The sequence below is a fragment of the Aythya marila genome (genome assembly GCF_965140915.1).
Source record: "Aythya marila genome assembly, chromosome: 13".
Classification (NCBI taxonomy): domain Eukaryota; kingdom Metazoa; phylum Chordata; class Aves; order Anseriformes; family Anatidae; genus Aythya; species Aythya marila.
Window position 1 is genome coordinate 14144321 of NC_139054.1, and position 261659 is coordinate 14405979.

General features: G+C 43.5%; 18 protein-coding genes and 1 long non-coding RNA gene across 32 annotated transcripts in view; 10 read left to right on the forward strand and 9 right to left on the reverse strand.

The window, feature by feature from the left end:
• Positions 1–4304: 4304 nt before the first annotated feature.
• On the reverse strand, positions 4305–16895 carry FAM199X (family with sequence similarity 199, X-linked). 2 transcript variants are annotated; one of them, XM_082771078.1, is made up of 6 exons: positions 16574–16893; positions 13980–14199; positions 12077–12226; positions 11569–11730; positions 10444–10704; positions 4305–9494 (listed from the first exon to the last, which is right to left on the reverse strand). In XM_082771078.1, exons 1-6 carry the CDS (start codon positions 16759–16761, stop codon positions 9324–9326), a joined length of 1152 nt encoding a protein of 383 aa, XP_082627204.1. In that variant the 5' UTR covers positions 16762–16893; the 3' UTR covers positions 4305–9323. The 2 variants fall into 2 exon arrangements, with proteins under 2 accessions (XP_082627204.1, XP_082627205.1); XM_082771079.1 differs by lacking the exon at positions 4305–9494 and adding an exon at positions 9502–10037 and having other exon boundaries at positions 16574–16895.
• Positions 16884–34699, forward strand: COMMD5 (COMM domain containing 5). Of its 2 annotated transcripts, XM_082771080.1 has the most exons (7): positions 16891–17101; positions 19349–19509; positions 20571–20599; positions 24496–24546; positions 28693–28788; positions 30407–30482; positions 34173–34699. In XM_082771080.1, exons 1-7 carry the CDS (start codon positions 16927–16929, stop codon positions 34272–34274), a joined length of 690 nt encoding a protein of 229 aa, XP_082627206.1. In that variant the 5' UTR covers positions 16891–16926; the 3' UTR covers positions 34275–34699. The 2 variants fall into 2 exon arrangements, with proteins under 2 accessions (XP_082627207.1, XP_082627206.1); XM_082771081.1 differs by lacking the exon at positions 24496–24546 and having other exon boundaries at positions 16884–17101.
• On the reverse strand, positions 30530–121331 carry KIAA1210. 6 transcript variants are annotated; one of them, XR_014318415.1, is made up of 16 exons: positions 121181–121331; positions 106886–106962; positions 101779–101950; positions 97342–97471; positions 94652–94810; positions 93263–93328; positions 89626–89835; positions 88307–88409; positions 85395–86981; positions 84483–84634; positions 83678–83783; positions 82427–82498; positions 79011–79949; positions 70215–70297; positions 39816–39849; positions 30530–33867 (listed from the first exon to the last, which is right to left on the reverse strand). XR_014318415.1 is itself a non-coding variant. In XM_082771072.1 (13 exons), exons 1-13 carry the CDS (start codon positions 121240–121242, stop codon positions 79777–79779), a joined length of 3054 nt encoding a protein of 1017 aa, XP_082627198.1. In that variant the 5' UTR covers positions 121243–121331; the 3' UTR covers positions 77753–79776. The 6 variants fall into 6 exon arrangements, 5 of the variants coding, with proteins under 5 accessions (XP_082627198.1, XP_082627197.1, XP_082627201.1 ...); XM_082771072.1 differs by lacking the exons at positions 30530–33867; positions 39816–39849; positions 70215–70297 and having other exon boundaries at positions 77753–79949; positions 85410–86981; XM_082771071.1 differs by lacking the exons at positions 30530–33867; positions 39816–39849; positions 70215–70297 and having other exon boundaries at positions 77753–79949.
• On the forward strand, positions 41123–63368 carry LONRF3 (LON peptidase N-terminal domain and ring finger 3). Of its 2 annotated transcripts, XM_082771076.1 has the most exons (12): positions 41123–41818; positions 42504–42622; positions 43190–43312; positions 45460–45615; positions 47018–47261; positions 47933–48023; positions 51215–51329; positions 51764–51885; positions 52549–52707; positions 53689–53851; positions 54651–54800; positions 55483–63367. In XM_082771076.1, exons 1-12 carry the CDS (start codon positions 41215–41217, stop codon positions 55639–55641), a joined length of 2205 nt encoding a protein of 734 aa, XP_082627202.1. In that variant the 5' UTR covers positions 41123–41214; the 3' UTR covers positions 55642–63367. The 2 variants fall into 2 exon arrangements, with proteins under 2 accessions (XP_082627202.1, XP_082627203.1); XM_082771077.1 differs by lacking the exon at positions 45460–45615 and having other exon boundaries at positions 55483–63368.
• A 15520-nt stretch (positions 121332–136851) lies between the features above and the next one.
• PGRMC1 (progesterone receptor membrane component 1) lies at positions 136852–144556 on the forward strand. Its single transcript, XM_082770468.1, has 4 exons — positions 136852–136943; positions 138298–139087; positions 140607–140762; positions 142405–144556. Exons 2-4 carry the CDS (start codon positions 138745–138747, stop codon positions 142503–142505), a joined length of 600 nt encoding a protein of 199 aa, XP_082626594.1. The 5' UTR covers positions 136852–136943; positions 138298–138744; the 3' UTR covers positions 142506–144556.
• A 1741-nt stretch (positions 144557–146297) lies between these two features.
• Positions 146298–158118, reverse strand: LOC309883120 (A-kinase anchor protein 17B-like). 2 transcript variants are annotated; one of them, XM_082770900.1, is made up of 7 exons: positions 157978–158118; positions 153975–154078; positions 153471–153624; positions 153123–153233; positions 151515–151749; positions 148757–150272; positions 146298–148153 (listed from the first exon to the last, which is right to left on the reverse strand). In XM_082770900.1, the coding sequence occupies exons 5-7, from the start codon at positions 151602–151604 to the stop codon at positions 148017–148019; spliced, it is 1743 nt and encodes a 580-aa protein (XP_082627026.1). In that variant the 5' UTR covers positions 151605–151749; positions 153123–153233; positions 153471–153624; positions 153975–154078; positions 157978–158118; the 3' UTR covers positions 146298–148016. The 2 variants fall into 2 exon arrangements, with proteins under 2 accessions (XP_082627026.1, XP_082627027.1); XM_082770901.1 differs by lacking the exon at positions 153975–154078 and having other exon boundaries at positions 157978–158109.
• A 5763-nt stretch (positions 158119–163881) lies between these two features.
• On the forward strand, positions 163882–183886 carry SLC25A43 (solute carrier family 25 member 43). Its single transcript, XM_082770973.1, has 5 exons — positions 163882–164190; positions 167112–167353; positions 168328–168500; positions 180435–180569; positions 181412–183886. Exons 1-5 carry the CDS (start codon positions 163919–163921, stop codon positions 181613–181615), a joined length of 1026 nt encoding a protein of 341 aa, XP_082627099.1. The 5' UTR covers positions 163882–163918; the 3' UTR covers positions 181616–183886.
• Positions 183887–184026: 140 nt separating this feature from the next.
• On the forward strand, positions 184027–186065 carry SLC25A5 (solute carrier family 25 member 5). Its single transcript, XM_082770974.1, has 4 exons — positions 184027–184216; positions 184332–184818; positions 184928–185068; positions 185673–186065. Exons 1-4 carry the CDS (start codon positions 184106–184108, stop codon positions 185828–185830), a joined length of 897 nt encoding a protein of 298 aa, XP_082627100.1. The 5' UTR covers positions 184027–184105; the 3' UTR covers positions 185831–186065.
• A 2403-nt stretch (positions 186066–188468) lies between these two features.
• LOC309883015 lies at positions 188469–191448 on the forward strand. The gene is made up of 2 exons (XR_014318391.1): positions 188469–188733; positions 189540–191448. It is a non-coding gene; the product is annotated as an uncharacterized lncRNA (long non-coding RNA).
• Positions 191400–194245, reverse strand: STEEP1 (STING1 ER exit protein 1). Its single transcript, XM_082770653.1, has 7 exons — positions 194086–194245; positions 193891–194008; positions 193776–193817; positions 193478–193616; positions 192857–192946; positions 192614–192706; positions 191400–191844 (listed from the first exon to the last, which is right to left on the reverse strand). Exons 1-7 carry the CDS (start codon positions 194207–194209, stop codon positions 191782–191784), a joined length of 669 nt encoding a protein of 222 aa, XP_082626779.1. The 5' UTR covers positions 194210–194245; the 3' UTR covers positions 191400–191781.
• A 185-nt stretch (positions 194246–194430) lies between these two features.
• UBE2A (ubiquitin conjugating enzyme E2 A) lies at positions 194431–205631 on the forward strand. The gene is made up of 6 exons (XM_082771238.1): positions 194431–194624; positions 194959–195039; positions 195138–195163; positions 199419–199508; positions 200485–200573; positions 200969–205631. The coding sequence occupies exons 1-6, from the start codon at positions 194581–194583 to the stop codon at positions 201095–201097; spliced, it is 459 nt and encodes a 152-aa protein (XP_082627364.1). The 5' UTR covers positions 194431–194580; the 3' UTR covers positions 201098–205631.
• Positions 205256–212786, reverse strand: NKRF (NFKB repressing factor). Its single transcript, XM_082771237.1, has 3 exons — positions 212441–212786; positions 209320–209441; positions 205256–207762 (listed from the first exon to the last, which is right to left on the reverse strand). Exons 1-3 carry the CDS (start codon positions 212671–212673, stop codon positions 205772–205774), a joined length of 2346 nt encoding a protein of 781 aa, XP_082627363.1. The 5' UTR covers positions 212674–212786; the 3' UTR covers positions 205256–205771.
• A 379-nt stretch (positions 212787–213165) lies between these two features.
• SEPTIN6 (septin 6) lies at positions 213166–239619 on the reverse strand. 5 transcript variants are annotated; one of them, XM_082770728.1, is made up of 11 exons: positions 239481–239619; positions 234287–234401; positions 227793–227988; positions 226825–227011; positions 226423–226584; positions 221933–222029; positions 221499–221667; positions 221137–221269; positions 220758–220948; positions 218776–218818; positions 215075–216267 (listed from the first exon to the last, which is right to left on the reverse strand). In XM_082770728.1, the coding sequence occupies exons 1-10, from the start codon at positions 239505–239507 to the stop codon at positions 218815–218817; spliced, it is 1281 nt and encodes a 426-aa protein (XP_082626854.1). In that variant the 5' UTR covers positions 239508–239619; the 3' UTR covers positions 215075–216267; positions 218776–218814. The 5 variants fall into 5 exon arrangements, with proteins under 5 accessions (XP_082626853.1, XP_082626851.1, XP_082626854.1 ...); XM_082770727.1 differs by lacking the exons at positions 215075–216267; positions 218776–218818 and adding an exon at positions 213166–213651; XM_082770725.1 differs by lacking the exons at positions 215075–216267; positions 218776–218818 and adding an exon at positions 213663–215058.
• Positions 239594–241851, forward strand: SOWAHD (sosondowah ankyrin repeat domain family member D). Its single transcript, XM_082770730.1, has 2 exons — positions 239594–240838; positions 240949–241851. The coding sequence occupies exons 1-2, from the start codon at positions 240034–240036 to the stop codon at positions 240966–240968; spliced, it is 825 nt and encodes a 274-aa protein (XP_082626856.1). The 5' UTR covers positions 239594–240033; the 3' UTR covers positions 240969–241851.
• A 3305-nt stretch (positions 241852–245156) lies between these two features.
• Positions 245157–247831, reverse strand: RPL39 (ribosomal protein L39). Its single transcript, XM_082770762.1, has 3 exons — positions 247690–247831; positions 247247–247350; positions 245157–245483 (listed from the first exon to the last, which is right to left on the reverse strand). Exons 1-3 carry the CDS (start codon positions 247690–247692, stop codon positions 245435–245437), a joined length of 156 nt encoding a protein of 51 aa, XP_082626888.1. The 5' UTR covers positions 247693–247831; the 3' UTR covers positions 245157–245434.
• A 14-nt stretch (positions 247832–247845) lies between these two features.
• UPF3B (UPF3B regulator of nonsense mediated mRNA decay) lies at positions 247846–255840 on the reverse strand. The gene is made up of 10 exons (XM_082770760.1): positions 255581–255840; positions 255336–255442; positions 255141–255247; positions 253472–253570; positions 253015–253125; positions 252298–252341; positions 251427–251615; positions 250784–250935; positions 249775–250087; positions 247846–248941 (listed from the first exon to the last, which is right to left on the reverse strand). The coding sequence occupies exons 1-10, from the start codon at positions 255737–255739 to the stop codon at positions 248795–248797; spliced, it is 1428 nt and encodes a 475-aa protein (XP_082626886.1). The 5' UTR covers positions 255740–255840; the 3' UTR covers positions 247846–248794.
• Positions 255841–255864: 24 nt separating this feature from the next.
• Positions 255865–256466, forward strand: NDUFA1 (NADH:ubiquinone oxidoreductase subunit A1). Its single transcript, XM_082770761.1, has 3 exons — positions 255865–256050; positions 256141–256230; positions 256370–256466. The coding sequence occupies exons 1-3, from the start codon at positions 255949–255951 to the stop codon at positions 256388–256390; spliced, it is 213 nt and encodes a 70-aa protein (XP_082626887.1). The 5' UTR covers positions 255865–255948; the 3' UTR covers positions 256391–256466.
• Positions 256467–258346: 1880 nt separating this feature from the next.
• AKAP14 (A-kinase anchoring protein 14) lies at positions 258347–260247 on the forward strand (the record flags this gene model as incomplete). Its single annotated transcript, XM_082771109.1, has 5 exons — positions 258347–258516; positions 258600–258691; positions 258860–259039; positions 259799–259851; positions 260160–260247. Exons 1-5 carry the CDS (start codon positions 258405–258407, stop codon positions 260245–260247), a joined length of 525 nt encoding a protein of 174 aa, XP_082627235.1. The 5' UTR covers positions 258347–258404.
• A 122-nt stretch (positions 260248–260369) lies between these two features.
• Positions 260370–261659, reverse strand: part of NKAP (NFKB activating protein) — a gene marked incomplete at its 3' end in the record, with an annotated part of 5538 nt that continues 4248 nt past the window's right edge. Inside the window, exon 10 of the mRNA XM_082771111.1 lies at positions 260370–260425. Coding sequence (XP_082627237.1) covers positions 260370–260425 — 56 coding nt within the window. The remainder of the gene's footprint in view (positions 260426–261659) is intronic.

A 261659-nucleotide genomic window follows, 5' to 3' on the forward strand; every position in this document is an offset into this window, starting at 1 on the left:
ACAACAAGGCAATTCTCCGAATGCAGAGAAGATAAATGGAGTTAATGCCACTAAGCAAACATGACATTTTTGTTGTACTGTGATCATAGATGAGTCACTAAGTAAAATGATTAATCACAAATCAATGTTACTAGGCTCATTTAGAGATGATTCTCCCTTTGCAAAGCAGGTAGAAGCTCTAAATTTATAGGCTAATGCGTTTATTCTAGCTGTAGCACTCTCGTTATTGGTCTTAAGCATCAGCGTCTGCAGGAAATTTGTGCGCAATTAAGCTAAAGTGATGACCTCCTTATACACATTTTGGCACTTTTTTATCTGATAGTGTATTGTGCAAATATATAAATGAATTGAAGCATTACATAGAAATTACAGCTAATGCAACGCTAAGAAAAATAGACATATTCCAGAATTTTAATACATATGCCAATAAGGTATCTAGACCATAAATTACACTTGTTTTTATCAGTCTGCAAATGGGTTTATCAGTCCACAAATGGGTTTGTACTGAGATTTTAGACTGCTTAATTTTCGGTTGGCTAACGTTTGTAACTTCTATAAACAATTTTATGATCTAAATTGTTTCAGGAGGAAGTGCACGGATTTTTTGAGCAACACGCTTGTAAGTCGCACATACACGGAATGCTTTCTATTGGGTAAATAAATTCACCTTATTAACTATTAAACAGGAAAAAAATATATTCTTTAAATTTTCCTGAAGACTTGCTAGCCCCTTGGCACGTTTTCTTCACCTTGAATTGAACAAAATTAAACACCTGGATACACTCACACATGTGTCAGTCTGCCAAATTTGTCAATATAAATTGTTTCTGGAGTGATCATTTCCAACCTACAATGGTAACTTCCAAGGCAAGAGATTGTGGTGCCATCTCTGACATGATAGGACCTGGAACTCCATACTACCAGACAGGAACCAATTCAAAGCAGAGCTGGATGAGTATCAAATACAATTGAAAGAGCATTTAAGAAGTACATGACAATTTGATCAAATTTAGTGATCAGTTTTGCTCTCAGAAGGGAATCACTAAGTGGACAGACATCGATAGTTGTGACTACATGGTTAAATTATATAGTCAAGCACTGTAATTCAAAAATTTTTGAAGCTACCTAATACACAAACACTTTTTGCTCTGATCAGCAATACCTGTAATACTAGGAACCATATAGTCATCTAGACCCAAGCTGCTCCATGTTTTAGGAAGACAGAGAGGAGATGCCAAGCAGAACCATCCAAGAGTTGTGAGGTCCTAAACCAAAACAACCTATAGAAATTGCCAAGCAGCTCGTGCTGCTCTTGCTAGAAATTCCCAGCCAGTGAACACAGCACCGTGCTCTGGCTTAGGGAAGAGGTTGAGTACAAGATCCTCGGACACGCACAAAATGGTCCTGCATGTGGAACACGTATTGCTCAAAGAATACACCTGTCAGTAACAGTTCTTGCTTACAGAGAACACTCCTTAGGATAGTAATTGATACATTACACCTTTAGGTATCTCTTGAATGCAGGAGACATCAAATATATAGTGATCTAAACTATGGCCAACAGAAGTTGTCTGCTCATGCAAGTTAACCAGCTGTTGAAAGGAACTTGTGTCAGCTCTTCCTTTGCTCCTGCTCTACACAAACAGGAACAGAGGGTGAAACAAAACCCCGTGACTAATCAATTTCTACTCTGAACAAAGAAAGGAGGGACTAAATCAACAGCCTTTTAACTACCTAAGAATGGAAACAAACACCAAGGAATTAGAATTACCTAAATAACTAGGGTCTGTGATGAATTCAAAGCATCTTTTCAGTAACTCCCAAGCAGTCTTCATGACTGCCATGCTGTACTTGCTATTTATTATTTTCAGGAAGTATAGGCAGGAACTAGGTGACAGGAAAAAACAGACAGCTATGTAGACATTAAGAGCTATATGTCATACTTCAAAGCTCTTTACTCTGCAATCATCATCCTTTCAAGATTAGTTGGGCACGTTTTCACTGAGGAAGATATTCTAGAATGAGTGAAAAGAGCCCGAGAAGGAAGCCTTCATAGTAGCAACATTACTAACAGGATCCTTCAGATACAGATGTGGAAGTGCTACTTGGAACCTGGCACTTCAGCTTTCAGATCATTTACCCTGTAATTGTCCCCATGTGCAAGCCATCTATAAGGAGTGAATAAAGCAACACGTTCACAAGAAACCTTACACTGTGGTCAAAGTGGAACTAACAACCCTTCAGATCAGCTCCCCGTTTTCAAAGGAAAAGTGCACATGAGCAGCAATCCACACCAACTGTCCCACAGCAGAAGCAGCAAACTGCTGCTAGACATGAGGCAGCGTGGCTTTTGAAGATATACTGGTACAAGGCAGCTTATGAAAGGCATTAAACACAGACAACAACATTTAACCAACTGATACCATCAGAGGCATCCCTTCTTGCAAGGCCGTGCTGTAGCAATGAGGACAAAGAGCAGTGCTTACTAGTGCTGTAGGTCTGGGATATCACCAGTAATAGGACAGTGACATCAGTCCTCAGCACAGTGATAACATCACAGCTGAGGATGTTGAGATGGCAAATGCTGCTGGCTCACGGGATTGGCATGTTGCTGCCATTTCTGAGTGCTGTGACAAGCACTCAGAACTGAGAAGATGCCGTGTTTCCTCACAGGGGCACAGCTGACACGGGGACCAGACAGACTGCTTACAGCAAGCAGCCTCATGTTGCCCACAACCAGTGTGGCCAGTGTGCCCAAGGCCTGACCACAGCAGATTCCCAGCTCTACATGAGGTCTCTCTCCACTAGAGTAACATGAGAATAAATACTCAGCTACAAGATTCATAACCCGCACTAAAGAAGCCTGAATGTGAAACAAATCAGGAAGTTTAAAGCAGTAATGCAGTATGCATACAAAAATTAACACTGAATAGGGATACACTTCCATCTTTCAATCGCAGTAAGCAGCACCAGGCAGGAAGCAGCATCTGTTTCTCTAGTCACTGGCAATTTTTTTATTATAAAACTCTTAACAGACACATTCCTCCTACAAAAAGAAGAAAAAAAAAAAAAGCGTAAGTGAATCCTCCTAGTAACTGTTAACAGGACAATAAAGAAACAAGTATTTGTAGCAAAACAAAGCTGGCAGCTATAGTCTCAAAGGCAAGTACAGTGCTCCCTCTAGTGGAAATACACACGGGTGAGTTAGTGATCTTTTCAAATCACGTTGGTAAACTAGGTAAGATCTGAGGGAAGCCAATTACAACTGCTAGTGTACTAGGAAATGTTTGAATAAAGTTGAATAAAGCATAAAACACACAGGTCAGTAATAAAAAGGCTGAGGACAGCAAGATCATATCCAATACCATCTTTCAATTTAGTAAAGGAAGTTTATCTATTTATTTATTTTGCTGAAGTGGAAATTTTGGTTCAGTTTGTGCCTAAATAGGACTTGCCAACAAGTGAGACTCTCTCCTTGCAGTCAGACTTGCTACACAAGAAGGATAAATGAAGAAATGTGTAAGTGCTGATGAGAGTTCCATAACATGCACTGTTTAGTTGCGACCACATGACCTTGCTTGGGAGTCAAGCCAGGAGATACCATTACTTTGCCAACAGCTGCATGGCTCAGTGGTGAACTGCTGCAAAGGGATTTCCTCTGAAAGTTCAGGAGAACGCAGCACAGCAGCGTGGTGGGACCCTGCAGTTCAGAAAACACAAGCAACAGCTTCTGTACAGCTTCTAGGTGTCACACAGTGGGAAATCCTTAGTACTAGAGACCACCACAGAGGGTCAAGGACCTTGGCAACATCTCTGTTTATTTTGTTGCAGAAGACTTTGCACTGTTCCTTGCCTTTAGGTGAAAGCAGACTAAAAGCACAAGCAGGTTGTTGAGTAAAGGCAAAGCATCACAAGAGGAATAGCTCCTGCAGTTGCACTCTGCAGCCTCCCAGCCACACACTCCACAATTAGAGGTCTCCGACCATTTGACAAGACTTGCCGTAGCGTGCAACTTTTCTGCCCCCATCTACCCTCCTCTGTCCCTCTGTGTGTACAGAAGCAGGCTGGAATAGTAATGGTTGGTGAATTTTAACTTGCTTACGTGATGAGACTTGTAGCCCTAGCTGGGATGAACAAGGCAGTTTATAATCCTGAGGCACTGCAGGGAGCCTTCTGAACTGTCAAGGAATACGTCCTTGTGCAGCAAGAGATCTTACTGCATTTTCAGGGTTTTTCTGCTTGGTTCTAGGTAGGAAACAAGATTTTTCATAACACTACACTTGAAACTTCAGTGTTGCAGAAGGCAGAGGATTTGAGAACTGGATTTACAATAGAGTGACACATAGGCATCTGCATGATGAATTACAAGAGCATGGTTGGTTATAAGTTTTTAAAAAAATCCCATCAGGGATATTTAAACATTACAGGACAGGTGTTGGCTTGATGACTACAGACAGTGAGGATGACAGCAGAAGAAAATCCAGTTATTGCCAATAAAAAGAAGTGATCAGACTTCCTATGTCCAGGCCCACAGATATATAATATACAGCATATACATATATTAAAGATGAAAAATCCATTGGCACAGAAATCAATGACAGAGGACAGTTTTCAGTACAAGATCTTGGATTATATCGTTTGTGGTTTTTTTTCTTAAGAAACAATTCTGATCAGGTTGTATGGGTAACAAACTACAGTAGTTAAGGAGGGACTGGTTTGCTTGCTGTCACAAAGAACAGAAAATGTGTGCTACATGAACTCGTACTTTATGCCTGCCTGGTGTATATAAGCCCTATATATGAATAACCCTGCTCTGAACAAGATACCACAGTTTCATGAGACTATCTTTGCTATGTCATCAGTTTTAATTCCAACCTGTATTCCAATATGCACATGACTATTTTCAAATACAATGAAAACTTGATGTAAACAGCATCAGTCACCAGCATGGCAGCTATTGGTAAATCCTTCACAATTTCAGAAAAAATCTCTATAAACATTGTGGAAAGCAGATACAGAATGTACATAGGACAGTTTTCTATACAAAAGTGCATTTTAGCCATACAATTAGTGGAGAACCTGGAAAAAAAAAAAAATCAATGTAAGCAGTACCATATATTCTAATCTACACCCTCCACCCCCCAAAGAAAACCAAAACATCAAAAAAACCAAACACAAACCAAAACAAAATACAAACAAAACCCACCATTTTCTCCTTGCTTTGGTTATGAACTATATTCAAGCTTCAACATATATTTTTTAATTGCGGAATTTATTTGTAATTTGGAAATATTTTAAAGTTAGCCAGATGAGAGAGAATGCAAGTACGATTATCAGAGTTAATAATAAAAATAGACAAACTTTGAATACTACTAACATTTGCACTTGGTAGATTAATAAGTTAATTTTGCAATCCTTAAATGGAAAATTGCATGTCAACCAGGTCCTTTCTATGCCCAAGAACCGCAAGACCCATAAGCTCAAGAACTTTAAACCAATAAATCTAACATTGGCCATGAAAAGCTGGCTTATAAGAATGAGTTTCAGTTTCAAGAGCCACCCAAACAGTCAAAATTATTAATATTTATAGACCAATGCATCAACTGATTTCAAAGCTCAAAGAGTGTTAAGAGAAAACAAATGGCTTTAAGCCACTCAGCATAGATGAACAGTAAATATTGCCATTTTATTTGCTTCTACACCTTATATGCACTCTGATGTAAATGCATATGAATGAATTCAAACTTTTTATCCCCCTCCCCCCCAAGAATGTTCTTCACAGGTTTCAAACCACAATATGAGAACTAAAAGTCAAGCCCAGGAAAGCTTCGCAAAGACTTTTTGCTCTTCTTAGTAAGCACCCCATACAGAGCATACCATAACCATCCTTTAATCAGTTTCCCAGTTAAAGAAAAATAGTTCATCTTAACAGAGACAAAGGGTAACACCAGATACGCACAAATTAGACAGGTTGTCAGGCAGCTAGCTCTCTTCCTCATATTTAAAATCATATTAGAAAAGAATGTTCTCTATTGTTTACAGTCCTATTGCAATCAGACTTTCAGTGCTCCTTCTAAGCCTTTTTAGAGAAAAAGTTACCATGGAAGCAAATCATTAATGTTACAGAGTGTAAACTGATTACATTCGTATTACAGGGGGTACAAAGCACCTAGATATACAGCTTCAGTACCATGGAGCCATACAACTACTAGCTTTTTCCCATGTATCTCTGTTTTGCTTTTAAGCTTAACATTTTACATCAATTAATAAATAGAGATCTGATTGTTTGGGTTTTTTTGAAAAAAAAAAAAAAAAAAAAAAAAAAAAAAAAAAAAACCAAAGAATGCTGAATTTTAGCAGTCTGTTGCTGTTTTGTAGCTATCTGAACCCAACAGGCTGTAGATAGCCTCCTGTAAAACAAAATAGCAGCCACTATGGCTTGAACCTTGTCTTGCTGATCAAAGTGTAACTAAAATTCCAACTAACTAATGCCACAGGCATCCAATACAAATTTTAAACATACAGCATATTGCAAGAAAAGATCAAAATATGGTAAAAACACTTCCCACTCCTCCTCAAAACGAGGGTACCATTAGAACTAAGAAGGATATGAAAGAGGAAAAAAAGAGAGCATGTAGAAGTATGGGACAAAGTTTGGATCCCAAACCTATTTCAGGTCTGATTCTCTGAGATGCCAAGTACTTAGCAAAGAGGAAATTCAGGTAACCAAGAAGTTATTCTACATTCTGATCAGAACATCCACAGTTTTGTATTCTTAGGTTAGAAGTGTTCTGGAACTATGAGATTCTAGAGCTATGACTTATTAACCTGGTACCCCTTTAAACTCACACTTTTCTATCCTTTTAACTGTCATACAAGTAACTGAAGTACCCAGCTGGAGATAACTTACCCCAAGCAGCTACTGTGGCACCCAGGAACTTTCCTCCAATACAACAGGTGAGTAATTTGAACCATTTAGTCATTTGGGTAAATTGATACTTACATGCTTATACTAAAATCAAGATGGAAATACTATCCTCCCTCATTTTACAGCCTCTGAAAGCTAGTAGACAGGTACCTCATCAAAATGAGGAAGTCTTCTCTCAACAAGGCCTGAGGAATTTGAACTTTGAAGAGCTACTGAAACAGAATAAAACGACACTTTCATGCTCCACCATGCTGAGGTATTGCACCTTTCTTACAATTCATTTCAGAATTTCAATGCTCTACAATATTAAATGTACATTTTTCTTCAGGAAATAAATATACACATCTCAAAATCACTGTGGAAAATAAAGGTTATACTCAACTGTGACAGTACACACAGTGAAATGTTTCATGAATTCATCCATTACTGCCATAGTAAGTTGCAAGAGTGCAACTGCTGCATCCTGAAATTAGCTGAATTGACAGCAATTGATTCTCTTCTCCCATCCATTTAAAAAGCTGCAGATACAAATCAATCTAAATTCTTAATAACTTGTACACAGCTTTGTTTTTAGTATTGTTTCTACAGGAGTAAGAGAGGCGTCAGCCAGCTATAATGCAGTGCAAACAAATACTAACAGATTAGAGTCACTTCTGGTTTGCAGCCAAATGACTGGCAACATGGGGTAGCTAACATTTGAGTTGCAAATGACATTACATAGCTTTTATTAATAGCCAAGCCTGGCTGCAATGAGTGACTGAGTTCACATAGACTAGTTAGACTATGGACATCATTTATTTCTTACTGAAGCCCTTTCAGAAGCCACTGTTCAGATATTTTATTGGTTAGTTTATTTTCAGGCTACATGGAATGCCACCTCTAAAGTAAATAGACTTCAGCTGTCATGGCAAACAAGTGTGTGCAGGACATGCAAAATGAATGAGTAGTCCCAAAACTCTATATAAAGTGAATCATGCAATTCTGCAGGACTGGGTTATATCCTGCATTTACAGGCACCTGTGACCATACTAAATTGCCAGACACCTTAATTCATGTGATCAAAATTAAAATAGTAAAGCATCAGCGTATTAAGAAAATCACCTTCCTGAACTCAGAAATAGAAAATACTTGAACTCCTCAACTTTCACTGTGAAATTTAGAGCTATCGATTTCATCTCAGGTTGGAGGGAAAGGAGTTTTGTAACACGTAGTTCCAAGATAAAGACAGAAGTCACTTTACAGATTGTCTTGATTAGGAAACAGGTTAAAACAACTACTTTTACCTCCCTACCTGAAAAAAAAAAAAAAAAAAAAAAAAACCACATAAGTTTACCTCATTTTCTCAGCAAGAGATACTTCAAAAGAAGATAGACAACAAAAGCAGGATTATGAAGCACATTAATAATTGTGCAACAACCCGCATGGAAGACCCATCCTTAGTTGGGTGGTAAAGGAGTAAACATAATTGTACGACACATCTGCATTAAGTTCTCTTGCCTTTTAGATAAAATTCCGGGGGGGGGGAAAAAGCCACCAAAGTTGTGTGCCACTTGTTTCCACTTCTGTTTCCAGTAGCATTTTCAGCTATTTTAAAGTGTCCTAGACAACGTTATTGAAGATTAATGTACTTTTAATGCATAATGATGTTTCCTTTCAATCTCTTTATAGCAATACTAGGGATGTACTAGTCAACCGTTATTAATGACCAGACTAAGAGATATTGAGCAGCAAAATAACTTTTTAAAGACTAAGTTTGCAATTTTTGTTTTCATTTTTGACTCTGTTTTCTAAATAACTGTGTCATTAAGTATTATTTGTGTACATACATTTTTTGCATTAGAAGTCCTGCTTCTTGCTTTCTATGCCGTTTGAGTTAAAGCAAAACTTCTAGAAATCAGATTTATCACAGTATTTTGATTCTGTATGATCCAAGAGAAAGACTGAAGAAAGCCTTATAGAATTATTTTTTCCTCATGCTAAACAATCTTTCTAACAAGAAAGGAAGAGACAAAGCAAGCTAAGCGTAATATTAATCTCTAACTAGGCGAAAACAGAAAAAAAGCTGAAGCACAGTACTGCATACTTAGTGTCATCCAAAAGCATCCCTAGACTTACGTCTTGCAAGTAGCATGTTAGCCAAATTCAATTTTCCTTAAAAAGAATTTATCTATTCAGCAGCTTTTCAGAAGTCAATTAAGTTTCTGAAGTCTCAGTTGCAAAATTAGTCTCAAAAAGCTGAAGTTACTCAATTCTTAGAACGTCTTACCAAAATTATACTGGAGAAAAGATCTGGTTTATATTGTTAACACTAATCAAAATTTGGTCAAGAAATATATGTAAACAATAAGAATAATACATTTAAGGCTTAGAAAGAACACTGATAAATTCACCCCTGTCACATTAAAACATCCACATCTCCTTCATGGTCCTCCTCAGTCACTTTTAAAGAGAGCACTTCTTCATTAAGAAATAATCCACTCAGTCTTTCCTTACGAGCTTGTCTTTGTTCTTTGAGCTGTCTCTTGCGTAAGGCCTTTTGCTGTAGTTTCCGTTGCTTGGAACGTTTCTGCCAAAATTGAGAAAACAGACATAAGTTTTTGTTCGGTATGTTAGAAGCCACCTTTAAAGTTGACAAATACATTAACCTCTAAATTAAGGTTTGCTCTGAAAAATAACTAAAACGAATTTTGAGGTAGCGCAAACATCATCCAAAATCAAATTTATTATTTAAATAAATGCCTGTTATAGCTTGATTTTTTTTTATTTTTTTTTTAAGATTAGTACACATATTTTTTATCGGGACTGTTTACCGTGTCTCAATTATGTGGCACAACATCACCCTATGACATTGCACAGCTGAGTCTTTGATCAGAAGAGTCTCTATTACAGTGGAAAAGTTAGTCTTCAAATAGCAAACAGAACCGAAGTCCAACCTGACACGTTGAAGAGCAAGCAGGAACTGCTCTTCTCCTCCACACCTGAAATTGGAATTATGGAGACGGGACAAGTGCCACAGTATTACTTTAATTGAAACGTACTTCAGTAGGTCACTCCTCACAAAGTAATCTCATGAGACATGTCAGAAGAATAAACTGAAGATCCATGAAGCCTACATAAACAAAACTGTCTTTACTATCCAGAAATTATGGCAAGATTAGGTTGATCAATGTTGAAAAAAATGGTATGTAATGTAGAACCGTGTGCTTGTTCAAAGGATAAAGTTCGATGTATAATCCCTTATTCAGCCCCCACTCACCTTATTCAAACAAAAGTAATCAGAAGATCTACTACATACAAACATCAGGCTTTAACTTGGAGGAGAAACGATAAGAGTACAAGTTTAAATTCATTATGGTCATGCCAGAGGAAAGACAGCATTGATTTAGCTAGATGACTTCAGCAGATCCACAGTTACTAACTAGGCTCCTTCAACACAAACATCCCAGTTCAGATCATATAAGCAACCGTAACAAGTTATACAGCTTAATACACATGTACATAACTAGAAACTTTACTTTTGAATCCCGGATTCTTTCTGCAGCACTTGTGGACAAATTACTATCACTGTGTGCTCGACTCATGTTGGCACTTGAGTTTGATGCGGAGTTAGCAACACTAGAACCACTGCTGCTTGCTGAGCTGACCATGCTGGCACTACTGCTGCTGGCACTGGCACCGCTCACACCACTGGTACTTGCACAACTGTAGCTACTCCTCTTCCAGTTTTCCCTTGCAGATCGTTGACGAGGTCCGTGTTCCTTAATATAGTTTCTCACCTTCAAAACAAAGGCAATGGAATTACTAAAGCCTAACACTGGACTGAGATACTCCTTTGCATGGTAAAGAAACATAATTTTCCTATTACTAATGATGAAATTAATGGATCAGTTCAGTTAAGTCTTTTAAACCATTTTGCTGTTTGCTGCTTAAATACCATGCCACCTCACAGTCATCAAATTAACTAACTTTGCCAAGAGCTAAGTTAATACTAACTTTGTTGTGCAAGGAAGAAAACTAACTAACAAGTTTTTGTTTCCCACCACCACCACCACCTCCTGCCCAACCCCACATATTTCAACTAAGTTGTAATAACAACAAAAAACAGAAATACCAGCCAATGTCACCTAAATTATTAAAACACATTTATTTTGCTACAAACACACAAACAAAGTTGGTGTGAGAAGAGTTGTACTTCAGTGATACCTGTAAAATGTTTGAAATACGAAATAGTCTAGTCCATAAGAACAGTGACCGTCTACCCTTTTAAATTATGTTTAGTTTATGTTCAGTTAGCAAATTAATATCCTTGATCAGTTGACAGTCATGAAATGGAAACTTTGTCTTAAGCAGTACCAGTCCCACAGCATGACTCATTACATACATGCCAGCATTTCAGAAGTGTTTGCTAGACTTCTAATACGTACTGAGATTATAAAATCAAAGGGTCTTTCTTGTAAATTTAATACATGCAATATGCTTTTGAACACTAGAGCATATTATTGTGAAGGAGGAAACTAGGAGTATTTCCTTGTATATAATAACTATGTAGAAAAATTGATCACCATTAACATTTTGCAAGACACACCAGATGCTGGAGGTCTTTAAAAAACCCAAAGGCATATATACAAACCTTAACTCACCTGTTTCAGTTTTTCATCTGTGAGACAGTTCAGTTCAATAATGAATTCACTATCTGTAGGTGAGATCTGTGCAGTGGGATCAATAATTTTAATAATGTCAAGTTGCTCTCGAAGGCCCATCTCCGTGCTGACTTTGCGACTCAAATATTCAATATATTCAACCTAGAACCCAAAGATAAGCAGGTCATTTAAAACTATTACTGACTCTAAAAGAACTAGAAAAAAAGGACTGACAGAATAAATCGCTTAAATATCCCATTTCCTATGATTCTTGCATCTCTGAGTATCCTCAAAAAAAAAAAAAAAAAAAAAAACAAGAAGAAAACTTGAATGAATGTTAAACTGCCTACTACAGATTCAAAAGACAAGATTTAATTTCAAAAATCAAACAGTACTGCATATGGTTGCATTTACACCTAGAGAAACCAGTATATCTTTTAAGACGCAGCACTAATTAAAGTTGTTCTTATAATGATAACTGTAAGATACAGAAGAAAGTCAATTTCACCTGCTCATCATTTGTCATTGCACTCCATGGAAGTTCATCAAGATTCCTATGCTTGTTTTTCTTCTTCGGAAGCAGACACGGAGAGCTTGGAATACTAGGTATAACATCAGAAAGTACATCGCTCCCACTTGTAATGTCACTGCCAGGCAACTTGTAATGAGCAAGAGAAAGAACAAAGCCTTACAATACCGTAGGCACATTTAAAGTCATTTCAACACTATTAACAAATTCAAAACATGCTTTCAAATTAGCAAAGCACTGCTTATTAGGAAATAGTTAGAGTATATAGATAAGTATTCAAAACCCTGTAGTACTTGTTTTAATCTTCCAACAAACTGCAAGTGTAGCAAATCACACTCAAACCTCTTTAAAAAAAAAATACATTTAAAGAAACAGCAGTAGGATGTGGCATTTCACTCCTTTCCTTCTCCATCAGTGAAAATTGTTCATGACGTTCCAAAGCTAAAGCTAAACCTAAACCTCCCATTCTTGAGCACAATTTTAGTTTAGGAAAGATAATTACAGACTAGTTCTATAATCTATATTACATCCCATAATTACACAATACAATTGAAATAAAATATTAAAATTGCTGTCATTTTCTTGGAAGCAACTGCAGAACTTTAGCTAACTTCATTTGTACAACTGACATGTAATTTCTGAATGCACTTCCAGTTAAAGTGTGACAGTTGGATTACTCATGCTCAGATTCTGCCAGATAACACTGTAAAAAGCAACAAGTTGCTTTCAAAAATTCTACAAGTTGAATCAAGTACATCTCCTAAGAAATACTTGTTTAAAAAGCTAGTTACTAATCAAACATGCTGTCAGCTAACTAAGATGTGAGAAATTGCTTCTTCTCACAATAATCCCCCAGTTTATCAGGCAATTAAAATTTCACAACTCAGTGAAACACTGGGATCCAATCTGAGCTGCTCCTACAGGCTGCATTACACAAACGCACTTGTAACTTCAAGGAGTGCATACAGAGATTATCAGTTAGAATAAAACTGTAAGAAATTCAGAGCATATTCTGTCCATGTTTTCTTAAGTTTATTTGTATCTTCCAGAACAGAGTTTGTGCTTTCTGGAAATCTGTATTCTTGGTCCTTATGTTGCATTTATAAGGCTCTGTATATGCTTAGACTAAGCTTTATGACAACATTTGAAAGTAGTCTTCAGTATATTCTGAAGCACGTTTCCTATTTCAAACTCACATGCATGTTAAAAGTTGATATAAGTCTATAAAATAAAAAGAGTTAAGTCTATAATGTGTAAGAACAAATGCTTATCATTAGAAGACCACTAAAGAAAGTAGTAAGACACATGGCGATGCCTGACTAGGACCACACCCTACACAGATTAGAACAGAAGCAGTATATGATTCATCTTCACATTTTTCCCATCCAGGTAAGACAAAGCGAGCTCTGTACTCTTCCCAACACGAAAAAAAAAAAAAAAAAAAGGAAATAGACTATAGCAAGAGCTTCTACACTTTATCTGTCAGTTCCATTTTTTGCAGAAGACTTAATATGACCTAATCACCAGCAGACATCTATAGCCAGATTTCATCAGCACGGCAGATCCTCAAGACATAGGAGCTAAGCTCACAGCTACAAGATACACGATGACCTCGAGAACCAAGCAAGCAGAATATGTAACCACTCCTCTTGGAGGAGCCAACCTTCAGACTCTCCTCCAGACCACATACTCCAGAATAAAATGGAACAAAACATTTTCCTTATTACTGAAGATTTGGATATCTGTACTTAAGTTCAGGAGTTAAAGAATATTAAAAAAAAAAAAAAAAAAACAAAAACAAACAGCAGAGGATTTTTCTATTAAAGATAAATCCAGGACTCAGTCTATATAAAACTTTACATTTACAGTGGAACTAGCTTACCTGCCATTCAAACTCGCTGTCTGACCAATCCCAATATGTGCTGATAGAGGAAGAGACATCACTGCAGACGCTGCCCTCAGGGAACAAATCAAAAGAGGTGAACTCCTGGTCATCCAACAGAGAATAACAGTCATCTTGGTCGCCAACTGAAACCGAAGAGAACAGCTCCTCACTGCACTCTGAGCTGGCCACGCTGGTTCCACAAGAAGTCAAGTTCCACCTGTAAAACAAGACAAAATAAATAGAAAGTAGAAAATGTATTGGCATTGTGCATCCTGGAAAATGCTTAGGTTTTTTAAGCCTCAAAAAATCATCTCCACTTTGCTTGTCAGTAACAATATACTGAAGTTATTATTCAAATGGAAATATTCTGTTTTTAAGTATTTTTAAAAGGCAAACAATACCAAACTGAATTCAACATTAAAAATGGCAAGGCAAAAATCCATACACAGAGCATTTATACCTTTAATATAACATATTAACACTTTCCATCCCAGAGTGATGACTCCTATAGTGCGTGCATTTTTGCTTTTTTCTTCTTTAAATACACTAAACTAGAAGATAATTTCATATAACTGCCATATAAATTGAAATAACCAAAACCAAGGATTAAATCAATTGGACTTCAGAATGACAAAGTATTTCCTAATCTACATTCCAAACAGGAGTCAAAGCAATTCTAGGATGATGAACCCACGCAAAACTAATACTTAATAGGGAAACACAACACGGATATACTCAAGGTCCCATTATTCACTGCTTTCAGCTCTGAATACCAAAAACATCAGACACACTGTTGAAATGACAGTACAAGGTGGGAACCTGACCTGTGTGAAAATGCTGTTATGCTAAAACTCAACACCTTTTTTCCCCTTATAATTTCATTTTAAAAGCCAGTTACTGCTGTTGCTAAAGTAAAACAACTGAGGACTCAGATTTCACAGAACAGGTTTTCTAAGAGTAAGCCAAAATTTAACAAGCTCATGCAACCAGTCTCGCTATCTGGATTTATTTTACATGTTGGTGAAAACTAGGTCGAGACAACTATGAGTCAGCACAGCACTGCAATACGGCCCAAACAATTTGAAAAGAGCTTCCAAAACCCACCACACAAACCCAGGCCCACCACACAAACCCAGGCACTGAACTCCCATCAGTCTACCCACTTCAATCTGGCTAACTAAAAAAATGTTCCTCTATCCAACTGCAAGGGCTGAGCAGTGCCATCAATGAGAAAGGCAGGTCCTCACCATCGTTATTTAGCTGCACACCTGGCTGGCTGTTTGTGATGGACTCACTCCCTCATCTATCTGGCCAGCAGTGAATTTATACAATTTAAAGACACCTCAGAAGCTTTTCTTTTAGGCGATTTACGAGGTTCTGTTCTCCCTTTCCACACCCCGTATCCGTGTACTACATTTTAGTAGCACAGACTTCTTTCTGCAGGCAGGGCAGTCAGTCGGTATACAGAATACAAGAGGTGACACAGCATGATTCTGAGCATTACTCCAGCTCCAATATTCATGAAGTATTGACAAAAGGACAGGTACAGCAGACAAAGCTTCTAGACATCTCAAAACACGGGGTGAGGTTCAGACTCCATCACCAACCGCGTGCAGATACGCCAGGTTTGTAGCACCGCTGCAGCTGGAGGCAGTCAGCCCTCTCCTCACGCAGCCTGCTGTGCTTGCTGGGATGAACTGGGTTAGGAAGAGGGGGGAACTGCATTACAGTTACTTGCAACTTTAAAAAAATGAAAGCCTTTGTGAGCACCACAGACTGTGCAGTGCATCTGCAACAGCTAAATCTGTGTGAGGCTGGGCATGGGTGCCCAAGAAAATGAAATGCCCTCCTGAGGTGCCTTCAGTACCTGGGTTTGTGAAATGAGCAAGCCTGAAGAAAACACTCAGAAGGTGAAGACAGCATGAAGGGAAATATACAAGACAAAGGAGTGATCCTCCGCACATCTGCATTTAATCAGTCTTACAGACACGCTACAAATACCAAGCATTTTACTTTGCCCGCCACTATCGTGTCTCAGGATATTTGTACTGTACTTGATCAATGCTTCTCATGTCGAAACACTTAACCTACAGTTCAGAGCACTGGAGAACACTTTTGAAGCGTAATTTCCGTCATTTCACACAAATTCAGTTGAGAGACTGCCTCATTACGCCCCATCACGGTGCAGCAGGAACACCAATAACAAGCAAAAGTATTTTGCGACTCTGGGACAGGAACTAACCCCACACGTACACGTGCCGAAGGCTGAGGCCTCGCACTGCTCTCATGGCGCTGTGGCTGTACCCAGGCTGGGCTGTGTGCGTGTACGGAAGGCGAGCCAGGGCCCTTGGCAAGCAGGCCTGGTTGCTTTGCATTTTACAAGCGCAGCCGGCGTTTCTCTGCAGAGCCGCACCGGCATTTTCCTTGCAGGCCTTCCCCACAAATTACAGCCCGTCGCTTTTTTCCCTAATTAGCAGCAGGGGACCCAAAGGCTCCCGCGGGAGCCGCCGCAGTCCCAGGCCTCCTGCCTCACCGCAGCCCCCGGCGGCTCGCTGGGTGCCCCCCACCCCCGGCCGCCCCCCGCCGCCGACCTGTTGGAGTGGAAGCGGCGCAGCGGGTCGGTGCGGTGGCAGGACGAGAGCTGGCAGCCGAAGTCGCTGACGTCCAGGCAGCCCTCCTCGCTCAGGCTCCAGCTGCCGCCGCGCGGCGGGTGCTGGTGCGAGAGGAGCGGGCACGGCTCGTCGGGGGCCAGGAACTTCTCGTACGGCTCCTCGGTCATGGCGGCGGCGGCGGCGGGGGAAGGAGCGGCGCGATCGCCTCACGCTGCGAGCGGCCGAGCCGCAGGCGCCGCCATGCAGGGAGCGGGGCGGGAGGCGCCGGGCTCCTTCCGGCGGCCGCTGCGCCCCCTGGCGCGGCGGAGGGGCCCTGCCGGGGCGGCGCTGCCATGGCGGCGGCGGCGGTGGCGGCGGGGAAGGCGGCGGGCGCGGCCCACGGGCACGGCGAGGGACGCGGCGGCGGCGGCGGCGGCTTCCTGGGGCCGCGGGTGCCCGCTGAGGTGGAGGCGATGGCGCGGGGCGTGCAGGAGGTGGGCCACGACACCTTCCGCCGCCTCCTCAGAGGTACGGCCGGGCCGGGGGGGGCTGCAGCCGTCCCGGTGCCGTCCCGGCCACATAATCGCGGGGCGATCGGCGAAGCTGCCGGGAGCAAGGGGACGGGCTTGGGGCTCGCTGAGGGGAGATCAGGCTGCACGGCGCGGTGCGGGGCCGCCGCCCCTCTGTGCACGTTCCTCCTGCTAACTTTCGGGCTGTTTCATCGCTTCAGTCAATAAAGGCTTAAAACAGCTGGTAGTTGTCTTTTAAAAAAGATTTGTCTCTAAGAAGTGTTGCTATGCAGGGTCAGAAAGGGAAATCCTGAATGCAGGAAATCCTGGATGCATCGCTCCCTGCAACAACTGCAAGCAATAAAGCTACAGATAGGCAGGGAAATTTGGGACAGAAGTAAATACCGATGTGGAACCAGGTTTGCTGTCCTGTGCAGGGAGAATGGAGACAGAAAGGCTGCATGGGTGCCAGGAAACCTGACCGTCCCCCAAGCCCCGCCGTGGGTTTCGGGCACCCCCGGGGTGTGCAGTGAGTGCTGCCTGCCCTAGGGGGAGCACACAGCCCTCCGCACTGCAGCCAGGCCGTGCAGGTTCACCAGTGCCCGCAGATGGGCTCCCAGGGCCCTGCAGAAGCATCCAGGAGCCTTCTGCTCTCGCTGGGCTGGGATTCACAGCGTGCAGGACAGCAGTGTGCCCTTCCACGGACGGGCAGTATGAAGACGTGAAAGATTTCAGCTGGCTGTGTCCAGATTGCGCTGGCACTTGCACCAAGTTGTCTTTTTGATGCTGTTGGAATCAATTTATCACTGAATAATAACTAATATATTAAAAAAAAAATGCTGTTTCATATGCCCACTCATTTAAAGACACAAAACCTGCATATAACAGTATCTGTAGGTGATGGTATCGTAGGCAGTGCTAAGCTGCAAGTCTGTGGCCGCAGCATCCTGTAGGAGCAATGGACTCTCAGCAGGGAGGCTCCATTGGGACGAAGTGCTCTGCACGTGATCCAGTGAACAGGCCTCAGTGGTGATCTGTGTTTGGCTTTTCCGGTGAATTGAATCTTCTTCCTTTTTTTCAAAGGCAGTTTCTTTGTCTTAGAGCAGAGCCTTTTCCAGACAGTGTGGAAAGCTTGGTGCTAGCACCCTGTCCATCCTAGCTAACCACTGCCAAGTCTGCGCTGCAGATCGTGCTGTACACATTCAGCCAGCCACATGAGTGATCCAGGACTCACCACTTTATTTGATGTGCATGTAAAAATGAGAAAAGCAAAGAAAATTTTTCATGAATAAGAAGACAGCAGTCAGTGGAACCCACACAACACCAACAGGAAGGCTGACAGTTTACAACTTTTTTTTTTAACCATATTGTTAAACTAATCTCTTAGTCTTGGCTTTTGGTAAGACTTGATGGTCATTTTTAACTTCAGTGTTTTATTAACAGCACTGTATATGACACATTATAAAAGACTACTCTAATTCCTCAATCCTGCAATGGGATTGTGTCAGTAATGTCTTTTTTTAATCCACCATGGGGCTTCCTGTGGCTCCAGCAGTCCTTCGAGACCGATCAGAGTGCAGGACAGAGGCTGATGTGACAACAGAAATTTGTCATTTGTATAAGCCAGGTTGTATATGGAAAAAGAATGAATAACTGAGCGCTGGAAGGCTGAGATAAACTCAGAGAAGTTTCAAGTGTGTAATATTGCTGTGTGTTAACAGTCGTTTCCTTCAAAGCTTGAATAAATTGGCTGTTGTGCTAACTATAAGACTTGAAGGTTTAGTTTTGTGTTCTTGTTCATTTAATTGTTAGTCTCTGCTGATACTGCAAGACAAATTGTGAGAGATGTTAGAGAACAGTGTTGAATGGTTTACTCTGTAGTGCTTTCTTGTGTATCGCAGCTGTAGTTAAGCTGTAAGCAGACTGGATGTGAACAATGTTGATGATAGAAGCTCACGTCAGATGTGAACTCATGAGCAATGAACTTTTTTTTTTTCCATTATCCCATTGGAACCAAATTCCACAGTGAAATCATCTCCAATTTTAAAATGCAAAGGCTGAGTATGTTGAAGTTCTCTTGGTAAAGTGTTGCGAGACTGACCTTTGGTGGAAGATAATCAGATGTATTTACAGTTTGAGAGTTTGATACCAGGAAAAATGTCAGCACACTGAGTCAAGTACAATCACAGACATGCTTATGTTAATGTTCATGATCTCTGGGGCTTCCTCTTTCTAAAGGGATCTTGCGTTGCTTTCTTATTCACAGTCACCATTAATGCGTTGGAAGGAAAAGACTGCAAAGAATCTGTCAAGCTGATTGCAGAAAGCACTAATCTCTCAGAAGAGCAGCTTGCTTTCCTCATTTCTGGCATGTATACCCTTCTCCGAGAAGCTCTGAGACTCCCCTTATCGACTTTCAAACAAGAAGTAAGTTCTGGGCCTCGATAAGCTGAAGTTGTATGAATTACCATCTAAACCCTGTTTACCAGAGCAGGGAGCTCCACACAGAAATGTTGATCCAAGTTAGAGCAGTCAAAAGAAACTGCTAGAAATGTAGAGGTTATTTTTCTTGTTGTGTAGATTTACAGAAAAAAAAAAAAATTAAGCTTTGGGAAAGAGATTCTTCTGTCTTTTTCTGCTGCAGCATCTTGTTTACTGTGCATGTTTATTTTCACTCTTAAATTAAAACCCCAGAAGAAACCACTGCAAAATGTCATTTCTCTGCCATCGACTCTCTCCCTTACCCTGTGTGTTCACACATTTTGTTTACACGTACAGACAACTATGAGAAATTGTCTGTCTTCATAATTCTGCTTAGAGGAAGGTGCGTGCTATGGCCAGAACAACATAGTGGGAAATGGGAGAAAGTGCTACTTGTGCTTACACTATGGATGTTCTTTGTGAATATGCATACACCTGCCATAGTCCCAATCCCTATTTCTTCTTCATAGCTATTTTCTTCACTTTTTTGTTACCTTACACTTTTTCTTTTCTCATTTTATTTTTATGCGGATGAGCCACTTCTGACACCTCTCTCTAGTTTAAGAGACTGTTTTCATATCTGAAAACTTTCAGGAAACTCAGTGAAAATGTGTTTTTAATATGTAGAGCTTATCTTTTGCTGCTTCTTTCCTGTTGTCATAGTTTAAACGAGTTACTGCAAAGCACACATGAGAATAATGTCACATAACTACTCTAAAGAATAAGATATGTTACGGATAGCTATGTAAAAGAAATAGTAGGGATGCTGCTTTCAAAAATAAAGCTTTCCAAGAGATTTAGGCCTTTAGAAATAATTTCTCACAACTTAATGGAACACTTTCAGAAATTTTTCTCAATATGTAATGTGTCATTTCAAAACTACTGGCACTTGAGACTAAAACTTTTGGGTGGAAAATACTAAGCAAGTAAGCAATATTAATTTATTTGATAAGAAATCAGTTGTCATGCCTACATCCTGTAAAATTTTACCTTCCTTGTCTTTCTAGGTTTTTAAGGAAGACCTAAAGGAGCTCAGGTATGCCTGTTTTTTCCATCTGTATTTTTTTTTTTTTTATTTACAACTTTTATGTAACTGCTACCCTAAATCAACTTTTTTACACAACAAACTTGGTATAGAAATTACCTGTAAATAACACACAATACATCTGTCGCCAAATGTCACATGAAGCCAAAGGAAAAAAACAGGTGTTGTGTAAGACTTGATTTAGCACTGAGCATGAGCAGTAAATTTCACATGCTGGGGAGATTGGTCTAATTTAGCCTGTAATGTAGGTTATGCAAATGTGAGTGACCTTCTCTTTGTCATCCCCACCTTGCCCTGCAATATGTTTTAACGTGTTTGGTAAGACAGCGATAACATTTCAGAAGCTAAGAAACTGCCCTAATTTTTTTTTCTTCTTTGAAAGGCCAATGATATAACATGCATGAAATCCTACCACCTTGTTCCGCTATGATCTCTCCTTCCAATTACCCTTCAAAGCATAACGTTTGTTACATTGACTACAGAGTCTGTTCAGAGTATCTCCGAATAGAAGTACATATCCTAAAAGCCAGACATCACATACTAATAATCTTTATAGGGTTTTCCCTGATTTCCATATCCAGTGGTAACAAGAGGATAACAGCAGTTTATGTTTTCATCTATAGAGAAACTCATGCACCAAGGCCCAAATGTTTTAAAATGTTAACTTCCTACAATTCTTTGCATTCTGATTACTACCTAGGAGATAAAGCTATGTTTCTAATTCTTTCTTTTCTCCTTATTTGTCCATTATCCTGCAAATCAGCTTCCTCCTCAGACTCTGTTCTGCAGAATCGTAAGCATAAGTTGCTTTACGAGCAACTTAAGGTTGTAAAAATTTGATGGATATCATCAGTGTCTAATTGGTGAGAAGTGTAATTGAGGCCATGGTGAAAGGTGCCTTGCTTGTTGATATAATTTTGTCTGCAGCTCAGTGCTAGAGTCTGCCCTTTCTTTTGTCTTGTGAGCTGAAATGCAAGCTGCTTCCTCTGGCACGTCACGGAGTTCACACCCAGGTTAAAGTAGGTCAGTAAGAAACTGATGACTTTCTTTTGACCCAGTGGGAGTTGGTGTATTTTGAGGTGCACACGGAATGCATTCAGTGTGATTAAGGAATAATGATGAACTCTAAAATCTCTGTGCTGAGTTCTTTTGGGGTGGATGAATATTCTTCTACTGAACAGTAGAGAAAGTAGGTATACAGGAGTGTCAGAAGTCACTGGCTGGGCTGGCTGTGTACACTGTGTCCAGAAATACAGGCTCCCAGGCCTCTGTCCTTGTCAGCTGACCGCACTTTAATGCCTTACTCTTTTGTATTTGTTCGCTTTTCTTACTTTATGGACTATTCATGGCCATATGAAGATGCTTTTTGGTCTGAATGATCTTTTCTCTCTCCTGTCTTGCTAAATCTTTTGTATTTTGTTGGTCTGGTTAATATGACTGACATAGCAACAATATTCAGGTAACTGCATTTGTGTTGCTTGCACTCACATGTTTTATGTGCTGCTCATCGTTGCTCATATGCTCCCATGATTCTCAGAGGTTATTTGAATTCTTCCAAGCTTCCACCTCTGACAGTCTTTTTTTTCAAGTGAGTAGCTTTCCTTGCTTTGTGGATAAACTTTCAGAACAGCTCATTCTACTCCCAAGTTAGGGTACTCAGTAAATTTGTTAGCACCTTTGATTCCCATGGGAAATGTCATTTCCTATGTTTCCCAATGCAGTCGGGTCTGGTGGTGAAATACCTGCGTGATTTAAGGCACCTACTAATTACAATCAGACATTTATCCTTTTGCATTGACTCCTGTGTGTCATCCTGTGATCATGTGCACAAAGAACACGTGTAAGTAGTTGAACAGCAATGTCATGGCATTATTGGCACCCAGTGTTTGGGCAAGTATTTTGGATTTTAAGCCATAAATTTTGCTCATTTCCTTTTTTTTTTTTTCTTTGGTCATATCTTCTTTTAAGAGGATTGAGATCTGAGCCAGGTTACCTGTTTCAACTTCTCATGCATTCTATTCTGTTCCTTTCAGTGAAGCTGAAGATTGGCCTAGTTCCATCCACATAAAGTCTTGTAATTCTCAATTTCCTGGTGATGCAGCTGGTCTTGGCTTCTAGTTTTGTCAGAGACAGAGGCTGGGAGACATGCCCACTTGTGATTAATTAGATCGGTGCTACTGGTTTCACAGGGTTGTCATCCCATATCCCATATTTTTTTGGCTTGACTGGCTGGCTCAGTCAGTAAGAATAAAAATCACACTAAATTGTGAGTGCTATTTTCTCCTTCCCTTCTCTGTATGTTTGATGAGTTTATGGCTCGGGCCAATAACATGGGATTGAGACATCCTTCCACCTTCTTCCTTGCCCTTTGAGTCCCATCCTCAGAATGTTCCTTTGAAAACTGATTACCACCTGTAGCTCAGGCCTTAGCTGTGCCATGTTCTGTGTCTGATCTGCTTAGGATGTGACTGGTCTAGTGTAAGCTGCTTGAGCCAGGAACAGAATTTGCAGCAAAATCACTAACTGCATAACAAAAATAATGCAGGCTCCAAGGTAGCAGTAATGCTTCTATTTTAGTAACACGTGCTCTTACGTTCAAGTAAGTGTTGTGATAGTTATAATAATCATCTTACAACCCCCTTTCTCCAGCCATTCCACTATGTAGAGAGGCTATTTGGTCATCATTAGCATGGATTAATGATATGTTTGCACAGATAGTGTAGGTAATGTTTGCAGAAGTTGCCTTCCCTCTTCTGTTCTGAAAGACACGTGCAGCTGGAAATCACTGTCTAGTCCCTCCTCCTCAATTTCCAGCTTGCCTCAGATAACTAGCTTACTAATACTACTATATGCAGTTTTATCCAAGTACCATTTTAAAACATGTTTCAACCCCACTTCTTCCTTTAAGGATTCAAACTCTAATAACTGCCATTTCATTTTCCCACTGTGTGAGTTGATGAGTTGATTTTTTTCCCATCATCAGACACTATAAGCCCTTTAGGACAGGTAACTTCTTTGTTTGCTTTGTCTTTGATAGACTGCTGTGTATCTCAAGGGATTGGTGAGTAATGTCTCAGGGCACTGATTCATGTTGAATGTTGGATTTAAGCGCGGCAGCTGAAACAGTTACTTCTTCCACTTGTTCAACTTGCCTCGCTGTAGGAGGTTACTGTCCCCATGGCAAAGGCAGCTGAATGGATAGTGTTTGCTCTGCAGTCTTTGCAGTTCATGGCCTGATACATTGAACTGAAAATCAACAGCAGCTTGTTTGTAAAGCAGCAGCAGCATCGGGGGAATGGTGAAGTGGTGGAGAGGCAAAAGGCAGATGGAGTGTGAATTATTATATTCAACTTGTTCTTAAAGTCCCAATAAATTTATGCTTGTCTTCCTCATGTTAAGTACACTCCTTTTGTAAGTACTCTTAGCTACAAGGACCTCTATTTTTACTTTTGAGGGAACAAGTCACTCTATCTTGTTTCCATTACACTTCAAGGTGAAAGTGAAACGTAAACATATAGGTTTGGGATTTTTTAAAGCATTCATTGATGGTCTGACTTCTGCACTTGTCAGAGTGATCAGCAAAACTTTTCTTTAATGAGAGAAGTTAGGCAAATATGGGGTTCTTTTGAAACTAACTTACAATTCTTTGTAGGACAGGAGGATGTAGTACAGCTTTTAGGGTTCTTGTAAAAACGGTGGCTGTTATTCCGAGAGCCTAGACTGAATCAATACTGAAGTGCTTACGTAAGAACTGATGGCAATTTTAAGCAATGGAAGATGGAAAATGTTGACACTGTATTTGTGTTCTGCAATAGTTATTTTGTAGCTAAGCCCATTTATTTGTGGTTACAAAACACTTAACTGTTCTGTATTGCTCTTTCTTTAAGGATACCAGAAGAGTTCATCACGGACTTTTCCAGTGTTGTCTTTGGTAACAGGTTAGTATTTTCATGTATCATGCACTGGGCAACCCTGCTGGTTGACCAAGTCCCAGACCTGTTGAAGAAACAGCAATTCATGAGAACAAGATTTGCACAGTTATTTTGATTCTGTATGAACTTCTGTCCATCAGGTGTGGCAGTAAATAGCTTTCCTGGTGTTTTTGTGATCATTGCCAGTCAATTTTTTATAATGTTCTATATCCTCTGTAAGGTGCATCGATACCTACAGATGAAAAATACAGTGCAGAATTAAGTGATTTTATCATCATTATCATTGCAAGTTAGAGCAAAAGTGAAAGACTTGCCTTGTTGACAGGAAAGCTACAAGCAGCCTTTTACATGCTGTGGCTTGTGGAAGCTTTCTCAGATAGCATTTAATCAAGTGATAACGTACGGCTGAATTCACACTGGGCGCCTTGATGATACATACCAGATAGCAACTGCTCTACTAGCTGTTATTCATTTCACCAAGCAATATACCTCATTAGCTTCAGATGGTGTACTAATCAAAAAGTTTCTTAAAAGGCTCTCTCTGCTGTTCCTTTTAGGACTTCCTTTTTGTTTTTCTGTACAGTTCTCTACTCAAACATATCTGTCTTCTTCTATATGTGGAAACTGCTTGATCTCAGTGCATATGCAAAGCTTTCCTCCTTGAGCAGTGAGGCAAATTTAACATTCTTAATTCTGTGTCCCCAGATCACTGACCTAGAGCTGCTTCACATATTCTTCATGGAATACTGATAGTTTTAGTTGTGGGATTTCAGTTACCCTTGCAAGGGTCTGAATGCTGCTACCAAAATTCAAAATATTTTTCATTTCTTTGCTCAAGATCTTGGCTTAAAAGTTACGGTTCTTGGAGTAAAAATAAATTCAGCCTTCTCATCTTTTCTCTGCTATTCTGTTTGAATTATAGGTGTTAAAGAATGCAAAATTCATGGTTGCAAAGTGGAAATATTGTTTGCAGTGGAGAAAAGATAAATTTAGATGTCATTTGAAGCATGCATGATTGTCTGTTTTCTACTGTGAAATCACGATGCTGGAAAATTTAGCTTTTTCTCATTTCAAAAGCTGTGATTATCCAGTGTAATCTTGCTCTGTGTTTTGAGACCAGAGAAGAGCACCTTGGATCTGATTTCTAGACAGATCTGCTTTTATCATCTTAAATGTAGCACTGAATCATACATATGCTTATTGAGTTGTAAATACATATGATTGTGATGGTAAGAGAAGGATCAGCATCTGATCAAAAATTCAGCATGAGGTAGATAACCCAGAAAAATCAATTTCAGAGGTTTTTAATACTTTTCCTGCCATCTTATCCTATTTTCGCCATTTTGTTCATTGAACAACTCTGAAGTGCTGGAAATTTAACATTCTTAATTCTGTGTCCCCATAGTTCCGTCAAACTACAGAGACTGAAAGGGAAGAGAAATTTGGCATGCTGGCGCCATAAAATAACTGCAAGAAAATAAAACTTTTTTTTTTTTTTTCAAGGGAAAGCATAGCCATATTTTGTCCCTCTTTGAATATTTATAGTAAATGTACTGTGTTTTTTTTTTAATAGCATAGCTTTAGTTTCTACCATGAGTGGGCATTCTGCATGCCATCTGACAGTGTTTGACACATACCAGTTTATACTTTTCTCCCAGTTCAGTGGCCTGCTAGGCTACGTAGTTATCTGCATCTGAAACCATCCCAAATTTGTCTTCAGTTTTGATACTGTTAGGTCTGTTGCTGCTCCAAATTCTCTAACATTCCCTCTTCAGTTGCTCTGCCGCAACCTTTGGCAGGTGACATTCTTGTCAGCAGGTGTATCAGCCTTCCCAAGTGTAATTTGGATGTTCTCTAATTGATCCATATTGCTTTACTCTTTCTAACTTCTGTCTTATGCATTATGTGCTGACAGTATATTGCAGCTGTTGGCACAGAGAGTTTCTGAAATGTAATTATATTCCTTTGGTGTTGGGTACAAGGTTCATTGAGTTTCTTCTGCTCCATTTTGTTCTTCCTCTTAGAAACCAATAGCTTGATGTAGGGCCTATATAATTTCTGTATGTATGTTGGCCACTATGTGCATTCCGTCATCCTTACAGGATTCTTTCAGTTCAGTTGTGATCCTGTCCAAGCTGGAAGGGTGCTGACAGAAGCTGAAACTGAGCTATAAAAGTTGTGAGTCTCTGAGGAAATGGTATTGAAGTACAGTCGAGTTTAGCCACAGAATTGACATAATGATATTGAGAAATGTCATCTCTGTCTGGACATCACTGATTTTTCCCATCACTGCTAACTAGAACACCTTCCTGTCATCCCTGCTCATTATTTGCCCAAAATGCCGGTGTTGCACTGAATGAACTGTCCTCCACTGAAGGAAGCGGCAGCAGTCTGGCTATTTTTAGACAGTCCCCAAATTAAGCAATACTCTGGCAGCAACTCACCACTGAGGGAAAGGCCTGTTCTTATTGTCTAATCCTGCTAATGACCATTCCAGACTGGCTCCTGACGGTTGCACCCAGCTGTGGTGACCTACTTCTAGTAGTAGTACAGTGAGTAAGGACCAGCTGATCTCTTTTCTCTGCTCGTTACTTTGCCATACTATTAGGGATGTGTGTCACTTCTGCCCAGCACTCCCCCAAAAAAAGGATAAATTCTTTCTTACGTAGCAAAAGCACTATGCAAGAGTATTGGAGGATTTTAGCCTGTCTGTGTTTTGTACCTTATCAAATCACTAATCTTTCTCGGCAGTTTCTAAAGGCACCAGCTAACTTGCACACAAGAGGCTGAGTAGGGATGTTAGACTATCATTCCTACAGTCCTTGATTTGTTCAGAGAGGATTCCTTTCTGATGTAAAGACTGTAATTAGATTATGTCTAGCACCATGGATAAAGGATGTAACGTTTCTTATCCTCCCTTAGCTGGAGTAGCTTTGAAATGTACTGTAAATAACTGCCAGAGACATGGGATGCTTAACAAAAAAAAGCAAAGAAAAAAATAAACCTATTTGGTAAGTAACACACAGGTCCAGACTAGCTCCCTAATGGACCAGTGGAATGATCTCATTCTGAAAGCATTTCTCTATGTATAGCTAAAAATGGATGGTTGTTATGTCTTTGTATCAGATTTGGCTTGTTTACTTACCCAGAGCTTAAGATGCTATTAAAATTTTAAAGACTGTCAACCGTCTGAAGTTTAATCAATGTCAACTGTATTTCCTCCCAGAAATAAACTGAGGCTTAATGAGCCTGATTCTTCCTGCAATGAGTAATAAAGGCAAGCTGGGCTTTCTTAAACACTAGTCTAGACAAAAGTCATGAAGGTGGTGCTGGGGCTGGCAGTGAACATCACATGAGGAATTTGGAATTTGTAAAGCATCCTGGATTAGTAAGAACCACTGTATGGTTTTTATTTTTAAGGTATGCTCCAGAGTACACACTAATATCATTAGATTTAAAGCACTGCTGCTAGCTAATTCTAGATGCTTTCTGCTGAAGGAGCACAGTGAGCTTGTTCCAACTTTCTGGCTTGAGAAGTCATCTGTCTTCTGTTCCTGCATGGAGATTTATTTCCAGATCCCTTTCCATACCTCTTAGAGTTGCATGAGAATTGAAATAATAGATACGCCAGCCACCATGATGACTCTTACTAAACTCTATAATGACCTGACTTTACTGGAATTACACAGAGTAGCTTTGTCTCTCTCTCTCTTATTTTTTTTTAATAAGAAAAAAACAAACAGTGATGATATTTAAGCACAGGAAAATGGCTAATCTGAGCACAGCCATCTCAAATACACAAAACCACCCATTCAAACCTCTTGGGACACCTGTGCAGGTGACTGAGCACTGGAACAGGTTGCCCAGAGAGGTTGTGGAATCTCCCTCCTTGGAGGTACTCAAAATCTGTCTGAACGTGGTTCTGACCAACCTGCTGTAAGTAGTTCTGCTTGAGCAGGGGGTTAGACCAGATGACCTCCAGAGGTCCCTTCCAACCTCAACAACTCTGTGCCACCTCTCTAAATGAGTATAAATGGACAAGAGAAACAAGTTCCAGACAGGTTTGTTCTGGGGAGTCTTATTTTACTTTCAGATATATTGTTGCTTTTACGAATTTGCATTGCAGTCTCCTGTTTCTGATTTACTCTGTAGGCGTCCTGTTTCTGAAGGCACAGCTCTGATACAAGGAAGTAGGCTGCCAAATGTCCAGGACTTCAAGTGGAGAGTGGATGTAGCTATATCCACAAGGTAAAAAAAGAGAACCCTGCATGACCACAGGAAAGATCTGTCCAAGGTTAAACTGACTTCTTGTGCTGCTTAAAATGTTAATAGTGTTAAAATGTATCTTGCTGTTAGGGATTTGCATGTAGCATGAAATGGCAAGATAAGGAGGGAATGTTTTGACCAGTGTGTAAGTCAGTTTATATACAAAAGGTTATTGCTATTATGCAGACTTGCCAACAGGCTACTGTCTCTATCTTCTACTAATATTTTTTGATGCTGCGTATTTGTTACAAGCTCTAAAACTTGTGTGCTAGAAACATTTGACTCCAAGTTTGAGTCTCTCTTTTAATATTTTAAAACTTGATGGAGCTGATAAAACTCTGGTTCTCACTGATGATGGAAGCAGTTAGATGGATTGAGCCTCAAGCAGCCAGCCAAGCTCTCAGTTGCGCTGGAGTATGGGATGGAAATTGTCTCTTCAGTTCTCAAGTAGACTCTCATTTGTGTGTAGCACGCGTTAAATAAAAGGACTTGTCATAACTCTCAAGTCTGCTGTAGACTCGACAGAGAGGCTTCAGAACAGCAGCGTCACACTGCCATAGTTATGCAATTGGTCATCGATCTGCCTGCTAGCTCCTTTCACAAAACAGGAATAAAGGCCTTTGTGATCATCCTGTCGGTGCCTGCAGTGAACAGCTTCTTGCCATCTGCCATGGCATAGGCAGCTAGGGGATGAATCTTTGGCTAGAGCCGAAGAGTCTTTCTGAAGCCAAGGAAGAAGGCTCCTAAGTGGAAATTCTGATGGCCACGAGCTTCTAGTTCAAGTGGCTCTCAGATGAGCAGTGCTGTAAGCCCCACACAGGTATCATGATGCAGAAAAATCTGCACCTATAAGAGAACAAAACGTACAGATAAACGTCCTCAGGCACAATGCTTGCAAGCTGCAGGCAAATCCTGTGATTGCTTTCCAAACAACACAGGAGCAAAGCATTATCCTTTTCTATTTTCCTTCCTCTTATTTTCCTTTCCAGTCAACCTCCCCTTGGGAATTCTTGTTTATCATCCAGCAACAGCCTCTGTGAAGAGGCATGGCTTCTGGCTGTAATGCCTGTCAGTACCTGAGCAGGTTTTGGCAGGATCTGTTGATGGAAGCTGCACAAGAATGACTCATTTCCCCTCATTGGGTCATCAAGTAAAATAAAGAGCAACCCACAAATTTAGGATGGAGACTGGGAGAACTTATTTCCCCAAATGAGACAACAATTGAAATTACGAAGGGATGGAAATGGTTAATGCAACATAGGAAAATGCACAAAAAAAAAGTGTGCATTAGTGCTAGCAGTAGCTGGTCAGCTCTTATCCCTATCACAGTTCCACTAAACTGACAGTTCTGTAAAATGAAAATGCTCCTAAGCTTGCCATTAAACTATTGACGTTTTTTTAGTCTCAATACTGAGGTAAATTAGATAGTCTTCTGTGTTTATGAGTTTCCAACCAGCCAGGTACGTGACTCTGTAATAGAAATTACTCATGTGTTCTATGTAAAGCCTGTATGAACATCTTAAATGGTTAGCCTACAATGCTATACTCGTCATGCTGCCGCTGTCTATTGTTGTAGTGCTAATAATGTAAATAATTTCAGTTCACTGGCCCGTGCACTTCAACCATCCATTTTAATGCTGATGAAGCTTTCAGATGGGACAGCTCATCGCTTTGAAGTAAGTCTGATTGCCGCAATAAATAGAAAAGAAACCACTTAAAGTTCTTTTTAGAAAGCTGAATTACTATTTAAAACCTTAAAGCTTTTGTAAACAATGCATTGTCGTTGGTTGGTTTGTTCTTTCCTCCATGTTCGGTGTTACCACATACAACACATAACTGAATGCCAACTAAAATCATTTTGTACCTTGTTCCTACTCAAATTTTGCTGCAAATTCATTTGGTAGAAGAATGTTATACTGAAAAGCACTGTTGCATAATACCTGGTTTGGTTAAAAATTACAGGTTAGATATCAACTCTAACCTTCAGACCTGATGATGGCTTTTGAGAGGAGAAAAATTAGTGTGTAGTTTATATAATATATGGTGCACTACTAAACCTCCTACCTGGTGAAACATTCTCTTCTGTGGCAGAGGTAGTCTTGTTTTCTTCAGATCTTGCTGCTAGAAAGTGAAAAAACTTCTTTGCTTTTTACCTCAGAATTAGTCAGTGGCAGCATTTATGACTCTGTACGTAATTGCTTGCCAGAAAATGGCATAAACCCTTCCATAATTCTAACCTTTGAAAAGGAATGCTATTTGTTCTATAAATAACGTGGTAGTGCATGCAGGATTTCAGTGCACAACAGGCGTTGTTACATTTGAACTCTTTAAAGATTTTGGCTTCAGTTCATGCATTAGTAGTAGTCTGGAGGAAGCACCAAAGCACAGAGGGCTGAAAGAGGTGGAGTGGTATCAGTGTTACGTTTCGCCAGAAGACAGCTGTTGAGGAAGGCATAAATTTTGTGCTACATTGCAAAGTGTTGGGGTGTCACTTCACAGAAGGTCAAATTCACTTCTCTGTGGATAGTCCTTCTTAGAGCAGCCTGTAGCCCTGACTGAGGTCTTCCATGGAACTTAAGTGATGCCAGGGACTTCAGGTTAACTCTTTACAGCATGGTGAATTTCACTTAAGAGAATAAAAACTAGCATGTACTCTTAACTGTTTTGATTTGGGTCTTTGTTTCCGTTTAATGTCAAGTCTTGATGGCATGATTCGTGGGGTGTTTTGGTTTGGGAAATTTTTGTTGTTCTGGTTTGATTTTGTTGTTGTTTTGTTTGTTTAAGTCTGCAGAAGACACATTGCTGGAGCTATTCTGCAGTGGGGATGTGCTGCTATGCCTGTCCAGTGCATGCAGAAGCACAGATAGCTGATAGCAAACAGTATGCCTTCCTCTTAAAATCAGCATTTTGCTGCTGCTTAGACCTGAATACCAAAGATCTGTCTGTAAACAGGATTTCTGTATCTGATGAGCGGTCTTCACACAGACACTTTTTGAGATAAACTTGTGTTTTGATTTGATACCATATGCAAGTAAACACAGTCCTCACCTCTTCAGTTTCCTTTCATTCCAACATGTACTGAATGTCCCCTTAACTAACAGGGCTTATGTAAGGTGATAAGTCCCAAAGATAATTCCATTATGAACAATTTTAAAATGTACATGCCAGAGGGAGAAGTTGCACTGTTTGGTCTCCTGTTTTTTGTTTTTGTTTTGTTTTTTTCTTTGGGCTTTTTTTTTTTTTTTTTTTTGTCTAAGCACACTAGTTTCTGATTTCAAGTTTTCATTTCAAGTTTCGTGGTATATATGTCAAAAATGCATTTTATACATTTCTGATACATATGGGAATTGTAAATCAGATGCTGGATTCCTGTCACATAATTGATATCTGTGCTACAGTGGGTAGGATGACAAAGGAGTCTGTGCCTTCAGTGTAGACAAAGTAAAGCAAATTAGCCAGTGCTCTGCAGAGCAGCCTGGGACTGTACCCACGCAAGCACATCTGTCCCACCAGTCCGTGCCTGTGTTCAGATGCATTCTCAGAAGGGTCTTAAATGCACTAAATAGACTTCCATCCATTTGGCTTGAAATGTTAAAGGAAAATCCGTTAGTCTTCTGCCTTCTCCCGCTCCTCCAAATGATGAATCTCATGCAATGAAATAACGACCATGGGCACCATTGGTGCCTGATCCACAGAGAGCAGACATTGCCCTTCCATAACCTGATTTTACCTCTTGGCCTTTGAAAAGCTGATCTCCTTAACTTGGAAGCTTGTGCATAAACAAATGCCTGCTGTCCACTTGTCCAGTTAGTTTTGCAGCATTTACAATGCTGAATTGCAGCACATAGCTTTTGCTGTCTAAGGCTGTCCTCTTTTTGAAGATGTTATCTCATTAGCTTCATAATAGGCTCATTTATGAAACTGACTGTAAACTTGCAGTCAGTGTAGACAACCATAAGGCCTCTTCTGTGTTTGAGCAGTTAGTCACCATTAATCCCTTGTAAAACTGCATTTTAACCAGGACTAGGTGGCAAGATAAGGAAATACAGTATTCAGTTTGAATGTAAAGCTGTTGTCTGCTCATTAGTTAAATAGTCTTTTTGTGGTAATATCCCCATAAGTGACACTATAATTCTTTCGACTCCTCTCTACCACCTCATGTCTTTATCATCTGATGCAAGTGTTTAGCTGAGTTAATCTGGAACTCAAGGCCTCTTGTTTTGGATGTGCTATTTGCAAACTGAAGATATATCAAGACCCACATAAAAGTCCAGGCTCAAAGAATTTGGATTTGAGACCTGTAAGAACCTTGGAAGTCACGTTCATGTAGTAGTTGCTTCAAAGAAGATTAAATCTAGTTTGATCTTCTGTTCTCTGCTAGTTGGCACCCACAAAACCCCATCAATTTGGCATATCAAGATAACAGGAAAGTTGAGTCTGAGATACAACACATCTGAAAATGTCTGGTATAGAATCAAGGAGTTGTAACTACAACATAACTGGATTTTTATACCCTGAGCATTGCCTCACACAGCTCTTGGATCATTTCAAAAGGAAATTCACCCAAATAATCAGAATTGTTATGGTTGTGACCATGCTGTAAATATAACTTTGTGGAGAGGGTGACAGGGCAGCACCTGTTTGCGTAGGTTAATTATTTTGAATTTAATTAACTACTTGGAAAATTTTAACCTCACAGTGAAAGAGGAATTTGATGGCCACAGTTCTTTCGTTGACACGTTGCTATAGCCTGAAAAAGTATATGGTCTGCTGTTCCCTTCTGACTTTGACAGCAGTGGAGACTTGGGGCAGGTCCTTAGTTAACTTAGCAAATGTTTTTTGTGCATGGTTTTCTGTGCTGCTTTACTACACTGATCCAGTTCCATAAGTTGATGGTGAAGAGATTTTTAATGACAAATTTTTCTTCCTTATGAAAAAAAATTCTCACCCAGTAGTAGCCCTTGCCTGCTTTCAGCAATGTATATTATTAGTTCACAGTCTTCTTTGCTCTTGAGGTTGCTGCTGAATCTCTTTCTTGGTTAGAGGCTTGATTCCTTTCTCCTGCAAATTTGGACAAGGAAAATATCTGGAATATTTCCTTTCTCGCATCATATAGTATAGAAAACATACTGTGTAGGTGTTATTTGATTTTTTTTTCTGCTCTTCTCCTCTTTATAAAAAGAGGAATTATAAAAGATGATTTATTTGAATTAATTTTATTAACCTCAAATCCTTTGTCTTAAGTCTAAATAAAAAAAAAGCTGAGAGATTGGGCTGCTGCTGTGGAATGTTCCCTATCCATAGGCATGCCCTATGCAAAGTTCCTAACCTGAGTCACATTTTCTAACCTAAGTGTTCTGTTTCAGGTGCCAGTCGCAAAGTTTCAGGAGCTGAGATACAATGTTGCCCTTATACTGAAGGAAATGAATGATTTGGAGAAAAGAAGCATATTGAAGATACAGGACTGAACATTTCTAAATCGAGAGTTTACAGAACAGATCTGAAATCCTCAGTGAATTTCGTGAATGGTAAAGCAGAGGACCATCACCACTTTGCCTGTCTGAAGTGCAATGTAGCATTTATATCAGTTGTAAATATTTTTTCAATTCAAGTGTTAAAAGCACAAGCTCTTTTCTTAAGACTTAAAAACAAAAAATATATTGATGGAAAAAGTATAATCCTATTTGTGACCATTTTTGCATGATTCATCAAAACATTTTTAAATAACTGTCTTAATAGATGTAAGAACCATTTCTTCCTGATTATGATTCATCACTCTAATTATTTTTGAAAGCCTGCTCCCAGAAGCCCCATCAATGTGTATCAGAAGAAAGCCCTGCAATGTCTCAAATAAAAAAAAAAATTAAAATAATAAAAAAAAGCAACCCACTGCTGTGCTGTAGTACAACAAATGTGAAATTGATTGAGTTTGGCATAAGTAAAATTGCTGTCTGCCTTCTTGGTGACTCAGGTATAGGTACAGATATTTAAAAGCTAATTTTGAAGAAAATTGTAAGCCTGGGGACCAAGAAAGAAGTATGGATTGAACTTCTAAAACTAATTCCATGGAACTGAAGAAGTGGAAGGTGCAATGCAAGTCTGCCAGGTTGACAAGTATGGGACAAACAGTAGTAATCTCTCTAAGTGGGAATGCCTGCCTTAGCTCATGCATTTCCTGTCTTCAATGTGAACTGAATCGTCTGACTCATTACAGGGCAGAAACCTCTGGCCTGAGATGGTAGCAAACAGCAGAAGGCAGCAGCATGGTAGACCACTACAGCTGATATACTCGTTAGTAGTGCAAGTCAGAACACAGGATGAGGATGAAGGTGACAGGTATGAGGATATTCAAGCACCCAAGTCAAAAAAACAGTTAAGCACAGGCTGAAGGTTCTTTTGCCCCATGCGTAAAGCTTTGAGGAATTCTGTTAATTTGAAGCATATGTTTGAAGTCTCATTTAAACTCAAGGGGACCACAAATATTACCGGAAGGGTTTTGCCAAGAAGGGATGCATTCCTGAATCAGTGGCTGAAAGTTTTCCCCCAGGAGCAAAGACATGAAGGCTGAGCAACAGCCAAACAGCAGAGCTGATGGGCCCTACAAATACAGGATTTATCCGGCTGTCAGAGGTAATCTAGAACACATATGCTGCTACCAGTGTTGAGCAATGGCTTAACCTCGCTGCTTGCTGGGTTTCTATATAAGTGGTGCCACCCATACTTCTCCTTCCCATGTTGTGTGAGTGTAGAACTCACCTTTATCACCCTCATTCCTTGCAGAAAACTACTGAAATTAAAATTATGGATCTGGGAGGCCTTTTACACTTCAACAGGTGTTTGCAGGAAAGGACGAGTTGGTTTTGGATTTTAAGAATCACAACAGGCATAAAACTTCAGTGTTACACTTTTTAAGAGGAGACTTGTTTGGTGGCAGTCCATACCAATCTACAGACAGATGAATAGCTGCAAGACAAAGCTTTTCAAACCTATGCATGAAAGCGTCCTGTAGTTTCAAGTAATAAACTGGTCAGCCATGATTTTTAACTGTTAAAAAGCTGCATGTCCTATTTGCTCTTTGTAGGGGACCCATCAACTTACAGTATGGTTTGATCCATATTATTAACTATTACGTTTAGCTCACAGCAAAGCAAATAAAAATTAGCTTCTCTAACTTCAAGAGGTCTGTACATTGCATTAATTTGATGTTTTGGTTTTGCTTTGTGAAGTTTGTTCATCTTACTGGAATTCCATTATCACAAAGTGTGAAACAAAACATATGTTCTTATGTTCCTTGTTATAACTTTTCCCTTCTAAATGTTTATCTTTATGTGGTTTTGAGCTGGAAAGGTATCTCAGCTGAGACCATTAATGAAGCCTTTTGTGACAAATGGAACACTGCATGGGTGTCTAACATCTTCTGTTGCTCAAGACATTTTTCACTGGTCAGCATAGAAGAATCCATAAATATGCTTAGCTTCGAGACAGAACGTATTCATTCAGTGGTTATGTAACAGCAGGTGCATGTGTTTCCCAGAAATGGAAGGGCTTCCTGACTATTTTCCACGTGTTCTCTGGAAGGGCTAATGGACCTCTTAGTCTCAGGTTGACACACATTAAGCATCGTGTTACTGTTATTGGTGGTTTACTGTGCACACTGACAGGAGCTTAAACACTTGGGTTTTTATTTCTTACTTGCAAAAAGAGTTCATTTGGGCTCTGCTTTTGACAGATAAGCTTTTCAGTAAAACAGTTCAGTTTTCACCAAAATGGCTAGTGGGAATGGCTGTCAGATAGTTCCTCAGTTTTGATAAAATGAGCCTTCCAATTGGTGAGTTATTCATTAAATATTTGTTTGGCATTGAAATATCTTCTTGCTTCAGTATTAAAATACTCTGGAATTTGAATTCCATTGAACTTGTGACTATAGTCTTTTCATTTCAATACAGAATAAAAGTAACCTTCTAAGAGTCTGGATATGTCTGAACAGAACTGATTTTACCCAGCTCACTCTAGGTTTGGTTATGCTTAGGGACACATTGCGAGTCCCTCTTTCAGTATCACACAGTGAAAGATACAGCTGGAATGGGATGGATGCTCACTGTTTGAGTCCTGAAGTCTTGTCAAGCCAATCGCTAGTCAGCCATCAATTAGGAAGCTGGCAGGTTTGCATGAGAAGGGCGCTGCTTTTCTTACTACACAATGTTCACGGATCAATAGGTAACAAGGACTTGTACAAGTTCTACTAGTACTTGTCCCTGAAAAACAAACCCCAGTGATACACTTGCTTTCTCTATTTGATGGTGCCATGCATTTATTTAATCTGGCTAATGTGTTTGTGAATGTCTTAATCCTAGTGATTTTCTAACCATGACATGTGAACATAAATTCCCTCATCATTACTCCCTTTCTTTCATTTCCTTTATGGCACATGGAACATTACACTTTTTCTTTCAAGATTAACGTGTCAAAACATTCAAACTAGAACTTGAGTTTGATTGTTTTTCAATGTAAATAATTTGTATATGGTAACAGAGACACCCAGTGCATGGAGGAATAGGCATAGTAGGCAGAACGTAAAATGAGAGTTAAAGATAATTGCTAGAAATTGTCCAGAGATTCAGGAGCAAAATAACACAGAAAAAAACACGTCTTCACTTCCTGTTCTCTACCTAACCATAAGTTAGTGCAGCTTCCTGACTTTGGGTTTTAATTGGCTCAACTCCATGGGCCATCTGTCCAAATCTCTTCTCACCTACAGACTGTTAGTGTGAAGCACCTGAGTAGAAAAAGCCATCTGGGGCTTTGTTATGTGACTTAACATTCCTACTCCCAGTGGAGAAGCTTCATCAGGATGAGTAGTATGTCAGAATTTCAGACGTGGTTAGTTGTGTTCATGAGGGGAAAGGAACGGGATTGTTCACTGGTTTTGTGGTCTCTAAGTGTGATGCAGATTATAGCTCCCAAAGAAGACTGAAGAATGTAGTCATGCTCTCATGCTGTCTGTTACGCCAGCCATTAACTGCTGGAAGAAGATCAGTATTGTGCTCGTTGTCATTAAAAGGAAGAAATTAAACCTCCCTTTGTAGAAAAATCATACAAGAGAGATGTGCTTTTGCAGAGTGAGTCACCTCCTAGCTTTAACTTCTTCTGTTTAAGTGAAGGATAAATCAGTTCTTGATCTCATGAACAATGCCGGTAGGTAGGGTTTGCCTTCCTTTTTTTTCCCCCCTTTATAATCAAATACATTTCATGACCCACTGCTGCTCCAAATCCATCAACACATATGAATGTAAGACAACTCCATGCTTTCAGATGTTACATAACCCCCCCCCCCCAAAAAAAAAAAAAAAAACACAAAGCAAAACAAAAAACCAGCATATCCAGATTGAGTATGTACAATCAGTTTATACAGCTGTTTTTGCTAAAGCAGTCTTTGCAGAATTGGGCAGGTTGTCAGAACCATGCATTGTGTAGTTGTACTGGTGAAAAGTGAAGTAGTATCTTGGCTTTAAAACACTTAAGTTAGCGAGCGTAAGGTTCACTCTGTACCTGTCACACCCCACACAGTACTAACGTTTACCAAACATCACGCGCAGCAGGAACTGGCAGAGGCAGAGCCAGCTGGTTTCCTCCCCAAGAAGTCACAGAGCTGGTGCCCATAAGCCATCCACGATAAGGTCTTAACAGTTTTTTGGCTTTGGTCTGTGATTCTATGATCCACATAAGCATACAGCCTCTACCACTGCAACAGCTCACAAGCCCCAGCTGCCCTTTTCTCTTGCAATATTTCAGCTACGTCCCTACTGGTGTAAGAGAATTCCCAGAGGTACATTGCACAGTGCTTTTTTGAGACTCATTTTAGTCCCAAGTGATCAGACTGTCAGCTAGCCCCGTGGACGCTTTCCTATGCTGTAAATAGAATCTGTGGAAGTTCCTTTCAGAGCACAAATCCTGATTACATTTTCAGTGATAATCTATTTTCATTCCCTATCTTGAATTCACGTGCTGCTAGAAAACCTCCCTTTATTCCACAATTGTTATCTCTTTAAAAGTGTCTGCTATGTAACTATGTAAATACTGTTGGCGTATGCCTGATAGAGAGATTGTCATTGCATTGCTACTGGTAACCAGTGGTTATGTCACTTTCCCTCGTTTGAATAGGCTTTGACTCATAGTGGTTTTCAGGACAATGGTTATAAAATAACACACTGAGGGGTTGCCGAGTCTATAGTTTTGCAATGGAGACAACTGTCAACCTCAAGACTACAAAAACACATTTTTTCCATTTTTTTTTCTTTTTGTTAAGGATTTTGTTCTTTTATAGCACAAGGTTTTTTTTTGCACAGAAGTTGGAAAACAAATTGTCTATGTCCTGTTAGACAGACTGAGTTTGGTGGGGAAAACCCACACTTCTGAGCACGTGCCAACTCTTCCTAATTGTTCTGAAGCATTGCCTAACTGAAACTATAAGTACTTCAGTTGTCCTTTCTTTGAATTATTTGATGCCAGGCTGTGCTGTTCTTTGGATTATTGCCTGACTTAACCAACAGGAGAAAGAATTACTGAAACCAGTGATATTCAATTAAACTTTTTCTAATGAAAGGACTTACCTGGCAACTTTAAGGAATATACATACATATATATATATATATTCAAGAGCCAGAGGAACAGAAACCAAATTTTTGGCAGGTGCAAAAGAGTCTTATTATCACAGGAATCAAAGATGACCACAGGGTCTGATGGCTGGCTTTCAATATAAGCTTAAGGACTGCCAGCACATAGGCATCACAAGACTAGCTCTCATTATTAATACACAATCTATGCTATTAAGATTTAAGATCCTGAATTTAAGTGGCTTTAAATTACTTTTTCACTTCGTCTGAATTTTCTTAAGCATCCTCTCTGAACAGGGACTTACAAAAGTCAGGTTGACCTTTCCCTCCTTCTATTTTTTTGTCCCATCCATTTGACCCCCTCAGGACACAGCTTGTCCCTTAATACCTGCTTACCTCATACACTCCAGGCTGGGGAGTCCAGATGCTTCTGTAAGTAAGAAATGAGAAATTAATTCAGCTCTTCAGCTTTGTGAGGAGGCTAATAGTATCACTAATAGGATATTCTCAGAAATTTCAAAGTCTCCAGGAGATTAAAGCATTGTGAAAAATGGCCAATATTTTTAGAGCATATACATACATACATGCATCCTGGACATTTATAGAAACTCTGACCATAAATCTGTGTAAAACTGCAAGCAAAAACAATCAGACAACTAATTTCAAAGCAACTGCTCCTATTCTGCGGCAGTGCAGGGCATTTTCTCCTTACACTCCGTTTTGCATGGAGTTATACAACTAGTGCCAGCCTTTCATACAATGAAAACCGCTGGGTATGTGCAGGTTGAAGCAGCCAACGCAGCAAGTCTTGAATAAAAGAAACATACCCTAAGAGCTGTGGGGTTTGTTGTTGTCATTTTTATTTTTTTTTACACACAGAACTCAGTATGGCCAGATGTACATCTACAAAATATCCCACTGCAACACCAGACAAACCTAGCATTTCACTCCTGTGTGGTGCCTGCGTTTCCTACCAGCATGGCTAGCTGGCATCAAAATGGAATCATTAAGGTTGGAAAAGACCTCAAAAATCATTTGGTCCAACTTTCATCTTACCACCATCACCCGCTAAACCACGCCCCTAAGCACCACATCCAACCTTTCCTTTCCAACACCCCTTAGGGACGGTGACTCCACCACCTCCCTGGGCACCCCGTCCCAACGCCTGACCGCTCTTTCTGAGAAGAAACATCTCAGAAATTCCTACCTAAACCTCCCTTGGCGCAACTTGAGGCCGTTCCCCTTAGTCCTACCACTAGTTACCTGTGAGAAGATGCCGCCCCCCAGCTCCCCACACCTTCCTTCCACATACTCGCAGAGATCAGTGAGGTCTCCCCTGAGCCTCCCCTTCCCCGACCTGACCCTCCGGCTCCCTCAGCCGCCCGGATTCACCTCAGGGGCGCGACGCCACCTCAGGGGAGCGACGCCCCGCGCACCCTCACAGCCCGAGCGGAGCCACCACAGCGCTCGGCGCTTCCCGGGCTCCCTGGGGGCGGGCATTTCCCCCCTCAGGCACCACAACGAGCCCAGCCGAGGGGCTCGACCCCTCGGCGCCCAGAGGCGGGCGTCTCCCCCCTTCCCCTCGGTAGCAGCGGCGGTTACAAAACCGCCCGGTTTTATAACACCCCGCGGGCGCCGCCCAATGAGCTGGGGCTCTGCGCATCATGTGGCCGCCCTTATATAAGCGGCGGCGGGCCGGGACGCTCCCGGCGCGGGGCGGCAGCACCATGGCCCGCCGGGGCCCCGCCGCGCCCCCCGCCCGCCCGCCTCGCTGAGGGGCGCCGCCGCCGCCGCCATGGGGTCCCGCCAGCCGCCGCCGGAGCCCCCGCTGGTGCTGCAGCAGCTGGCGGCGGGCGGCAGCCGGGCCCCCGAGTGGCGGGCGCTGCTGGGGCGGGCCGATGGGCTGGCGGCCGCCGGGAGGCTGCCCGAGGCGCTGCCGCTGTACCGCCTGGCGTCCCGGCACCGGCAGCTGCGGGCCGAGCAGCTGGGGCGGCTGGTGGAGTGCCTGGCGCGGGGCGTGCGGCTGAGGGAAGGGCTGCCCGCCGCCGCCAGCGGCCCCCCGCAGCAGCAGCAGCAGCCCCGCGACTGGGAGGTGTTCGGCTGCCGCAAGTGCCAGGGCTTCCTCTTCGAGCCCGTGTCGCTGCCCTGCGGCCACACGTTCTGCAAAAAGTGCCTGGAGAGGGAGCGGCCGCCGCGGGCCCGCTGCGTGCTGTGCCGGGAGGAGGGCGGCGCGGCGGGCGGGCAGCTCCCGCGGGTCAATGTCATCCTCAGCAACCTGCTGGCCAAGTGGTTCCCCTGCCAAGTGAAGGCGTCGCAGCTCCGCCACGAAGGGAACCGCCTGTACGAGGAGAAGAAGCTGCAAGCCGCCCTGCAGAAGTACAACGAGGCGCTCAGCCTAGGTGAGGAAGGCGGAGGTGGAGGGGGGGGGGAGCTGGGAGGCTCCGTCCCGCGGTGAAAGTGGGTCAGGAGAGCAGCGGTTGCATAAGCCGGGAGCCTGCGGTCCGGCCCCGTTGTGTAAGGAGCTGGGAGGGAAGGGGGGAGCCGGCTGCGGGGCTGCCCCGAGCCCCCCCCTGCGAGCCCCGAGTGCTGCCAGCAGCGGGTGCCGAGCTGCGAGCCCCCTGTGCCCTGCTGCGGCGGGGACAGGTGCCTGTGGGCAGCGCTCCTCTTCCCACCTCCAGCAGCGGCACGGAGGGAACCGCGCCCGCCCCTTGAAACTTTCACGCTTGCAATTTTGAAACTCCCGTCTACACAATAGCAGCCTTCCTCCTGCCACCCCAAATGTCTCCTGTAAGTTTCTGGTCCTCGGTCGGAGCCGGTGATTTTATTGTGCAAGTGTCTGGGCGCTTCTTTATGCAATGTTTCCTGCGGTTATGTAATGTGTAGCTGGCACTTGGGCTGGAGCTGCACGAAGAGGTTTCCATATTTCGTTTACTACACGGTTATTTAAAGACTGGGTATATTGTTTTTTTTTATGCACAACTTGTGAGGAACAGCGTGTGCTTCAAAAATAAATTTGAAAAGAGTAAAGCTTATGTAACTACTTTTAAGTTAAGTTAATCAACCAATTTCTCTTATTTCCTACAGCCCCAAACGACCACTTACTATACAGCAACCGGTCCCAGATTAACTCTACTTTGAAAGCTTGCGAAGAGGCATTGCATGATGCAGAAACAGCATGCAGACTTCAGCCGTACTGGTTGAAAGTAAGTTCTGACTCCAGTTGCTTTTTATGCTGCTGTCCTGGATAGAAAACCATTGCCTTGGTCAGAGCTGAATCTGAGGCAAGCTTTGTCTTGTAATTTCTTGGACTCTTGTGGCTTACAGACATTGAACCATGGTATTCTTGAGCTTTCTGGGGTGAAAGAAGAGAGTGATAATCCTGGAGGATGAGCTAGCGCTGTTGTTTTTGACCTGCAGGCATCTCAAGTTCATGAACTGTCTCTAAAAACTGGATGTTGTGCTTATATCTTTATATAAGGAAGTAATCACTAGTTAGGAGATTAATGTAGGGGAAGTAGATTTCTCCAAGATCAGCTGGGCTCAGGTGCTGTGAGAATTATATCTGCCCGAGTTGGAGAATATCCCTGTTCTGCCTGTAAGAGCTTGAAATGCAGGCATTGGTGGTGTCAAGGTGTAATAGACTGTTTTAGTGAATTATCCCTGCCTAACTTTCTCTATCTGGAAAGATTTTCTATTGCTTCATCTTGCTTTTATTGCATTCTCACAACAAAATGAATGAAAGCTGCAACTGTGGATGTGTTGTGTTGCAGGGTCACTTAAGGAAAGGACAAGCATTAGCTAATCTGGGGAAAACAGAAGAAGCTTTAAGAGAGTTCCTATTCTGCCTTGCTCTAGATACTGGGAACAAGACTGCCAAGTCTGAGGCTCAGAAGGTAAGTTCCCTAAATCATCTGGAACTATGTTGTTTTCAGTGGCCTGTCATAGAAAAAGAGTTTTTATTCTTTCCCCTGCCCCTCTCTCATTACTGTGAAGGGCTGGATGGAGGGATGTCCAGGCTGTTGTTCAAATTTTGGGCTTATGTGTATCCCTTTCTTGGAGGTAGGGAGGTAGTAAAATAAACATACTAGGCAGATACTATGTGGAAACAGTTATTCACAGTGCTAGCATCAGTAATCTTGAAGTAAATGTCAATTGTTAATAATCACCACCCACGGACTATTGTGATTCCCTATAATCAAACTAATGTTCTCTTTCCTAGCTTAGCAAGGTATTGCCAGTGAGAGTGCAAAAGGGGGGGAGTTGCTATTGAATGTTGTATCAGGCTGTTGACTGCTAGAACGCAACACGCAGCACCCCTCTAACTCCACTTGGGAGCAGCAGCTCTCTTCCTACTGCCGGTCGTGCTGTGCTGAGTACCGGTGTGTGAAGGAGGCGTGGAAGGAAGCAGTCAACAAAAGAGCTGTTTTTAAAATAGTTTTTAAAGGTTGCTAATAATTAACGCCAAAAAAGCAACAAAATAGGTCTGCGGTGAGCCTTTTTTCAGCAGCAGCTGAAGTTGATGTGGATTCCTAGAGATTTTGTAAAATTTGCTAGTACTACTTTGCCCACCACTTCAGAAATTAGTGTTTTGACAATCAATCATTTTCTGTTGTAGCTGAAAGGCTTAGCGTCACAGCAACAATAGCTTATGATAATAAAGAAGTAATACTTCTGTTTTCATTATACTGATTTTTCTTTCATGACAGTGTGCTCATGCTTTTTTCAGTGGCTGGTGGGTTGTGAACCTCTGGGCTGCTGACTGCTGTGACATGAAAAGCCTTTCAGAAGCACAGTAGCATTCTTGCAGTGAAGCACTGCTCATGAAATTAACTGAGGAAGTTATAACCTGGGTGGCTGCAGTGCAGCCAGATTTGTATCTCACTTTGTATATGGTTGAGACTTCCATTTCCTGTGATTTTTTTCTCATTGTTATTTGTTTAGCTTTCTGGCTTGGTTGGACCTTTTTTTTTTTTTTTTTCTTGCCAGTGTTTCACCATGCAGTCTTTCACCATCATTGTATCATAACTTGTTTTTTCATAGTCATGCTGGGAGACTTCCTATGCACTAGAGCAAGAAGGGCAGGAATAAACAGATATGATTCTAAATTCATACTCCAAAGAGCTTTATCTGAGACACCTGATTTCTGAGCAGTGGGGTTCTGAGAAAAATCTTGGCTGCTTGTGACTGAAAGAATTACTTGGGCACTCATCAGACACAGAGTTCATCCATGATGCAGTATTCTACTGGGTCATTTCCAAGGCTGTTTGCATAACAATGTCAAACTACTTCTTACCAAATTCTTTGGGTGTAACTGTGATGTTCTGCTTTTATTAACTGTCTGTCTGTGTTAGTTTTGACATAGCTTGATCCTTTGGAATCTTTTTTGGCTTTAAAAAGCCATCTTAGCTGCCATACAGCTTCCTCAGGCATCAACAGGATCACCTCTGTTGTATGTTGAAATTAGTTTTCAAAGTGTGCAAATTTTCCATTCATCTGTTTCTTTCATAATCATCTGATGAGATGTGCTGTACGAGTGGCTACAAGTTGCAACTAGATACAGATTCATTTATTTTCTGATAGCAAATGAAGAGAGCATTTTTCTCCTGTCTACACTTTTCTATTCTCACGAGTGAATAGAAATAGTTATAATTTACAGTATCAGAAACACTTAACTGAACTTGGATTGAGATGAGTGCTTTCTGTACTTAGTAAACTCAGTGAAATTTCTGATGTGCAGCAAAAAATAAAGATGTTAGTAATTTATGGTGAACTGCAGAAAAACAGGACATAGGTGTGTGTTTCACTTAGAGAATGGTTAGTAATGTATGGGCTTGTTTAACTCCAAAAATGTCTCCTCTGTTTGCTTGGCCTGTATTGCTTTAGCTTGTGCACTTTTTTCTCTTATCCTAGACTAAAGGACTCTTTTAAACGGTTTTTTAAAAAAATCAAGGATGCTTGTCAGCTATTCCCTTACTTGCTTTTTCATTTAGAGCTTGCAAGGAAGGAACTAAGCAGTGAAGTATTCTGTTTTATATCACAGCTTCTACTTAGTTTGTTTTCACTCATCCCGGGAAATGCTCAGGAACACTTACCAGATATCCTGCAGCTGTTGTCACATCACTCTAGATTAAAGGGGAATCTCCTAAATTCAGTGGGATCTGGAGGCACCAGCCATAACCTACAAAGGTTGCTCAAGGTAAAGATCGAGTCTGATGTGTGGTTCTTAATTTTGCTGTGTGTTTTATGTTCACGTGGGGAAGCCTTCTCTCCTTTTCATCTCTGGGAGATGGGATGATGCGTTTTTTCAGACATACTGTGTTACAGAACATACAAAAAACAATGTGGGCCTACTGAAGTCTTACTGACTTCTTCTGTTTCTTTAATTGAAGCCCTCTGTTGTTCTTACAAATTTTATGTAAGAATTGAGTGGGTACTATTGCTGCCTTTAGCTCTTCTGAGTAGCTGGTAGTAGAAAAGAGCCTCTGAAGTACGGATTGAGATACCCTCAAGGGCCTTGAAATACTCAAATACAGGGTTTTAGCTTGAACTGTAACTGATGTGTCAGCAACAAAGTCATCCTGTGTTCAGTTTCTATAAGCTGATTAGAGATTATTGTAGAGCCACATAATTTATATTAGCGAGACCATAACTTGGTTTTCATAGCCAGAGTTTTGTGAAAAGCTGTAGAGGTTTAAATTCACAGGTTTGGGTAGGGACCCCTTCTGCTTCATTAAGACCTGAACTTTGAGAATAGGATCTGCATATGCTGTACATGTAGAAGAAAACTTAACTAGTCCCTACAAACAAAAATGGTAGGTTTTACATTGCCTTGTTGAGACTGTTAAGAATAATCAGTGACCTTGCCTTCTGGAAAGGCTTTTAGGATACTCTGAAAAGAAATCCCTTCATACAAGCCTGTCATGAAGTAAGCCATTTGAGGGACAGTTCACTCATCTTTCTACATGTTAAACATCATCCTGATCACAATTCACAGTATCTGCTTTCAGGCTCATCTGGAGAATTGGTGTGACAAGCTGATAGGTGAAGTCCTATGGAATGGCTGCTCACAGGTTGTTCTGTAGCCATAACAGGATAGAGAATGGTTGTTTTATCCTTTGCAAAAGAAGTCTCTCTCTGAAGGAAGCTGTGCATTTTTTTCCTGTTTTAAATCGCATGTTTATACAGCTTCCTTAGAATGAAACTCACATTGTTTTGGTTGTTTTGATGGTTAATACCATCCTTATGATAGAAACAATATGTATTTTTCCTTGGGTTAAGCGATAACAATGTATTTAACCTGACATTTAGCCAGATCTCTGCTTGAATTTCATGGCCAAACTATAAAGCCACGCACAAAGGCTGAATATACTCAATGATACTGGGGGAGGGAGGGGAGGATAGTTTGCAGTTATTTTTCATTAAAATCAAGCCTTGACAGAGTAATTCTCAAACTGCTGTTCCTTGACTGACAAAGTCCTTCCTGGTGATTCACAATATTAAAGACTTATGACACGTTTGATTTTTTTTTTTTTTTTTTTTTTTTCCTTACCAAGTTGATGGAAGATTGATGTTCTAATGTCAATCCTCTCTTTACACAGGTAAACGTGGAACAGAAAAAGGGTTTTCCTATTCAAGAGGAACCAGATGTAACTACTTCTGGCAGCTTGAGGAAATCCATACAAATCACAGAGAGTAAAAAGGACTGCTTAGAGGAGGAGAACAAACTCGCCTCCATTGCAGAGTCTGCCTTTCTCATTTCTGATAAGCGCAGCCTCCTAAAAAGGAAGGGCTGCTCGGAGGAGGTGAGAAATGCTGAGGTGCCCTGCAAGCTCATGAAGAAAGGTATGTTGAATTGCACACAGGATAAGTTCCATGACATGCAATCAGAGTTTTTGCTCACACAAAATTTAAGAGGGTCCAAATTACACTTTGATTTTTATAGTTTAATCAGGGCATGATGTGGAACCTTCCTTGTAAAAAAAAAAAAAAAAAAAAGTTAGTCTAAAAGGTAGCTAAGACTGTTGAGTCAATTGCTCGTTTATCAGCAGAGCTCTGAATCTTTTAAGGAACATTGTTACATGTACTTCTGGCACTTTCCATATCAATTAAAAATAATAAAGAAAATTATGCTTAAGCATTAATTCCGTTTGTTTTTGACATCTGAGGTCTAGCCCCTTTTTTCGCAGTGTGGGATGTAGAGTAGAATGACAGCAAAACTTGTCCCACTTAAGGCTTCCAGCAAAATATATTTTGATGTTGTTAATGCAAGCCTAAATTCAACCCTCTGTAAGCTGGCATAATGTCACCAAAATTAAGGGGAGGTGTGTTTATTTGTGTCAAAGCTGAGTTTGATGCTTTGTGTAGAAATTACTGTAATGATGCTCAATGGTTCAGTAACTTCCAAGTAAATACAATGCATGTTTAAATATCAGATGCTGGTTGTAGATGTACAGCTGCAGGTTATGCTTTCGTATCAGTGCCCAATCATACTGTAATATGTTTTTTATTGTTAGATGCGGTTGATACGAAAGGAAATGGCACTGGGCAACACACTCCATTTGAATCTGTGGATCCATCAGATCTGGACTGCTCCCTGTGTATGAGGTATCCATTATTTCCTTGTGGATGTCATTAGCTTTGAAACTGGATCTCTTTTCCATTTTCAGTCTAGAGATTTTCTAGCTTACTTGTAGTTTTCCCTCTGACTTGAAACCAACCTTTATTACAATTATTATTCCATTAATGCATTTCTAGATCTTTGGTTTTGAGCACTGTGATGAATAGGTACTTCCAGTCTGCCCCAGATTAATGACTGGGAAGGACATGTGAGGTCACTGAAGGGTTACACATGTTAGTGGAGGTGTCTGAAAGATTTCTTCTCACTAGTTACACCCACCCACTGACCCAGTGCACTTGACCACAGTTCATCCTCTGGAATTTACAGAGCCATATATAGTGTTTATATAATACACAAAATAACTATTAAGTATTACCAATATAGCAAGCTTGTATTTAAATTAGTGTTCTTGCTATGACAATAGGAGGGTCTTGCAAGCAATCAAGTATGTTTTTTTTTTCCTCTATTGCTTAACAGATGCACTGAATTCCTTAGTTTACAAAGTCTATCACTGTACTGCTTTGATCTCTTCTCTCAGTTAATTAACAGATTTTTTCTTAAGGACCGCAATGACTTTGATTTTAGAAAACAAAACAACAACGAAAAATTGTCAAGCACATGTTTTACTGCTTGCTTTGTTTAAAAAGAAATGAGATTTTGTTACTGACTTTGAAAGAAACACTGGGAAGATGTGTTTCACAGGAGTCTTGATCTCTGCATTAAGGCATTGGTTACATTTATCTTTTTAATTACTCAGATTTATCAACAAAGTATGTTAAGGTTTGTCTTGCACAAAAATTCCAATTATTGAATATCAGATATAAAAAAAAAAAATCCATGAAGAGGCTTTTCTTTTTTTTTCTGAAGGTCTGTGACTGGAGAAATGAGGATTTTCTTTGCTTTGTTATATGCTGGTAGGGGGGAGTGCTTCAATTTATTTCAAAGAAACTGAAACCTTTGAGGGAACAACTGCTAAAACTTGCTTCTGCTTGGAATAAATCAGATCTGTCCCTTCTACCCGCAACTGCCTACAGCTAAATACACGCTCCAAAATTTTACACAACTGTAAGAACACTTGATACTGCTAAAAACCAAACTTTCCTCTAACAGCCACACAGTTGGTCTTATCTGGCTTTAATGAGTTTATGATTATGTCCACAAATAATTATTCAGTGCTTTTAATGAAATTAATTAGTGCTACTTTCTCATCCTCTGTTAATCAGAAACAGACTAAAATACATTCTTAAACGAATTTAGCTTGAGGATTGCTGGTTCTGTGACAGTACAGGCATGTTTGTTAGTGCTGATCGTATAATTGCAATCACAAATGCAGGCCTTGCATCTAGAAGGATGTCAGCCTTGTAACACCGCAATAATGAAGGCCTGTGCTAAGGGAAGCTGTCACAAGATCTTTTTCATGTTATTAATGCAGGTTGATCATAATTATTTCCTGCTGTGTTTGTCAGATGTATTTTAGGGATTTGGATCCTGAGATACTTTGGACTAATTACCTAGTAACCTACTGACCTATTCACAATTAACTGCAGGAGCTGTTATTAGCTTATTTGTCTGGTAGGGTGGCCAAAACGTTATTGATCTACATTCACTCCAGCAGCAAGGAGGAAAAAAGTAAAGCTCAAAGCAACGTGTTGGTGAGAAATGAGGGAGCATTACTCAGCAGGCGTGAATACTCATTTTCTGCTGTTACAGTAGCTTAAAATGATGTCACAAGAAGTCTTTTTTGTATAGTGCTGCTTTCTGCAAGTCACAACACTTGGTCCAGGTCCCTCAGTCACTGGGGAAAAAGCTGCTGCTGGCTACAGTGAGACAGAGCAGGATCGTGCATTTTAACAGGAATTTCTTGCATTTATGCTAACACTTCAAGTAGTCACTACGAAATAATTGCATATGCAAACCAGTTCTTACTGAAGCATAATGTAGATTTTGGTATTTTACGTAATTCAGGGCAATAAGGTAAGGCAGTGAGGTTTCTGTTCATGAAACAAACAAGTAATAAGGGTTTTCAATGACACAGTCAAGTTGCAATAATAGGTGCGGCATTTTAGATGCTTCTTCATATGTTCCCTTGCTTAAATGTCAATATTTATAGTAACTAAGGACATTTAATAAAATGGCAATGGCAATCTTGTGAAGAGCCAATTATGCTCCTAAGTACACTCATCTTGTTCAAGATATTAATAAATGTGGGTTTACATGTTTATACTTTCCACAAGTAAAATAGAACTTAGTTTGCAGCTTTGATAAACTTGATAAACTAAAATTAGGCTAGTATTTGAGCCCCTAAAATGATTATGCAGTATGCTGTGAAGCGTATCATATGCCAAGCAATTTAATTTATAGCTTTGAAGATTTTGTATTTAAAAAATAAAGTTATTTAGATTTAGTAGGATTATTTAAATGATCAACATCTCTCTATGGTACTTACTTGCAAGGAAACATCACTTTACAATATCACATAGTTATAATAAGCCAAAAATATTTTCTACATGAAAATAAGTGTCCCAGAGGTGCTTGAAATGGGTAAAGGTTAGATATGAAGATACTTTAAAGTCCTGGCCTTATATAATTAAATATTTTTCTAGATGAAACATGAATTTAATATCATTGCTTTTCCAGAAAAACAGTCATTTGAAGGTTTAAAAACTGTCTATTCCAACAAAACTGCTTTCTCAGTCCAGGTTTGTAATAATACATTTCATTGTAATGATTTGTGGGCTATTACTGCAAATAGTTGTTTTGGGTAGACCGAAGCACATACAAGTAATCACATGATTTCCACACTAATAGTTGTATAAGCATTGCTCAGTTTCATCAGAAAAAGTTAGATGGTCCAACTTCTGCTTCTATTTATTGCTTGTGTTGAATATAATGAAGGCCTGGCCTATCTGAACTTAAAGACAGTATTTCTCCCTCACATTCACCAAAATTTGAGTTCATGGGCTGCCTTTTCCACGTTGGGTGACAATAATTAAGTCTGTAAGCTGAATAAAGACAAAAGTTGGATGAAGACATGAATGAAAAGCAAGGAACAGTTTTATCCCTGGAGTAGTCAGTAGCTAAATTAGTGGATTAATGCAAAGCTTTTCGGTAAAAGCTTTTTCTTTTGTTTTGGTACACGATATTGTTGTCTTTTTGTCTTTTGGATTTTCCAATCCAGGCTCTTCTATGAACCTGTCACTACACCTTGTGGACACACCTTCTGCCTCAAATGTCTTGAGAGATGCCTGGATCACAACCCAAAATGTCCCCTGTGCAAAGAAGGGCTCTCAGAGGTAATGATGGTTGGATGTTGTCAGTACAAATTCAAGGGCACAGGACAGGATCAAGTAGCACCTTCAGGAATCTTCCAAACTCAAAAGTAATATTGCTTAACTGAAGAAAAAGGTGACTTCTGAAATGCCCTTGTAATTCTTGTGACTTAGAGCTTGGATAATCTCCATTGTTGAAACCTTACAACCAGGCCTGTACTTGGGAAATCTGGGAGGGAAGGCAGGTCACCTGCAGATTGTCTAAAATAACATCCCTAATGTAGGGAATAGTTTGATAAACGACTCTTCAGTGGCAGTGCAACCTTAAGATTGTTTTGATGCACAATAGACACAGAAAAACGGAACAAACAGATGACTGCCTTAGCATAGGCCACGCACACTTTGAAATGCTAGACAATATAATGGCTTGTGTCTTTTGGTTTTGTTTTTTACTGCAGTGCTTGGCTATGAGGAAATACTGTAAAACAGTACTAATGGAGGAGTTAATAGCTAGATATCTTCCAGAGGAACTCACTGAAAGAAGAAAGATCTATGAAGAGGAAATAGCAGAGCTTTCCAAGTATGTAAACCATGTATTTAAAACTTGGTGTTTAATACTACTGCTGTTAGCTAACAAATGCTTCCTGCTGCGGGGGAACACAAACTAAGATGCTGACAAAAGAGCTTCTTCCTTGGTATCAGTGATTCAAAGAGAACAGGGCCCAAGTGAAATTGTGCTTTGAGTAAGCATAAGAACTGGACACTGTGCTAAACAATAAGAAGAAGAAATCCGGGATGTTACTTTATAAACAAGCTATAAAGCAATGTAGCTGCTTTCAGTAGCCCTCTGTGAAAGCCACAGAGCAAGACAATAAGTGGAAGTAGTCTTACAGGCTGGGGGGCAGAAATTACTGGGTAGGGAAGAAGTGGGATTAAGGAAAATCTATAAAGAGAATAGCAGAGATGCTTTAATGCTCTCACAAGCAAAACCAGACAGCATAACTAAAAACTTTCTTGCTAATAAGTGGTGTATCAGTTTCCACAGTAACTAGTCAGATAATCAATTTAAAGAGAAACAGTTTTAGCTTTTACTTACTACACTAATAATATTCTAAATTTAAACTTCTATTTACAGATATAATAATTTTAAAGAATGTTCTTGTATAAAATGTATGGATTTTATACCTTGTGAGTGTTCTGGTTAAGTTTCCTATCTGGTGTCTTTTTTTTTTTTTTTTTACAGCCTAAATAAGAATGTTCCTATATTTGTCTGCACAATGGCTTATCCTACAGTCCCGTGCCCTCTGCACATATTTGAGCCATGTTACCGCCTGATGATTCGAAGGTGCATGGAGACTGGCACCAAACAATTTGGGATGTGCATCAGTGACCCTGTGAAGGGGTGAGTGAGCAGCATGCTTGGACCATCTGATCTACCTCACTTAGTTTGGAGCAAGGCCTTTGGAGAGAGGTGCAGAAAGGTCCATCACTATAAACATATGTGATAGTTCTCTAGTAGAGAGACCTTCTACCTAATCATGCCAGTTAAAGACACTGAAAAGACTGAAGTTTCTCTTTTGAGCAGTTGGATTCTATGACTGCCCATCTGTCTTGAAACACACAGAGCTAGTGCATTTTATACAAAGTTGAACTGCAGACCTCTTAAAAATATGTGGAAAGGAAGCATATTTTCAACTGTTTTAAAATCTGTCTAATGCTTTGCCACAAGAAATCAAATTTAAATGGCAGTAAGGTAAGGTGTTCTTTAAATTAGGAAAATAGCTAAGCTATTGGGCTACAGTTCTAAATACACTGGAGGCTGTAGAGGTAGAGCAGGACTTTTGTAAGGACTGGCTGAGCATTTACATTGAACCTTTTACAGTCAGTCTTATTGGCCTTGACCTTGATGTCTGTCTCTGTATATAGCTCTTTCCTTTTGTTTTGAGGGATACCTACAAGGTATGACATACACAAAATGCATGCCTACAAAATCTGCTGAAAATGTGGAAGTTTTTCATGTATAGATTTCATAGCCCTTCCATAATTATTCTGAATTGCATTTGTTCTTTTGTCTTGATTGAAAACACTAGAGTTATGGAGAAAGCATGCTTCTGGGCTGTATAATTTTCAATTTCATAAGCAATTCCTTGTATTCTGAAGCATACAGTTAGTGTTAATCAGATCAGACAGCCTGAATATTCTTGATAGTTTTGAAAACAATTGTTGAATAATTTGAGCTATAGCAGGTCAGTACTGTGAACAATGGGAATTAGCTGACACTAGTAAGTACCTTTGTGGTAGGGACTGGCTGTATGGCAGTTCTGTGGAACTAAGGGTAGAGAGAGTAAGACTTGTTTACTTGCTTTTGTTCTGATTTAAATAGGTTTGCAGACTATGGCTGCATTCTGGAGATAAGAAACGTTGAATTCTTTGCTGATGGTCGCTCCGTTGTAGACAGCATTGGCAAGAGGAGATTTAAGGTGATACAGCACAGCCAGCGCGATGGCTATAATACAGCAGATATTGAGTACATTGAGGATCAAAAGGTGAATCCAAAAGATTTCATTTAAACTGTATAATACCTAAAATTCAAAGCAAATATATCACGCAAACTTCTGTTTTGTGGAACAGTTACTGTTAAATTAAACTGGTATTTACTGACCGCTCATGGTTAAAGATGAGAAATATGAGTTACCACGAGTACACGCACACACTGCCCATATGCTGAAGAATGTTCTCCCTAGAGTATTTTAGAAACTAAGTGAATCCAGGATGAGATCTTCCCACTCTTCTAGACAGAGTAACTGCAGTTGATAAAGGTGGTGGGGTAGGGGCGAGTTGCCTGTTTGCTCTGAAGCTAATTAGAAAACTTCTCTTCAGGTAAGAGGGAGCAGGGTTGGCTCTACTACACCTTCAGAATGATTTACATCAATTATTAAAAAAAAAAAAAAAAAGGCAAAGTATTCTGGCTGATATAAGCTTTTGTTTTAAGTGGGAAGATAAAATTACTGTTTTGAGGAGGTGATAAATAAACTTTAACTATTTTCGTAATCTCTTATTGTGTTGTAGGATGCTTATGAAAAGATATTTTCATATAACAATCCAGAAGTGTTTATTCTCCAAATTAGAGTCCTTGGTTTAGAATACATTATAAGAATGTGAAGTAATTGATAAATGAGTTTGCTTTTAGGGGGAAAAAATCACACCTTTCATGATTCATACTGGAATTCTCTTGGCATTCTTTGCTCTTTTCTCCTACCCACCCCAGAAAACCCTAAAGTAATGATTTGCCTTCCCTAACAGCAAACTGAACAGTAACCTTCCCCTTCTCTTTACTCATTTCAGGTGCAAGGACAAGACTATGCTGCATTACTTGTCCTCCACGATTCTGTCTATGATCTGGCATATACGTGGTTTAACTCGCTCAAGCAGGCACTCAAAAGTCGAATTCTCAGTCATTTTGGTCCGATGCCAGCTAAGGATCCTGACCCACAGGTACCCAGAATCCATGGCTTATGTAACTTCTAGAGACAGAAATAGCAAGGATAACTGATAAGCTGTGAAGCATCGTCTTTTATGATGAAAATAAGAATGCTCTGTATTTATCCTGCATAAGCAAAGTATCTGGATTATGTTGCTGTGCACCAGTAGTAGCACTACTGTAAACAGAAAGCTCATATTTAATGTTGGTAACTTAACCTACATTATTAATCCCAGGACACTTAAATGTCTTTTTGCCTACTCTACTTTGCAAATTAGAAGTGTAAGAGAAAGCAGGGGAGGAAACTTGTTACTCTTGCTAAAGGACTGCAAATAATAGGGATCCTAAAATAACAGAATATAACAACAAAAGTAAAATATGAAGTGCCAGGTATAAAATAATAAAATATGAAGGAGGCAGGTATCCCAAAGGACTGGATCAATAATTAACAAGACCAACCAATAAAGTGTTGCTAAAAATAGTAATGCATCTCACTTCTACATTCAACATCCCATTTTTAGGAAAGGTGCAACTTGGCTGTAACTTCTGTTTCAAGCCAACTAGTAATCCCAAGCCATTAGGCTGGCAATGACATAACCTGCTTGCTAGACGCTGTGTTTTCAAAGAAAAATGTTCAAAACCAAGACCATACCACATACATGTTTCCTAATTTCTGTTTTGTTCCCCTTGCTGCAGGCTAATCCTAATGGGCCAGCATGGTGCTGGTGGGTCCTAGCTGTCCTTCCACTTGAGAACAGAGCTCAGCTCCCTTTCCTTGCCATGAAATCCCTCAAAGACCGCTTGAATGGCATCAGACGTGTCCTTACATTCATGTCTCGTACAAGATCACGGTGATGGTGAGGAGAGCTGTGAAGTCTCCCACAGTACTTGACTGTAGAGTATTTCTTGTAACTTCATCTAACTGCAATAATGGCTTACAGATTTAAGTGTCAGGATGTTTCAAGCCTGAATTTCAAAGAAAATGAGTTATAAAGATCAAGGGATGTTTATGGATACTTCAGTAGTTTCCATTTGGAACTCTGAGATGATTATTCAATCACTGCACTGCTAAATTAATAACAAATGTGATAGAACAAAAAGTGATCTTGTTTGCCATAAACCTTTTAAAAAGCTTAAGAGGTTTTTAATTTATTTTTATTTTTATTTTTTGTAGTGGATAAAGGATAAACTGCAGCTTAATGTGAAGCAGAATTAATAATGTTTATGCATTATTTCAGTGAACTGCTAAGTCTTTTCCAATGGTTCAGGTTTTATATAGCATTGTGTATAATAATGTTCACAACTTCCGTTTGATAATTTATTTTTGCACTATGATTTTTTTGTTTCAAAGTGTGTATTATTTATGTGTTCATTCTCTAAAGGAACGTAAGCTGCTCTATTTATTTAGTGTTTTTACCCTGTATGTACAACTGGGGGGAAAATTATGATTCTGGCAGTGCACAAAAAACTGCTTTGATCATTTTTCAGATACTTGTGTTCAAGTACTTTGAATGTTTTTCTACTTGTCCCCAGTTCTACTGTAGCCGAAGGTTTTTTTTCCTCCTGAAACAGCCTGCCATGAAGTCTTTGTATACACAGATTCTGAGATAATTCATGCACAGTTGTTGGAGCTTGATCCTATGCTTGCAGCTAGGTCCCTGATATCACAAAGCAGTCAAGGACATACTTTACATTAAGCATGAGTGTGCAAGTGCTTGACTAAATCAAGGCATTGATCAGCTGATGGCAGTGGAAATTGGGTGACAGAAGGTTCCATCCCCTAATATTGCACAGAATGGGGAATAACTTAGTTGAATTTACATCTGAACCCTTCTTTGCAAGAAAGGATGATGGCTACAAACAACTGCTAAAGAGTGAGCCACACTCAGTGGCTACTCCTAAAAATGAAACTGGAAGGATTGGTATCATTTCATTGTAGGATACGACACATCTTTTTTACAAATACTCTTGTTACTGTTGAGATAAGCTTTATTTTTTTCCTAAGTGTTTGGGACTTGGTTTTGGAGTGTGTATGTGGGTGGAGGGAGGGTTAATTTGAACCACAGGACTCAGAGGGCAGTTTGTATCACGTGAGAAGGAAAATGTAATAAATGCTATTTATTTATTTCACCCCAATCTTCAGGTTTCTGTTAGCTTCAAATCTCTACCCAGCCACTGCATTTCTCTTAACAGAGATTGGCCAGTGTTGTTAAATAGTAGCTTAACTTAACCCCTAAGGAAAACAAGTGCATTTTTGGGTGATCACTTCTAGCTGTAAAGCAGGTAAAAACAGGGCAAAAATGAGAATTGCAGTAACTTAGGTGTTTTGTTTTGTTCTTTTGTTGTTGCTTTAATCAACAGTTGGTATATTTTGGCTTTCTTGATTTCTGCCTACCACTTTCTGGGACTGATCTTACTTCAATGGGGCTCACTTTGACTTTCATTGATTTCAGTGTGAGCAGAACAGGGCCTTTTATTCCTAGTTACTGTTTTCAGTGGCAAAAAGAAACAAAACAAAACCCTGAAACTGTTGTGGAATGCTACGAATTTCCTTATTTTATCCCACAATAGCACCAATTGCCATTCCATGCCTTTATGGAAAAATGCAGTAGAATTTAATGTTTGTGTTTTCCCCGTCATTATTTCATCAGAAATATCTGTTAAGAGTAATTTCTGTACTGTTAACTTTCCATAAAATTATTTTGTCCCCCCTCTTGTTAAATTCTATAGGACTTTTCCATAAGGGTACCAAAGAAAGAATGGAAGACAAACACATTTCAGCCTTGTGATGCAAATGGAAGATGTATTCTGTGTTTGCATTTAGCTACTCTAGAAATGCTACAACTTGTTTCCATACTGCTAGATTGCTGCACTTCTGACGTCTTCTGTAGGTGGTACTTTACATGCTTCTCTGTGAACAATGTATAGAAATACATACATGTTCTGAACAATAACAAGTGTATGGTGGCTGAGACCTGCTATAGCATTTGTCTTCGTGAGTCAAAGTGACTCCTACTTGTTTGGAAATGAAGCTGCATTAAATATAATTCTTCCTTAAACTATTATGTATTAATGCATAACAAGGAGCCCACGTTGCTCCCAAAGAAATAAGCTGGCACTTAGTTCCTCATATCTGTGAGAAAAGGACCTTAAATATCTATTTTACTGTTTTCTCACCGATCTTACTGTTTTTTTCCTGCACGCTACATCTTCTGCATACTCATATTCTGCTTATTTTGTTAATTCAGAAATTGCCAAGGAAAGGATCCTTGATTTTATAAGCAAATATTGTCTGTCTTTACTAGATTTGAGTACAGCTGTCAATTCTCTAATTAGAAATTTGCGTATAGATGCACTGCATTGTGAACACCCAGTGTATTTGGTGCAGCCTGGAAACACTGGAAATACTGCATACGATGCATACAGTTGACCTGCATATGGACAACAGATCAAGTACATCAAGGAAGTTCATCAGTACATGTACAGTACCGTTCTGTCTGGGACTGCTCTGTGACCACACATCCTAGATTAATGGGTAGTCTGCAAATTCCCTCAGAGGTTTTAAAAAAAAAAAAAAAAAAAAAGGAAAATGTGAGAAACAAGTTTCCTAGAGAACACAAAGCTGTCCAGTAAAAGCTGGACAAGGAGTAGTCTCACTCTTCAGTGAGTTCAGATGGTTGTTTAAGTAATGAGGTTTAAAAAAATCTTTAGTTATGCCACAGTATGGGTGACTTTTTCAGTTGTAGTAATCAGTACAAGGATGTAACTTCAACATTTATTACATGCATAAGTAAACAGATGATCAGATTTTAAAATACCTTCTCTTCAATAATAGAAATTGCATTGATCAAATTTAATGGGGGAATATTTTATTTATGCTTCTTACTATGTTCTAGGTATTTACTTTGTCTCAACCACTCTTTTTTTTTTTTTTTTTTAAAAGCACTTCGTAAAGTGACTTTTCCTCTGTGGCTAGAAGTATTGATTATTTTTTGTTGTGAGGTCATAAGTAATGCAAAGGCTTCTTCCTAGTCCTTCAGAGAAGGTATCTTCCCCTGACCCTTGATTAGTGAGTTGGGTTTACTACAACCAACAAAAGTTCTTCAATTCACATAGAAAATTGAGTCCCCCTTTTTAAAAAAAAAATAAAAAATAAAAAATCTGATGGAGAGGAAAGCCACTAGTAGAACAAACTAAGTGCCAGTCTCCTCATGAATATCATGGTATACCATTCAAACACCTGGAGACTGTGAAAGCTTCAGATTTGCATTTGAGAGAGATAGTTGTGTTCATCTGAAATCTTTTCACCCTTCCATAGATGAAGTATTTAACAAAACAGATTAAAATAAGTAACCAAGGCTGGCTGTATCACCTTTCCAAATATCTGTACATACAGATAGCTTCTAAATAAAAACAGATGACTTGAGGGGGAAGAAATTACAGTCATTTTTCATTCCCATACATAGACAAACTTCTAACATTTATAGTGAATTATGTTGCTTTGTGTAGTAATAACTTATGGGGAATTGCTTCTATCAAAATAGCTATTATCTTGGCTTGCGTAACTGTGGAAAGTAAACTGGAGGCAGGACTGGATTAGTCAGGAAAAACATCAACTCTGACAGTGAACTCGCACAGTTATAGAAAGTAGTTTGGTAGTATTAATAACATGATAAAATGGTGTATCACCTGTGTGTTAGACCATTATCATGCTAAATCTAATTGACATTCTAGTGTTAATTGTAAAAAAAAATTTTCATATAATTTCTCTTCCATTGGCTTGCAGCAATAACAGATAGAAGCTGTCATACTGAATGGCTGACCTAGTGCTTGGCCTATGCTTCCGTCCTGTATGACTGCTTGCAACCAGAACACCTGAACCATGGATTTCTTAATCCAAAGATTATTTTAATTAATAATAATAAAAAAAAAAAGTCGGGGATTTGGATGTAGCAGGTCTGGCTTAGTTTGAGCTGTAGAAAAAGCTTTGTAAAATTAAGTCTTGTTTTAGATGTTTTTTTTAATGATTTCTGGTTGGTGCTGAAGTTTTACTGGTGTTTAAACTAGTGACAGACAGTTGTACTTAAACACAGTGTTTAGAAATGGAGGACATGTTCACGAACTTATTTAAAAACAAATGTAAATTAACTACAGGGTTTTTGATGCATCAAAACCCCACTAGAACTGTATGCTTTCTGGGTAGTGCTCTCCAGTCCCCTGAGTTCTTCATTAGCTGAAGGCTAAGCAGGGGTTGAGGTCAGTTATTTTGTCTACTTCACATCCTAGCCTGTAACTGATACAGCAAATAGTTTAAGATCTGATCTGGAGTTTACTCCAAAGCCCAGTAAATCAATGAAAGTCTTAGAGCTACAAAAAGGTGATAGTTACTATAGCATAGTCACTGTTCTGAAACATTTTGCTAAGTAAATATTGTCTGGGTACAAACTGAACTGCCTAGTCAGGATTAAAATGAGGGATAATACTTAAGAAAAACTGAACTAGTACATTGACTTCCTCATCCAGGTGTCATGTGAAGTGCTTACTAATGATGGAGTTTCATAAGGTCTAAAGTAACCCTCACATAGAAGTGCCTGTATTCTGTTATTGCCATTCTTGATCTTTTTAAGAGAGTCATAGCCATATATTTTATAAATATACACATATGCACCTTTAAATCTTTAAATTTGCAGAACAAAGGTTTACAGAGCAGAAGTGTAGCAAAAACAATGTAATAGCTTCTATAATTCCCTGGTGAGGGATGGGAGAAGTACAAAAATGAGGAGGAAGAGACTCTGTGTAAGATGTCTTAATTTGGCACCATATACTTGTCCAATTTAATTCCATCAAGCTATGTGGTTACAAGAGTGCCAGAAATATATCTATCAAGCCATTTTAAATAAGTTCTTTGTGGACTTGTATATTCCATTTGTTTGTAAAACATCCTTTTGTGCACTGTAATGAACTTGAACTGAAACTTAAGTTATTATGCTCATATCACTGAACAGAGTACTGTTCAGCTACCTCTACATAAGGTTGAAGTACTTTGTTTTTTTCCAGATTTGTTCACATTGTCATATAAAATATATTTTTTAAAAATCATAGTCCAAAGAACCTGTATGTGTCTGTAGATGTACGTATAACTACCTTGTACCAACAAAGTCTGTGTGGAGAGTTGTTTGCTAATTAAACTTTTTGTGTTCTTTACTCTTTGGCTTGCATAACAAAGAACTACACCTGGTAACAAACATGACATGTGAGCTGCTTTTTCCGGTATTTTAGAAAAAGGAATAAAGAACAAATCTTAGATCCTACAGTCACACAACAAAATTTGATGTGAAGGAACTAACTCCCAAAAAGGAAGTTAGTTGCCCAAACCTCATTTGTGAAGGACAGCAAGAGCATTTTTCCTTCTTTGTAGAAAAGTAGGAATGATAGGAACTGACAAGGGCCTGGCTTTCAGCACTACGTTTGCTTCTCTGGACTGTGGTACCTTTCACATACTGTTTGCTTCACAGTGAGTTGCTTCGTTGTCTGTGATTTGAAGCAATAACCAGGCTAACTTTTCATTTACAGTCTCAGCCAGGAATGAGCCCTAGCTGCTTTCTAAGCTATGTGAAAGCACTACATTCAGTGAGGACCCCTTAACCAGAAGTTTCATAGGGTTTTTTAAGTCCTCAATTTTACAGAAAAAGCAAAAAGTGTAGTTTTATTCATAGAACTATCACTGAGAGGAACTTCATATTTTATTCTACTAAAACTGTGGAAACGTTGCCTGATTTTTTTTATAAGGTAAACACATACAGACTGTTCCTTTAAAACATATGTGGACTGCTCCTTTACTTTGTCATTTAAGCAAGATGGGAGCTGTGGCACGGTTGTTATACACTGAATAAGTCCCTGCCACTTACACTACCACAGCTGGGCTTGCTGGTCTCTTATGTAAGCTTGCTCAGGTCCTTCATTTATTTTAGAATTCAGGGCATAGTCTAAACACCGTATATAGTAAGCCAAAAACTAATTATGTCAACACTGCTGTTTTCTTTAACAACATAAATTTGAATCTGAGTAGAGGAACTGTTTTGGTTGAAGTGCTTTTCCATCAGGAAATAGCAAATAGTCAAAACGGAAGGTTTGTTTGGGAACGTGTAGGATCTATTCCTTTTAATTCTCAATTTCAGGTTTGGAGGCTTTAATTAAGAATGGGTTTTAATGCACAGTTCAGAAATGTTTTTAGTTGTAGCTTAAAGCAGAAAAATTTAAAACAAAGGGTAGCAAAGCTATTTTCCAACTACTTGTTCACTGTGTTCCCATTTTGTAATGCTGTATCTACACAGATTTATTCAAATGACTTTTGAATTATTCTAAAGTCAGCTATGCTTACATAATGTTTCACATTAAAATGATCACTAAGAAGTGCTAATGATCTCTATCCTGTAAAGCAGTTGAAGGGAAATTACTTACTCCAGTTAGCCTCTGCTTCCCAGTTTATTTCATAACACAATAACCTGCATTCACTGGGGCTTGGATCAGGACTGTGGCAGGCTGAGCAAAGTGAAGGGCATGCTATGTGATAGCTCCTGGCTGTTATCTGCCACAGCTTTGAAAATTCTGGCATTCAGCTGTAACATGCTTTTTATTCTGTTAATGAGATGCAACAAAATCCTGGAACATCTATTAATGTGCTGCAGTTATCTATGAGTTAAAGTACTGCAACATCTTTATCTGCAAGTGAGGTAGCTGACTCCTTAATTTAACAACTATTTATTTAACACCTCTAGCCTCTGCCATACCAGTTGTAGACTAACTGGTCCTTAGTCCATCCTAACCAGAATAATAATAATAAAAAAACAATAAGGTCTGCTATGTGTCACCCTCTTGGCCACACATACAGTTGAAGGAGGAATGGAAACTGTCAGTAAACTATCATAGGGCTGGGCTTGTTTGTTGTTGTTTTTAATATATATTATTTCTGATTTTCAAGCTGAGCAGATTTTTTTATCAGCAGTTAATAATACCAAGTTCCCCAGAAACTACGCAATAGAACAGATTAAGTCATGCTTGCTAGCAAACTAGGTCATCAGGCCTTCTTTACCAGACATGCTGTATTTTTAACTAACATTAAGATAAGCTGTATATTGATGCCAAAAATTAATACACAGAGGCTACCTGAAAACCAGAGCACTGACGTAAAGAGCGAGATTTGCTATGAAGACTAGCCCTCAGCCGCCACATACCAAACAGTTTACATCTTCTGATAGGATGGCTTTCAGGTTACAATAGAAGTGACTGGCTGAAAGAATCTATATAATAAAAGCCTGAGTATGCTGTCAATACCAGTTTCATGCCAGCATAACATCTTTTGTTTCAGTAGATCTGCTATTGGTTTATAATGCCATAAAATGAAAGGAGAATTAAGCTATTTATGTAAGTGAGTTTATTTATATAACTGACTTATGTTGTATTATGTGATGGAAAAGAAAATCAAGCACATGGCTTTTTTGTGTTTTCTATGAGATACAGAAAGATTTTGTAAAAGTAAAATTAGTAATAAATGGTTTTCTCTATGTATTATATTAGTAGTTCAGTCTTATCCACATGGAGGCTTTATCATCTGTAGAAAACGTCGTAATAAGTGACACGATAACGTGAAAGGATTTTAGCAGGTCTGCAGACGACCTCGAAACTCTGAATTCTGAACATCACAATTTAGGCTGTAAGTTAGTTCAACAAAGCAATTGTTATTCAGTCTCTTCCGTGGATGACTCAATGATTTGTACTGTGACTATTAGTACTGAACGTACCATCTGAAATTCATTTTGAAAGATTACTGAAGCATTAATGATTTAAAAGTGGTTTCTACAAGTATTCTTATCAATGAGAAGCCTGAGCTCTGTCAAGGCTAAAGAACATACACAAGGATTTTCAACATTGCTGAATTATTTTTCTTTTCAATGCTTTACACTGTTTTTCATTCCTTAGTGAATGATGGCTATATAATATTTAGGAAATCAGGGTCAGTAGAGTAAATGTTTCTGTAGCAGTTTGGCAGACACACCTTTCATAACTCATAAAGTCACTACTGGAAAGGCACAACTGGGTCACAGAAGTGCATGGTGGGATGCTGCTTTCCAGTTATGCAACCAGGGTAACTAAAGGTTAGAGAAAGCACTTGAATAACGAGCTTTTTGCCAGAAAGAGTGGAAGAGAAAAACAGTGTTTTTAAATGCTGGCTTTCTGAGCAGCAGCCGCCTAACGTGTCTAGTTAGGAGTCATCAAACCGAAATAGAACCGGATGCGTCAGAACTTTGAAGAATGGCAATTCAACATCCCAAAAGAAAAAATACATCTACTTGTATTCCAAAAGCAAAGCCTACCAGTTCTATGAGCCCAACAGATTATATTAGAGCCATTTGCAGCATGCTGCTCAGCTCTTTCTCCCAGCCCACAGTAACTGGCTTTATCACTCCTCCCTTGTCCTGTTACTTTATCACCCAGAAACATCTTCAACTTCAAAGAACCTCACATTTTAATTTCATTGTTTTTATCACACTAACCTTAAACTCTCTATTTCCCTGACAGCTTATAGCACCTTCGTCTGTTTCTCCCACATCTTTTTTACCTGATTCTATGTAGTCTACTGCATTACTTCTAATAAATACAATTACTGAGGAATTCTTACCATATTTCTTAGAGAGAAAAGAAGAGAGAAAGGAAGTTGTGTTTCAGCACTGTGAAGGTTTTCCAAGGTTTGGAGGGCTAGGACATAGCCCACGGGCACAAATTATCACATTAACTAACAAATAGCTCCCATCAAGTTTGGGATATTAATTACAAAGCTGAATGCTGTAGTGCAAAGAGAATAAATAAAACGGTTCTCTTTTAATCACAATTATTTCTCCTGTTACAGCTGCACGCCAGATAAATATATTAATCAAAATGACCTCATTTTAGGCATGAGTAGCAGTGTTATATAACCATGTTAAGTATGCTATTTTATTTCCCTCCCGCCAAGGAGACATGGTGTTTGTCTTACAAGGGTTCCAAATAAGTCTGGTTATACAGCAATGGGGGAAAGAACAGGAGGGAGAGACGAAAGCAGGAGAATTAGTAAGCAAAATGACTCATTCCCCGAGTGTAGAGGTGATGCTACGCTCCACTATTAAGTATTAGTTGCTCTATAGGAAGCTAATGTTGTCATCAGCTGCCTCAGTGCTCCTCATATGCCCAACGTTTTTCAGGATGGGAAAAACAGATGTGTTATAGGAATGGAAGCTCCTTCTTTTCAGACCCCCCCAATCAGATGACACCGGCTTACAGCATTCCTGCTTTGTTTTCAAGCTGTTTGTGAAGGCTGGCTCCATAAACAGGGAGTCTGCAGAATCAATCCCCTGCCACTCTTTTTGCTGCTCACTTCTCTGGTGAAAAGTGGCATTCGATTAATTCCTTTTTAGTGCCACCAATCGTGCTTTAAACAAGCTCACGAGCACCCTTAAAAGTAGAATATATCCCCCCTACACAACAAGTCTGAAACTCATCTAGATTCATACTGCACTACAGAAAAAAAGGACCAAGAGGCGTACATTTTTGCAATATAAGATCACTCAGGCAGAGAACTCTGATAAGTGCTGAAAATGTGAAAAACAAATGGCAGGGTATGCATTTCCCATTTGCTCAATACACACACATAAAAGAAACACTGTGTAGGCTTCACTGCAGCATACCAGTGCGTCCAAAACTCAAAGGTTAGTTACATAAATGATAAGGCGTGGGCTTAAATGCTTCATTCAGCTTGTTAATTACTTGCTTTGTGGCCCGAGCCAATGTTCTGAAACAGGTTCATCCAATATTGTGTTGCTTCCTCTGCATTTTCATTTAGTGTATTAAGCTGAAGTGCTGGGAACAATTTGTTGCAATACCTAGGAAGAGACTGTTTTCTTTTCAAGCAATTTACAGAACAAACTTCATCAGACTAATCCATGGATGCTCTTTAAATGTTCTCCCTATTTCAGAAAATTATAAAATTTGCATCTTAGAACATTCTCTTTAAGCAAGGGAAGTGCATAAGCATATCTGTATTGTTGACGTTTTCTGTTTTGGTGGTTCCTGCCTTGTATTCTTTTTAATCCACACGTCCAACATGAGGAAATGAATGGCAGTGTGTTAGAGACTTCTCAAAATAAAATACTCAAAATATCTCTGGCAGAGAAGTGGTAGAAGCTATGTGGTAGAAACTATGTTTTAATAGTAGATGGAAATAGTTCCATTGTCAGTGAACTGGAATATCTAGTTGATTAAGATCTTTAATGCCATAGAGAAGAACAACCATTCATTACTTAATGGCCTAGCCTTGAAAGACAGACCACCCGTGTATTTCCTAAGATGTGCTGGCAGAAACTGGAGATTTGGAATTCCTTATCTCTGTGGCAATAAATCACATTGTGCTTGGAGCAAGCTGTAGTTATACCACAAGATACCTCATCAAGGTTGTACCTGGGAACCCCATCTAAGACGTACTTCAAACAACAGAATTTGTTTTGAAACTAGAACTGGGTAACTTGCTTTGTTTTCATCAGGGTACATTTGCAGACATCTTGATTTCTAACTCAGACATGGGCTAAGAAGTCTATTGAGCCCTGAATATGTCTTAACAGCTACAGTGAAGTGGAAACAAACTGAATGAAAGTATCTCAAGGGTTTTTGACTCCCAGTATTTCAACAGACTCTGATGCATATTCTTCAAACCTCACCTTCCTGTTTCTACATTAAGGCTCCATCTTTTTCCTCTATAATAAAGTTGCCAGTTAGAGACTTCTGAGTCACAAATGCAGATTAGCATTTGGATCTGAATTACAAGTCTTGAAAAATTAAGGTTGACTGAAAGAGGAATCTCATCTAGTCAATTACATGGACCAACTGCAAAATGCAGATTGTAGTTGCAAACATGGGCTGAAGCTATCTGGCTGCATGCAGTGCTGCGTGAAAGGTGATGAGATATATCTCATTGCCAGCCTACATATAACCTGTCCACATCACTCTCCAGATTTTTCAGGAATGTTACCTCTGAAGTCACTCATACCTCTTGGTTCTGCATTTTGGATTGCTTTCTCTACTTCTGCTGGCTTGCTTTACTTTTCCTATTTCATTATTTCCTGCCCATGGGCCATATCATATCCTTTCATCAATATTTCAGCACAATGACTCCCTGTTGGAATCAGCACGGATTTCTGCTTAAAAATTGATAGCACAATATGGCCCCACATGTCTGTTCTTCTGCACCTGTTCCTCTTAAGTTACAGTCCCTCTGTCTTTAATACTCTCATTCTTCAGATTGCTCAAACACTAGAGTATTCTTAGCTGTATTTAAACTATCAAATGAATACCACTTCTAAATTAGAACACACATAAAAAATGCCTTTTTTGTTAGCAAGTGAGACTCAACCACACTCTTTAGCTGATTTCACTATACAGATCACTTTTGTCTTCAGGCTAAACATTGTTTCTTCAAATTGAAGATGAAAACTGCAATTAAATATAGGCCACAGATGTTCAGGATGCAGAGGACAAAAATATAGGTTTCATAACTCGACAGTTATGCAACCAGTTGCTTTTCACATATTAAACTGAACATTTAATTTTATGCTCTTATTTACTGTTAATCTAAACACAAATAAAGCTCTGACAGGTCCTTAAAATGGTGAGACTTTAAAAAAAATCCTTCTGATCTATTTTAATCATTGACATTTTTTTTTCCTCAAAATGTTCATTGTTTTCTAATTTAACTTCAGATCCCCAAATACTCAGACACCCAGGTCTCCATTAAATTACCAAGGTACCTAAATAATGCTGAGGATCCAAGCTTTAATTTTGTTGCAGACCTGGTAAAGACAAGCCTATTGTAAAATAAGGTCATTATATATAAATGCTATTTACCCTACCTACCAAATCTCATTTAAAGCATCTACCCCAACAGTCCAAGTGCTCTCTGGGACTGGCTGCATGCCACCCTGCAGCAGTGAAACTCTCATCAAACCCAGCACAGTCATACATGCAAGAGACAATTTTTATAGCAACTGGATCTAGACTACAGCATTTAATCCCTTAGCAGATAAAAATGATCGGAGGACTAAGCACTTTCTGTACTTACATAAAAATCCTTTCCTTCAACTTAGCTTCCCTCTAGTAAATCACACATTAATTCTCTCACACAAAAACAAAGAAGTAAACCAAACAAGTTGTTCTGTTTGCAGACTGTAAATGGAGTGACAACGCATAAATGAATGTTCTTCTTACAACCCAACCATTTATACTTTTGGACTTGTTTTCTAGGGAAGCTTCAGTTATAAAATTACACTGCCTGCACATCAGCTCTGATAAGTTTTGAACCAGGTGGCTGATCTTTAACCATTTAATTGAGATTTCTACCACACCCTTTCAAACGTGAAGCTGCCAGACAAGTCACCCAGCGTGCACATGCACACAAACACGCAGAGGAGGTGAGCTTCCTATGTGGCTCTGGAATGGCTTCAATACAGAGAGGACAGCACAAAGTACAAGGGAGGGGGGACAAATTCAGAAGGAAATACAGAAGAGAAGGTGTGCAACTCTACACGAGAGCAAACTTCTTCAATTTCAGCATTTGCAAATTTAACTTAGATACTCAGGAGACAGTTGAATACTTTAGCAATAGGAGCACAATTCGCAGAATGAGAAATATAAGATAAATCCCTAACAAGTCTTTCAGTTTGCCTCTTTTTTTTTCTCCCTTTTTTTTTTTTTTTAATAATGTCAAAAAACACTATCTGAATAATAAAAACAATAACAAAAAATATCAGAATAGGAAGACAAACGGTTTGCCCAGAGTCAGTAAAGGCAGTCAGTCCCAAGTCACTTTTGTTGATGAATAAAACAGGTCATGTAGAGATCACAGTCTGTATTTTAGATCACAGTGTGAATCTGCAGAACTGATATGCTTCATTTTTAAGCTGAAGAAGTTTAATTCAGCCACAGCACAGAGCCTCACAGTGCCATTTTGCAGTCAGTTTAGAAGTAGAATTGTACTTTGGAGAACACAGAGAAGAGCTAAGAGCCTCAGATTTCTTAGAACCAAATCTGTGCAAACATCTAGAAGAGATCTTGACCCTTCCGCAACATCTGGCGAGCTGGAAAACTACACAAGACATCTAATAAACTTGAATTACAGCTGCTGGTATAAAATACTAATTTGTACATCTGTTCATTCCAAGTCCTCGCAGCCTTGTAAGGACAGAATCAGATGTTCCCAACCCCTGAAGAAAATCTTCATTAATCTCTAAGAATCTGATACAAGTCAGTTGGGTTTGTCAAGTTCAGCCAAGCTACATGATTCGGGTCACACAAGTCGAGAACAGAGTTTTACTGGTAATGCCAAAAGAGACAGACAGAGAGGTGGTTGTTTTAAACCCCCTATAATAGCCAGTTTGAATCTGGCAGGCCAATTCCTCTCCACAGCACAAAGCAAGCTTCTCACAATTTCTAAATGAAGCAAAGTCCTTAATGCAGTTACTAAATGAGAAGTGGCATCTCAGTGGGCTGCCTCAGTGGATTAATTTTAAATGCATAATTCAATATAGACCCACATAAACCTTTATGAATAGAAATGGAGGTTATATAAGCATGTTCTTACAGTGTATACTGCAAATCCAAAGGCCAGTTTGAGTATAAATCAACTCTATCTTTTATTAATATTTTCACCTTCCCATAGGTTCAACTCTCTAGCAAATGTGCTAGTCAGATTACTTTCTTCACTCATACACTGAGATGTCTAAAAGAAAAAAGGTACTTCATTGCCAGAGACCAACTTCTTCCCTCAATCCTTTGAGGAAACTTTACACTGGGATCATTCTGCAGAGGCCACCTGCATCGGGGACAGCTCAGGAAGGGCACTCAATGCAAGACCATCATTTCCCACTGGTGAAAGCTGAAGGTCTACAAGTCCTGCGCGGACCTGCATGTCTCGCAACATCAAAGGAGCAGAAAAGATGCTGGACATGCTTCTACTGAAAGCCAATGCTGGGAAGCAAATATGCAGCCCCCTTTTATGACCCAAGAAATATCCATGGCAAGTTTAATAAGGTATCGGGTTAGAGTGGCATGTCACCTAAAAGCAAGGCAAAAGCTGTTTGTCTACTCCCTGCCTTCTCTGGAACCAAAACACATCCACTCCTCAGGGAAGCCAGAAGGAAAACTGGCTTCTTATTTTCATCCCTTCCTAGCTAGACAAATTTGGCACTTCAGAAATGCAGCTTTAGACACACAGGCACTTTGCTACTTCTGCTACAATAATAAATGGTCACATCCCTCACTTTAGCTATCCTTAATGTGCTTTAAGTATACAGCTGTTAATAAACCAAGCCAAAGATCTCAGGAAACCAAAATAAAAGAAGGCCTACCTCAACACCAGTTTTCATGTGGTAGATGAATCGTTTCCCATAAATGAATTTCTTCTGAACCAGTAACGATCTACTTCAGTGTACTGAAAAAAAAAAAAAAGAAAAAAAAAAAAAGGAAAGAAAGAAAAAATTCAGATTAGTTTGATGATCGCAGAAATATAGTCATCTTTTTAGCCAGGGATTAATATTGCCTTGCAGCAAGGTAAATCCCTATCATCTCACTGAACGACTACAAAACTGATCTGCAAAACTGATTAGCAGCTTCACCAGTTAAAAATATGTTTATAGATTACTACAATTTATTATTAAACATAATCAGATTAATTAAAGTCAGAATGTCAGGCTTGGGCTATTAGTAGAAATATTTATGATTGTGCACTGATAGTAACTGCTACTGTGCTACTGGGCTGTGTATTAACAGCCTAGCTTCAAACTGAACATTGTTTATAAGAACCAGAAAATGACAGGGGTTTAAGAACAAGAACAAAAAACCTTCAAATATTCCCAAACTTTGAGGAAACTCAGATCTGGATCTGGACCAGAGCATTACATCTGATTTACAGTTCCACAACCCACGGAAAAAAAACCTCTGATTCATATACTTGTTAAACTCTGGAGAACTTTAAATTTAGGTTAAAATCTAACTTTCTATCTCGGGTCCACTATCAATGAAAACATAAAGGAAGGCAATGGTGTGAATGACTGTGGAAATGCCTAGGCTGTGCTTTGCAGGGAGATGCAAACTTGTCCTGCTTTCCCTCCGAGTCAGGTGGACATCAGTCAGCTCTAACCAAAAAGACACTACACCATAGGCACTGTGGCACATCAGCAATGCCATACGACAGGTGACATTTGGTGACACCCAGTCTGGTGCCAACTCACCCACGCAGCTCTGGACACGAGCAGAGCAAGCTGTGGTCAGCCTGTGAAATCTCCCACCTTGTGAAAGTTCAGTGGAAGAAGTGTCTGCAGTGACATCAAGGAACTCAGAGAGGCCAATAAGAAGAAGTATTTTAGTAAGAAACAGCTATTAATTACAAGTCAAGTTCTGGAGGGGCTACCTAGGAAACACAGATAGGTTTGTTCAACCATTTTTTCATTGCAAACTGCCAGACAGGGTGAATTTGGGACAATTTCTCCCCAGTTCAGCATAGTTCTGGCATAAGCAGAAGATCTGACCCTGAGTTATTTACTGAGACTTATTTTTGAGCAACGCAGAAACAAAAAAGCCCAATTATACTCTTATTTAGACCAAACTAATTCCATTGGCTTTAGTAGATTTGTTCCTGACTAAGAGTTGTTCCTGAGATTTGAAAGAAAGCCCGAAGTGCCACTTAGCATTGAAATCCTTCTTGTTATTTTACATTTCCTTGGAAAATTGCATAAAGTCTGTTCTTGCTTAAGTCACTCCCAGGAAGAAAAACTCTTTGCTGCAGTGCTGTGGTTAGAGACCCATACTGTTAATAAAAACAAATGCAAAAGTATAGCAAAAACACCAGTTCTGTCTGGGAAAATCATTGGTTTTATCTGCTCAGTCAACACAAAAGAGGCTGTGTGTGTGTGTTTCTAAAATTCTCTTTATCAGACTGAAAGGGAAGGCTGACAAGCTGCTTATAAAGGCAAAGAAATCAGATGTTCCAGCGGCCTTGGCTCTGCACACTGCCAGCACCGCTGGCTCGGCTCCTTTCACATGGTAGAAGCCATGAGAAATTCATTTTAAGGACCAGGCTATTATGCAATGGCCTCGGTTGCATCAGCACAGCAAGGGAAGCACTAGGGGAAGAGTAAATAAAAGTTGAGGCTCTGTGCCTGCGAGACGGCAGCCGCCCGCAGAGCGCCTGCAGGAAGCCGAGCCGCTGAGCCCGGCCGGGAGGTCTGCACGGGGAGCGCTCCAGGCACACGCTGCTCCATCCCAGCTCCCCCTGCTATGCTCCAAATATTAATTAGTTGTGGCAGATTGGCTACATCACCTGAGTTTTGATCTGTGCCTCCAGAGAGAAATCTGTATGAAAAAGGTTGGAAAAAAAAATAAGCCAGCATCAAGAAATGGCACGTCCACTGTTAACTCCAATGCCTTTGGTGGAGCTGCAAACAGGACTGTTGCTACCTGTGAACCGAATGCACCCGGTCAAATCAGTGGTACGCAGCCATAATGCCACCTGTGCTGGAGGAAAACCACTAAGCTGTATTAATGGAACATATGCAAGGCACCAGAGATCTCATCTGGACAATTACTGGCAGCAGCCCGTTCACAGAGCCCCTAGCTAAAGCTGTACAAACATTTCTTTGCCACCCTGCAGCAGGGAGCTTGTGTCTGGAAGTAAAGCAACACGTACTGTAGAGCAGTGCGCCTGTTGGCGTGGAGGCAAGCATGCTGCGTGGAGCAGCTACTGCTCATTTTGGGTTAAAGGACCCTCCGAGACATCTCATTAAACTTGGCTTCAGGGCAATTGCACTTGTTTGGAACTTCCAATTGCCATTACCAGGTCCTTCACATAACACTGGCTGGTGGTACCGCATTACCCAGGATTAAGTGAAGACCTTCACACCCAGCAAATGCAAACCAAACACGTCTCCTGCAGGCTTTAGGCTGATCCCAGCCACACTGACCTGGTTACCAGCCTCAATTTCCCATGTGGCAACACCCAACCTAAGGGCGGTTGGACTCGAGGTTGCAACATGACATTTTGTCACAACAGACCACGACACGAACGTCAGAAGGGTGATGTACAGCACAGAGACGTGCCCTTCCCAGGGGTTCCTGCAAAATGATACAGAGCGAAGGTCTGTGATACAAGATCCCAGCTCACCCAGAATTTTGCAGATGGAGGCAGGAAGTTTGCAGTCTGAGCTTTTAAGGAAAGTCAAGGAGCAGGAAAATAAAAACTTTCACTGTGGCCAGTCAAGAACAGGACTAGACCTGAAGTTAACCTGTCAACATGCCCACACTGATCCATGCCACAGAATCTGGGCTTTGGTAGCAAGTCACGCTCTGAAACTATTAGACAAATAGCAAGCAAAACTTGATGTTGATACTCCTAGCATTTTATATGCAATGTAAATATTCCTATTGATTGTTCTGTCACAGTACGTAGTGCTTCTTCACAGTCAAATCCCTTGTTTTATAAACAACGTGAAGCAAGGAGACACTTATTTTCATTAGGGATCGTAACACTAAGAATGCTTATGTAACCTATTGTTCCGTCAAAATGGAAAGCACAAAATGAACCTCTGATCTTCTTTCATGCAAATACGGACCAGGTCGCTCATCTTTGAGGAGAGCTATCTTTATCAATTGAAATGCTCTACTAAAACAGGTCGTGTATTTCCCTCTTCTTTGTAACACATATGATTTGAGAGCCAAACTGAGTAAACACTGGTTGTGTCTAAAACAAAGCTCTAATTTTATGTAGAGATACATTAATTTGTACATCTAGCTGTGACAGAAAAGTCACTTTATTTACTCCTGTATGAATAAAACATGCTTTCACAGCTCGCCAAGTCCAGTGAAGTTATTTCACCCCACACATAGACTTGGTAAAATGCTGACCCTTTGGGGGGCACATCTCCCCTCCTCTGCTTCTCACAGTGTCACTTTGCTTCATTTGCCCACGTCACCAGTGACAGAGCTGGCATTTAGGACAGCAGGAATGACGCACTCGCAAGAAGCCAGCCAGCAACATCTCCTCCTGCCTTGCTAGCTCTCATGGTGCCAACGACATCGTCAGGGAAGGCTGCTGCGAGTAGTTTGAAGTCTATGGAAACACAACACGGCCCCTGGGACTTAGACCCTTTTCCATACATTGCTGCAGTTGCTACAATGACCTTATTGTGTAATTTGGAAAAAGTTACCTCAATGCCACAGAAATGTATTCCTGAGAAATGTGGAAAGCTTCTAATTTTAAAACACTCAGCCTCACCCTACTGTGTTGGAAAAATACCTGTAAATCAAAACTGATTTGGAGGCCAGAATGGTATAACTGAGAAAATATAATGGAGCGTTAACTTAAATTGCTTTAAAAAGTAGGTTAAAGTGATCTTTAAACAAGGCAGCATTGCTGGTATCGTTAGGTATGCAATCTTGGACTTGTTAGCTCTTCATTAGAGTCCTGTAAAATATGGCTGAATACAAAACAAGTTACGTAAGAAGTGTTTCTGATCTCACAAATGAAAAGTAAAACTATTTAGAGAGAGAAGCTATGTTTTTTTAATGGACCTATTCTGAGGCAGAGAGAGGAAAGGCTGGAATGAGAGTTTCAGGTATGAAATAACCTTTGTATTTTGATTGTTTACATCAGTTCCTTCTTTCTGCTTTTTCATCTCTGTTTCATACAATACTATGTCAATGAAACACTACACATCTTCAGCCATTCCATCCCTGCTTGTTGTTTAGTGATTATCTTGCTTTATAGATCAGAATAAGAATCTACAGTTAATAATCCTGTTTACACAAACTGCCGGTAGATTTTTCTTAACTGCTTCTAAAAAAAAACCAGCTATTAAAATAGCTTATTTTTAAATCCCTCCTAGTACAATAGGAATAATAATAGCATCTCACAGTTTCTGTAGTCAATAATCTGCCCCTCAGTCGGGAGAAGCTGCTAAACTTTGGCTTAGCTCACTTCTGAGAAGCTGCATTTTTAACACAGGTCATACAGCAGTTCTATTTAAAGGGCTGCGGTGCTGTGGGCTCCACCAGCAGGTCACAACATGCTTTGATGTGCAGTGCAGTCAAAGTGCTCACCTACTTCATGTGGCTCAGAAAATGGAAAGAGGTCTGGTAACAGAGCATTACCTCCTGGACCAACTAACGTGGAAATGTGCAGATTGTGTCCAATGGAAGAAGAAAAAGACCTGTCGATGGCAGTGGGCATCTCTGATGCATTTCCATTCATTTACAAGATCTTATTGTCCTGATTCCTCATGCACAGGGGGAACAGATGGATAAAGACCTTCCAAATAAAGCCCCCTTCTGATACCCTTCCTTAGGCTAATACACACCCCACTGTGCAGGAGTACTTTGAATTAGAGCTTCCCACTCTGCGCCTCTTGTTTCTTGAGTTGAACTGTCATTCTTCCCTAGTCATTCACCTTCATCCAGCTATGCCCCTTCATTCATCCAGCTTGAAATATCTGAGTGACCTTTTCTGTTCCTAGCAGATGCACTGTTTTGTGCTCCAGGTTCAGAATTTGCAGTTTATTTCATTGGCCTACTTCCATAAGATATGTTAAAAAACATTCTCAGTGAAAAAACAGAGGTTTCACTCAACCTCTGCTGTATAAACTAACCCAGACCGTAACAACAGCAACAGCTTGGAATAAATCTTGACACTTTGGGTGCAATACTTCTGGACAGCATAGAAGACACAAGAAGCCACTATAGCAAGCAAGAAATCAAGGCCAGAATCCTAAAAATAATAATAATAGTAATAAAAATGCTCAGATTCCCTAAATGTGAGAGGTTTCACATGGTAATCACTGACATTTTGGTGACAGTTGATGAGGTATTATTGTCAAACCAAGGTAAGCCTCTAATATGAATGTAGGTAGGCTATCACACACTAGAGGAAAAGACAATGATGGATGTGTCTTTCTTTTTAAGACTGCTAATCACATCACTGATTACTAATACCCTTCAGATGTATCACCTTCCAGTAACAGCTCTAAAGGACAAAGTATTTTCACAGGCTAATGTCTTTTCTGTATTGATCTCAAAAGCACTTAGCTGAGCAAGCGGGACAAACTCAGGAATTACTTATGCTGTAATAGACTTAGATAAAATAGATTTAATATTTCAAATCACAACACTTAAAAAGACAATGTAATGCTGCTTAGGGAGGCCCTCTCTGTCCAAACTTTCTAACATGAAAAGGGCTAGTATTTAGTGTTTTCAGCATGGGTCATTCTTCACTATTCCAAGCACTTTCTTCTAATTATGTTAATTGAAATGAGTATTGGCTCCTCAATTATATGTTAACTTTAGGCTTTCTTTTATTCTTTGGGTATATTTAAGGAGATGTGTACACCACATTCTGTTAATGAAAATGTCAGAGTTGTGCTAGAGACGACGTGTGTAGCCTTGGAGATTTTTGAGTCTTTTTCCTTTTTAAACCGATTCATTTCCTCTCAAGCCCAGCTAATTGTAAGTAGATTCACAGCTGGATAATAATGCAACAGATTCGCTTTTTCCCAAGTCTTTATAGCTCGTTACAGCAAGAGGAACCTCCATAATCTCCAGCTAGGTGTATGCCAAATTGCTGTCTCTCTAATCTCTCCTGTAAAATCATCAGATTCTACATCTGGCTGGGATGAAGATCAACCTCTAGCCAGGCAGCAGTTGTTCTAAGCAGCAGAATTAAAATTCCAATCTGCAATGCCCTGTTTGGACATGTTCACTTATTTTCCTGCATGGCCCCACAGCAAAACTGAATTCACCATGCAAGCTACTTTTCCCCATAGCTGTCACCAATTCTCAGAGCCTTCTTGTAACAACAAGGTAACATATTTTTCCATACTTTATACTCCAAAAACTCCATTATATCATCAACAAAAATATGCCTCTCTCTCAGACCCCTCTTCTCTGCCTTCATAAAAGCCTCCATTCTCCTTACTGTAATAGTGTACTTATAAGTGCACAGTGAATTCTGCTTTCTATAACACTCAGAAGCTTTCTGTACTCCTTGGGGATAGCACTAGCACCCTCTGCTGTCACACACAAGCACCAAATTAAGTCAGCTGAAAACCTGGTCTTGGTACCACACAGAGGGAATCTCAAGGGACAGCTTTCTAGATCCTTCACTAAATACCCTGAGCCATAAAACTTCACAATTACATTGTTGGCAGTGTCTTGCCAATTACTTCAAAGCCTGCTTATTTTCAAAGACAGAATAGTGACAGTGTCTGGAAATAAACATGATTTTTTTTTTTAATCATTCAGTAGGAGCTTTAGTTATTTGCACTCATCGAGCACCTAAAAGCTACACGTGGCCAATGGGAAATCAAAGTCTCACTAATACGGCTACCAGCTTTTATAAATGCAGCAATATATCACTGATGTTTCAATGCTTATCCTCTAAAACCATCTTCTAAACTCGTGATATATGAGACTTTGTTTTGATTTTTTCATCTACATGCTTTTCGTCCTCAGTTGCAGACAGAAACTTGAATACATTACCTCCAGAAATCCAGAAGGCAAGTAAATACCAAATGCAGCATCACATGGTTCTCATGTGCTTTTCTTCTTTTTTAAAGTGGCATCAAGATGTCTTACAGCAGCTGGCGAGTAATTCCAAAACACATTCAGATGAGCATTTACAAGGTTTTCTGTGCCTAGAGGAGTGCTAGCCTTCGAGCCAACCATCAACTGAAGGAGCAGCAACTCACAAACAAAAGGAAAGCCATCAGCTCTGTGATGTTTCCAACTTTTAAATAGCTAGATTTAGGAGAGTACATTAGCCTGAATAGCTGTGTTGATCAGTCCTAGGCCACACAAAATCATCCAAAGACAAAATCTATGCAGTATATCCATACAGAAAGTCTATATTGTCCAAATACCTCTTTTTTATTTTTTCCTTAATCAGTGAGGGCTATCTATCGCTCTTCTCTTCCCAGGAATTACATCACTATCACGGACAACTACATTGAATAGTAAACTAAAAAGGAGAATGCAATACAAAAGCAGTTCCTTCAAGACTAGGAACTTCCATTCCTTATAAAAACATATATACATACCAAACAAATAAGAAACAATATTAAGATCAAAAGCAAACACAGGGAAAGAGTTTCTAGTATCATATGCAGTACTTTAGGTGAAGGATCACAGTCCACATTAACAAAAAGAGAAGAGTTTGCTGAATAGAGAAATGTGTGTATTTTACACAGGGTAACTAAGCTTCTGATGGGATGTCAGCTGTACAAAACTTCAGGAATCAAAGCTGAGTATGGTCATTTACATTACGCTCAAAAGTTTCAGAGAAATACAAATGTTTCAGATCTTAGCAAGAGAAGATATGCTTCTTAAAATAGAGAAAAGCAAGTAGTAAAATAGGCCTGGATTACCAAACCAGTTGTGAAACTCTTACTCTTCTTTGTGCTAGTACAAAATAAGCAGGATCTATAGTTTCAGTGAGCCTACTTGGGTAAGTGAGTTTTCACCTATGTAAAAAAAAAAGTTTCACAGTCTAGCTCCAAATTAATACTGCTTTCAGATGTCAAGATCTACATATATAAATCCTGGACAAGACTGGAAGATTGAAGTCTTTCAAATGAGCTGATCTGAAACCAAATTTTTTGTTTTGCAGTTAATCCTATCAACAGATAGCTTTTTCCTTAAGAATACCTGCTGACTTTCCAGCTGAAAAGTGTCCATTAGCCAAGTCAGCCTTCAAATTTTGAATCGACTGTAAACAAAAACCACTTTATAAATGTGCAATGTTGCAAAAAATGAAAAGGACCAGTAAGTGCCATTGCCATTTAAACTACTAACATCATTTTATAAAGTTTCTTTTTCAAGCACCTACTCCCTTCAAAACCAATAGCAAAACTTCTGTCATTTTCAGACTGATGTTGAGCTACCAGTTAAAGCATGATGATGCAAGCAGGGAAGTGGATGCCCCCTTTATAACTAACATCAAACACACAGCCACATGAACACGAAGAATGGAGTGGCATTTGTTGAAAACAAGGTGCCATCTTTCTAGGTAGCAAATCGTTCCCATCAATAAAACACTCTTTAAGAGAGAGACAATTTGCTGATGAATCTCACAAAAAAATAAACCACAATAAAACACTATTCACCATAATTAAGGGAAGGAGTTTTTGTTGTTGTTGTTTGGAATACTCAAATTATCCCACATTTCCAAAGGTATAACCAAAAACGGAGTGTGTGCTGGAGGGTGGTGGTTTTCTAGCACGAGAGAGAAAAGGAGGTAAGTGGCTCCGGGCCAGTCCAGCAGGCATCACTGAGCAAAGCACAAGACCCACAGCTCTGTGATTTCAAACCACACGAAAGCCAAAATTACTCCAACTCATAGTGCTGCTTCGATCCTACAGCTATCACAAGATAGGTCCATTAACAATCAGAAGCAAAGTCAGACTGTCCATCCCAGAGCATTACACACAAGTGTGATGACATCAATGCCCGTGAGTCATGATGCGTCAGTGCACAGCATCATGTCTATTTTATAGCATACGTTAATTTCTTTGCCAAAGCTACATTGCACAAAACACTGGGTCGTTCATAGAAACTTTAAAAACATTTTGCAAGGGAAATGTTTCAAAAGCCTGAAGCATGTCCTCTTAGAACAACACTGTCTTTTAGTCAAACGTGTAAGTATATAACATTTTGATCAAGTTTTCCTAGTAGTTGGTAGTAGAAAATGCTCAGCTTCCTAATACTTCAAAATTATGCCCCAGATGGCATTTCTTCACTGTGTTTTTACATACAACAGTCTGATCAAGAGTTCTAAGTCTCTTATTTTTCAAAAAATATCACAGTAAAGAAGTATTTAAATGGAGTTAACACAGCTATTGGCAATACAAAGAAGGATGCTTGTGTAATTTGCTATTGTACAATCTGGGGCATTTCACTCCATGCTTTGGCTTTCTTCTTGGCCAGGGATAGCCATGGTGGTTCAGCAGGGCTGCATGGTGTCAGTGGCAGGTTAGAGGAGTGTCTTGTTTCCTTTTCAACAGCAGGAATCACAGATGCTTCCTGAGCAATAGGTCCAACTTTACCTGCCAACAACAAGATATCCATCACTCATCAGAAGGCCAGAGAGTTAAAAGCTCAGTTTCTGCCAATAATACTTCCTTCTCTGTCAAGCAAATCATTTTACAGCCCAGAAAGTCTGTGACTCAAAAATAAAAGTTGAAGGAATTGTTGAACTGGGTATCACTGGCACTATCTGCTCCAGCTACAATGAAAGCTAAGACTAACTATTGCAATGGAAAAACTGACACTAAGCTGTTAGTTGACAATCTGCCTGTAAAAGAATCTTCTCCTCAGTCCCAACGGCCAAGTGCGTAACCCCTGATAGGTCAAGATGTTCTTCAAAATTCTTCAAATGTGCAGACTTTTGCCCCAGGTATTTTTACAATACATATTCTTGGCTAATTCATTTTTTAATCTTTTCAAACTCCTAATTGTCATGACAGTGCATAGCAAGAAGTTCCAGGGGTTTATTGTGCTCTGTAAGTGGCAAGAAAATCAAATAAGGCGGCTCCTGAATGTGCAGGAAAACAGAAACAAAATGTCTAGAGGGCAATGATCACCCCAGGCTCGATGAGGACTTAAAAGTAACTGATATATGTTTCTCAACTCTGAGAAGTTTAAAGATCTACTTTTCAGTCTTCACTGCCAGCACAAATCCTTCTGCTCCAGCAATATGATTAAATACTAGGTAGAGGTCAAATGTTTTATGTTCTTGGGCTTGTAAGCCAAGAAGGCGGGACTCTGGTGGAGCTAGGTGTTCCTTCTAATTGCAGCCTAACACAAGCCTGTCATCCTCACAAAGGACAGAAGACTGCAGATATGACTCCTTGTATGACTATTTAGAAAAGGCATCCTCCCTCCATCTTGCTCGAGAATTTTCAAGATTGGTATCTTCAGACAACCTGGAATGGGGCTTCGTGGCAGCTGTGGGGCTCTGAACAGATGCAGCCTCTCATTTCTTGAGACATAGCTCACAAGTCTTTCAGCATTGTGCTCTCTCCATCCATTTCAACCCAGGCACTACTTTATTTCTATGTCTAAGTCAAGCTGGGTAAAAACAAACCTTTTCTCATACTTATTAGCCTGTGTGTGGCATGTGGCAGGCAAGATGAGGCTGCTGTGCTCCAGCACAAGAACAGAGGCCACACACAGACTTGAGCAATGTTGAGTACAAGAAACTTGATCTTGCTTGCACTTAAATCAATGAAAAATGTCAGTCAGCTCTACCAGTCACACTCGTGATCAAAGCCAAAGAAGTTCCATATTGCTACTTAGGAGGTCTCTGGTCTTTTAACAACCCTGGCTTGCTGGTAGTCCTTGCAGGAGGCAGGTTATACTTAGGAATACTGGAGGAAGTGTACCATCCATTAAAAACAGGCTGCAGCTCTACATATGCAGTAAATTTTTCAGAAAGGGATGTAGAAATTGAACTGTACTGAAATTTTGAAAATGAACTTTCACTTTTTGGGAGAATTCCTTCTTTGTAATAAGCAAAAGTAAATATAAAACCCTACATGTGCTTTAAACAGCACAAAGTAAAACAAAACCCCAAAACAGTGGCTCATCCCTATTTGAAGGCAGACAGACTTTGGGACAAACCTCACCATACTTAGGGTGAAGTGAAAGAGAGAAGAGGCAAGCTAAGAAATCTTCACATGGTTATGGAAACGTCTGAACTTGGGCTGCCACAGAGCAATACCAAAACAGGCACGCTCAATGATGACATGGAGTTGTTCTGGCTTTTGCTGCTGTGTGCAGGATGTGTGCATTGCACACAAAACCTCAGCCACCCATCAAAGGAGAAGAAAACTGTTAATAGTTAACATAAGCCAAAAAGCAAAATCTAAATTAATAACTCCTCTGGATATTAAATTTACATCCTTTCTACAATCAGCACCTTCAACCAGACAAATTGCTATCTATGCTAATGGGAACCAAATCAGGAAAGAGGAGAGGTTACATTTGGGATTCCTTTTTTCCTACTCATGTGCTTACAGTGCTGAACACTTCCTAAGCATTAGGGCATGCTTTTCTGAGCAGTTGAGGAGTGGTGTTTTCCTTAAACATCAGCTATGGTTAGAGCTTTTTGCTGTATTCCAAGAGTGGAAGGCTAGACTATCCCTATAAATGCTATTATTGGAGGGGGATGTCAGGAAACTAGGCCAGCTCTTGGGGAGAGGTAATGCAGAAATTTTTTTAATTCTGCTGCAAGGCCTACAAGTGGTATGAGTTCTAGTAAATGAGTAGCAGTGCACTTTGTGCAGTTCTATATTGTTACTGAAAGCTTTGTGGCTTCCAAGGTTTGGATGATAAAACACATAGAAATCCAGCCTATTTGTGCCAGCCTTTCAAAGGAAGACTTCCTTTTAATCTGAGCAAAACTCTTGGCCTGTTTATGTCTCATCTCTTTCTTTGCACCTAAAACTGTAAGACGAAGTTGGCCTGTAAGAGAATCCTTTTTTTTTTTTTTTTAAATTGTATTTTCAACACACACACACACACACACAAGACATCAGGCTAGCAGCTGACATCTGATCCTCTCTGCTGTTGCACATCCTCAGCTGGTCACTACCTGTAGTAAGGGAGAAAGCTTATGTTGTAGCACTTGTAAATTCCAAAAGGGACAAAAGGCCTATAAACAACTACTACGGGGAACAGGCAGCAATGTACTTAGTATCTCAAATACAACAATTCTGGGTGCTGGTGGATTAAAAGGGGAAAGTAGTCAGGTGCATGTGCTTATTCTAGACATCATCTCAGAAAAGCTACTTCTCTGACATAGTGCAGCATTTCTTATCTTCTTAGGCAGCTGTGAAATCAATGCATTGAAAGGAAGCATTGAAATCAATGGTTTTCAGCTAGCACAAGATGCTTTTACAGCTGAAGACCTGGCTTATGTCTATCTAGCTGGAGTGTGTCTCTGAGGTTTGGCACCACACTGAGTAAGCAGGGAAGGATAAGTTGCAGCCCAGCAGTAGCCCTGGAAGAGAGATGTGAGTCACGATGTCTGAGTCACACTCTTCCCCTGCATCTTTCTTACAGAGAATAACAGTTCTCTGGGCAGGAGAGGGGCCATTCAGACTCTGAGTTCCACCCTCGGGTGGAACTGACTCTTACCTTTGTAATTCTCGATGTATGTTTATCTAATCTTTTCTTAAATGAATCCAGCAATGGAAACTGAAGACCCTCTGTGTGCAACATATCCTATTCTGTACTTGAGTACTCTTATTGTTATGAAGGTTTTCAACATCTCCAATGCATTTTAAGCTCATGCAGGGCATAAAAATTAGTCTCTTCCTCTCTGCAGCAAAGTCTTCTTCTCTAGACTAAACAACTCCCACTCCCATCAGTAATTCCTGGCTGACTGTAGGTCTGGAAGACCCAACCTTTTTTGCTGTTCTTTTTTGGACACTCTCCAACTTCAACTGCTCCCTGGAAAATATTCTTTAGTATTGACCTTTGCCACTAATACATAACCATATTGTTTATGTGCCATTCCATGAACTGGCAATGGAGATAAAAGTTCATCGCTTGCTTTCTCTGCTGAGTGAGCAAACCAATACAACAAATACATGTGATGTAATACATATAGGACTTATATGCAAACTACAGTCTGAACAGGCTTTATATAAAGTATGCTGATTATTCTGATTATTCAGTAGGTAGCAATCTGCCCCCATTAGCTACCACTCTCACCACTTACTTGCGTAAATTATAGCCACTATGTAAAGATGTAACTGAACAAGAATACCTGCTGCAGCAGAAATACTGGTCTTCATTTGTGGTTTCTTATCCTGAGAGCTCAAGCTAGAAGACATATTCTTCTTCAGTATGTTCTCACTCGCACAGATCACTTGCTACAAAAGGAGGAAGAGAAGAAAAGAATGCAAATAAGAAACCTGCCAGCCAGTTGTTCTCATAAAGCCTGCTATTGGAGCCCTGGCAGCATCTCCAAGCCTAACTGTGGAAATGCAGCAAAAGCTAGACAGGAAAAGTTGGGTGCATCCTATGGTAGGGAGAGACAAGGCAAGAAAAAAGACAGCTGTTACAAATAGAGGATTACTGTACATGTAAGCAAGTTTTCCTCGCTCTCTGACAGATGGGGGATTGAAGGGCTTGCCCAAGGGGCACAGGGAATATATGCAAGAGACAGTGGAAAGGCCAGACCTTCAGTACACAGTTTCTGGAGCAGAACAGCAAATGCTGTCTGTAGGTCACCAAGAGTGAGGAAGCTGCTGCAACTCACAGCAGCTCTTGTATATTGCTCAGAATGTATTTATGTAGTCCAAGCCCTGAAAAGGTTCAGGTCTGAATAATGAAAGAGGACATATAACCCAGCTTTGAAACTAACCACTGATTCACACAGTATTCACACATTTGTTTATTTATTTGTATCAGTTGTCTGTCTTAATAGATTTCTAAGACCAGTCCTAAAAATCAGTTTCAAGTAGTGCTAACAACCTGCCTCACATCAAGATGTCAATGAGCAGTGTGCACAAATACCCACACGATCTGGTCCAGAATTCACACCCAAGCAACTTCACTTGGTACTCTACCTCCTCTTGATCCACTTTGGTCGACGCTTTGTCTTCAGCTTTATGTTCTTTGGCAAGTGGGTGGCCCTGGAAACCCTTTTGTTTTAGTTTTGCCATGGAGACCCAAGCCGGTTCAGAGGAATAAGTTTCCAAATGTGGAGAGGAGACTTTTTCTATAAAAGAAGCATTTTTGAAGTAAAGAAGGGATTTAGGTCAAGTCTGTCTGAAGCTAAAGTGTTTTGTATTTTAAATCCTTCAGCATCTGTAACACTCTTTGAACACTGCAGAGATAAAATTACCTTCCCTGATGATTCTGTCCTTGGCAATAACTGTTTTTCTGTTTATTCTGGAGTTTTTGACCTGACTCTGCTTCCGTTTAAGTCAATGGCAAAACTCCCACTGAGATCATTGTGAACCGGATTTTGCCTTTGAAAAAACATCCTTACATTGCAAATTAAATGAGTAAGATAACCATTCTTTTTTCATGTAGGCTGTAAAATACAGGCTGCCTTTTCACTTTTTAAGTATTTTAAATTAAGTGACTGTAGGGAAAAAAGATCACACCTAAATGCAACTCCTAGTTAAGGTTTGAGTTGTTTCAGTCTGGAAAAATAACTACAAAACAGAAGCAGGTTTTAAAAAGCTATATTAAAACTCCAACTACATGCAGAAATAGGTTGTACCAGAAATGTTTCAGATGCCCTTAAGCTATTATTCTGTTATTGTTCTTGCTGGAACACACCCCTCAGTAAGATAAGCCAAGAATTCTCTTGACTGACCAAATGATCAAGCTATTAAATTTCAGTGCTAACAAACTCAAGGCTGAACTCAGTCCTTTTCAAGAGGATTTCTATCTCTTGTTTGCCATTCTGTCAAGGGTCTTATATGATCACTGTTTTCTACAATGTTTTAATAAAAATACGATATAAATACCTGAAGGTTTACTACCATTTTGCTTCTTTGACACTTCTTCTGATCTTGTTTTGGGAGGACTTCTGTCTTCTAGGAGATCTGTTTTTTTAACAAATGATTTTGTGCTGACTGGAAGACCTGGAGGTGGCTTCCCATTGCCCCCTGACTTCTGATCCTCCTTGGCTGAAGCAGAAGAAGCAGTGGGAGCAGCTGAGGGAATCAGCTTTGGAGACTCAGCACGGTTTTCATTCTGGTATTTGAGTAAAGAAGATGTTCTCCTCAGTTTGACCCCAAACGGATTTTCAAAATTTTGTGCTTCACGGTCAGCCCATTCCATAGAATAATTCAAATGCAAATCACCATCCTTACAGTCTCGATCAAATCCATCCGGGTTGTTTTTTGTGGATTCCTGGATGCCTGCATATTCTTTTGTCATTCCTTCAAACAACTCTGGTTTTATAGGGGAGGTTGGAGAACTTCTGTTATAGGAATCTTCCTTTGAATTTGAACCCCCTGAGAGAGATCTCTGCCATGCTGGTGCAATGGTAAATCTAACTGGTTTAGCAGCCGCAGTCTTTAGTGGACTTTTTACATTTTCTTCTGAAGATCGACTGTCTTTCTCTGTTTTTCTGTGAGAAGCTGTACTGCTTACCTGCTCCTTACTGTCATCGTTAGAAGAGATATTACTCTTTAATCCAGCCAAACTTGAAGAAGCAAGACATCCAATGGAAAGTTTTTCAGAAGTGTATGATGTGCTGGTTTGTTGACTGACTTGGTTACCCTTTGAAGCAGGACAAGGTATTTCTGCTTTAAAACTTTCATCCAGTTTACTGGGAGGTAGCACGCAACCTGCTTCTAACACAGATGCAGCAGTGTCTTGTTTGTTTTCTGCACTGCCTTTGGATGACTGAAATTCCATAATTTCATAAGTTTCTTTGTCTTTTCTTGTTGCTGAACTGTTTTCAGACTTCAGAACAGCCACTGTCTTGATGTCAGAAGGAGGCCCTGAATCAGCTAGAGCAACCTGTGAAGTGCTCTGTGCAGTATCTGAGACAGACTGGTTAGAACAGTTCTGAATAGTTCCCAGGCAAGCTTCTACTTTGCCAATACACAGTGCATCCCCCTTTCTCTGGTCTTCGTTATTTTGGTCCACAGATTTTGCTGGGGACCTTTGCACAACATCTGCCAATATATTTATGGTCTCTGTTTCTGTGCCATTACTAAACAAGTCAGCTGCTACTATGTCTGGAAGTGCAACAGCTCCAACTTCAGTTTGTTGAGGTTTTGGAAGTGCAGATACTTCAATATTGGTATTTTGCTGATGTAATTTCAATTCACCAGCAGACTCATCTGAACAGCATGGCACTTCTGCACTGTGCTGTTCCTCCAGGTTCTCTGGAGAAGGCTCAGGTCTCAGAAGGGGTGCAGCTGATTTATAGCCATGGTCCATGTCTGGCAGGCATTCACTTTCTTGCAGCAAAGTACAGAAGTCTTCTGCCACAAGCGTGGATTCACAGGAGTCAGGGGTAGCATCAGTGGGACATTCTACACCTGGCGTCTCCTTAGAACCACTTTCCTTTGCACCATATTCCACCTGGGCTGATAAGCCTGTATTAAACAAAAGAGAAGCGCAAGGTTACAATTCAAGCACTGTTTGTATCAGTAGGTCATTTCAGATATGCAGTTATTTAGCATTATTTCCCCATGTTTGGCTGCCATTATCTGAGAAATATGGCTGTTGAAAGCATATTTAGAAACAGACTGCCCAGATAAGAAAACTAACGAGAGTTTGTAGTTTGAATATACCTAATGCCAGGAACCACTGAAAGTTGTTGTCAGCTTAAGGTGTACCAAATCAGTTGTTGTTTAGTTCTTTTTTTGCACGTATGTAAGGTTAACATCTGGATTTCCCTAGGTATTTCTTCATGTGTATGCCTAGAAAGGCTGCCTAGAATGATCGAGATGATTTTATGTATTTGAGCAGAACACCTCAGCATCAGGTAGCTCTGCCTCCTGGAGCTCCATCAGGACTACAGAACATCTGGATAGGTTAGGTATATCCACACACACAAACTCGAATGTGTCTGTGAAGCAGGCTGAGGGACTACTGCGGTGATCTGTGCACACAGAGTAAGATCAGCAACACTTCTGAGGGCTGGTGTTACCCTTTATCAGCTGTACCATGCATTTAAAGTAAATCCAACCCTCCCTGAGTAGCTGAGAACCACCAAGCTGCCCTGACACTCATTCCTCTGAATCAGCAGAAATCCTCAGTGCTTCAGATATGTAAATGACAAACACTAGCTTCCTGGGATAGGGCGTTTAGCATCCCACAGCATCAGGTCCTGAGTCTGCCCCAAAAACAAGATGCCAACACATTTCCTCTACAGTATAGCATTACCATCAGCTAGTGCATTTGTAATATGGTGCTAAAGGTAAAAATCTCTGTGCTGCTTTGGAGAAATTTCAATTGTTTTTATAATTTACAATTGTTTTAACACTGGTAACTAGTTATTATTCAAATGATACGAGGGGAGGCAGGAGAGGAAGATCTGTTAAACAAGCCAATTAAAGTCATTTTGAACACATAACATACAATGCTGAGGTTAATTTTTTTCTGAGTTTCAAGGAACTCAGGTCCCCAAACAATGTGTTCTAGTCAACCATGTAGCACAAGTACTTCTGAACATGCTACATTCACCTCCCTTATTATTTTTTTTAATGTTGCACTCAAAGTTCACTATTTCAGCACCATATTGTTGACTGGAGTACATAATTTTTCCCATCATCACACTTTAGTAGGCAGGATTGGTTTTATAATCTAAAACCAAGAAGTTGCCTAGTTTGAAAGGACTTGCAGTCCAAATAGGTCCTGTTAACCTTTTGTAGAAGAGTTCAAACCATTATCTTTGCAATTCCTAAGTTTGCATTACCTTCCCAATCAGTTTTATGCTGGTCACTCTCAGGTAATTCTGTTGAATTTCCCTTCTTTTCTGGAGTTGCATGAAGACATGCTTCATTTTCCAGGTGTTCCACCTAATGAGAAACAGAAAGATGTTCTAAGAATAATGCACAGAAATTGTATTTTATCCATACATGGACATTTATGAATACACAAAACATGTAGCCACAAAATCTCTCCTGTAATTTTTACCAATGCTGTGGGTAATGTGTTATTCCAGTTAAGATTCTAGAAATCATTCATATTTTAAAATGTGAAAGGCAGCCCACTGATCTCTCTTGAATCCCTGAAACACTCTGAGATTCACATATTCTAAGAGAATGAACATGTTTTGAAGACATCACCCTAGCTACCTGGTGGCAGAGAACAAAGCAAGCCAGAGACATCACCATCATCAGTTCTGGTATCTCTGATTGCACCTCCACAATTAGCTTTTCTCCTTCAGCACTACAGTTACACCAGCTGCAGCACAAAGAATATCCAGCAAAGACACTGTAGGGCTCAAGTTTCCAAGAAAAAATGATTCGGGAAAAATATTCTACTCTTCCTGATTTTCCTTTGCTCCCTTCCTTCCTTGAGGCAGGGCACTTCTAACTCCAGGACAGATTTTCATGCATGGTTCTCTGACAGGGAGGGGAACATGCAGTATAGAAGGGTTACTCCTTATTTCCTCACATTCCAGCTTCATTCCAGACTTTTCCGTCTGGTGAACTTAATCTTCAATGTTTCCTAGAAATCAGGATAAGATGCATCTCATCCTAATTTCTATTTTCCAAAGAGTCTCTCATCCCACTGTCACACAATTTTACTTTTCAGGGCCCCTGAAGAGATCTCAAGGCTTGCTATGTTCATTTGTTTTCATCCATCTCAGCAACAGATTCCTACACAAGCAGAGGCACAGCCCTTCTTAAGACCCCTCACTCTTTCCCTTGACATACAATGAATTAAATTAATCTGAAATTGTTTGTGGAAATAGATTTGGGCTTGCTTAAAACTGAATAGTAGCTTTTCAAACAACACAGATGTTTTTACAAATGAAATGTAACCTGTAATGTTTTTGACTAAGTAATGAAAAGAAAAAAAATAACAATTTGCACTTTTATTCCGCTCCTTTTAAATTGAAATAACTTCAGGTTTGCTGAAAAAATAGGAGCTTTGCTCTCTTCCAACAGAAGAAGGAAAAAAGTAAAAAGACATGAGGAGGAAAGAAAAAAAAAAAAAAGAGAAAATAAAATAAAAACCACTTTTTTTTTTTTTCTGCACAGTGATTCTTTTCCAGAAAAGACTTACCTGGGTTTGCTGATTCTTATTGATGAAGCCTTTCTGTTTCCGGGGATTTATGGCAATCCTGTGCCTGGCTGCTGAGGTGTCCAGGCAGCCCAGGGGACTGGCAGGGATGGTGAAGTCAACTGGAAGGAAGCTGCTGCCTCGTGAGCCAGGGGCCCCAAGAGCAGCAGAGGATGAAGGACTGATAGGCCTGGAGGAAGCTCCAGAAGGTATCTATAAAAACACAAACATGGCATTATACTTTTTGCTCAGCTTCTCCACATTTCTGTTAGCTTACTCCCCTTCATAAGCCTGAAATGGCTGTGTTTTTGGTCATAAATCCTTACTTTGAAAAGCATGTCTCATGTTGTCTCTGCACAGAAATTACTCAGTTCTGTGTTCAGCTGTACGTTACACAGAAGTGAGAAATACCTGTCTCATTCTCTCCCACAGTAAGAGCCTCAGCTGTCCCCTGCCCAGTCACTATCTGAAAAGCCATTTGCAATATATGCCTGCACCAGCAGGAGACACTGGTGCAGTTTTTATAGCCGCCTTTTCTTCCTCATACTGAGACACACTGCAGGAATGCGTTATTAAAAAGCCACAAAAGTACCAGGGGTACTTTCTCCTTATTATCTCTCAGAAAGTTACCACACCACTTTCCTCTTAATATCCACTCTCCCAGAAAAAAACAAACAAATGTTTCTCTCAACAAGTGTCCCAAAACCATTGTCCAGATAGTGATGTGGGTCTCATCCTCACACCAATGCTTCTCTGGGGGACTAAGCAGCAAGAACCTTAGATTACACTGTGAAAAGAAAGGCTTTACAGAAGTGGTTGTAGAGAAACCCCTAAACATTGCAGTTTGACTGGTTTTGTTACGGTTTTGAAGTGTTGACCAGGCTTTTGCAAAATTTCGCACGTGCCCAACATGCTTCATTCAGTATAACACACCTGCTACATTGTCTTTGGCCGAAGAGCCAGGTAAAGCAGCCATTTAACTGTGCTTGACCTTTGAATTTTGGTTTTCTTTAAGCTTAAGGTACAACACAGAGTTTGCAACATGTATGCTGATAAAGGTTTGAAGATAATGAAAGTATCTTGCCAACTAACCTACAAAAAGTCTCTAGGTACAACACTTTGTGTTTAAGGTAACTACAACTAATTTCCTTATTCTCTATTGTTTTTTGTTTTGTTTTTTAATTCCTAGGTCTGAAACAAACCCCAACAGAACGTATTATAATAAATATAGATTATTCTCATGAAATACTTACACAAGATGAAAAAGAGAAAGAACATGTCTAGTTAATAAGTTATTATTATAGTTCTTGTTAATCTTGTTAATGAGCTATTACTATAGTTCTACAGAATTAATGCTAAACCTGTAAGGATCACTAGAACTTACAAAAATAATAACAGCTACTCATTTCTATATACAAGTTATTCTGTCTTCCAATTACAGAATTAATAGTTCTGCTTATTTAATGTACAAACCATGTGCAACTAGTATCTGAGCCACCACTGCATGTACATGGCAAGTTCCCTACTCCACTGAGGATTTCCACTGTTTTTCTCTGAGCACTGACGGTGTCTTCTCTCAAATACAGGGGAGCAGAGACAGACTTTCCACATTTGTGTTTGAGCGTAAGATAAATTTGGTATTTGTTGGTTATTGTGTACAGGAGGCTGCACACAGAGAATGCTGCAATTAGGAGGCAGATATCCTAAAGAGTGTTTGTGCCAAAAAAGTGTCCTCAGCCCCAGAAGCTGAGACCATGCTTTGTTTTTAATCAGCCTGGGTTGAAGATACCAAGAAGGAAGTTAGATTTCTGTAAAGGCTATTTGGCAAAGGCGGTATAAACACCAGTTAATGTCTCTGTGAAGTCACTTGATGCTGGCTTTAAGTGACAGCTCCACATTTATCTCCAGTTAATCAGAAAATGGGTGTCTATTAATGTGGAAGGCACAGAGAATTTCATGGGTGAGACAGACATCAGGGTTTTCCACAGAGGCAGCAGCAGCATGAAGGTCCTTGAAAACCCAGCAAAGTAACACAGAGAAAAAATATTAAGTAACTCTTGTCTGCATCCAAATCAATACAAGAGTAAAACATAAATCACTGCATTGTGTGTAACTTCAAATTGCTTAGGATCCAATTCTCTTCTTCCTCTACTAAATATACAACATTGTGAAATGGAATAAGGTGTAGAGTTGTTGGTGCTCTTCAACATTTTCCTCATCTTTGGAATAAGGTTATTTAATGTAGTAACTTCTGCAAGTTCAAATCCTGGTATTACAAAAATAGGTATAAATGCTACTAAAAAAAAAAAAAAGATTTTTTTTTAGGATTTTTTTTAAATATATATATAAACATGTTGGGATGACTAAGAAAAATATTTGGGTAAAGGAACAGATGCTGCAGTATTGGGAAGCTAGCCAAATCCCTAAAGGGAAGACCCTTTAAGGAGGGGAATTCTGTGCAAAAAAGTTTTCTCATGTCCCTGCCTTTTTTTCTCATAGGGGATGAGGATGTAGGACTGAAAGCACTCAAACTTTAGTACCAGAGAAAAAAGGGCTTTTTATACAGTAAGTAAAAAAAAGTATGCAAGCTTACAAAATGGAGTATTTTAGTCAAAATATAGAATAGGAGATACATTAATAACATGTACACTGAAGTAACAATAAAATATGTAAGTTATTAAAAAGTAATGACAATCTAAGTTACCCAGATCAGCTGAGGCTCTAGGGTTGTCTGACTAGCAGTACACTCAGAGAGGGAGACATGTCTTTATCTTTCTATCCTTAAAGCAAAAGATCTAGGGATGACCAAGCAGGAAAGTATCTGATCTCAACCACGGACAGGGAAGTTGAGCTGGTCTGCTCAAAGGCTGCTTTCTCCCTTCTCAAAGGCTGGCCAAGGAGAAAATGGAAAGGAAAGCTTCCTCGGCAGTGGGGTTAGCTCTGCTTGACCCTTGAGAGCATGAGCTGAGCAGGAGTTTAGCTCAGCTTCAACCAGCAGGGACAGTCAAGGTGAAAGTCACCTAGGCATCTCTCCAAAAATAAAACCTCAGTAAATTTTTCCAGGCTGGTCAAGGAATAGAATGTGATGGTCTGACAGCAGAACCTGCTGCTTCTGACGGTCATTTGCAATCCAGAGTGAAATTTGAATTAACACAGACCTTTTCCTGTGGAATACATGGTGCCCGAAATGGCAGATCCTGCAATTCTTTGCAGTGATGAGAGAGAAGCAGGACACTGCTCACAAGCCACTGCCAACAGGGAGGTGCACTCAATAAGCTGTATGTGCTGGTGTTATTTGGGCACTGGGATATGGAAGAGGAATTGAAGTGTTTTGCTTTCCTACTATGTTATCCAATTTTCTGTTGTGTAACTTTACAGATTCACAGTGTGTTACAGAGCTGACTACACTGTTCACACAAACCACTTACCAGTAGATTTCTGCCTTTCTTTATTTGGTTCATATTCAAAACTCTGCAAGAGTGTGATTTCAGTATCATTTGCATCGCTCTCAACTGTTCATGAATGGTTTGCTACAATATATTCTACCCAGAACAGATAACATGAATACTGCACTGGCTCGATACAGACACCATACACACTGACTTGGGAAAGTTCATTAGCAGGAAGAGTAGCTATTTACCTGTTCATCTTCACTGTCTGTCCCGCCTAAACTCAAAGAGCTATGACGCTGAACAGGGTTGGAGGACTGTGGGATAAAATAAGGAAAAGGGTAAATCAAAGGAAGTATCACACTGAATTGCCTGGAACTGGATATACAGTACTGATTATGAAAAAATACAAGAGGAAAGACAAAGGGTCACTGGAAAGTCCCTGCCTCACAGGGTAGGTTTCATTTGTTCACTGGAGATCAAAGTAGGAGAACTTTATCCTGCTGTGAGATATGCCTTTAAGGTCGACCACAAAGAACCAAAACACTGTGCTAGACATATATACAATACAGCAACAAACACTTTAATGGGTAATTGAGCCAATACATTGTTTAGTTATTTTGTATTTTGGCTTTTGTTTTAAGATCTTCAAATTTACAGATGCTTACATACTCACTGAAATCCAAAATCATGCATCTGCTGTAGAAAGGCAGTTCTTAAGAAAGAACTAACCCCAAGACTCTCTTTGAGCCCCATCAACACCTATTCACACCAGGCTAATAGGATTTTCACTGTTCACCTGTCAATTCAACTAACATTGTCCTGGTTTTGAGCTAATTCATTTTAAAAACAGTAGTTGTTTAAGATTCTTCTGCAGCTTTCATTATTTCTGTATTCCTCACTAGCTTTGAAACATCCCAAACCTCTTCCTCTTTCACAAGTGCAGGAAATTGCCAATGTCTCCAGCTCTTTGGAGCTCAAAGACATGGGAAGTTTGTGCAGTTTTTGTACCTCAGCTTGTTCTCAGACTGGAAGTAGTATAGTCACAGTCACACAACACTCACATGTAAAAATTTCACTTTTTATACTTTCTGCCATACGCACCTGCCAGGAGACACTGCCTTGACTTTGGTTACATCACTCAGTTACATCAACTGACTTTTTCTCCTCTTTCTCTAATGATATAGGTCACAGCTGCCCTAGCACAGATCTACAGAAAACCACAGAAAGCTGTACTCAGGAGTATTTGTAAGGCCAGTTCCTAGCTATCCCTCATGGTGATGAGTCCATAATGCACTTAAGTAATTCATTCTACTTCTGACTGATTTGTTCTATCAAAAAGTGTCTGGCAGGAGGAAGAGCTTTTAAACCACAAGACAGTTCATTAGTACAAACAGACTTTAATGAACCAAAGAATTATGCTAATTCCTCATTCACAAATGTTGGCCTGAAATGAATAACTCCTGTGGTGTTCTACACAAACATCATGTCACAATACCAATGGATTGCATAAAAGAAAATGAATGAAAAATGGCTTTGAAACAGATCTTTGTGGGTATAGAGTAAAAGGTGTTCCCATTCCCCAGATAGATTTTATTTTTTCAATGCAGGAGGTCACTAAAGTGACGTAGTGATTGTACCTTGCTTGTTGAATCTGTCAGAACTTCATGAAGGGTTGAAATTTCAGGAGGGCTTCTAGGTAATCCATCATCTTCAGAAACAGCACCTGCATCTTCCAGTCTCTTTCCAGTTATAACTAGAGGAGGTGATCCAAACCTGATGTTTTGCTGCAACTGAAGCTGTGATTGAAAAGAAATTTAGACTTTCAATGGCATTCTCTACAGGGGACACTTTGGATGCTTTTATCCCAGTTGCTCCTATGCAGAATCTTTTATTTAACAGAAATATTTGAAGTCACAGACTATTCACAGGAAACAGCCATTAATTAGATTTTATTTAATTGCTCTCATCAAGGACCCATCATTAGAACAGACTTCTGTACAAAACTAAATTAAAACCAGTTTTATTCCGTAAATTATCAAAAACAAATTTTACCATGCCAGAAAACTTAGACGATTTTTAATATGTTTAAATTTAAACTTTAAAAATTCTTTTAGATTTAAGCATTCTTTAAATGATAACATGTATCAGGACACACATATAACCCCACAAAGCACTGTCAGTCCACAGTTCCCAACCCCAAGTTTATGTGGACAACTTTCCTTCCCAAAGCCCTTCCCCAGATATTGTCAGTGTGTCACTACCCTCTGTCACACAATTATCTGGGTCCCACTTCTTATGTAAAGACAACTTAATTCAATTCTGGTCCACCCGAATGAATTGCTTGTTAGTTTTCTCCAGCATCACATCCTGGTCCTGTCTACAGCAAGAATGATAACAACAGCCAGGAACAACTTTGTTTGTGAAGGAGTATGGAGTTTCTTTTTCAAGATTGCACAAAAAAATGCTCTGGCAGGCCCTGACCCTAGAAAAATCAAACAAAGTCTGTAACCTCACAAGCAGCCAGATGTTCCCTCAAACTAAAAAAGTTCAAAACTCAGGAAACACCATTACAAAAACTCTTGGCTTAAGTTTTTCAGCTATGTCAAAGCTGGAATACAGACAACGTCTGAACAGAATCTTTGTCCTTCAACTACAAATGTCTCATCCAAATATCCCCACAACTACAAATGTCTCATCCAAATATCCCCAAGATAAATATACAGACCTGCTTTTTCTGGTCCTTTGCTTATTAAACCACATTTGGAAATTCTAGGCCTAATTCTATGCTGTTTTGCAAGCTATGCATTCATTTTTATCTCTGCAAAATAAATCTAAGCAGCTGTCATTCTTATTCAGTGAGATTTACTTGGAACATAACTCCTATAGCTACACAGGGTACCACAATGTCATCCTTTTATCCTTCAATCTCCCTGTTTAAACAGCTTTCTTGCCCTCTTACCTGCATTAGTGAAGTAAATTTCACCAATACAGTCTGCAAAAGCAGGACTGATGACAAACTGCACAAAGATTGCAATACATGGGCAAAAAGAAGTAAGACATACAACATACCTGCCTTTCATGGGAAGGAAAACACGGAGAGTCAGTTCTGCTCTCCTCTATTTTCACAACTTCCCATCTTTGATTTATTAAATTCATTACATGTAGACAGCAAAGTGTTACAGTAAGAAACTTCGAATTTACAGTCTGTCTGCTACTGGTAGAAGTCTACATTGCTAAGAAAATATCAGCTTTTGTTAGTGCTTGGCTTTTTGTCTGACAAGTGTCAAGCTCACAGAAACAGACTGTCCTTTATGGTTATGAAAATAGTGCTGGCTGTATTAAGTCACCATGGAGGATGATGCACGGATGAAGAGAGGGCACAGTGGGCTGGAGATAGCGTGAAAAGAGCTTTTTTTTCCCCTTGATGGAGTTCTGTCATATATAAACATGACTTCTCCTGCCTCTCCTATTGTTATGCAAAAAATACCCTGAATTGAAGGTTGGCTTATTTTGCCTCCTTATGGATGAACAAGTCCCTCTGTGCGTCCTCTATTACTTAATATGTGATGCAATTGTGCTTTGCAACATGAAGCCCACACAGGGCAAAGGAAGAATTTCAATAGCCTTTGGCTGCCTTTTATCAAGAGTTTGTTTTCAGTCTCTGGAAAAACTTTAAACTTTTATCTCAGTGCTCTAAGCTGGGCAGATATTTGAATGCAATTAATAAAACCAATAGTTGATAAGGGAGCTGTCAAGGAGGGTTCGGTATGTGCCTTGGAAGAAGGAAATGACCTAGCAGAATACAGTATCCTTTGCTGGCAGAGAGCGGAAGAATAATGATATAAATAAAGCTGTCACTAAGAATGCCCTGACATATCCATCATCACACACACTTACACAGCCCCTGGTGCTAGCATGTTCTGTGAAAACATCGCAGCTAGACGTTCAAAAAATAAATGCCTTTATAACGAATAACAGTGTAAGGGACACTCTGCAGTATAAATAGCCTTAGTCCAAAAACAGTAGCTCTGAAGTAAAGAATAGGAATCCCATTGGAAGAGGACATGCTCATTAAGGAAAGATCCAGCTCACGGACTCTTGGAAACATCTCAGTTGTACGTTATGGGACCTGGGCAAGCCTTAAAGCTCCAAAAGTGCTCAAAGAAGCAACTTCCAAGAGGCAGAGCAGATCCAAAAGCAGTCACTTTGTTTGGCTTTGGACGCTTCAGTCAACAAAGTCTTACAATGCACAGCAGAGGCATAAGAGAGTTTCCTAGGAGAGAGCTAATACAAAGCAGCACCACGAATGAGGGAAAGATGTTCTCACCTGCAAAGTTTTCACTCTTCCAGGTATGTTTTCCTGAGATGACACGTCCCCTGCCACACCTCCTGGTACAGATTCAAAAATGAAGACGCTGTCATGCGACAAGGCTTTGTTTCCCATGCTTCCTTTGGGCCTGGAAGGGAGGAGAGTGGTCACTGCACTGCGTATAGCTCTGAGACTCCTTTGCACCACATCATCGTGGTGATCATAAAGAGACCAGGGTGGGATACATCCCACTTCAGATTTCTGCATGTTAGCTGTCTGTGGCAGTCACTGCTAGCTCCTTCTACACTCAGAAGGGATAAGGAAGAACATTTAGGATGCTGATTGAATGGAAGCGTCTACTGTATGATGTAAGTGGTACCTGTATTGAATGTGTGACCAAGTCTCTGTGAGCTAGAAAGAGAACCCAAGGTAATTAGGTGCTGCCAATATGTAATTGGACACTTCCAACCCTCAGGGAAGCCTACAGGGCAATGGAGGGCCACAAAAGTCCTGTGCCCTCTTTTGGTGGGAATGGGTCCACCTTGGGACATTCCAGATGCAATCTCTGCAGCCTCATGTTATCACACCTGCCAAAGACTCTATTGTTTCTCCCATTCTTGCAAATGCTCCCAGAAAGTGTAATTCCACTACAGTAACAAACTTGATTGATATCCTCTTGGGTCCAGCAATAAATACAGTTCTGTTCACCTGTATCATGAACACCACCAGATCCCAAACATATACCAAATAAAGATGGGACAAGCATCCAAGGCCACAGCTACATAGCCATGGCCAAATTAGAGTAGCCAGGTAAGATATCACTGCCCTACTTCTATGTACACTGAGTGGTCAGCCCAGTGGAGCACAGATGAGTTCCAACTACATCTGTTAATTGAGTTATAATCAACTGAGATTGATTGGGGTTGGTCTGCTAGGCTGTGCAGGGCATATTTTGCACTTGGGTAGCATGACAAGGAAGGCTCCAGATCCTTTAGTCACCAAGTTCCACAAGCGTAGGCGCACTGTCTGTACATTATTTTGTCCAAAAGACCACAAGTATGGCCTCTCTCAGGATTACATTCTGGCACTTAACTGGGAAACAACAGAATACTCGTGTTGTTGGCTGCCAGCCTTATAACCTCCAAATTACAAGGATTCTTTGGCTCTGCTGCCTCCTAGGTTACGCCCACTGCCTCTGAAAGTTTCACTCAGGGTAAGAGAAGACAATTAGAAACAAAACTTTGACAAGGAAAATCCAGTAAGTCTAACAGCCTCCTACAAGGAAACAAAATAGAAGGGGGCTCTTATTTGCCTAGTCTCACATTCTCTCTTTAATTTAGAGGAAAGCCCTGAAAGACAGTTAACTTTGATAATGTAAATATGACATATTAAAAAAACAACAATAAAAAAACACAAGTTACTCTTTTTCCTCCTGCATCTGCCTCCTGCATCCTGCATACAGTTATGCCAAGTCTCACAGCAGGGCAAAACAGTTTTTCTCTATGTTTGTGTAGTGTCCAAGACAGCCTGAGCTCTTTCTATCACAGCACAGGTCAGAGTTCATGCTTCCTCTCACAATATGTACTAGTCAGTGTCTGTGATGATGTATAAGGCAGTAATTCTACGCACCAGTAAGCCCTTCTCTTATTTCATCGTTAAAGTGAATAAAGCAATCACATGTTTCTTTATGTTAGATTTTACAGAGCCATTTTCAGCATGAAAGACACTCTACATGGGCAAGACAATAATTTTGCTGCATTCAGTCATTTTCAGCATGAAGTACACTGTACACGGGCAAGACATAATAACTGCTGCATTCAGAAAGCCAGTGTCACTGAGATTTATTTACCGTAATGTATATTTGTTATTAGCTGTTTTTTTATTATTATTATTTATTGCATGGAATGCACATGCATTAGGATATATTAACCTTTTCCATCAGGCATTTCCTCATTTCTTTTACTTGGAATTGTTTAGTAATAAAAGCAGAGGTTTCTTTGTTCTCTAGTCTGTCAGTACAAGACCCGTTTCTTTCTTTCATTCTTTCTTCCTTTCTTTTTCTCTCTACATATACATCATGACGGTTGGACTTGATATTGAAGGTTTTTTCCAGCCTAGATGATTCTATTTGCATTTGCAAGAGAATTACTGTATTTTTGCCTGGCAGTGGCAAAAAGAGCATTGGATTAAATATAGAATTAACTGCAGCTTTAGTACAGATGAGTCTTTTATGTGCAAACATACATTCATGTGTAATTCCAGGCAGTGTATTTATATTTGCACTGATGTTTAAACGCACTGTTAGCTAAACACCCAGATGTTTTAGCTCCCGTATTTCCAATGCTGGCTTCCCCATACAAATGCTCACTGGGTTCAAATGTAGCACCCCTCAAGCTGCTGTGCTTGAGGAAATGGTGGGACTCTCAACACAACGTGCTTTAACCTTGCCATCATGGAAGTTTTTCCATTTCCATTCAAAACTCATGCCTCTCAGAAGACAAAGAGGCAGTGGCATGTAATGCTCCCTTGTCCTTCACAGATGACCAATCCCATTGATGCCCTGCAGCACCATGACATCTGAGCACATCCCTTTGGCTTCTGCAAGAAACATTTGGCACACCTGAGGGTTTGGTCTCTGGTTAGTATTCAAAAAAAAAAAAAAAAAATCTTAAAAAGATCACATGGTTTAAAAAAAAAAAAAAAAAAAGGTGAAGAGAAGGAATAAAAGAAAACAAGTGCTTCTGCCTCAAGAACAAACGGACAGCAGCATTGTTTTAGGATTGTCTTTGGTATTCTGTATGCCAGGAATTGCAAAGCACAAGGCCTGACTATAAACCCTTCAAATCTGTATTTCCACTGGCTTTCAGGATCAGGTCTTCCAAAGGATTACGATGTTCAGTCTCTCTTGGTATCTACAAAGTGTGCTCAAACCCTGGACACGATAGGGTTTTCAAATAGGGTATACAAATTTACCCTCTCAATTTTTTGCATTGTCCATCCAATCCTATCTCTAAGGGAAAAAACAGAGGGGTTTTACTCATTTCCTGATCTCTGGTCTTATAAAACATTTTTAAATGGAGGATAGCGCTGAGGTAAATAGCAATTGGACTTGAAGTACTTGGTTAAGGGAAAGACCAAAGAGTTTTCGGCCATGTAGCTTCTGGATCTGACAGCTGATTTTAAGCCAGACTCCTCTATGGACTCTTGGTGTAAGCTCAGCCATTTCTAAGCCTTTTGGACTGGGTCAGCTGAGTCTCTATAACTCCCCTTGCCCTAGGGGCTGGTTGTGTTATATATTCTGCTGCTGTTACACTAACAAACAAAATTAAGAGATTATTTGTTTCCTGAAACCCAAATCATTTTTATGATGCAGTGGTATAACAGAGAGAGTGAGGAAACGTGGGGCAGGGAGGCACAAGTACGCTTGAGAAAGTAACGCCTACAAGTTGCTCCACCAAAAGAAACCAGTAGTGTCCAGCTGCACCTAAGGTCTGATTGATGATACACTGCATTTAGCAGCAACGTTGATTTCAGCATCTAGTCACCCACTTGTGACCTCTGCCACTGTCCAATGTCCCCTCTAACAATGCACTGCAAAGTGTGGGATGTGGCCAGCGTGCCATCACATTAGGTTAGTCTGTAGCTCCACAGCCCAAGGTCTAAGATACACCAAAGAGAAGCCTCAGCAGCTAACAGGGGAGGTGGGGAAGGCTGGAAAGCAGCGAAATTACAGGCTGCAAGATACTAATCCATGACACCCCTGGTGGGAGACAGCCACATTCAGAGGGTTCTCCCACCCTAGATACAGAATAGTTCCTATTACAGTAACTGAAAGGGACAAGTTTCAGAACGGACACCATTCAGGGACCTGAGAATTGTTCTGCACACACCTTGAGGACTGACAAACCTCACTCGTGCTCAGCCCTTCAGGGTGGCTGACACAAAACTCGAGGCCTTCTGTTGTTCTCTGTACAGAAACGGCAGAATAAAAGTTAAACTAAGCAGAAATCTCATTCTGAGAACACATCACACTTTCCGTTCTCCCAACCACAACAGAGAGCACCATTTATGCTAAAAAATAGCAACTCAACTTTACATTTATTCTCTGTACTAGCAGTACTCAATCATCCTTCCTTGTAAAGCTGCTGCTGATCAGATCTTCCAAGACATATTTCAAAAGCTAAAACCAATCAAAACAATCTGGGCTATCTGCAGTTTTACAGAGGAGGAGGTTGGATCACCCCTGCCCCTGGCTGCCCTCCCCCTCCTCTCCACCATGGCTTTGGAAGCACATAGCAAAGAAAGAGGAAATTCCTGGAATTCCTTCATCAGCATTAGGGCTTGTTTTGCACAAACTTGGACAGAGGTTGCTCCTAAGAGGCCAGCCTGTGCTTTCATCCCATTGCAGCAAGAGGTCTGCCCTTATTTATTTATTTTCCTTCCCCGCCAGCTTACCCAGCCTCCTTCGGTGAATGAAGTGCATTAGCCTCGTCGAGCACAGAGATGCTGACATCGCTGCTGGACTGGCTAGGTTTTAAATTACTCTCCCCCCTGGGAGGTGGAGGCTCTTTCCTTTTCTTCTTGGCAAAGAAGTTCTTGAAAGTCTGAAATTTGGATTTTTTCTTTCCTGCAACATGAGAAAAAAGAAAATTTATGGAAGTTGGAGGTGTTGCTTAGCTTGGAGAATGTTTTCCTTTTAAATTTTGAAGGAAGCTTATGGACAGCCACAAGCAGGAGCAGCCCATTGAGTTCTAGTCAGCTGCCTTGTAAATAATTCAGTGCTGGAGTCTAGTGAAAGGTGAAGCTGCAGTTCTTAGATGTGCTGCCTATAAAGCAACACTGACATTAGGTTGACAATGGTGGTGGCTACTTAGGTTCCAGTTTATGAAAAATACACAGAATGTATCTATCACAACTGACAAATGATCATGCAAATCATACAAATTATACTTAATATTTTTTCAATAAAACAATTAACATTTTAAAGTCTTTAAATGTTTCATTTAGCTTGGTTTATTTCTGCTTTTTCTTTATTCAGGGCTGTAAGGAAACAAAAAGATTAAAACTGGCAAAGGAATCCATAAACCCTAAAACCAAAAGATCTGTTTTCACACTACATTAGTGCCCCAAATTAAAATCAACAACTCCTCGAAGGTTAGTGGAGCAAGCTTAAGTTAAGACATTCCCCTGCAGAACACGAAACCCTCAAACATAGCAACCCTAAGAACATGATTAGAAAACTGCTAAGCTGACTTCACATTTTCCATTGTCCAAATGAAAAGAAATACAAAAAGAGAATAGACCATAAGAACCATAATTGACTTCTTTCATTTTTAATAGCCTTAGATACTTTCACATTCTTATTTATATTTTCTTTCAGCACACAAAAGCTGTGTTTTGTCACTGACTCTTACATTGAGGGGTCATTTTGGGGTGGTTTGGGCCAAGCTATTGTACTGACCCCCGTGGTTGACTTAAATACGTATGCAGAGCAATAACATCATTGCATATCAGAGCCAAATTCATTGTTCAATTAATACTTTACAGCAGTTGGCATAATAAATGCTCACAGCTGGAGGATTCCTTAATAAGCAAGGCATTCTTTCCACGCAGTTATTGTCTTCTCCCAGCAATGATTTAGTCGGCAATGCTCTGCCTCAACGTGTGCCCTGTGTGTGTAGGGACTTCTGCCAACACGCCTTATCTGGGCTGAAACTGTGCCACCGCACAGCTGCATCGTGCATCAGACAGTAGGCACTTTGAGAAGTAAACAATGACACCGAGACCTGCTCACCCTGTCTCCTCCCAGCTCTCGAGATGGGTGCCAGCAGCACACGTCAGGACATACAAGGATGCTGCTACACCGACCAGCATGGCCTGACGAAAAGGCACCTCTCTGCAGAGCAGTAGTTGTCAAAGAAGACGTGCACTTTGCTTTTCCAGTGAGTTGGGCTGTCACTGGGACCAAGCTATTTTTCCAACAATTTAGTGTAAAATGATCAATGGATTTCCACACACCTAAATAACAACGAGATGTGGTGCTCCTATGGAGGGTTTATCAGCAGAAGATCTCAGAAAGCTGTGTATCAGGCAGTAAAAGAATGATGTAGTCTCAGAAAATAAAGGATAAATTGCCTCCCTTGGATGCCAGAGCTGAGCCCAAAGCTTTTAGAGTTGTTAAGACTCTGTCATGGGGCTCAATGAGTTTTACACTGGGCCCAGAGCAGGAGATGGTAAGAAAAGACAGGTCACACAGCAATCCGAAGAGCACAGTGCCTCCCAACGAAACAAGTGTGTTGACTGAGACTGCAGTCTTTAGAAATGCCTCTCTACCATTACTACCATTCACATCAGTAGCTAGACAACCTACATGGTATTCTTTTGGCAAACTGGACAAAGCAGAATTGGTTTATTTTAGATTAGCAAAACAAAAGATTAAAATGAAGCAGCACCCCAAAATTATCAATCCATCAATGTCTGCTAGCACACTCCCGTGACTGAAAGAACAAAATGGCAGATGTTGCTGCACACAGAGAGCTTTGCAACTTAAAGGCAGTCTAAATGAAAAATAAGGACATTGACAACAAGGAAGTTTGATTCTAGTGCAAGTATTACTGATGAGCATAATTAGATGTTAGTATTGCCAGAAGAACCAGGAGGATGTTAAAAAAAAAAAAAAAAAAAAAAAAAAAAACACACACAAAACACAACCAACAAAAAAGAAGTGGTCCTAAGGACAAGAACAACAGACACAAGTCCTTCCACAAAGGAGAATATTGCCAGGGAGAACATTCCAAATACTTGTTTAGATCAGAAGTGGTGCTAACTTTAGAATGGAGCCCATGGAAAAGGTTCACAAGCACTGCCAATTAGTAAACCTCAACTGGCATGGGACAATACTTGGGCATCGTTGTGAACAGAGAGTCCTCTGTTACTTCAGTACCTTCTCTAGCCTCTGATTTATTTCTGATGCGTGGGGCACATCCCCTCCAGCAATAATTCCTCTTCAGCTGGGCTCTGCTCAGCTGCACGCCTTCAGCTGTTTCAGATGAATGAGAAACACTCAGTTTCCCTGCAGTTCCAGAAGATGGGCACTTGCCATGTTATTACGCAAAGAAGATAAAATCACCCCTAGACACTTTGTGCTGCATGCAGATGAAAACTGTGGGGCTGCTCTGTGGCAGAGCATTTGACAATAAAGGCGCAGCTCAGAAAGATGGTGTTCAAATCAGTTTCCTGCTGCAAGCACTTTGTACTGCTGCTTTTGCACGCTGTTAAAGGGATGCCACGTTTCATTTAGAGGTGTCTACATCTCAGTGCACTGTGAAGTAGCCCAACATATCATTAAATTGGTACCGTGCTCCATGATAATTCAACTTACTGAGTAATGTGCGAGAGGATCTTATGACTTAAAATGGAAAAAAGCTGTTGCATAACAAAAACCTAGTCAAAACAGGGAGAGAAAATCCAAGCTCAGACAACTGCCTTTTCCCCAGTCACCCACTGATGAATAATTCAATGTAATAATTCACCACTGATGAATAAAATAATGTCATTATTTTTAAATGCTTACAGTTGTCAATATTCAATTAAGACATTAAAAACAAAATATTAATTTAAAGGCTACTGCCCTAAAAAGCAAAAGTCCTCCCCAAAATGAACTCTAACAATTTAGCCCATTATAAGAGAAAAGGAGCAGGAATAAGCATTTGCTTTTTCTGTAAAGTTTATTTATTCTGTATTTTTTACTGCTTGTGTATTGCCTATTTCATGGTTTCTCCTGTGCACTGAGAGAATTAATGCTCTTTTTGCTCACTGTAGAGCTCTTCCCTATAACATAGAAGAGAGAAAGATACTTTTACCAGTGCAAAATTGAGACTGTAAAAAGCAGAGGGATTATCTGATTTAGAAGCTCAATTATCATATTTAAATCAAACGGATCATTTAGGGATATTCTATGCTGTCTTCTAAGGTGCACTCATTTTTTTCTTCAGCTCCAACAACCAGCTATTTTCATGAATAAGAATACAGGATATTAAAAAAAAAAAAAAAAAAAGACAAGATTCTCAAAAAAAATACCACAATCCATGATTCTAGCTTCACAAAAAAATACTCAAGGCTGCCAAACAGGCAATAAAATTGTGATATTTAGCAAGACTAGCACTGGGCACTGAGAGTTTTTGGACAATTACCTTGTCACTACCGCTAAGAAGAAACAGTGTGCACTGGAAACTCTACAACTAGTCAGACAATAACATAACCCCCAAGAAGTTAATCTCATTGACTAGACTGTGAAGAGTGGGAATTTTAGCCTCCTAAAGCTTTTCCATTATAAGCCACTACAAAGAGGAAGAGGTGATGCAATCCTACCTTACATGGGAAATACACAAATTTCCAAAAATTAAAACAACAACAAAACAAGATAGGTTTTTCCAGGTCTGGTTAAGTGTTTCTTGAATATCTCAGTAATAGTGCAGCAGCTTTTAACGTGATAAGTTTGGTTCAATTAGAACAAGTTAGAGGCAGAAATATTCCTGGTCTTTTTAGAGCCAATGCTTAAGCCAGCAAGCTATCTCCTGCCTTCCTTGTCAACAGGGTCAGGATTTGATCCATTTTCTGAATGTTTTCCAAACCTGAGCACAAAACGTGCATGTCTGGGTTTCACACAAGATTACCAGTGTGTCCCAAGTAGCACTGGACAACGTCATCAACTAGGTTATAAATTCAGGAAACCAGCCACTACTGGGCATCCACCACCCCTTCCTTCACCACTATCCATCTGCCACACAGGGTTCAACTAAGAGTTGCTTTGCTATTTGATTTTCTCCCGTACCAGTATTCTGGTGGTGCCAAATCTATTTCTAAAGGATGAAGCAAGCTGGTCTTTGAAACACTGAAACATTGAAGATGACTGTGAAACATTAGCCAAAAAAAATCAACTGGTATGACAGCCACTTCTGAAATGCTTCAGCTATTGTGGTATTCTTCATACTTGCTTAGCTCCTCAAGAAAAGTCTGAACACTGGCAAAAAGGATTTGCTTTAATTAACACAGCTCTGGCATAAGTAACATATTTTCCTTTCTTGTCTATTATTCCATTCCCTCATGGGTGCCTGCATCAGCCCATGCCACTGGATGAAAGAATAAGTAACAAATGGTTGTCTGTGGCCAGAAGCAGAGAATAAAGCTGCAGCAAGGGCACTCACAGCTCCCACAGGCAGAGGCTAATACAACAGTTGGCTACCATGCTCAGCCCCCAGCTCTGTGGCATCCACCAAGGCAGGCACGACAAGCAGCTATTCAAGCTCTTATGTCCTAATTTTTTGAAAATCCAAGGCAGATTCAGAAAATACTAACCTCCATCACATTATGATCCTCCAGTACTGCACATTAAGGGTCCTTTTCATAATATTGCCAGCTGGCAATGCCACTCAGGAAAAAAAAAAAAAAAAAAAAAAAAAACTAAACCTGCAAAATGAGTCATCACAGACATTTCCCCCAGCTTGAAAAAAATAAACCTTGACTTCCAAATCAGCTCCACATTTGGAGAACTACTGCTTACCTGTGCACTCTTCAACAGTCTCTCCTGTTTCAGGTGACTGTATGACGTCTGTTGGCCCCGTAGCCATGATATAGTCACTGAAATAGAGATGAAAGCATTGGTTAAATTTTCGTCCACCTTCACAGATTACGATCCCACCCTGCTGCTGTGTTCCCAAATGCTCATCACAAACAGAGCTTGCACACTTGTTTTGCACCTGAGCCACAGACCTTTTCCACATTTTTCAGTGACACTTATTTCTCCAGCCAAAACAAATAAACTAGTCTTACTTTGTGCCAGTACCTCTCTCTTTTTAGGAATCCGGGATCAAAGCTTGTATTACATGAAAATGTGACCAGCAAGGACTGTAATGCTTCCCAGCCTCAGAATAATGAGTCTTTATGCACACGCTTTGCTACAGACTGACAGCTCCATGCTACTGTAAAAAACATCTTAAATAAGAGCTCTGCTGCCGAGGGTGCATGTATTACAGTGTCCTTGCAGCAGGCACCAGGCTAGCCTGTCAGCATTATTAAAATTAGTTAAGCATCAGCACTGAACCATCATTCTGGGCTATGCTGCATTTGTGGAAACCAATAGATCAAATTTATTTTGGTTCCAGTGCAATCAGCTTTTAGCCACAAGCTTTGAAACCTTATCGCAAGCAGGTCTATTGATCAACCACATTAGCTGACGGCATCATCTTCCTCCCCGATGAAAACAAAAGTTCGGTCTAGTTTTAAGATCATTCAATGCTAACTGGCTCCATTTTGTATTTTCCAAGGCTCCTAAACGGGTGTCTGTCAGAAACAAAGGGATTAGGCAGCAGACCGCAAGAGTTACAGTACAAATGACAAGCAACAATGGAAACGTGACAGTTTAGCAAGGCAGCTCATAAATATTGTCCTTTGTTAGAGGAGATATCCAAATGATACATTTACATAGTTAGCAGTTCCAGTGTGCCATGTCAGGGTTTAAAGAGTAAGAAATCTTCACAAAGAAATGAGAATACCCATACAAACAAATGAAAATACCCCCACAAACAAATGATAATACCCACAAACAAATCTTGTCCCCTTTTTTGCACAGAAATGGTTTATTTTCCACCTCAAGTGGTACAATACTGCTAAATTACATAGCTTAGGTGCCTACTTGGCCAGTCAGCAAACTCTTGCATTCCTTCTGTATCAGCCACACCTGTAATCTGTTATGGTGAAGAGCACCAGTACTTCCCTGAGTCCATGGGCAGCCCAAGTCCTCAGATAACCTTAAAAGAGAAGGTGTGTAGAGGAAACGGGACTGTCAAAAAAAAAAAAAAAAAAGTAAAAAAAAAAAAGGTAGCAGGCCATGGAGGAAAAAGGCAGGGCTCCTGCAAGAAAGCAGAGAGAGGAAGCGTGCCCTGTACTACCTGCTGCCATGCTGCTGACCTCTAGGTAGAAACGGAGCAGACGGACTGCAGTTTTCTTCTGGTTTAACTCACCTAGAGGCAGCGAACACAGGAGTGCATTAACACACTGTGCTTCCAAACAATCTCATCTCACCTTGCAAAAAAGGCAATGAAAAAGTCATTGCAGGGACCAGGACTGATTGTGCCTTTGCTAAATAAGATGCACAGAGGTTTGAAACAATTGGCTTTGAAACAATTGCTAGACAATACGCAGAAGCAACAAAGAGTAAGACTTTTAAGATCTTCCCTTTTGGATGATCATAACCATTCAGCATTTCTCCTTTTTCCATTCAGGTCTCATCAATTATCCATGGAAATGTCTGCATTTCCTGCATATTTTGATTAAAGTGGTCATCAGCAGACTTTCTCATAGATTCTCTGTATGAAGAAGAAATTTGGACCCATTTTTTCCCCCAACTTTATACACAATGCATATTGTTAGATTTATCCTTAGGGAAAGGGAAATGCATTTGAAATAAAACATTAAGACAGTGCTCAGCACATTTACAAGGACAAACTGGCAAGTCCCCAGACTTGCTCTTCTTTTCCCAGACTGCGAGTGGGACTGACTTCTGGCTCATTCACACCTCTAGCTTCTGCTTTGCTTACCTTCAATAACAAGAAAGCAAGGCAAAATGTTGATTTCAGATTCAGCTTTGTTTTTGCTGGCTCTCCATTTATTTAAATTACTCCATCATCTCAGCTGCTCACTCAGAACCCCTCCAGTCCTTGGAGATCCTTTGACTGCTGTGTTTATTACAACAAGCACTTATTTCCATTTGGTGTATCTCTTATACGAGTAGAACTATAATTGCAGAGCAGTTCAGCTCCGAGGCAGTCTCTTTACAGTCAAATCAGCTCCTGCATTAACTCAATTTTATAGCTGAGTTCTCTGGGGCATATGGAGGTCAAGTGTCAATTGCGAGGGTGCATCACGAGTCTGCAACCGTGCCCCCATTTAGGACCTAAAGCTCTAAGTTAACAAGCATTGAAATAAGAAGAGAAAAAATATTTACAGCCAAGTGTAAATTCCATCATTAAAATGATGACGTACCTGAAGGAAAGTTAGCACTGAGATAAGTGCTTCAAATTCTGGTAGCACTCTGCTTTATTTTACAAGAGAAAAGCTAGCAAAAGTTCTGGGCACCAAACCCTAGCCTGAGGATTAATGTAGCAGAGAGAATGAGGACAAAACCTCGTCAATACGAACACATGTGAGTGCACAGGCATTAACGGATCGAACCCCCGACATCCACCACTTGCAGCCCTTAATGACAGCTGACAGACGCAGCGCTGCGCGTGGTCGGGATGTATCGATACTGCCCGCCCAGCTCAATCAGCTGTACTCACCACGTGCACCCCGCAGGCTCCCCCAGAGCACTGCACCACGAGACGAAGTTCTGAACAGATGCTGTATGCAGATCGATTTTTAGTGATAAAGTATCGGATGAAATAAGGGGCCTTTTGGAGCAGCATTTCCAAGGCTCGGCATGCCAGGAGATGCTAGAGGACAGCTGGGAGAAGGTGCCCACCAAGGGACAAAGCAGGCTCTCTCCTCGGTGGCAGCAGTCACAGCAGAGCAGTGGTGGAGCTGTCAAGCATTTTGAAGGCATATGTGTACTTTAAAGGCATACAGCTCCCACAGTTTAAAGCTTTCCTTATGTTCAAAGCAGGCAACAGGACCTAGTTAGCAATCACTGTTACACTGATGTGGTTTATGATAGATCTGGGCTCCCTGCTATACATACAGCACTGCCATTAATAACCCTGCTGAGTTACATTCACCTGGAGCTCTTCAACTCATTAGCGCAACTCTTAAGTCCTAAGAGAAAACACTCCAGAAACAGGAGAAATAACCTTGTCTCTCTTTTACAATCTGGAGCAGCCGGACAAATATTTAGAGTGCTCTACAGGAAGGCAGTGGCTGGGCAGAAGAAATGCAAAGCCGGGAAGTGTCTGACTATTCCCTTTTCCCAGCTAAGTACATTACCTGAATAAGTGTATCACGTGGGGGGAAACATGCTAACAGCAAAGACAACTCCCTTCCCTCCTCGGTTTGCGTATTTAAGGGCTGCAGGGAAGTTAACATTGTACAGCACTCAAGTTTCCCACATTTGACAGAGGCCCAAGACAAACAGACATGCTTTCTACTCAGCCTCACAAAGGAGACACAGCCTCCTTGCTGTCTCTGCATCAGACCAAAGAGATGGAGACCGCACAACGAGCAGGCTCCGTCCCCAGCTTCTGGTGTTTCTTCAGTTCAGTCCCATGCCTCTGCACGAGCCTTCTGGAAGGCCTTGCAAAAGAGATCAAAGGAGATGCTGACCCCTGAACAGTCGCCTTCCAAACAAATAAAGGCTTGAGAAAATAAGGACTCAATACCACCAGGCACTTCATTCGTTCAGTATCTTCATACCCTACAAAAGACAGACAACGAGAAGCGGCCACGAGAAAGAGGTGGCATTTTAGCCTGGAGTTTTTAAAGACCCATTTCCTCCAGGCTACAAAAAACAAGCTTGTGCTCAGATTTCTGGACACACGCTTTGCACAGCAAGATGGGTCAGCACTGGGAAATGCAGGCCCCTCACCTGTCCTGCAAGACCAGCCCGTGGCCAGCATCCCCACCCAACACACCTGGAGCTGCAGCAGGACCTCGAGAAAAGCCCCCCCTCTGCCCTGAGCACAGAGCTTCATAAAAACACAGGATGCAGGATGGTTTAGTATTCACATTACGTTCTTCAGCTGAAGGTGACAGGTTAAATTGTTACTCTGTCTTATTAAGGCACGTTGGAGGACTTTGTTCTGTCAAAATGGGCTTGATTGCTTCCTCCCTGGGAACGCTACAGGCTAGCCATGGACTTGGCAACCCACTGAAAGTAAGGGAAGCAAAATTGTCTTCGGTTTACCCTCTGCAACCCCACTGAACAGACTCTCAGAGCTAATCACAAAGCAACAGCAGAGCCAGAGAGGTTTCTATTCAATTTTCATGTCCCTTGAGCCCATCACCAACTCCACAACCAAAGCTCCCGTCGCTGTCTGTGCAGCGAGCCGAGCAAGCTGCTCTTCAGGGTCCCTGTTCAGGGAACAGGCTGAATGGTGTGGGATCCCACAACCAACCGGGCTCAAGCAGGGTCCTGCCCAACACGACAGTGGGACTGGGACCTGACCTCGCATAGCCGATCCCACTCAACTCTTTTTAGAGTTTCTAGGATGAACTGCCCCCAGTTTTGGCCAGCTGGATGTTTTTCCAAACCCTACCTGGTCTGAGCCTCATACAACTGTGGCTGTTTCAAGCAGGAATAGGAGAATGGCACAAACAGCAGCTTACGTGAGGCCTCTTGCTGCCACCTCCACTGATAACAGGGAGGGGTGGGGAAGAAGTTTATAAAGTTAATGAGTACTGATCCTGTCATTTCTATGGAAAGAAGAGCTTAGGAAAGTTTAAGGTCATTTTCAAAGGATCACAGATCAGGAAGCCTAGACAAGCAACTTGTCAGTATTTAGTATCAATAAAAATGCTCTCCCAGGAACAAGTAGGGGTCATAATTCCCCACAGCATCAGAAACCACTCAGCTGCTACCCTTGAAGAGATATCCAGAGCAAACAACCTTTCACATAAAGAGATCTACAGCCAGCTTTCACGCTTTGCATTCAGACAACACCCCCTCACCGTGCTTGGTCCCCAGACCTGGGCTTCACAGGGAAGGCTTGCCAGAAGACAGGTCCCAGTGTGCTGAACTCTCTTTACCTACAGTCTGCTTTGAGCAGCCTCTGTCAGACTGCTTCTGAAGGATTTCTGCTATTCAGCAGTGCATTATGTGCTGCCCTCCCAGCGAGTGTGTGTGTAACACTAATGGAAAGCAGCTGGTGGGCTGAAGCTGAGTTAAAAAAATAAAAAAGGAGCAGGAGGAAATGCCTTTCATACAGTCACACGGGCTCAGTCTGTAATTGTGTGAGAAGCCAAAAGGATAAGAAGGGGGAAGGGCAAACGAGACAAAAAATATTTGTAAGCTACTGGAGAAAACAGAGTGGAAATGCACTCTGCAGCGTACGTATGTGGACTTGTGTGAGCTCAAAGCTGGGGCAGGTACAGCTGAGCAGTGCTGGTTTGTATTCAGCTCGGGATGCCCAGCTCAAGTCTGAGCAGCCCCACTTTGCAATGGCTGGCACCCACAGCAGACACTGACCTGTCTCGGGCATGCCCTCATGCCCCTAATTACTCTGCAGAGCTTATTAGCACAACCTCGTGCTGCTGCTGTCAGTGCAGGGATCCCTACTGCAAGTCTGTTTCAGCACAGACAGCAGAATAGCCACCTGTTTGCCAAAAACTAAGTACTTCTGAACAGCTCTTCTCTGACAGTAAGTTACAGCATAATTTTTCCAGTGCATTTTCTGGTCTGTACAAATCAGGGGAAACGCGAGAGAACTTTGCTCAAATCAAGACTGGCACTAACTCAGTCATGAACTAAGCACACACAAAAGCCCAGCCAATGCTTTGGGCCCCGACTGCTTCTGTTGTAAAGGAATGTACATTAACTGACCCAGCTGAACTGCACCACTTGGCACCAGCGTAGGTATAAGTCAGTGCTTTTCCCATGTAGTGATTCTTCTTTACACTACCACACTGGGGAAGTTTCAGGAAACAGCTGGAATGAGGATCTTCTTCCACTCTTCCTAACGAGAAGCAATAGAAGCAGCAGAGTCATCCAGCAACGGTACGAGGAACCAGCACGTTGCCAGCAGCAGGAGACTCCCTCAGATCCACTTGACGTGGATACAGCTGGCGAAGTGGGGAGGGAGGGGAAACACGCACTTAACATCAACACGGACGTAACCAAAGGCAGTTAGGGAGTTACACCAGAAAGCTCTGCTGCCTTGGGAAACAGCTCCACGAGCAGAGCAGCAGGAAGCATCCAGCCACTATCACTGAAGAGCAGGCATGCCTTACGCTAGCAGAGTCACGAAGCCAGAGTCAAGTACAGGAATAAAAGTCAAGCTGACTGTCTCTGCCTCTGTCACTGGAGTCCAGGGCAAACGGCAGGGCTGCTAACAGGAGCCAAAATGTTTATCACTCAGCCTTGAGCTTCTTTGCCTGTGGAATCGCAATGGTCACGCTGAATGCCTGGAAAGCTTACCAAGCAAAGCACTGCCTCTGCTACAGGAGACCAGCACGTTGGGACCTTACCAGTTGACTCTGCTACCAGCTGCTACCGCTACAAATAAGTTACAGAAATCATAAAATTTCACAAGAGTGGCCTGCATATCTGCCGTGTTCCTGTATTTGGATCCTGCTCTGGTCCCCAAGATGTTCACGAGAAATCATTACATCCTAGGCCTGAAAAGGGTCTGGAGAAAAAAATAACAAATTAAGCTGTCTGAATATTGCAGGGAAAATGAGGCTGAAACAATAGCTATCTCAATGCCAGAACTGAAACGTGGGACTTGAAGCTATGTCTGAAGCTTTTTTATTTATTTATTTTTCCAAAACTGTCCCTCATCCCTCACTCTGTGGGATAAAGAACAGCCTACAGAGGGGAAAAAGTAAAAAAAATAAATAAATCTCTAGGTAGATCAAACTCCCCAGAACACATTGCTTCCAAGATATGTTAATAAAGACATTTAATGCCTAGGAATTTAAAGTACACTAAAAAAGAAACAAACAAACAAAAAAAAATAGTGACTAACAGAAATTTCCGGGGCTGACTGTGTCACAAATGTTCACTCCAAGGATCAAACTCTTACAAACAGCCAGCCATCTTTTGGCTATACAAGAGAGCAAATAAAATGCAGGCTTTGTGGTCTCAGAGGCTGCCTTTGGCAGGAAGGTCAGGAAATCTCTTCATGTGAAGTCCCCAGACCTAGCCAGGGCAACATCTACTGGCTGTACACACGCGAAAATAAAAACAAGGCCAGTTCCCTCCTATGTTGAAACAAACTGCATCTGGCTGGCTAAACCCCGTGAGCTCCCACGGTTTCTGGAATTCAGACCCCATTTTGGCTGCTGATCTTAGCCAGAGCCAAAGGAAGGCCTGGGGCAGCTTCCACGCTTGCAAAAGGAGCTCTTCTGGAGCTCTGTGGGGAGTCTGAGGGTCTCCCTGCATATGATTTCACTGAAGTCTTCTCCTGTCCCTGCTCTTTCCTCCTGGCAGCTCTCCCTGCAGCCCAAGTCAGGCACCTTCCGAGGCACGCTGTCTTGAAGGACAGGAGAATTGTGAGAGCCAAGGGAGGTCACGCATGTGCTTCAAGCAGTCCCTGAGCCACGTGTGTCCCCAGGCTATCTGCTGGCTTTTCTCTTTCATAAGAGCAGCCACTACAAAGGGATCCCACTTCTCCAAGGCTGCAGCCACAAACACCCCTCCACAACAAGACCAGCTGAGCCAGCGCTGGCTTGCACCAATGGAGCATCAACTGCATTTGGCTGTTTTGAAGGAGGTGGTGGCATCAGGGAGAAAAGGGGACAAAACGGAAGAAAATCCCAGGAGGGGGACACCAAGGGCCACAAGAAGGGGCACTGACAAGAGGATGTCATGGAAAAAAAAAACAAACAGGCAGGGACAGACATTCTGTAAGGTCTTAACAGGCCAAGCTCTGCAAGGAAGGAAGCAATGAAGAGATTTGCATTTTTTGAAGCAACACAATGAACTTTCAACTTCTGGAATATTCTTTTCTCTAAACTGAGAGGATGGAAAATAATTTACTAGAGTGAATCAGCAAACAATTCCTCCGCACCTCTGTCAGGTCTGTATTCCCCCCATCCACACAGACAGTTTGATGACTACATCCGTACATCTACAGAGCAATTCTGAGCTCGAGTGTATAAATACATCCCGCTCGCATCTGAAATACCGTGTGGATCAGAACTGTGTTGTTAGATGAGTGATTCTGTGCCTGGCAAAAGCACACGGTTACATATTTCTTAGAATGAATAAGCATAAATGAATCCATCATGAATAAAAGTCAAACATTTAGTTCGCTAATTAGCACCAGATCCTTGAAACTCTGAGGCCAAAAGAAACAACCACCACAAAAATGTGAAGCCGGAATGCCGCTTTAGCTCTGGCTGCATGGTTGGAAAGCAGAATGAGGCTGCTTTGTCTGCCCAAAGTCACCCTGCTCTGACTGGAAGTGCTACAGTCCCCTCTAACCGTGTCACAGATATGAAGGTGCTACGGCACGGTGACAGGATACACAAGACCACTGAGTACCCTGGTACCTGAAGGCCTGTACGAATGCAGCAGCACACACTGAAGTAACGACAGAGTTAAACGATGAGTTTAAGGATGAGGACATAAGGATGTGTGTGGCCCAGGTCTCAGCGTCTTCGTGTACATCGTGTCGGAAATATTGAGCTGTTAGCACAACCCTGACTGCTACACGCCTGATGAGCAGTGACAGCTCAGCATCTGCATGCAGAATCAGGCAGGATATTAAGTGACTGGCTTTAATTTGTTTAAACAATGACTCCCACAATGGAGCCTCAGAGGGCCACCTGCTACCTCAACACAAATAACTATTACTGATATAACAACATATGGAAAAAAAAGAAGTCTGCAGTTCATATTTGCTGTATTCAAAATATTTCTGAAAACTCCTCGATGCATAACAGTACCAACCTTGAAATGACAGCGGATTTAGCTCAGAAATACAAGCTTTGATGACTGTAGTGTAGAGCGTCTGGTAAGAATCAATGCACATTGTGCTCAACTGTTTTCTTACAGCAGCAGCCCTTAGGAGAGCAAAAGTAAAAATTCAGCCTTGGAATTACCTTGGGTTTCTGCCTGTCTCCCCACAGGCAGCCTCATCTTGGAGTTTCCCAGGTTTGCTGGTAATCAGCTCTAGCTGTGCTACGCTAGCTCAGGTAGGTTATCTGTTGGAAGCACAGCTTGGAGCTAGTACGTTTTTGTCTTAAGTATCCATAGCCAGATTTCAGCTCAGAAAGCCATTTCCAGGCCTTCATATCACAGCTATTAAGCTTTCCAGACCTCTGTACATGGAGGAAATGGTAAATTCATCTCTCCATTTGGCTGAAAGGATACAAAGCTAGATGCTCTGAGCAGCAGAAGATTCATAAGGAGAGAACACAAGGAAAATCATGACAAGATGTTTTCAAGGCTCAATCTGGCAAGATAAGATGGACGAAAAACTGGCAGGCAAATGGTGCAGAAGAGTGAAGATCACATTCAGCAGATTGTCCCAAGCCAAGAAGCTTCTGCTGTGCTGTAAAATAAGTAGGACGGGCAGCATTAGGGGCACTCACCCATCAGACACTCAGTACCTTGGTGGTAGGGAAAGGGCTGTTGTGCTGAAACCAAACGGACACGGCTGCCTGGAATTCCTCTGCCTACAGCCAGCAAACGCACCGCATCGCAGTGGCTGCTAAAGCAAACACCATCCAGAGAGAAGTGTGAAGAGGAGGAGGAGGACTGGGAGAGGTGGGGTGACTCACTGGCCGTATTAAGCCACAGCTGAACTTCTCACACAGAGATGAGTCAAATGGAATGAATCAACAAGCAGAAATAGTTGAGCTTTCTGTTAATAATACAGCACCATTGTACCAACTGTGCACAACCGCCTGCAGTGCCATGGCTCTGCCACCTCCTGACTGCTTTTGCTCACCCTCTCTATTATTCTTGTGTAAGAAAACAGAGCTTCAATCTGTGTGCATTTAATAAAAGGCGTGACACTGAACAAGCCCTGTGAGCTGAAGACAAAACACTCCCAAATGTCCAAACGCCCTCTACATTGCTGTGTACAGGAGCAAGCTCTCAGGCTGCCTCCTGGAAGATTCCCAAGGGATCATAATGCCTGGGGAGTCCTTTCTGCTCAGCACCCCTTCTCTGACTTGGCCCTGGCTGGGAGAGCTCTCCACTTTCCAAAAAGCACCTCCCTTCTGCTCAATGCTTTGCCTTCTGTACTCCCCACAAGCCGTTTCTTGAAACCTGGTATTGCCACCTCTGTCTGCATCCAGGGATTCTCTCTGCACTGGTGAACTTGCTTTGCTGGGCAGGAGCCACCTTTCATAACCAGAAAAAAAAACAAAAAGAAAGAAAAAAAAAAGAAAAAATACAACAAACCATTGAAAAACTGTTTACGAGTGATTCTTGCCCTCATCAGGAAATAGCATTAATATAACAATATAACACTAACGCAGGTAACCACATGCATTTCAGGATACCAACGTGATCCTGGGATTCACTGGCTGCTCACAGACCTCCAGAGCATCACAGGACCAGCTCTTGTAGGAGGCTGCTGCCACTGGGCACCACGGCTCCCAGGCAGCAGCACTGGGGAAGCTGCGTGGCCTCCTGATGGCTGACAGCCTGGCCAAGCCCATGTACATGTGGGGATGCCACCATGGATGGGAACAGCCTCGGTGCCTCGCTGTGAGCCCCGTGCCCAAGCACATGTCAAAGAGCCGAGCATCATGGGCAGTCCCCGCTGTAACCCTAATGCACTGACGTGGTTCCAAAAAGCGAGAGACGCCACGGGAGGCGAATGAGCTGCTGACGGAGAAGAGCAGCTCGTAATGGCCTGGAAGTGCCCCGCACCCCGCAGTGCCAAGTCGCTACTTCAGCAGCACTTGGTGGAGCTTTAAACCGCTTCCAATTCACTTGCTAGTGTCCAAGCCCCAGGAGCAGCTGCTTGCTGCCGATGGGGAACCAAAGGCTCCAAGGAGCCTACACAGAAATAAAAGCTGTAGATGCACACTCTGCACCCTCCACTGTCCTCTGTGAGCCTCTTCAAACAAGCAGGGTTAGGGCAAGGGAGCTGGAGGGAAGGGTGCAGGGAACAGAGACCTCAGCTTAGCTGGCTATCGGTCAGGTAGGCAGCGGTGTAATGGCTTTGCAAGAATCCCCACAAACTCCAAAATCTCTTCCTGACACTCATCTGAACAGGCAACAAACACAGACAGCAACAAAGCAACAGCACCTAATCCAGACAACAAATTTTGCTTGACATTCCTAACGTCATTTTACGTTTGTAACTTCCATCTCAAAGTAAAAATACGTTGAAAATGATCCCGACGCATCCCTTGACCAACAGCTTTACCCAAATGCTGAACTTGTGCGCTCCTGTGCTGCAAACATCAGCTTTTTTTTTTTTTTTTTTTTGATAATTCCGGGCTACAAGAAAGAAATTAAATATGCCACTGGAAGTACAGAGGTTGGCACAGCAGAAGACATTCAAACCAAAATAAGTCCATAATTCTGGGATTGCTTGTGAAAGGCACCATGAAATCTTGAGTGACCACACTAACTCCAGACCAGTTAAACACATTTCCTTATAGTCTGTTACTGAAACCAGCTCTGACCTGGCACACAAAGCCTTCAGCCAAATACTTTATATAGCTTCTAACACACTATATTTGTCTTTGGAAATTGGCAGTTTGCATTGACCATCACTGAACCTTACTATTCAAGCAACCACATTTTCAGCTCATAACTACATATTTGGCTAGTTTCAAAAGCTGAAAGACAGATATTAACAGATTCTTCTGCAGGCTTTAGAAAACTGCATCATGTCTGCCCAGAGCTGACGGATTGTTCTGATAGCGGGCTGGGACCAAGCACAATGAAACAAGGATGAGCTACAAGAGCCACAAACTTACTGGAAGAACAATTTAAGATTAACTAGCATCTGCAACCCAAATAAAGAAAAATACGAAAGCAATCTCCAACTTTTATTTCAGTGGATTAAGACTGGTGCTGTGCTGTGGAATTATCTGCGTGAGTTTTTTTGGTTTGTTTTAATGATGTGAGATCTCATAAGGGAGCACTCACGAAGCACAGGGGCAGAACTCACTGCAGAAAGCTCAGACTCAGACAGAAGTCACGGCAGCGTGCAAAGGCAGAGCCTTCACTAGGAAAACGTGGGGCTGCGAAGGCAAATGGGACAGCAGCACAGGAGAGAGCTCCCCCAAGCAGCTTTTAAAACAGCCCAGGCACTTCAGCTGGACGCAGCAACCCAAAGCCCTAGCAGGACCCCTTGCCAGTGGCAGTAGCAAGTTTTAAGGCCTGTGCAGAGCTCTGCTGCTTTGGCTAAACCGCTGCTTGTGCCCAAGCCAGTTGTTTAAAACATCCAAATCATTTCATTCACAAAGCAAACGAACTCCTACAGGTCGAACAACTGTGTGAGGATTTGGGGAAGCCATTCCTGTAACACATCTAACACTGCCCAGAAAGACAAATGCTTTGTGTCAAACTCCCCAAAAAATTCATCCAAAATTCATCTCAGGCTCCAAACATCTCTGGTGCTGCAATTAATGTCTTAGGCTCATTTTAACTGCCAATAATCACATCCAAAGCAGCATATAAAATTTGTAAAGACTGTGAAGTATTTATAGTCACACTAATCCACTTGGGAACACATCACAAGGCTGAGACAACAGGATGAGGAACGCAATCTGCATATATACCCAGCATGGAGATCTAACTGAAGAGCACCCAGAAAGAAGAATTTGTTGAAAAAACAAAGCTGTTCTTTAGAAATCAGGTGCATTTCCACCTGAAAAGAAGTGATCATATGTCATATGAAAGAAGTGTCAGCTGCTCATACTTTACAGCCTCTCTCAGCCTTCCAAGTTTATCTTAATTGCATTAGATACTGGAGGATCTGGAGGAAAAACAATATAAATCAAACAAAGTAAATTGATTTTGTTGTCAGTTCAAGTGCCGAACCCTCTACCTTCATCAGGACTAATTCTCAGTCCTTTTGTCCATTGTGATTGCATCCTCCCTCTTACCTAAGGCAGACTTACTTTCCAAATATTTAGATTCCTCTCGTAGACACCATTACAATTTTCAAAGGAGGAGAAGGGGGATGGAATATGGGATGGAAATTCTAACTGAAATCCAGTAGGAATTGAGTGCCTTCAAAAATACATATTTCTACCAGAGTAATGTGAGACACTGTTGACACAAGGGATCCAACAGTTAGAAGAGGGAAAAAGAGAAAGAAGGAATTGTCAGCTTCACTATTGAACTGGCACTTTTTTCCCTTGCTAACCAAGATTTCATCCATACTTTTTGCTATCATCATTCATATCTGAAGCCTCAAGATACAATTTTGTTTGCCTTTGAATTTGCACTTTCTGTAATCCCGTACTGTATGCAAGAACAGAGCCCTCTACAGTCCACTGATGCAAATTGTCACCAAAAACCACTGCTCGTTTTTTTGCAGAGAAAATTTTGTTCCATTCCTTAGCAGAGAGAACATCCAAGGAAAAACAAAAGCTGTATTGACAGTGGTTTAAAGCACAAATACGAACATGCATTGCCCCATCCTCTTCTCCCTTTATAGCTCTCCCACAGAACATGATAGTGAAGCAATCAAAAATATTTACTTTAAATAAAATCAAATCTCTCAATGGGGAGCAATTACAGAGCACACCTCAGGTTGCTTATACAAAAAACTGAGCATATCGAGTTCTCAGAGAACATTTAATGCCAGATTTCTAGCTGAACATTTTTAAAAGCCAACCTGCATTTCTGTATTTCTCATTATTTGTTCAACATACACAATGTAGCTAATCAATAAAGAAGAGGACGTTTTTCCTTTTGCTATAATGAGACAGTAAAAGGTTCTTAATATCCTTTTCAGTATTTTGTGTTTGCCACTGGACATACATATATATATATATATACACACACATATCTGTGAAGGAAAAAAAGCATGACCGATTTTCATCATTTGTTAGTTCAGTTTGAGTTGATTTTTTGCACTTTATACTCCGAATGGCACATCAGTCACAAGGCACGAGCACCGTGTGCAGTGCTGCTGCTGAAATACAGGAGGGAGGAATTCCCAAGCACCCACCGGAGTCAGCTCGCTGTGGAAAGGTGGAGGGGAGGGCTCAGCATGGCACTTACTTTTTACTTTTCAGGCAACTGTAGAATCCAGCCATGGTCCTTCCCTGGAGGCGTGCGTGCATTTAATTCATCCTTGTGCTGGCACAAGGACTCTGCAGCTTCGTCTCCTGCTCACCAAATGCCCCCCCCTGCACACAAGGAAGGCAGCATGCCGATGCAATTACTAGCCAGATAAAGTTCCTGATCTGAGGCCCTCAGACTCTGCTGAACTGGGTCCAAGGAGGGCTGTGCCTGCTCCATAAATGGTTATGAATTGTTAACTCCCCCTTTTCCTGCCTCCTTCCAGCTCGTGGTAAGCACAGCATCCTAAGTGTAAAATACCACATGGCATTTGATTCTGTCTCCCCGCGGGACTAATGAGAGGCTTGGTTGTAATTAGGAGGCGAAGAAGCCCCGAGGACATTGTATCATTGCTGTTATTTTTTAAACAGAGAGGCTACAGAAAGCATTGCAACGTCTCTGAAATAACCACTTAAAACCGCCAGCATTCTCCAGCACACAAGGGGTGCGCAGGACCTTCCAGAACAGGCATTATCCCATCTCACTGTAAATCACAACCTATTCTAACATGCTACTCTGCACATTAACAGCAGAAAAACCTAAGTCCATGCAATATTGCAAGGTCAGGAGAGAAGCTCTGGAGTTTCAAGTAGCCAGGACACCCCTGTTAGAAAAATACTGCCCTGTGATGCCCCGTGGCGATACATGTAACGTTGGTACTCACTGCTACAACTCAGGAGGTCCTCAATGGGCAGCAAAGGAGGAAAACAGCCATGGTTTAATGCTGGGAACACAGCCCTGGGATATCCAAGCCCCAGGACAGCATAGCTGCACCCGTTTCTGGCATCACACCACATTCAACCCATGTGGCAATCCCCAAGCAGCCAGTGGCCCCGATGAGGTGCAAGCAGAGGTGAGGCACCGCACATCGCGCTGCCCGCAGCAGCCAGGGTGCACCAGTCAGCACCAGTAGTGGTGTCAGCTCCTGGAGCCGCACTGCCTGGAAGGATCTCTGCTCTTGATTTAAAAAAAACACACACACGTGTGCTTGAATGTAGTTAGTTCATAACTCTCATTGCTACAGAAGATTTATGCTGAGTGCTATAAAAGATCAGTAGAATACCGCATTTATTCTCGGCTAGTAGATAATATTTGAATAGTTGGGTCTGGCAAGCCAGTAAGGAATATCTTACAAGTACTTCGACATCAGGTCCTTTTGCAAATTAAGTAGCAAGACCAGATCTACGGTGGATTAGTTCTTCCAGAATATTATGAAAAACATTTTAAAACATTTCCCTTAGAAGTCTGAGGACTGCACCTCTGGCACAGAGTCCCAGAACTGCCTCTGCTACAGCAGTTTTCTAATGGTGCAGAACTTCACCATCTCTGAATGGACATCTCCATTTCTTTATTAACACCTGCTACGTAAAGGAAAGCTGTGACACAAATAATAATTGACATCAAGTGCAAGGGCCATCACAAGCAGAAACCAATCATATTCTAGTCTAGCTTTGCACTTAGCAGAAAAGAGAAACCTTCTACAAGCAGCCAACTTCAATGCCATCCACAGAAGAACTGGGAATCAAACCTGACCTCAAGATGTGGCTTCTCTTTGGAAAAGACACAAAACCACAGTTGAAGTTTTATCCAGGTGAGTTTTACTGTCAGCCTGAATTATTGCATTTGTCACAATGGCTCCACACTGAACTCCTCATCCTGAGAGGCAAAGGCTAGCTGGATTGTGTTAATCTCCACTCATCAGAGGAAGTCCAAAGGAAAAAAGTCAAAACCAAGACTGGTTCTAGGGTAACAACCACCAGAACGGAATTCCCAGAGACCCCTGGGGAAGCGTTCTCACTGGCTTGGTGCACAAAACCTTGGATGGAGGACTGCATCTGAAATCTGCCTGCCACTTAGTTCAGAAAATGCTGCCAAAAGAAACTTTAATAGCAAGAAATGAAGGAAACCTCATTGGAAAATCAAGTTTGTATTTAAAAGCAAGAAAGATCAAGTAGCTTTCTAGTGGGAAGGCCCAATCCTAAAACCAGTGGAAGGATGTAATCCTGATGGCTTTGGGAGAATTTTGTCCTTTTAACTGGTGTAGAACAAGGCCCTCAAGCTTCAAAGGATTCTATTTTTTGCTAACATGAAGCAGATTCCCTGCCTCCTAACCACCTGAGATGGTTTGTGTTCAGAATGTTTCTTTTCATTATTCTTTTGTCTTTCATGTATTTGGTTTTGTCTTGAAGTTACTTGAACATGCAAATCCTCAACTGTTGGTTTTCATTTAGGTCAAACATAGTCCTGTTCCCAGGAACTGGCAGTTTCACCACACACATTTAGAAAGATCCTTACTTTCCAAGAAGCACTGGTAAACAGTCATTAAAAATAATTACTCCACCTCGGGATTTAATCCTTTTTGATTCTCTATCTCCATATCAGTCTCCAAGCCACTTCATGGTAGCATTTCTCTGATTTTTCATCGCTAGCCCAGCTCCAAATAGCCCCACACTGAGTTTTCTGGGGATAGATCCGAGCTCTTAGATGTCGATAAACATCATGGCCCCAAGTCCAGAGGTAAATCAGCGCAAGTAAGCAGTTATGCGATGCTGATACAGGCCTTACAGCCAAACAGGAGCTGAGCTGCCATTAGCTCCCTGCTTGTTAAGTGCTAAACGAGAGGGCTGCTCTACTGCCAGTTAATTAATTAAAGCTGTTTTCAGCTTGGAAACTAGATGAACACCAAATAACCACAGTATACAGACCTTGGCAAAGCAACGATGGCTCTTTAAAGATAGGAAAGAGAGCAAGTTCAGACACTTGGATGCTGAATCAGATCTGGATTTCCTCTAAAGTTTGTGGCTTGGCTTGACTGAAATGGGCCATTCTGGGCCCACTTTGACTTGAAAATTATGGCCTGTACCCCTTGACTTCTTCACACTCACTGTCATTGCTCTCCCTCCACAGCCCAACATTCTCACCACCCTCTGTTACCACTGTACTTCCAAATCTGCCTCGCTTTGTCTTCCAAGTCTGCAGGCAGAGCAAGAGGCCCAGGTGGCAAGCTGCCTGTCCTCAGGGTACCAGCAGGGATGGAAAGGCAGCGGCAGAGCTCCCAGCGCCTGTCAAACTTTCTGGGTTTGTTAGTTCCTCCAGAGGCAAGTCTGAGCAAGGCCCCGCAACCCGATCACTGGGAAACGCTTGCACTAAAATACAGCTCATAAAATCAGCGAGTTACTTGTTTCACGGGCACTTTCACCTGGGCCACTGCAGGAGAGACCTCTTCAAAGTAGGTAACCAACAGCAACGAGTAATCCAACAGGGGAAACTCAAACTGAGCTGAAGGCACTAGCCTGTTGCCACAGACACTTCCTACACACATACACGGGGTACACACCCAACAGCAGAGGTGTCAGGAGCTACACACACCACCAGCGATTCAAAATATGTTTCATGTCCATCAGATCTACTGCTTTACTTGCTGCCTCTTGCAGCCAGACCTCCAAGGGCTGACCACGTCCTCGCTTCCCAGCTCTCTGGCAGCAAACACTTCACACTTCTCAAATACCCACTCGAAACTGGCCTGAGTGGAACGAGGACTTGTGTGCAGTGCAAAGCAGTAGAGATGGCCCAGACGTCATGCAGCTGTGAAAATACACAATTCACAAACTGTTTAAACATGGCTGTCAGATAATTGTTTTTTTTTTAGCCTATTTTCAGAGAAAGACAAAAGTTTCCTGTGGATTTTTCACCACACAAATGCAGGGGTAGGAATGGAAATCCTACCCAAAACTGATAGGCCATAACATTGCAAATTTCCAGTACATTTTGGGGTCTCTGAATTGACTTCCTTCATCACAAGGCACACTTCGGTTTCCTGGGGTCCCCACAAAAACTCCAGGCCATGGAGCTCTGCACACAGTGCATGAGCCTTTTGCAGCCCTGCCCTTGCAAACTGTGCAGCAGTTCTTGAGCTGGGGCGAGGCATTTGCTAGGAGGAGAGGGGATGGGGCTGGATAAACTTCAGCAGCCCATTTTGCCTCTTGCCACTATTCCCTGCTACGGCCAGCCCGAGCACCACATGCCCTCCTGCATCCCTCCGCACAGCTGGAGCCATGCAGCTGCACGGTGCCTCCCCTCCTTCCAGGGCAGGGCTGCGAGTTCTCAAAAAAATGATTTTTCAGTTTATTTGTTTAACTCTGAATAAGCAAGCCAGTCAGTGTCTGGACACCAAATGAGGCATTTGGGACAAATCCAGCAAAATCCAAGACTAGTTTCCAGTTCTCGTGCCGTTACCATTAAGCAATGAAGGCTAGGTTCATTGAGAACTTTCAGACTAAATGTTATGCTGCACTTGATCATGCCTAAGTATTTCTAAAGCTGTGCCGTTCCAGCTGACCTGCATGTAGAGCATTCCTTCCATTATAACCTGTAATAAATCCTGCACAGAAATCAAACCATAATATTGAAAGCCACTTCATACCGCAATTCTCTTTGCATTTGGCACATGGATTGTTTAACTGTGTGCTAACATAAATGTGACTATCAGGGAACACCTTCCTGAAGCAGAAACAGATTTAGCTTTCTTACAAGTCAGATTCCTGGGCTGGCAAATGGGCCTGGGTTGGGGAGTTTCAGTGAAAACCCTTCAGTAATAAAGAAAAAACTGAATATGCATTACTGTAAAAGCTGCACTATCAGAGCTGTAAACAAACCGGGCTGGAATCAAACACAGAACGCTGCAGAAAACAAAGAAATGGAGATAAGAGGATTTCTGCCTTTCTGAGTTTATACATCCATCTGTGATTAATATTAGGCTTTGACCCTCATTTTCCTCCTATCTCTGAAAGTAGAGTATAGCCAGGGGCCTCTAACTGTGCCCTGTATCAGCTTTTTATTCATGCGTGTGAGCCTGAAGAATTGGCCATGATACTTGCTCTGGAGTCTAATTACTGTATGTTGATCTAATTATGTCTGGTTTTACACTCGGTGTGCAATGCCTGGGATTTGGGGGATTTTTGTTGTCGTTGCTTTTGTTCCCTGCTAGATGTCTTTCTGCAATCTCCTTCAATAAGACGAACATTTCAAAGGAAGCAGCAATACATATAATCTCTTTGATTCTAGCATTTGCTAATTCCGAGTATGAACGGTTTCTAACGGCTTACCACTAGCATGTTATCTTTACCTCTGAGGAAGGAGTGAAGATAAACTTCAGTATGGTGTACCCAGTGCACTACTGAAATATGGCAAAAAAAGATACCGGTACGCTAAATCTGTCCTCTCTAGTCTGTGCCTCCTTTGTGTCCTCACAACTACAAGCTCTTCCTGGATTATCTGGAGATGAAGGTCAGACCATGGGTCATTCCAAAGGTGATTTCCCCTAGATTTGCAGCAGAATCACAAATATAACCTCAGACTTCAGTGTCAGAAAACATCAACTGCCAAACAAATAACACAGAGAAGTGTTTGTTTGACATTTTACAAATTTACAACTGATTTGCATGTAAACATGCCATTATTTATAGAGAAACTAATGGTATCCGTGTATGCATAGACAATATAGCCATGTGCTGCTTCTCATGTATCTGCTTTTTTCCATCCAAGATCATAAATCTCAATTCTAAAATTTTAATGAGTCTGAATGAAAAGCAGATTTTTATTTTTTGACACAGTGGAAGAGCTTGGTATTTCCTGTGAAAATATGAGCACGGTCAATATTTTATATACAGGGAAACTGTAGTTCTTTTGTCTAAGTTTGGGTAGCGCAGAAGCTGAACAAAGGAGCTCTATTTCTACCCGTTCTGGCTTAAGAAAATACCATGTTAAAAAACATTAGGTTCCAACAACACAACTTTTCCTTCTTGGTGTCCAGGCAGGCACCAATATGCAAGACCATCTGGAAAGAAACGTGAGAACACTACGTAGCTACAGGCACATGGATCATTGCCTAGTCTAGATGTCGAACATCAGAGGTAACAGTTACCGAGTCTAAACAAATATCCTGAGACGACTTGAATAAGGAATTGAGTTCTCCACACCCCATTCTTCCCAAATTCCCCTCTAGGGATAGATCCAGTCAATGTCCTTGCAACACTCCAAGCTCCCTTGGAGACAGATTAGACCTACACTGCCAGTAATGCTTGTGCTGCGAATAGCAATCAAGTTTAATGACTTCCCATGTATATTAGTTTTGCACTAATGTTGGCCCACCTCTCCAACAGAATTACTCCTGATTTGTTTGCACAGGTATAAGCAAGACGAGAACCAGGGACTCGCACATCTGGAAAAATATTCCTAAAACCATCAGCATCCTGAATTTCTATTGCCACCGAAATAAAAATTGAAAAGTGAAGGTCATCTCAGATCCCATCTCCCTGGCTGTCAGCTGGAGTAATAATACGGGAAATCACGGAAGCACAGTTCTGAGGAAAGGGCTGTCTGACTCCAGTGCCTGCAAACACAAGGCTAAAGATAAAATGACCATTAACCTTCAGAGAATGGCAGTGAGGTCCCAGAACGTCCTGCCTGCAGGCTTTATTGCTCCAAAGGGAAATGAACAGAAAAATACAAGTCAAAACTGCATACTGTTGACATTTAACTCAAATTAGTAGGCAACGGTAACATCTCTTTCTTTGTTAGCTTTCCTTTGTACAAAGGCACGAACGCAGTATCTGTTTCATTTCACAGCCTGCAAAATAAGTAGAATGTATTGAGTAACAACAAATTTACTCCCACCACTTGATATCTGCAAGATTAATCACAGGCACCAGAGCTGTGTCCCTCCGCACAGAACGGAGTGTTACTCCCTGCTGCAGATACATCTGGGAGAACTGAGGCTGAGTAACTCAGTGACTATTCCAGAAGCCATAAACTGCAATTGAACCCAAAGTTCCTGGTGCCTGGAACAGTCTTTTAGAGTCTTTTCCCATCCTCCCTCACTCAATAAGGACAGCCAGAGAGCCCCTACAAGAATAGGCACCCTATAAATATCTAAGATAACTTTAAGTTCACTAGCCAGCCTTCAGCTGTGGGAACTCTTACAGAATCACCGGCATCAAAATGCTGGGTTAAATTAGAAATCGATGGCTCCACCTCACGATTTGGCCCAGCCTGTCCAGAGCTTTAAAATCATCACATAATAAAATACATCCCATCTTGAGCCAATTTCACCAGAACAGTCCCATACCCCAGCAGAGTCCTTACACAGCAATGTGACACGTCACTCGTTCAGGGAATCTTTAAATATCCAGTTTGCTCCCGATGGTCTCTTAAACATGTTGGCACTGGTCCCATCATAATGAGAAGGAGAAAAACAAATCTAATAAATATCTAGACACAGGAAATATGCTAATTGAAGAAGAAATTTACCTAAAACTGTTGAATAGGCTACAGTTCTGAGTCACTGAGTCACTTAACCACATGCTTAGGTTGGATCTCTGCTTGGTCCTTCCCACTCCGAAGGGCACAACCACAGGGCTGGGCAACACGCTGAGCTGATGGGTCCTCTATCACCACAGGACCCACGGGAGCTGAAAAAGCTAGTTAAGAGTCACGACAAACTGAAGTCCGCTGCTTTAGTGTCTTTCTGCCCTACCAGGGGGACTGGGAAACTCCAGCCCTGTTGCTGGCCTTCAGACACCACACCCCTGAGGTCCGCTGGCATCACTTCACGTGCTGACTCCTGGCTCCCAGACTCCTGCCATTGCAATAGTTTCCATCCAGTGAAACACCAGCCTGAAGCATTACTGGTACTGAACAGAGCCCAGAGGGCAATACAGCCAATACTGCCCGGTGTGGGACTCCTCGAGCCCTCAAGGGACTCTGCACCGCCTGCAGATGAGCTAGTGTGAAGCTGAAAGCTACGCTTGGTTTGCATTCAGCTACAGTTGGACACAGAAATGCTACGCAAGACCTCCGTTCATTAAGGAATACTTACACATAATGTGAATTACAGACTGGGTAGTATTTAAAAGCTACAAAAGGTTGCTGAGTTAGGTTACGAGATGGAAAATGGCTTTGCACTGCCTTCTCAGTTACAGAATACCAATGTTGTAATATTTTCTCACTGTGGATGAGATTCAGTATTTAACTGAGGCAGGTACAGCAGTAATGGGATCTGAATTTTTCTCCTAGATTGTGCAAAGTTCTTTCATTGCAAATTCATATGTAATTGCTAAATATAATAAGATGTTAATAAAAATAATAATATTAAAAAAAATCCTATGGAAATGTCATTGAATGTTGTCAACAACTACTGCTAAAAATGTTAATATGCTGAAGCTTTTGTTCTGATCAGAGGCTGTCAAAAAGAGCAAATACATCAGCTCTGAAGAGTCCCAGATACACTACACATGTAATGCCCCTTTCACCAGAACTACACCACCTCCAAAATCTGACCGGTTTCTCCTTTGGAGGACGGAGGCCACATGACTGCTGATGCTGTGCAGCTCATGGTAGAGCCAAAGCTTTTACACCTCTGGTAACTGCAGAACGAAGAGCAGCAGTGATGGCCACAGGTGGAGGGCCAGCAGAGAAGAAGAAATGTAATCACCAGAATCAGAGCACTCGCATTTCTCATATTCCTTTTGTTTCTCCTTTTCACTTCCACAAAAACTGTGGTGACATTGTTTATAACACAGTTTCTTCAGGCTCATTACAATAATCAAGGCTGGCTCACTCTCTTTTTTCTCTTCCCCTCTATTTAACATGGTTTTACACTGCTCTTCATTAAAAAGATAACATAAACCCATTTGCATACTCTAGGAGCTTAACAAATCAACTAAAGCAAGAACTTCTGAGATAAATGATAGACTTTCCTTGACTCAGATTTCTTGCTCTAAGCTGATTTATTTTAAGAATCTTAATATTTTAATATATTTTCTTGTACAATGAGATAGCATTTTTAATTATTGCAGAATCCACAGCTTTAGGAGTTTAACACTCATTAAATCTTCTCTTCAGACATCACAGTAGCAACAAAGTGATAATGTACAAAAGCTAGATCCTCAAAAGAGAAAAGGAGCATTCAAAAAAAAAAATCACTGCTTGAAGAAGTACATGCTAGTAGTTAACAATACGTACAGAAACAGCCTCACGTGCTTCTGCTCACAGTATCATTAGTGCTCTTGAGCTCTTAAGAGGAAGCAAATACATTGTGGTTTTGAAATGTGCTCTGACGTGGAATAACCACATGCTAAGTCTCTTTCAAAGGACCAAAATCTTTAAAACTTAAAAGCTCTATGCATCTGTAAATATGGTCTTTCATAATATATCTGCAAAGAATGAATGAAGAATTTTGAAAAGAACTGCCATCCCGACAGCACGCAGAGCTGTGCTGAAATGGCACCTCCAGGTGGCTGCTTTCCCCATGCACAGGAGGCTTTCCATGCCTGTTCTCTACTAACAGCAGGTTCCTATCTCCCTTTTTTAAATACGATTTAAAGAGTTAGTTATATACATCCACAACCTCCCCATGAGGAGCTAAATCATTTCCTGGCAGACTCAAACAAAATGTATAGCTTGGAAAAGACCAAAAAAAAAAAAAAGCGAGGAAGCATGCTCATACATACTCCCAGCTTGTAGCATGTTCCTGGATAATTACACCATATATATGGGACTACAGTTGAAATTTACAGAGAAGCTCACGGACCATTTCTCAAATGCCATGCCAACCACACAGCTAGCTTTCTTTCCCTCACCCTTTCACTTCTTCCCACTGCGGTAATGAAATGTGCCACACAAAAAAGCAGAGGGCAAATTCAGAACTCAGAAATCCTGGCCCTGCTTTGACAGAAAGCAGGTTGAGAAATGCCTCTTTTGTAAACCTTCCCCTGCCCGTCATTACCAGTGCTTAGGAATATACGAAGAGCTTCTTGAACCGGAGGGATAGGTTTTATCCTGGCAGGTGAGGAAGAGCTTCAGACCCCTGTTATCTGCCTGCGAGTCAGCAGCAGGCCTGGGAAAAGATGCTGGTTTGCCAAGTACCATGGGCTAGGGTGAGGCAAACGTCCCCAGATCACACAGTATGGGCTACAACTCTAAATAAGCTAGGAACTATTATTATTAAAAAAAAAAAAAAAAAAAAAAAAAAAAAGTTTTGGCACTCAAAAGAGCAAATACGGGCAAGGAATCAGCCAAACTGCAGCAGCCTGAATGCCTTTGGTGCTGGCAGGTGTCCTTCCCGCTTACCCTACTGGAACACAAAGCTGCTCCTGCAACGGGTAAACTGGGAGAAAGGAAAAGACACACTCGACTGCAAACTACTGTAATATTTTCTGGCTAATTATAGGGATTATATTTAACAGATTTCTGTGAACGATAACAGCCTTGTCTTATTTGTAAGCATCAGTTGAATTTAAGAGCTGTATGTTCAGCAGGAAGAAGAAACGGCTGGAAGAGCAGACGAAAATCCAAAGAATGGCAGTGAAAGCACAAGAGGCTAACTCCTTGACATACCATTTCGCTGACGTTAGCCCTAGGGAGGGCATCAAAGTTGTAAGCAAAATAAAAGTATGTGCACTAACCTCTGTTTTCCCCCACAGCCTTTTACGGAGCAGTTTAGAGGGGAGCTGTGAAATAAGATCCTCATTACTCCCTACAGTTTTAAGAGCTTACAGTAGGACAGCCACCCCAAATTCAACACTCCTGAGTCAGCACAACTAGGCAGTGACTTAAACAATTGGGTATTTTGAAAATAACATTTGGTATTTCAATTTCTGCGTCGCTACAGGTCCTGCTTTCAAGCTCTGTGGCTGTGTGTGCATCTTGGCAGTTCTGCCTGGTCGGAGGAAGGCTTAGAGTCTTGCACGACCGTTTGGCTGTGTGAGCTATGACCTGAGGAGTTCTCATGAGATTTACAGGGAAACTGCAGTAGTTTGCAACCAGGAGGGAGGAACATTAGTTAAAACAATCCTTGTTAATACCACCAGCTGCAAATCTTAGAGTCTGCTGCTCGCCAAAGCGGTGGTTTCAAGTTCCAACCTGTAGCACTCCTTCCATTGCACGTACGAGCTGTCAACCAAAGATACAGAGATAAGCCTCTCCAGATGGAGAGCAATTTATGTAGCTTTATGCTTAAACTACACAATAGACCAAGCTTAAACTGGCAGCAGAACTGGCAGTTTTCTAGAAACTTATCAGAGGGAATGCCAGGGGGATTGGAGTGCATTTCCATTAAAACCAAAGTCAAGTAACAAAATCTCACACAACGTTTTTGAATTAATTTAGAAGAAACTGATGAAATTCAAATGGCATCTCTGCTTGTGGCATTGGCATTGCTTTTGCAAGCTATTTTAGACTTTAAGAGGATGTGTATGCATCTGTGTGCGCATGACTCAACATGATGCTGGTGGCATTCCAATAAAGTCAAGCCACTGCTGCTCGAGTCTGGGCCATATCCAGAGCTCATTAGGATCGGCGAGAGTCTTTCCACCGAGTTCAGCCCCTCGTATCGTCGCCCAGGCTTGCGGTCTGAGGTACAGCAGGCACTGCAGTCATGCTGCTCTGCCCCCTGCGTGACTTACAGCACAGCAGGGCCTTTATGTTATATAACTAAAGATATTGAGACCAACCACACCGCACACACATCAGGATTATTGAAAATCCTCAGGAAAAATAAATAAATAAATAAATCACTTCCTGGTTTGCTGAACCCATGTGTAGTTTCTCTTTGTTTGTACAGAAAGAGTTAGCGTAAATAAATACATATATATGAAGGAATCTCTAACATACTTCAACAGTAGCAGATACAGTAATCTTTCTGGTCAAAGTCATAGTGGATTTTAGCAGTAAGGATTAAAGATGTGTTTGCTGGTATTAAACATACTAGGTTCTCTCCCACCTACACAAAGTATTGTTCATTTTGCACATATTTTCCCAGCTGTTAAACAATAAGCAACACCCAGTATTTGCACGTGCACATAGTGCATTCTTTTGAAACATTCTGCATAACCATGGGACTCTAAACAAATTTATTTAGATTCTAAACAAATGAGCCTAAATGGGTCTTTGGATCAAGCACGATTTGTCATTTCTTCTTTGACTGTCCCACATCTTTTTCTAGTAAAAGAAAACATAGTTGTGCTTTTGTCTGCAGCACACTCTCTGACCAGTAAATTAAACCACATTTCCAGCACAGAGAAACGTTAACTGTGTCAAAGAAGCCAATGCCAGTAAAACTTCTTAAGTTGCAAAACTTAACTTTGCGGGTTAAGTCTGTGTTTACCGGCTCCCAGAAAGACTTAAGAAAAGTCTATAGAAGTTACTGCTTCCCAAATGCCTGAATACAGCCAAAATCCTGTGTTGTGGGTTCCAAAGGACAAATAGTTTTGAGTCATCAGATCTGCACTGGGCATACCTCCATCTTTTTTGTCACAGGAATCTGAGACATTTCAGAGAACTTCCATCAGATCTCTGATGGAAACACAAGCAAAGAACCTAAGTGGAAAGGTATTCCAACCCACAATGATTTTAGAAAACTGAGAAATTTAATTTGGGTTCATGTAAAATCTAAATAACTTGGCTTTGCGTAGCAGAAAAAGCATGTAGTATACATACGCAGCTGCATAAATTTGCAGTTTTATTTGTTTTATAACAGAAAGAGTCGGGTATATTTGTATTTCTCCTCATAAAATGTATCTGCAAAGATGCAGGAGTCCTAATTATCATTTAATATATTGCATGAGAGAAAAACAAATAGAAAACTCGCTTTCATGAAGCTGTTAATAACAGATAATGCCACTAGACTTTCTTTGCTAAGACTGTTTAAAAGGGTCCCACTGGTATACTTCAGGTTATCTGTAACCTCCTTCTGTTTCCACCAAAAAGACAACACAAAGTCACCCACAGTGACCGTAACCCCAAGTGGATCAGAATGCATGTTCTAGGCCACCTCCTTCCACTTCTTCAATCCTCTACACCTGGGCTGTAATTACTATAAACCTGCCTCAATCTGCATCAGAGTTCTGATGATGGCGGGGGTTCAGCAGAGGAGTCCGCTCACTCAGAGATCACTGCAGGACACGGCACAAGGACATGGCACAGCGGCTGGAAGGGGAAGGCACAGTTTTGAACAGCTCTACCAAGAAAACATTTGGACCAAATGGTAGAAAAGCCTGGAGGTGGTTTGCAGGGGCCTTTGCATACTCCTTGCTCATACCTTGATGAAAACACTTGCCCTTACCTGAGCCACTCCTACAAGCACAAGAACTGTATCATCAGAGGAAATTCATCAGAGCTGCTGTGTGGTTAAGGCTTCACTCCTGCACACAGCTGTTAGTGAGATCATGCTCTTACACCATGGCCTGTATGAGCAAACCAAGCACAAAGGAAGCGACACAGTGGCCCTTTCCAGCCTGCTATGGATTTCACGCCCACGATGCTCCCTCTGCTGCTCTTCTCCTGCCACCGCCACAAACTGGCTCCAAAGAAAAAGAGACAGGGTGGGAACAAAGGGAAAGCTTCCCTACCGTGTGTTGAAAACTGGGTTCCACTGGATGGCTGCTTGGCAAGCTCACTGCGCGTGCAAACCAGGCATGACTGAACTGCCTTCAACCATTTAATCAAATCAGAAAACCAGAGATAAAACCATGTGTGCAACAGACAGAAACCTGGCTTGTACCTGGAAGTGTGTCTAATCAAACTAGCTGATTTTGGAAAAAAAGCAAGTGATATTCCTTCCACATGTCTGTCTTGCTACTGCTGCCGCCTTCTTTTTACTCAGCATCCCCATCTTGTCTCATCTTGTCTGTGCTGCTGTGGATTTGGCCACCTAACTAATGGGGAGAAAACAAAGGTAGCCAAAGCACCCTCCTCTATACTCAACTGGGGGTCTTAGAAGCAGATTTCAGTTACACAGAAATGCCACTCACACTGAGCCCATCTTGTTGTATTTCCATTACTAAAATGCTGCAAGCTTACACCTAGAAAACTCTGCCATCCTGGTTTTTTATACTTCCCTTCTTCTAACCACTGAGCCTATTAATGCTGTAGTTGGTTGTCAATTCAGTTTGAAACAGACTGGCCTGCTCTGTAGCAGAGGTGGCACGCCAGCAGAGTGGCAGAGGAATAACTGGTCCCACTCCAGGGATATAATGGCACAAGCAGAGACAGCTCGTGCACTCAGAAATGCTAAGCAAATGTCTCGTGTAAGCAAAACGTGGGCCTTGTGAAGGACATGTGTACATAAAATGGGTATCAGTTCCCTACCTGACACCAATGGGGCAGAGAGAATAACAGTTCCTACTCCCTCTGAGAAACAGCACTACTGATTCGACTCATTCTGTGAATGGCTGTTTCTTTCATGTCATCCAGTTATTTCAGTTATTTTCCATACAAAAAAAAAAAAAAAAAAAAAAAACAACCTCCTGGCTCATCGGACCTCTAACCGAATCCAAGGAGTTATTTTGAGGAAGCCAGGGATTTTATTTACTGTCTGTCAATCAGCGTGCTTCCTAGGGAGACTGTTACACTGCAAGAATCATACAGACTTGATTTTTTTTGTTGTCCCTGCCTCTTCCAGAAGTATCTCCAGCTTGTCCAGATTGTTTTTGGCATCTGCTGCCTTTCAAAAAAGGAGACCAAACCGAGAGCTCTCACCTAGACCTTCTCATACAGTTAAAGGGTAGTGAGACTTCTCCCCCACACCCTGGTGCAGTTGCTATACAAAGCGAGCCTTCTTGTCACGGTGACCGTCGGTCCTTTTCGGCATGACTGAGCCAGAAGGCGCAGCCCTGGCAGCCCGACAAGTGAGCACAGGGCTGGTGATGCTACAGGGAAAGGATTCGAGTTGCAAGCTCACATCAGTATATTTCTGAAGAAAGAAATTCTCCAGCAGGCTTCTTCCTCTGAGCAGTCCCTGCCTTTCCAACACACTTTTGAGGCTTTTTCTAGAACTTGGTAAATAAAAATCTCATCTGGAGCTGTTTTATGCTGCAGATGTTTAGCCATGTATCGCTAGGATCTTGAGAGCCTTCAGCACAGTCATCCTCACAGCGCAGGGTTCTTTCTTCTAGCACTTAGCTGGATGGCAAGGAGCACAGCTAGACAGTCAGAAGATGCAACGGAAATAATAAACAGTAATGTGACGGAGATGGATATATAATAAAATAAAAAGCGCAGCAGAAAGACAGTCTGTGCTTTTGATCTGAGGACTAGACATAATTCAGGACATTCCTAGGCCAGGTGCCTGCTCTCTGTACCTGGAACAGACCCACTCCAGCAACAGCTTAACACAACGTCTGCTGCCAACATTAAAAGCATGTTTGGCCTGCAGGACCTCTGCAGATTAGGGAGGGGTTCTGTTTTCTTGGCATACGTTGGCACTAGTCAGTAAAAGAAGAGCGAGATACCAGCTTGGCAGCAGCGGTCCCCATATCATCTGCCAAGGTAAAGGGTATCATAGGGAACCCAGACAAAGCACGCTTTGTTTAGAAGCACAAAATATGCTCTAAAAGATTCATTACATATATCAGACAGTTTCTAAAGCAAAAACAGAGCAGTAAGAAGAATGCTGAGGTAGAGTTAATTTTGCTTTATCTCTAACAAATTTATACTGCTTAACAAACAAAGAAACAAAAAGGAATACTTAAAAACTGTTTAGTTGACTTACTTACTTTGATTTTTATGGATATGAAAGTTATAAGTTCCAATGCTGTTTTCTTCAGTAAAGACAAAGAGAACTGCTCAGAACCACTTTATCGCCCCATCTCATGGATGTTGTTAACAGAATGGTTTCAAGGAGGGAACTATTGTTGTCTACAGAAAGGTAAGAAAAAAATGCGTGGGGGCATAGCTAATGCCTGCGGTATTTAACTGGAGCTGGGGCCAACTCAGTTCTGACTTGAACCTCAGCTCCACTGAAATGTACTGCCAAATAAATGTGCTAGCAAGAAATGCGTAACAAAGGCCCTGTGAATGTAGATAATTCTAAGTGATGTATCATAACTTTTTAATGTCCATTTATTTCTAAATACCTGTTATTTATTTTTTTTCCCCAAATAACATGCATTTTGGGATATATTAATATTTTGGGATATGCTAGAAGGTTTAAAAAACAAAAACAAAACAAAACAAAAAAAAAACACCTTGAAATCGGGCAACTTAATTTGCAGTACCAGTGCTCGTGTGGAAGATAACTCGAGATCCTATCAATCCTAGCAGCATTTCCTGGCTCTCCTTTATCTAAGAATGAATTGTCCTCGCGTGGTTTCTCTAAGATACTAGGCATTCTCCCTCCCTTCAGTGCCTGGTTCATGGTCAAATTCAGGGTTGGTGTTGCTTTGGAGTTTGGGTTTCTCCTCTGTCTTCAATAAAATGTAAGCAACGAAAGAAAAATCTCCACATAAATTTCTGTTTCCACATCTATTCCTCTAACGTTTAAAAACCAACATGACAAAATCTAATAGCTTTGTATCGATGCTGACTAGAATTAAGTCCCAGTTAGGTAATACAGCTCCTACTTTTAATAATTCTGAAGTTTAGGTTATTTATCTGGTATCCTAAGTAGGATCAAAATCCAGACTTGCCTTATTACCAACTACAAATTTCAGTCACCAGATCCAAGAAACAAGGAGTTTTTCAAGTTACACAGTGGCTGGAAGCAAAAGTCAGCATATACCAAGGCCCAAGTGCTGATCAATAAAACAGGGAGCTTCCCAAATCAGACAGCAGGTGGAACCAAACACCATACCTTGCAAGGGCAGAGCCAAGATGTTTAAAGATTGTAGAACTGAGAGGTCTGGGGTGCATCCCAAAGGCAAAACCCTTCAACAGCAGGCCTGGCAGCACACAGGGTTAAAATTCCTGACAATTAGGAAATAAATAAAATGGATTGCTTTTTTTATTGTACTTAACTAAATGTCCTAATGATAGGATCATGTTAAAATATCCTTTATCCACTGAAGCATTTATCTGAACCACCTGCCAAGCTACAAGGTCAGCACACTGCATCTCCTCTGAGTGATCTTACTGATTGCGCAGGGGGAATAACGACACTCTGACTGGACATGTATTCATATTCGTTAAAAATGGTGGTAAGGACACACTTTATGGAGAGAAATACACAGAATTTCACTTTTACAGAGACAAATACTCCAAAAATTGCTTTTGTTTTTCCACAGCGGGTACTCAGGACGGGGTGACACCAACGAGCCGCTCCACACGACCACCACATAAACCAGAGGGAGATGTCAGTGCTTCCTTCACCTTAAGCTTTCCTCAACCAAAATTTCCCCTGAGAAGAAGCCTGAATAAAGCAGCCTACGGCCGGCCACGTTCTAAGAAGCACCTGTGCTGTAAAACCACCACGGTACCTCAGGAGCTGCCGCCGGAGGGCTGGGGCCATTACCTGCCGGGCACAGCCCCCGCAGCGCGGCCGTCTCCTCACGGTTGCCGCCTCGGGGCGGGCTGTGCAGCTCCTGAGGCGGGTCGCGGGGCTCCTGAGGCGGGGCAGCCGCTATCACGGCGCCCCCTGCCGCCTCTCTCCGGCTTCCACCGCCCCTCGCCTTCCTCCCGGCCGGCCCGCCCCCGGCAAGCCGCCGCCCCGCGCCTCAGAGCCCGCCGAGCCCATGGCCCGTGAGGAGGCGGCGGCGGCGATGGCCGGCGAGGAGGCGGCAGCGGCGGCGGCGGTGGCCGGCGAGGGGGGCGGCTTGCTGATGGAGATCGTCAGCTCGCCGCTCAACCTGAGCCTGCTGGGCCTCTGCCTCTTCCTCCTCTACCAGATCCTGCGGGGCGATCGGCCCGCGGTGCCGGCGGGCGAGGAGGACCCGCCGCCGCTGCCCAAGATGAAGCGGCGCGACTTCACGCTGGCCCAGCTGCGGCCCTACGACGGCCGGAGCGACCCCCGCATCCTCATGGCCGTCAACGGGAAGGTCTTCGACGTGACCCGCGCCAGGAAGTTCTACGGGCCCGGTGAGGGGCGGCGGGGCGAGCCCGGCTCTCGGGGGCAGCGTGGGGCGGGGGCCTCCGCTCTGAGGCGAGGGCAGGGCCGGGGCTCTGAGGCGCCGGGGAGGCTCCGGCTCTGCCAGCCCGCACCGCGCCGTTATTCTTTTATTTTCCCTTACCTACGCGGTTAGGGCAGGCAGCAGGAGCGGGGTGACCTCTCAGCGTTTGCATTCCGTTCCCAACTCTTACTGGACTGCATAATTTTTATATTAAAGCAATGTGTAGCTGCTTAGGCTAAACTGGCTTTCTGTGAGGGGTACAGGCACTTCAGAAGTGCAAAGTTTGAAGTAAGCTTTACAGGGCAGCTGGTGCTGAGCTGGGGGGGTGTGCGCACAGGTACGAGTTGAATCGCCTCCACTTTTATCAGAGGTCTCCTGAGATGCTTCACGGAGGCCCGAAAATTTCTGCTGTCTGGTGTGACCACTCTTGGGCTGTCCAAGCGTTTGGTGGCTGCGGTAGTGAGCTGCCACCGCTACTCTGAGACGAGAACACTGCAAGAGACATTAGGGAGCTTGATGAGGTTATTGATTGTGGCTCAGTCACAGACAGGAGACTGGCACTAGGTAATGCTGGGCTGTAGCTTCGAGTTCTGCAGCACTCAAGGTGATAGGTGCAGCAGCGTTAGTTGTACAGTTCTGTGTCTGTACTGAAACCCACTTGACTTCAGAACCACACTTTAGATGTTACCCTTATGGACAACATTAAAAGCTGCCCACTGTATAAAATGTAGCCACCATGGTGTCTGGCTAGTTGGTTTTCTTTTTAATGGAGAAGTAAAATTCTCTTTGAGTATAGGGAAAAGGTCACTGTGGGAGGTGTGGAAGATGGGAGGCTCTGTGCGGTAACCAGAGTTCACATCCAGCTTCTTTAAGCTCCCTTAAGAACTTTCAATGTCCAGTTGCAACATGTTTGTCATGCAAGCAAGTTAATGAGTAATGAAGTTTAGCAAGAGTCTGTCTTGATAAGGTATCCCTGATCCACTATGAACTTCATGTTTTGGTCATTTGAGTTCATCTTGCATTTTGAAAGCTTTAATAGATATTACTTCCAAGCTAGCGTTTTATAGTATCCCAACCATGTTTTCAGTTAGGTCACCCTTTCAGCTCTCTGAGCCCACAGCATCTCTCAGAAAACCATTTCTCTTCAGGCTCGCAAATCCATCCTCTGTTCCTCTTTCTGAGGATGTCCTTCCCAATCTGTATGATTATTCTTACTCTGTGTTCCACATGCTGTTGCATGATTCATTGCCCAGAAGTTCCAACACACCCGGTGTCTCTTCTCATTGTTTTGTTTCTTGACTTCTTCCTCTGTTTTTCCTTATTACCAAGTAAAATAAAGTCTGGAAACACTTCAGAAGTTTGAGATACTTCTGACCCTCAGGTCAAGGTAGGAACTCGTAATCTGTTTCAGTCTGGAGACTCTGATCCTTGAAGATCACGCAGCATCTGTTGCCTCTGTAATAATGTTTCTGTTTTTATTTTAAAAGAGGGCCCGTATGGGATTTTTGCTGGGAGAGATGCATCCCGAGGTCTTGCCACTTTCTGCCTGGATAAGGAGGCTCTGAGGGATGACTACGATGACCTCTCTGATCTCAATGCTACACAGCAAGAGACCTTGAGGGACTGGGAGTCACAATTCACTTGTAAGTAACTTTAAACATATTTACAAAGAAATAGCTAACCAGCGTGTAATAAGGGAAGCAACAGTTAAAAGGCTGTTACTAATTTGAAGCGTTGGTCTGGAAGCTTACTTTTGAGTTAATGCCTCAGTTTACCAGCGAAAATTCCCGTTATTCAAAAAATTAAGAGAAATGTAAGGCATCCTCCCTCCCTCTGTGCCTTACAGAACAGTAAGAGAGTTGGAAACACTGTCATAACATCTGTAAAACTACCCAAAAAGTTGACAGAAATTGGAAGTATAGCACACCTGTAATACAGTTAAGACACCATCTATAAAGACAATTAAATTTGAAGCTCTGAAAAATGAAGCATAAGTCCCATTCAGCTTCTCCAAAATAAGAGTAACATTTGAATTATTATTTCTTGGTTACTTTGAGTTTTGAATACCGTTTAAGCAAAGCCTTTTTCCCTTTGGGCTCCTGATATAGCTAGATATAGCTATAACTTTTATACTATAAATAAGAAATTCTGCATTTCCTTGCTGGTGACTTTATTAGATTCACGGAAAATTGCCCAGCTGACCTTCTACCCACAAAATGATTAGGAATGGGCAAATGCCATCTCTGGCTGTAACGATTCCAGTGATCACCAGAGCAGCAGAGGAAAAAGGCAACTTGCACACTTGAGACATTTGGTGTAAAATTAACAGAAGGAAGTTGTTTTTGTAGTTGCCATGTTTTTCTCTGCTTAGCAGTGTAAGTTTTTTAAAGGCTTAGTGCCATGTGTCCCAACTTGCTACTCAAAAAGAAAATCAAACCACATTTTTAAGAAAATTGTTATGTTGACCTTGTACGATGCTGGCTTGATTTTTTTTTTTTTTTTTCCTCCTATGATTTATCTTATTGATGAAAAGTAACTCTTCCATATCTCATACTGTCTTTTAGGCCAGTGAACACCAAAGAAATTATTTCTGCTCAGATAAGACAGAAAATAATTCTATTAGTTAACTTATCTTAATGAAAGGATTTATATTTATTTGATAAAAAGTGCATATGCAAATAACTTTGCATTAAAAGTTTGTATAGTAAAAATCAAGTTTTTTTGTTTGTTTGTTTTTAAACCCAGTATTAAAGATTGACTATCACTAGCTGGAATGGAGCTTTCTCCACATAATGTCATTAGAAGTTCTGAGTCCTGACCTGACATGCCCCTGCTATTTTGGCTCTGTCTTAATCAAGGCTGTTAATCATGCCACACCAAAGGGTTGCTTTATGATGCTAACAACGATGTCCCAGAAAACAGAACTATGTTATCAAATTTCTAACCTAATCTAGGGTTTGTATCTACCTTTTCAAGAGTTGGGCATCAAGATTGACGCTGAATTGCACTCAAAAATTAGCTTTGGCACAGCAAGAAAAATAATCTAATCCATTATTCCATTTCTTTAGCTGGATGAGTCCCTCATTTTTCATGTGTCTTTACATTAATTCATCTTCTGTCTTAGCCAATAGAAAAATTATATTTCATTCACTTTGCATATTTCTTACATTTATTACAACACTAATAGTAGTTCAAGTAGTTTGGTTTTTTTTTTCCTTCTCTGTACAAAAAGTACATCCTTAAGGCAGAATAATGACTTGATTTTTTTTTTCTTCCAATTTTCAGTTAAGTATCACCATGTTGGTAAGCTGCTGAAGGATGGAGAAGAACCCACTGTATACTCTGATGAAGAAGAAAAGGATGCCCAAGATGCAAAGAAAGACTAGAGAGTGCAGTGAGGAACAGTCTATTTTTGTATCTTAAGGGATCGTTTGTAACATTCCTGTTCTGTTTTACAAATTGCAACAGCAACAGTGCTTACAAAAAGCCAGAGTTACAGTGAATCAGGTTTATTGCTCTAGGCTTCCTTTTCAAATTCAGCGATAAACTAGTAAAGGTCTAATATGTCTTCCTTTAAACCTTTATAATATGAAGTATGCACAAAAATGTTTGTGCAAAAGTAAACTGCAACTTTTGCAATAAAGGACTGATTTTATTCTGTCACTATTAGGGCAGAGTAGGGTTGAAATCTAGTTTTTCATTAACAACCTAGCACTGTGGACACAAGCACAAGAATAACTTTGCATTCGTAACATAAATTCCACTGAAACTCATTTAGCGTTAGCTTCTGCAGGATCTGGGCCTTTGGTTGTAATTCCTTTAGAATCACAGAATGGTTTGGGTTGGAGGGGACCTTAAAGACCATCTAATTCCAACCCCCCTGCCATAGGCAGGGACATCTTCCACTAGACCACGTTGTTGGCAATTCCTGGCAACCAGGAATTGACTGCACATTCAATAGTGAATTAAAAATATCTATCCCCAGGAAAGGGTACAGAACCACCAGCTTTTGCAGTAAAAAAAAAAATCATGTAAGGAAGATGCTTAGTTTAGATGCAGTTTCACATTTTCTTTGTTTGCTCGTTCATGAAGCACCATGCTCATTTGTGGTGCAGTATAATTCAATATTGTCTGATAATCTGGGTTTTAAGGAGTTACATAGAGGCTTACAGATGAAACACTAACTGCTTAAAAAAAAAAAAAAAAGCCAAGAATTTTTGAGAGGTTAAATCACTTTTAGATACTTACAAAATTAGTAAGGACAGATGAATACCTGATGTATTCAGTCATGCAGCTGCATTAATACTCTGTTTACTTTTAAAGTACATCTGAAACGTTACTTAGGTACTGAGTGTAACTAGGCATCCTTAAAAACTAGGTTAATAATGAAGTACGACTTAACTGGACTATCATTTGTTCATTTCTCTTAGGAAAATGATTCTAAGATTTTTAACAAAATGAAATTAAATGGGTAAAAGCAGCTGCTGTTGATTCTTAGGCCTTAAAAAAGACTTGCTGGAATGGCATGGCTAACAAATACCCTTGTACATGCACCTTTAGCAGAAAAACCTTTATGGTCCATGTAACTTATACAAGTTTCCTGTACAAAATAATAAAACGTGGTGTGAGCCATGTCTGAGTCGAGGCTTTTGTTGCTTTGGAATGTTGCTGTTAAAAGAAATGGCAAAATCTCATGCATAACCAGCAATGTTATACCTGGGGGAACTGAATTGAATTGCATTTCACCTGTTTGTTCTTTTAGTTTACACCTGTGCTTAATTACTAGGTTTATCCCAACCACGTAACTTAGTCTGCTACCAAAGGAGGCTGAGTAAATGCATGTGACTGAAATCAGCCAAAATACATTTGTATAACTTTACCAGAAATTTCCAAGGAGATAACTGATGACTTGTTGATCTCTTGTAAATGTGATTCTTGTCCAGGTGATTCTGCTTGGGTGCCTGTCTGGTATGGTTCCCTATTATTTACTTTTTCTGGTTCAGCTCTTCTGCTGAGTTGTTTCAACTTGGCAGCACAATCAACATGATGAACTGAGTCCTGAGTAGGAAGGTGTGAACTAGGCAGAATTGTTCAGAAGTAGAGTGCATTGCACAACAGAAACTTTCATAAATATGTTGACGCAACATGCTGAAGTGCCTGAGACAAACCGCAGTGAGAACTAATGACTTTCCCTCAGTCCTAATACTTTCACGGTGTTTTCCCTTTCAGTTACACTGGGCCTTCCAATGAACAGTGAGCTGTTTGAGCCAGATAGCTTGCATGAAGTGTTACTGTATGAACTACCTAATGAAGGTCTAGAGACAAGTTGAAGTCTTGTCACAGCCTTTGTGTTTTGCAAACTACTTCTAACGGTTTACCTCAAATCAGAAATGTGCTTTTATCTGTTTAAGGCAGAAAATAAATGTCTTGCATAATGGTGGTGTGTGTTTTTATTTACTGCAGCTGAAAGCTAATCCTCCCCCAGTGTTACAAATTTTACAGCCTACAATCTGTCTTTCTTACATTATTCAATGTGTAGATAGAGTATAACATGTTCAAGCTGAATGGTCTGAATGTAGTTCTGTAGCATAATCATTTTTAATAGAATATTAAATTCAGAACACATTCACGTTTTACTGTTGCAAAAGCAGAGTTAAGCATAAAAGAAACACAAGTATTTGCTAACACTGAGCAAAAGGTGGAGTTTTGGAAGGCACGTTCCATGCAGTGGAACTGGGCTGGGCTGTAACCTACCCTTCAGTGGGTCCAACACTGACTCTTAAGTTAGTCTACAACAAATCCGGAGGAACCGAGCACTATTTTAAGTATGTATCTGCACATCACAATGTGATGCTTCCCAAATGACACAGAAAACTGGCAGTAACACAGGACAAAGAGTAATATTAAGCACATGTGCCTCCTGGGAGGGAAGCAGTACAATTCAGATAAGACCACTACTTTTTCAGAGAAAAAAATTGTCATGAAAGGGAAAGGAGTGAATCACAGTGTTTCATGAAGCAGCAGGCACACATTTTCTCCTGAAGTGCTAGAGAAAATGGGTGTTTTTTATCTTCTTTTTCTCTTTGTTCATTGCAATTTGATCTCTTCCTTCAACTGACTGGTTGCAATGACTAAGCAAAAAAAAAAAAAAACATGCTGTGTAGCTTAATCATTTGTATATTAACCACAGAGGACAAAATAAGAGTAGAGATTGTCAATCTCCCTCATCCGAAGTGTTGAAATACCAGTTACTCATGTGTCATGAAAACATACTTCAAGAACTCCAGAGCAAATCAAAACAATTAAGCAGCGTTTCATTCCCAGCCAGCTGTGGCATACAGCCCCCTGCTTCATAAAATACAGAAGGTTCCTTCATCTGGGCACTGCCTGCTATTAATTACCTTTTTTTACAAAAATGGTTTTACAATTGGTGAGGTAAAAGAGGAGACGTTTCTATGCACTGCTTGGAATCGCAGGCTTTAGAGGAAAAGGACATATCACAAGATCTACAGCCTCAGCGCCTTACTTCCTACTACAAGTGTCACTGTAAACACTTCATAAAAAAGAAAAAAAAAAAAAAATCCAAACCCCATCACTCCTTGAAACACCATCTGAGTACAACAACATAAACCAAGTTCAGGCAAAGATGTGAAATTCTGCTGGGAACATTAAATGTTTCTGCTGCTCAACTATTTGAATGCTGCTCTTAATGCCTCTTTTCGTCTATTAAATGTTCAAGTTATATAAACATTCTATAATTTCCATAATTGAGATGATATTTACTCCTCAACACAAATGAAATTTAACTTACAAAGCTATGTGTTTAAAGAGTCTTAAGCCAAATTGTTACATACAACTTAAAAGATCGGTCTTCAGGATAATAAAATCATACTGAACAGTCCAGCATATGGAAAGATGGGGTTCAAATTAAATGTGTAAGTAGAAAAAGTGAGAAACTAATACTAAACCACCTGAGAACAGGTTCTAAATAAATCCACATGTAAATAAACAAAAAGGAAAAAACATTTTTCAGTGTGAAAATTACCATGGTGTCTCAATTTAACGTGCACATCTGTTATTCAGTAACAACGCTTTATACTGAATGAGGAGATAAAGCAAATCCCCTCTATCAATTTCAATCAATGTAGCTAAACACAAGAAACAATTACAGAATTGGTGTATTTATTTGTTGACTGTTGTGACAACATATTGATAAAACACTGGAACTTTACACTGAAGGAAATTTAGAGTTCCTGCACCCTTAGACTAACACAAAGAAATACTTCCTCACCTGTAATTGAAAGGGCTACCTCTTGGGAAAAGGGTACTTACTGTACAGAACTGTCTAGAGATTGACAGAGGGGAAGTTTTGTCTTCTTTTCTTTAATCTGTAAATTTTGCATAGAGAAAACACACCCTTGGTATGTCATAGCAGTGCAACTGAAACATTTTATGTGGTCAACAAATACAAATTACAGTAATGAAAATCTACTAAAGTACTAAAAAAGAGACTTAAGAGGGGCATGAACGTTCTCCGAAACAGAAAATAACTCTGTTGAGAAAATAAGTGTTTGTTGTTGTTGTTTTTTGTTTGTTTTAAGATAAAAGCAATAGATGGACAGTACTTTGAGTAGCAACCATTTGTTATTCATGATCCTGAAAAGGCACTCAACATCTGAACATGTGAAGAGACAGCTGATAAAGTCTGGCAAAGCCTGTAGGAGCCACCAATACCGAACACTGGGGGAAAACCAATCTACCACGAACAGTTATTTTTTTTTTTTTAATTACAATTTATTAGAGCAGAAGTTACAAACATGGGTAAGATGCTATAAAAGAAAGGCAACATCATCACATTAATTTAATATATTGACATGTAATAAATTAAGCATACTAAAATGAAAGCTGAAATTATCAGTGTATTGTACTTAGAACCGATCCTCTATATTTTGCTAAGGGACTTTGTCCAAGAGCAATTGTGTCTGTCTTCTAAATATAGCCAGCTGAGTAAATATGGATATAACTCAAGTTCCTAGACTGCGTTTTCACATTTTTACCTCCATGCAGCAGAAATTTAACAACATTAGACAATTCCTCTGGAATTTTCCGTAAGCTAACTTGAACTAAATAGGTATCTCACTGCATGTGCCTTCAGAAGGGCATGGTTTTGAAATCTTGTGAACAAATTTTCAGCCTGCACGTGTGTGTGAGCTGTCAGCATGCTGACAATCATTGCCCTTTTACTGTCCAACATTCAGAGCTCTGCTTAGATCATCATTCAGATTCCCAGAAGCACTGTATTTTACAAAAGTTTTGTGAAATCCCTTCTCCTAAAGGCAAGTTTTCAGAAACACTTCCAGAAGATAGGATTCTATCATATTTGGGAAGCTGTTATTCCCCATAACTGAGAACAAATGTCCCCCACTCCTTCCAGTCCCATCATTTTAACAATCTGATTGAGGAGGCACTTTGTATGCTTGCTCTAAGACTTCTCTGTGTGGGGTTTTAAGACTAAGATATCTCTGTGTGGGGTTTTGTTTGTTTGTTTTCCACAGACTCGTTACTACTAATTACTGTAACTTTGACATTTATATGGTTCCCTACCTTTAATCAGACTAAGTCTGAGATCTCAGTTTCTAAATCTTTGAATTCTCAGCAACTGGTCCATAAAAGTTTGTTTGGCCCTGGGGAAAATTTTGGTCCTCTTATCCAAAAAGCAAATAAAAATTCTGGTTTTGTGGCTCACTACACCACTTAGATTATTCGGACTGAAGGAATTATCTAAGCAAAAAAAGCCCCAGTAGTCCCAGTAACTTTTAACTGGGCTTTTTTTTTAAAAAGGGCTTTCTTCTCCCACTTCTACACAGAAGCTTAAGAGCTATTATATTAGTAGCTGTTCAGCATCCTCTTCTGGGCTCTGCTCCACAGAAAGAATCTGAGCAGGGGTTTGTCTGAATTATCTCAAGAGGAAAGAGAGGGCATCCTCTGACATCTGCATCCATCTCTCTTCTCAACATTAATTTCCTCTCATCTCCTGTAGATAAGTATATGAAAAAGTTACTTGAAATGACTTTGTTGGGGAGAGGGAAAAAAAGGTACAGGGAGGCAGCTGTTAGGTGGCTGCCAGTGAACTTGAAAGCACAGTGAATTGAGAAAGGGCTGTCAGTAACAATATCCAGAAATGTAGCAATCATGTAGGGAAATCAGATGACCACATGCATATTTAAATCACTCACTTCATGAAGTACCTCCCACCCAGATGTACCACAGATTGAGCTGCCTAATGACTTCGGTGCGTGTCTAGAGCATGTTGAGTCGTTAGCATCATGTTGTTATTAATGTCACAACCACCTATCTGCTAATGCATGAGGGAAACCTTGCTACCTGATTATGAAACAAATGCTACTCTCCAACCTCAGCTGTTCAGAGTGTTTCTGAGCTGAACCGACAAAACCCTTAATTGCAGAGAAGTCCATGTTTAAAATGTATATATATAGTACAAAAAAAAAAAAAAAAAAAAAAAAACACACACTTACCATTCATCACTTTAAGAAGAACTGCAGCAACTAACCTTGCCTGCCAGAGACCTAAGACTATCAAATTCACTCATTTCAGCTCCAGTTTACCTCTTTCTCACCTGTGCTCTGGAGAGTCTCTTGAAGCGGCGAGCCATCAGAAGTGGTAATGTCTGGTGCTGCCACAGCCGTGTGAAGTGTCTTGAATTTCACTTTGTTGTGGAATGCTTTATTACATTTTCTTTGTATCTTTCTAAGTGACTCCAGCTGTATGCAACTGTCCGCCTCTGAAAAGCCACATTCATCAGATAAAAGATTAGAGGAAAGCTTTTTTCTCTTTTTCTTCATTTTGCGAGCATTTCTTTCCTCTTCCCTCGATTGTCTCTCACTTTTCTGTCCTTCATGTCTTAACTTACTACTAGACCTCTTGCATGACTTTTTAAGCCTGTGTTCACACTGCCTTGCCAAGCCCTCAAGGGCAGAATTAGAACAGAAGTCACATTTCCTGCTTTCCTTTTCTTGACCTTCCAGAGTTACATTTTTAAGGTAAACCAGTAATTTTCTCTCCCTCTTTCTTGTAGGCAAGCACCCTTTACTATAATTGCTGTACATTTCTTCACACCTTCTTTCTGTTCTCTTCATTGCACCACCACACGCCTCACTAAAGTACTCGGAATCACTGATCTCTTCCAACAAATCCTTTAATTTGCAAGTGGATCTACAGATTTTGTATGGTATGGTAACTTCATTTCTACCGTCTTCTTGATTGAACTCCTTATCATGAGTAACAGTAGTGCAATCCAAAGAATGATTCAGTCCAGCATATGGTAAGTAATCAACAGAGAGTGTCTCATTCCTCTGTACTTGCAACTTTTTTGCAAGGTGACTTGCATAGGCCTTGTTTTTCAACACTGTGTCTGTTGATTCCAATTCCCCAACTGTGATCACCAGTCTATAATTATCATCACTAATATAATTTCTCTTGTTGAGGTTTTGTACAAGACTCACTTCTCTGAAATGCTGGCCATGTTTGCTACTCAAGCTGATGTGAAAACCACTGTCATCATCAGACACCACTCTCTTCCACCAGGACTTGTTCGCAGAGTTTTTTGGCTCTAAGCAAACGCGTGCATAGCTCGGTGTCTGATAGTAGTTTAATAAATAATGAATGAATTCATCAGTCTCATACACCTTTTGCTTTCTGCAACCATCCTCAGACACTGTCTGTGTGTGAACTACATTCAGTGTTGGGCAGTCCCTTCCATCCAGAGATCTGATGACCTTGCAGTCTTGGGTAACTGTAATCAGCAAAGATCCACAGCCAAAGGAGTTGTGCACATCTCTGCCAGTCAATCTGTCAGAACTCAGCGCTGTACTGGGGTCATTTAAAATTGTCCTGACTATAGGAGAAGGAGACGCATGGAACTTAGTCACATCTCCTTCCTCACTAGATAAGCTGTTGTTTTTTTGAGTTAACTGACACTTAAACTCTTCCTTATGTTTCAACTCTTTTTGCGTGTGACAACATGAGTTAATCTGTTCCTGATGAACGTCTTTTAATGCTGTTTCAGAAAAGGAATCATTCTTCCTTATGCCCAATGAAGGATCCACTTTTTGACTTGCCAACTGTACAAAATCCTTCAAATGAAAATCAGGAGAATGATTATGTACATTTATTGAGCATAGAGAACAGTAAAAAGACTGCTAAACTGCAAACTCATAAATATGCAGTTGTAAATTCAGAAGAATTATACAGGTGAGGAATAAATTTGGCTTCATGCAGAGCTTGATCACACAATCTCACTACTGCTAATCTAGAACTAACAAAACTTTATTGTCTCAGAATGCTGCATTCTCAAATAGGGCAGTTAATCTGTCAACCAATTCATCTATCTCACTACAACTGCATAAGAAAATAGTTATTCTGTTTTATTAAAGCTTCACAATCAATGTTGTATGCAACAGAAAAATTGAAAGATTTTTGTAGATATAGTAATTGTTCTAAATATTCTATGTAGTTTTTATGGGTCCAAATACAACCAATCTAAAGCCTTCCAAATGATGAAACCAAGCAAAAAGTTTATTTAACTCATTAATTTCACAATTAAGAAGGTCAACATAAGACATTATGGGGCCCTAAAAATTCACACAGAATGGCAAATGTAGCCTCTGACTTCAACTCTTAGTGATAGTGCTTTAGAATCAATCTTTTTTCCCCAATCTTAAGGACTGGGGAAAAACATACTTGTTAAAAGACGCAAGCAAATTTTTACATAGCAAATAGCAAAGAAAAAATTACGTTAGCGCTCCTTAGATTTCAAACTTTTTTGTTTTTTAATCCCAAAGCACTAAATAAGCCTCTAAACATAATTCCTCTGCAAAACACTCCAATTTTTATCAGTCCTCTGCTGACTTTTTCAAGACATTAGCTGAATCAAAGAAAACTGATAGCTTAGTGTTGGCCCCAAAAAAAAAGCTATTAGAAATGAAAGCAGCATAATCCATATCAATTTAATTCTTTCACTTGCAGACTTGAGACCAATATAAGCAGAGACATCTTCATTTGCATTCCCTAACCTCCCTGTTTGCAATGTTGGATCAAGTCTAAGAGATTGATGTGGTCCTTCCAGCCCTATTTTTACACAGTAAAGACAAGGCCTCAAACAAACGTCAAAGACAAAATTTCTGGGTAGGATCACACTACCTTTGGGTAGGGCAAATTGTCTGAGGGCAAACTGTCACAAGACTTGGACCTCAGGCCTTCTTAGTCACTCTCAAGGCATTCTTTTGAGCAGCATCAAGACACCAAAAGTCTACTGAACTATTCAAGATCTAACAAATCCCCTTCATAACTTAAAATATGTTTGAAAATGTTCTTACTTTCACACGGTTTAACAGGACCGTAAGCAGTCTGACAGACTCCACTCTTCTCTGAGCTAGCAGGGATTTCCTTTCTTCCCATTCAGGCATATTCTCTGGCCACTGCTGTTCTTCAGCTGGTACCTTCTGCTTTTGGGGATGTTTTTCATCTCCATCTATCTGCCTCTCTTCTCTCCTCTTGAGCTTAGCTTTCTTTTTTCTCTCTTGAACTTTTTGTTCATCACCACGTATTTTTCTAGGTAATTATCAATATGGGACAATTTAGACGACACTTGTTTTACATTTTGAGTCCTGGGAGATTGGATGTCAGTCTTTGAAATGCTAACAATAAACCAGTCACCAAGAATCTACACGTGGCTAATGAGAAGTCTTGGCTGTTAGAATTACGTATTTAATAAACACTGCATATTGATGACACGCATCTAACTGATGCACACATTTAGAACACGTTAGTTCTGTGCTTATCTCTTCAAATGGTTTGTATTCTAGGGTTTTCTTTATATGCACTGCCAAGAAGACAGATTCACATTATCTTTTGTCTCCAAGGACACAACCAGAAGCTGATCATTCAGATCTAATTCTTACCTTAACAAAGCTCCCCTACAGATTAACATGGGGGTGCCATTTAAGACATTATAAGACTACTTCCAATGTTACAAAAATTCACGTTGGAGATGTCACCACTTTTTGGAAACCTTGGCCTGTAGAAAACAGATCTACTAAACAACCAACATGATTTGTCACAGAAAACTCCAAAAAATTCAGGGAACGAAATTCACACAAACATTTAAAATATCTGTTTTTAAAGTATTTGAGTAAGAAAATACTCAATTAGCAACGGAAGCAGAGCGATGTTTTCACAGATCGAGCATCTGAGTTGCTATGTTGAGCATACCGAAGCTTTTTTTTTTTTTGGTTAATATGGAGGTGTGTAACATGATTAATTACCAGTGACAGTCTCGTATGCAATACAAGCACACTACCAAATTAAAGCTTCCACTTACTACTGTTACTTGCATACAGAAATCCTAAACCACTGCCCTAAAGATAACAACAATTAAAAAATAGTATGTAAATAGGGGTGGACAGAAAGGCAGAAAAACTCTTTGTTTCTTGCTTTGAAGCTCCCAGTCAACTGGAAGGCATGCTTCAGAGCATAAAGATACTAATTTGTGGTGTTGCAGCATAGAACAATGAAAAAGCAAACACACAAATAACAAGCACATGCAGAATTTTAAGCAACCAAGCCTCAGCTCTCAGATTTCACCCCAGGTCCACAGAATCTTAGAATAATCAAGCCTGAAAGGACCCCAGGATGTCTCTAGTCCAACCTCTTTATCATAACACACTCCTTCATCTGATGCCTTACACACAGAATTATCATGTTGCCTTTTTTTTCCCTGCAGTAACACACAAATTTAGAACTACTCAGTATTGCTTCAAGTTTGTCGACTCCTGTTTCCTCAAAGTTTTTTGTTTGTTTGTTTTTAAGAAAAAAAAAAAAAAAAAAAAAAAAAAAACAGTAGCATCTCCTTTCCTGTTTTTTACTTGGAATGGAATAGTCTAGCAAATCTTAAGACAGAACATTCTCTAAAAATACACTCTCACCTTTCAAACCCTTTCTTCCCCTTGTGCACCTGTTCTCGCAGTGTCAGTCTTTTCAGGCTTCTCTTTCTTTATGGCTCCTTCACTAAAATTTCTGGTTGTATCAGAAGTCACCTGTCACAGAAGAAAGAATCAGACTAATCAGTCCAGTTTGCCACGTACAAACACAGACAGCCTACTACACAAACAAGAAACATCCCAGGTGACTACCAAATACTACTACATTTGTGAGAATTACGTTCTCTGTTGTGGAATACCAGAACATGTCCTCTGAAATGTCTAAGCTCAAACACCCACCCCCAAATATCTCCTCCTGCTACAACACCAGGGGTTCGCAAGCTGACATCATACCTTTGGCCAAACTTGTGACTGGCAGGCTCTTCTGGAGACTCAAAGTTCGGTATGTTCAGCAGAGAGTTGCTAGCTGTCCAATTCATGCAGTTCTGCCAAAATTAGAGTTCGCTGACACTTGGAGCAACATCTTTTGGATCCAATGCTTGCTTACCTAGCAAGAAATGATGAATCCTGGTGTGTGCTGCATTTAATCAGCTTTAAATACCCAGATGCAAGCATGTTAGAAAACATTCAAGCAAATTGCATCAAGATGCATCTACAGTAGAAACGTGACATCAAGTGTTATTTCCAGCGTGGAGACATTTTGTTAGGGTCACAGTTTAGAAAGTATCTGCTGGGAAGAGTATTGAAACAGGGCACACCCTGACAAATCGTTATGGAGATAAGCTACTAGGCTGATGAAATGAAGCTTGCAGGCTGCAAACTTTCTCTTACAATGCCACGTTGAGCAGAGCACTTCGGTACCAACCACACTGAAAATATTTACAACTTTTAGCTTACCTGCACCAATTTTCCAGAAAATCAAGAAGTAAGACCCCAATTACTGGATTAAAGACCTCAAGTTCAGATATACAAAGTTCAGATATCAGTATTGGCTATATCCACTGGAAAAAAAAAAAAACAAGTCTTAAGTTTTTCCCCAATACGATTAAGTGCCTCAAAGTTTATGGAGAAGTATCAACTGGTTAGCAAACTTTTTAGTCCTAGCCTCAAAGCAAAGCATCAGAGGTTGGCAAACCACCATCTGTGCCAGTTTCTTCCCCAAAAATCTCAGCAGCTGGTAACAAATAAAGGTTAGTATATTTTACTGCTGTCCATGTGGTATTTTTCCCTGTATGGTCACCATTTTATCATAAATACAGACTAAACCAAATGAAATATATGTGTATATATATATATTTATACACACACAAAGAGAGCTGCAAGAGTGCCATATAAAAGCTTCCACTGAAGCCACCTGACAAAAGCCTACAAGCAGGTTGTCACAGGTTAAAAACTCTGCTGGCATTACTCAGGGAATGCGTGCTGGCTTTCAATCTAGGAATCTGTAGGGGGAGACAAGTGCAGTGGAAGAAGCCACCTGGTAAAAGAGGGTGGCTAAGGTTTACTCAGAATGAACAAAATGTACATGTGGACTGAGGAAACACTAGTGTCATAAAATATCAGGACTCTGGAAGCACACATTGCAGCACTGAATTGCTCCTATTAAGGAAATTTACTCTGAACTAAATACAGCTTTGTTGGATAAGGCTGACTCTCTGAATTAACCTTGAATGCAGGTACATGCTTGCATGTGTGCGTGTGTTTTACGTAAGTATGTGTGTGTAAAAATCTTCATAGATATGTGATTTACTGATTTTCTGCAGTAGCATGTGTACATCACCACATACAAAGCAGAGCAGATACTCTGAGACAACCAAAGTTCTTACTACAGAACTGGAGAAAAGTCACTACTCTTTAGAATCCCTTCTACCCACTGTGCATGGAGATAAAGAGCTTCCTACAGCTACCTATTATTTTATTATAAACCATACTTTTTCCATCACACTTAGATTTGAGTTGAAGCAGGTGAGAACATGCAGACACCACTGTTGAAACCTGTAAATGTCTAAGACCTGAGAAAGAGCTGGTGTGCCCAAAGCTCATCTTTTTTTGCAAGTACATATTCTATTAAACCAGCTGATACAATCGTGTCTTTGCAAATCCTTCTTCACATCACAGCCACAACCATATTCCTACTACTGCAATAAATCACCGAATAGCAAGCCCAAAAGTCTTGGCATGGAGCTGTCTGCAAGTCATCTATAGTGGCTTGGTAGTGCAGGCCATTATCCTTGTTCTTCCCTACTCTTATTCACAGCCAGGAGCAATTTAAGCATTAGAAATTTATTTCTCATGACGTAACTGTGTACAAAGCACAGAATTATTTATTATCTCATCCACTGAGGCTTTTCTGCTCAGCATCAAGGCCTTTTGGAATCAATCCTGACATACTAATAAGCTGTTATCTTTAGGTTTTAATTCTTCCAACTGATAAATCACAAGGAATCTGACATTTGACCTCATTACCAAATGGATATTCCCTTTTAGCCATTCTGCCGTGGTTATAACATTAGGAACACATTCACCCTTGCGCTGTTGTTTATTACAGTAACTGCAGGCTCAACTGTCCCTTGCTACCTGCATGCCTTTCTTCTATGATGATATCTTCTGCTAACCCCAAAATACACCCACCCTCACCCTCTGCTAAATACTGTAAAGTATAAAAAGGAAACAAGGAACCAAGACAATGACCTGAGATAATACAGATTTCTGATCAATTCCCAGCTCTGTTGAGGAATTCCTGTGAAACCCAGTAACTTCCTATGCCTCGGGAGCCTAATCTAATACAGCATTACAGAACAGATTCACACTAATTGGTACCATAACAGACCATCAATTCACTTACTCTGGCCTGTGCTGTATTCCACTTCAGTTGTACGCCAGTGACAAGGCACAAAACATAGCCCTGTTTGACTAAAAGCACCTGTGCCAGGAGGGAAACCTACCTGGTCCTGCTTTGAAAACACCAGGCTATGAAAATCTGCCACCTCCCATGGGCAGTTTGTTCCAGTCCTTACTCATCCACTGTTGAAATGGAAACCATTTGCAGACACTGATTCTTCATAAGCATTCCTGTCCTAGATTCACATCTTTTTAATATCTAGGTGTGTTTGTGTTTTTTCCTCCTACAGGCTATAATTAAGGTGTCTGTAAGTCATCTTTTTGATATAAAATAGTATGTTTGAGCTCTTTAAGAGCTTACGGTCTCTCATTGTAAGGCAGCTTCTCGAGCCTCTGAGTAACTTTCACTGTGCTATTCTAACACTTTACAATTTAAATTTCATGAATCCCAAAATTGTACACAGTATTGATTTATCCAGTGCCAGACACGGAGGAGAATGCACTCCTTTAGACCCACTTTCCATCACCATTTAAACTTACGCCCCACAAGACTGCAAGGGAAACCCAAGTTATCACTAACGTATTACAGTAACCCTTTCACATCCTCAAAGAAAACCACAAAGATAAATCAATAACTCTGAAACTGCCTTTTCTCAATATCTACATGGTTCTTTTCACATTGACCTAAGTACCTTAGAACATCCTAAAAAGCATCACCTAAGTTCATACGTTTAGCAAAATTAGACTTCAGGGAAACATTAACAGCCTGCCAATACTTAATTTGAAACACTGAAACACCCTTTTAGACCCTATGAGTAAAGTGCACGTAGTAAGAATAATTTTATTCAAAGGTGCCACTCACATTTGCTCACAGTACTGCTGGCTTAAACAGCTCTTACCATCCCCAGCTTCCCAGCTGGGAACTCCCACTCATTCCAAGCCCTGGGCCATCACAACCATTTTTAAGCCCTCACCATCAACCGGGTCAGGAAAAAGAGCTAGCCTGGGGGAAAAAGGAAGCCCTATTTTGCCAGGTTACTTTGCAGACAGTTCCCTGCTCTCATTCACAGTGCAGCCCCACAAATGGTTCCAGCGACACAGCTTAAGGCAGAGGAAATATCTTCATTCTGCAAAGGTGGGCAGCAAAACCGCCCAGTGAATGGCAAGGTGGCGAGAGTACGTATTGATCTGTAGTACCAGAAGGAGTTTATCACGCAGGGAAAAGCATTTACCAGAAACAGTCACTTGGTGAAGTTTAAACAAGAGGTTTAAGCACATGCAGATTTTCAATAGGCAGGATTAGCTTATTCAGCTTGCTCTGCACAAAATTAAGTGAAGAGCAGAGATGATCAGAAGTCCTGCTTGCTGCTGCAATATTGCACACAAATATTGCAGCAGAAGGGGCTTTTTAAAGCTAACGCTGCTGGTGTCAGTGTTTAAGGCTGGATGTTTTGAGGCTGGGATAAGAACACAAAAGAACCCCATAATAATCGATAAGCCGGTTGCAAGGCCACAGTCCCTGTGCTTTGCAGGATGCGAGCCTGAATTCGGACAGGCTCTGGAGGCACCAGGAGCGCGGCTGCCAGCCCACCTGCCCCCATGAGCCCCGCTGTGTGAGCTCGGTGACAGCCAGGCCCGCGCCCACCCCTCAAACATTTCTGAGGGGCGGTGTCAGCGGGGTGCTGGGGACCCCAAATGGGGCAGGGCCGGACCCACTCTGCCTTTCCCCACACCCCCAGCAGCCTTGCCCTGGGTGCAGCCACCCCACCCGCAACGCCTGTGGGGGAACCCAGCGGGCCCCCAGCGCCCACCGGGCCACCCAGCGGCCTCCCAGGGGCGCCCACCAGGGACACGGGGACAGCCGCTGTGACACGGGAGGCGACGCCGAGCCGGCCCCGCCGCCTCGCACCCCTCAGGGCCGCTGTCGCCCCTCATCAAGCCCCCCGCTGGCCGCCTTTCCCCTCAGCCTGAGCGGCCGGGCCCGGAGAGGAGCCGCAGCCCCGCGGCCGCTCCCCGGGGCCGGGACTCCCCTCCCCTCCGCCGGCCGGGCTCCCCTTACCCCTCCGGCCGCCGCTGCAGCCGGCTGCCACCGGCAGCGGACGCTTCCAGGCGCCCTTCGCCGCCGCCACCCCCGGGGCGGAGCGCGGCGGGGCTGGGGGAGCGGCCCCCCTCAGGCGCAGCCCGGCCCCGGCCCCAGCCGCCCGCCGCCACCCGCCCTGAGCGGGGCCGGGGCCCGGCTGCCCGCCTCGCCAGGGGGCGCCGCTCCCGCCGGGCGCCATTTTGTGGCGGCTTGAGGCGGGGGGCGTGAGGGGGCGCCGGGTGTCTGGGGTGGTGCAGCCCCAGGGGGATTCGGGTGAGGGGATTTGGGGAATGGGTCGTAGAATTTGGGGCGGGAGTGAGCCCCAGGAGTGGGGCTGGTGGCTGTCAGGTCATCTGAGGGGGACGCGGTGAGGTGCCCGGGTGTCTCACCTGCCTGCTCGCATCCACCTGGTGTGTATAGTCTGCGGTCGGCATGGCTGTTCATTATGGAAAAAAGAAAGGAAAAAGGCAAAAAGTTACTTCCTCTCCAATTGCCAGTACCCTTTACTTAGGCATTGGGAAGGCCTAGTTGCAGGGCTCTGATGCAACGTTTTTGTCTTTGTCTTGGTGACAAAGATAGTTCATCTGTTACCACTTCATCATCTATCACTGCTTCATCTGGGCACTGTACATACAAGGATTAATATTGTCTTTTCTCTGGTTTTAGTGCTAGTTTGTACACGTTTAACCAATGGAAACACAGTACCTTTGTCTATTTGTACAAGATGACAGTCAAATCTCCACAAAGGAGCAGCTCCGAGGGGTGCCAGGGTTCCTCAAATACACCCTTTAAGGTATCATCTACATTTTCCAACGTTTTCTTCTTTTATGGTCTCAAATGAAATTCAGTTTAGGCTTCTTAGGATACACACAAGGCTGGGGTTGCAGGCAGAGGTGTGTACTAGCTTCTTTCCACTAAGTTACAACCTGAGAACAATTATGTGTATTTTTAGGGTGGGTCTATTTATTTTTCAAATGTGTGTCCCAAAAAGCATTTCTGTGTTTTCTCACTACGTAGGTTGGTACAATAGATACCATCTTTGTTTACAAACCTTTTGTTTGGTCTAGTTATTTTCACAATTGTTGGTTCTTCTTACATTCTGAAGATTTTCTAGGAGTCTATTATACACTGGTCGTTATTTACATATTTCTTGTTCCCTTAAAAGATAAAATTGTGTTTTGATGGTGCAAATCATTAAATTCCAAAGATAATATCTTTTGGTTACATGATTTTTTTTCCTTTCTATGTATATTCCTCCAAAACTATACAGGTAAACTGGAATTTTATACTAATTTGCAGCTGCAAACTAGTTATTTAGTCAGTACTTTTTGATTTTCCAGAGATGCAATAAATTAAGAAACTCTAATGATGTTTAACTTATAAATAAAATGCTTAATGTAGCTATGCAAAGGTATTTGTCTGAGTGAGGGCTCCTGAATAAAAGAGAAGATATACTAATTACTATTAATTAGTAGTTGACAATGCAGTTAATTTTTTGTTTTTCTTATTATGAGAGGAGTCATACAAAAAGTACATTTCTGTTTTCTAACTTCAATGGCAATTGTTTTATAATAATGAAATGCCAAACAATGAAGAAACAGTTTAAATTTTGTTTTGTATTGAACACTCTTGAACTCTTTGCCACAAAAACATGTAATTTTCTTGTTGCCAGTGCAGTAGTTTTGAGACTTCAGGTCTCGTTGTCTTAGGCTTGTGACTGGGATAAGAATGCTCCCTTCTTTTTCAAGCACAATGCATTCCAGCCCAAGACTATCACATCTTAGGACCTCTGGTACCACAGGTACTCACACAAATGAATTAAAAACTCAAACTATGCCTTCTGGTTGTAGGTAAAACAAACTAAAAAAGTTTATTGTCTGTAATTAAGCAAATTATACGTAAATAGAATTTAACTGATATTCTTTATCTATATTTATATTCCAGGGAGCAAATTACTGTAAACTGTGGTCTTTTACAATTGCAGAATATCCTGCTTACCAGGGTAGAGCACGTTGCTGGAGCAGTATGGTAAGTTAACTCTGTGAATGAACAGCAAGTCATATTTCCTCTGGCAAAGGCGACGGGGAAAACAGATGTTAAGGAAAATACTCTGGCAATGTTCTCATGTTGAGAACAAGGGCCATGTGATACTAATTAAAAGTGCCACGTCCAAAACTGATAGAGGAAAATACTTTTACACAGGGAATAATAAGATGATGGCGGTCATTGATGCAAAACATATGAGAGATTAAGCACCTTGCTTTGCAAGTGGATTGATGTTTATAGAGGCAATAAGAAAATAGGGAGGTATTTTGCAAATTCAACTTTGAGCCAATATTAGCTACTAGATTATATGCTTAAGACATGACTGAGAAGTTAGAGATCTAGACTGACATAGTTATCCCATATCTCCCTTTTGCAGAATAGTTCTACTTCTCTCCACAGCCTGCAGTTCCAGGCTTTATCCCATCTGTTAGCTACCTAGATTGTACAAACCCTGAATCTGTACTACTCGTAGAAAACTGTCTTCCTAAAATTAGACAATGAGTAAAGGTGAAACCCTGCCTGCAAAAGTCACGTGGTATCTTTGAAAATCAATGTAGGTAAAGTGAGTGCAAAGGACTGTGTGCAGAGCCAGCTCTTTTATTTATTACGGGTTTATTCTCTTTTAGCTGAAGTGGATACGAAGTACAATGTAATCTTAAATCCAGAGGAGTGTTCACACAGAGATTGCAACATCATAACCTAGCAGGTTTCAGAAGGTTTTAATTTAAACCTGTCAACCAGTGCTTGAAAACCATCTTGCTCTGTTAACTTCAAGAATAGGCTGGGGAAGAAAGTGGTTGGAAAAAACTTTGGGCATGAAGGGGGTTTAAGTACATGCAAGTAAGAATCTTGGCTATAGTTCTGCTTGTGGCTTGGTAAAGTCATTTCAGGAATTATGGCTGAATATTATGTACTGCTCAAGTAATTTAAAAGAAAACATTTTCCATATTGAAACTATATATCCCCCTAACTTTAGATGTATAGTCCGTAGGAAAAATCAAAGCTTCATCTTGTATTTAATTTTGAAACAGAACAATAAGGCCTGTTTCAAGGGACTATAGGAAACACTTGCAGTTTTGTTTAATGAATAACAATGCTACAGCCTTGTTTATTGGACGTAGCTGCCATTGCAGGTTTGTGAAACTAATTTGTGGACTGTTGAAATATTTTTTTCGCTAGATACTGATTTTATCAGTTACTGAGTGAGAAGCAGCTCACCTACACAAGTACTTTCTAGCCAGAAACAGCTGAATGATGGATTCAATACTGCCACCCACTGGCAGGCTGCACGCAAATCTTGTGGAACTTTATTTAAGGGAATAGATAAAAGTACTTAGTGGAGGTTTTTGTTTTGTTTTGTTTTGTTTAAGGTGTTTAATTTTTTTGTCAGGACTTTCTAATCAGCCTGTATGATTATGGGTTTAATCTACAACAAGGTTACCTCTGAAATACTTTGTATATAGGCAGATGAATTCGCTTTGTGGTTTTAGAAAAAGAAAAAGGAAAAAAGTTCTTAGTTCAACAGTCAAATTTTGGCTGTAAGGATAATTAATTTTCTTGAACATAAGTTGTTTAGCCACCAAAGGAAATGCAATAATTTATAAAGAAAGTCCAGAACACACTATCCTACTTCATATGATTCTGTTTTATAACATTTCTGAGCCATGCTTAGAATATGTATCAGTGACATTAATTCTAGCACCAGCTTTGTATTATAGACACGAAGAGGGAAGAATTCTTGGTTCCTCTTTCTAAAGTGTACTTTACAACTGCCAAAGCCAGCTGGCACTGTGAAACGCTCTCAGTACAGAAAGACAGGCTTGTGATTAAGTCATAGGAGTGGGAGTGTGAGGTCCTATTTCTGGTTCAGTCACAGACGTCCTGGATTATCATAGGCAAATCTAGTAATTTTCACGATTGGTCACAGGGACAACCTGTGGTGATTGCTGAAGTGGCTTCTCCTCCCAGCCCCAAGGAAGGAACAGACTCAGAGCACGTTGCACTCTAGCAGTCTCTAGCAAATGTCCTGGAGAACAAGGCCAACTGAACACCTCAGAAAACTCTAAATGTAGAGCTTTTCTAACTCGTATCTGGGGATGGCACGAGCAGAAAAGTGGGTTCCCTGACAGCCTTGTTCATTCTCTCTCTCTCTGATCTCAGAAGTTTCCTGTGAAACTTTAAGCATGTTCTTTTTAAGTATTGAGTGCCCAAGGAAGATGGTTTAAAAATAGAATGTAACTTAATTTAGGAAACGACAGCAAGCTTCAATGCTACCTGTCAAAATAAATAAATAAATAAATAAAGGCTTTGACAGATTTCATTGGGGTACCTGATTCGGATCTTAGCCACAACTGCATCATCCTGGAGCAACTTGTTGATAACAACTAAGCTATTTGTAAAGTTCAAAAAATAAACAAACAAAAACCTTGATGTTTTCATTGCAAGAATGTCTGAGGCAAATTTCAGTGATCACGTGATTAAAATGTGCCTATTAATTCAGAATGATGTCATTGTGGGAGAGATTAAGGAATTAACTCACAGCTACTTTAAACACCTTGTACTTTATCCTTTATTAACTATGACTATGCAAGACAAGGTATAAAGATATACACAGCAATCTCCTTGTAAGAAAAGCTATTTTCAGAATCGCTTTTAAAGGACTTGATTGCAGAAAATGTATGTTCAATTAAATTCTGTCTGCAAGTGTAATATAAGTGTATTTTTATGTGAATAGCAAAAGAGACAAAAGAAAACCAGTTCCCTCCGAGGATTCACTGTTGCACTGGTTGTTCTTGCAGTGACAGCTTTTGAAATACAGGAAACTAAGTAGGACATAAGCAATATAAACTTAATTTGTCTGGCAGAAACAGTGAAAAGAAGCATTTACTTTAAGCATTTTTAGTAATCTCAGATCCTACTGGTGACTTTTTTTTAATGACCAGTTTTATTTTGGCAGGTCCCTTTACACAGGAGAAAAAATAACAGACAAGCTCACACCAAGCACCATCTTCTTCTTGGATTAGATTGTTCTGTGAGAAGCTGAGGATATCTGCTGATTCATTTTACCAGCCAGAACAAGTACGTAAAAAAAATAATCTCAACCACAAATGAATAATGGAAATGGGAAGACTGAATGGCAAATAAAAACGTGCTCAGGAAGAGTCAGAAGTTGAGGCTTGTCTTGTGCAGACTAGTAAGAGAGGCAAACCCCTGGAAGAGACGTCTTGTAACCTGTTATGGTTAGGAGTCTCCTGTTCCTAAGCAATATTAATGTACAGCAAGTTTATACCTGTGCATTCTTGTTTCAGAATGGTCCTTTAAAGAGTTGATTTTTATCCCTTCCCTAGCGATTAACCACTTTCTTCCCACCAGGAAACAGAACACCCTGAATAGTTGGGCTCCTGACAACTAGAGAGATGTATTTTAGCTCTTACATTGATTTGGGGCGAACAGCAGAGCATTTTTACCAAAGTATGCACAGTACAGGCTACCAAACGCAGGCTAAGGAAGGTTTCATTTTGTTTCCCGACAAGAAGCAGAGCAGACGCACTGCACAAATCACTGCTCTTGCCTCCTCACTCCATAAATCCCGCTGGCTGCCTGGATCTCCTTTCCGCTTCCTCCTCCTCCCTGCTCCCCAAGCCTTATTTTTTTTTTCTCTTTTTCCCCAGCAACACATCCCCAAAACCCACCCTGCCTGCCCCGGGAACCCCGACCAACTCCCGGCCCCCGCTGGCCGAGGGAGGCGCGGGGCTGCTCCGCCCGCCTTGGGCTGGGCAGAGCCGGGGCGGGGCGGACCCGCGGCGCCCCCCGGCGGCCCAGGCTGCCTTAGCCGAGCCCGGCCGTGCTGAGCCGGGCCGGGCCGAGCCGGGCCATGGCCACCTGGCGGCGGGACGGCCGGCTGACCGCCCTGCAGCGCCTGGGCTGCGCCGGGCTGGCGGGCGCGCTGAGCCTCAGCCTGACGGCGCCGCTGGAGCTGCTGACGGTGCTGGCGCAGGTGGGCACCTGGCACTGCCGGCAGGGGCTGCGAGGAGCCGGCAGCAGCCTGTGCCGATCCGAGGGGCTGCGGGCCCTCTGGAAGGGGAACTTCACCGCCTGCCTGCGGCTCTTCCCCTACAGCGCCCTGCAGCTCGCAGCCTCCCGCCGGTAAGCGGGGCAGGGGGACGGGACGGGCAGCGGGGAGCTGCCTGCGGGGGGTACAGCTTTCAAAGCTCTGGGATGGTGTTTGGGGGTCGCCCGGCCCCTCTCTCTGTGGATGCGCCTCTCCAGGCTCGCAGCTTTGCTGTTTTATTTAGTTAGTTGTAGCTGCTCTTAAGGCTGGGTGATAGGCTGGGAGCATATGAAGGCAGAGGTGTTCCTCAGTGAGGAGTGGCTGACAGGCTGGTAACTCTTCCGCACGTTCACATTCCTCTAGAAATGCAGTTACAGTGCTGCCTACAGGTGTGACTGCAAAATCTGTTATTTGAGACCAATCTATTTTATCCCCTTACAAGTTTTCAAGTATTTATATCATCTATATCAAAGCAAATAACTAAGTCATGACTCAAATCTTTTCCCTAGTGTTATGCAGCTGCTATTATGTAAATCTGATCATTTTTTAAGTTGATGCATGGCATTATTTGCTTTAAAATCTCATTGTCCATAATACCCAGGTGCTAGATTACTGTAAACCAGGGAAGGTCCGCAGCAAGGTCTGTACAGAGCAATGCTGAGCCAGCTCTGCCAGCCTGGATTCCTAAGATTCCCATTTGCTGCCAGTATCTTTTAGGCATTGAAGGGACAGCCCGACTGTTTACCCGCGCCAGCATGTTTTGCCAGTTTGAGGGTTGGGTTTCTTTTTCCCTTTTTATTTTTTTAAGGTCAGCTACGTGCAGGCTGTGCATTTGACATTTCTGCCCAGCTGGGCGATGGGTTATTCCAGTTCGTAGGCTGTGCTGGGTGGGGAGAAACATGGGCTCAGCGCGTGCGGGCCAATCAGGCCTGTTGTGGCTCTCACCCGGGCTGGCGCGCAGCCTGCTGAGGTTCGTCAGCTGTCTGGCTGAGCGAGAGTCATCTCCCCAGCTCTGCCTGTGCCTTTCAGGAAACGAGAGGTGAAGCGGGCTTGGCATCGGCGGCTGTGTTGTATCCTGCTCACGATGAGCACAGCAGTCAGACAAGGATATGGACAACAGCAGAGTGAAGGCAGAAACAGCGATTTGAATGGAACTGAAAGTTCCCAGAAGAGTCAGCGTGCTGCAGCATATATACCAGTTGATTTTGAGCAAAATAACTGGATTGTTTGTTCAGCTTGGAACACAATACGTGCCCTTTGCAAGGCTACAGTTTGCCTCCGGTTTGCACAGGGCGTTCCTCTCGGTTCCAAGTGGAAGTAGGCTACCAGGAAAACTAAACAAAAGCTGCTTAGGCGTATTTCTTGGTACATTATTTGGGGATTTTTGGTACATAAAGGCAAGAAAGACAAAAAGAGAGTAATGGTGTGCAGTGACTTCAGAAAATTGTGCTGCCCGTAGCAGGAAGAGGTGGGCTGATCGGCAGCAGCCCGGAGAAGGGCAGAGCAGAGGCAGCCAGGGCTGGCTGCTGAGCAGCTGGGAATGAGCTGACTCCACACTCCTCCTGTGGTTACAGCGCACAGACTTTGTCTTTCTCTTGCTGTGGCAGTTTTAAATGTTGTCTGGGTAGTGCTCAGAGCCACCCCCTCACACATTTGTGCACGCACAGGAAGATCAGGCTGTGTCGCTTTAGGAACTGTACAGGTACAGGAAAAAAAAAAAAAGCCCTTTCACTTCTGCTTGGCTAGTCTGTTCTGCGCCACAAGACAAGTAGATGCAGGGATCTGCCGTGCAGTAGAAAACATCAGCTGAGCAAGCAGTGACTTGTATATCTTTGCAAATGATTTTGTTCTGGACACGGTAACACTGTGTAGTTTAAAAATCTGCTGTTTACACAGTTCAGTTAATACTTCAGAAATACAATGGTAGGTTTCTTCATGTCCAGGTAAGATTCTCCCCTCAATTCTTTTTACTTACTGCCTCCATGACACTTCTCACTGATTTAAGAACACTTTACATACATAGAAAAGTCCTTCTGTGAATCACAGATCTACCAATTGTAGGTCAGCCTTTAAAACTCTGTGCTTCTATTTCAGAGTTACAAATTTAGATTTAACCTCCTGAGCGTATTCATGCTTGGACATAAGTCTTCTCTAGAAAAGTATCCCTGTGGACCCTCCTGTCCCAAGATAAGCAACAGAGGAAGGTTCAGTTGTTCCCAGAAGGCCTGTGATGGAGTTACCTACATATTTCTTCTTACATGGTAACTTTGACTAGAGAAAAGCCTCGCAGGAGGTTGGACCAATGTCTGTAACTCTGACTGATGATCAGAGAATTTCTTGCAGACATATTTTAAGTTACAGTAATTTTCAACCTGTAGGGAAAATATAAATGAAGATTGAATGGACAAAAATGACTTTTTAAGTCTCTTGCAAAGCAGGCAAGTAAATTGTTTGAACAGGTAGTCTCCATATATCTGAAGGTTTTTTTGTTGTTGAATTGGTGCTCTGGACCTCCAGCAGGGTACCACAACTCCAGCTGCATGAGTTTAGTCTGTGCTGGGAACTGTGGTGCAGGCTGAGCTACACAAGCTGCTGCTAAAAAAGTTCTTCCAGGTATTGGAAGCATTTAAGCTCAGTAATACTAAAAGTAAAGCAAATTGCATTTGGGGAGTTCTCTATTCCAGCCCCTGACCTAGCTATTATCTTTAACTTCTGTATTTCAGAGCTCCTCTGCAGCCGTGGATTTACCCTAAATCTGTTTGGGCTCTTAGGCACATCATTTTGCCTCTGCTGATGTTTGCCCATCCCCTTATTCTGTTTCACAGAGATCTGATGCTTGTAAGGTGTTATACAGCATAGTAAGGTCTTAGATGAAGTATATATTGAAGTTTCAACTTCTGCTACTGAAGGAGCTTGTGAGCAGAAGAACAATAACATCAAGAATAATCTGCCTTCTTATTTCATGGGTTTTGTTCACGCTGCCATTAACAGTACCTCTTTTCTGTGCTTATTCTAGACTTGTTATCCTTTTCACGGATGAGTTGGGTCATATTTCCCACTGGAGGGCCATCATAGCAGGAAGTCTGGCTGGCATGGTTGCAACCATTGTGACTTACCCTACTGATGTAATTAAAACCCGGCTCATTGTGCAGAATCGCCTGGAACCATCTTACGAAGGAATTCTTCATGCTTTTTACAAAATTTATCATCAAGAAGGACTTCTTGCACTTTACCGTGGTGTTTCACCAGCTATATTAGGTAAAATAATAAAGGGCCCTCTTTAATATTAATCACCTCATTGCACGTTGCTTATTGTAGCTATATAGTGTATTTGTTTGCTCACTTGATTCAAAGCAAACAGTAAAGTTGATCTGTAGAAGGTGTGTAGATTTAGAAGGCACAACAATACTGGCTTCTGCTGCAGCATTGTTGCTTCAAATTATGACCCAGTGCATAGCATTTATATATGGTTAAGCGTTCAAAAAGACACTCCTGTCCTTCTTTTATAGATGATCTAGTTATGCTAAGATGTAGGACTTCCCTTGCTTAACTCTTTAAAAAAATATACACACTGTGTTCCTAATTCCTGCCTAGGTGTGAGGGTGTCTCCCTGGCTGTTTAATGAAACCAGTGTGAGCAGTAACACATAGCTGATGTGAAGATAGTGATATTCTCTCTTTAAATAAGAGAGAATTTTAAAAGCCATTAAATGACTTTTAAGTTATTTACCATTCATAGTTTTTTTTTTTAAATGCCACTTGATTTTGTCTACTTTTTCACAATACAGTGTTACAAAAATCTATACTAATAATGTACAGTAAAATCTAGGAGAGCATGAAACAAACAAGAGGACGGAAGTATTCCTAATCAGCTTGACTGAAGAGGCAGCTCTGTTTACCTCTACAGCTGCTAGGGTTGGTCTGGAGGAAGAGCTTGTTGCAAAAGAGCTGACCTGTCATGAGACTAAATCACCAAATAATTCTGGCAAAACATGCAAATTTTAGTATGCAAATATGTGCATCCATCACCATATCTAGATGCTGCAATATGGGGGTTTGGTGGTAAACCAGTGGTTAAAAAGTAAAGTTCCTTTAAATATTGATCTGGTCTGAGCAATGTGAGATGTAAACTGGCAGCAGTTCGTGCTGTCTGTCTAGGCCATGTGTTGAGCAGCTGTTTTCTTGGTGTAAAGTGTGCTGATGGAAACCTTCTCTGCATGACTTGCTTTCTAGGTGCTGTTCCATTTTCTGCGGGCTCATTCTTTGTTTACATCAATCTGGACAAAATCTGGCGAGAACCTGTAGTTCGTTTCACTCCTCTTCAGAACTTCATCAACGGCTGTGTAGCAGCTGGGGTAGCACAGACGCTTTCTTTCCCCTTTGAGACTGTCAAGAGGAAGATGCAGGTACAAAGCATTGATGTTGCTAGTACTTTGTTAGAGGTTCCTGTTTCAGGAGCCTGGGACAAGGTTAGCCAGATGATCAATACTGCCACGTTGCTTCACTTACCAATAGGCTACAGAGGCTTTGTTCTGGGTATTTATGGTTTTTTTGTTGTTGTTGTTTTTAAAACATCTAAAAATTCATTGTTATAAGTGTGTTGTTACACTTTTAAGGTGGGTTTAAGTGTCTCATGGGATTTGTTTCCACTCAGACTCTGTGTCTTTAGCTTTATTTCTTCTTCATAGCAATTCCATCAAATTCTCACAATTCACAGTTGGTAAATCTTCTGTCAAATACAGGCATTCAGTTCCTTTGGTGGTAAGTGGGATGAATGAGACCAATGTTATTTCCAGTGTTTGTGTGTCTGCTGTTTATGCCTGACCTACATACTGGCAACCACAAGAAACTTGTGCAGCGCATACTAAATCTGAAAGGTCAGAACTATCCACACTCTTTTTTTCTGACTCCCCTGGATAATGGATGACTTCCCAGTTGCTGGTACTGCTGTTTTCCTGGAGCATCAACAACTATATCCGTATATATTATCTTGCTACTTCTTTTTCCTGAAAGTTTAGTAATAATGATTTAACAAACAAACAAAAACCAGCCACAGCTTCCATTTCATTGACATAATTCATTTGATGTTGTCTTCTTTTCATTAGAGCTTCACTAGGAGAGAGTGGGTGAGTAACTGTCATCCTTTGGTGGCTCTCTGGCTATGGCATAAGAATTTATTCTTTCAGCCCAGTTCATGGGACTGTAAAGTTATGGGAAGCTTTTCAGATCTTACCCAAAAGTACTCATTTTGTGTGGCAGCATTACTGAATCTCCCTTCCCCCATACCCTGGTTGGTAAGTCACAAGCTAGAAAAAGGTTAGGGGAACCTGTGAATTCCCCTTTCCAGTTCCCAGGGTTCCGTTTTTCAGGCAGGCCTCAGACCTTAAAATGTCTTTGGTAAGAAAGAGGTTCTGAGCATGAAAACTGGTCTTTTTTTCCAGCTGTATCAGTAGGACTATGAAAAGCAATTACTAGAACTCTTCTTTTTCTTTATGTCCTTAGGCTCACAACAATACTGTTGTCCTGAAGAACAGCACATCAAATGCTTTCCTTTTTGTTTTCCATATTAATCATTTTCTGTTGATACATCACTTACTTATCAGTCAACATTCAGTTTTCAGAATCCGTTCAAAAGTAACTTTCAGTAGTGAATGGTGTAATAACTCATTTCCGGGTCCAGCTTTGTCTTTATAGGCAAGCAGAGAAGTGGGATGAGCCAAGCATTCATTTTGTTGCCACTAGGCTGTGCTCTTTCACTAAAGGGATGCTTAAAACATCTGACTGGCATTTCTAGAATAAGAATGGAATTGGATTTATTTCTTAAATATATAAGAAAATGTTATGTTAAAAACTTATCTCAGTGGAAGAGAGGCTCAACAACAGGGAGGGTTTTTTTCCTCATAGATGCATTGCAGCAGTTGAATAATGATTTTCCAAGCTTAGAGAGACAAGACCTGATCAGTGACTTCAGAATAAGTCATGGGAGAAAGCTAAAGTGTTTTGGAAGTAGCTGTCAAGATGTAATAGCCCGTAACTTGTTTGGTACTGGAAATGCTGTAAGTCATGTAGGCTTGTCCAGAAGTGAGACCCTCTGAATATCACACCCAAGCTGATGCCAAGAGCTGACTGGAACTTGTATAAGATGATCCAAAAAGTATGTTTTTCACAGTTAACATCAGGATATGGCCCGGTCATGCAGGAACCAGCTCTGCATTGCACTCACTTGCTGGCCTGCTCAGTTTGCAGGGTGGTGATCAGAAGAGAGAAATGCCTAGGACAGCACCAGAATGAATATCTTGCAAAGGGACATAGGAGTGAAGAGAATAAAGAAAGGGAAAACAGATTAAAAACATTTCAGTGTTCTGTAGAAAACGGGAACAGACACCTCAGAGTTCTTATTTTCCTTAGCCATTTTATTCTGCTCAGCCTCCCTGCAGTGTTTCACCTCTCCTGCTGATAAAAAGAGGGATGTACTGAAGAAGCCTTTAGCTACCCGTGGGCCTCATATGGATGTTCAGCACTGCGTGTAGGGAAATGCTGGCTTTGTTTTGAAGCTATGAATGATAGGTTTTTGTATGAAGAGGAAGCCAGCACATTGTGGAGGTTGCTATCAGATGGAGGTAGTGTATTGCCAAAGACCCTTGCAGAGAACCTGTTAGTGACAGGGAAGTAGGAAGCTGTAAGGCAGCCTCAGGAGCTTCAGAAACTGAGAAAATAGGGCACAAAGCTGTCCTCTCTGATTCTGGGATTGAGTACCTGAGACCCAAACATCCAGTTCGGATCTTTACCTGAATGCTCAGCAGTCTTGGAAGAGTTAGCTCCATCCACCTCCTCATCTAGAAAAGCACAAATCATTTGCAATAATTGCAAAGAAAAAATTGCTATGGGAGGAGGAGAAGTGCTATTTCTAACCTCTGTTGTAATCATTTTGTTTCATCCTTTCTCATTTTACGTATCTGAATCCTACAGTCCTGACGTCAGCAGCTTCTGTCAGTGACATCTGTGGGAGTAGGAGCTAAGTGTCAGAGAACAATTCTTCCTCTGTGTTTTGGTGGTGATTTATGATGTCAGATTTGCTCTGTAACCATGGCTGCTTCCCCCTCTGCTGTTAGAATTATCTTTATCATGTTTACTTTTTTCTTCCAAGATGCTATGTTTGCTAAATATACTTCAATGGCTTTCTTAAAAGAAATATTAATTAACGTGGTTGAGTCTTACTGATTATGTGAGTACTCTTTGTTGTGATTATCCTAGTTTTATTCCTTTGTCTTCCTTTTTTCACTTTGCTCCTGATTGGCACGTTAGAGAATTAAGAGGTACTTAATGCATGTTTCGGCATGGCCATATGGCTTTTGTTGTGCATCTGTAGAAGGGGAATGGTGAAGGAGAGGGTTGTTCAAAGGGGTGTTCTATACTAAATGTTTCCTGACTCACTCTTATGCTCTGTCAGCTTCTGACCAAAACCTTACTGATCATTATATCCTTCTGACTGTTTGTTATTCCTGCCTTTCCCTCCTCACCTCACTATCACCAGTCATTGTTAAACCCAGTATCTAAGCGATGTTCAAGTCCTGCACTTTTATCTTGCAGGCTTATTTAAGTGCATACAAGAAAACTGGAGAAAAAAAGAAAAAAAAAAAGGCAGAGAAATGTCTGCCTGTAAAGGAGTCTGGGCCTGAGGGAAGCCCTGGTAATATGCTTCTACTTCCCTGTACTGTCTTTTTGTTGATGATGACCTTCATAAATGCATGTAACACTGAGCTCTGGCATTTCAGCAAGGAAGGATGAATTCAGAGCTGTTATATGCCTCACAGAAGATTATTATTAGAATGACACCAATCCTAGGCTATGTGAAGAAGTGAGTATCTATAAACACACAAGTGGTTAGTGCAAACCTAGTACGCAAGTCTGGCACCTCTCTCTGTGTATATGACCCTCAGTGGCAGGCTCAGATACCCCTCGCTGGCACTCCTCAGCTTTCACTCCAAAATGATGTGGGATTTTGTGTGTTTTGCTTTACAAAACCACCAAAAATGACCCTGAAGTCTCACAGATAATCCATCAACTGTACAGACACTTTGCACCTGCTTACATGAGCAACTTCTGCTCGCTTTGCAGAATCTCTGTCTTGTGCTCATACTCTGCTGGTATCATTTCTTTTAATTTCTGGAATGAAAACCAGTAAATGCTGCTTAGAAATAGCTCTGCCATCAAACCCTTCTAAAATAGAATAGGGATACTTTTAGTATACTGCAGGATTCAGCACATTTTTGGTGTTGACTGCACAGAATCCTTAAGTTTTGAGGGCATCTCTCAGGAGAAGGCATTGTTCAATAGCATCTGATCTTTCTGTTTTAAAATCCAGGCTATGAATTCCCTCCACTGCTGTAAACAAACAAGCTCGTTGTTCTTGCTTAGTGTAGACTGCTGCCATGCATCACCCAAGAAGTGGCCTCTTTTCAGTGACAAAAGTGAATCGGTTAGACCTCAACTGCCTATAAATCTGCAGCCTGGGGGAGGGGGGTGTTTATATTTTGTTTTGGCTTGTGTTTGTTGTTGTTGTTGTTTTTTGTTGTTTTTTTTTGTTGTTGTTTTGTTTTGTCTTTTGGAGCACAAGATATTCTGCAAGCATGAAATCTGTTGTAAGTTATGTACATGTTTTGAGGTCTTTATAACGTCAAGAAAACGAAGCATTTGCTTTCTTCTTGAGGTAGCTTGTTTTAAGTAAATGCAATCTCCAGCCCTGTTGGCACTTTTCTTGCCTGAAGCCAGTTAAATAATATATTGTAGTACTTTTATTTGAGTATTTAAATAAAAATAGTTCCCTCGCTATGTTTCTTGCAAAGTAGAAGTCAGTGTTGTAGGAACCCAGTGGCTGGGCTATAAGCAACGTTTTGGAAAAAACATAAAAGTTCATTTGAAAAGCACCTTCTCTTTGCTAAAATGGGGAGACAGTGCTCCTGTGCTGCTTAAACTTGAGCAGTTTACAAAGAGTGTGCCATCACTGATGATCTGGTGCTGGCATGGCAGCCTCGGAAAGCTCTCAAGCTGTGGTGTCCCTGCTGTTTGTGAGATCTGTGTTTGTGTCAGCTGGGAATATGTTATTGGAGTCGTGACCCGGTTTAAAAATAAGAAATGCTTTTTGGGTCATGTGGTTCACATGACATCTCAAAAGCATACGTGCTCTGAGACTTGGTGCAGGGAGACCCTTTAGTGGTGAACTGCATGGGAGCCTGAGTCTTGAAAATTTTCAGAGATGGAGCCATTTGACCACAAATTGGGGCAAATTCCATGGTATGGAAGCACACAAGGAGCAATATTATTACTTTGGGTATGATTTCCTGTGGAAATAAGGTTTGTGTGGTTCCCAGCTGTCTGTCCTTGCCCCCATTACTTTCGATCCTGCAGTCCAACTTCAGCTCAGCTTGACAGAGGTTTTGGTGATACTAATTTCTTTAAGATTTGTGAAAGAAACTGCACAGATAGAAATGAAATTCTAAAAATATTCTGCCTGAGGGGGAGGATGCAGTGTTAATTCTTACTTTTCTTACTTCTAGTCCTTGTGATTTTGTGTTCCCCTTTTCCTTGCTGCTAGGGTTCAGGCATCAGCTAGGTCTCAATATGCTAGTTGTTACTTCATATTTTTTCCTAGTTTCTCTAATTATTAACAAATAATTAATAGACTTCAGATCCTGGTTTAGGTAAAATCCTTTCCTTTCTCCATTTTTGCCCTATGCCTAATGGCTTTCAGCTACCAGCATTTTTATTGTTCTGGTGTCACTATAAAAATATTTCATTCTGCTGGCTATGAGGCTATCATAGAATCGTGCCCTACTGCTTTGGGAAGTACTTGGTTGAGTAAACAGTTGAGACAATGCCCAAAAATAAAGCTACCTGAGACTAATGCGGGCTTTGCCTTCTGTAACAGCTTCAGCTAGCTTTTGTACATGTGAACAAACCTCAGGCATGTTTCTCTTAGATCCCCAAACTTCCACAGGAGAGCATCACAGAGCCTGACTGCCTGTGAAGGTGAAACACTAAAGAGTGACAGTGAAAAAACTCTATAAGAGGGAAAAATGGTAAATTAAGAATCAGAAGTAGAACTGGGCTGATCTAATAGCCAGGTCTGCCTTGTGACAGTTTGTGCTACTTTTAGGGGTTTTCTAACCCTGTTCATCCAAGGTGGCGTGGTAAGGACCAGCGAGGAGCTGAGGTGGATTACAGCAGTTGTTTACAGGTACAGTGGCCTTCTGAAGAAAAGCAGGAAATTGCACTGTGCCCATTTGAATGCAGGAGGGAGGGCAGGACATAATTCTTTCTAGATGGTTTTCCCAGACTCTGAAGTGGCAGGTACACTCCCAATCCTTGGCAGTGCCAGCTAAGTGTGACCACTGGCTTCTTACAGCCTCTGCGGCTCTCTGAGCTGAGTGAGAGCTCTCCCTTTGGGGCAAATCAGATGGGTTAACACAACCCACCTCTTTAAACCTTGTAAACTCACACAGCTGACAGGGCCTGACATGGAAAGGCACGCTGCTGTGCGCACACAGCTTGGATGGCCATAACTTTTAGCAGAGAAAAGGTAATGTCTCCAAAGTGACAGCTACTGCTGTTATCCCCTGCCATGAGTGCTCTTGCATCAGTCATACAGGGAAGCCTTGTACTGGTTTGGAACATGTCTGTGCTTGGAATGATGATCCTGTGATATAACTGTGATTAATTGTGCAAAATAGTCCATAAGCAGGAGCTAAAACTTTGTGCACACTCTCTTATATCTGATTTATTCTGATATGGTGTAATTCTGCATCTCACCCACATGAGGCCAATGGAAATATGTCCACTGTAAAACCCCAGTCCTGCAGAAACATTAACTTTCTCCCCAGATCCTACAAAAACAGCAGATGTGGGAACTAGCATTGTTCTTCACTGTGTGCTGCGTAGGACCAAGCTACCTTGCCTGAGGGTTTGTACCATTAAGCCAACCACTGCTCATGTACCTGAAAATTGTGCACCCATTTGTAAGGGCTGAGCTGAATCATCAGGCAGTCTGAAACCACCCAGAAGTGTCTGTGCGAGGGGTTGCACTACCTGGAGAAAAAAGACCTCTGTGTTCCATCTGGAAGATTTCTTCATAGCACAAGTGTTAAAAGTATGGAAAGCTTGTGTTCAGTACTAAGGGAGGGATTCTGCAACACACCATGAAGCCTCAGGATACTGGATCGGCGATAACATATTTAAAGCTGAGTCAAACTCTTCTGAAGAAACAGTAAACTGTTGTTCATGCCTGCTGCCATTAATTTCAGCAAGGCAAAAAGATTTGGCCCCGGTTCAGGTTACAGAGGAAAGGACAACATGTTCCTAGAGTGCAGGAAGCTGTAGGTCAGCTGCTTTGCTGTGGTGCTCTGGAAGCAATTGCCTCCTAATAGCTTGTCATGGTTTACCTTACCACATGCCTGAATACCTTTGGTGGACTTTATGTTCCCGTGCAGGGGTAAGTCAGTGTTACTAGAGCACTGACACAGAAAAGAGCATGACTACCAAGTAAGGCTGTCCTCCAGGTGGAAGGGTTGATTTGCCCAAGACTGTGCTTTTTTTTTTTTTTTTTTTTTTTCCCCACCCAATTTTAATACTTGTTTACATTTCAGTTGTTTCTTATTCTTCTAAGTATTCAGTCTTGACTTGAGTGAAGTTCCTGGGGACTGTAGTGGCATTAGCCCGAATGAAAACTGCAATTTTTGTCCTTCAGTTTCCTTTGAACTACACTTACACTTGCCTCATGCAAGCGCTCTTATTAACCCAGACTACACAGACATCTTATTTTAGCTTCCAGATTAAGAGCATGAACTTTTGAGCTCTGTTGTAAAATGCCTTCCTGTGTGTTTGTTTTTTTTTTTGTATTATTGAAATTGACAGAAGTGTAGGACACACAAATCTGCTGAAAATATATACATAACAAACAATTTTACTGTATCTACCATCAGAATAGCGTACTTCCTATGGCTGCTATAGTACTGTATAGTACTATAATATGCCAATGGTACTGCATACTCCAAAAACAAAGAAAAAACAGAAAGAAAAAAAAGGCAAAACTTTGTACCAACAAAGTTTTTACAAACAGGAAAGGGGGAGGGAAAAAGTACATTTAATGAAAGGGAAGTATTTCCACATACTCTCCTTTAACATGTAAATTCAGATAGTTGCAAACCAAAATGTCCTGAACTGCAAGTGGGAATTTGGGATCTGCAAAACTCTGGGCACAAACTCAAGTGGCGTAACCACTGTGCCTGTGTTCCACATCCCTGTTCCCTGCTTTGTGCCTGTGTTGCTACTGTGAGCCTTGGAAAGATTAAAATGATTGATGTTCTGGTGGGCACAGCTCTCACTACAGCTGCGGTGCACTGCATCCATCCCGTCCTGAGAGGAAGGGAATAGGAAGGGAGGGCCTGGAGGAGTTCATGGAAGAGGAAATTTCTTAAAGGGTCTGTGAGATTAGTTCCCAAAATAGCACTTTGTTGTTCTGGCAGTCACCTACAGACAGTAGGAGAGATGGTGTCTGGGAAGTCTTCACCTAACAATTGTCTTTAACTTGAGCGTTGTCACAAGACTCCACCCTTATTGAAATGTTTGGTTTATATAAAAGATGTGACCCAGACTGCAGGTTGGAAGTTGTTGGGGATTTTTTTTATCCATTGCTCTAACTCTTGGATTTAGTTTGTCAGAGTAGAACAGACTGTTGACTTTTGGCATGTATTACACTGTCTTCTTGGAGTTGGTGGCCTTTGGATTCTAAAAGACTGGTTTTGAGAGAGCAGATAGAACCGATTCTGTATTCGCTGTGCTTTAAGGAGAACCCATCATCTGTCAGGTGTAAAACGATTAGCAACTTAACCCAGCTACTACCGTGACTTGGCACTCTATTATATCAGTGCAGCGAGCTGTGCTTCATCTCCAGCCTTCTGCGCTGTGAGACAATTGCAACTGGAGGGGAAGGAAGTCCTGAAAAGTGTTCATAACAGGCAGGTAGCATCAGCCCCTGTAGCATCAGATGGTGTCAAAAGAGAGGAATTTAAGCCACTTGGAGGTCCATGGTGTGAAATGTCTCTGTCCACAGACCTGATCCTTCTGGAATGAGGTTTGTTTGTCACAATAGGTTTCTCTGGAAAAAGGTGGAGGAACTAGTCTGGTCTGTTTGGTTACTTCCATTTTCTGGCTCTGGTGCCATGGGGTAGTTGTGAGGATTATATTGTTGAGGGTTCAGAACTTCCCAAAACCCACAGCCATCTTTTTTCATTAAAAGCCTTGACAAATGAAACACCTTCCTACTTGTTTCTTTTATTAATACATTCAGACTTTGTTTAGCTGTGTTCCAAAATACTGAATTTTTGACTATGTCCTAATGCAGTTTTTTGTTGTTCTTTAGCAGTAGGTGACTCTGAGATTCTGTGGACAGCTGCTACTTAAATGCTATGCCTAAGGTCTTAGAAACATACTGCTTCTGTAAAGCAGAAAGACTGGCAAAGCATACTTCACCCCAAAGACTGAAATCTTGAAAATGGCTGTAACCATAGTGAATGTTACTATAAATAACTCTTCAGTAAATCTCTTAAGAGGTCAATCAATGTCTGTGGACAAATCGGAAACCTGAGGTTTTGACTTAACTGTTCCTTTTCAACCGTCTTCTGGCTGTGTTTGCTGCATGCACAATCTTACTGAAATGTGCTGCATGCTTGGAGCCCATATTAGTGTTGTAGGGAAGAGTACTGCAGTCAAGATCCATTGATATGTGCCTTTGCAACGTATACAGTAGCTAAGGGGATTAAGTTAAACTCATGCAGTTAATTCTGGCAGGTCATGCCCTGCCTACCACAAAGGGACTTAAAAAGGAAGGAAATGGCGTGCTAGCAGCATTCCTGCTTTCCTGAAGCATTTCAGAGAGCTGTTCCTCTTCACCGAGTTGCTGCCTGTAACCGTGCTTTACCAAAAAAGCTCATGGAAACTGGCAGATGGTCTGGAAAGCAGAACAGGATTTTGATTCCAGCTCTCCTATGACTGTGGTTGCATTATTAAGGATATCTACATTATTTTGGTGCTCTTTGTGGTGCTACTGTCACCATTCTTAGTGGAACTGGTCCCTGAAGTCTCAGCTGCAGCACTCAGCATCTTCTATAACATGATCATGAGAGTCTTTATAGAGGAGTTTCTCAAGTCCTGTCAATTAAGGCTTGAAAAATTATTTCTCTTTGCTGGATTTAGCTGTTTCTTCTTAAGCTTTTATACCTCTTCAGTAACAGAGCCAAGCAGGCAGCTTCCTCGTAGCGAAGGAGCGGAGGTGAACATGTGCATGATCCTCAGCTACCAGAGTAGCTCTATTACCTTGATCTTTCTATAAAGTCAGGGCTGGTAATGCTGTAAAATCCTGACAGTTAAATCCCGTAACGTCTGCCTCTCTGAGGCATAAACCAGGAAGCTGTGGGCACTTACACCAGAGATGGGAATTATGGAAACAGCTGTAGCCCTATGGAGCTAGAGAGGCCAGTGTAGACTAAAAGGGAGTAAGTGATTAGAGCAGTAGTAGAGCACTGCTCTTTCCTCTACAAATGTAATCCCTCTCTTGCAAATCAGGTAGGTACAGTGTTGAAAAAGTTCAGAGGGAAGCAAATATAGGCACTCTCTCCTGCTTCAAGTGTGAAAGACCATGGATTAAATCCTCAGCCCTACTCTTCTCTGGGATAAAAGAGCCAGGACATGACAAAGACGATCCAGAAAATACCTGTGCAGGATGTGGTGAAAGCCTGTTGCCTTCTCTCAATACAGACAGCTGCTTTCCCCAAATGACCTCCCAAAACCCTGTCAGAATGAAACTGTATGGTTTTACCTGCTGCCTGCCATCAGAAGCATTTCACACGTGTGTCACTCGTAAACAAAAAAAGTGAGAGGGGCTATATGCAGTCTGTGTGGTGGTTAATTTTTTGTGTGTGTGTGTGTGTTAGCTTCTAAATTTTCACTGCAGATTTGCCAGTAATGCAAGAGGATGCAACAGTATTTAAACCATATGATTAGCAACTTGTCTTGTATACCTGGACCATGAATCTTGATCCATTTCCATTTCCACTGTCCAAGTTGCCAAGTATTTGAAATGCTATAGCTCAGGCATCTAGAAAATGTCATCACCACTTGTCAGTTAACAAGAGGCTGTCATCATAGGCTTAGCAACTCCGAGGAGCTGTGGGTTAGTTTGGACAAGCGGGGCAAAAATGCTTCACCACATGGTGTTTCAGGTCAAAGAGGGGATAATAATACCCACATTCACCAATCAATTAACTGTACGAGTCCTGTTCTTATCAAGCTTATGCCCTGTGGGGATTGGCTTGTAACAGACCAGTCATCAGTTGTGTCCAGGGTCCCCACACTCTCCAGACTGAGAATTGTCACTCGATGTGGGTATGAGTCCCTGATTTGCCAGTGCAAAATAAGCCCCCAGCTGCATATGGACAGATGGATGAGGATGGGATTATTCAAGGTCAGGTTATCTTGTCTGTGCTAACACAGTAGGAGATTAATGAAGGAAGGATTTTGCTGTTAAAAATGACCTGCTACACCTCCTCCGTGTGAACCGAGACAGTCTACACTGCAGCTGGGAATGTGTCTGCAGTCCAGCAGGACGTTCCCAAGCTCGCTTTAACTGGTTTGGATCAGCTGGCTGTGTAGGGAAACACAGCAGCACAGGTACCAACTGCTCACCTACAGCCCTTGGCAGGCTTGTGCAGCCTGGGCTGAAATGTGGCGTTCCTCTTCTGCTGTGCTGTTGCTATTCAGTGCGTAGTGCAGTTCGCCCTTTTCATTGCAGTGTGGACACAGCCTGAGCAGCCAGACTCTTGTGTGCTCTCCTGTTGTGATCGTTACTACAGGAAGGCACCGTGGTGTCCAGGGCCGACCCCAAGCTTCCCACTCATAGGTGCTCTAATGCCAGCATTGTAAAATACCTTTCCCGAGACCTGAGCAGCTGGCAGGCGTGGGCTTGATGTGCTTCACAGTTCTGGTATTGATGGTTTCTAGTAGTGACATGGCACAAAAGGAAGTACTGGTGGAAATTACTGCTCTCTTTCTCTTTCACACCTATCAGAGAGCAAGATCCCTTCCTGTTCAATTTGTGTTTCAAGGCAAAACAGTAGATTCTATTTGCTTAACAGAAGAATCCAGATGAATGTGTTGAAACCTGCCATGAAGTGTTACTTATACCAGAATGGAAGTTACCTACCTACCAGCATGGAAAAAATAATTATCTTTAATTACCTTGGTTTTCTTTTGATTGTTATAAATCTCCCTGGGTGTCTCTTGAACAGGCGCAGAGCCCTTGGCTTCCCCACTACGGAGCGGTTGATGTCCATTTCACTGGCATGGCTGACTGTTTCCGGCAAACTGTGAAGAACAAAGGTGTACTCGGACTTTGGAGTGGACTCACACCCAGTCTGCTCAAGGTGAGGTTTTGCTTTCATCCAGTTAACTGAAGTAAGACACGCTCTTGGACAATTAAAGTTATAAGGCATATGACATCCCTCCGTGCTTATTAGCAGCTTCTGGATAATGGAGCCCGTCACAGCCCAGGTGTAACCTCAGGCAGGTTACAAACCAGCTTTGGATCATAGCTTTGGTCATATTTCCTCAAGTGCGAGTTTGGCTTCCATACGTCTCTCCTTTCAAGTTCATTTGAATGTCTTTAGAGAAGGGAGTGCTGCTAACACACAAGTCAGAGTATGGCTGGGGAACTGCAAGCAATACACTTAAAACAGCTAAGCAAGTTCTCCTTTTCTGCTCAGCTCCAGTAATTTGACAGATTTACCTACCTATAAAGAAAATACCCCTTGTAAAAAAACACTCCCACAGAAGTCAAAAGAAGTATTTTGCAATGAGCTAGCGGTGGACCAGAGCTGCTGATTCTGCACAGGGCAAAAGAAGAAGGTTCAATCATTCTGCAGTATGGAGAATAAAGCCCACATTTGCTATTAGGAATTGCTGAGGTTGCTTAGGATTTGCTCAGCTATTGTACAAGCTGTGATAATCTACAGGCTAGCACAGACCTTGTTCCTCATAATATCCTTATAATTTATGTTCTAATAAACTATTAGTTTTAACATTATGCAGGGGCCAGCCTAATTTGAGGTGACTATGGCTTTATATAAATTATCATAGCTCTGTTAGCAGATCACATCTAACCTGAAGTTCCAGAAGTTTTGTTTCTAAAAATGTAAGAATACTATTCCTGTATCTAATATACTGCTTTTTTGTTGTTGTTGTTTTGTTTGTTTGTTTTTTAAATCAGATTGTTCCATACTTTGGTGTTATGTTTAGCACCTTTGAATTCTGCAAGCGGGTCTGCCTGTACAGAAATGGTTATATCGAATCTCCTTTAAGTTACAAGCTAACTCCTGGTGTGGATCAGAGTTTACAGCCACAAGAACTGAGAGAATTAAAGCTCCTCCGAAGAGAAAACTTTGAGCCAAGGAAATCAGCTCTTGAAAACTGACATCAGAGTGTTCATTGCAGAAACTTTTTCTTCAGAAACTTTGCAAGAAAGACATGCTAAGCTACAGGTACCAGCATCTCACCAGATCGTGTGGTTTTAGGATTGAGATACCAGTGCGAGGGATGCCTAAATCTTGTGTCTCATTTCCTGAATGGATACAAACAATATGAATATCAAGTGCACACTGAAGAGGAGAGATGCAACTAGTCTGGAAACACTATGCTACTGCAACTTGAACTGATAATATACTAGGTGCTTTTCGATGCTGAATAGCCGTTCTAAGATAAAACCACTTACAGAGAGCATGAGAAATTAAATGAGTACAAGCTGCATCTTCAGAATATTGAGAAAATTCAAATGGATTTTTTGAAGCAACCTGAGATAGCAAGTCATCAGAAAATGATGAACAGACTACAGACTATGTACAACATGCAAGCATTTCTACTGAAATGTTTTTTTTATTATTATTTTACGTGATGATGTGTGGACATGGTGTTCTGAAGATGCAGAATTAGTCCGGGTTCATTCACACTCCAGAATCCGCTCTTCAGTTTTTGAGACTTACTTGAGAATAATAATTTTGTACAAGTCTTTGGCATAACAATGAAAATATGCTGCTGCAACTGTGTTCTTGCTAACAGACCATATTACACTGGAATGACAATCTTAGAAACTTAAGTGCATACTAGAAAATCTCTCCCCGTTTCTCCTGTGTTGTTACTGCATGTATGTGAATTATTTCAGGCTTAGAAAAAAAAGTTTTCCATATATTCTCTGAAATATTTCCTGAAAAATGCAGTCCTTATATTTGTTAGATATTTGAGAGCCACGAGCCTTGTGATGTTTTTCAGCATTCTTAAAGCTCTATTTTTATATTAAACTACTTTCCAGTTCCTGTGCGCAGCCCCAGGCCTACTGTGCTGCTCAGAACATGCCTGCAGAATAGCACTGTGACTTTCCCACCTGAACTACTGCAGCCTAGGAGCCACAGCACGTCCTTAGGTAGGAGACCCTCTGCAACACCCTTGGGTTATTGCCATTGCCAATGCAATTGAAAGGCACCTTCCTAGAGAAAACCTTAAAGCCTGTGTCCACACGGGAAGGTGACCATGCCCTCTGTGGTATGTCCCACTGGCCTCAGGCTGCAGCAAGCTGCGAATCACTGCAACTCTAGGGCACGTGCACCCGCTGTTCTCCTGCCCTAGCTGCAGCACTGCCTGGTTTCCCCAGCTCCTCATGTGTTTTTGAACCACGTGTGTCCCTGCTGAGTGGAAATAAGTAAATCTTACAAACAGCTTGGTTAGGCCAGGTCACAGCAGAGTGAGGCAGTGGCAGATCAGCGCAGGGACAGGCTGTCAGTGTGGGGAGAGATTTGCAGGAAGATCAGGGATGTTTGTGTGACCAGCCTTGTGCCTAAATCGCACTGCTGTACCCTGCAGCTGAGGTCTTGCAGTGTCGCCAGTAACGAACTTGCTCAGTTGTGCTACGGTGGTGCTGCGTTCTGGCTTTCTTCTCAGAGAGAAATGCAGGCCAGGATGGCAAAAAACAAGATGGTAGCGAGCAGACCTGCATCACACTGAGGCTGTAAGTACTTCTGGCTCTCATCAGCCTGCCTGGTGGATGTGTTTATCTGTGCCTCAGTTCCCCTACCTGCACAGCGTAGGCAATAATTCCGAGATTTATTTGGGGTGTATGAACAAGGAGATGTGACTTGTGAGTGAGCTGGAGGGAGTTAATTTTTTAAGAGTGCCCTTACCTCTTCCAAGTATACTTTTATATGTGTGTATGTGTGTGTTTTTACTAATGTATTTCTTAAAGATTGAGTGATGGGGTGCATACGAATGTCTGATCAGCTCTTCCAACCTCATCAGTCGAAGTTACCTCTAACTTGCTTCCGACATACCAATAACCCCTTTGTACTCTGAAGAGTTATGAATCACTTATCAAGCATTTATCAGCACCGTGCAGTCCCATCTACTGGTGCCAAATCCCCCAGAAGGTGCCAGGGAGAGACCCAGCGCTGCGGCGAGGTGCCTCAGCGGCCAATCCATAGGGAATGGCGCACGATAAGCACGAAGCTGCCAGCAGGGCTGACCTGCAGGCTCAGCTGAGGTGTGCGCCCTGTCACTCGGGTGCAGCTGTGGTGTGTGCGCCCCTGGGGCTCGGCCAGCACCGAGCCGGGACTGCAGCTGCGGAGCCTCCCGCTGCCGGCCCGGCCCTGCCCGCTGCCCCCGGCCGGCCGCGGCGCTTCCCGCACGCTGCGATGAGCCCCGCCGCTCATTGGCTGCCGCGCCGGCCCCGCCCCGCTGCGGCGGTCCCGCCCCCTCCTTCCGCCAATGGGCGGGCGGGACGCGGCGCGGTGGCGCGCCACCGCCCACGTGTCCGCCGCCGCCCCTATATAAGGCGGCCATTTCGGCAGCGCGCCCCGCTACCGCCGCAGCGCCGCCTCCCGCCCGCGCCTCGCCCGGCCTCGCCTCGCCGCCTCCCGCCATGGCAGATGCGGCCGTGTCCTTCCTCAAGGATTTCCTCGCCGGAGGGGTGGCGGCAGCCATCTCCAAGACGGCCGTCGCCCCCATCGAGAGGGTCAAGCTGCTGCTGCAGGTGAGCGGCGGGGACGGGGGCCGCGGCCGCCCCAAGGTCGCCGCAAGGAGATGGGGAGGGGGGCGGCGGGTGGGCGCGGGGAGCGGAGCTGACGGCCGTGTGTCGGCCCCCGCAGGTGCAGCACGCCAGCAAGCAGATCGCCGCCGACAAGCAGTACAAGGGCATCATCGACTGCGTGGTGCGCATCCCGAGGGAGCAGGGCGTCCTTTCCTTCTGGCGCGGCAACCTGGCCAACGTGATCCGGTACTTCCCCACCCAGGCGCTTAACTTCGCCTTCAAGGACAAGTACAAGCAGATCTTTCTGGGTGGCGTGGACAAGCGGACCCAGTTCTGGCGGTACTTTGCCGGTAACCTGGCATCCGGAGGCGCCGCCGGCGCTACCTCCCTCTGCTTCGTCTACCCCCTTGACTTTGCCCGAACCCGCCTGGCAGCCGACGTGGGTAAAGCTGGGGCCGACCGAGAGTTCAGCGGGCTTGGTGACTGCCTGGTGAAAATCTTCCGGTCGGATGGCCTCAGGGGCCTTTACCAAGGCTTCAACGTGTCCGTCCAGGGCATCATTATCTACAGAGCTGCCTACTTTGGCATCTATGACACTGCAAAGGGTAGGTGGAGTGAAATCGCGCTAAAATGGAGTTGCAGGCCTGCAGCAGACCTGTAGTGTGTGTGCTGGTGGCTCACCTGCTGTTCTCACGCCAAACCTCTCTTCTGCAGGAATGCTTCCTGACCCAAAGAACACCCACATCGTTGTGAGCTGGATGATCGCTCAGACGGTTACCGCTGTTGCCGGTTTGACCTCCTATCCTTTCGATACGGTTCGTCGTCGCATGATGATGCAGTCTGGGCGTAAAGGAAGTAAGTTTCTACCTCCTTGTGTTGGGAAATGCTGGGTATAACAGATTCAACAGTTGATGGTGGATCTGAGGTGAAGACAGAGCATTTTAGTTTTTGCCAAAACCTGTCGATGTCCTCATATACCCTGCAGTTTAAAGGAGGGGCTGCAGAAGTAGCTGTCAGGCAGATCTGCCTGCAGACAGATCAGTCTGTGCAGCATTCCTGTAAAGTGGCATGCACAAGTCAGGTTTATTTCAGTATGTAGGAAAGGCAGAGCTTGTCCAAGGATGTTGCAAACTAGCGTCTCTGGGCCAGGAAGCAACGTCCCTACTTGCAGGCTCAGCCTGGCTGCCTGCAATAGCTTTTGGTTGTGGAAGTGCTGGTGTCTAGCAAACAGTAGCTGCCTTCTGCTCAAACCAGTCCTTCCAGTGTCTCCTGGGGGTAATCCAGCAGCAACAGCATATCTCCTGGGCCATCTCCTTCTCTAACATGATAGTACTGGGGAAAGTAAGTCAAGAAATGAAATGTACTTGAGGTTGTAAAACTGTCAGATACACTAGGCCTCTTTGACTTGGATTTTGGGGGTCATGGGCACCTGATTCCTAACGCTGTCTGTTTCCTGCAGCTGACATAATGTACACCGGCACTATTGACTGCTGGCGGAAGATTGCCCGAGACGAGGGTTCCAAGGCATTTTTCAAAGGTGCATGGTCCAATGTACTCCGAGGAATGGGTGGTGCTTTTGTCTTAGTTCTGTATGATGAAATCAAGAAGTACACATAAGTTATTTCTTGTTGTGAACTGGCATGTTATAATATGTTATCTATGACCATTCATGGACTTGTATGAAAACTGTCTAGTTACTAATAAGTGACAGATATTTATACAGGTTGGCATGGGGCAGGGGCAACCGCCTGCCCTGTCTTTCTCAAGTCATTCCCCCCTGATGGGACTCAAACATGGTTTCTATTTCAGTCACTCCTGTTTAAAGAGTACAAAGAAATAAAAATCTGACACCGATTCACCTTGTCTCGTATTTGTTCTCACAGCAGCTGCAGTGTGAGGGGGGTGAGGGACCTCTGCATAGTGATTGTAGAGGAGGAAGACTGCATCTGGTCTCCAGCAGGTGAACACAATGCAGTCTGCAGAGAAAGCTGTGTAGTGTTTCCTCCCTGATGGAGGCCAGCAGTGGGTGCTGCAATGGGGACTGGTAGTAACTAAGGGGGATGTGCTGGCCTTGTGCCAGCAGTCCTGCCTTTGGCATGTCTGTTCTGTGGGATTGATTAAACCTCTTTAAAAATGTGAAGTGCCCAAACCAACCTTCTCCTGCAAAGCATCGGCCCTCCCTGCTGAGCTAAATGGCTGGGAGACTGGGGAAATGTCGAAGGAATATTTACTGCAGTCTGGAAGAGAAGAGCTGGCATCACATGCTCTGGCTTAGAAACTGAACTCCCTACTTGGACATGTTAAAACCCAGCCAGAGAAAATAAGCGCAGGTAATTGCTGCTCTTTCTTTAAAGCCCCTGGCTAGATTCACCTTTGCACGGAGGTGCTGCGCCACTGGGATGTAGAAGCTGGTTCCTGTGGCCTTGCGGGGTTCAGCAGGCAGCGAGCCAGCTCTCCAGACCCATCGCTTACCCCCTGAAAGCTGAACTTTTCCCAGCCCCAAATCTGGAGGAGGGAGGAAATTCCTCTGTGCTGCTGGGGCAGTATGGGGAAAATGAGACTCCCAGTGTGTGTGGTTTGGCCTTTACCCAGACTTCTTGGGGTCTGTGAGCTGCCCGAGCACAGCTGCTGGTTTGCGTGCAGCCAGCACCAGGCCAACAGTGGGCGATTCCTCGCTGCCTCTCTTCTTTGGTCCTCTGGCTGCTTAGATCTGCTGGAAACAGTTAATCACTGAAACTGATCTCAGCTGCTGTCCGAGGCAGGTAGACACGTGCTTGCGTGCCAAAGGGCAGGAGCTGTTGTTACTGCTGAAATGGAACCGGGGCAGCTGGGTGTAAGCGCGGTGCTGGCCGCCCGCAGCCAGCACGGTCAGGTCGGTGAGAATGGCTGAGTGACTTTGTGACTGGGGACAGTGGCACAGGTTGGCACGGGGCTCTGCGGATGCCAGAGAGGCTGCAAGAACTCAAGAGCCTCGGCTGCTGCTTTTCAACCATCCTTGGGCTCCCGTGGTTGAGCTCTCCCCACTACCTGCGGTAGGAACAAAATGGGCTGGAGCTTTCCCCGTGAGCAGCAGAGCCGTGCCACCAGCTGCGGGCACCGTGCTGGGCCCCGGCAGGCTGTGCAAACACAATTAATTAAGGGCTCTCAGAGGTTATCGCCACCTGCTGCTGAGCTCTCCTGGATTTAAAGGGTCTTTCTGAAGGCTTTCCTCCCGTGCTGGGAGCACAGGCCGGCAGCATGGGGCACCTCTGGTGCCTCAGCAAGTAGTGTGGGCTGGGGGCCAGGGGCTTGTTGCTGTGCCTGCCTGCTACAGGAACGCATCTCTGAAGAGGTAGGGGCTTTGTTATTGTGGGGGTTTTCTTTTTAAACACAATTTTCCTGTGAGGAGGATGGACCGTCCCTCAGGTCATGCTCTGCGCCTCAGGGGCTGCACCTTTGCTGGCGTTTGTGGTGGGCGAGCTCCCGTGGTGCCACTTTCCTCCCAGCCCCTCTGGCGGCAGCTCCTGGCTGTAAATCCCCGGCTTATGAGCTGTTGACGCAGGCAGGCTGGGCACGGGGTGGTGTTAAATATTTGCCAGGGGCCGGGGCAGGTGCCGAGCGGTGCTAAATGTTTGGAGCAGCTCCTGCGTGGCCTGGCCTGGCCACAGCTGGAGAGGGGGGAGGACGCAGGGTAAATCGATCCCTTGACGTCCACCCAAAACCCAGCGTGCTGGGGACAGAAGTTACAAGCAGATCGGACTTTGATATGCGTAGCAGCAGCTGGGTGCAGATGAAATAGTGGCAGGGCCGGCCTGGGCCGTGGGCCTGCCTGTATGCAGCCTGATGGGCCTTTTGGATAGCACTGGCATAATCTGTGCCTGGTTGGGCTCAGGCTGGTCTGTCAGCACTGTTCCCCAGCTGCTTGCCTTGTCAGGCACCAAAAAAAATTGCTGTGTTTATTAATAGCCACTGCAATAGCCCAGGGAGTCACAGCGAGCTGTCTGTACACCAGGACCCGCACAGCCCAGGGCGAGCTGTAATAGCTGGCCAGAAACATTTACCTCCTTCATGCTTTGAGGCTGAGCTTTGAACATTTTTGAGTGGCATCACCCCATGAGGCTGCACATGGAGCTGGGGAGCTGAGTACCTCTGTGCCAGCTCACCTGGGTTACCCTTCCACCACTGCAGGAGCGCGTGAAGAGCTCCAGCAATGTTTAACAGGCGCCTGGCCCCAGCGGGTGCCGTTTGTTGGAGCCCTGCCCAGCACTCCTGGGCTGCCCCTGTGCGTGGGGTGGCAGCAGGGGGACGCTGCATCGCCTCCATTTCCAACTGCAATCAACATCAGGGATTTCTGGTTACTGCTTCTGTTCAATGTTTATAAGCTGTGTGTGGATTTTGTTGTTGTTTTTTCTTTTTTTTAAAGGTTATGAGGAATAAGGCAGCAATGCTACGCATGGAATTACCCTGACACGGCAATTCAGACCGTGTTGTTCCTAAGGCTCTTGGAAACTGGAATGGACTAACCCATGAAACACATTAAGGTAGGACTGGCTGTGTGTGACATTATTTTTGGAGTAGATTTCCTCCTCCACTTTTAATTCACATGCTGCTTTGCTTTGCATTACCGCCACATCCGGACAAGTTCTTACATACAAGCTCAGCAAGAGAAAAAAAAAAATTACTCACCTCTATTTAAAGAGATATAAAAATTAAGGTTGTTCTTTATGGAAACACAAGATCTGACCTTTGGTCTGAACACTGCAGCTTAACCAGTTCCTACCAGGGTGTAAGAAACTTTACAGAATAGCTAGTTTTATTTGTAACAAGACGTTTTGTTTTAAATCGAGCACTTCAACTCGGAGCCCCTGCTTCCTGTTGCAGTTGTCAGATAACATCTTTTAACTTAGAGCTAGAAATGAAAACCCCAACTTGATTTAAATTGTTGTGACCTACGGCTAGTTAAGCATGGTGAGAAATACACGCTAAATAATGTATCATGTCAGAGTCTGTTTTGTAGATGTTTCAGCCACACACTGCATAATTAGAGCGTATTAAAAATATAAAAGAGCTGGCAAGCTTGGCAGAATACATTCCCCTTTCTGACCGAGTCCATGAGAGTCCTGAGATGAACTAGGCAGCTCTCTAATTACAAGAATGAAACAAACACTCGCTGTGCACAGGCTGGTATTCTAAAAGTGAGAAAAAGTGCTTTTGCTGTGCTGTTAACACTGCCTCAGGGCTTGAGATTTGCAGCTGGAGAAGTTGGTGATGGTTGTAATAGCTACTTTGGCCAACTTGTGCTGAGCAGCATGCTTACCGTATTTCTTTGTGCCTTATCAAATTGCAGAGATGTTCCAGCCCTGCTGGCCACCCCTTTACAGCCCCACTTCAGCTGAAGCCCCATGTTTTGTCCCTCTCAACCTTAACCCTAACTGTAACTGTAAGCTTTACCTAACTGTTGGCTGATCCTTAGCCCAAGATCTGCAGCTGTGTCTTTATTTAACAGGTTCCCTGCTGTTTTTTTTGTTTTTCTTCTTTTTTTTTCTCCTGCCTGCCTGGCTTTGGCAGTCCCACTCCAACAGGCTTTTTCTCCACTCCTAACCCCACCTGGACTTGCACCCCATTTTTAAGGCTACCAAAACCCTGGCAGGTATGTGGTAGACTTAGTACCAGGCCAACACCACACTTGAGCGTTGATCTTTGGTGTTTCCGGAGGAAGGCACACAAGTCACACTAGTCAGGAGTGGGCGCTTGGTCTTGGTGTCTCTTGGAGCAGGACCGCATTTCATCCTTTATGACACCTGGGGATTAAGTCTGCATCCAATCAGACATCACATTTTCAAAATCGCTTTTCAAACTTCTAAGCTATATTCCATTTTTGGCTCTTACTTGGAATTTCAATAAAACTTCTAAAGAAAATTGAATACAGGTGTTCGCAATTAAGTACACCTAGTTTCAGAGGAACAGGCAGGTGAATTCAGCAGTACATTGTGTATAAATGATGGATGTCTTCTGCCCTTTCCAGAGGTCCAGGGAGAAATATTTCCTTGGAGGGAGGCTGACGAGGTTATTTAGGGATTTGGGCTGCTCCTAGGGAGCCCTAAGGCCCTCACCTGGCTGGACTGTGCTACCGCACTTGGAAAAGTGTTTTGTGTAAAGGAGGCGTTCCCACTCCTTTGTCCAGCACTTCCCAGCTGTTAGGCACCCAACACTTCATGAGGGCTCTAGAAACAGGCTTCAGATTAGCTGAAGATCAGCACTGCACAAGATCAGCACTGCTCGAGTTAACTTGAGTATGTGTTTCCCCATCCTAGCATTAGTCAGCACCCAGACTTCTGCCTTCCAGCACTGACCAATACATCCCACCCAGGCTGCCAGCTCCTTCCCTCCCTCACACATTAATTTTCCAAGGGAAGAGGCACGCGTCCTTCATCTAAGCAGACCCGTTTCCCAGTTAAGGTTATAAAGGCAGATGGAAAATGTATACTGATTATAGGAAATCCTTCATAAGAACTGTGAGAAATGAAGCATCGTACACACTGCTCACAGGTCGTTAACCATACTCAGGAGAGTAAGGACGCCCTAGAAGTATTTTAGTTCAAATCCATAACATGACATTTAATCCCACATAGAGCAACACTGACATGGGGATGACACAGGGTGAAGTGTAGTTACATCATGTGAGGGATACAGAGTAGTATTTCCCAAACAATGCATTTTATACAGATTCTTACTGTTGTCTTTGTCCAAGTCCTTAATGTTCAATGCATTCACAAGTTTTCTTCTCCGTGTTTTACACCTGCAACTACTGTTTTGCAGAACATTCAGAGATGCAAATGTATTCTACCTTAAACGATCAGCAATCATTGCAGTAGTTTCCAGCTATATATTTGTACTCGTTAGTGGTGTAATACCAGGCAGGTTTTGTTTTCAGTAGCTTAAAATAGGGTTGATTTCATGTTCTCGTAATGGGCAGTGTAATTCTGTACAACTGCAGCTTTCCAGTGTTCACCAGGGACTAAGACCTCCAGCCAAGCTTGCGCTGACTGCCTGTGACAGCCTCTCTGCTGCTCAGGGTGAGAAGCAGCCTGATCCCTAAACCTTGCATCAGAGTCATTCTAACCTGTGTTGAAATAGCACCTCTCTGAGGATGCTGCAGGTTTTGAACACATTTTAAAAATATCCAAATGAACAACATGAACATAGCTTACTTTTGTAACGATCTCTTTGTTGTACAATTGTCCTATCTTCCAGTACATTTATGGGTGTCTTACACATTTGAAAATTCTCAAAATAAAAAGATATGTAAAGGTGCACTGAACTCACAAAGGCATCGAGCAAAGATTTTCTGAAAACTAAATATTCTGGCTGGAACTGCTTGCCATTGTGCAGAAAAGCAGTTTCAGCAAAGTCCCCAGTGCTATTTGAGTTAATAAAATTGGCAGGAGAGCATCGCCTACACCAGAGGGGTACTCATCCTCCAACCTGGCTGCAGCACACTGCTCTTGAACACGGTCTTTGGGAACAAATCCGCTGAAGTTCCTGGTAGTTTTCACCTGTCTCCAAATACAGAGCAGACGTAGAGTGCTTTATTTGAACTGGTTATCAATCAGAGTTCCTTTCATCTTCGCTTTCTTGGCTTCCAACTCAGCCTGATGAAGAAAAATGACACAATTAAATAATGTCTGGAAATGTTTCCTTTCAGTGCTCCAGTGAAGTCTGCCCTTCTTATCTGACCACTGCAAGCCTCTCACACAGAAGCAAGAGTAGTTCAAGCCTTTTTCTGCCTCTCCTCCCCTGTGTTACCAAAAGGGAGCACTATCTTTAAAGTTATAAAAAGCCCCAAAGTAACTGCACACAACACAATTTCACACCTTCTATCCTAAGGTGGATGCTGCACGTTTTTCTCTCCTCCCCCCCCCCCCATCTCCTACTATCCTGTCACAGCAGGTAAGATCAGCTGTAACGTTCTTGCTGTTAATTCTTCAAGGCACCCTTGAAGAAGGCAGCAGCTGAGCTGGCATGTCCTCCACTACGGTGTTAGTTTGCCCTGATACCTCCTGGCAGAGACCTGATCTGTCGAGCAGGCTTGAGAGCACGGCATTAAGGGTGCTGAGTGAGAAAGCCTCAGCATGGTGCCCTGCTTCCATGCTCCTCGTCTAACAGGCCATGGGAGGTCTCCCTGCAAAATCTCTGCTGTCTGCTCTTCAGTTAGCTCTATAGGTACTTGCATACAATTTTACGTTCAAGGGGGGTAGAAAAATATCTCTGCACAACCTGTAAAGGAAGAATGGTCCTCCCAAAGCTACTTGTTACACATGACTGTGCCATGCACTGGTCATAGTCTGACCAGCCAGATAGCTTGTGTGCAAAGCTAACAGATCTCTGAGACTTGTGTTCAACTCTGTACAAAGCACTCACCAACTCCTGTAGCCTTCTTTTGCTCATTCCCTTCCGCTCCAGCTGTTTCTCGATCACTTTTGCGTTCTGCGCGTAGGAGTCTGCAATCTCCCTCTGCAACACACACAGTGCCCCATTGCAACAGCAAACCCTAAAGCATCAACATCTCATCCCAACGGTGAGACGACCATCGGCTCTGATCGGTGGCCAGCTGGGACAACTGCCCAGCCCACAGGACTGCCACCAAGGGCAGAGAAAACTCACTGCTTCGATCTCTTCCTCCTCTTCATCAATTGTGGACACCGTGACAGAACTGAACTTGCCCATGTCTTTGGTCCGTTTGGTCATCATCACCTAGGTAAGAAGCAAAGTATTTTGTTAAACCCGGGAAGAGTTGTGCCACTAGGGGCTATTTCTCCTCCTATGAGCTCCTAGGAGCTATTTCTGCTCATACAAGTCATAAAGATTTCCTGAACTCTGTATTTGGCACAGAAGTATCCCCAGTGATTTCTGAGCTTAGAGCTGTCATCATAAGAGGCAAACTCACTGACACGCAGTGGATTAGCCAGATTTTGAGAATCACCATTCAGATTACCAGCCTGATCTATTTACAAATGGAAACTTTCTGGTAACTGAGCCCCAAAATAAGGCAAAGTCCAGACTGCCAAATTTGTTTTGCTTTGTAGTGTTAGGACTCCAAGCTCCAGCAACCTCTTGCATCATAAACTTAAGGCAAACAGACAGGGAGAAGATGCACAACTGAGTCACTGTTTACAGGTCCTTCTCTTCCTCTTGTTTTTTATTCTTTCCTCCCCTGTTATTTGATTTTACTCACACCTCTTTGAAAAGCCCAGACAGCCTTTTTACTGCTCTAAAGCAGGTTACCTTTTTGGGAGGTTCTTGCTTCTGCGTATAGATGTTTGTTTTCCCAAAGCCCTGCCCAAACTTGACCACAGCACCATCAACGATGAACGTCACCGGAGCGTTCTTCTGCTGGTGTTGATAGAAGAGCAGCAGTCCACACCTGGAATAGAAACACATCTGTGTGCGAGAAAACGCGTGTCCTGGCCTCCTACAGCTACCTAGCGGGCAGGGTGTGAAAAATGCTAAGGGAAAGCCACCGCCACGCAGGAGCAAAAATTAAGGGATGAAGGGTACTATAAGAGGGTGAAGCATCTCGTACTTGCCGCACTTCTTCCTGAACTGCCGCTCTATGCCTTCGGGCCTGGGGGCACAGAGGGGGCTGAGCGGCTGAGCGGGGCGCACCGCAGCCCCCCGGCACCCCCCCGGCCCCCCACCTGCGCAGGAAGACGCTCTCCTCCTCCTCGGCGTTGCAGAACTTGTGCGCGTGCTTGGCGGCGTCCATCACCCGGGCGCGGTCCCGCGGCCTCATCGGCAGCTTCTCCAGCTGGCAGTCTGCGGCACCACGCCGTCAGGGGGGGCCCTGCCCGCCCCCTACCCGCCCCCCGCCCGCCCCCCCGCGCCCCGCTCACCCAGCACGAGCACCATCTGCCCGCACAGGCAGTAGTAGACGTGCAGCGGTTTCTCGCCGTCGTCGTACTCCTCGCGGTCGCGGGTGTCGGAGCACACCACGGAGCGCGACACCACCTTCGGCATGGCGCCGGGGGGCGGGGCCTCGGCGCCGTGGGCGGGGCCACCTCACCGCGAGGGGGCGTGGTCACCTCACAGAGGGGGCGTGGCCACTGCGCGGCGCCCCCGCAGCATCCGGCTCCTCCCTCTCTCTCCCCCCCGCCCCCCCCCCCCCCCCCCCCCGCGGCGCTTGGTACGTGCCGGGAGCGCCCGGCGGCAGCGCAGCGCTCGGCGCAGCCCACGCTCACCGCCCTCCCCCCCCCCATTTCCCCCCCGCAGTGGTAGCGGCCGCGATCGTTCCCGGCCGCCGCCTCAGCCCGAGCCTCCCGCTGCCGCCGCTGCCGGGCGCCCCGCGCTGCCCGCGGCCGTGTATGAGCGATTCGTAAGGGGCGGCCGCCATGTCCACCCCGGCCCGTCGGCGCCTCATGCGGGACTTCAAGAGGTAGCGGGGGCGGCGGCGGCGGCGGCGCGGGGAAGGGGGGGGGGTTGTGGAGGCCGAGGGGCGCCGCGCCCGGCCGGCGGCGGAGGAGGGGGCAGCGCAACATGGCGGCGGGGCAGGGCGCGCTCCGCAGATTGCGTAGCGCCGGGCCGCGCCGTCCGCCTGCGGGTTACGCCGTTTGCGCAGCGGCGGGCGGCTACCTGCCGGGGCTACGCCGAGTGCGTAGGGGCGGGGGAGGAGCGGGGGGGAGCGGAGGGGACGGGGGCGGCTCTGAGGGGACGGCGGGGGGGGGGGGGGGGGGCGCGGACCCGGCGCTGAGGCCCGGCTGTGCCCGCAGGCTGCAGGAGGACCCCCCGGCCGGCGTCAGCGGGGCCCCTTCTGAGAACAACATCATGGTGTGGAACGCCGTCATCTTCGGGTGAGTGGGGCCGGGGGCGGCGGCGGGGCTCCCCCCCCTTCTCCCCCCCCGGGGCCGGTCGGCCCGCGGTAACGCTGTGCTCTGCTTCCCTCCCGCAGGCCCGAGGGGACCCCCTTCGAGGACGGTGAGTGAGGCCGGGGGGCTCCGTGCTGCCCCGGGGGGCTGCGCCCTGCCCTGGGGCTTTGGGGGGGGGGCCTGGCAACAGGTGGTGGCCGGGGGACACGGGAGGGAGGAGGGCGGGTGGCCGCCTGCACACCCCCGTACCCACCGCCCACCAAACCCGGCTTTCTTCCTTGACCTGAGGAGGGGTGAGTTCTGTCGCTAGGCTGGATTACAGGAACACTCAAAAAAACACACATCAGGGCTTGTTTCTGATTGCTAAACATGGGGATCTGGGGTCTAATTTAGCCTTATTAAGGTTTCTGTTGAGTCCCGGGTGGTGTTTCTGGGCATCCCGCTGTTTGGAGCGATGTCAAACCTGGGGCAGAAGTGCTGTCATTCCAAATTATTTGAATTCCATTTTTGTTTTTGTTTTTCTGATACTGAAAGTGCTTCACAAATCCCCATGTGAGTCAGCCGCTTAAGGAAACAGGTCGGATGTTTGAGGAAGTCCAGAGCAGAATTCTTTTTTGTTCTTGACATCTACTTCACTGCACTACAACGGGTGTCGTTCGGGGTTGAAGATTAAAAGGGCTTCTTAACTTCTAAAGCTGGCTAAATGGGTCCTTGTAGCACAGCTGTGTCCAGCTAGTGCCTGTTTGGGGTTATGGTGAATCCTTCAGCAGCTCTGTGAGAACTTGTTAGACATGAAATGCCGTCCAACTGAAATCAGTGATGCATTTTTTAAGATACTTTCAGTGCAGGCTATAATTAATCCTAGATCTCAGTGACTCATGGCAAAAGTATAAGAAAAACTCCGTAACTGTTACGTTGGTCTTGGCTAACTACTTTGTCTCTGTTTATCCTTGGAGGTAGCACCTGTAGGTATGCCTGCAAATGCCAGATGTTTTCTGTGAAGTTTTTGTGTATTTTAGATACTTCAGGCAGTTACTTTTTTTTCAAGAGATTAGTTAAGGAATTTGGTAGGGTAGCTCTTCTAGAAGACTAATGTTTGGAACTTGAATATTCTGTAACACTGACTGTAGAATAGGTAGATCAAATAAATGTATTTTATTATCTCAAAAACTTGGGATTAAGGGCTCCTTTAAACTTCAGTGAAGGGTTGCCGGAGCTGCCTAGGCTTTCGGTGCTCTGCTCTTTGGAGGCAGGAAGCCCTCTCCTTGCAGCATGGTGAAATGCAGGTTGTTTCCGTGTTCAGGCTCTTCCAGCGCAGTGTGAGGTTAACAGGTGCTGTGAGTGCTGTTTTCCATATATTTCCATGTAGCTGGAGACTGTTTCAGAGAGCCCTGATGTTCTGATTGTGTCTGTGCTTTCCTGTGTGGCACTGTTGTGCCTTTATCTAGGATACTTGGGGCACCTTGTGCTCGCAGCAGCCTGAAGTTCAAACGACTGCTTGAGTCTGCCTCTGCTGTCCTCCTGCTTTGGTTGATCTAATTACACAGTCCTGGTGCGTGATGGATTGCTCTCTTTGTAGCAGAGTGTGTGTTTTTCACAGTGCACGCTCAGGAAAACAGATAATGCATTGTGTTGCGGGGTATGCTTATCTCTGTCTCGCTGGGACATACCTTACATCGTGCCAGATAACCATGGGCTGAGTGCAGCCTGGAGATACGGGGCTAGGGGTGCCGGCGCTGTGCTTTCCCCTCCAGTGACAGGACTCATGGCAGCGCAGTTTGGATCTGGTTAAGCTTCATGTAGGTAAAACCAAGGAACCTTTCATCTAACAGCATTGAGCTGTTCTTTGTTCAGACCCCTGCTGGGGTTCCGTAACCCTCCTTGGGAAGCCTCTTGCCGGGCAGTATCCTTCAGAAGTCACTCTGTGTTCTCGTGTTCAGTCTCTGTCAGTCCCCAGTGACACTGTTGGACTTCAGATACCTTAATTCTTGTGAAAGTAGATGGTGAAAAGATTTAGTTGTAATCGAGGTGTAATAATCTCAACAGTGTGGGAATTACAGTTCTTCGTTCTCATTGTGGTGAGGCCCTTCTCCACTGTCAGCTTCTGAGGCTTTGTAGCTTTGTCTGAACTGAAATCCCTAGGCTCGAGCACATCTGCTTGCTTGCTGTGCGGAAGAATGCTGCCAACAGCCCTCCGTTCCCTCCACCCCCAGACTTCAGAGGGTGTTTTCACATCTTGGTGTGCAGGCTGACTCGGCCTTGGAGCAACTACTAATTTAGATCAGCAGCCTACCTTCCATCTTCTGGTTTAAGAGGATTCAATTGCAGGTGTCTGCAGTAGGACCTCAGGGACATTTATCCTACCCTTCACCGTGTTTCCCAGAATCTCTGTGCTTGTGGCACGTAACGTGGTAACGCTGCCACTGATGGAAGCCCAGGTTTCCCCAGTCCTTCAGTCCTGTTCCTCTGAAACTGAATTACGATGTTGTGGTTAGTGCGGGGTTCCTGGCTCGAGAGGAGAGCTCACTAACAGCTAACGTAGTGCCCTGCCTCTCTGCCATCAGGCAGGCAGCTAGAACAGGCAGCAGACCGTTGGCCCTCCAGATGGCTTGTTCCTCACCTAAGGAATGTGGATTTCAGTGCATGAAGTGGGGGCTCTTCTACAGAGCCACTGCTTCTCTGGGTCTTGCCTTGAGAATCTGAGTGGGGAGATGTGCCAGCTGGAAGCTGTCTAGCTCAGGTTTGTGTAAAAGTAATGCTGTCGTGCCCCTGCTGGGACAGGTGGCTTCCCTTTCTTTTAGTAGCTTTAAATGGATTCTGAGAGCAGGCTGCCCTCAATACTCTTCTTTGGCTATCTGATCTGTCCCCTCTGCTCCCACTTCAGTCAGTGTTCTAAAATAACATTTTCTGGAGTGTGCTTGTTGAACTCTATTATCTGATGGTTTTCTCCAGCCTACTGCTTGCTTAGTCACTCTCCCACAGAAGTGCCTGCTTTAGTAGCGCATAAAGAGGCTACTGAGAGCTGGAGCTGGGATGGAGAGCGCTGGGAGTTCTCCCAGTACTTGATTCTAAAGTGCTCGCGTTGCCTGGGACTGTCACTGTGTTGGGAAGAACAGGTAGTCCTGGGAAGATGTTTGCAGCTGGCGAAGTTGTTGCAATCCTTCCAGGGTTTGATTTCAAGCTGATGTCAAATCTGCTTCTTTGCATCTGGATGAGCAGGAGTAAAACTAGAAAGCCCCATTGCAGACTCGCACTTATTTAGGATTTCTGCTGTTTAGAAAACTGCTGTTCTTGTTGTTTTACAGGGAGATTGTATGCTGCTAGCCCTGTGCTCCCATGTTGGTAGGCTGCTAATAAAAAACAAACATGCAAAAACTTATTTTTAGGACAGAGACTTTCCACTGCTGTACAGAAAGCTCTGAAGCATCTGTACTCTGTCTTCATATGCAAACGGGAATGCCAAAGCAGTGACCTTCATTTCTTGTAACTCAATGCTGTGGTTTTTGTACTTACAAAGGAAGGAGCCCCTGGGAAATACTACAGACCCTTACTGATTGGGGAAAAAAGGAAAAGAGATTGAAATCCTTAAGGGGGAGAAAAAAGAAGTGGTAGATCTGCTGTGGCAGCTTGGTATAGCTGTTCCTGTAAGGTGCATTCCTCCTGCAGGAGACCTGTGCGGTGGTACAGGGCTGCCCCAGGTATTTCTCACACAACATAGCCAGGCTTAGGTGGTCTGACATGATGGTACGGGAAGGGTGGAGGGCCTTGGTTACTGATGGGACTCGCTAGCAGTGCCTGCTCCCTTGATGCCACAGCCAGGCAGGTTAGTTGACAGACTTCTTATTTTTTGATTAGTGTAGCCTGAGGAGAAGGGCTAAAATAACTTACATTGATGCGGGCTGTTAGATCAGTTGGATTGGGACTTAATTGAATACAGTTTTCTGTATTTATTTTATATATTATATTTGACTGAATACAGTTTTCTGACCCCTCTTAATGAACCGTACTCAAAAGGCGACCATTGAACATGAAGTATAGATGATCAGATTGTGGTTTTTAAAATTTCCAACATGAATGTTGCTTGCAATACTGCTTTTTTACAAAATGATCTCATGATGGGAGCAGTCGTTGATTTAAAAATATATATATTTCCTTGAAATTTAAGCCTTTTTTAGCAGTAAGTTAGGGAAGGAACTCTTTGCAGAGAGAAGCAGCACTGTAGGACTGAGCAAGCTGTAATTTTCGTCCAGCATGTATGTACAATCACAGTTATATTGGTGTGCGCTTACAGAGGAATGGTACTTGTTCATCCCTTGTGTAAATTCATTCTGACTAAAGGTTACCTATCTCTCTTTCAACTGCAGGAACTTTCAAACTTACAATAGAATTCACAGAGGAATATCCTAACAAACCACCTACTGTTAGATTTGTCTCTAAAATGTTCCATCCAAATGGTAAGTACTTACACAATATCTACGTATTTTAATTACAGCTTTCTCTAAGTGTTGTAGAAAGGGACTACTTAATAAGCAAGCACCATTCCAGTGTGGTTCTGTGGGGTTTTGATGAGGGCTGTGTGTGTGAGCAGAGCTCAGGCTTGAGACTAAGGGTGCAGTAAGAGCAGTCTTTGTGCTTTCAGGTGACACAGCACAGTATTTTTGAGTCTGTTCTCTCAACCATCTGTTGTTAAACCTGACAGGATATTTTGTACCTAAATAGCAGGTGCCTTCAACTTTTGTCTATACATACTGCATGCATATCAAAATGACCTGAATGCAGTTGTCTGGTATCATTTTTATTTTTCCAGAAATGGCTGCCTGTATGCATGCTATACCTTGAGATGCAGTACTAGTTTCCAACCATAGCCAGTAATAGTAAGATCACTTAATTAAGCCTCTCCCTTAGTAATTAGAAGGTTGGTTCCTTGTCTCTGAACAAATACTAGCTTCATGAAGAAGTACCTGAAACTTTCAAATGTTGCAAGTTAAGCATGCGTGGTCTAAGTGCACCAAGGGAAGGTTCTTTAGAAGCTGTCACCAGAGGTGACCAGGCACTGACTGCTGTAGGTACTTCCCAGGGGAACCTCTTCTGTTAATTGCTCTTCAAAGAAGTGGTCTTGATTTGGTTCCCATGTGAGTTACATAAATTCTTTGCCTTAAATCTCTTCATGGTTTTCATCCTTTCTGTAGCGGTGGTTGCAGTGTCACAGAGAAGTTTGCAATTGAAGAATGAGCAGGGTTTGAGGCAGCTGCCAGTGACAAGCTGCATCTCTTACTACATGCAGGCTTGTCTGGTCGATTTAAGTCTCAAACACTACTGGTTTCTGTACTGTTTGTCAGTACCTAGATTTTTTAGGATCAGGCAATACTAAGAAAAAATGAGTAGCTGTACAACTTCTGTTTTAAGCCATTCTTCTTGAACCTTTTCTAGTCTATGCAGATGGTAGTATATGTCTGGATATTCTTCAGAATCGTTGGAGTCCTACTTACGATGTCTCCTCCATCTTAACATCCATACAGGTAAAAGAACGCTGCATGAAAAGGCAGAATGAAATTAGGATGCTTAGACATTTAAAAAAAAAAAAAGCTCAGGAAAAGTGTTTTGGTTTCTGATAGCCAGTATAGCAGCTACGTGTTGATGTTTGTTAAAGTATGAATGCTTACCACGTGTAAATTCCAGATTTACTGGCACACAGTGGTCACTGCAGGGGTACATCCAGTGATTCCACTGCTCGGGTACTGCTGCATTGTAAAGAGAGAGCTTATAATAATGTCCAACTGGAATAATGCAATGTATCTTACCTACAGCTAGCTGAACTTCTCTGCTCCTACTAGAACTATGGATAGCTTAACGAATATGTTGCTGAAACCCTACGTGCTGTCATGTGTCTAAGAGTCTTTTTCTTTTTGCACAGTCTCTATTGGATGAGCCAAATCCTAACAGTCCAGCAAACAGCCAGGCAGCTCAGCTATACCAAGAGAATAAGCGGGAATATGAAAAACGGGTTTCTGCAATAGTAGAACAGAGTTGGCGTGATTGTTGACCCAGGATGATGCAAATGAACACTCTGGTGATGAGGAAAATACATGAAGTGTCTGAGTCATCTTCTTCCTCCTAGCATCACTGCATTTACTTTGAAAGCAGAATAGCTGTTGTGCTGTTGCCACCCTCCCTTGCTGAAGCTTCTTCTCCTTGGACATCAGAAAGCACCCACTTTGAAGTCAAATGTACTGTACTTGGGTTACTTGCAAAAGAATTACTGATGCTGAATTCATTTTCTGTGGTCCCTCTCCAGTCTTAGGGCAGTATTGTGCATTTCTGTAGTGTACACTAAGCTTTTAATTGTAATTGTGTTATACACAGTGATGCTTATGTGTAGCTTGATAAAAGGGATGTTTATATACATACACATTTTTTAACTGATATTACTAAAGTGCTGATCTGTCCAGGCTGGTCATTTACCATTGGTTTAGACCCCACTGCATTTGTAAGTACTGAGTGAAGAAATAACCTTGTTTCCCATTTGTATTGGTTTATCAACTCCTTACTTATGGAAAAAAACAAACAGCTAAACCAATTGCCATTCAATTAGTAAGACCATGGAATGCTAGTCACTTCTGCACCTCCCATGCAGGATTTATGTACAGGTATACATAAATCACTACAGTTGTGGTACTTTCATCTTTGCTGAGGGTGAGAAACAAACCCTGTTTTTTTATTTTAAATAGTGTGTTAAAGGACATGCCTATAGAGACTGCTTAAATAAGTTTCTATAGTCTTGTTGCTGACATTACTGGACAAAAGCAGGTGGAGCTGTGGTATTCTGAGTGAGAGACTTTCCCAATTCAGGAAGAGGTAAAGCCTGAAGTGTTTCAGAGGTGGAGTTACCCTTTCAGTGTCTTTCTCCTTCCCCTCATCTTTATCTGAGAAAGATAAGTTCTTTGGGATCCAACTTTGCCTTGTGGAAAGTTTGAATAAAGTATGGGGTAGTCTCTGCAGTTCCTGTTCTTTGTTGATTGTGTGGTTTACGTGAGCTACTGCTGCATGCTTGAGTTAGTATTCCTTCCATTTTATGAAAGTATTTTTTTCAACTCTGAAAAAAACAGTTCCAAGTCCATACTCACTTTTCTGTAAGGCTAAGTTAGAACATTTGGATACAGTACCTTAAGCAGCAGTGTGGGATGAAACCTTCCAGTTGTGTTGTCCACTGTTCCAGTGTCTTTTGTGTGCACATTGGTCTGTTAGTTGAGAAGTATAACTTTGCACCAGTAACCCATGTAAGAAACTGTACATTTTTCAAAACTTGTAAATAAAAGTGTAACCTTAATGCTTATTGTATAAATAGGCAAGAGGTGTACAACTGTGATTATTTTACTGGGGATGATAGGAAGTGTCAGGTAGAAGCTGTTGATTTCTACAACCCAGGCTATAAAATACTTGCTTACCTTTTGGGCAGGACCTGTTGTGCTCAGGCCAAGCTCTACATCCACCTTGCAAAGAAAATCAAATAAGCCCTTCCAGCTAGATGAAGGAGGCCTGGAGAACAAAGGAGGAAAGACAGGTCAGTATCAACTAGCAAGCAGAGAAATTAAAAAACACACACAAATCCTACCAAGAAAAACACAGAAGGCTCAGGACCATTCCATTCCTATTAGTAGTAAGCTGTTTAAAAAAAACAAAAAAAAACACCAAAAACCCACAAAAACAAACCTATCGTAAGTTTTTAACAGCAACTTAAAACCTTCCATAACTAATTGTTAGGGGAATCATATTTCTACTTCATGCCTGTCTAGGAGAGAATAGGATTCAAAATGACGTACAACACAAGCCGCTCCTGTGCCTTAACTCCACCAGTAAGACAGAAGCTGCCAGCTTCTTCAAAAGATATCTACCAGGCTTTACACCTCTTCTCCTGTGCCAACGCTTCTGTGCTAACACTTCTCCCCTGGAAAAGGCCTTTTGTCTTACGCAGCACAGCTTTTCACCACTGAAGTCCTACTCAGCGATCCTTGCTAGTGTTCCTAAAGGACAGTAGCTTTTCTGGACCCTTGAACCAGCAGCTTTATCAGCCACAAAAAAAACTATGAGAGGTAGGGAGAGGATTCAACTCCATGCACTAGACCCGATAGGCTCTTCTGGACACAGCAAGTCTGCCTCAATTAGTTTCTTTAGCATTCCCTGTGCACAACTTGCCCAAGTCGGAGCCAGTCAACAACGAGCATCTGGTTACACCAAATTACACCAGTGCAAAACAGCCCCACTGCCAGCAAAGCCCAAAGCCAACCAAAAGGCGTATGAAGGCTCGTAGCCATTTCCTCAGTACCATCTGTAGCTCATTCTGCTTTTCTGAATGGCCCAAGTCATTCTGATCTCATAGCAGCCCTTCCATTTTTGTGTTTGTCTTGCTAGTCACTAAAATAAAAGCTTCGACTCTAAGGCAGCCAGAAACATGAGCACAGAGGTGCAAGAACCTCGCCTTTACTCCTTTCCTCCGCCAGTCCTTCATCCACTAACTCAACATTAAACCACGCAGTGCTGGCTCCAGCAAGCTGCATGAACAGGAGCTGGAGCAGGCAGCAGTTCTTCACTGCCAACAGCTGACGCCCAGCCGGCCAAACATCCAGCAGCAAGCAGGAAGGCAACAGAAAGGGCTGGCACAGCGCTACCCCACTGGGCAAAGACTTCGGGCCCTAAAAGCCCAGGGTGCTACCCAGGAGAGAATAAAACCACCACCGACACCTTGCAGACTCCCTGTTGCTCAATAACTGTTACAGTACCATTACAGTTATCCTCTGCCCCCTACTGCTCAGCAAAAAGACATTTTTCAGCCCCAATACCGCACTGGTGCTCTCACCACCCTGCCTGGTGTCACCAAGCTTTAAGACCTGCTGATAACCGAGTTAGGGAGGGGGAGCCGCACTCCTGCTTGCAGGAATATCTGCCCAGGAAGTACCAGGCTTCTTCCACACTCCTACACTGCCATCTGCTATAGCCCAGCCTCCCTGGGAGCAGAATTCAGAAGGAGAGGGAGCAGTGCACAAATAAAAAGAGGACCCTTTCAGAATTTTCTACCAGATTATTTTTCTTCAAAAACAGCATCTTATTTCAGAAGCCCAAGCTAACAGAAGCTGTGCTGAAGCCACCCAGTTAAAGACAGGAGGGGATGCTTACCTGGAACTGGAATTCTTCCAGGGCAATCTCTTCCTTTTCACACTGCTGCGATGAAAACATCTCTAGCTGCACGTCACCTCCTGTCTCTTCTGTTTCATCAGCAGGGGTCAGTCACCCTCTCCTCAGAGCCAAGAGTATTAAAAAAAAAAAAAAAACAAACAGTGTAAGAGGTGGAAAAAAGATGTAGGACAATGCAAAGAGTGAAGAGGCAAATATGGGAAGCAGAAAACCAAAAGCTGTAACTGGGACATAAACCATCAGGCAAACAGGTGAAGAAATACTTCATTATGATTGTATTTGTGCTACAGAACCATCAGCCGTCCCCACTGGTCACAGAAAAAAACAACGAACAGCATCTCTGAGCAAATCTTACACTTGGCTTTTCCAAGGTCAATCCCCGACCTCCACATCTCCAGGCATGAAGCAGGCATTCCTCCAAGGCTGGAGGCTCCGTGCGTGGTGCAGCGCTGCAGCCTGCTCCCCAGGCAAGGAGAGGAGCGCTCCACACTCCCGGTGAGATGCTGTGCTCACACACCTCTGAGCAGCACCACGCAGTTTACTCAGGAACTGCCCTCAACGTACACAAGCACAGGTACATTAAATTAAGCGAGCAGAGAAATGATTAGGCACAGAGTTGGTTTTGCTCAGCATTAAACAGCTTATATTCAAAGTAAAAAAATAAGTTATGCAACAGTCCCCATGAGCATCTCTGACGCGTGGGCTCTGCGTTTACCACCCGGTTTGTATTTCACACATTACCGTGGCATTTGCACATGTGTCAAGCAGTGCTGTTAAGTAAAAATCCACTGGAATTACCTACGTTCAACACACTCAAGGCTAAGGTGCTTTCAGTGACTTTCAGTATGGGAGACACAAGGTAGGAACCTGTGAACAGAACTGTAAGCTGGTTAAGGACACCTCTACATACATACACAGCAGAGACAAACATGACTGTACCATAGATATGTTTCTCAAGAATAAATGCAGTTTTCGCACTTTTTTTTTTCCCCAACACAACACGTGACAAATCTTGTGGTTGTTTTTTTTTTCCAGAAATAAAGCTGTATTTTTATTGTCATTAATACCAACTTTACATACAGATTTATTCCTCCAAACTGCATTTCCTTTGCTTTTCATTATTTTTTGTTGTTGTAAAAAAAAAAAAAAAAAAAAAAAAAGCTTTTTTTTTTTTTCCTTTTTCCTTTCTCAGACAAAAAGAATAAGGAAACTATAATTTTAAATGGTGTCAAATTCCTTCTGGTTGGATGTGTGTTTTTGCTATTACAAAACTATTAAAATATGAGGGAGCAAGTAATATCAAAGACATACAGTAATAGCACTACTGGTTCTGGGCTGTGCTAATACACTTGAACAGAACTCGGTCAGTCCTAATTGACTAGTAACATTTCCGAAATTGTATGAGCAAGGTAAAAGATTTCAATGTTAATATATCCCGCAACAAGAAAATGCAGCATCTTTCTTTCATCGGGTGTCTAGGAAGTTTCAGTTCATCGCTACTCCCACCAGTGAAGTTGGACACCTAACCTCAGTTTGCCTGAGGCATGATCAGCTCATAATGCCCAACCTGGCCTTCTTGCTTCAGCTGGTCTATGAGATCCTCCTTGCGCCGCTTTCTGCTTACCACCAAGTACCTGTCATGGCCCTGCCCGTGAGATTTACTCTTAAGACCGTATTTTTGGGCAATCTGATGTATCTGCTTCCGCTCGTCGTTCGTCAGTTCTGTAGAGAACGTCAAGTCAACGTGACTTTCTGAGCGTGCATAGTTTCGAATGATCTGTTCGATGTCTCTTTTAGCGATTTTATTTACCCTTTCCACATCAAGCCCCAGTCCTTCCCTTTTAAACTGCTCCTTCACTGAAATAGGCTCTCTGATTCCTTCGCCGTCTTTCCCTAGACCACCACCTGTCCAGCCCATCTTTCTTAAAATTTGATTCCCAATGTTGTCTTCTTTGATCTTCTGCTTGAAAGCCTCTTCTGCTGACCGACCCTGAATCTCATTTCTAGAGATGACGTCTTCAATGGTGCCTTTCTTCAGGTTATTAACAACAGTCGGCTGAGTCTTTTTGAGGATTTTCACAGCTTCCTCTGCTGCCTCATGCTTGACAGATTTCTTCACTCCGACTGCTTCCGCGATGAATTCGTTTTCGAGCAGCACCTTGCACTTCCATCGCATGCCAGTCATCCTTTCAAAGACGTACTCTACTGTCATCTTGTTGAACTGTGCGGTGTCATTCAGCGTGCACACCGGGTTATCCGAGTTCTCGTAAACCACCAGGTCCTTCAGGTCCTTCTTCCTTCCAGAACCCCGCGAGGAGCAGCCCACCTTCTGAACCTGCGTCACTTTGATGGCAGTTACATTTGACTGCGTCTTCTGCAAAATCTTCAAGGCCTCGTCGGCTGCCGCGTGCTTGCTGGTCTTCTTGGTACCGTATCCCTCGGCTAGGCAGTGATCTTGTAGATACACTCGACAGCGCCACATGCGGTTGGGCATTAAGTCATATTTATACTCAACAGACATTTTATTATACGAGGCCGAATTGTTAAGGATTCCTATCGAATCGCTAGCGTTCTCTGTGAGGACAAAACTAGTCCAGTGTTTGCTGGTGTTGGGGGAATTTTTCACAGACTCAGAACCAGGCTGCATGGGGACGCAGTCCCTGTTGGCCACCACAAACTCCTCGTGAGGTTTGAGAGCTGGAGGGAAATCCGTGCGGTTCACGCCTGCCTCGCACACCACCAGGTCTTCGTGGTAGGTGTGTCTGAACTTGCGCTGAACGACCCTGACTTCTACAGACTTCTGCAGCAGCCTGACTGCCAGCTCCGCAGCTCGGTCCCGCGACCCATTTTTGCTGCCAGCATAACCGGTGGCCAGGTAGACGTTCTGACATCGTACTTCACAGGCGAAGCCATCCGTTAGGAGCTTCTTACTCTTCGGGAGGTCGGCAGGAGCGATTTCTTTCAGAGGAGCATAAATATATTCAGGATTTGTCTTGCAGGCCTGAATTGAACGCGTCAGAAGATACGTATAGTTAATTTTTTCAGTCCCGGTGTTTGCATCTGGGTTAGCAAGGTTTTTCCAGACAGCTGCTGACAGTTTCTCGATAAAGCTCTGCTTCTGCATTATAGCTGACGGAGGGAAGGTCTCTGATGCAGACTGGACAGCTGAAGGAGAAACAGAAACCTGCAACGCGCCACTTGTGGTAGTGTCCACACTGTTCACAGCCTTACTGGCTGCTGCTGGCTGGCTGACGAAGCCAAGCCCAGCTGTGTTGGAGAGCTGGGGATCCACCTCCTGCGCGTTCCTTAAGGGAGAATTTGTACAGTTCTCAGCTGGCTGTGCCACGCTGTTGGTATTTGCCTCCTGGTTCACTTCCTGCATTTGGTTATCCAGAGGATCCTCCTTCTTCTTGTCTTTCTCTGCGCTGGTCACGAAGTGGATGGGTTCAAAACGCGGTCGCACCCGGAACCTTGGGGCCATCTTTTTGGGAGGCTCAGGAACCTCGTCTGGCTCTGGACCTGTGGGATAGAAGAAAATTCCAAGATTATCAATAAATATGTGCTGTGACAGGGAGACAACGTCTTCACAGAGCCATCTCCAGGAGGAGCATGCAGGGTTCAAACACAGGATTCCCCCTTAGCCACAAACCAAAAGGTTTCCTTCTGGAGACGCTTGCAACCGATCAAAACAGAACATTCGTTTGTGGGCAGGTCACTTCAGGGATATCCCCAGATCCACAACTACCATACAAAAACCTCTACACATTTAGCTGCATGGATTTTGGGTCTGAATCACTTGCTCTGCCCCTCAGCATGGCTCAATGAACCATTTCTGAAGTGAATCCACATTACTGACAGACCTCATTTCTTAACGAAGACAGATGTGAATGAAGCACAGCATCCTGGTACACACAGCTACTGCAGAAATGCCAGAACAGCCGACAACTCTGTGACTCTACCTCAAAAAGACGGCTACACAAGGCATCTACTGCAAAAGATTGAGCCCCCACACGCTGAAGTGGTACATGGATATGATTTCAGCAGAGGAGCAGAAGGCCACCTTGGCACCCTAGAACAAACTGCCTGATGCCGTGCCAGCACGTGCAGCTGTGATGCAGGTCAGGTAACGGCTGCCTGGGCATCGTGCTACCACAGCACATTTATCGTAACCTAGTTCAGTGCCGCTGAAAAAAGCACTTCACATGCAGCAAAAACAGGCACTCCAATGAGGTGACGAAGCTCTTACATGTGTTCAATCCTTCGGTTGTCACAGTGCTGATGACTTACAGCAAGGTTTACGTTTCTTGTTCAGCTTGGTACTTGGATTTCTGCACTGCAGCAGCATCTAAAGGCCCTCAGCAGCACAGCAGCTCTTTGCTGTGTGTGTAGCACATAACAGAGACCCCTTCCCGAAGCACTGCTGCCTAAGGGACAGATGTAGCATGGGAGGGACATCGTGTTGTTCTCAATTTTGCAAACGGGGCAGGGAAGCTCAAAAGATGACTGCATGATTCTGATCACCCCGCTCCTTCCCAAGACAGGGCAGGGAGCTCTGAGGGCCTAGAGAGGAGCCTGGGGATGGCGCTGCGGACCAGCCAGCCTGCTCTGCCCGCTGCTTTTCCTTCACAGGAAAAGCTACAGCTGGAACATCCATTCCTGAGAGCATGGGGCTGGGCTGAGCTACCCCAGACTCTTCCAGGCCCGTCCTGACAGCCAGGCTCTAGGCAGGCCCTCCCTCAAACCCAGAAAGCTGAATTCCATACCTCCACACACACATACAGCCCCATCTCGGGTGACAACGCCACCCCTCACTACAGCAAAGGACAATCAGAGCTAGTTAATGACACAGATCCAACTCCCTAAAGCTATCATTAGCAAAAATCTGTTACATGGCAATTTCAGTAAAAATTCCCTAAGCAAAATGAGACCTCTGCGTTAATTACAACCTGTGATATGGCAGAGAAGGGAAACGGCTGCAGTCCAACAGAGCACAGCCCAGTCCCTCTCCTGCCTGCTATGGGCCCACGCCACCCCACTGTCTGCACACCCGAGCAGGGACAGGGACAAGGTACTCACTGTCGGAAGGAGAGAGCTGCCTCTTCAGCTTCCTGCAAGGGACGAGCTCGAACGTCCGCATCTCCCCAATGTCGATGCCTTCGGCCATCTTGAGAACCTTTTCCATCACCTGCGAGCCGTATCTGCGTGGATCCAACAGCACAGCGCGTTACAACTGCTCCCGCGGGGGCACCCGGCCTCAAACTGAGCCCTCCTGCACCTGCTCCCGAGCCTAAATCACCCTGAGTCTTTGTGTCAGTGAGGGTCCCAGCACTCACCCCAGGCAGACAGGTCAGCCAGAATAAAAACACGTCTTTTAAGAACAGCCTGCACGATAAGCAGGACCTTTTATTATGAAAAAAAAAAAAAAAGAGAACTACAGCTGTCTGAGACACTGAACGTGGTCCTACAGAGCCCCTCACCCTGCTCCAGTACTAGCAAAGGATCTGAGCACTGACCAAAGCCTGACACCAGCACAGCGAGGCTGGGGCAGGAGAGCTGCGAGCAAGTTGCCTGGTCCCCGGTGAACCCATCTGTGAATAACAAGCAGAGCAGCCACCCAACCCAGGGGGTTTAAAACTTTAACATATATGCAGTATCTGCCTAAATGCAGCACTTGGCAAGGCTGTGAGGATCACTGAGGGGGATGGAGGAGGTAGCGTCTCAGCAGGCAGTGAGCCAAGCACTGAGGTTCCTGCCCAGGTCAGCAGCCGCAGCCCGCACGTCACCAATCCCGAAGTCACAGCTGTCAGGTGACAAAGGCACTCCTCTGCTTTTATCAGCCACTCTCCAGAAAGCTGTACTCGGTTTTAGCTTGGGAGCTGTCCATGAAAAGTTTTCAATCCCTGAGCCATGAAAGAGGCGAGGTGGCTGCCACAAGCTCTGTGCAAAGCACGCACCCCGCTGCAGCTCTGTGCAGGCAGGACGTGCACTGTGAAACATCCTGCTCGGCTGTACATCCCCGACCCTCTGAGCATCCCATTACTTCTAAGATCTGTCATGTTTTCAAACCATTTGCAAGGCTAAAGCTGAGCAAGAAAATTAAAAAAAAAAAAAAAAAAAAAAACTTTCTTACTGATGCAAGCTTACTAACATGGCACAAAACTAGACTCAGACAGCTTTGCGCTGGGGCTCAGAAAGGAGAAAAGGCAACCGTGCACCTGCTCCAGGAGCAGCTCATCTTCAAGAGACAGCAGCCAGCAGCACCACCACTGAACCAGCTGTAAGCACCGGGGCTCAGATTTCTGCCAGAGGAAGAGCAGACCTGTCCCGGCACGTGTTCGCCTAACCTGGCTGCTGCAATCTCACCTCGTGCAGGCTGCACGTGGAGGCAGAGGAACGCCATGCCTCCGATGCCTAACTGAAGTCTGCCCGCTTTGGTTTAAGTTTGCTACCCCCTGTCCTGATCCCAGCATAACGGGTTATTTCCCCCATGGTACAGCTACCTCTAACACATCCAAGAACATATTCAGCTTCCCCTGCAAGCTCTAAGCTAAATGCACGCTGTTATTTAACTGCTTCCCTACAGACCACATTTTCTAAGGCCTCTGGACGTCCTCCAGACAATCCTCCAACAGAACACTCCCTCAGGTTTCATCAGCAAAGACTCTGATAAGCAGGTGGTCTTCAGCTGTCTTGCGACCAACAATAAAAAAAAAACCACACACATACAAAAAAAGATTTAAAAGAGAAAACAACAGAACTCTCCCAGCCTTCAAGTTATTCACTTTACAGAGCAGCTCTGCATAAAGCTCCCACCTGCTCCCTGGCAGCACTGTGCTCGCTGGGCCCATGCAGTGCATGCAGGTTTGTGTACAACACAAGCTTTGGGGAAATCTCCTTACTGATATCAACTCTGCACAGCGTGCGTAAACCTATTGCTTGTGTCTCCCCTGAGAGCTGCTGCTAAAGAGGTTCATCAGTGAAAGTATGCGCACTCACAGGCGTAACTTGGGTCATTTTTCATGTTTTGAGGTCTTGCCATATAGCCCTTCACTTCTGCTATCAGCGCCCTGTGTCCACATTGCAGCAGTGCTGTTGCCAAAAGCACCGTCACAAAGGCCCTCCACTAAGAGAGCATAAAAACTTACACACAGACCAAGCAAACCATGTCTGAAAATGATACCCTCAATCTGAATAATCTAAAGTTTTTAGAACTTGATACTACTTTAACACTAAGGTCAACTTTAATGCTCACGGAGCAGAATGGTTTAGTACTTGGATCACAAAGTAAAAGGAGAAGACTTAGAGAAGTCAGCTTGGACCTGTGTTGCCCAACAAGACCCTGGGACAGTAATGTTAACAGAAGTAAAGCTTCGTGCCCTTCAGTGCTCACAGGTCCCTCTCCTGTTGCTGCACAAGTAACTGCAGTTATGAAGCTGTCCCTCCTGCCTCGTGTCTGGCAGGACACCAGCCCCAGCACCAGAAGTGCCAGGCGGGATGTGTGAGCTTTCTGGTGGCCCCAGAGCCTGGCTGGTTGTTTCTGCACCTCGGCAGTGATGCTGGTGAAGGAAGAAAACCTCTTCCACTTGCTGGGCCTGTTCCTCTCAGAGAGCACCAAACTGGGCGTTAAGGGGGTGCTAAGGGCTGCTTTACGCTTGCAGGGACGCTTTCTTGTCAATTAAGCCACAAGGCACCCCGCCACGTGCTTCAAAAGCCCTCAGGAGCAAAACACCAACACCTACTTCCAAAATACAAAATATACCTGTGCTTTCCTAGTGCCCTGCTCCTCCTCTGCTGCTCCCCATGTCCTCTCCCTGCCCCATGTCCTCTCCAAACCCCCCGGGGGAGTTTGTGCTCAGGGGGCCGGGACGGGCCTGACAGCAGGGCTGGGGCCTGTCACAGCCAGGGCATGGCCACGGGGCTCCTCAAGGAGCCATCGCCTCAGGGACCCCCTCACCTCAGTGCCCCCCTTACCTCAGTGCCCCATCACCTCAGGGACCGCCAAGTTCACCTCAGGGCGACTCCTTACCTCAGGGCTCCCCCCAGCTCCACCTCAGGAGTCCCAAACACCTCATATATCCCTCCTTCCCCTCAGAACCTTCCCCTTTACCTCAGCAACCCCCCCCCATTACCTCAGGACCCCCTCCCTTCACCTCAGCCCCCCTCCCCGTCCCCTCAGGACCCCCCCCGCCCCACCGACCTGCATCCCATGAAGACGTGGTTGGCCCAGAGCACGGACAGTGCCAGCAGTTGGTCGATGGCGGCCCCGGGGTACCCGCGGAGGTGGCGGAGGATGAAGCGGCGGCGCAGCGCCCATTGCCGCTCGCTCTCGTGGTACTGCCGCCACTGCTCCAGCACCGCCTCGGGCACCTCCTCCGCTGCCGGCGGCGACGGCATCGAACCGGAGGCCTCGGCCGCCCAATCGCCGGGCATGGGCGCGGCCGAGAGGCGCTCCGGGGCACCGGGCGAGCCCGGGCCCCACGTGCGGCACGGGCCGGGCCCGGCTGCGGGGTCCCGGGGGGTCCCGGTACGGCCCCGGTGCGGCCCCGGCCCCGCGCTCCCCCCCCCACCCCCGGCCCGGTGCGGCCCCGGCCCCGCCCCTCCCCCTCGCCGGCTCCGGCCTCGCTCGCGCCGCGCGGGGGCCCCCCGGTTACCGCCGCGTCACGTGGCCGCGCGTCACGGCCGCGCGAGACGCCGCGAGACTCCGCTGCCCGCCCCGGTCCCGTCACGGAACGGCGCCGCCCGGCGGCTTACGCAGGGAGCGCAGCGGCCACGCCGGGAGCGCGGCGGTACGCAAAGCGCGCGGCGGCCTACGCAAAGTGCGCAGGCGCCCCGCCGCCGCCGCCGCGCCTCAGGAGGTTCCGCTCGCCACAAAATGGCGGCGCGGCGCCGCGGGGGTGCGAGACGCAGCAGGACAGCGCTGAAAACACGCAGTTCTTCACTTTATTGGCGTTAGAATTAAAGACTTCGTGGCTGCCGACATCGCAAATTGCGCCGCGCTTCTGTTTGTCTTCGCGCGGTTTCCCAGAATCAAATCGAGCAACAGCAGATTGGAAATACGGAAAGGCTTCAAACCCCGTGGAAGCCCGCGACATTTATATTATTAAAGACAAAATTAGAAAAAAAAATGCTCGTAACAATGTTTGAAAATGTATTCGCTACATAATTAGTCCGAACACCATCGCATTTGTGTTTCTCAAGGAAACCAGCAGCCCCCCGCTGTCTTGTCACACAAATCACAAGACACCTTGATTTTAGAGACCATGCAAGTCAGCACAAGAGCTTCTTCCCCAGACACTAACACTGAAGGTTTGCGCCCCCCTCCCCAGACATAGGATCCCTAACCTCTTCTAGAAGTGGCAGTCTTCTCCCTCAGACCCCGTGCAGCTGGCGAAGACAGATTAAAAAAAGCTAGAGAGAGAGAGGGAGGGAAAAAAGAGAAAAAAACAGAAGATTAGCAAAAAAGAGAAAGACATTCAAAAAGCAAGGAAAAGAGATGCAACGTGAAAACAGCTGAGAGGAGATGGCACCTCTTTCTGTGAGGTTTTATATCTCATGGCACCTCTGACACTTAAAGGAAATTACACAAATAAAAACATTTTTTCATTTATAAAACTTTTAATTACATTCTAATAAGGCAAATAACCAGGAAGAACAACCGGTGGTTGATCTGTGGCATGGTGTTAAAATAAATAATAAATCTACATTAAATGCTTCTTTTATCAGATGTCCCAAAAAATACTGACATAATGATGCTGACTGGTTTTGGGAGCAGGCACTCAACAGTAATGGAAGAAGTAAACACTCCAATTATTTTAATTTGCTTTTTAAAAAAAAGAACCGAAGAACTTTTCAGGAAATAAAACTGTATTTATAGTGAAACAATTCCTGAGAAAATACACTGCAATCGAGAGTTTTAGCTGCCTTGATTGCTGGGAGAGGCCAGGCTACAGTTTGTTGCAAGCCAGCAAGACTAATGGGAATGTAAGAACTGCTCGTGAGGTTTTAGCACCATCCCTAACACCTCCCTAGTACAACTGTCAGCAGCAGTTTGCACTACAAATGGTATTACTTATCCTGGCAAGCTCTGAGGTGTGCTTATCATCCAAAAACCTGGGGTTTAAAGGGGTTTTGTTGGAACTATTTGCTAGTACACAGCCTGATCTTTTAGCAGGGTCAGGACACACGGGTTCATCCTGCCTGCGGACAGTGCCTGTACGCAGTGTGACTGAAGGATCAGGGTCACAACAAGCAAGTCTGAAATGGAAATGAGTATTAAATGCTAGTCTTTAGGTAGCATGAATTAGCAAAAGAAAAGCAAATTAAGAGAGATAGGTGATGTCACAAAAATGACACCGAGTATGAAAAGAAAAGAGTTTTCAATGTCTCGACTATGTGATAATTTAACTAAGGTGCCGTTCTCACCTTAAAGTCACCAATAAATACATTTAAACTGCATTGTTATTTTGCCAGCAAAAATAACTCACAGAACTTATTTCCACATTATCTGGGTGGAGAGGGACCAGGAGAAAGGGGAATCTATTAACTGCATGGAAAAAAAAATTAAGATTTAAAGTTGCAGTGTCCAAAAGCTTGTTAGGACTCATTTTACATTGTTTAATAAAAGCAATAATCACCAGTACATAGTAAAGTCAGGTTCACAATGAGGATATAGGAGAGAGCAAGAGTAACACCATGGAAAGGTCACAGCTGAAATGCTGTCACGTTTTATTAGACCCTGTGATTTAACAAGTAAATGAAGGTCCATTCCAGCCCATTGTATTCAGGGATAATTACTCAGTACAGAGCCATGGGTTACTGTAAAAGAAGGGCAAAGAAAACAAAAAAAAAAAGAAGAAGTAAATGTTAACCAGAATTCACTGTCTGACGAAGACTTTATTAAAAAAAAAAAAAAAAAAGGCATAAAAAATAAAAACAAAAAACACAAAATCATCCAGAAATACACAGAGAAGATACCTGCAGGCAAACCACAGTTGGCACTTGGCCGCTCAGTGAACTCCTGGCCCCAATGAGCAAAACACCTCCCTTTTTAGTGCACATCTTGCATTAAAACAAAGCTTTTGCTGAATAATAATAAAAAAAAAAAAAATATGAGGCAACCTGTCAACATCTGTACACTTCTGGACAGATGTCAAATTAAAAAAAATAAATGTAACACTTTTTGCATTAAAATCAGAAATTGTTGGAATCACTGAGAAGAAAGTCAAAGAAACATCATCGTCTTTCTTCACAAACACTGATATGTACAGCAAGGTGACCAGCTTTCCCTGAGATTGGATCCAGGAAGTGCATCCAGCCCAGCACACTGAGAGGGCGACAAGGCAAGAGATCCTTCGTGACCCCTGCAGCATTCAGAGAACACTTAGTTGCAAACCATGGATCCAAGTTTGAAAATCCCCCAAGCCTGGGGATTTGAGGTTTGGATTCAAGCCCTCATGCCTGTGGGGATGTCAAGTCTTGCAAAAAGTCCTTTAAAATGATTTGAGTCGCGCATGACAGCACAGTGGGGTAATGATGGGTTAGACGCAACAAATTAAAAAGGGGAGGGGGCAGCCAGTCTCTTGAGACCAGCACGCTGCAGCGCTGGGTTGCATTCACAGCAGTCCCACGACAGGCACGAAATGCACACCGCCAAGCAGCCGCGCTGTCACCGTGCAGCCCTCGCACGAAGTGGAGGGGACAGGCAAAAAGCTGAACGACTGAGCAGCGGGGACGCTAGTCCTACAAGCGCTTGGCAGCCTGCTATTGACCAAAAGGGGAAGAGGTATCAGCCCCGAGCATCTCTTGCCAGTTCCACGTAGGCTGTTGCTGAGTTTTTTCACAAAAAAACAACCATAACCCAGAACAGCCAAGGGTGCGGACTGTCGCTTATAACAAAATGGTGAGCACAGTAAGGGAGCAATGAGTAAAGGTGAGCAAACAGGCACAGTGGCATAGCTGCGTGTTAACCGAATGTGGGGGCATTCGCTTCTGGTGTGAAGGGAAAGGTTCTACAGGAAACCCGAACTGAAAATGAAAGAAAAAGGCAGATTAATGGCTTTATGGATTAATGACAAAATTAAAAAATAAAATAAGAATATAAATATGTTTCCTAACACACACACACACACACAAAGAAATGTTGCTCAGTGTTAATACAGTTTAATTTGACTACAAAACATGCTTTATGCACACACACATGCATACACACACACATACTCAGCAGTGGGATGAAACATTTCTTTTCTACAACAATCCTATCACAGTTTTGCAAGCTGCAAGGCTCATCAACTGTGGCTTGTTTGTATCCTTGCAAAACAGTGGAGCCCTGCAATACTTACTGGATCAATATTGAGACTATTTTTCTGAATTCTGGAAAAGTACCATATATACATATTTAATTTAGCAAGGACAAATGCCCATTGAAAAAGGCACTGCCTGCATTTGTGTAGTGGAAACAAAGAACTTCATTTGATTCACAGCCCAGCACACAACAGTGTACAGTTACACCGCCTGCCAAGAGCAATCCAAACCCAACAAAAATCAGTAATGTTCACTCTAACTGCACTTTAGCCGTGTCTCCGTACTCAGCACCAGTAATGAACACTGTTATTCTTTGAGCTTATTTTTCAACATTCATACCCTGAAAAGCACCGAATTGTTCTTTTCATTGTGTTACAGTTACTGCTGGCAGCAGAGGCATTCATTCTACCAGACCGCTCAAGACAACTGCGAGCTCCAGTTTGAGTCAGTGCAAGACCCTTCTGAAGCTCTTCTGTTAAGTGGAACATCCCATTGAAATTAAACTCGAATGCCTCTCAGTGACAGCGTGATGTTTAGGTGCTATTCCACTTCTCTTGGTGGAGACAAAAGGGAAGAAATCCTGGAATCAGCTTTTCTTTATGTAAGGGCAGACCCTAAGTTATTTTGGACTGCATCCAGCAGAGAATGTAAAACCAGCCCAGGTTTGTCTGCAGGGAAGGTGGCCTAGAGGCTGAGATTTTAGGGTTTTATACTTTAAATGCTGCTGTTCCAACACGTTTCTTCTCAGGGAAGTGTGTCTCACACTAGGGGTGCTGTCGCCTTCACCTTGGCGTTGCTGCTCAGTCAAGAAGCAAGACATTTCCCTAAGAGCTTTCCTTTTCCTCTCACCAGAGAATCAGCAACAAAATAAAAAGGCTCATTTAAACACGCTCAGCCCAGCTATAAGTAGCCCACTGCCATTAGCAGTTTAGCTAGTAACCCTAATAAGGATCCTCTGCCAGGCAGGTGCATTTCTTACACAGCTGGGTTTAAATTAGCTTTCATTTTACAATAGTTGTTGGCACTTCACTCTGCAGACTCCTGCTTTTGGTGACATCTGGTAAACCTTCTGGACATCCTTATCTGTTCCACAAGCCTGCCCACGACGACGTAGCCACCTTCTCTCCCTGCTCACATCAAGGCAGAGACACTCTGGACAGGCTCACAGCGTGACACCACTGGCAGGGCTCCGCTCCAGCAGGAACTCCCTGAGCCTTGCCAAAACTCCTCAGAGACTCGGATGCTGCCCTTAATGCGAGGCAAAGTGCTCTGGCAGCCTTTCTGGATGCATCTTGAGCACAGCCTTCTTCTGTCACTAGTCTTACCCAACTGGGCACACTGCGCCTGGCTCCCAGATGTGTGTGTCTGCACCTGCCTGCTACAACTGAGGATCTGTCCGTGGGGTACCCCACCGGACTATTAAAAATGTCATAAAGTCTCTCTGGCTTTATTCAGAGCCTTCGTTATTTGGTACATGCTCAGTATCTCTCGTGATTCTGGACAAACAACTATAATAAGCCAGCAGGTTATTTTCTATTATTTCTACTATTCTATTTTCTATTCTTTTCTACTATTTCTCTGATTATTTAGCAGTAGTTCCTTGAACACACTCACACACACACACTCACACTTCTTTCTGTGTTTCTCTGGTGCGTTAGGACAAATGAAAGCTCTGGTTTGGACAGATTTTACCATCTGTTGGGGGGGATGTTGAAACCAGTCTCGCATCCTTCTTCACCTGCACTGTAACCACAAGCAAACCCTGCACCTTGCAGGGGTGGGAGGGATGGAGAAGAAAGGGAAGAGACATTTTCAAGGCTAGCTGGGTTCTGTCATCACCACTTCTCCATAGCAACTATTGCCATGGTATCGACACGGCCTACGTGATTAAAGAATATCATTTATTTCTAGGGGAGCTAGAATAAAGACAAAGCCAGCAAAGTGCTGGAAACATTTAAAAGGAAGAGGACCTAATCCTTATTTTCCCACATTTAATGTCCAAATACTGAATCTCCCTGTATTTTACTTTGTGGAATTTTTAATGATTGGCTTCAATGCTTCCTTTTTCTACAACTGCATACAGAGAGACTGGTAAGGCATATACAACAAGGGTGAAAGCAGAGGAAAACAGGGACGATAATATTTTTAGGCTTCTGGACTTGCACAGGGTCTGCTTTTTTAGGAACTGTAACTAATCCCACTGTGAGGTCTATATTAGTTAATGACGCTTACCAGGACAATGTGCCTCATGCACCATGCAGCCAAGAGCAGTTAACTGTAAAACAGCATACATGTAAGAACTAATAATGGTGATGATGATGCAACAATAGAAAGAAAAAAAAATAAAGAAACCAAGTCACAATTAGTACAAATTATCGAGTTTGGGCTTAAAGAAGTCTCTGTGAAAGAAAAAGGCTAGTGGACTGACAGTTATTATTAAACAAGACACGATTATGCTACTGGCTTGTGAAATTCAGGGATTGTTATAGAGATTTATGAATGAAATAAATACTGAAATGAATCATTAAGGACAACTGGAGAAGTTAGAGCAAAGAAAACATCACTATTTTTAACACAGCTGTTTTCCTGGAGGAGAGAGGCCTCATATTACCTCCCCAAGCCTGAAGCAAGCACTGTCCCACTGCTTTCGCAGTTTACTATGCCTCAGGCTTAACCAACAAGGGCAGTACCAATGTGTATTTGTATGGATATGCGTGGTGTCAGGGATGATTCTGAGATCAGAACTGCTTTCTAGGAACAAGTGTGTAACCTGGCTAACCTGGCCACAGCTACTACTTGCTGATACTACAGGGCACGTTGTCCCCTCTTCTGCATTCCTCACCCAGACTAATCTCACGGCACAAGTCTGCAGTCCTCAGTGTGCAGACAACTGAGGGCTCTGAGCATGAAAAGAACTTAGTTGTGTATTCCTCACATAGTCCAGGCTGTCCCCAGTCAGTCTCAGGCTCCTCAGTTTGCAAAGATATTAAAACCCCCTGAAGGTAATTCAAAAGGGCAAATCAAAATAGGCAGTGGAAAAAGGAACGGACAACTGAGAGAAGGGCAGGAGCACTAATTGCTCATCGCACAAGAATGTTGACATTGAAGCAGTTCCAGCTCAAAACGAAAAAGACTAAAATAGGATCTGATTCTGGTTATTGGGTTTTTCCCCTCCTGTCTCATTTGATTCCAAGTTTAACAGTCAAGGACTATTTTTCTTGACAAGTGGTCCTGTCAGCTATCTGGGCATGTGCCATATTCTTCGTATGAACAGCATTTCTCCATGTACTTAAAACTGCATCGTGCAGGCAAAATTCTCTGGGTTTGCTTCAGGGATGTGCGGAGAGGGGATTATATGGCAGTGATGTAAAAAACAGACACTTGTTTATCCGCACACTGCTCTTTGTACACATGCTAAGGTGGCACAGCCCTCCACTTTGGATACTGTACCACAGTGAGAAGAAAAGGAACTCCTTTTTGCTAGGAACTCCATTGCTAGGTGGAACAGGAAAACTGTTTCAGCTGTACAGCTGGGCTGCTCTTGAGGAATTGCAGAACATTAAGAGCCTGGGATGGGCACTGCTGAGAGCCCAGACAACGGGACTGTGACCAGAGGCTGAATCCTATTGCACCAGTCCTATTGCATGAGGAACCTTTCTAAATCCATACATTACTTATCACTCTTTCTGTGGAGGGCAAGAAGTTAATTTAGGGCTAGGGAGAGTACTAATACTTTTGCGGTCTTACGTTTTGCAGATTCAAGAATTCCAGACTATTTGGCTCCCTGAATAATCTCCACTGCATAAACTTTTCCCAAACCTAATCAAGACCCTGGGACAGGACACACTCCTCTCTGGGGGTGGCAGGACATCCCCGTTAACTACACCCTAACGTTGGCAGCCGGTTTTGTTCCACTTCATCACAGGCACTGAAAGACCAAGGGAAGAGCAGGGAATCCCAGTAAATGGAAACAAGCTCATCCTCTCCCATGCTTTCAGCAAGCAGTGAGGGAGGCGAGTACTGCGCTCGCTGCTCCTGAGGGTTACAGAGGTAAAATGCTTCCAGCTACTGCTCAGGCTTACTAAAGATTACGTCTCTCTGCAAGCCTTCCCCTGATAAGGACTGGGTAAATTGGAAAAGAGTTATCAATACCCAGGAAAATATGAAGAGAGAACCATTACTGCAAAGCAAATACCACCAGGTTAGCAACTTACTTTTTTCTTTCCTTATCTCTTTTAAGAGTTTGCGATCCTCCAGCCTGCTGAGCCTGAGATTGGAGCAATTCAGCTGCTGTCTTCCTTTGTTTAAATGCATTTACTTCATCATCCAACGATTTCTTCTTATCCTCTAGCTTCTTTTTTTCATCCTGATGTAACTTCTTCAGACGATCAAACTTTTCATGCAGCTAGAGGGAAAAGGGGAGAGGTGAGCACTACAGGATGAACACCTTAATGTCCCCATGATCCCAAGTTAAACTTCAGACTTTTTGATAAAGTCCTAAACTACACTGCAGAAGGTGCTCTGGCAGCAGCTGCCCACTTGGGAGTAGATCTATCACCACAACCACCAAGAGACAAGTACTGTAGTCTTCACCTCTTTTTCAGCCTCCTTCAGCTCCGCTTCTTTTTCCTTGACTCTCTGGACAAACATTTGCCTCATTGCCTCTTCCTTTTTCTGCAGTTCCCCCAGGAACTCATTTCTTTTCGCCTCGTAAGTTTCTTGTAAGCTAAAGAAAAAGGAAAGTCCAATGACATGAGTGGGGACAAATTCTGCTTCCTCTGAGCCTCTCGGATCAGGCCCTCATCGTGAAAACCACTGGATTTATCTGACCTGGCAGGTTTTCTTGCCACATTGGCTCTTTACATGCTCTCTCAAGGATGCATGCATACCCACACACAGACACTGCATCCACCAATGCCTCCCTTGAGCTCCCCTGTCTACTCCAGGGATCCCACCTGAAGGGTTTGCTGTCTGGATCGGTGTCCTTGAAACCCATCTCCTCCAGCTTACACCGCCGGTACAGCTCGTAGTGGCGTGTGTGGGTCTGTTCACGAAGGTCTTCCATGTTCACACGGATCAGCATCTCTCGCAGCTTCACAAAGTCGCAGTGAGCTTCATTCTCCACTATGAGAAGACAAGATAAGGAGTAAGACAGGTGTAGAAACAAAGATGTCTTCCCGCAGGCCCCACATCTACTCCACCAGCAGGTTTAACAGCCCTTCCGAACAGAGAACTGTTATTATAGGCCTGACACAAGGATTTAACAAGATAATCCCCTGCAAGACATTGAAGACCAGCAGGTCTTTGCTCCTCTTATCAGAGCAAGCCCACTGCCTCCTGGTGGATGTGCCACCATCCATGCCATGAAAAATCCCAGGTCTTGACTCACCCTGCACCGTGCCCCAGGGGTACTGACGAGCTTTCATCATTTTGTTTCCTATTTTCAGTTCCTCTGTGCTCCCAATCACTGCAAACGGCAAGTGGGCCTGGAACACATTTAATGCAACCCTCGTTAGTCCCCCTCAACTCTGGCTGACTCGACAGCACGCGGAGATCAGCACAACCACCGAGCACAACAGCCAGTACACACAAGCTAATCTCAGGGAGTCTAGTCACTGGCCACTAGCCCAAGACAAGGAGGGAGAAGGGAGGGTCCTTTTTGGAAACTTTGTTAGTGCTACCATGCTACAGCCGCTACCTGGCTGATCCTCCCAGACACAGGACCTCAGGTGAGATGAGCCAGCACAAGACTAGCATCAGAGAGCTCCAACAACGCGCTGCAGGGCTCTGCCTGTGCTGCTGTCCCGGGGGCTTGCCGTGCCCAAGAAGAACATCTGCACAAGCACAGAAGCAATAAAAGAAGTCTTGGAACCTTCTTGATTTTATGCCACTGCTCCCTCGGCTCACAGCAGAGCACGAGACAACTTGCTCTGTCAGATCAGGGACTGAAGTCCCTCCACCCCCAGGATAACAGCTTTCCTCCCTGTCTGCTTCAGCCCTGGTGAGGAAGGGCTGAACACATCCCTCCATAAAGGAGGCTGAATCCAGGGATCACACCTTCAGGGAGGGACCTTGGGGACAGGGGAGCACAGCTGTACCTCAGCCATGTCTCATTATGCTCCTCAAGCCAAGACACACACCACATGGTATGGTTGTTACAGCACCTGATGCTTGACCAACAGCAAAAGGAAATTTCCTTGTTGTGACCCAGAAGCACAAAATAGTCACTTTTTAGTGAGAGCTTAAGAGACTTGCCCAGTGAAAGTTCATCAGAGATGGAACAAAAACACTGCCAAAACCACTGTTCTAGGCTCAGAAGACCTCACCTTACGCTCCCCTCATTCCCCAAATTCAGGCAGCCAAGCAAACCCCTCAGACTCTGCTATCTTACTGCATTTATCTGTTGTGCAATAAGCGAGATGTTTCCCCACCTCCACTTGCTCCGAGGAACTACACTGCATTCTGCCAAGCTACAAAGAAGTCAAGTGGAAGGTTTCAAGAATTAAAAATAAAGTTGCCAGCTCCCTGCACCCACCCCTTCTGCTGAGTTCTGCGCAGACACATTTGTTAGCTGGAGCCTTTAAGCTGCATTTCGTTCTGGACAATCAAAAGGGCCCCAGGATGCCAATTACATGGAAGATCAGTGACCCTAGATTGCTCACAAGAGAAGGTGGAGAAGCTTTAATTCCATGGGTCATATGAAAACATGGACACGTTGGTAACAGCCAGTACAAGCAAAAGATTTCAGAGATGACATTTTCTACTTTCAGAGCGTGGCTCATATAGTAAAAAAAGAGCTGCCAGCAAGCACCCACAAAGATGGGCTCTTCGGCTTTCGTTCCCTGGCCTTGCAACTCTTGCATGGGGAACATGACAGCATAAATGGGGCTCCTGGTGAAGCTGGTGGGGCTGTTCTGGGCCACGCTGAGGATCTGAGCACCTGAGACACTCTCCACACAGAGTTACCTTTGCAATTGTGCTGGAGAGGCCAAGCAGCAGAAAAAGGAAAGTGATGTCCCAGGTAGAAGGGGATCTGATTTTCAGCAGAGGGCTGTCTAATTGCAAAGCATGAGTGCAAATGGTCTGCACCTGAGACACATGAGGCCAGCCAGCACATGGGCTGGGCACAAGCTGCTCCCCATCCAGGCCACAGGATCATGCCAGTATTTGCTAGAGGCAAAAAGGGCTCCCCTTTGGTGACACCTTCCTCCACAGGCTACCAGAGCTGCCCTCTTCCCATCCTGTCATTCCTGGGTGAGTTTTCACACCTCCCTCTTGGCTTCTTCAGGTTGTCCCCAAGGAGCATCCCTTGGCTGATTTCTCCAACTGCTGTAAATGCCTTTTGTTTGTTTCACACTCAGGTCTTTGGAGGAATGAACTAAAGGGATGTCCAAGCAACAAACTGAGCAATGGGAGCAAGAGGAGCAACCTGGGGCAGTGGCAGAAACTGAACCCTGCCTGCCTCTGGGCTCGGTCACCACGAATGGAGTTGGTTCCTCCATCACTGTCTGGCTGCTGCCTTCACCAGGGAGAAAGTGCTGGTGATTTCCTTTTTCCACAAGCAAGTTCCAGCTCCCACCATGTGGGACAGCTCATGTGGTTGCATGTGGTTCCATTTAAACAGCAGGTGCAGGGAAAATATATTAATCAGTCATTAGATTAATTCATTCAAAATGGAAAAGCCAACTGGGAGTTGAAAGAATAGGAGAGCTCATTTTTCTTATTATGATTTAAGAATAAAACCCGGATGGGAGGAGATCCAAAGAATTTTGGAGAGTGTTTTGAAGTGGTCTCTATATCTCTGAACTTGTAAACATCGGCATAGTGGGATTATCAAAAAGACCAGATCAATTTCAGGCAAAATCAGGCATCTTGTTCTGAAGATTTGTTTAATCTGATTATTTGCTAAATACTCCACTTGACGCCTTTGTTCACGGTTAAATACTTTTCTTTCTAATCATGATGGCACAGATCTTAAATCTTCAGTTCATCAATTCCTGTCACATCAGGCAGTGTTTCGTTTTAAGTCAATTCTGTATGCAAAATACCCTGAAAAAATCCCTCATGCATCCAGCACAAGTGAATATAATAAACTAAAATGCACATTAAGCGGTGAGTTTGCATATTTAAAAACCCATTTTTACTTTTCATGGAAAAGACAACCAACGCAGATCATAAGCAAAACATTAAGTAATCAAGAGACCAGTCTCAATTTTCTCTGTAATTAAAAAAGAAAGGTAACTGATCTAGAATGTTTGCTGATCAGCCAGAAGCCCCACTTTAGCCTGAAGACTTCATTTATAACCTTTCTAAGATGTTGATCTGTAAAAGGCAAAGACAATGAAGCTTTCTGTAGAGAATCACAAACGTGAAGGCTAAGCCAACTGACTGAAATAAAAGTTTTCCATTCCTCAATTTCAAATGTGATTAAAATTGGCGATTTAGATTACAAACCTAAATCATCCCATCCTGGCTTTTTTATTGGTCTCAATTCCTCCATCTCCTCATCTCCTGACCTGAAGCATAAGCAGATTTGTTTTCCAAAAAATCACTATTTGGAGACCAGTTTTCCAGGTGTGTAAAACTACCTCAATTAGATTCAGATTCCAGCCTGCTTAGCCCCCCTAAAGCTGGTAATTATGATTTATATCAGTTTAATGGAGGATTTAAAGAGTTGATCTCTGTGCAGCAGCTGACACAATCCAGAACGCCTACGACCTGAGACAGCAATTCCCTGCCAGGAGACATGGAAATGACCGAAAGCAAAGATAAGCAGTTTACCTCCACCCTCAGAAGGGCCAACGGGAGAGAAATTCTCCCTTTGTCATCACGTCTCTGGTTCCTTGAGGACCAAACGATATTGTATCTTCATTTCCAGCAGTGCTTTTAATCTGGTGCAGTGAGAGCACTGAGCAAGATGCCATCACAAAATTACTCTGACTAGGAATTAACTTGTGTACTCTGTTCTTCACACACTGGTGGTGCATGGGACAGAAATCCTTGATCTTGAGATGGTCAGAGGCTAAGAAAGTATTTGGGGGAGGCATCATATACCTTCTCTCTCTTATTATGTACTCCAGGAGTGACCAAGAGCAGATGTTTAGAGACGAGAGGGGCCTCTGGCCCAACCCCTGTATTTTATGACTGAATTACAAATTTCTCAAACCACCACTTGGTTGTAGCTCAAAGGAAGCCATTGCTCCAATCCAGCCTCACTGCATCCCCCTGCTCACCCATTCTGGCCAACAGCACCATCCTTCATCAGCGCTGCAAGGCCAAACCAGACACAGGACCCAGCTAAGCAACAGCAGATCAGTAAGAAAAGAAGATCAGTAATAAAACAGCAACTCAGCGCACAGGAGGAGTACCAGAGCCGGCCAGGTGAAGGGGCTCTGCTCCAAAGACAGACACAGCTGAGAGGAAACGCCTTGTAGAGGCAGCACTTCACAGGAAACACCAGTCCAGGAGAGCAAAGCTGTTTGGTGCAGAACAGTGAAGTGCCGGACTGTGGACAGGCTGCCCCTTACGTGAGACAGATAATATTCATCTGATTAATTCATAACTTGTGGTTGTCCTTGCTCTGCATAGCCAGACCTCGCTATCTGTCCAATTTCCTGCATGTCTCTCAAGATTTATGTATTAGGACAAGGGAGGGGTTAAAAACCATCTGCTTTCTTAGTACAAAAGCCTGCCAGAGAGGCCATAGCCTATCACAAGGCTCTGCTAGCCTAGGATGACACTACACAGATGGGATCCTCCATTTTTAAGACACAAAATTAAAGGGAAGATGGATTTAAGAAACACCCCGTTATAGGCCACCACCCCGACAGTGAGAGTGCTGAAGTGCTCCGGGAGAGGAGGAAGTGCTGAGTCACTTACGTTCATTGTCCCATTTATTTCCGCCACCGATTCATCGTCTGTTGGGAACTGGTAGATCTGAACCCCATTGCTGACCAGCTCACTTGTGATTTTAATTTTAAATTTGGTCAGCTCGCTCTTGGAAATGGCATCCGATTTGGCAATGATAGGAATGATGTTGACCTAGAAAGGCAGAGAGAGATAAGAAGTCCTGAGCTTTGCTCCAGGTGGTTTTTCCAAGTCTACAACACAACTTACAAAAAAAAATAAAAAGTGCTTAGTAAGTCTACAGGATTTATCTGCCAACCCAGCCATCTCCACTAGCATAAAGGCTAAGCAGAGGGGGAAGATACGCCCTGGAAAAGCAGCAGTATTGCCATCATGAGCAAGATAACCTGCGCAGTACCAGTTAAATGTTCCTACCTTGCTGTCAAGCTTCTTCATGGTCACCAAGTCCAAGGATTTCAGTGAGTGGCCCGTGGGAGCAATGAAGTACAAGCAAGCATGGATCCGGGTGTCATGGTAGTTGTGCAAGACCCTCTTTATCTTCAGTTCTTCTTGCAAGTAGGCTTCAAACTGAGCATCGATGAACTCAACAATGGGCTTATAGCTTCAGTGAAAGGAAAAAAGAGTTATACATCATCTCACAGGCAGAGAGGTAAACAGACAGCACTCCTTTGCTTGTCTTTTAAAAATGAGCTGCTCGTTAGATTTCTCGTTTCAAGACCAATTCTCTGACCAATTCAAATCTGTAAATCCCTTCCGAGGCCATCTGGTATACAGAGCCCATCAGTCTTGCAACGTAAAGGGTATCAACAAAACTAAAAAGAAAATCTAACAGACGCTGTTTGCAACAAAGCAAACCCCATCTGTGCAGATGCGCACTGGCCTGGTGGAATCACACACCGCTTAACCATCATCACGCTCCAGCTCTGCTGTGACGTGAGCTGCCAGAGACAGTTCCCCAAATTATATTTCACTGAACATCAATCGTACGTCCTTTGGCAAGATGGAAGAGCCCTGCCAGAAGCGGTTGTTAAGCCAAACGGTCACTAGACCATGCTAGTGGTTTGGTTGGCAGCTTGTGGTCAGCACAGCACAAGGCAACGAGCACAGAAATGCCCTGGAGCTCTCAGCCAGCCCCACCAGCTGAATTTGGGCTGCCGGCAGGCCAATATTGCTCTGAGAGTGTACGAAAAGCTGCTGTGACAGCTGGAGCAGTGCTGACACACTGTGGTCTCCTCTTTTCTTCCTGTCCCATCCCAAAGAGAGGACAAAGGCAACTTCTAAGAAGGAAAGAGGAGAGCACAGTCCGACCCAAGTAGGGCACAAGAGAATGCCAAGCATGAAAGAATGAGGTCAGGATACGGCCTCTCTCCCTCTTCACTTACCTGTCCTCTTTGTTGATCTGATCCCCAAAGCCCACTGTGCTCACGATGGTCAGTTTGAGGTTGACATTGCTCTCTTGCAGGTCGTAGGTACTAGACTTGAGCTGGACCCCAGGCTGCGAGTGAGATGCTGGGTCACCTTCAAACTTGGTGTTGAACAGGGTGTCCATGAGGGTGGACTTACCAAGGCCAGTTTCCCCTGTTGGGAAAAAAAAAAAAAAAAAAAAAAAAAAAAAAGAGAGTTGAAATGTTTTGTTGAATATTAATATGGCTTGCCCTTTCAGCATCCAAACATTAACAGGGGTGAAATTGTAGCAGATGAAAGCAGATCTCATGCTCCAAAGGGACCGTCTGGCAAGCAGAAAGGCATGTACAATGGAGGCCTGTATTCCAGGCAAATCACATTTCACAGTCTAATGGCCATTACTATCGTTAGAAAATAGAGATGAAAAGAAAAAGGTGAAAAGGCAAAGGGGAAAGCATCACTCAGATCCTGCAGAATCCCATAACTACGCTACAGAAAATCCTGTTTTCATTAAAAGGTGGGGGGGAGTGGAAGTGGGGCTTACTGCCATCTCCAAAAAAAGACTCTCCAGATTAATATTTCTGCAGCCACTGAAATAGCTTCCTTCAGTGCAGAAACAGAATTGGTTCCAATCCTACAGCAAGCTGTGCAGATGGTTTCTTGCACCCACAGCAGCCTTGCTTGGGGCACAGCCTTCTAGAGCAGAAGGGACCTTTTCTGCAATACCTGCTTTCTGTATATTAGGAAATATTAGGCTGTACAACTCGAACAACACACAGAAATCTGCTTCCAGAAGTTCTGCAGCATTCAACTGCTATTTGGATCCCCTCTATCAACGGGGAACTATTTCTTTATCTGGCAGCAAGAGACAAATCCCAGAGACCAGCCTTAAATTTGTTTTAGATACATCCCAGGGAGAACCAAACAAACCCCTCCATGCACTCATTCCACCGGGCAGCCTCCCTTACCACGCTCTGACAGCAGAGCCAGCTTCCCCAGCTCCCAGGACCTGACTTTGCATCGAACCTCTAAGCAGTCTGCTTTGTTGCCCCGTGAGGACTGTGGTATTTTGGGGAAATGGCCATTTCTCAGCCACCCGTCTGGTTTTTGCTGAAGCTTTGGCAGCCAGCTGAACCCCACCCACTGCGCAGGCTGCTCCTCCAGCCTGCCCCAGGACCACAAGGAGCCTGCGTCTCGGCGAGGCAGCCTTCCCTCCCTCCCTCCCTGAGCCCCCAGCTCCCTAACAAGACATCATCATTTTCCTACTTTGCTCGGAAGAAAAGAGCTTCTTATTTTTGTAGGCTTCGAGTTCTGCAACAGATCCAAACTTGCATGAAACGCCCAATTCAATAAGGGGAAACTCCTCCCCTTCTTCCCCCGTCCAAATCTCCGCGCCTCACCCCTGCAAGCAGGCAAATTCCTCTCTCTTGGCCCCAGCAGGGACTTCACAGCTCAGGGCAAGGCAAACCTGCACAGCTCTGGGAACCGCATGCTCTCTGATTGCCAGGATCACCAAGTGTCTTTCAAGAAGGGAGAATGATTCCTTGACATCTGGAAGTCAACGCACACCTCGAGCTGCAATGCTGATAGTGTCACAGATGGATGCCAGCTTCGGCCTGAAGTCCAGTGGCTTTCACACCAAGCCTTTCTGCAGCCCCAAGGGGAGAGGAGAGAGCCAGCACTGGGTATACGGTGCTACAATCCTGCCCCAGTCTGGGCTTTTAGGGCAGCATTTGTCCCCGGTGGGGAGAAGGTGCAGAGGGTATGGAGGGCCAGAGCATCGCCACGGTTTGGATGGGGTTTTCAAGAGTTAAGAGCAGAAAGCCTGCACGACCTCGCCAGTTTCTTTGCAGGGATTCCAGGAAAACGTCGGTATAAAAAAAAAGACTGAAATCTAAACAGCTTGAGAAGGCGGCAGCATTTCCAGAGCTCCTGCCAAGGGTTACTGCCCGGACGGGTGGGACAGAGCAGGCACTCGGCTGCCCGCATCCCTGGTGGGAACCGGGCTGGGTCCTGCTGGGGGGGCAGCCCCACACGTGTGCCAATGCCCCACGCACTCCATCCCATGGAGCTTCCAGGAGTGACTCTAGCTGTCGGGGGCAGACGGGAGAGGTGCAGAAGGGGTGCAGGCTGATTGTGAGGGCAGAGCACGCTTTTATACTCCATCTCCCGCATGCTGCGCAGGGCCGGTAAAGGCGACTCCAAATTCCCACGCTGATGTTTTCCTTTTGGAAGGGGAAGATGGAAACTGGAAAGCCACGACGCCACAGCTGACAGCTTCCAATCCAAACTCCTACACCTTCGTGTTTAGGAAACAAAACCTCCAGGCACTAACGCAGCATCTCAGACGTGAAGCATGCACATCAGCAATCCCATTCCAGCTAAACCCCCCTGCCACAGCACAGCACCAAGAGCCTGCCAGGGAAGAGGACGGAGGAGAGCAGAAGGACTCTCAGCTAACAGAAACGTGGCCCTAATGCTAGCAGAGCGATGTGAGATGGCAACGCCCTGAGTAAAGTGCTTTGCTGTGTTAAACACGACCAGAGCTAGGGAGCAGCGCTGCTTTCAAGGGCAAACGGCGAGAACAGAGGATTGCTGAGCCTCCTGGGAGATGCTGCCTGACACAGAGGCAACTTTCTGCTAGCTGGAGGATGAAAAGGGTGCCAACTGCTTCTTGTAAGGACAGCAGTCCAGATGGAACAGATGTGCTGATGAAAAGGACAAGCAGGCTGTGCTCGTTCCAGCCAGCAGCGCTGGAATCTTCTCCAAAAAAACAGAAAGGATGAATGGGGATTAAGGGAGGCAGAATTACCGTGGAAAAAAGCAGCGGTGTACGCAAATCGAGCGAGAGGCGTTCTTGGCAGGGAGATTATTTCCTGATGTCAGGCATAGAGGCACACATAGGATTTGATCTCCGACACTGCACTTAAGCTTTATGCGACTCTGCTCTCCTGGAGCAGGGCTGGCAAAGCGCTGCGGGGAGGAGAAGGTAGGGACGGTGACCTTTATTGTTAGAGCTCGGCACCAGGAAGCTCGCACGGCCCTTGAAACGCGGGAGCACCGTGCCTGTCAGCGCCGGGTGGATTTTAGCTTTCAAGTCTGATGATTTCCAGAGACAGGGGGAAGTTAAAAAAGAAGGCAAGGGACACCACAGCAGTTGGATTCGGGATGTGTGGCATCCCCACGCCAGCTCACCCAGCACCAGGTGAGACAGAAAGGGCCCACGGCCCCAGCACCACACCTGCTGAAGCACATGCTGTGAAAGCTCGACCTCCTCTTCCTTTCTGAGCCTGGTGGTTCAGTTTGCTTTCCCCTGGCACATGTCAGGCAGAACAACACCGGACTGCTCACTGGCCCCCTTCTCTACCTCGCTCAGGATCCAAGAGACCCTCAGCTGGCTCTGCAGTAGGTCAGGAGTCCTCAGAGTATTCTGCTGTTAGAAAGCACGGAGTGTTTGAACCCGCACAGAGCCCTTTCAAGAGAGAGCAACCCCTGTCCTTCACAAGACTAACCCCCGTGGCTCCAGATATCAGATAATTCCGTCCTATAGAAGACGCACATGCATGCACAGCCCTTTCGTGTGAAGGAACGGGAACTAATCCGATGTAGCAGGTTTGTCAGGATGAGCCCTGAGGCAGCACAGCCTGATAAGGCCAGCTCTCAGGGAAAAAAATAGCTCTTTTCATCTGACAGCACACCACTGCAAGGCAAAGGCCGGGCTTGCGGGGGGCAAGAGGAGGAACAGGGGCCCACAGACGATGCAGAAGCACCTCAGCTTCTCAGCTCAGGAGCCTGGGGCCTCCCAGCCATGCTGCTGCCATCTGCCCCGCAGAGCAGAGGCTTTTCGGTTGAAGAAAGCCTGTTCTCAGCTGGTTGCAGCAGTGACCACAAAAACCATCGTTTGGCAACTGGCAGCACCACAGCTCCTCACCCCACAGCTCCTCACCCCACAGAAAGCCACCTGCTGGAGAGCTGAGGGCAGCTCTGCACGAGGAAACCCGTGGGCATCCCACTCTTTCCCTGCTGCTGGTGCTCACTGGTGTGGGGACCCAGCACAGACTTACTGCCTCTTTAACACAGCCCCCTGGGGCTGACACCTCGAATTCACTCCCACTGTCACTGAGCCCAGGGCAATTCCAAGTGCTGGGAAGTGATAAGCCAGAAATGGTTGGGTCCAGTTTGGGAGCTGCTGAATGCACAAGGAAAAAACACAGGAACCGTTCTTTGTGAGTCCTCAAAGCTGCAGTAGAGCCCCTGGGAAGAAAAGATGGTGTTTCCCCAGCAAAATAGCAGTTTCTCATTTCACTGACTAGGCTGCTTAGGACAAATCCCTCACAAATCCTGGGAGGGAGGAAGGGGGAAATTCCTGCTCATAATGGGATGCTAGTCTAATACATCTATAATCTACCCCGGCCAAAACTGAGGAAGTTTACCAAATAAAAGCCTATTCTTTCCCTCCTTCCCCCACCTCGCTGAGCAATGCAGTCAGCACAGAAGGGCTCAGCCATTAAACACTTCCCCAGCCTTTGCACTGAACTAGCACACAGCCAGCATTTTAGCAGAGCAGCTTCAGGGAGAAAATGGCTGTGCTGAGGAATAAAATAGCAGAGGAACCATCCACAGCCCCTAAGTTCTTCGGAGAGCTTTGCTCGTTCACTCTATCTTTGGCTTGTCTGAGAGGGGAGACAGCTTTCAGCATGAGAACAGCTAAAAATTGCTCTAATCTGGACGTGCTGCTGGGAGTCGCTCCTGAAGCTTTCCCTGGCTCCTCCGCTGGGAGCCGGAGGAATCGGTGGCTCGGCTCCAGCACGGTGCAGTGTAAAACTGCCGCTGGGTTCTTCCTCCAACAAACTCCACACGCAGCTGAGAAATGGGGAGTAACGAAGTGTCTTTCTGTCGTGTTTAGTGGCCTGACTGTGGCATCAGTTCACCTTCATCCTGTTTTGTTGGTCTCCATCCTCGTTCATTTTCTGTTCTTGCAGTTTTTCACCCCAAATTCCTGCTGTAGAAGTGAGACCCAGCAGGCTAAATGACAGATGGATTCTGAGACCCTTTTTTCTTTTCTCTCCCCAGGATGTTTAAGGGGTTAACTTTGTTACCACAAGTTAACAGAGGCTCTGTTAAAGCCTGAGTTCATCAGCTAAAAATGTGCACATTTTTTTCTAAGGGAACTTATTAATTTTTTCTATGAAGCTTCTTTATTTGAAGATTTACCATGTCTGTGTTGTTACCATTCATAAAAGACTGACATTAACAACTAATGCACATCGATCTCGGTGAGCCCTTGTTATTCAGAAGAACAAGCAATTAGTGCATTCCTGTTCTGCTGTGCAAAGAGGAAAGCAGGGATATTCAACTGCCTTCCACACATCATGGGGAATACTTAACCAAGGGAGGCATCTGCTGCTGCACCTACTTGCAGAAAATAACACAGCAGCTCAGTAAGTGCAAAAGGAAATACAGTAAGGCTTCGATCTGGGGACAAGAGTTTCACTGGGTCACATCTCATTCGTGTACAGTGGAAATCACCTACTGACTCAGCCTGACAGTGACCTCGACTTGTCAGCAAAGTTTAGCATCTCATAGGAATGCCATTGTCAGGGAAAGTTTTCCTCTCAGCTCCATTTAAAAGGGCTCTCCGCACTCTGCTCCTCTCATCGCAGGCTTAACCCCGGGTCTGTGCCCTGTGCTGGGTCTCAGGAGCAGCACAGACAGCCTTTGTGAGGACACGGAGCTGACCACCAGCAGAGACGAGAGCCCAGGAGCCATCAGCAGCTGCAGCTCTCCCCTCTGTCACGCCAGGCACTGCAGACAGGGCTTACCCCATGCAGCCACACAATAAATTCCCATTCCCTGAGGCATCAGTGCATCAAAACAATTGTCCTCACCACAGGGAAGACCCGTGAGAGGGGCAGACACTGCGGGACAGACACCAAGTCCTGCTACAGCGCCAGGGCCCAGCTCAGATGCATGCAGCTTGGCAGCCTGGATGGCTGCATGACCAGCTATGGCTTGGCCAGACACTGTTTAATTCAAGCATGCACAGAAAGGAGAAGAAAAAAATAGCTTTTAGTGCTTTAAGAGGAGAATGACTGGTATTTTGTTAAAATAATTATAATAATAACTGAGTGTCTGATCACACAAGACCTCAGAACGGAGTTCTCTGGCATGAATACCTATTTTCTTTTAAAAACACAACATTGAAACAGACCAGGCAAATAAAGATCATAATAAACGCGTGGGACTCCAGGCATTTCATTTCTGTGGTTCACTGCTTGGTAGAAAGCCATACTGCATAACCCCAGCAGGGATTTCCCAGGGCACCACTAAATCTTGTTACTGAAAATAGGCAGAACAGGGGAGTGGAAATTCAAATCAAAGCTACCTTGTTAATTCCATTACCTCTAAGCTACATCCAGCTGCAGAAAAGCCCTTTTCAACAAAAAGAGCTTCCCAAGATGGAAATACTCACCCACACACAGGATGTTGAAACAAAACCCATGATTAACTGACTTATTAACCAGCTGGTCAGGCAAACTGTCAAATCCCACGTGTCCAGAAAGGGGGACAGTACGACAGCCTTCACCCTGAAATAATGAAAAATACAGTCTGTCATTTTCAAGCAAAACCCACTTATCTCTACATGCCCTTAAGACCTCCCAGGTAGAATAAAGTATACAGTCCATGCACAGATTTGCACATATATTGTAAATCTTGTGATAAACGTAATCAGCATCCATCAGTCTTCTCCACAACAAATGCAGAGAGCATGGATCAAACACCCTATTTGCCCTACAGGAGAAGGTGGCCCTGTCAGAAAAGTATTGAACTGTGCAAAACACAAACCCAAACACAACTGCTGAAACAAGGAGTTGACAAAACGTTTCTATCCTGAGAAATTATGTAGACACTCAAGTCTCACCTCATACCGAAAACAAAAAGAATCCCCTGGGCAAAGGAATGTATTAGCGATGCCTCCTCCTGCACGCCTATTGCAATGCACATTAAAACTTCAATTACAGAAACGAGCTAGCAACAATTAGGGAAACTGTACCTACATCAGTAATTGAACAGCCCAAACACAGCCTCTGCACAGAGAGCTGTAGAGAAGCAGCAGAGAATGAAGCCTTTGAGCTACCAAGCACAGCGATATCTTCCTTGCTGTCACAAAGATGTAACTCTCAGACAGGAGCCTGTCCAGACCTACAAAATAGCTGTTAGCACCGGGAGATGCAGGGATCGTTGGAGGAAGCTGCAAGGAAGATGCGAGGCCAGAGCCTGCCCCAGCAGGGAGAGGGATGAGCTCCAGCTCCCTCCGTGCCACGCACCCAGCACAGCCGCTCGCTAATGGAGAGGGGCTCTGAGATGTTCACCTGGCCACCAGGGCCTCCTTACCTCCCGCAGTCCCACAGAAAGGGATTTCTCTCTGCAGATCACAGGCTTTTCTCTTAAGAACCCATTTTGGTGCCAAACACAGAAAACTCCCCTCTGGCCTTTTAAGCACATCAGCAGCTTGCAAGAAATATTACAACCACAAGGCAACAGTTTATAAGGGTGTAATTTTCAACTTATTCTTTCAGGATCCCATTTCCACATACATCAAAAAGCTTGTTTATAGGGACGGGCATACTGGTTTTCCTCTTTTGTTAACAACCCTAGTGTTTCAGGCCAGCAGAATGCCCCCAAGGACTGCATCTACCACTCCGAGCTGGTGTTTTTTTTTTTCCCCTCAAATGCGAGGATCCAACTACATTTCATCCATTAACCATATTTACAGCCCTGTGATGTGTAAATATGTTTTCCCCTAGCCATACTTTGTGTATTAGTCTGACTCTCCCTGCCAAGATGTTCACGAATATGGCTCATCATTAACTCCTGAGCACCTTGCCTCCAGACGACACACTAACCAGGAGGGCGCCCTGCTCACCCAGCAGAATTTGATTTTGCCTGCTGAGGACACAGCTCTGAGGCCAACGATTCACAAACTGAGCAGAGGAAAGGGAGAACCAGAAGGCCATCAGGCACGTGGATTTTGTGACAGCACATTTCGACTCTCCTCCTAAACCGCCTTCTACAAAGCCCCAGCGCTGGAATATCTCATGGTGGGGTTTTATCCCCGGCGAGGAAGCAGCACGGTCCTGGTGAAGAGGCTGCAGAGGCGAGAGAGACCCACAGACAGCAGCCTTCCCAGGGAAGGAGAAGCATCCAGTGTATTTTTAACACCCAGCCTTAAAACTGTGCTGTTGAGAGATTGTTTGAACACTACTCTCTGCAGGAAGCGTGGGCGGGCGTGTAGGCTCTCATTAAGAACAAATCTTCTCCTGGTCCCTAAATATAAGTGTGATCCAGATGGAACAAAGTAAATGGTGAAAGTTAAGCCCCTCTCAGCTAAGAGGAGGCATTCATTGTCGCGCCAAACTCAGCCTGCGAGTCATTTCCTGTACCCTGGTTTTCTAGTCACCTGTGGTTTTATAACGCAGTTAAACCACACTTCGCATTTGTTTCAGGTCAGGAAACAAATACAGCAAAATCTGATTTTCAGTCGCAGCAGCTCAACCTTCACGTTAAGTACACAGCCACAAGGCATATTGTGCTGTACTGGCTAAAAATCCAAAGCCTGCAAGGGCCAAGCATTGAGAGATCAGGCGTGTTGAAAAAAAACATTAAAAAAATTATGCTTTATTTTCTATGTTAAAAGAATGACGTTTTTTATTTATGTGGTGTTGACACACATCAGAAAGTTGACAGCAATTACCAAGCCTCTGGAGGGAAAAGAACCATTTTCTACCTGATCCCCCAAGAAACAGGGCAAGTAATCAGTCTCCACATGCCACGAGGTGTCTCTGTATCCAGAATGCTGCTATATATAAACAGCTCCATCATAAACAACATATGAACACGGCGGTTAGTCATACTGCCTGGATATTAGATGTAGATTTGCATTACCTTGTGGAAAACCAAAGGGGAATATGTTAAGCTCATAAAACAATCTGTGCTGAAAAAGCGTTCAAGAGCTGCCATTGTTTACCCTGAAAAAAAACAATGTTTCGGTTCAATTTAAAATGCATGAAGAGGTATCAGCAAGGGAAGCGAGGTTTAAGTGCTGCCCACACGGAGGTTTTTTCCGCTAGCACCGCTGAGCGCTGGATGGCTGAGAGTTCTTCCATATTCTCCGGTTTAAAGTTAGCATCTTCTTGGACTGAAGACAAAGACGGGAGTATCTGGGAAGCCAGTGTGAATACTGGCACTGCACCAAGACACCAGATGCCTTTTTTTTTCCCATACACACAGAGTGACCCCCCCTAGGATAGAATGGGCTGTTGTTGCTCGGGAGGAAGCAAAGCGTGTTTGCCACAAACAAGATTAAAAGAACAAAAAGAGCAACACACTCTCCTGCTGCATTGCCAGGCGGGGCTATTTCAGAGCAAAAGTAAAGAGTAGCCCCTTGTAGAAGTTACTGCATTTTTTTCCCTGTCTCTGGAGGATCTGCACACCTTTTGGGAGGGCCTCTCCATGCCACAGGAACCGCTGCTGCCTGCTCTGTAATTCTTACAGAGAGGTACCTCAACAGTATGGAAAATACAGAGAAATTAATTACCCCAAACCAAAAAAAAACCTGCACATTAACTGCTAGTTTACAAAAACAGGCAAGATTTAGACTCCAGGTGTTTGAATCTCTCCAAGATGAAAAAATGATTAGAAAAGTCTTGCCGAACTCGCATTTCTATCTTTGTGCATCTCAGGTACAGCTCCTGGGACATCCTCAGAGTGCCAAGAGGCAACTGATGCTCCGTGGGGATGAAGCAGGGTGTCCTCTCTGAGATGAGCAGCATGCTGCTCACTGCCACATGCCATATTCAGGATGGTTTCTGGTGGCCTGTACTAACAGGAATTATGAAAAAGGACACCGTGGCTAAGAAAAAAAGCCTGTTTGGCAGTGCTCAGGCAGAGCACAAAATACAAAAAATCCTACAGCTCTGAACCCAGGGGACCCAGCGTCCAAATGAGGCCTGCACAGCAAGAAAATGCTTCCCAACCCTGCAGTACTACACTTTTTCTGCACTTAATTTAAAGAAGTGCTCCTGTTTGGGACACTGACTGACATCTCATGCTTCTGACACCTCTGAAAGAACCATTTCAGACACCGAGGCCTGGGAAGCTCCCTTCGGAGGGAAGCTAAACAGACCCCGAATTCAGGGTTTTTCAGACCGCATTTAAGCGAGAACAACGTCAGATCCCTTCCCATGACCTCGGTGTTGTGGCATCCACTTCCCCAGACTGTGTTTGACTCTGATTAAACAACAAATTAGAGCAAGGCTTGTACCAATTAGTTCTCACTTGTACATGTGTGTAATTCCCTTATGCAATGAGGGAATTATCCAGCAGACAGCAAAAACATTCCCCATGAAACAAATGCAATGCAGGGATGTAAAGTGAAGGTATAGACTTTGTGTTTCTTCTTCCTGCTCAGCTGATAACAAATCATCAGGGTGAATATAAAATAAAAACAACAGAGAAGCAGGATAAATAGTTCTGAATCAGCCACCACGGAAAGTGAGAGAGATCTCCCCAAAACTCCTGACCACTGACCGCTCCCTTAGGCCGTATCGCATCCTTCAGCCATTCAACGTTCACAAACAGGCAAAAGCTTCCAAAATCCCCAAAATCACCACCAGGAGCCCCTGGATCACCCGGACGTGAGAGCAGACCACTTCGCCGGCTGCAGCCAGGCTGACAAGCTGCGGGTCTGGGTGAAGGCATTTCTAATTTCTCATCCGTCACACGGCCAGTTTTCGCTTTGGCCTCTGAAGAGAGGCCGAGCCGTAGCATAATTCATTCCAGGTCACCAGCAGATGTCTGGAAGCCCTGCACATCATCCGAGGAAAGCCTAACGCTCAATTTTCCTTAAGACAGGGGAGCGAGTGAGTCACTGCACATACCTTGGCACGGCGCACAAGGCAGTGGCCGTGTCCAGGAGGAACTAACACCACGAACCAGCGAGGGATGGCCGTGGCTACCCGCTCAGCACGATTTGGCGCGTGAAAAAAAAACATGCTTGGAGGACAGAGTGGCAGGCAGCCGTCCCCGGCAATATTCCTGCGTTACGGCACTGTGGGAGCCCTTCATGCCCCAAGCAAAACGATTCCACTCGCGGGTGCGTGATGGAGGCTCCGTACCGAGCACAGAGGTGGCTCGGCTCCTGCCGCTTCTCTTCTGGATGTTTCTCTGAGGACAGATGGACGGGACGGACAGACAGAAGGCTCTGCCCTGAGGCAGCGAGGGGCTCGGGGTCCCTTGGGGACGGAGCTGCCCGGGGGGGGGTGCAGCACAAGGACCGGGGGGGGGGTGACGGGTTTGTGAGGAGGATGAGGATGGGGATGGCGGGGGGGATGAAGGTGAGGCTGAGGATGAAGGGCTCGGCGAGGGGGGTCCCCTCAGATCCCCTCAGCCCAAGGTCACCGCGCACGGCGCTGCCCGCCAGGACGGCGACGCCGAGGGGACACCGGGAGCACCGCTCCCCGCACGCAGCCGCTCTCCCGTCCCCGCACCCCTCGAGGGCCGCCCCGCTCCCCGCGGCCCCCTCCCCCGGGCTCACACCGCCCCGGCCGAGCCCTGCCGAGCCCCCCCGGCGCCCCCCGGCGCCCCCCGTCCGCTCCCGCTCCCACCTGCCGCGCCACCTCGGCCGCCGCCATCGCTGCGCGCCCTCCTCACGGCCCGCCCCGCCCGGCCGGGCGGCTCCGGGCGCGCCCACGGCGCCGCCTCACGGGGGGGGGGGGGGGGGGAGCGCGGCCGCACGCGGCCCCTCCGCCTCCCGCTGTGCTCCTCGCCGACCGCTGCCCTCCCCACCGCGGGGCTCTCCCGGTGCCGCCGGTACCGGCGCCGCCGCTGCGCTGCGTGAGGCGCTGGGAGCGGGCGGCCCCCCCCGCGGCTGCCGCAGGTGGTGCGGTCCGGACTGAAGGGGGCGCGGGGCGGGCTGAGGCGGGAGGGGGGGGGGGCGGCGGCCCCAGTCCCGGCCCCTCCCGGGTCCCGCCCGGGCCCCTCCCGGCGGCGGGGCTCGGCCCCGGCTGCCCCGGGGATGGTCCCGGCGGGGGGGGGCAGCGCCGGGATCCTCCACCGCCGCCTGCCGGTGCCCGGAGGAGGGCGCCCGGTGCCCGCCGCGGCGCGGCCAAAGGTCGCGGTGCCGGCGGCAGGTGCGGGGCCGGGCGCTCCCTCAGAGGCATGGCCCGGAGGGAGCGGGAGCAGCCCGGGGGCTCGGCGGAGCGGCGGGGGGCGGCGGCGGCGGCGGCGGGGACCCCCCGGGGCTTCGTGCGCCCGGAGCCGCCCGGCGGGGCCGTGGCCCGGGTGTCCCACCTGTGGCCGGGCGCGGCGGGGAGCAGGGAGCGGCCGCAGGCCCCGCAGGCCCCGCAGGCGGCAGAGCCCGGCGGGAGCTGGGGCAGGGCGGCCGCGGGCCCCGGCAGCACCCGGAGGAAGGAGCTGAAGGGAATCCTGCAGAGCAGCACGAAGCGCAGCGCCCCGGCGCAGAACCAGGAGCAGGAGGCTCCGGAGCACAGCCCCGAGGTGCTGTCCCTGGCCTTGGACCCTCTGGAGCACGAGTGGCTGCTGACGGTGGCCCAAGGCGACGCGGAGAACATCGTCAGGCTGCTGGACCTGGAGCCCAGCCTGCTGACCAGGAAAGACTTCGTGACGGGCTTCACCGCCCTGCACTGGCTCGCCAAGCACGGCCACCACGAGAGCTTCATCGAGGTGGTCGCCCACGCCCAGAAGAAGGGCTATCCCGTCAACGTCAACATCCCTGCCGCCAGTGGTGGGCTCACCCCCTTGCACCTGGCCGCCCTGCAGGGCCACGAGCTGCTCATCAAGCTGCTGGTGGGAGCTTACGGGGCGGACACCAGCTGCAGGGACCACAGCGGGCGCAAGGCCTGGCAGTACCTGAGGGCGGATGCTCCCAGGGAGCTGAAGGAGCTGGCGGGGGCCTTGGAGGAGGACTTGGCCCAGCTGCACATTTGCAACACCAACAACAACTGTAAGTCATCCGGAGAGGCCATGGCAGGGAGGGACTGTGTGGATTTCGGGGCTGGGGGGAAAACCCAGCAACCCCGCAGCCTGTCGACCCTCTGGGGCTTTGTCAAACAGGCGTTCACCTTCTTCCATGAGCGCTGAAGTGCCTCAGGGCCTTGTCGCCTGGAAACCTGCGCTGAATAGCGGCTGGACAAGCCTGTGGTGAGCTGAGAACTTGGCACGGGGCTGGTGCGCCGAGTCCCAGCCAAGCCAGGATTAAGCCCCTGCATGGGGGCACCGTGGCTCTCCTGGGGCTGTGCCATCTGAATGGGTGTGGGAGGTGTGGGAGGCCATCAGGCACCTCCAAAATGCATCCTGCCCTGCTTTGGAGGATCCAGGAGCGCCCTTGCTGTGGTGTGCTCCCCCGTACCAGGCTGCAAGGGGGGCTTGGGATGCTGCAGCCCTCCTGTCACAGGCACCGGGGGCTGCACATGCCCCTGGGGGGTCCAGGAGGGGACATGGTGTCCTGTGCTGGGGGCTCGCGGGAGGAAATTCATGCTGCCCTTCCTAGGTCACTGGCAGACTCTTTCTGTGACCTTGGCTGGGTCATGCAACGAGTCGGGGACTGGATTTTCCCATCTGTAAAATGAAGCCGTTGCTCTGCCTTGGCTCCCAGCGATGCTGTGAGGTTGGACTCGTCATTGTTTCTTGGGTGCCCGGACTGAGACACTGGCAGAATGTAATTAAACATTTCACAACCATACTCTGAATTGTCACAGACCTGGTGCTGGGCAGACAGTGGAAAAGCAACCTGTGCTTCAAAAACAACCCTTCCCCCCCCTTTTCTTTTTCACGCTTCCCTGCTGGCAGGGAGGGCAGGTACGGAAAAGCAGACAGTGCTGAGCTGTAAACACTCGTTAGCTCCCTGTGACATCCAAGATCTCTGCCACCTGTGTTTCCTTTGGGTTGCTGTTTGTTTACAGAAGATAAAGCTGGTTCTCAGTAAAGGAAAAGCTGGAGTTGCCAGTTTCTCAGGGCTCAGAGCTGTATGAAGTCCACAATATATTATCTCTGTTTCTACCTCTACAGCAGCACAGCACTGAGTGCACCCCTAACTGCATGAAAAGGGCCAAGGCTCTGCTCGCTTGGTAGCATTTTGTTCACCACACGCAGCTCTACCCAGCTCGTTTCGACTTGTTTTGCACATTCTCGGAAGGCCAAGGCTGCTTCAAACCATCTTCAGAAAAACAACTGCCTCTTCCTCTTTTTCAGCAGCCAGAGGTGATTTCTGCCCCCTTAAATAGCAGCCTGATTTGAGAAGCGATTCTCAAACTGCAGCTAGGGAGTTTCTGTTCCTTTTCCCAGAGCAGTAGCCCTCACGGAGAGGGGAGGGGAGCTGAGGGCTCTTTCTGGCACCTTCCTGAGGCTCTGCAGGGGTGCACACGGGAATTGAGCCCATCCCTGGCCTTGCTGCACAGGTGAACCAACACCTCAACGCAGAAAGATGTGCAGATAACCTCCCTCAGGGGAACTTCAGCCTGTGGGTCCCACACACCCTGAGCTAACCCCATTTATCTTCAGACTGTGCTCTGAAATGCTGCTTGGACACAGGAATGATCCAGTCAGCAGTGGATGGTACACGAAGAATGGCCTCCAGGTGACTCAGTGGTGCTCCAGTGCCTGGATGTACAGATACAAGTGTCCAGACGGATTGTTAATCAGTGAGGTCAGCAGCTGAGACATACCAGACATTCTGGGAGTGGATTTAATACCTGATCTGCACAGGTTTTGTGATGCTTTAACTAACAGATTAAAGAGCATGGTGACACAGCTCCTTTTGTACGTTCTCTGGCCACATCCATGCCAGGGGAAGGCAGGCTGGCTTCTAACACCTTGTTAAATCTGCACAAACTCTGAAAAGCACCAAAGCCAAAGTACCTGTAATCTTTAGGTCTGGTAACCGAAGTGCTGTTGATAAGACAGGTGGGTGCATTTTTTGATCTGTTAGTCCTCTGCCATCATCCCTTCACACCAGCGTGCTGCTAGGGAGAGCACGGCATCGCCTTACATCCTCCTCTGAGTAAGTCCCAAAGTAAACACTGGAATTAGTGAGAATAACCTTGAAGGAGCCGTTTCCTTGGCACTGCTAACGGCAGCTTAGTCATGCTCCACCAGGAAACCTGGACTTGAATTCTCCATTCACAAGTAAAATTTAACTGTCAAATGCTACTGCTCAATCTGTATGATTTCTAGTATTTGTCTCCCTTTGAGAGCCAACCAAAACCCCCCTAAAGGCAGCTTTTTTTCCCTTGTCTTTGGTCATTGGTTTGAAGCCCTGTTCCGGTCCAAGGTTAGCATGAAATCCCTGATCCGCCCCCCAGAAGTCTCATAGGGAAGGAAAGGGCAGGGAGCTGCTACAAGAGAAATTATCTCAAAGGTATTTGTGTTGGTTAAGGTTCTCCAGAAGCTTCAGTTTAACCAAATTTTAATCTGTGCTGAATTTTCCTCATATTACCCCTTAATGCCCCATTTGAAATGCAGTTTCAGTCAAATGGGGAAGGACACCACGAGGGGTTGCTTTCCCAAGCAGCTCTGGCCGATAAAAGTAGCACGGCAGTGACAGAAAGGGGGGAGGGGGGCAGTAATAAACATTTTGATCTATTGCTTAGGAAAGCTTTCCCACAAATGCCATGTAGAAAAATGTCTCTTTCCGTTCTCAGGTCCATAAAAATTACTTTTCCCCTCATCAGCCAGGTCTTAATGGACACAATTAAAGAGAAACTTTGGGGGCAGCTCTGTCTGGCCGTGCAGGCACAGCAACACAGCTAGCAGGCCTCCAGGGCCGAGCTTCAATCCTCATCACTGCTGCCTCTTCTAAACATGTGCTTGTGTTTAGAGAAGAGCACAGAGATGATTTTTTAACAAACATGGGGGTAAACGTGTTTTTTACCGCGATAGAAGAAGTACATGGGCATCTGCTGCAACAACTTTGAAGCATTTTGAAACATCTCTGGCAACGCTCTTTGCTTCTTTCCTGTTGCAGTGACCTACCGCTTCCCCCTGATGATAAAGTAGAAACTAGACGTTATCTAGACTATTATCAGACAGGAAAAGAAGCTAAGAGATACCCCGAAGCATCCTGAAGCTGTTAAAAATCCCAGCCTTGCCTTCCTGTGCTCAGAGAAACACCACTTAAGAGGGAGAGGCTGACACGAGATCTGAGCAAAGCACATTTAGTACGCGTCTTTATGCGCCTGGCATATGCTGCAACCCAGCCTTATTTACCTTCGACATGAAAGCGCAGGTGTGGCAGGCAGACTTCCTCAGGAAGCTGCCACCTCGGACCTGAGGCACTGCGGCAGGCTGAACCCAAACAGCACCGGAGCACTTCGCAGCGCTCAGCCTCAGGAGGGGCTTTGCTGCAGCCACACCTGAGAGCAGTAAATGCAGCCACTGGGGAGCCAACTGCTCAGTTTATTCCTTTCCTCTTTTCTTTTCTAAATAGCTGGTAACTCGCCCTCTGAGCACACCTTGCTGTCACTCTGCTGAGAATTTTTTAATTCAGCCGTCCCGGTGGCTGGCATCAAGACCAACCTGATCCAGCCATAACAGAGCTCCAAACAAAACCGAGCAGCAGATTGTTACCTACTGTCACCTGAACGAGCAGCAGGGCCTAGCTGTGCTATACTGTGGTCTACCCCCAGGTGCTGAAAACGGTTACGTGGGAGGTATCGGGGAAGTGGCAGCTGTGAAGAGGCAGCCGCTGTGGACACCCATGTCAGCGTGGTGATAACTGGAGACCCTCACGCAGGAAGCCATCTTACCCAGAGAAACCTTCCCAACGCGCTTTGTTTTGCAGCTCCATCAAATGAAACCGGTGGAGATACGCAGACACATCTTTAGCACACTCTGGCAATGCTGCTTACTTTGCTTAGTGACGTTTCCTAGAACTAACCCAAAATGTGACCCAGTTTTCTCCGGTGTTAACCGATCAGACACTGATACCTCAGCTACTGCAGCCATTCAAGCTGTGGATCACAAAGTCTGCCTTTTTCAAACCCGCAGATGTCCTCTGTCTCCAAAGGACTGTTGTTTTTTCCCTACCATTTGTCTAATAAAATATTTTCTTCAAACTAACAGTTTTAAAATCAGTTTTGATGTTTACCCCTTTTCTTCAAAAATTGGTACGCATTGCTAAGAGCTACAGTAAGTGAAAAGAAGACCCAATCTATCTGGAAAGAGCTGATGGTTTCTCCCGCTAGGTACGATTATGTTCCTAGTAACGTTGCCTTTATTCTCTGTGTTGCTATCCCACCACATACATATGAAATCAGTTCAGCCAGGTCATTCAGGTCCATGTTTATTAACAAGCTCATACACTGTCAACACTTAGGATGCCTGAAAGAAAGAACACTAATAGAACACGGTCTTCATGTTTCAGATGGCAACCACCTCGAGATTATTCCCGTTCCAATCACTAACAAACCAGTTCATACAAAAACAACTGGGCAGTCCAACACTACAGAAGGAATGACTGAGGGGATGGCCAGCAGTGTGTGGGGGTGGATCAATCTGACGCAGAAAGACAAGTGTTATTAGAGTTCCCAGGAGACAGTCTCTCTTACAAGCCCAGTTTGGTCCTTCTCCAGTGTCTCCTTTTGGAGTTGTACCTAAGACAAAAGCAGTGGAAGTTAGCAAAATGCACACTTGAGGATCCAGGTGAACTAACTGAAGGTGTTTTCAGTCCAGCAGTAAAGGACAGAAATCTTTTTTACATGCTACAGTCACAAGCTGCCAATAAAAATCAACTTCGTACTGGTTTTTAATCAAATTTCAATCAGTTTATTTTCTTCATTCACTAATTACGATGCTACTGCAACAGAATCTAAACCCTGAGAAAGGGTTTCTGAGAGAGAAACATGTCTAGAGAGAGATGCATTAGCACTGGCACATCAATATTCTGCCTTGTCTTTTGGAGACAAAACGTTTATTGATTGTCCAATGATAATGAATGCTACCTTGTTAATGCAAATTCATAGTCCAAAACAGAAATCATTATTTTTGTCCAAACCATGGAAGAGTAGTATACGGAAAACACCCTCACCCCGGAAGTGTTCAAGGCCAGGCTGGATGGGGCTTGAGCAACATGGTCTGGTGGGAGGTGGCCCTGCCCATGGCAGTGGGGTGGAACTGGGGGACTTTAAGGTCCCTTCCAACCCAAACCACTCTGTGATTCCATGATTCTTCCAAGAAGGCTTGTATATTAATTTATGTACCACAAGAGATGTACATGTTAAGGATGAACGGTTTCACCAATGTGTAGGTAAAACCAAAGACAACATTAACAGAGTTACTCTCAGCAGGGAAATGGCAGTACTCCCACAGAATGAAGCACTGCAATTGCAGCCTGCTTTAGCACACAGTTTGGAATAAAACTGATGACTGAGGTATTGAAGACAAGACAAAAATTAATGGCTTTGCCCCATAATACAGTATTTCAAAGCACTGCAATTCAGCCAAAACAGAAACCCTTTTTAAGTCGGTATCTCGAAAACAAAGTTTGGGCACACAACTTTGATCTTTCCCAGAAAGAAATGAGTTAACAAAAGCGAAAGGACAGAACCTAGGTGTGCTGCCTCACTGCCTGTGGCAGCCACTGCTACTATCACTCTCCTCACTACTTAGAAAAAATAAATAAATAAATCTGTGAGAAAGAATCCTATTCCCTCTAAGAAGTCTAGACAGGGAAGCATATAAGCTACAGAGCTGGCTGCATGTGACTAGACAGTACTTGTAAGCCAAAGGGCTTGGATAGGTACCACCTTTCGTACACCTCACATTTATCTAGTATTCTGCAGCATTCTCTTATCACGCTTCCTTAAATTCAGTGGAACTCCTTAAAACGAATTCCACAGCAGTGAGTCAAGGATCTTAAACTGTCAGTTTTATAATCCCTAAACCCAACTAGACCTTTGCTTCCCTACACACCATATCCATCCCAGAACACCTGCTTTGTGCAAGGTACTGTTTCTTGAGGATGCAGAAGGACAGACGGCTGGGAGAGAGGGAAAAGGTGATGAGGAGCATCAGGAGCAGAGTGGCTGCCAAAGCAAAAATTCTGGAATAAATCATCCATGTGTTCAGCTCACACTTTTATGTCTTCATAACATCTGTAGCTACTGACAGAGAACTGAAATAAAATAACTGCTACAGGATGACAAGACATAGGAGCCCCACACAGCCTCAAGAAAATACAGTGGGACAACAGAACTCGGTGATCTGCCCCTAAAATACTTGTACGGTAATCACACCCATGAAATTGCACTTTTGCACATACGAACGCTGTGACACGCTCAACGCCGTCCCACATCACACAGGCCGCCTGCTTTAGGGCCCGTGCAGCTACCTGGAGCACAGGGGCCGGCCTCGTTACCTGATCTTATTGCCTGTTTTCATGCGGATCCACTGCGGGATGGGCCGGTTTTGCTTCTGCTTCTTGGCGAGGAAGCGCTTGATCTTGAACGTCTTGTGGGACGACTGCAAGAGAGCGGCCATTAGTGCTGCGGGAGGGGGCCGGGACGAGCCGAGGGGACACGAGGGGATGTGAGGGGCCATGAGGGGCCACGACGGGATGTGAGGGACCGTGAGGGGGCTGTGAAGGGCCATGAGGGCTCTGAGGAGCCGTGAGGGGGCTGTGAGGTGCCGTGCCGGGCCGTGAGGCGCTATGAGGGCGCCGTGAGGGAGCCGCCATTCCGCGGGCGGTGAGGGAAGGCCCGATGCGGCTCCCCCCGCCCCGCCGTGTCCCCGCCGCCCCCGGGGGAGCCCCGTCCCGTCCCGGGGCGGCGGATGGCGGCGGATAGCTGCCGGGGGTCTCACCATGGCGGTGCTGTGCCTGGCGTCCCGGCGATGGCGGCGGCGGAAGGGGCGGCCCGAGCGGGAGGAGGCGCTGACGATGGCGGCGACAAGATGGGCGCGGGCCCGGCCCGGCGCCTCCTGGCGGCCCGGCGGAGCTGAGAGAGGGACGGCGGCGGCAAGAGTTTGTGCGAGTTTATTGGGTTCGGTACAAAAAAATCGCTATGGCTAAAATTCGCGAGCTTAAAAGGAGCTGCTACTGGTGAAGTTCTCTTTCTCGGCTGTAAGACAATACTTTGAATTAGAGGGGAAGGGGAGCGGGCACCAAGAGGGCAGGAGTGCGGGAGTGTTTCAGGCTCCAGACAAGGGAGAACGCTTGAAAAGAACCCGACATACAACTACAGGTGATTAAAAATAAGCATTTCAGTGTAGGTAGACTTTACATGAGAATTTGTCAACAAGTATCCAATACTAAGCCAGCTTATTCATACACTCCAACTCAAGTGGTTCTCTGGATAAATTAATTAATTCAGAGGCCTCAGGAAGGTCTCTCCCTTCCTAAGGTCTTTATGCAATTCCAGATGTTCTCTTTTCACGAGCAGAGGGCTCTACTTCACTGGTACCTCAGCCACCACCGCCTGCATACCTGTCTCAGTGCTAGAGCAATACAATTTAGCTAACACAGTCTCAGGTAGGAGCACCACACGACACAGTAACACCCACATTAACTCCGTGCCACTTCAAGCTTGCTCTGCTTTAAGTGCATCAAACACTGGCTCTGATTGCTTTACAGTAAAGCTCTGGCATTAGATCCAGGTGTCATCTCCTCCTGACTGAATGACTCATTTAATATCAAACTTAAGGCCACAAAGTCTTTCTACTTTGCAAAGATTCTCTTCTCTGTTGTAGTTAGATGCTGGGAAAATAAACTCAAATAACTGAAAATACAAATGAGAACACATTTCAAATTCCGAATCTACAACTGAGGTTCTTTAGCCAGAAACATCCAACAGCGCAACACCCCCTCTTCTTCCTTTGTTCCTTCTTCGCTTCGAAGGCACTTCTGGATTGCGTAGTACATGCTCTTTGGCTGCACAGACAGTCAGAACACATAAGGCCTGCATGCTAGTCACTCCTCTTCCTTCATGTTACTGGTCTCACTCTCTTGTTTCTTATCCGCTCCCTGATCTGTCGGCTTGGCAGCACTGTCTTCGTACTGACACAATCTGCTTCGGCTTCGGGCTCCTGGCTGGTACAGCTGCATTGCTGGACGATCCTGAAATAAATCAAAGCTATTTAGACCCTTTCATAGCCTCAGTGCTCTCATGGTTATTATGGCATCAGCAAGATTAAAAATGGCTTAATTTCAAACTTTTCAAGATGTTCTAAGCTATTATTCCACCAAAGTGGCAATGCAACTGCAATTGTCTTGAATCAAGGCCGTTCCTGTTCAAGCCACAAAGAACACTGCTCATGGTTGAAATTATGTGTTATTTACTTTTGACAGACGAGTTCCCCCTCTCTTAGAATACAGACCAACTTTAAAGTTCCTCCAAAACTTTTGAGTTTCATTTGTATCCAATAATGTCTCAAGTGACACAGAACTTATGTACTAATGCTGCAAAAGCAGACTCCCAGATCAAACAAAACTGAACTCAAGACATTATACCCTGAGTTTATACTATGAGTTTATTCTGTCATTCTGCATGTAGCAGAATTGTCCCTGTTTTGGAGGAAACTGTTGTCACTCTCATGTTGAGATGTCTTTTCAGGCATGCATAGCATCAGCAAAGATACACAAATAGAATTACTGATGCTCTACTGACACCTTAAGGATCAAGCCTGCTGGCAAAAATCATCAAATAAAGTGAAATCAGTGCATTTATAATTTAGCCTACTACCTTGGCTTAATTCCTATACAGTGACAGGAACAAAAAAAAAATCACAAAATTTAGTAAACGTGTGGAAACTTTCTAGCAGGGGCAAACTTTGTTACATTAACATGGAAAAGTTTCACAGAAACCACATGGTTCTTTCCTTAAGTGTATTTATCCTAAAATACATACTGGCCCCTATGAATTAGCACATGAATTTAAAGAAACCCAGCACCTTGTTTCTGATACGATCCCTCTTAATTGTATCCTCTTTTTTATCGTCTTTGGTTACTTTCTCAGATTTGTCCATGCCGCTGGTAAAGTCTGTAAGATCACTTTTCTTTCCCTTTTCTCTGAGCAAGTCTCTTTCCTTTTTCACCTCTTCCTCTTTTCTTCTAAAAACCTTCTCTTTCTCAAAGCGCTCTTTCTGCCTCCGACGCTCTTCTTCCTGGCGTCTCAGTTTCTCCCTCTGTGCTCTCTCATATTCTCTGTCTCTTTCAAAATCTCTATCTCGGTCCCTGTAGTCCTTTACACACTCATCTTCTGATCTGTATGAAAACAAAACTGAAAATGAAGCTCAAAAGATTCATCAAACAGAGCTGGGAGATCAATGTAATACTGGCGTAAATTTGCAATATGAAGACGAGAGATTGGTAGGTTCTAGGGAGCTTTTGGGAAACTGTCCTAACCCAAGTCATGCACGGTAACCAGAGATGGCACTGAGTGCTAGCATTTCTTAGCCTTCTGCTCACATAGCTGGCTGAGTTTCCTCTGGCTTTGGAAAGCACCTCAATTTCTCTGCCTCACATGGCAGCACTGAACCTTGAGCAGATCATGGAGCTGTTGAGAATTAGACTTTCCACTCTGAACTTTTACAAGACTTAAAAGGGACTAGTAACTGGAGTATGCCTCTCCTCTTGCCACGGTTATAATTCTCATTGCAAGGATTGTGCCCGCGGCCTGTTGTAGGTCCTCTACACCTGGGCTTCTCTTGCAGAGCTCCTAGAGAAAGTTGCAAAAATATTCAAATTTGTCCACTAGTGAAGAAATACCGGGTAATTCACACAGCTTCTTGTAATCATGGGGATGTGCACAGCCACAGAGAACACATCCCAGGCCTTCTATCAGGAAAATGATTTGAAAAGAATTTCAAAACACGGTCATGGCAGAGCAGCCTGACCTTCAGTATGATCAGGAAACAAGTTATATATACATATAGATATTTATAGCAAGTACTAGAATACTTTTTTGCCTTCTCTTCTTTTGTCTCCCCATCAGATCGTTTGGCAGATGCACTACTCGCATTTTTTTCCTCCCTCAGAGTCTCTTTTTCCAGTTTCTTGGATTTTTCCTTTTTCTCCAAGTCTTTTTCATCTTTTTCAGGCTTCTTAAGTAGCTACAAAGAAAACAGAAGTCTCAACTAAAAAGCTCACTCTAACACATACTGTTTGGCACAACACCGAAATTGCATCAAAGGAACCACAGTCCGGTAGGAAATATACATTAACATTACTGCAAATCGCAGTACTTCTAAAAGCTGGAGTGTATGAGTAAGCGTAATCCACACAGCAGGCTAGGGTTTTTCTCCTAAAACACGCCATGTTAAGAAGCTTAAGAATAGTCTCTATTCCATAGTAAATTCACGAGTCTGTTCACCACAGCATGTACAACAGTCACATGACAAAAGCTTTAAATAGTACTATGAAGCATTACAGCATGTTAACTTTTACAATGCCTAATACTGAGTGTTACAAAAAAAGTGGTCATTTGCTAACACCAAACCCATGTGTTTCTTCACACAATACTCAAAGCACATTTTGAAAGACTGATATACAAATAATAGGGGAAAGGGAATGTAACAGTTTATAATAAAGAACTGTTCTAGACCTTAATCTTTGGTTCTTCTTTTGATCTGTCTCTTTCTTTTTCTGGACATCTGTCTACTTTCTTCAGTTTTTCTGCTTCTTTTCTCTTCCTTCTCTCCTCCTCTTTCCATTTTCTTCTTTCTTCTTCTCTTTGTCTTTTTCTTTCCAGTTCTCTCCTCCTCCTCTCCTCTCTTTTCTCCTCCCTCAGTCTCTGTGTTTGTAAAAAGAAAAAAAAGAAGAAAAGAGAGAAACAGTGCATTTTTATTATAGAAAACATCCCTTTAAGGCCAACAGGATATCTTGCTACAAAGCGATGGAGTATTCCATCAGAAAATAACTCATTTCAAAACTGTCCCTATTATTAAAGAAAAACATGTTGTTGTCTCTATCGCACTGTTGTGAACCTGAATTTTTGCAGCAGTTTTGTTGTGGTTTTGTTTTTTAAAAACTGTACAACTCAAGACTTATGAAAGGAAATAAACATTAGACTTAGCCTTTATCATTCTGATTTTAGCTAAATCTGACTGATCGGTGATTTTCTCCATTGCTAAAAGTTAAAATGATACGTGCCAGGAGAAAGATCATCTACAAGGACCTCAGCCACAACTGCATTAAAACGGAATCTGGTTTTGCAACGCCACAGAAACATCTAGCACACTGCTAGCTGTGACCAGAACGTGCATAAAGCGCCACCATTAATACAAAGGCCAGCACTCTAATAGCGTGAACCATATTATTAACAAGGAATTTGGGCTGAAAGCTTTTTCTTTAAAAGGAAGAGCAGAAACATACCAATTTATACCTTGCAAAATACGTATTATACATATTCATACTCTAAAGGAGCAAATTAATGCATCTGCAGGCAACAAGAAGATTCTGGAGAGAAGTCTTACCTGTTTATTTTTCAAGAAGTTCAATAAGGGAGTAGTCTTTTTAGCTAGAGAATATATGAAAGCAAATGTAAACGATGTTTTATCCAATACTGCAATACCTATAGCAAAACTCTACATGCTATGAAGAAGCTTTATGGAATATGCAATCTCTCTCACACAACACAGCAGTGCAATAAGTATTCCAATGCTATCCTAAAACAATGACAATAATTACAATTCAATGAATTTGGATATTAGTCTGTAAACCAGCATACCTATCTATAAAGGGATATTTAGTCTGCATTATGATTTTCTCAGCTTCCCTCACTTTGAAAAAACATACCTGTAAACATGCTGACATGCTTAAGAAAAAGATTCTTCTTCTTCTGGTCCATTTTACTCAACCAGAATAGAACTTCTCGTGTGCCTGCATGGAACATCACTGCATCTCCCTGAAATGCAGCCACTTCACAGACTTATCTGACTAACTAACATCTGACTAGCAGTTTAAAACAGGAAGATTATCTTATAAAATTCAAATAAAGGTGTGAATTTAGATCATAGGAGCAAGAGAAAGCACACTGAATAATATTAGCCTAAAGGTTTAACAATACCAAGTAAACAAACGTACAAAAGAATACAGACTCTTCAAGGTTGAGAAATCACAGCTTCAAATTACACCACGTATGTTTCTTTGTGCTCTAGGAAAATGTAACTACAGTACATAGATTTCCATACCTATTAGCTCTTTGTTTCTTGCCTCTATTTCCTCCAACAAGGTTTCAGGAGTGGAGGTTAACTTTTCATCATCTGCACTGTAACTTTCCAAAAACTTCTTGTACTCTGGATCTATGGGGAAGGGGAGAGAAGGGGAAAAAAAAAAAAAAAAAGCACTGTAGCATGAGAAAGAATCCGCTTGTTCACTGCTGGAAGTTTGGAATAGGTTTGTACAAATTGTGTTGTTTATATGGTGCCTTTCCATGAACTGGCAATCCTCAAATAAGCTGCTGTATTAAGTTTGTCTGGGACAATCACATTTAACCAATTAGCAGCTGACAAAGCAGAAGTAATAAGCTCCACATATAATTAAGCATTCTTTCAACACGCTATGGTGTTATATTCTGGAAATGTTATATTCCAGCTACTGGTAGGACTTCAGTCTGTACATGCAAAACAAATTAGCTAGCTGTTATACCATCTTCAATGGTCCCAGTTTTGGCATCCTTTTTCTTGCTCTTCTTTTTTGCTGCTTTTTGGAAAGGTGCAAACTCTACTATGGCAGCATATTCCTGACCTGTTAAGAGGAGAGGAAAAAATACATTAAAATAGATATGGAACAGATTTGAAATAGAACACAGTGTACGTGGCTAAAACAGGAAGATGAGCCTCACCGGGAATATGCAATACTAGAAGAGACTACTGCAATGACATTAAAAAAAAAAAAAAAAAGTCTTGCATTTTAAAAGCTGCTTAGCCAAAGTAATTTTAGGGACAGCAAAATTCATGAAACATACCCTCCTGCAATGTTAACATACTAACAAATTCACAGACCCACAACAACAAAGAAGCACAAGACTTAAGATTGCCCACAGCTGTCAGTTCAGCCACCCCAGGTACACTGTACCATACAGCATCCTCATCCCACAGACCATGCATTCACTGTGCAAGCAGAAGAGAACATTTTAAGTTAAGGCAACTGAGGCAAACCTCAACTGTTGGCAGCATGCAATAGAATGCAACAACCACACGTTACAGGCTGGCTTTAAGGTTTCATCTTGCAACGCAAATGCTGAATAAATCTAATATTGTTGTTTGATATGGCAAAGGCAGCGAGTAAGCTGTTAAACTGCAAAGTAACATCTTTTAAAAAACAAAAACAAAACACAACACACACAGGCACTACGAGAACCTGGTCATGCAACCCTTCTAAATAAGGCAGGCTCTCAAGAATAGACCTTTGTGTCACATAAAACACCTGGATGGATGAAAGTTAAAATGCATGTACTAGAAACAAAGATCAATATGAAACTTTTCGCCTACTGAAACCCAGACAACTGCTCCTGACAAACCTTGCACTAAATATGCGATTTTCAAGGTCTACTGGCAAAAGACTAACAAGTTTTAATGCTACCCACCGTAAGCTGTTCTAAGCTACAAAACTGAAACTGAGTTGTGCTGAATATCTAACGGGTATTTAGAAAAGAGATAGGTAGTGACTAAATACCTGGGTGTTTACCCAATTAATTAAACTAAGTTTTTGTTTCTGACAAGATTAATGTTGCCAGAGAGCAGTCTCTTCCACAACTGCAGGGAACAAGCCGTTCCTTGTACTGAACCAAAATGGCTCACTCAGTTCTGAAGTGCCAAAGATATTAATTTGAATGAAAATGCAACCAAAAATAGGTCATATCGCTAGAAACATACAGAACAGTAGAGGCGAGGCACAGAGGGTGACAGCACTAGCCTCAGCTTCCTTTTCTTTGGAGAGGAACAACACCCACCACTGGCACTCCGCAGGCTTCGTACTCAGGCATGACAATGCACGACACAAGTATTAACATCGCCAACAACAAATGATTTTGATACCGTACTACCCTGAACCACATTTAACTAGATTTAGCACACTTACATATATAATTAACCTAGACTAATTTCTGCAAAGAATAGAATATTTGACCTGGGTGGCGTGTTGTTTTTTTTTTGATGTAGGGCATCATGTTCACTTAAGGCACTGAAAACAAGCATCCAAGAAACCAGAGGTGGTGTGCTGGGAAGCTCACACCCGCCCCTCGAGCCCAGCCAACACACACAAACTGCTCACACGAGGCTGGAGGAGAACACACGGCCACGGGCTGCCCACTTGCCTTTGTGATCAACGAAGACGTAGCCGTCGAAGCGGTCCCTGAAGAGCACGATATCCTCCTGGTTTTTGAAGTTGATGTAGGCTCTCGAGAACATGTGAGGGTACAGGCTGCGGAGAGAGACGAGGCACGAGGCACAAGGCTGAGCGGCCGGCGGGGGCAGGCGGGGGCCCACCCGCGGCGGGGGAGAGCTCCTACCTGGAGTCGTTGGCGAAGAACTCGAAGTAGTCGTGCTCGGGCAGGGGCTGCAGGTGCTCCTCCAGCTGCTCCTTGGTGAGGCTGGGCGGCAGCCGCCGGATCACCACCTGCGGGGCCGTTAGGGCCGTTAGCGGGCTCGTTAGTAGCGGGCTCGTTATTAGGGCGGCCGTTGGGCTCCCCCCCACCCCCGGAGGCGCCCCCAGCCCCGTCAGGCCCCGTCACGGCCGGGCCGGCGCAGGCCGCACCTTGCTCAGCGCCTCCTTCTTGTCCTTGGGCCGCTCCAGCCGCTCCAGCTCGGCGCCGCCGGCCCTGCCCTCCGAGCCGGCCCCGGCCCCGGCCCCGACGGCGGGCCCGGGCCCCCCGCGGCGCTCCTTGGGCCTGGCGTTCTCCTTGTCCTCCTTCATGCCGGGCCCGGGGCAGCGCCGCGCAACCCCAGCGCCCCCCTCGGCCGCGCGGCTGCGCCTCGCCCGGGCCCGCCGGTCCCCGGCCCTCCCCGCCCCCGCCCGGGCCTACAGCTCCCGGCGGGCACCGCTCGGCCGGCGGAAGCGGCGCGGCCGCGAGGGGCAGGCCGGGAGCGGCCGCCTGAGGGGCAGGGAGCGGAGCGGCGGCGGGGATGTGGTACGAGATCCTGCCCGGCATGGCCATCATGGCCGCCTGCCTCAGCGTCCCCGGCCTCGCCACCGTCTTCGTGCAGCGCTGGTCCAGCGGCGGCAAGGTCAGCGCGGCCGGGACCCCCCCGGTTCCCCTTTAGCCCCCCCCGGGCCCTGTGAGGCCCGCCCTGACCCCCCGCCCCTGTGCCCCGCAGGAGAAGAGGGTGGCCCGCTACCCCTACCAGTGGGCGCTGATGCAGAGGGACAAGCGGCTGTCGGGGGGCAGCAAGCACTACGAGGCCAAGGCAGGTGCCGGGGGGCCCGGCCTGCTCCGTCACGGCTCGGGGCAGCCAAGGGCGCCCCCGAGGGCAGCGCGTTTGTCCCCAAAGTTTGGGGACGGGCGCGGTGCCGAGGCGGCTGTCACTTGGTGGATTTGTTTTCTAGGGTTTGGAGAACATACACTGAGGTGGTGGCGCTTCGGAGGATCTGCACGGCTGTGCGTTGTGGTCCGAGTCCCTAATAAAGATGCACGTCTATTTAATCCTTCTGTGTGTGTTGTCTGGGGGCTTTGGAGAGAATTGGTTCCTCTGCAAACAAAAAAATGGTCTGCTGCCGTCTGGCAGATGTCAGAGTGAAAGGCAGACCCCGTGTCACTGCATTAACGCCGAATCGCTTCTTTCTTTGCGAGGCACAGAATTCTTTTGCATTCACACAGCATAAATGACAGCAAGGTCAGGCCAGTTTTCATCTGACTTTCTCCAGTGGTTAGCTGGGATTTGCCTGAGCATCTATCAGTCCCCTTGACCTCTATGTCACAGTTTGTGTCACTGAGCAAGGGCAGGCACATCTGGCACCTCTGGGGACACCAGCCAGGCTCTAAGAGGAGACAGTTAATTGAGCTTTCCAGCTGCTGTTGCTTTCTAGAAGTCCTCAGTCTCGGTTTGGGCCCCTGCATGACAAGCTTGACAAAGTCTTGTCTGCTGGAAGGACTGAGGAGAGCTTGGGAATCAGTGAAACACAAGCTCAAAGCACCTACCACCAAGTGGAGAAGTCCCAAACTACACCAACAACTGAAGATGCAGAGCAGGGCTGCTTTAAGTAGGGATTGCTATGATCCTTTCACATACCAGGGCCTTGCAGTTACAGCGAGACGTGTCCTGCCTGCATGAACGAGGAGGCAGAGGAGCCAGAAAGAGCAGCCCGTCCCCATGGAGCTTTCAGGGCTCAGCAGAGTTTTTTTCCGTTTCACACCACACCTTGTGCACACCCAACAGAGCACACCCCGAGCAGCAGCTGGAAGCTTCCTTTGTTGGACGAGATGCTATCAATGTTTTTTACTTGCTCACACTGCACACACAGAACTCCCCAATGGTCTGTGTCCTGAGCCTCACCTCTCCAGCAGTTCCAGGGCAAGACCCCATCAGCTGCTGAGCCATTTTCCAGCTTACCAACAAGCTTTCCCATGGAGGCTTCTGCATTTCTTGGCACAACTCCTGGGCCTCTGGGCCCTTTTTGCCAATCTGTTTCAAAGCAGCCTCTCGTGTTGCAGTTCTTCCCAATTTTCTTAATGAAGTGACAAAATCAAGCAAGCAAAAGTCCAGTAAGAAATGCAGAACATGCAAATGAGCCAAGGGAAGTGCCTGTCAGACCACAGGGACCAGCATCTCCACTTTGCCCCTTTATTCCTCTAACATTCCCCTGCTGTCCTGGCAGAGCAGCTGCTGGGGATTTATCCCCCTGCGTTTTGCTAAAATGCCTCTGACTTACAGTCAGAGTCAGTGGTCCAGCACCCTTTGAGGAGCCCCATGGCCCAAGCACCTTGCAGCCCGAGCCTGAGTTTTGCAGAGCACAGCACTGGAGGCAGGTGCAATTCCCAAATCGCTGAGACCGACAGACTCAACAAAGCCAGACGAGTCTGTGTGTTTCCCTGCTGGCACCACCTTCCTGCCTGAGAGCCTGTCCTGCTGGAGAGGAATTTCCACAGCCCGTACTTCTGGTGGGATGCCAAGCGTCCGGATCAGATCACCATGACCAGATCGCCGTGACAACACCACAAACACTCCCGGAGGCGGTAAGGCAAGACCACAAGGGCTGTAAGGGTGCAGCTCCAGGAAGGCCCCGTGGGGCTTGCTGGCTCCCACAGGTAGGAAGGGACAGGCAAAGCGACGCTGCCAGTGCTGCAGAGTTCCCCAACATCACCTCAGCCACCCCTGTAACCGCTCTTCCAGGCTTCCACCAGACCAGGACGAGCATTTTTGAAGCAACAACAGTAGCCTCCACAGCTTAAAGCTGCACAAATTAGGTCTGAGCAGAGGTGAGTGCAAGAAACAAGGGATCACACGGGGAGGTGGGCCTGCTGCTGTTTCAATATCCCTGTCCAGACCAGCCTGAGTTTGTCCAACGGATCCTGTAGCTCTGAAGGCCAACCCCGTCTCGGGGCATTTCTCTTTTTACATTTCTCTTTCTAAAGGTGGAGACAATGGACAAGGAAAAGGAAGATGCTGCCCTTGATGAAACAGTAGATACGATCATCGCAAATGTGATACATGGTGCAACAGAACAATTCATAGCCCTGCAGAAAAAAGAGAAAGGTAGTGTGCTCGCTCTATTTGCAATGTCTTAGAACATTTCAGAGCTTTTCCAGAAGAAATTCTCAGCATTCTGTCTGTTTTAGAAGCTGAATATGTTGCCAAAAATATTCAGTGGACCACCTGCAAGGACTTCACAGTGGAGAGAGGACGGCAGCAGATTGAAGAATACATTTCTGTGAGTGAATATTCCATCCACTCGTGACTCAAGAGGTCATGGCATCTTACACAGGCACAGGAATAGTGTGAAAAATTAAATAAGAGCATTTCAGTTTCTTTTTCACACCTCCCTTAAGTCATCTCTCCCAGACCAAGGGAATCTTAGCACCATGTGTTTGTTCAGCAGACATGGGAGTTTCATGAAAGCTGGCTTCACTGGTCTGAATTTCTCTGTGAGGAAGAACTGACATACAGCAAGACGTACCATTACAGAGTTCTCTGGAGCATCCCAACACGCAGAAAACCCATCCCGCAAGCAACAGCAAGCGTCTATTTCATTATAGAGATCTCCAAAATCAAACCTGATGTAAGTATTCAGAAATGGTACACAGCAATCCTTTCAGGTAAAGCAGTAAAACTCCAGTTTCACTTACCTTGAATGAGAAAAAGCTGTAAACAGTTCTAGCCTCTAGCAATTGACATTGAGTTAAAGTCCATAACTACACTTCAAAGGGAGCAATTTTATCCTCAAGATCATATTTCGTATTTTTGCCTCCATTACCAAGCACACATTACATTCTAGAAATGACTTCAGTCTACTAATTCACAAGGCAAAGTATTCAACACATTTTCTCCTTTTTACCTCCTGCTTTAAGCTTCTACTTCACTTGCTACTGAAATTCTTATTTAATCACATTGTCCACACATCCACAGTTCAATCTTCACCCATACAATGGTATTTTGTGACTCAAGATAAAAAAAATTGAATAAAATTGCATGGAGTAGTTTTTTTTTTTTCCCCTTCAGAACCTATGCTTAGTCATTCTGTACCTTAGCTTTCCTGTTTAGTGGCAATGGGTCCCTACCAGCAATCCAGATCACAGCCACTGGTCACAGATCTTATCCTAGCACAAATTTACAATTGTAATTTTTGAGTCATTCCCTTCACAAGAGAATACTCAGAGGCTTTAAACCAAAATTAAAAGCTATTCTAATCCGTATCAGAAATGTTGCACAAATACACAGTTATTTTTGAAGAAGTAGCTCTCACCTAATTAAAATGACTGATTTTTTTCGGCCCTGAAGCTCAGAATGCAAACTCTGCACTGTATCTCCTCTCTTGCAGACCTTTCCGGTGGAGGTATTCTTCTTCCTGGAGTCCAGCAGGCTGATTTTCAGGTATGCTTTGTTACTTTTCCATCACTGACACGACTGGGGAGGTTCTAGCAAGCTGTCCCACGCCAAAACAAAAAGGGAGCTTGATGTAAATAATTTCACAGTAATATCACAGAGTAGAGGAAGCTGTCGAAGTCTTGTTAAGCCAAGTGACCCTGCCAATCATTAGCTTCGCTCTAACACAAATAGCTACCTGATGATTATCTCCGTCTACATAATCGATTTGTAATAGATGTATGCAGGTCTCCAGGCATGCCCTGTGAATAAAGACCAGCTTTCTTACTATTTACTGTTTTTACTCCCTCCTCCAGGCCAGAACACTGTCGATTTAGAGAAAAGTGGCTTAAGGATATCATTATAAATAAACTAAGCCTCAAGCAACGCCTCACATTCAAATGAATAGCTCCAGTTCACAGACATCAACGCTCTGTTGGTATTTGTGGAGGATAAACACACACAACGAAGAAAAAATGGTGCTTCCTTATTAGCTTGTGGATTACCTTGTGGATGTGTAAGGAGCATTAAACTTGTGCAGAATCATGGCCTGACCTGGCTACTGGTTTTAAGTCATAGTCCCCTGCAGGTATAGGTGGGTGCAACGGGAGAGGACCAGGTCCCAGGGTGTAAATGGGAAGAGGCAGCTGGGTTAGAAATGCTGTTTGCAAATGCCAGGCCTGCAAGACTCTGGGGCAAACATTATATGACTTATTTTTGTTGTACAAATGTACAAGACATCTCTGCTGCCAAAACTACAACACAAAGTGAGGAGGGGGGGGAAGCCCTCTAGAAAACACTCTGTTTTTAAACACATTTGAGAAAAAATAAGCCTAAGGGAGTTACTTTTGGAAATACACAGTTGAATCAAAGGTAGCCACCATAGAATTACTTGGAGTAAGCTTCCGAGTACAGAGCTTAGAGAGTCATGTCAGACTGCTGAAACAGACAGAAGTAAAATAACACAGGAATTAAAATAAGGCTTTAATCTAGAACACTTCTGTAGACCAAAAAAAAAAAAAAAAGTAAATTGAAAGATACATCCTCGTTATCACCTGTGTATATCCAGGTTCCAATCGCCGCACCCCACCGCTCCGATACCTATGTATAACATAGCAGAAAAAGAAGCAAGCGACGTAGCAGTTCACCACGGGCTTTGGGAGATTCAAGATCAGACCCTGTTATTATTGTTACTGTTATTTTATACCCCAATTACAATCTGCTTGCTTTAAAGTAACTGAAGCCAGTCTGTATTAAATTACAAATTTACATCTATATACAGGAGTACTCTAAACCACAAAACAAACAACTGTTCTGAGAAAAACAAAATAAATCCAAGACTTATGAAAAATACATAAACAGGAATATAGGAATTCCTTCATTTGTGCTACTCTCACTAGTAGCTTGCTTGTGATGGTCAATCTACTCTCATTAGTGAAAATAAATGCAAAATAGCATTTAGCAGCAGCACATACCAAAGCCCTCCCGTGGAATCTCCCTGCTTGTCCAAGTGAGGACAGAACATTGCCACCTCTAACCTTCACTGCCTGTTCCTGTCTCACAGCCTTTTGATTTACAGGGATTCCTTGCAGACGGTGAACAAATCCTCCAGCAACATCTGATAATAGTAATTCTATTTCCTTGGTACAAGTAATCCATTCCTGAGGCTTGGCCCTGTTGGGTGAAAGGCACTGCAGCACTTGCAGCTTTTTTGAAATCATGACTGGAACAGGTTAGCTGCTGCCTGGTAGAATCTATGGCACACAGTTCAAATGAGAAATTATTTTTCTTCTTTGCCCTTAGTCTTTCTGTAGACC

Coding starts and splice junctions, on each gene's coding strand:
- FAM199X (XM_082771078.1), bottom strand. CDS start 16,761: ATGACCGAGGAGCCGTACGAGAAGTTCCTGGCCCCCGACGAGCCGTGC. Junction 11,731..12,076: donor CAATGACAAATGATGAGCAG/GTGAAATTGACT, acceptor TTTGGGTTCTAG/GTTGAATATATTGAATATTT. Junction 10,705..11,568: donor CAGATGAAAAACTGAAACAG/GTGAGTTAAGGT, acceptor TTTGTTTTGAAG/GTGAGAAACTATATTAAGGA.
- COMMD5 (XM_082771080.1), top strand. CDS start 16,927: ATGGCGGCGGCGGCGGTGGCGGCGGGGAAGGCGGCGGGCGCGGCCCAC. Junction 17,102..19,348: donor CTTCCGCCGCCTCCTCAGAG/GTACGGCCGGGC, acceptor TCTTATTCACAG/TCACCATTAATGCGTTGGAA. Junction 24,547..28,692: donor AGTGTTGTCTTTGGTAACAG/GTTAGTATTTTC, acceptor TTTACTCTGTAG/GCGTCCTGTTTCTGAAGGCA.
- LONRF3 (XM_082771076.1), top strand. CDS start 41,215: ATGGGGTCCCGCCAGCCGCCGCCGGAGCCCCCGCTGGTGCTGCAGCAG. Junction 52,708..53,688: donor ATCAGTGACCCTGTGAAGGG/GTGAGTGAGCAG, acceptor TGATTTAAATAG/GTTTGCAGACTATGGCTGCA. Junction 54,801..55,482: donor CTAAGGATCCTGACCCACAG/GTACCCAGAATC, acceptor CCCTTGCTGCAG/GCTAATCCTAATGGGCCAGC.
- KIAA1210 (XM_082771071.1), bottom strand. CDS start 121,242: ATGCACGCACGCCTCCAGGGAAGGACCATGGCTGGATTCTACAGTTGC. Junction 93,329..94,651: donor TGACAGATTCAACAAGCAAG/GTACAATCACTA, acceptor TTTATCCCACAG/TCCTCCAACCCTGTTCAGCG. Junction 86,982..88,306: donor GCATAAAACTGATTGGGAAG/GTAATGCAAACT, acceptor TGTTTAATACAG/GCTTATCAGCCCAGGTGGAA.
- PGRMC1 (XM_082770468.1), top strand. CDS start 138,745: ATGGCCCGTGAGGAGGCGGCGGCGGCGATGGCCGGCGAGGAGGCGGCA. Junction 139,088..140,606: donor CAGGAAGTTCTACGGGCCCG/GTGAGGGGCGGC, acceptor TTATTTTAAAAG/AGGGCCCGTATGGGATTTTT. Junction 140,763..142,404: donor CTGGGAGTCACAATTCACTT/GTAAGTAACTTT, acceptor TCCAATTTTCAG/TTAAGTATCACCATGTTGGT.
- LOC309883120 (XM_082770900.1), bottom strand. CDS start 151,604: ATGCCTGAATGGGAAGAAAGGAAATCCCTGCTAGCTCAGAGAAGAGTG. Junction 150,273..151,514: donor TCCTGTTAAACCGTGTGAAA/GTAAGAACATTT, acceptor TTTCATTTGAAG/GATTTTGTACAGTTGGCAAG. Junction 148,154..148,756: donor AGAGACTCTCCAGAGCACAG/GTGAGAAAGAGG, acceptor ACTTATCTACAG/GAGATGAGAGGAAATTAATG.
- SLC25A43 (XM_082770973.1), top strand. CDS start 163,919: ATGGCCACCTGGCGGCGGGACGGCCGGCTGACCGCCCTGCAGCGCCTG. Junction 167,354..168,327: donor TGTTTCACCAGCTATATTAG/GTAAAATAATAA, acceptor CTTGCTTTCTAG/GTGCTGTTCCATTTTCTGCG. Junction 168,501..180,434: donor CTGTCAAGAGGAAGATGCAG/GTACAAAGCATT, acceptor TCTCTTGAACAG/GCGCAGAGCCCTTGGCTTCC.
- SLC25A5 (XM_082770974.1), top strand. CDS start 184,106: ATGGCAGATGCGGCCGTGTCCTTCCTCAAGGATTTCCTCGCCGGAGGG. Junction 184,217..184,331: donor GGGTCAAGCTGCTGCTGCAG/GTGAGCGGCGGG, acceptor CGGCCCCCGCAG/GTGCAGCACGCCAGCAAGCA. Junction 185,069..185,672: donor GCAGTCTGGGCGTAAAGGAA/GTAAGTTTCTAC, acceptor TGTTTCCTGCAG/CTGACATAATGTACACCGGC.
- STEEP1 (XM_082770653.1), bottom strand. CDS start 194,209: ATGCCGAAGGTGGTGTCGCGCTCCGTGGTGTGCTCCGACACCCGCGAC. Junction 193,617..193,775: donor TTCAGGAAGAAGTGCGGCAA/GTACGAGATGCT, acceptor TTTCTATTCCAG/GTGTGGACTGCTGCTCTTCT. Junction 192,707..192,856: donor AGGAGGAAGAGATCGAAGCA/GTGAGTTTTCTC, acceptor TGTGTGTTGCAG/AGGGAGATTGCAGACTCCTA.
- UBE2A (XM_082771238.1), top strand. CDS start 194,581: ATGTCCACCCCGGCCCGTCGGCGCCTCATGCGGGACTTCAAGAG. Junction 195,040..195,137: donor TGGAACGCCGTCATCTTCGG/GTGAGTGGGGCC, acceptor TCCCTCCCGCAG/GCCCGAGGGGACCCCCTTCG. Junction 195,164..199,418: donor GGGGACCCCCTTCGAGGACG/GTGAGTGAGGCC, acceptor TTTCAACTGCAG/GAACTTTCAAACTTACAATA.
- NKRF (XM_082771237.1), bottom strand. CDS start 212,673: ATGCCCGGCGATTGGGCGGCCGAGGCCTCCGGTTCGATGCCGTCGCCG. Junction 209,442..212,440: donor CACGTCTTCATGGGATGCAG/GTCGGTGGGGCG, acceptor GGATCCACGCAG/ATACGGCTCGCAGGTGATGG. Junction 207,763..209,319: donor GCAGCTCTCTCCTTCCGACA/GTGAGTACCTTG, acceptor TCTATCCCACAG/GTCCAGAGCCAGACGAGGTT.
- SEPTIN6 (XM_082770729.1), bottom strand. CDS start 239,507: ATGGCGGCGGCCGAGGTGGCGCGGCAG. Junction 227,989..234,286: donor TTTCAACATCCTGTGTGTGG/GTGAGTATTTCC, acceptor TTTTCCCAACAG/GGGAAACTGGCCTTGGTAAG. Junction 221,668..221,932: donor CCCCTGGGGCACGGTGCAGG/GTGAGTCAAGAC, acceptor GTCTTCTCATAG/TGGAGAATGAAGCTCACTGC.
- SOWAHD (XM_082770730.1), top strand. CDS start 240,034: ATGGCCCGGAGGGAGCGGGAGCAGCCCGGGGGCTCGGCGGAGCGGCGG. Junction 240,839..240,948: donor TTGCAACACCAACAACAACT/GTAAGTCATCCG, acceptor TTTGTCAAACAG/GCGTTCACCTTCTTCCATGA.
- RPL39 (XM_082770762.1), bottom strand. Junction 245,484..247,246: donor AAAACAGGCAATAAGATCAG/GTAACGAGGCCG, acceptor CTTTTGTCTTAG/GTACAACTCCAAAAGGAGAC.
- UPF3B (XM_082770760.1), bottom strand. CDS start 255,739: ATGAAGGAGGACAAGGAGAACGCCAGGCCCAAGGAGCGCCGCGGGGGG. Junction 255,248..255,335: donor TTCTTCGCCAACGACTCCAG/GTAGGAGCTCTC, acceptor CTCTCTCCGCAG/CCTGTACCCTCACATGTTCT. Junction 251,616..252,297: donor ACTTCTTGAAAAATAAACAG/GTAAGACTTCTC, acceptor TTACAAACACAG/AGACTGAGGGAGGAGAAAAG.
- NDUFA1 (XM_082770761.1), top strand. CDS start 255,949: ATGTGGTACGAGATCCTGCCCGGCATGGCCATCATGGCCGCCTGCCTC. Junction 256,051..256,140: donor GCTGGTCCAGCGGCGGCAAG/GTCAGCGCGGCC, acceptor TGTGCCCCGCAG/GAGAAGAGGGTGGCCCGCTA. Junction 256,231..256,369: donor GCAAGCACTACGAGGCCAAG/GCAGGTGCCGGG, acceptor TTTGTTTTCTAG/GGTTTGGAGAACATACACTG.